This window comes from Schistocerca piceifrons, chromosome 8 (assembly GCF_021461385.2).
Source record: "Schistocerca piceifrons isolate TAMUIC-IGC-003096 chromosome 8, iqSchPice1.1, whole genome shotgun sequence".
Classification (NCBI taxonomy): domain Eukaryota; kingdom Metazoa; phylum Arthropoda; class Insecta; order Orthoptera; family Acrididae; genus Schistocerca; species Schistocerca piceifrons.
The window spans coordinates 76,871,573-77,159,930 of NC_060145.1; the positions used below are offsets into that span (position 1 = coordinate 76,871,573).

General features: G+C 42.5%; 2 protein-coding genes and 1 long non-coding RNA gene across 3 annotated transcripts; 1 reads left to right on the forward strand and 2 right to left on the reverse strand.

Annotated features, from left to right (window-relative positions):
• The first annotated feature begins 55,158 nt into the window (after positions 1-55,158).
• LOC124712082 (protease inhibitors-like) lies at positions 55,159-105,200 on the forward strand. Its single transcript, XM_047242378.1, has 4 exons — positions 55,159-55,237; positions 80,567-80,668; positions 90,057-90,206; positions 105,088-105,200. Exons 1-4 carry the CDS (start codon positions 55,159-55,161, stop codon positions 105,198-105,200), a joined length of 444 nt encoding a protein of 147 aa, XP_047098334.1.
• A 4,340-nt stretch (positions 105,201-109,540) lies between these two features.
• Positions 109,541-182,386, reverse strand: LOC124711852. The gene is made up of 4 exons (XR_007005534.1): positions 182,268-182,386; positions 170,730-170,834; positions 159,870-159,980; positions 109,541-109,679 (listed from the first exon to the last, which is right to left on the reverse strand). It is a non-coding gene; the product is annotated as an uncharacterized LOC124711852 (long non-coding RNA).
• Positions 182,387-227,520: 45,134 nt separating this feature from the next.
• LOC124711484 (small pacifastin protease inhibitor-like) lies at positions 227,521-253,333 on the reverse strand. Its single transcript, XM_047241594.1, has 3 exons — positions 253,179-253,333; positions 242,270-242,419; positions 227,521-227,698 (listed from the first exon to the last, which is right to left on the reverse strand). The coding sequence occupies exons 1-3, from the start codon at positions 253,255-253,257 to the stop codon at positions 227,682-227,684; spliced, it is 246 nt and encodes an 81-aa protein (XP_047097550.1). The 5' UTR covers positions 253,258-253,333; the 3' UTR covers positions 227,521-227,681.
• Between the last annotated feature and the right edge of the window lie 35,025 nt (positions 253,334-288,358).

Genomic DNA, 288,358 nt, shown 5'->3' on the forward strand with positions numbered 1-288,358 from the left:
ATTTGGTAAAGGAGTAGATGTAAAATTACAGACACACTTATCATTTTGTATTGCAGGTCATACGTTTCACTCAAATTTTTGGATTGTTCCTTTATTGACAACAGACGTTATTTTAGGTACGAATTTTCTGGTACAACATGACGCAATTATTGACTTTCAAAACTCTTATTTAATGTCAAAGGATGAAAATGTACAACAGGCTTTAGAATTTCAGCACTCTTTATCTGCAGAAGAACAAACAATTAATCGTACAGAGGTCATTTCCGCATAACGTAACATAGACTGTCATTCCACATTGTTCACAGATACGTACGTAAACAACTATAATACTCCAGACGAAGCCGCCTATGACGTTATGCAGATGATTTCTGATAAAGTTAAACAGAGCAGTCCAAATACAGACGAGGAACGCACGCAACTACGCAAAATTCTTTTACAGCAATCTCCAGTTTTTGACAACGTCCCTGGTACTATGTCCGGTTTTATGTATGAATTTCAAGTTAAACAGCACGACACACTTAAAGCCAAACATTATCCCATTCCGTATATTCACAGAGAACAAGTTAAGAAAGAATTGCAAGCTATGCTTGACCAAGGTATTATTGAACCGGCAGTAAGTCCGTACATAAACCCGCTCCATATTGTTAAGAAAAAGGATGGTTCACTTTGCCTCGTACTTGATTCGCGCCACATCAGTGACATTATTATTAATGAAACAGATCGCCCACAGACACTAGAAGAACTTCTACAGAAATTTCATGGTACTGCTATTTATTCCACATTAGATTTGAAATCTAAAAAATGGTTCAAATGGCTCTGAGCACCATGGAACTTAACTTCTGTGGTCATCAGTCCCCTAGAACTTAGAACTACTTAAACCTAACTAATCTAAGGACATCACACACATCCATGCCCGAGGCAGGATTCGAACCTGCGACCGTAGCAGTCCCGCGGTTCCGGACTGCGCGCCTAGAATCACTAGACCACCGCGGCCGGCTTTTGAAATCTAGATTTTGGCAAATTCAGCTCCATCCGAACTGCAGAAAGTACACAGCTTTTCTCTGTTTTGGTGACTGTTATCAATTTTGTAAATTACCGTTCGGTTTAACTATTTCTTCAGCAGCATTTATTCGCGGATTGAATACTATACTTCCGACAGAATTAAAAGACAGAATCACAATGTATGTAGACGACATTCTTATTGCAGAAGCTAACTGGTCTGAACACAATCTGATTCTTGAACAACTGTTACAAACTTTTCGTGCACTAGGACTCACAGTTAATCTCAGTAAATCGCACTTTGGTAAAACTTCTATAAAATTTCTTGGACATGTAATTTCAGCAGAAGGCATTGCGCCTGACCCGGAAAAACTTCAAGCTTTACGTGACATTACTGTACCTACGACGAAGAAACAACTACGCAAGTTTTTGGGTTTAATTAACTTTTTTCGTAAATTTATTCATTACTCTGCCTTAGACACCCCTAGATTATGTCAATTGACGAGTAAAAACACTATTTGGTCCTGGGATAGCCAAGTACATTCTGAATTTGTCAATCTGAAACAAGCTTTGTTGAATGCACCACTTTTATCACATCCAGATCTTACTAGAAATTTTTCCATTGCCACCGACAGTTCTAACACTGCTTTAGGCGTATACATTTTTCAGGAAATTGAAGAAGATGGTTCTACAGAAATTAAAAACATCGTCTTTGCGAGTCGCATTCTGTCACCTGCTGAACGCAATTATTCTGTCACAGAACTTGAAACATTATGTGTTGTATGGGCATTTACCAGATTTAGGCATTTTCTTTATGGAAGACACACTACCGTTTACACAGATCATAGAGCTATCCAGTTTTTACTTTCAGCAAAATTTACACATGACAGGTTAAGCAGATGGAAACTCTATTTACAGGAATTTAATTTTACAATTGTTCATATTCCCGGTACACAAAATATTGTAGCAGACGCACCATCCCGTTCTCTCAGCAACAATCAGCAAGACATCGCAACCAACTTCTGCCAAGCATATTTCAGCGACATGTACACTCCTGGAAATTGAAATAAGAACACCGTGAATTCATTGTCCCAGGAAGGGGAAACTTTATTGACACATTCCTGGGGTCAGATACATCACATGATCACACTGACAGAACCACAGGCACATAGACACAGGCAACAGAGCATGCACAATGTCGGCACTAGTACAGTGTATATCCACCTTTCGCAGCAATGCAGGCTGCTATTCTCCCATGGAGACGATCGTAGAGATGCTGGATGTAGTCCTGTGGAACGGCTTGCCATGCCATTTCCACCTGGCGCCTCAGTTGGACCAGCGTTCGTGCTGGACGTGCAGACCGCGTGAGACGACGCTTCATCCAGTCCCAAACATGCTCAATGGGGGACAGATCCGGAGATCTTGCTGGCCAGGGTAGTTAACTTACACCTTCTAGAGCACGTTGGGTGTCACGGGATACATGCGGACGTGCATTGTCCTGTTGAAACTGCAAGTTACCTTGCCGGTCTAGGAATGGTAGAACGATGGGTTCGATGACGGTTTGGATGTACCGTGCACTATTCAGTGTCCCCTCGACGATCACCAGTGGTGTACGGCCAGTGTAGGAGATCGCTCCCCACACCATGATGCCGGGTGTTGGCCCTGTGTGCCTCGGTCGTATGCAGTCCTGATTGTGGCGCTCACCTGCACGGCGCCAAACACGCATACGACCATCATTGGCACCAAGGCAGAAGCGACTCTCATCGCTGAAGACGACACGCCTCCATTCGTCCCTCCATTCACGCCTGTCGCGACACCACTGGAGGCGGTCTGCACGATGTTGGGGCGTGAGCGGAAGACGGCCTAACGGTGTGCGGGACCGTAGCCCAGCTTCCTGGAGACGGATGCGAATGGTCCTCGCCGATACCCCAGGAGCAACAGTGTCCCTAATTTGCTGGGAAGTGGCGGTGCGGTCCCCTACGGCACTGCGTAGGATCCTACGGTCTTGGCGTGCATCCGTGCGTCGCTGCGGTCCGGTCCCAGGTCGACGGGCACGTGCACCTTCCGCCGACCACTGGCGACAACATCGATGTACTGTGGAGACCTCACGCCCCACGTGTTGAGCAATTCGGCGGTACGTCCACCCGGCCTCCCGCATGCCCACTATACGCCCTCGCTCAAAGTCCGTCAACTGCACGTACGGTTCACGTCCACTCTGTCGCGGCATGCTACCAGTGTTAAAGACTGCGATGGAGCTCCGTATGCCACGGCAAACTGGCTAACACTGACGGCGGCGGTGCACAAATGCTGCGCAGCTAGCGCCATTCGACGGCCAACACCGCGGTTCCTGGTGTGTCCGCTGTGCCGTGCGTGTGATCATTGCTTGTACAGCCCTCTCGCAGTGTCCGAAGCAAGTATGGTGGGTCTGACACACCGGTGTCAATGTGTTCTTTTTTCCATTTCCAGGAGTGTATATTCAACAAGTTGCATTTGAAAATTTCATTTCGGCATCATTACGAGACATAGCACAAGAGCAGAGTAAAGACAACGTACGGAAAGAAATTAAACACCTTTGGCAAGATAGGAATAATGTTACCATTAGAAACCATTACACTGTACGCAATAACATTCTGTTTCGCCGCTCTCACCCTGACAGCAACAATTGGTTATTATGTATTCCTGACGAGCTTGTTAACAAATTAATTTGGTATACTCATTTAAGTTACGCACATTACAGAGCCAGAAAATGTTTTCTTATACTGAGACAGAACTGTTATTTTGCCAATATGGAGAAACGTATTCGACGAGTTTGAGCGTCATGTAAAATTTGCCAGAAAGCTAAGTCAGATACGACTTCCTCCATTACATCCCATTGTACCTGTTAAATTGAGACACATGACCACTGTAGATATTTTTGGTCCGATTCCCAGAACTAATAGAGGTTTTTGCTATATCTTTGTCGTTGTTGAACTCACTTCGAAATTTGTTACCTTCACTCCGTTACGCAAAGCTACTGCTAAATCGATTTCAAATGCATTTGTAAAACATTTTTTATTTGATGTAGGACATGTATTGAAAGTAATTTCCGACAATGGACCACAGTTTCGATCTGCTATATGGACACGTATGTTACGAGCTAGAAACATTTCTCCGATCTATATCTCCAGGTACCACGCTTCTTCGAACCCTTGTGAACGACTAATGAAAGAAATTGGTAAACTATGTAGAATATGTAGAATATACTGCCATAAAAATCATATTGATTGGGATACACACACACTGTCATTCCAGGATGTAATTAATCCCATACCAAATAAATCTACTATGCTATCTCCGACTGTTATACTGAAAAATGTTGAACCACCTAACAAAATTAAAGAATTAGTATCCTTTCCTACATCTCGTCGACTACGACACCATGAAATAATTGACATTGCGCTGAACAACATCAAATGTGCCGCAGAGCGCCGGAGGAGACAGCAAAAACAGGTTTGTACACGCCGTGACTTTCACATTGGACAGAAGATATTAGTACGTACACACTATTTACCCAAAGAGGAAAAAGTAGATGTAGTAAATTTGAGCTTCTATAAGCAGGTCCATATCGAATTCGCAGCATTTCTCACCCCAATGTAGTACACGTCGAAACTCTGAGAACCAGAAAAAGTAAAGGCAATCACCATGTCTCAAATATTAAACCCTTTATTGAATGAACATACTTTGTGATTTATCACACTGTAATGCCATTTCCTGATGTTTATATGACCAATGATACAATTATATTTATGTGACTACTTACTGATGATTATCATATTTTTTCTTGGCAAGTGCCCGGCAAGGTAAATTTAGCAGGTCGCTTTTCTTGTCGTTATATATCAGACCGTGCACATTTTCCATTTTTCGTGTATGTGCATAAGGTAAAAAGCAGCCTCGCGCATATCTAGTAATGTATCTGAATTCCCATGTAAATGTTTTTAAAATGTCCTAATAATAATCTTCGTGATATAAATAAAGTAATTTCTAACAAACATTCATTTCAATTTAAAGAATTTACTAATTTCTTCAATCCATGATCATTCCTATTGTTGCAAAAGAAAAATCAGTTGCTTCCTTTCATAAATGACAAATCCATCGGCCAGCATTGCACAGAGCTGTGCCGGGAAAATTTTAAGTAAGAGCGGATATATTCGCCGTTTTTATTGAGGTAAGAATTTTTCCTTTTTTTATTCAGAATTATCTTACAGGGCCATGACACATTACTAGATATGCGCGAGGCTGCTTTTTACCTTATACAATAATACTCAGGCTCCGGCATCGCTGCACCGCGACCGGCCCAGCCAACATGATACACTATACCACACCACAGCAGACTCCACACAAGCGCAGACTAGCGCAGACTACCAACTTACTGCCACAGCTACACAGTACCTAGTCAGTCAACATTGCTCTCTGGTCAGCGATTCTCTTATACCTTGCATATCGCAGACAGCGCATGAGCAATACATCGAAATTACATCTGCTCGGACCTCTTACATAAAACTACATCTGCTCGGACCTCTTACACCCTGTCTTCTGAAAGGAACCATCCCCACATTGGCGTTAAACGAGTCCAGCGTCTAACCAACACGCCGTCTCACTTGGTTGTGTTTTGTTAACTACACTGTTCGCAGTACACCGTTTGTCAAACGGTGCGTTTAGATACGAAGAATCTGCCGGCCTATTGTCCTAGCGTCTCTGTCATTCACAGATTTCATAAATACTCGAGCGGATAGAATGTCAACACCAATTACTTCAGTCACTTCAAACTGAATGAAAAAACTAACCACTGATGTACATTTGTTGAAACTAGTATCTGTGAGACTACACTTCACTCGCGCCTCTTACTTTCATAGATCTAACATCGCCAGAGGTACACTACTCGAAAATTAATGCTTTACTATCGGTTAAATCGCTCTTCCGCTTTTTGTGGACATATGCGTGTTTTGTAGAAAAAATAAATGTTATGCGTTAACGTCCCATCGAGGAGCAGTTCATTAAAGGCGGAGCTCAAGTTCGGGTCGCGTAAGGAAGGAACCGAGTCGTACCCTTATCAAAACATTTACATTAAAATGTGTGTGTGGCACTGTGGGGCTATGTTTAGTATTTCTTTTTAGTGTTTCCAGACGCGATTAATTTTTTACCATTGTCTATTGTAATTGGAAAGGACGGATGTGAACAGTACAGTAAATAGGCATAATAGGCAGCTGCTACAAAAAAGAAGTGAACTGATGCCCAACTGAATCTGACCTCCCTGAGCTCCGACAATACCCCGTTGGCACGATTCAGGCCTTTCCACGGACTCCCGAACCGCTTATGACGTCAGCAGCTACTGACGTCAGCAGACGACATTGATACGACGGTCTACGTCAGTGAATCCTTGTAGGGAAAGGGGGTTCCCAGAACTACCGTCTGAAGGCAGAACAATGCTGAAGGAACACAAAGGCGAACTTACGTTGCAGATTTGATGTGGAACGTGTGTACGTAATTGTTGGTAGTTTTGTTATAGTTGTTCTTTGAAGTACGCTCCGATAAGCAGCTTATTTCTTAACCGGCACAGGATCGCGATTCATGCTGCTAACGAACAGGGTGAGTCGGCAGTTTTGTCGCGTGCGGTAGAACTGCATCTACAGAGTATTTGGAGTACGGAAACGTTAAATGCACATTACAGCGCACTACGGAAACGTCAGATTCACATTACACACAGCACAGAATATTTGGACTACGGAAACGTCAAATTCACATTACACACAGTATACCCACACTGGCGTACGCGTACGCCCCGTCCTCCTCAAAGCACACGCACTCACTACTACGCAGTACTAATGTTGAATCCTGCCTATTAGTATGTGCGGTGTCTGGGAAACTTGCTTTCTCGGATCGCTAGATAACATTCAAATAAACCGCATTAATGACTTTTATTACAAAAGGAAAATACAATACTTTGTGTTAAACAGATGAATCGCAAGCAAAGGGCGACATGCAGAATAATCAATGTCCTTCATTATAACAATTCCAAGTTTGAGCTACCATACAATGTACGAGCAAAGTAATGCGCTTTGACAGTTCTATTAAAGTCGCTGGTCTTGAAGCTTCGAGTAGAACGGAGCCGCGGCCAGTTGGGCTCGGCGCTTATGTTCTCTTCGCATAGAGGCAGCTGCTGTCGCATTGTCGTCCTGGAGAGGTGTCGGTCAGTGTCTTCGACCATAAATATAATAGACTGGCCCTGACGTCATCTCTGGGCTAAAGTCACGTGAATGTTGGCAAAACATGGTTGTTTCGTGTTGCGCTTATGGCTGTACTCAGCGTTTTGTCGGGGGAAATGGCATTACATTTCACCTGTAAATGTTTCTATGATAGTGAAGATGAGTTTATTGAAATCTGCTGAAGTGACTTTTATATGTTTTTTAGACTTGAAATAGAGTGTCACGTAAATTAAAGTATTGAAAGTGATGCCTGTAAAGTCAGACTCATATTACATTTTGGAAAGTATCTCAGATAATTCGTTTACAGAAGTAAGTATAACTGTTTCTCGTTCCTACTCATAGGTTCCCTAAGGATGAAAACCAAAGGCAGCTTTGGATACAGGCCCTGAAACGGAAAAATTTTAAGCCATCTGCACATACGCGCCTTTTTGTATATACAAGTGAGATTATAATAAGGTAAGAGCACCTATAGTCGGCACAAGAAGAGAATTTTTTTCTACCTCCTAATACTATTAAATAAATGTAGGCCCAAAAATTATTTCCTGAAACTTCAAAGTCTCACCATTAATCTAAAATATAACTTTTTTTAAACTGATAGTTTAAACTTCTGTAAAACTAGTAGGAACTGAACTTTTGAAGTGAACCTAAAATTGATCTCTAAAATGGACCTGCACCTATAGTTGATATAATTCCCATGTCCCATTCTCTTTTATAAGTGACTAGAGCTCAAAACGCGGCGAATCTAATGTTTAAAGTTTTGACACGCGCCCACTCTTAGTGTCTAAAAAAAATTTTAACGACATTTTAGTTTGAAACTTCCTGTCAGATTAAAACTGTGTGCCGGACCGAGACTCGAACTCCGGCACACAGTTTTAATCTGATAGGAAGTTTCATATCAGCGCACACTCCGCTGCAGAGTGAAAATCTCATTCTGGAAACATTTTACTTTAATTGATAGTTTATAGTAATTTCGTCCTGCTGCCCACCAGAGGTGCGTTCGATGTATTTGTTAGATTTTATAAATGGTACAGTGAACAAATCCAGGTCAAATGTAGTTCTGACATAATTTTTCGCAAATAAAAAAGTATTTTTTGTTGGAAGCGTTTAGCAGTCAATTGAGAAATGTGAGTAAAATGCGATACAAACTTAATATGGCAGACCGCTGATTTGAAATCCCGCCACATGTTGCCAACAGTCACGTGGTTTATGTTGGAGCCACATCAGCCCTATAGCTTCTGCACAGCAAGGCCAGTCTACTAGTATCTATGGTCGAAGGTCAGCGTGCAATTGACTGACGTCTTCTTCACAGCTCTCTCTGCTCTCTCGTTCCCGACTGACGTGCCGCCGCTTGACTTTACGCCATGGCTCCTTCCACCCCAAAGTGACGAACCATTGTCACATAATGTGCTCGACAATGGCGGGGGAGGCAGGAGTGTGGACTTTCTGAGGGACTGCAAGCTTTGCCTGCAGCGGACGTCAGCAGACCTTCAGTTTACCCCTCCGCCCCTCCCCCCCCCCCGCCCCGTTGCCGCGGTGGCCGAGCGGTTCTAGGCGCTTCAGTCTGGAACCGCGCGACTGCTACGGTCGAAGGTTCGAATCAATGCCTCGGGCATGGATGTTTGTGCTGTCCTTAGGTTAGTTAGGTTTAAGTAGTTCTAAGTTCTAGGGGACTGATGACCTAAGATGTTAAGTCCAATAGTGCTCAGAGGCATTTGAACCATTTTTGGACCTTCGCTCTGTCGGAGACGTACCCTGGAAAACGACCAGAAGGGTAAACGTCCACCTTATGAGGCCCATGACAAGATGTATAAGGCGTCAGCTTCTGTGGTGTGGGTGGGTCCAGCTCCATTGGTAGGACGAGAGGAGGCAGAGCAGGCGAAGGCTCCATCTCCACGGGGTCGTCCCGCGGTGTCGTGGCATTCGTGCCGTGAATAGTACTGAAGCCATGACTTAATTGCCGGCCGCTGGTGGCCGAGCGGTTCTGGCGCTACAGTCTGGAACCGCACGACCGCTACGGTCGCAGGTTCGAATCCTGCCTCGGGCATGGATGTGTGTGTTGTCCTTAGGTTAGTTAGGTTTAAGTAGTTCTAAGTTGAGTCCCATAGTGCTCAGAGCCATTTGAACCATTTTGAACCATGACTTAATTCTGTTCGCCTGTTTAGAAAGCTGCTTAGGCAGCATGGAGAACTGTTTACATGGCGTGGCGCGTGCGGGCTGTCGCTGCCTACTGGGCCAATCATATGCAAGGGACGACTCAACCCGACAGATTGGTGGCTGCTCAAATTTATCATCCAACACAGTACCTGAATCGTACCGATCTAGTATTTGCACTACGTTTTGAAATGATAGATCTGACTGTTTCACAACCTGTTTTCGAAGTCTAACATCAGTTACATTGTACATAATCACATCATGCAATATAACATCTGCATATAGAGCACCACAGGCACACTTGAATTTGCATTTCCTTGTCATACCCTGCAAATGTGTTACCCAATCGCGACGAGTTTGTTCTGACCATTTCTTGCAAAGAAAGAATTGGTGCCGAAATGCTACCACATTAACTTTTTGGTCATAATAGTTAGTTAGGGAATCTACAACGTGACCATAGTAAAGTCCACTCGGAGTGGCGTTAGGGAACAATTTCTGAATGAGACGAAATACTGCACTTCCTACAAAAAGTAATATAGTTTCTCAGTATGTGGTACGTTGTGAGCAATTATGTGAGCTTCAAACTGTTGCAACCACTCGAGCCTCTCCTCATCTTTTTTGTGAGAGTGGCGAAAAGGCGGTGTGGCGTTCAGAGCTACAGTTGTTGTATGAACCCGGGATCTCCTGCTTACATGGCAGACGCTCTATCTATCTGAGCCACCGAGGGCGCAGAGGATAGTGCGACTGCCTGCCGACTGCTTAGGGTCTTGATTTACTTTTCATTTCATTCTAAGAGAGCAGCATGGTCACCGATGGTATCTATTCTTAGGGACTCGGTAAGATTGTCTGCCGCGATTAATGAGTGTAATGGGCAGGGGCACTACGAATGTAGTGTGTGGTCATTAAGTTGGGAATGTGGTCTCACGGGGAGCGTGCAAGGGATAAATCCCTGCATGCTTCTTCATATACAGGGTGTTTCAAAAATGACCGGTATATTTGAAACGGCAATAAAACTAAACGAGCAGCGATAGAATTACACCGTTTGTTGCAATATGCTTGGGACAACAGTACATTTTCAGGCGGACAAACTTTCGAAATTACAGTAGTTACAATTTTCAACAACAGATGGCGCTGCAAGTGATGTGAAAGATATAGAAGACAACGCAGTCTGTGGGTGCGCCATTCTGTACGTCGTCTTTCTGCTGTAAGCGTGTGCTGTTCACAACGTGCAAGCGTGCTGTAGACAACGTGGGTTATTCCTTAGAACAGAGGATTTTTCTGGTGTTGGAATTCCACCGCCTAGAACACAGTGTTGTTGCAACAAGACGAAGTTTTCAACGGAGGTTTAATGTAACCAAAGGACCGAAAAGCGATACAATAAAGGATCTGTTTGAAAAATTTCAACGGACTGGGAACGTGACGGATAAACGTGCTGGAAAGGTAGGGCGACCGCGAACGGCAACCACAGAGGGTAATGCGCAGCTAGTGCAGCAGGTGATCCAACAGCGGCCTCGGGTTTCCGTTCGCCGTGTTGCAGCTGCGGTCGAAATGACGCCAACGTCCACGTATCTTCTCATGCGCCAGAGTTTACACCTCTATCCATACAAAATTAAAACGCGGCAACCCCTCAGCGCCGCTACCATTGCTGCATGAGAGACATTCGCTAACGATATAGTGCACAGGATTGATGACGGCGATATGCATGTGGGCAGCATTTGGTTTACTGACGAAGCTTATTTTTACCTGGACGGCTTCGTCAATAAACAGAACTGGCATATATGGGGAACCGAAAAGCCCCATGTTGCAATCCCATCGTCCCTGCATCCTCAAAAAGTACTGGTCTGGGCCGCCATTTCTTCCAAAGGAATCATTGGCCCATTTTTCACATCAGAAACGATTACTGCATCACGCTATCTGGACATTCTTCGTGAATTTGTGGCGGTAGAAATTGCCTTAGACGACACTGCGAACACCTCGTGGTTTATGCAAGATGGTGCCCAGCCACATCGCACGGTCGACGTCTTTAATTTCCTGAATGAATATTTCGATGATCGTGCGATTGCTTTGGGCTATCCGAAACATACAGGAGGCGGCGTGGATTGGCCTCCCTATTCGCCAGACATGAACCCCTGTGACTTCTTTCTGTGGGGACACTTGAAAAACCAGGTGTACCACCAGAATCCAGAAACAATTGAACAGCTGAAACAGTACATCTCATCTGCATGTGAAGCCATTCCGCCAGACACGTTGTCAAAGGTTTCGGGTAATTTCATTCAGAGACTACGCCATATTATTGCTACGCATGGTGGATATGTGGAAAATATCGTACTATAGAGTTTCCCAGACCGCAGCGCCATCTGTTGTTGAAAATTGTAACTACTGTAATTTCGAAAGTTTGTCTGCCTGAAAATGTACTGTTGTCCCAAGCATATTGCAACAAACGGTGTATTTCTATCGCTGCTCGTTTAGTTTTTATTGCCGTTTCAAATATACCGGTCACTTTTGAAACACCCTGTAGTTAAGGCGAAGTCGATAGCACAATGGAGGACAGTGGTTTAAATCCTCGTCCGACCATCCAGATTTAAGTTTTAGCCGGCACGGTAGCTCAGCGTGTTCGGTCAGAGAGCCGCGTGCTCTCTGTGATAAAAACACTGAGTCAAAGAATCAACGATGAACCTGAACGGATGTCTTGTGACGTCCGCCCAGACCAAACGCAACGAACTATATCGAACAAAATAAATAAATAAATAAAAACTAAAGAGATGGATGGAGCGTCTGTCACGTGAGCTGGAGATCCCGGGTTCGAGTCCTGGTCGGGGCACACATTTTCAACTGTCCCCGTTGATGTACCGGGTGATCAAAAAGTCAGTATAAAGTTGAAAACTGAATAAATCACGGAATGTTGTAGATAGAGAGGTACAAATTGACTCACATGCTTGGAATGACATGAGGTTTTATTAGAACCAAAAAAAATACAAAAGTTCAAAAAATGTCCGACAGATGGCGCTTCATCTGATCAGAATAGCAATAATTAGCATAACAAAGTAAGACAAAGCAAAGATGATGTTCTTTACAGGAAATGCTCAATATGTCCACCATCATTCCTCAACAATAGCTGTAGTCGAGGAATAATGTTGTGAACAGCACTGTAAAGCATGTCCGGAATTATCGTGAGGCATTGGCGTCGTTGTCTTTCAGCATCCCTAGGGATGTCGGTCGATCACGATACACTTGCGACTTCAGGTAACCCCAAAGCCAGTAATCGCATGGACTGAGGTCTGGGGACCTGGGAGGCCAAGCATGACGAAATTGGCGGCTGAGCACACGATCATCACCAAACGACGCCATCTCTCGGACACTTCGTGAACTTCGTTTATTTTTTGTTCTAATAAAACCCCATGTCATTCCAAGCATGTCTGTCAATTTTTACCTCTCTATCTACATTATTGCGTGGTTTATTAAGTTTTCAAATTTATACTGACTTTTTGATCATCCGGTATATCAACCCCCGTCGACAGCTTAGGGTCTTGAATTAATCATTTCACTGACAATAGACGTCCGACATAGAAAATAAACTGTTCGCCTAATTTTTAGTGGCATCCCACACAATATTAACAACAACGGCTTACAGTGATGTTCTGCAATGAAAGGCGATATCAATTTAGTTAGCTTATTGATCTTTACTCAAGAAAATGCGCCTAGGTACGAGTACACATTACTCATCTACACTGACATAATTCACAGAAAGAAGTCCATTTCTTTCGAAGACGCCACAGTCCGTTCACGTTAGTTCGCTATGAATGTGATAGTAAGTCTAGTAACCTCGCCAATAACTTACTCGGGTCAATTCTAGTGTCCGATTACACCCCTCGGCTTTGACCAATGACGTAACGTGTGATGTTCTTCTGTTTATGTCTCAGATGGTAGTAATGAATGATAAATGATTACTCTGGATTTCTTCGTTACGAGTGTATATTAAAAATCCCATGTACATCGTTTTGTTTTCATATCGTAATTTGTATTCGGTATCTTATGTTGATGAAAGTGTTCGTAATTTATAAGATTCTGATTTCTCGCGCAACTGCTTTTCATTATGGATGTGTTTACAGCGAAAATTCTCCTTAACAGAATGACTGACCTTAACTCTACTATTAGATTTTTTCAATCATTGGCCGTTATTGCAGAATTTTGCAAGTTCAATGTTTGTGGCAATTATAAGGTGTTGACGAAAGTTCCATCTTCAAGAACTTCAAAAAATGGCTCTGAGCACTATGGGACGTAACATCTATGGTCATCAATCCCCTAGAACTTAGAACTACTTAAACCTAACTAACCTAAGGACATCACACAACACCCAGGCATCACGAGGCAGAGAAAATCCCTGACCCCGCCGGGAATCGAACCCGGGAACCCGGGCGCGGGAAACGAGAACGCTACCGCACGACCACGAGATGCGGGCTCAAGAACTTCCGGTGACTAGAGGTGGAGGTGCAGAAATCATATATGGATGTCTGTACGCAGAGGGACCTGGTTCGAAAGATCGAGGGTGAATTTGTAAGTAATAATGTTAACTTACTATATAAACAGAGATTGCTTGTGGCATTGTATTTGACTGATTTTTATTTTGGATCATTGGGCGGGGGGTTACAGTTGAAGTAGACGAGTCGCGCTTTGCAAAGAGAAAGTAAAATAGCCGGCATGAGTTGGCTGGGCTTCAGGTTTTTGGAGTAGTAGTTTCTGGAGTGGATTGTGCCGATGTTGTATTGAGGGTCGTTCCAAATGGTACGAAAGAAGTGTTAACATCTTTAATAGACAAATATGTGGAAGAAGGTTCAATAGTAATGTCGGATGGGTTTCTTGGGTCACAGGGATTATCATAATTTGATTGTATATCACAATATTCAGTTTAAAGATTACAAAACGGGGGCATGTACTAATACTATCGAGGGGTACAGGGGGGCTGTAAAATCTGTTGTTGGGTGGGGAAAGAGAAGGATTGCAGTGTTGCAAGGCCTTTGAGATGAATACTGTTGGAGGAAGAGTATTCCTAAATATTATTGCCTATTTGTAGCATTTACTAAAATAATCAGCGAAATGTGCAAGCCCCGTTTCGTTAGTTAGGTGTGAGTGGGTTTATTACTTTTTCATTGTTTTACTTTTTTTTCTGTTACTGTGACCTGTGGGCTTGGTGCGTTATTTTGGATTCTCTGGCGGGAGATTTTTCTGTCGTTTTAATATTTTTTTGGTACAATGGTGGGGCGAATTGTTGGTTGTTGTGTCTTGTGACGGTGGGTTTATTTGATTGACTTGTTACATCATTTTTCTTGTTTTGAAATTTTCCACCAGTTGGGGGCGGGTGGTAGAGAAGAACTGATTTGGGTGATGCCTCTTTCGTGCCTTGCAGTTTATATTTCTTATTAATTTTTTGATCAGTTATTGTTATGTCCTTTTATGTTCTTTTTGTCAGCCTCAGTCTTTCACTCCTTTGGAATTTCATATGTGGTAAATTTCTTTTTGTGTGGCCAATTTTACGTTTTCTTTTTGATGTTTTTGCTATACTTCTGTTAGTTTTACTTTCATTCCTGAGGTATAAATTCTAATACATATTTGTTATTTTCGAGCTACTGTAGCTGGTGTGTCTTAGGTGTAGTACAGTTATCGGTTCCAGGGGGGTGGCATTTTTGCGTTTTATTTTTTGAATGTGCAGTGATGTTTGTAAAGATTTTCATTTTTGGAAATGTTTCCTTTACTTCATTGAACAATACTGTTCTTTGAAATGGATTAGTATATTTGTCGTTTACAGGCGAATTCTTTTGTCGAATCCAACGTATGCAAGTTCTGCGTTTTTATAATGTGTGTTCGCAGTGGTTTCTTTCAGTATTTCCACAGCTTCTTTCCTCTTTTTACTTCCGTGACAAATAAACAATTTATTAATTGCAGTAGTACAGAAAGTTACAACCAAATAGAAATCCTACAACATTCTACTGCACATAATTACTGCAAAGACGTTGAAAAATAATGATTTGTGGAATCGATAACTACATTTGACCTATAATAATATATTATTTACAATGGAAAGTGTGGAAATGATAATTGGAATTTAGGTATTTAGTTCAATTGTAGTTACCGATTCCAAACGTTCTGTGGTTCATTAAGCACATCATTTTTCCATATATAACTCAGTTCTAGTTACCGATTTCAACCATTGTATGGTTGAATAGTTGGAATCGGTAACTAGAACTGATCTCCAATGTAGGTCAGCTCTAGTAGTATTCGATAATTCACCAACAAGTTCGTTTTTAAGCAGTTTTGACAAACTGTGATATGATATTTCCTCTTGTAATTTCTCTCTGAACTACCGCGAAACAGTTTGTAATATTGAAATCGGTAACTAGAAATTACCTCTTATAAAAGTCAATTCTGTTTACCAATTCCAACTATTCTATGGTTCATTAATTAGATCATTTTGCAGGACATGTGGTAAATATAATACCATTTCTGCACTGGTAATTGCTCTCTGAACATCTGCGAAAAAGTTAGTGATATTGGAATCGGTAACTAGAACTAACCTCACAGGACAGTTCTAGTTACCGGTTCCTACTATTCGATGGTTCATTAACTGGATCGTTTTTCGCAGCAGGTGTCTCAAATTTAATAAGATTTTTCCGCTTGTAATTGCTCTCTGAATTACCGGGAAATGGCTACGAACGTTGGAGTCTGTAACTAGAATTGACCTCCTACAAAGGCCAATTCCAGGTGCCGATTTCACCTTTTCGATAGTTCGTTAATTAGATAGTTTCCCAAGTCGTGTTTTAAATGTAATACCATTTCTGCTCTCGTAACTGCCCCATGAACTTTTGCGAAAAAATTAGTAATATTGGAATCGGTAACTAAAACTGGCCTCATATGTAGGTTAATTCTGGTTGTCGATTCCAATATTTGTTACTTTTTATGGATTTTTCCTTACTTGTGTACATGCTTTTTTTTAGGATTTAGGGTGTTGGTTTCTCCATATTTCATGATAGTAATTCGTATCTGTTATCATTCACTTTATTTTTCCGTTGTTCTGTTGTAATTTAGTTTCTCCCCTCCCAAACCCCCAAACTTCCTGCGCTTCATCCGTTTAAATGAATAAAATAATTTTAAAATTAACACATTTTTATAATAGTGTTATTTCACCATGCACTATACTGTAATGGAGTTTAATGGTCCTCTGTGCCCCTCCACTCACTCGAATTGTGTTAATAATTCTACTCAAACATAAACTTCTTCCCCTCTTGTTCTTATTAATTTCAGTTATCTTCGACTCGGTTAGATGTAACTCGTGCGTAAATAATAATCGCGTTAAATGTGAGTGTAATTTTATCGCATGCTACATTCGTTTGTTTACGAGGATGATCCGTTCCTTTCATAGAGGCATCTATGCAGCATCTTTGCCTTAGGTATGACATCATTGGTCAAAGCCGACGAGTGGAATCGGGCACTTGAATTTATCCAATTAGTTCACCTGGCAGTATACACTGTGACGATTGGTACCTTCATTTATTTCTCTACGTCTAATAATCTTCCCGCAAACACGTCATATACACTAAAGAGCCAAAGAAACTGGTACACCTGCGTAATATCGTGTAGGCTTCCGCGAGCACGCAGAAGTGCCACAACACGACGTGGCATGGACTCGACTAATGTCTGAAGTAGTGCTGGAGGGAACTGACACCATGAATCCTGCAGGGCTGTCCATAAATTAGTAAGAGTACGAGGAGGTAGAGAACAGCACGTTGCGAGGCATCCCAGATGTCCTCAATAATGTCCATGTCTGGGGAGTTTTGGTGGCCAGCAGAAGCGTTTAAACTCAGAAGAGTGTTCCTGGAGCAACTTTAGCTATTATGGACGTATGGGGTGTCGCACTGTCCTGCTGGAATTCTCCGTCGACATGCACAATGGACATGAATGTATGCAGGTGATCAGACAGGATGCTTACGTACGTGTCACTTGTCAGAGCTGTATCTAGACTTTCAGGGGTTCCATATCATTTAAACTGCACACGCCCCACACTATTACAGTTCCCTGCTGACATGTAGTGTCCATGGATTCATGAGGTTGTCTCCATACCTGCACATGCACATCCGCTCGATACGATTTGAAACGAGACTCGTCCAACCAGGCAACATGTTTCCAGTCATCAACAGTTGAATGTCGGTGTTCACGGGCCCAGGTGAGGCTTGAAGCTTTGTGTCATGCAGTCATCAAGCGTACACGTGTGAGCCTTCGGCTCAGGAAGCCCATATCGATGATGTTTCGTTGAATGGTTCGCACGCTGACACTTGTTGATGGCGCAGCATTGAAATCTGTAGCAATTTGCAGAAGGGTTACACTTCTGTCACGTTGAACGATTCTCTTCAGTCGTCGTTGGTTGGTTCAAATGGCTCTGAACACTATGGGACTTAACATCTTAGGTCATTCGTCCCCTAGAACTTAGAACTACTTAAACCTAACTAACCTTAGGACAACACACGCATCCATGCCCGAGGCAGGATTCGAACCTGCGACCGTAGCAGTCCCGCGGTTCCGGACTGTAGCGCCTAGAAACGCACAGGTCGTCGTTGGTCACGTTCTCACAGGATCTTTTTCCGGGCTCATCAATGTCGGAAATTTGATGTTTCTCCGAATTCCTGATATTCACAGTACACTCTGAACTGGTCGTACGGGAAAATCCCCACTTCATAGCTACCTCGGAGATACTGTGTCCAATGGCTTGTGCGCCGGTTATAACACCACGTTCAGACTCACTTAAATCTTGATAACTTGCCATTGTAACAGTAGTAACCGATCCCAAAATTGCGCCAGACACTTGTTGTCTTATATAGACGTTGGCGACGCAGCGGCGCATTCTGCCTGTTTACATATATCTGTATTTGACTACTCATGACTATACCAGTTTCTTTAGAGCTTTAGTGTAGGCTATTATCTGATGTTTCCTGCACGTTTGTAACTGCTCCACTAAGTGGACTATGAATGTCAGTGTAGACTACCGTTTTGCTTTCACGTGTGCACATCACAACACCTGACCTGCTGCCCAGGGGAAAATAAGAATTAATTTCTTGCTCTTTCCACATCTACTCGGAGCTACTACCCAACCTAAAAACATACTACTCCTAGTAGCCATAATTTTAAATCTGCGAGTTAAGTAAATACTGATGTAACGTTCTTGAGTACACCGTGCTCAGTTACTACTATAAACATCTGCACACATATCCCTAACACCCTGTCTATTCACACGAATCGTGTTAAGTTTGCATCTAGTCCCGCAAATTCATTTCTCCTCAACACGATATACTTTCTCATTAATCTTCATATGTCTGTTAAATATACTTCTTAATTACACTACTAGCCGCGCGGGATTAGCCGAGCGGTCTGGGGCGCTGCGGTCATGGACTGTGCGGCTGGTCCCGGCGGAGGTTCAAGTCCTCCTTCGGGCATGGGTGTGTGTGTTTGTCCTTAGGATAATTTAGATTAAGTAGTGTGTAAGCTTAGGGACTGATGACCTTAGCAGTTAAGTCCCATAAGATTTCACACACATTTGAACATTTTTGAACAATTACACTAGGAAATATTTACGAGTACTTGAAGTTCACGTGGCCATTTAGCACGATTCTTTCCCCGCATATTAACTATACTGACTGAAAACCACCACTGACTCCTACACTCGTTGCTGTTAATATTGCCAGTGTGACACGGCAAAAGCCCGTCCACAAAACACATGGGTAACAACAGAAAATGTTGTAAGGTAAGGCTCATCGACTACAGCATGCTGCTAAATTGGTCGATGATAAGACTATCGACAGCTGTACCCTTACATCGCACAGGTGGGTTTCACGGAGTGTGAAGCCCGGAGCTACCCTCAGTCAAGAAGTCGTCAATGATAACTGCAGGAGAGTACTGGAGAGGCCCTCAGATAGTTCGCGAAAAGCCCCGAGTGTAAGATCATTTGCTTGTCATCATTTGCCAGTTTCAGTGGTCTCACCATTGTTGCAACCTATGGTACAGTGAAATAATAGCAAGTCTGCGTAAGCCAAATAGGAAAAAGTTAACGTAGATGAACTTACGAACTTCCATAGAGTTGACGAAAATAAAACACTTCTTGTGACAATCCCACAGAGAAAATGACACTTAATTACAACGACCAGCTCGCAACGGACGCAAGTGCTGACTGGTTTGCAGTAGGACGTTTGGTGGACGACGGTAACAAGTGAAACTCGTTAGAGACCCTACAAAGCGGAACTCCTACTCCAGGACCAAAATTTTGAAGATGGTTGACTGATATTTTCTGATTTAATATAAGAGATCTTTGGCCTCCGGTGCTCATTACTAAAGGCAACATCATCATCATCATTATCATCATCATCATCACTTTCAGTTCGTGGAGTAGGCTGCACAGCTGTCCACTTGGGTTGTAGTTCACGTCGATTCTAGCGGACGATCTTCTTGCATTCTTTCTAAATGGTTTACCAGTGGACTTTATACTTTTTAATTTTGCTATACAAATTGAAAATCTGTAATCCTTGTCGTATTTCTTTGTTTTGTACTTTGTCGATCAGTGTGAAAAATTTCATCTTAGCTGACGTAATTTTTCTTCTGTCTCTCTCCGAGAACATCCACGTCTCGCCTCTAGATAATACTGCCGGTACTGCCATTGTTTAATATAGTTTCAATTTAATTTACTGTTTGGTTTTATATTTAAGAGTTCTGTGAATTCTTCGAGATATTTGTTTGAGTTTGCAAAGTTTCGTTTCTATGTTGTGATCTGCGTTGGTGATATTTCACAGCCAAGATAACTAAAGGCCAATATTTTGCCACTTATCTCAGTTTTCGATCTGATAGTGTTTATCCCTATGAATGCCATAACTTTTGAATTACGTGGAGAGATCAGTCCATATTCTTCTGTTGCAGTTTTCTTAAGCTGCGCACTTTGTAAATCATCTTCTGTCTGTTGCACAATGATATTATCTCCATTAAAATACTAAGAGCATTGTACCACTTACAGTGGTCTCATCCACATGGATATTAGAAAGTAAATGTATTCGTTTCGTGTAGTTATTAAATCCCCATTTGTATTGCACTGCAAATACACTGCCAGGAAAACAATTACTACACCCCTCGAAAGGTTTCTAATTCACTCAAGATTTATTGTTTCAACAATGAATATGGGTTGCATGAAATGATTACATTTAACAGATCAATAGCAAAAGCGGTTCTGAGGTACCAGGTACCGATCCATGCTAAAACACCTATATCAGTACGTGGGGTAGCCTCCACAGGCGGCTACGCAGGCGCTAACTGTGGCAACCAGTAGATCGTTGTTGTTGTTGTTGTTGTTGTCTTCAGTCCTGACACTGGTTTGATGCAGCTCTCCATGCTACTCTATCCTGTGCAAGCTTCTTCATCTCCCAGAACTTACTGCAACCTACATCCTTCTGAATCTGCTTAGTGTATTCATCTCTTGGTCTCCCTCTACGATTTTTACCCTCCACGCTGCCCTCCAATGCTAAATTTGTGTTCCCTTGATGCCTCAGAACATGTCCTACCAACCGATCCCTTCTTCTAGTCAAGTTGTGCCACAAATTTTTCTTCTCCCCAATTCTATTCAATACCTCCTCATTAGTTATGTGATCTACCCATCTAATCTTCAGCACTCTTCTGTAGCACCACATTTCGAAAGCTTCTATTCTCTGCTTGTCAAAACTACTTATCGTCCATGTTTCACTTCCATACATGGCTACACTCCATACAAATACTTTCAGAAACGACTTCCTGACACTTAAATCTATACTCGATGTTAACAAATTTCTCTTCTTCAGAAACGCTTTCCTTGCCATTGCCAGTCTACATTTTATATCCTCTCTACTTCGACCATCATCAGTTATTTTGCCTCCCAAATAGCAAAACTCCTTTACAACTTTAAGCGTCGCATTTCCTAATCTAATTCCCTCAGCATCACTCGACTTAATTTGACTACATTCCATTAACCTCGTTTTGCTATTGTTGATGTTCGTCTCATATCCTCCTTTCAAGACACTGTCCATTCCGTTCAACTGCTCTTCCAAGTCCTTTGCTGTCTCTGACAGAATTACAATGTCATCGACGAACCTCAATGTTTTTATTTCTTCTCCATGGACTTTAATACCCACTCCGAATTTTTCTTTTGTTTCCTTTACTGCTTGCTCAATATACAGATTGTATAACATCAGGGACAGGCTACAACCCTGTCTCACTCCCTTCCCAACCGCTGCTCCCCTTTCATGCCCCTCGACTCTTATAACTGCCATCTGCTTTCTATACAAATTGTAAATAGCCTTTCGCTCCCTGCACTTTACCCCTGCCACCTTCAGAATTTGAAAGAGAGTATTACAGTGAACATTGTCAAAAGCTTTCTCTAAGTCTACAAATGCTAGAAATGCACGTTTGCCTTTCCTTAATCTAATCTATGTTGTAAGGTAAGTCGTAGGGTCAGTATTGCCTCACGTGTTCCAACATTTCTGCGGAATCCAAACTGATCTTCGCCGAGGTCAGCTTCTACCAGTTTTTCCATTCGTCTGTAAAGAACACGCGTTAGAATTTGGAAGCTGTGACTTATTAAACTGATAGTTCGGTAATTTTCACATCTGTCAACACCTGCTTTCTTTGGGATTGGAATTATTATATTCTTCTTGAAGTCTGAGGGTATTTCGCCTGTCTCATACATCTTGCTCACCAGATGGTAGAGCGTTGTCAGGACTGGCTCCCCCAAGGCCGCCAGTAGTTCCAATGGAATGTTGTCTACTCCCGGGCCCTTGTTTCGACTCAGGTCTTTCAGTGCTCTGTCAAACTCTTCACGCAGTATCGTATCTCCCATTTCATCTTCTTCTACATCCTCTTCCATTTCCATAATATTGTCCTCAAGTACATCGCCCTTGTATAGACCCTCTATATACTCCTTCCACCTTTCTGCTTTCCCTTCTTTGCTTAGAACTGGGTGTCCATCTGGGCTCTTGATATTCATACAAGTGGTTCTCTTTTCTCCAAACGTCTCTTTAATTTTCCTGTAGGCAGTATCTATCTTACCCCTAGTGAGATAAGCCTCTACATCCTTACATTTGTCCTCTATCCATCCCTGCTTAGCCATTTTGCACTTCCTGTCGATCTCATTTTTGAGACGTTTGTATTCCCTTTTGCCTGCTTCATTTACTGCGTTTTTGAATTTTCTCCTTTCATCAATTAAATTCAATATTTCTTCTGTTACCCAAGGATTTCTACTAGCCCTCGTCTTTTTACCTACTTGATCCTCTGCTGCCTTCACTACTTCATCCCTCAGAGCTACTCATTCTTCTTCTACTGTATTTCTTTCCCCCATTCCTGTCAATTGTTCCCTTATGCTCTCCCTGAAACTCTGTACAACCTCTGGTTTAGTCAGTTTATCCAGGTCCCATCTCCTTAAATTCCAACCTTTTTGCAGTTTCTTCAGTTTTAATCTACAGTTCATAACCAATAGATTGTGGTCAGAGTCCACATCTGCCCCTGGAAATGTCTTACAATTTAAAACCTGGATCCTAAATCTCTGTCTTGCCATTTTATAATTTATCTGAAATCTTCTAGTATCTCCAGCATTCTTCCACGTATACAACCTTCTTTTATGATTCTTGAACCAAGTGTTAGCTATAATTAAGTTATGCTCTGTGCAAAATTCTACCAGACGGCTTCCTCTTTCATTTCTCTCCCCCAATCCATATTCACCCACTATGTTTCCTTCTCGTACTCTCGAATTCCAGTCACCCATAACTATTAAATTTTCGTCTCCCTTTACTACCTGAATAATTACTTTCCTCATCATACATTTCATCAATTTCTTCATCATCTGCAGAGCTAGTTGGCATATAAACTTGTACCACTGTAGTAGGCATGGGCTTCGTGTCTATCTTGGCCACAATAATGCGTTCGCTGTGCTGTTTGTAGTAGATTACCCGCATTCCTATTGTTTTATTCATTATTAAACCTACTCCTGCAATACCCCTATTTGATTTTGTATTTATGACCCTGTATTCACCTGACCAAAAGTCTTGTTCCTCCTGCCACCGAACTTCCCTAATTCTTACCATATCCAACTTTAACGTATCCATTTCCCTTTTTAAATTTTCTAACCTACCTGCTCGATTAAGGGATCTGACATTCCACGCTCCGATCCGTAGAACGCCAGTTTCCTTTCTCCTGATAACGACGTCCCCCTGAGTAGTCCCCGCCTGGAGATACGAATGGGGGACTATTTTACCTCCGGAATGTTTTACCCAAGAGGACGCCATCATTTATCCGTACAGTAAAGCTGCATGCCCTCGGGAAAAGTTACGGCTGTAGTTTCCCCTTGCTTTCAGCCGTTCGCAGTACCAGTTCAGCAAGGCCGTTTTGGTTAGTGTTGCAAGGCCAGGTCAGTCAATCATCCATACTGTTGCCCGTGCAACTACTGAAAAGGCTGCTGCCCCTCTTCAGGAACCGCACGTTTGTCTGGCCTCTCAACAGATACCCCTCCGTTGTGGTTGCACCTACGGTACGGCCATCTGTATCGCCGGGGCACGCAAGCCTCCCCACCAACGGCAAGGTCCATGATTCATGGGGGTAGGCAGTAGATCGTACAGATGGGGAATATTGTACTGGGATACGTTATGACACGCCTGCCTGACCTGTTCACGTAGTTCTGTATGAGTTGTTGGTTAATAGATCGCACGAGTCATCTCTCATCCCATCATATCCGACACATCCTCGATTGGAGACAAGTCCTGAGATTGTGCTGGCCAGGGAAGTTGCTACACGTTTTGCAGAGCACATTGAGTTCCATGGACAGCGTGTGGGCGAGCATTGTCCTGTAGGAACAATACATCACCTTCCTGTTCCAGAGACGGCGAAAGAACGGATCTAACAACAATCTGCACATACTGAACGCTGGTTAGCGTCGCCTTCAGAAACACCAAAGGCGAATGAGGGCCTAGCTTACCGCACATCGGACCATAAAGCCTGGGGTGGGACCAGTGTGGCCGGCCGGTGTGGCTTCAGTCTGGAACCGCACGACCGCTACGCTCGCAGGTTAGTATCCTGCCTCGGGCATGGATGTGTGTGATGTCCTTAGGTTAGCTAGGTTTAAGTAATTCTAAGTTCTAGGGGACTGATGACCTCAGGTGTTAGGTCCCATAGTGCTCAGAGCCATTTTTGGGACCAGTGTGTCTTGGGCGAACGCACTCTACGAGACAGCGCTCACAGGGTCTGCGTCGTATGCACAGGTGATCATCACCTGCGTGCAGGCAGAATCTGCTTTCATAGCTGAAGACAACGGCCCGCCATTCCAAGTGATCCTCTGGTGGCACCTGTTGGGCAGTGCACATCGATGCTGTGTTATGAGTGGAAGACGTACTAGAGGTGTGCGTGGCCGCAGTCCCACTGCTAATGACCGGTTCGTAACAGTTCGTGGTGACACGTCTGGATTCTCTAATGTGTTGTGATAGCTGTGCTATCTGCCCTTTCTGCCTTTACAGTACGACGGTCGTGGCGGTTTCTGCGCTGCGAGGACTTCCAGAACCTCGTCTACGGGTGTGAGGATGTTAACATGACCACTGATACCAGAATCGTTGCACAACTGACGGAGCATGTCCAACTTGTGTGGCAGTTCTCCGAAAGGACCATCCCGCCACTTGGAAGGCCACAATTTGACCACTTGCACAGTTGGCTGTAGGAAGCGTGGATACATCTGTGTGGTATGGTTGCCTGCTGGCTTCACGAGTTTGACCACACTGAGTCTTCTGATTGTGAATATTCCCTATTAAATGGTAGACAGAGATGGCGCTTTGGCACACGCCGCTACGGTATCTGTTGGCTGACGGTGTTGAAACTGCTATCAGTGTATCTAATATCTCCCAGGTGGCAAATGCCGTCATCGGATCGTCGTTCCAGGTGCACAAATTTTTTTCCCTGCAGTGTTTTCGCACAACATTGCAAATGAGGATAGTGTGTTTGCTGTGTGTTTGTCTGGAAAGAAACGTCTTCCATTCATTCACGGTACTCGCTGTTGGCAGCTATAATACACACAGTACTGCAGAAGATGTTATGATCTGTATTACGAGGACACGGCTGCTTGATAAGTATACCAAACGCATGTAAATATAAAAAACAGGAAAATACTTTGGCAGCATTAATATCAGCTTGTCCAAGAATAAATAATACGAGCCCATTGTTTTTATTATTGTTTTTGTTGTGGTCTTTAGTCCACAGACTGGTTTGACGGCACTCTCCATACTAACCATATCCTGTGCAAGTCTCTTCATCTCTCAATAACTAGTGCAACCCACATCCATTTCAAGCTGCTTACTGTACTTGTCTCTTGGTCTCCCGCCACAGTTTTTACCCCTCCCCCACACACTTCCCTCCAACACTAAAACGACAACCGTTATGTTATTACAAGTTCTTTTATATCACTTTCCACTAAAGAACAGTCATTTATGACCGAGGGAACACTGTTACAAAAATAAATCAGTAAATGAATGAATAAATAAATCAATAAAAATGTGATGAAAGCACTATGCTCAACTGTCACCAACATTAACATTTGTAGATATACATAAACTTACACTACCAGCAGTTGCCTTACTGCAACGTTCGTTAAACAGCACAACAAGCCGCGGGCTAAAGCGAGCTGGGAAGGTCGCATGTGGTTCGACTTGACAAAACGCATGGCAGTAGACTCTGCTGCATGGACAAAGAGCAAGCTTTCTTTGCGACCACTCTGTTGTATACCTTAGCAGTGAACAACATGAAAATAAGAAAGCAATTATAGTGAGTGGAAAAGCAGATGAGAAGATGGGGAAGAGGGGAAGCTTGACATTTATTCGAAAATACTTATTTTAAGGCACTAATCCTTCTCTGAAATTAATTACCCATATTTGATAATAATTTTCAACAACTACTGGACCATGCGTAACAGAAATTAACCTAGCAGGACACTGTTGAGAAAATCAATAAATTACTTCTTTCGAGAAGTTATCGGCTACTCTAAGATTTTATGGCTCTGGTGAATCGAAGTCTGCCAAAAAGACTGTACTTTTGTTACGTAAACATCCTCAACGCCAGCACCATTTCTCTTAGAGGTCTAAATGGCATGTCTTTTTTGGCAATTCTGTGAACGGAGAGTTTTTATTTTCATTTTAATTACCTCCACTATTACATTCGGCCTATACTCTTTTAACGTACAGTGTATTTCGTTTAATGCTGCATTACGTTCGCCCATATTTCGATAACATTTCTGATGTGCAAAAGACACGGCTTCAGATCATGTTGCTCCATTAAAAAAACTCTCGTGTTATTTGTACCGGGTTACAACATTCATCCTTATTATTCTCAGAATCACTGTACCAGCACACCGCGGCAGCTGTGAAGTACACAGCCGCCGAATTCTTTCCTTCTTGAAAGCACAGCACTGTGGATGAACGCTTCGGTTTCTACCGGCAACATTCGTATATCATCGTGTGCGCTTTCACGCTGGGAAACAGTCTTGATGTCGGTTCGGTGCAACATGCAACATCAGGCTGGAATTAACGAGTTTAGACAGTATGCGCCATTCAGCAGACTTTGCTGCAGGCGGTTCGGTGCAACATGCAACATCAGGCTGGAATTAACGAGTTTAGACAGTATGCGCCATTCAGCAGACTTTTCTGCAGGCTAAAAGGAATGTGCAAATGAGCCCTTGCATTACAAGTGTTAGAGTAATGAAATCGTTTAAACAAGTGCCATGAGCTGATGTTAGAGGTACAATACTTGCGCTTTCACATTAAGCATAAAACAAAAATAAGTACGTGTATATACGAAATTGTCAACGGTCTTGCCGCTGTGGTAACATCGGTTCCCATCAGATAACCGCAGTTACGCGCTGTCGGGCTTGGCTAGCACTTGGATGGGTGACCGTCCGGTCTGCAGAGCACCGTTGGCAAGCGGGGTGCACTCAGCCCTTGTCAGTAGCGGCTTCGCTCACGAAAACAACGGCCGGGAGAGCGCTGTGCTGACCACACGCTCTTCCATATCCGCATTCTAACAATAAGACCACTTACAAAGTAGGTTAGAAATCATATTAATAATGTTGCTCACGCAGCATTTGTTCGCTTTATCGGGCAACAACAAAGTTATTGACTGTGGATGGTATCGTCAGAATGGAAATAATGAAGTCACTGTAAAAAAGTTATTAATTTTGGCACTTATCTTGAATGGATTCCCACGTAGATTTTGTTGAAGATGTTATGGCTCATCTTGTTGATTCTAGGGTGATTCCACTTTGTCTGCTAGAAGGTCCAGATCTGTATTTTAGCAATATTTGAAGACCTAACAAATGCGTTTTTCAGGAAATTCTTAATGATCGAACATTCTCAGATCAGAACAATGGTATGGTAGAAATAATTTTTGACTTGATGTTCACGATCCACATTTTTATTAAACTTCCTGTAAATCCACATACACTTCTTCTCAATTGTCACATCATCAAGAAAACAGTTTTGTATCAATCTTCATATATTTAATTTCCAATTTAACCAAACACAAGACTTGACTGTTATTTTACAAAGCGAAATAACAACTTAACTTCTGCAAAGTGAAACAAAGACTGCTCTCTGTGCCAAAACGGTTACAAGTAAGTCAAAGATTATGACAGTCTCACAGAAATGAATACACACAAGAACCATATCACAGTAATACACTCCTGGAAATTGAAATAAGAACACCGTGAATTCATTGTCCCAGGAAGGGGAAACTTTATTGACACATTCCTGGGGTCAGATACATCACATGATCACACTGACAGAACCACAGGCACATAGACACAGGCAACAGAGCATGCACAATGTCGGCACTAGTACAGTGTATATCCACCTTTCGCAGCAATGCAGGCTGCTATTCTCCCATGGAGACGATCGTAGAGATGCTGGATGTAGTCCTGTGGAACGGCTTGCCATGCCATTTCCACCTGGCGCCTCAGTTGGACCAGCGTTCGTGCTGGTCGTGCAGACCGCGTGAGACGACGCTTCATCCAGTCCCAAACATGCTCAATGGGGGACAGATCCGGAGATCTTGCTGGCCAGGGTAGTTGACTTACACCTTCTAGAGCACGTTGGGTGGCACGGGATACATGCGGACGTGCATTGTCCTGTTGGAACAGCAAGTTCCCTTGCCGGTCTAGGAATGGTAGAACGATAGGTTCGATGACGGTTTGGATGTACCGTGCACTATTCAGTGTCCCCTCGACAATCACCAGTGGTGTACGGCCAGTGTAGGAGATCGCTCCCCACACCATGATGCCGGGTGTTGGCCCTGTGTGCCTCGGTCGTATGCAGTCCTGATTGTGGCGCTCACCTGCACGGCGCCAAACACGCATACGACCATCATTGGCACCAAGGCAGAAGCGACTCTCATCGCTGAAGACGACACGTCTCCATTCGTCCCTCCATTCACGCCTGTCGCGACACCACTGGAGGCGGGCTGCACGATGTTGGGGCGTGAGCGGAAGACGGCCTAACGGTGTGCGGGACCGTAGCCCAGCTTCATGGAGACGGTTCCGAATGGTCCTCGCCGATACCTCAGGAGCAACAGTGTCCCTAATTTGCTGGGAAGTGGCGGTGCGGTCCCCTACGGCACTGCGTAGGATCCTACGGTCTTGGCGTGCATCCGTGCGTCGCTGCGGTCCGGTCCCAGGTCGACGGGCACGTGCACCTTCCGCCGACCACTGGCGACAACATCGATGTACTGTGGAGATCTCACGCCCCACGTGTTGAGCAATTCGGCGGTACGTCCACCCGGCCTCCCGCATGCCCACTATACGCCCTCGCTTAAAGTCCGTCAACTGCACATACGGTTCACGTCCAGGCTGTCGCGGCATGCTACCAGTGTTAAAGACTGCGATGGAGCTCCGTATGCCACGGAAAACTGGCTGACACTGACGGCGGCGGTGCACAAATGCTGCGCAGCTTGCGCCATTCGACGGCCAACACCGCGGTTCCTGGTGTGTCCGCTGTGCCGTGAGTGTGATCATTGCTTGTACAGCCCTCTCGCAGTGTCCGGAGCAAGTATGGTGGGTCTGACACACCGGTGTCAATGTGTTCTTTTTTCCATTTCCAGGAGTGTATATCGATACATCGGAGTACCAATACATTAATAAAACCAAATGTGAATATTGTCACAAAAATATGTCTGTTACTTCGCAGAAAAGTAATACGATATTACTGGTATCGAGAACTGTGGTTGGAGTGCAAATAAAGAACCATTAAAGCATCCAGTGACGCCTATAGGCGGAAGATGATACGGCGATCGGTCAGCACATTTAGGGTCTTCCGCGACCTGTTCGGGCGGATTTTGTTTAGAAAATACACTTCCGCTAGATGACTCTAAGAGATGTGACGTATAGATCGTTCGACGATAGTTATACCATTTTGTAAGAGAGAAGCAAGGACGAAGCTAGAATTTTGTCAAAGTGGGGGCGGGGATCCGATCTATTAAAGAGGACCTAAAATAGACTCGTAAGAGAGGAGCAAGGACGTAGCTAGAATTTTGTCAAAGTGAGGGCGGGGATCCGATTTATTAAACAGGACCTAAAAAGACTCATTTTTTTCATGTATTCTAAAAATTTCCGATAAACCATTTTAGTCCGCAATTATCTCAGAGTTTTCGCTAAACGGTGATATACTCGTAATCTTGTTACTTCGGAGTGCTTCATTTTGGCAAACAACTAAGAAGCTGACACGCTCCAATCTCCCTCATTTGGATTAGTATTTATTTATCAAATGGATTTTAGTGCCGGGAGTCTGCGAAGAAATGCTCAGCTCGCCTTCGATGTAGCATTTTTCATTTGAGCGGAAGGGCTGCATCTTTAAGTAAACTCGAATCTGTCTGGAAAGAATGATATTTGAAAGTAGTTGTCTGTGGTCTGTAGTAAGAGACAAATCCTGGATTTGCCTGAATTTAAAATGGGAAACAACAGAAAACCATTCGAAAGTTGGCGGCAGATGGACTTAAACCACCTCGCGCAGCGAATCTAAGGATTGTTGGCTCAGCGGCTCAACACACAGAGCTGTCCCAAGTTGGTGGAGAATTTAGTTATTGTATATTGTGTTAAATTAAAATAAAATGAATCACACCAAAAGACTGATTTCTGAGACTGCATGTTTTTTCTTTACTTGTGCTCGTTTAGTCATTTGAGAGTGCATGAATGCATGTATAGTTTAAAATTTAATTGTGCATGGAATTGCTACCTTCAGTTATTGTAGTATTACAAGAGCGTAAACTGATTCTAGATGAAACGGGGTGGGAAGGAACCAGAGCACAGTCGGTTCGGAAGAATTGAGGTAGCCTGCTGAAAAGACCATTTAGAAACGAATGAACTATACAAAGTGCTGTCATCACATCCCCTCCCGCTCTCCACAAATCCCTTCCTATCGTTACGTATTGGAACTGATTTTATAACTGAGTATTGCTGCAGTTACCATCTGGGCTACTAATGATAGAATGTCTAGCAAATTTTTTAAACAAATGCAACCATCGTCATTTGGGCGACGTTTTTGTAGATCAACGCGATTTTTGGGCGACACGGACAATTCCAAGTGTAGTTTTATGCACCGATTCAGTGCATTCTGTAAAGATATTTATCGCTCCAATGCCTCGTGAAATAATGAAACAGTGAAAGCCAAAAGTTCTACCAGGCTCCAAATAACGACTCCAGTGCTAGCATTAAATTGCTGTTGACTGGTAATTAGGCTCTTATAGTAGCAGACAGGTCATAATCAGTATCACTCTTTATTCTTTTTACAAGCTTATCGATGATTAGAAACTATTCGCTTATAAGTGGAAGCACGTACATTAAATTCAAGTGCAAATAAGAACTGAACTGATAAACAAAACAACAACTGAGCTCATGCAAGGCCAACGATTGGCCTTGACTAAAAGGATGGGCGATAGCCAATAGTGCTGTGGCTGCAGAGATAATTTAAATCTATTAATTGATCTTGTTGACTATCGATAGTGCGTATCTTTTTTTTGTTGTATGATTGAAAATCAATATGTGTTTTAGTTTCACTACATGGAAACTATGGCGTGTGTAATTTCATTTACGTGATAGCAGGTCCAGAGCCCCCCAGACTCCAACTTTGGCTATGTCCTTGCGAGAAGACACCATGTGCTCCATTTGACAAGCCTGATGAACTATTAGGACTGTAAGGTGGCAGCTTGAATGAATGTCAATGTCGCACCTTACATGAGATTTTATACGTCATAACAAGTAGATGGACATGTCACCTGACATACTTCGGCGATTGTGAGAAGATTTGCCTATCAAAATGTACAGTATGTAATACAAAGGGATGCCACTCGATTCGACAGTATTATCACACTGAACCCAAATCCTGCATGTCAGTGAGCAAAAGGTGAAAAAAGCTGCTGGAAAAAACAATTTAGTCTGGGGGCAGACGCGAGTTGCGTCGTCACGGCCGGCATACAACTAAAGGCTTCTAACAGGGGGTTGGTGACCCACGGCAAAAGGGACCACGAACGCGCAGGGTGATACTTCGAGGGGAGCAGGTAGCGGCACAGCGCTGCTTGCGACAGAGAAATTCTTGGGGAGTTTCCAGATGGACAGAAACAGACCAGCGATGCAGTTGATCACGTGAAAGGCTCGTGGTACATTTGTGATGTAAGTGTAAGTTTTAGGCGTCAGGAGCAAGTACTAAATGTCCGATTGGCTGAAATAAACTCGGAAGGAGAAAAAGGGGCGATATTTCGACGCGGTTTAAAGGTAGGCCCTATGCGATTGGCAGTGGTGGTTTCCACGAGATGAATGGAACGCTCCCATTGGTCAGAAAAAGCTGTGAGGTGAAGCACGAAAGGACACAGGTGGGGGACAGTTTGCCTCGAAAGACACAGTACCAAAAACTTCCAGGACTTTCCTCTGAACCAGCGTCAAGTGTAGAACAGGGCGCATCACGCTCTGTACGACGCCAAAAGAGCAAATTTTGTGTGAACACTGCGTTTACTTTGGCTGAGATTCAGCTAGGAATTAACTGAAGAGAAGTTTAACAGCCACATAGTTAATTGGTCTTCTGAGAACTGAGAGGGCATTGAAGTATACACGCCGCTCCATCTATGCACGTGTATATCGCCATATTTTCCAGACTAGGGATGAATGCATGTTTTCTCGCCTAACGAAAAACATAGGACAGTTTCAGCTGATAAAATCAGTAAAGATTTTCATTAGTTTTTTATACGATTTTCAGAGGGCGAGAGCACCAATGCAGTCGACGGAACATCGCACCTAAAGGTAATGTCCCTGGCAGAGGCGTAAACTTGTCCGTTCTCCAGCTTGCGTCCAATGTGAAGTCGAACAATCTTGAGTAATCTTTTGCTCATCTTGGCACAAAAACTAACCATCCTCCGTAGAATTGATTGTCATCCTAAATAGAACCGGAATCGGATGATTTGTCGTAATATCGGCCAACTTCACTGTCTAGAAGTAAGAAAAATCTAGTAGAGAACCTTCTATTTACATTTACATGTGTTGTGTCATTTCTGCTAAACAGGACGTAATGCGTTATCTGGACAACTGTTCTGAAGTTGTCTTGTCACTATCTATGTAAACAAGTGTGCTTCTTTAACGACAAAACAGGAATAAAACAATAGTACAGCTAAACACTGTTGTGCTCTGTCATAGAATAAGGGTCCACTCCTAACCCCAAAAAGTTATTCTAGTGACGCTAACGCACTCATAGGGTGTTTTTTCTGATGTTTGACGAACGAGAAAACGAGTGGAGTGTCAGAGGACGTCAAATATTTTAGCCCATATCCGTTCTATATTAGATTATGAGAAGTGCCAAGAAATGACTATGAAGAAATCGATCGTGAAATAAGTTGAACGTCGTATCTCTGGTGAAAATATTGTCTGCTCTGCAATCGTGGCGCTGACCAAAGTCGTCGAATGTACACAACGGGACTTACATAACTGGACTTGAAAATGTATTCCATATTCCTTGCCTTCTCTGTGAATGTACATTAGCTTTACACCTCTGTCTTCGTCTCTACGAAGTATATTTCAGTTGTTCGTTAGTGGATGACAGGTCATCTAGTTTTGAGTAGTGGGCAGGAGCAGTGTCCCAGTATATAACCACGAAATCTAGAGCACATAAATCAGCAGTTCTTGGCCAGATAGTAGAATACGACAGAAACCGTCTCTTTCTACGTCTTTTCTTACTGTGCTTCAGAAACCGGCTTGTGTGAAGAAGCAAGTGAAGAGTCTGACAGCGGGCAGTTCCCCTCCAAGCTTTAGACAGCATGTAAAGTGTGGACACATGTGGCGTGGCCTCTCTCCGCCAGATAGTCGCGTTGACCTTCGCTTTCTCATTGTTCTGTTGTAGAACATTGTGTACGTGACACAATTCCGACCGGAGTGTTATACACGTGTCACTATGGACAACTGAATAACTTGTACGTACCTCAACTAAGCACAAATCTACTGTCAGTAAAATAGCAGAAAAGCACTGTTCGGTTTTATTTCGCAGATAAGGCGTCGCAATTACGACACATGTAAAAGAGTAGTTCCTAGCAATAGCAAATGGAATTTACCGACTAAATGAAACATATGACATAAATTTTGAAGAAAAATCAGTATTACATTCAAATAGTCCAAACTTTTGGAATACTGAAGCATTGCAAGCACTATGCAGAGATCTGTCTTGGGGCATTTCGTATGAGGGAGCAGTAAACACTCCACACATCCTTAAAGTTCTGGAAGGTACCGACAGGGAAGTGGAGACATGCCGGTTCCAGTGCTGTGGCCACCTGCGCTAGGTTTCTGAGCTGTGGATCCATGGCGCGAAAAACGCAATTGAAGTGATCCCACAAAGTGGATTTAAATCCTTGGAGTCTGGTTCCTTGGAGTCTGGTGACCGGGGGAGTATGGTAAACTCATTCATGTGCCCTTCCAACCACGCAAACACATTTTGAGGCGTGTTACACGTTGCATTGTCCTGCTGCTAGATGTCATATTGCCAGGAAAAACAAACTGCATCTAGGGGTGAGCATGGAGGTGTGTGATACATTGAATTGTCCTGCTGGTAGATGTCATATACCCAGGAAAAACAAACTGTATGTAGGGGTGAGCATGGAGGTGTGTGATGCATTGAATTGTCCTGCTGGTAGATGTCATCTTGCCAGGAAAAACAAATGCATGTAGGGGTCAGCATGGAGGTGTGTGATACATTGCATTGTCCTCCTGGTAGATGTCATCTTGCTAAGAAACACAAACTGCATGTAGGGCTGAGCATGGAGGCGCATGATACATTGCATTGTCCTGCTGGTAGATGTCATCATGCTGAGGAAAAACAAACTGCATGTGGGGATGGGTATGATCTCCAAGAATAGATGCATACTTGTGTTGACCCATTGTGCCATCCAGGGAATGAAGCTGAAGAATATCCTGTATCATTACCCTCCCCCCCTTTGCCTGGACCACTGGTGGTGCGTGGACCTCCTCGTTTCCAGATGTTTCATGCCATACATATCAAAGGCTTGCATAAAATGTTCTCGGTTTACTTGCTGCGTCAAATTTGGATAAAATCCCAAGCTTCCGATGACTACCTCCGTCATCTTCGTCAGGGGTAAAACTGTCGTGGACCATTTTTTTTTCTTTATTGTAATTTTAAGCACCTCATACAGGCGGGCTGGCAGCAGCATATTACGCCGCTCTTCAGCCTTAAGTGGTACAAGAATATGACATATAGGTGACACAGACAATACAAAAAAAACTGCGGGCAAAAAAAGTAGATACAAAAAACAATAAACATGAAGCCGTTCACGCTGGACGAGAAAAACACTAACACTTGTTGACACGGCGCACATAACACGGAGGACTGCGACGGCACACGTGAACAGTGGAGGCATGACGGCGAAAGATCACTAAACACAAAACAAAGGCACACACACGAGACACTGATGGCGATGATCTCCAGCATGCGAAAGTCCTCTGAGCGTGTATGAGTCCGGGGACCTGCCATGAGAGGAGGATGGGGGTGGGAAAGGGAGAGGGGAGAGGGGAGAGCAGAGATGCCATGGGCAGAGGAGATAGGGGGAAGGGAGGAAGGGGGAGGGGTAGCCCGGGGGAAGAGGGGCGGAGGAAGGGGGATGGGGGGAAAATGAAAGAGAAGGGAGGGGAAGGGAGGGAGCGTGCCTAAAGGAAAGGACACAGGAAGTGAGGGGGGGGAGGATCAAAGTTGATAGGAGAGGTAGATGGAGGGGAGGAGGACATCATCAGGGAGGGGGAGCAGGTGGAAGCCACCTTGGGAGAGGGTAAGGAGGGTGGAGAGATGGAGACCGGGTGGGACGTGGGAATACAGGAGTTGCCAGTGGTGTCGTAGCGTGTCCAGGTCACGCGTGTGGAGGAAGGCATGGCAGAGACGGCGGGATTCACGGAGGAGGAGGGTGGCCTGTGGGGGTAAGGTAGGACGGTGGGGGTGGATGGCAACAGTAGGGATGTGGGTCTCTGGAGAAAGGAGGCGGCATGGGTTACATCGTCAGGGTGGTGGTAGGTGGAGGGATGGTTATCGACCTGGGTGGAGAGGGCATCCCAGTAGGCATTCCAGTTGGCATGGGAATAGTCATGGATGTACTTACGAGGAGGGTCATTACGAGGGTCGGGGCGGGGGCGACGACTGTCTGAAATGGTGAGGAGGACAGGGAGATGGTCGCTACCAATAGGCTCCAGGACATCCACTGTTATGTGGCCAAGGAGGTTGGGGGAGGAAAGAATAGCATCAAGAGTGGAGTTGGATTCAGGACGGGTGTGCTGGGGGATGGGGATGAGGTCGCCTTGAAGGGAGGAGAGGAACCGATGCCACCGCCGTAACCGGGCAGCGGAAAACTATGGATGTTGAGGTCGGCGGCGATCATGTAGGAGGAGAAGGTATGGTCGATGTGGGAGAGGAGGTCGAAGGGAATAGGGGCGTTAGGGTGGGCATAGACGGTGGTGCAGGTGACGGTAAGGCCGTGGCAGAAGAGACTAAGGATCAGGTGTTCAGTGGGGTTGGGAAGGAGAGGTTGGAGCCGAACGGGGATCTGGTGGTGGTGACCAATGGCAACTCCGCCACGCGCAATCGGGAGGGGATTATCGGAGCGGTGATGGAGGTAGGGCGACGTGTGGACGGTGTGGTGGGGTTGGAGGAAGGTTTCATTGAGGAGGAAGGCATCCATGCAGGTGGGTGGCAAGGGTGTGCAGGAAGAGGTTCTTGTTCAGCTGTGGCTTTTTTTTTTTACTTTATTGTTAGTTTAAAACCTGTACAACAGGCAGTCTGTCAGCAGCACTCTACGCTGCTCTTCAGCCATAGAATACACAATGAGAAAAAACAATAAGAATACACATAAGTTACAGAAGAGTGGGCAATAAAACAGTAGACACATAAAGATAAACACGGAGCCGTTCACACTCGACGATAATCCACACTGCAAACTGTTGATACGACGCACAAACACTGAAGATGGCGATGGCACAGGTGAACGTTGAAGTGCGCCGGTGAACACTAAACACTAAACACGACGACACACACGAGACAATGATGGCGATGATTTCCGGTGCGCGACAGTCCACGTAGCTGGTACGAGTCCGGGGACCTGCCAAGAGAGGATGAGGGCGGGGGTGGAAGAGGGAGAGGGGAGAGCAGAGATGCCATGGGCAGAGGAGATAGGGGGAAGGGAGGAAGGGGCAGGGGAAGCCTAGGAGAAGAGGGATTGAGGAAGGGGGATGGGGGGAAAAGAGAGAAGGGAGGGAGGATGCCTAAAGGAAAGGACACAGGAATTGGGGGGGTAGGATCAAAGTTGATAGGAGGGGTAGATGGAGGGGACATCATCAGGGAGGGGGAGCTGGCAGAAGCCACCTTGGGAGAGGGTAAGGAGGGTGGAGAGATGGAGACTGGGTGGGATGTGGGAAAACAGGCGCGGAAGCGGGCGGGGGTGGGAGAGGATGGGTGAGACAAGCGGATGAGGAGGATTGAGTTTGCGGGAGGTGTACAGGATCTGTATCCTTTCAAGGAAAAGGAGAAGGTGGGGGAAGGGGATGAGATCATACAGGATCCATGTGGGGGAGGGAGACGGATGCGATAGGCGAGGCGGAGAGCATGGCGTTCAAGGATATGTAGGGATTTATAAAAGGTAGGGTGAGCGGAGATCCAGGCCGGATGGGCGTAACAAAGGATAGGGCGGATGAGGGATTTATAGGTGTGGAGGATGGTGGAGGGGTCCAGACCCCAGGTACGGCTGGAAAGGAGCTTGAGGAGACGGAGTCGGGAGCGTGCCTTGGCTTGGATTGTCCTGAGATGGGGAGGCGACGGTCGAGGGTGACGCCAAGGTACTTAAGGGTGGGAGTGAGGGCGATAGGACGGCCATAGACGGTGAGATAGAAATCAAGGAGGCGGAAGGAAGGGATGGTTTGGCCTACAATGATCGCCTGGGTTTTGGAGGGATTGACCTTGAGCAACCACTGGTTGCACCAAGCGGTGAACTGGTCAAGATGGGATTGGAGAGGGTGTTGGGAGCACTGCAGGGTGGGGGCAAGGGCAAGGAAGGCGGTGTCATCGGCAAACTGGAGAAGGTGGACGGGGGGTGACGGCAGCGGCATGTCCGCCGTATACAAAAGGTACAGAAGGGGGGAGACGACGGAGCCTTGGGGCACACCGGTGGAGGGGAAAAAGGTGTAGGAGTCTGTGTTATGGATGGTGACGTAGGAAGGACTGTGGGAGAGAAAGGAGCCGATCAGACGGACGTAGTTAATGGGAAGGGCGAAGGTTTGGAGCTTGAAGAGGAGACCGGAATGCCATACGCCGTCATAAGCTCGTTCGAGGTCCAGGGAGAGGAAGATTGCGGAGCGACGGGAATTAAGCTGGTCGGAAAGGAGATGAGTGAGGTGAAGGAGAAGATCGTCGGAAGAGAAGGCCGGCCGAAAGCCACGCTGGGTAACGGGAAGGAGGCGGTGCTGGCGGAGGTGCTGGTGGTTGCGGTGGGTGAGGATAGATTCCAGGACCTTGCTGAAGTGCGAGGCAAGGCTGATGGGACGGTAGGAGGAGACGGCGGACGGCGGTTTGCCAGGTTTAAGGAACATCAGGATATCGAAGGTTTTCCCCAGGTCGGGGTAGTAACCGGTGGACAGGACTACATTGCAGAGCCTGGCTAGGGTGGAGAGGAAAGAGACAGGAGCTTCACGAAGGTGACGGTAGGTGACACGATCGTGACCAGGAGCGGTGCTGCGTTTTGTGCGGAGTGTAGCAATGAGATCCTGTGTAGTGATAGGGGCATTGAGTTCCGTGTGTGCAATGTTGTCCAAGTACTGGAAACCAGGTGCGAGGGGAGGGACAGAGGTGTCAGTTCGATCGTGGACATCCGGGAAGAGGGAGTAATCGAACTGGGGATCATCGGAGATGGAGAAAACATCGGAGAGGTAGGAGGCAAAGTGATTGGCCTTACTAAGGGAGTCAGGGAAGGGGTGATCATCATGGAGAAGAAGATAGTAGGGGGAGGGTTTAGTTCTGGTAAGGCGACGGGAGGCTGACCAGAAGTTGGACGAGCATTTAAACGGGTGCATGTCTGTCGCCAGTCCCGGCGTTTCTTAGCCACGAGCAAATTACGAATGTGTCGCTGGAGTTGCCGGTGGCGTCGTAGTGTGTCCAGGTCACGCGTGCGGAGGAACGCACGGTAGAGACGGCGGGATTCATGGAGGAGGAGGACGGCCTGTGGGGGTAAGGTAGGACGGTGGGGGTGGACGTCGACAGCAGGGACGTGGGCCTCCATGGCCTCAGACAAGGTCTGCTGGAGAAAGGAGGCGGCATGGATTACATCGTCAGGCTGGTGGTAGGTGAAGGGGTGGCTATCGACCTGGGTGGAAAGGGTATCCCGGTAGGCATTCCAGTTGGCACGGGAATAGTCATGGACGTACTTAGCGGGAGGGTCATTGCGAGGGTCAGGGCGGGGGCGACGACCGTCTGAAACGGTGAGGAGGACAGGGAGATGGTCGCTACCAATAGGCTCCAGGAGATAGAGAGGCAATTGAAATCCACAAACATCAATACAATTTTAATCGTAAAGAAGATGGATTAAAATTGGATAAGATATGGCGGTCGACGTTGCATCAATCACGTGACAATCGATTGCCTGCAGTCGAGAGAACAGACGATAGCCAGAGATAGCTGCACATCGACGCCACGTGACGTGCGGTGGCGCCCCCTACGATATCCATATAAGCGGCGGCCCCAGCTCCTAGCAGCCAGTCGTTGACTCACCTCGGAAGATATTCTCCGTAGTTGAGAACGAAACGTCAGGGAGAAGAAGTTCTACAGATCGACCACGACAACTTAGCCCGGAAGTATTTACTGATGAAGACGCCGGGCGTGAAAGCCTACATGGAATGATTCGACGCCTCTACGGGGAGGAAATGTCAACTAGGGTACGACGACTGGAGAACCTACTCAAGAAGAAAGGTCAACAACTTTGCTCACTCACTTTTCTGCTACGCTGTCGTGATACCGGTATAGTTCCCAAGTTTTTAAAAGTGAGAAGAATGTTTCATTCGGCACAAGCTAACCGTATTTACTCTTGTATGGAACTGGCATTACTACGTGAGCTGGTACATCAGACACGACGAGGACTGGCGGTATGTGATGGTCAACTGCTAAATCTTCATTTACTTATTAGCAATACTATGCAGTTTTGTCATTGGAACAAAGCGGACAGTTTAACATCTAGATCTATGGAGATTAGTGCAGAAGTGTCTTCCAATAGGCAGAAGGAGAAGTTTGATCGTCTACAAGAGGGTCGACAGGAAACACCGATTCCAAACAATTCCCAAACGGTTATTAATTTATCGGAAAAAGAATTGTCTAAGGAAGAACTTTCTGTTCTGTCTAAAGGAGGGAATTTTGCAATAACTCCATCCACGGTTCCTACGGAGGACATTATTGCTAATATAGAGGCAGGAATTCGTCAGTCACCATCATATTCCGCTGATGAAATTAGAATGGAAACCTCCAGGATATTACGCAAAGCTAAGCCACCCAGCAGCAATCTGTCTCGAGGGGAAAGGAAGGCATTGCGGGAGATCAATGCAGACAAGAATGTTATTATAGTTGCCGCTGACAAGGGAAATGTTACTGTTTTAATGAATACTGAGGATTATCACAAGAAGATCAGTGATCTCCTGGAACCCAGCACATACAAGAAGTTGAAAAAGGATCCCACAACGATTGTGCTGAATGCCACCAATCGTCTGATAAAACCGTCTTCCATTCCTACAGAAGTTAAAAAGTTTCTTTGTAAAACGGAAGTTTATCCTCCGAGATTATTAATATCCGAGAGATAAAGATACATAAGCCTGATGTTCCTTTAAGACCAATAGTCAGCGCAATTGGAGCTCCTACCCAAGAACTAGCCAGACACCTTGCCTCTTTGTTACAACCTCACATAGGCAAAACTGAGAGTCATATTAAAAAATCTCTACACTTCATTGAGAAATTGAGGGAAATTACTGTCGGTCCTAATGACATCCTTGTCAGTTTTGATATAGTGTCTTTGTTCACGATGGTTCCAGTTGATATGTTCCCTACTGATATAGTAGCCTTGTTCCAACACTGTCTATCCTCGACCTATTTTCAGAGCAATGGTGAATTTTATGAACAGATCGATGGGGTAGCCAAGGGAAGCCCCCTAAGTCCCGCAATTGCGAATTTATTCATGGAATATTTTGAACATCAAGCACTGCAGTCGGCCAGAAAAAGCCCCTCGAAGTGGTATCGGTATGTGGATGATACCTTTGTAATATGGAATCATGAGGAAGAAGACTTGAATGATTTCCTGGTACACTTAAATAGCATCAACCCAAAGATTAAATTTACTATGGAGAAGGAGAAGAATGGACAACTTAACTTCTTGGATGTATCAGTTATCAAACGGGCGGATGGGACCTTAGGCCATAAGGTCTACAGGAAAGGTACACATACTGATCGCTACCTTCATAAGAACTCAAACCACCACCCTAGGCAAAAGAGGGGAGTCATAAAAACACTAGTGGATAGGGCCAATAATATTTGTGAACCAGGCTACTTACAAGAAGAACTAAATCATTTACGAATGGCCTTTGCGAAAAATGGTTATACGAAAACCGAGATTAACCGAGAACTTCACCCAAATAGAAAAATGCCTAAAAATAGGAGACAGCAACAACCATCAGCTGGAAAAGTATTTCTTCCGTTCATCCATAATATCACGGATCGCATTGGGAAAGTACTAGCCAAGTTTCAGGTAGAGACCATTTTTAGACCTACTAAGAAAATTAGTGAATGCCTAAGATCAACAGAAGATGCTCGTCACCCCCTAGCCACCCCAGGGGTATATAAAATTCCGTGTAGTTGTGGCAGGGTTCACATAGGAACTACAAAAAGAAGCATCAATACACGGTTGACGGAGCACAAAAGAAACTGTCACTTGGGACATATCGACAAATCAGCAGTAGCGGAACACGTTTTTAAGGATGGAGATCACGAAATAAAATTTGGTGAAACAAGCGTGCTAGCAAGGACGTCGCATTATTATACACGCATGTATAGAGAGGCAATTGAAATCCACAAACATCAATACAATTTTAATCGCAAAGAAGAAGGATTAAAATTGGATAAGATATGGCGGTCGACGTTGCATCAATCACGTGACAATCGATTGCCTGCAATCGAGAGAACAGACGATAGCCAGAGATGGCTGCACATCGACGCCACGTGACGTGCGGTGGCGCCCCCTACGATATCCGTATAAGCGGCGGCCCCAGCTCTAGCAGCCAGTCGTTGACTCACCTCGGAAGATGTTCTCCGTAGTTGAGAACGAAACGTCAGGGAGAAGAAGAACTACAGATCGACCACGGCAACCTAGCCCGGAAGTGTTTACTGATGATATTGGGACTCTGTCATCAGGTAAGCAGTTGAAATTAGACTCTGGGAAAATAATTGCAACAGAGACTCCGGTTGTGCACTCTGCAATGCATGGAAGCGCGCAATTGATAAAGAAAGAGCGCAGAGGGAGACTTCTTCTTATATGCCTCGCAGTTCTCCGCCTGTTGCGATGGATGGCGCTGCATGCAACGCTGGATAAAGCGCGCAAACAAACTCTATGGATATAGAGGCCGCCACCTCAGTACGCGCCGGTTTCACCGTGACCTCATCCAGACAATGAGAAGCCGTCCACTGCTTATAAAAGCGGAAGCCTCACCGGTCCACGACAGTCAGTTTTACCCCTGACGAAGATGACGGAGGTAGTCATCGAAAGCTTGGGATTTTATCCAAATGTGACGCGGCAAGTAAACCGAGAACTTTTTATGCAAGGACTCCGTCGCGAAAGACTTCGTTGTCATATCAAAGGGTATCTGTCTGATGAAGAATAATACGTGAGTCATTTGAAAAGGCTACCTGTCGACATCCAGCGAATTTCCATTTGCGGTACTGGCGTGTATATTTCGGCCTTCTTCGTCGATGAACAGCGGTCGGCGTGGGTGCATGAGCCAGGCACCTGATGCAGAGGCCCATACGCAGCAACTGAACGGTGACTGAGGAGACAGTGTTGGTACCTCTTTGGTTCTTCTGGGCGGTCAGTAGCTCAGCAACTGCACGTCTATTCCCCTATACATATCTCCACAGCCGTCGTTCACTCCAATCATCTGTGGCCCATAGTGTATCACGGGTGTCTCAGAGCCAGATTTGGATAGCGCTATTTTCCCATGCACAGCGTACTTTAACCACACTTTATTCAAAGACAGTGAAGTCACCGCAATTTTTTATGGTTCCGTGGACGTTACAAATGGCGGGAAATGGGTACCAATAGGGAGTTTGATCACCACAGACATCAAGACATGCTCTGTAGCGTGCTTCCATGATGGCCACATAGTTATTGTAATAACGAGCTCTTGTAGTAGGTCGTTAATTTCTCCACAAATGTGGCTGACAACTGAGGCATGTGCATGTGTAGCTGCTGTCTCTCAAACAGAGGTGCACTCGGTGGGATTCAAGTCGGGGTAAGGGGCAGGCCAGTCTATTCACCGAATATCGTCCTGTTCCAAGAGCAGCTCCTTCACCTGCGCTGTCGAATGAGGTCGCGCCACATCATAATTAAGAAGTCGGGGCCGAGTGCACCTCTGAGAGGATCCACATAGGGAAGTTGTACAGTGCCACAGTCACGTTGACCGGTGAGTGGATCATGTTCAAAGATTTGAAGATGAGCACACTCAAGCAACAATGTTCTTCCACATACCATAACACGTGGACCACGAAAACGATCCTCTTCGACAATTTGCCTGAGTGTATACGTGAAATGAAATAATTAAGAAGATAATAACATCACATTAATATGCGTTGCGGTATTCGTTTAGCATTTATAGCAATAGAAGGTGTTCATACAAAAACGTGCTCACAGACGATGTCTTAATGTCACAATTTGCAGTCGGAATAACGTGAAAAAGCTATGGGTGTGTTCGTACAATAGGTGCTTTTAATTAGATAGAGGATATGCCATAGCATGATATTAGGTGAAGGATAGTGAATCTTACAACTATATTGTACAACCACCAGAAGTTGGCATTGTGTATCAACTGTAGTTGTTGTTGTGGTCTTCAGTCCTGAGACTGGTTTGATGCAGCTCTCCATGCTTCTCTATCCTGTGCAAGCTTATTCATCTCCCAGTACTTACTACAACCTACATCCTTCTGAATCTGCTTAGTGTATTCGTCTCTTGGTCTCCCTCTACGATTTTTACTCTCCACGCTGCCCTCCAATGCTAAATTGGTGATCCGTTGATGCCTCAGAACATGTTCTACCAACCGATCCCTTCTTCTAGTCGAGTTGTGCCACAGACTTCTCTTCTCCCCAATCCTATTCAATACCTCCTCATTAGTTATGTGATCTACCCATCTAATCTTCAGCATTCTTCTGTAGCACCACATTTCGAAAGCTTCTATTCCCTTCCTGTCCAAACTATTTATCGTCCATGTTTGACTTCCATACATAGCTACACTCCATACAAATACTTTCAGCAACGACTTCCTGACACTTAAATCTATACTCGATGTTAACAAATTTCTCTGCTTCAGAAACGCTTTCCTTGCCATTGCCAGTCTACATTTTATATCCTCTCTACTTCGACCATCATCAGTTATTTTGCTCCCCAAATAGCAAAACTCCTTTACTACTTTAAGTGTCTCATTTCCTAATCTAATCCCCTCAGCATCACCCGACTTAATTCGACTACATTCCATTAACCTCGTTTTGCTTTTGTTGATGTTCATCTTATATCCTCCTTTCAAGACACTGTCCATTCCGTTCAACTGCTCTTCCAAGCCCTTTGCTGTCTCTGACAGAATTACAATGTCATCGGCGAACCTCAAAGTTTTTATTTCTTCTCCATGGGTTTTGATATCTACTCCGAATTTTTCTTTTGTTTCCTTTACTGCTTGCTCAATACACAGATTGAATAACATCGGGGAGAGACTACAACCACGTCTCACTCCCCTCCCAACAACTGCTTTCCTTTCATGCCCCTCGACTCTTATAACTACTAGATCACAAATAATATTCTGCGGTTCCTCTCCATGGTAGGTTTTACATAAAAATTACGGCTTTAGAGTGAACACACGAAGCTTTTCCCAGCCGTAAAACTGGTAACATATTAATAAGTTATAATTTTAATCTTAAAAACGTTGACTTGGTAGACGAAGCCTGTGTCTGTCGAAATGGACGTTATTCCGCAATGTGCTGCTCTTAAAGACATTCGAGTCTGTAGCACCTGCTAGCATGCACTTCACGATGAGCGTATAGGTGTGTGTCTCCCTCTGTTGTTCAGTGTTTATCTATTTCTTAAGTCATTTATTATAATTTTTAGCTATTTATTTCGTTACAAAAGTATCCCAGTGGTCTCCATTCCAGTTCAGTGCTCCGTAATGGGAGGATTAGGATGTTGGTATTTCCTATAACAAATTAATTTTTTAAATTATTACTCCATTTATGCCATTTTGTAGTGAGAAGCACTCATTATAAAATAATGACCTCATACAATAGTCCGCAAAATGTTAGTCGAGTGGCACGAAATACACCAGAAGACTTGTACCCAAATGTATCCGAATGTTCTGAAAGCATCGCACCGGTGTATACATGGTGTTACGCCGACATAACACCGTCGGTACGCTAGCATCACACCGAGTTGCATTACATCAAGGTCATCCTGTGCTGCTGAGACCCATAATTAATTTAATGCTCTTCTTTCGAGGTCTGTGCTGTGTAATGAAGGGATCAGCTGCTGCAGTGAGAAACAGAGTTAAAAATATGGCGACATGAATTATTTCGACAGTATAAAATAATGACCTTATAACATATGTGGCAAGATGTTAGTCGAGGGGACCTTCCTCCCCCCCCCCCTCCCCGTCCTTTGCTCTTAGGACTTTCTCTGTATTATTTATCAAAACCTGACTAATATTCCGTCCAGTGTAATTGAGAGACATATTGGCAACATAATCACAACTTAACCAATTGAAAGCAAGGTCGCAACTCAAGTTAAACCACTTATCACAGCGTTAGGTGTTATGCATTGTGCGTTAGGTGCTATGCGTTAGCCATTAGCCTTTAGATTTGCCATTAGACGCTAGTTGTCAGCTGTATTTGATGCCTCCCTGTGCTTGCAAAGTATGCGAATTCTTACATACTGTACTACTTCACTCTTGGTCGAATTTTTCTCTTGCATATTACGATAAATATTCAAGCTTTGTGCATTTTAATAAGTAATACAGACAATTTAGAGGCTGAAACATTTAATTTGAAATTTCTATAGTATACGGAATCCCACAATTATTGATAAATAATTTTATTTATTTTCGAAATATTACATCTTTTACTGTTACCATCTTTGGTGGTCTCTCATGAGTGTGTGTTTATAAACAATCCCTTTAGCTCTGCAGTTTAAATTATGTATAGTACTAAAACTCCTTATTGCCTCTTAAAATCGAACACATTATTCCTTCCTTCGCAAACAAACAAAAAAAAAAAATAAAATAAAATAAATCGTGATCTGCGTGTGGTGGTAATTGGTAATTTTATTACATGTCGGTGTAGTTGCTTACAGGCTTTTTTTTTAGCGAGCCATAGTTCCAAACCCAGCATCAGTTTGTAATACTTGTCATCGAGTTTTTTTTCTCTTTTGATGTATATCTTCACTCTCCTCCGAAACTGTTGACATAAGAAAAAAGTCAAGTGTTGACAGTACACACATTATCAGACAGAATATACTTTACGTATTTAGATACTGTTGCAACATAAACGTTATATTTGCTGGCAGATTTTAGAATATTGTGACGTAAAAGATAAGGCAAAATAATTAATTTCAGCCTTACAACGTTTCTTTTATACTTAAACTTCAACTGGGTCCCAATCATTTTTACAATAATTCTTATCGATTGTATTTTTCTAGTGATACATTATCTTCACTCGCCCATCTCCCCTCACACATACTTAACATACAATCATGAAATATAAATGTGTCGAAAATAACTTGATGTAATCACACTATAATAAACCATATAAAATCGTACTTTTTGCACAGATTGTATAAACTTCACATATTTATTGCTTAAACGTAAAAATCGCATTTTCTGATGCATTTTAGGACATTGTGATGTTTCTGACAAGCATCATTAATGAGATAAAGCAATTACTTTTATCCTTATAAAGTTTTTCTTGTACTTAACCTCAACTAGGTCCCAGATAATTGACGTAAAATTGCAATTTTTGCGGTGCCAAAGTATTCTGCAGAAATTTTAGAGTATTGTAATGATGCAGATGTGGAAAACATTTAGTTTAAGGCCCTTTTGTTTCTTAAACCAAGTGTGATGTATAGCTGGAACGTTCACTGCTTTTACCCAGTGCATACACTGGATGGTGGAAGAACAACTCTTGGTAGAGAGATGAAACTGAGATCGTTCTTTAGCAATGGAGTCATCTGTTGGTCGCAGTAAACAGCTGGGATGTTGAACGGTATTTGATTTTATTTTGCATTGTCAGGTTTTATGAGGAATGATATTACAGGTAAAACTTGTAGTCAACAACTACGTATTCGTAATTTATTTTTTATATTGAATGAAGAAATGTTGGTTTTTTATTATTTATAGAGAATACGATATATACTCATTCCAATACTTCACAGCGAATGATATATAGCTTCGAATGAAATTCATTTGTGTGGCTAGTTACCAAGCCCATAAACAACTATCTGGAAGCAAGTAATGCAAACATATTTGACAACGTTTTGGTAATTTAGTCAATTCATATACTTAGACGTATTTTTTGTTAAATATTTTGCATAAATTTTAGTGTATCCCAGACAGGGCTACATTGTCCTGTCGGTATTATGGTCTGATTGGAGGAGAGGAGAGAAGAGGAGAGGAGAGGGAGGTAAAAGACTGAGCAATGTGTATGCACCATTTTACATATATGATGCATATATTTGACCTTGCAGTCATTTTACCGTTACTTCTGCAGTGTGTGTATGTGTGTATGTGTGTGTGTGTGTGTGTGTGTGTGTGTGTGTGTGTGTGTGCGTACATATAAATAATTTAAATTTGTCACTATTTTCGTGCCAGAGGGAAACTGCCGTCTGATTTGCATTTGCTGTGCAGCGAGCTACGTTAATTCAAGTATTAAATGTATTTTTCTTACTTGTCACTTCTTATTTCGTGTCTTTTTGCTTTTAGGAAGCTTTAATTTTCGAATACTAGTAATAGTATTCTATAGATTTCGTGTTTGTTCTGAATACAGTCAGAGAGTCCCTTTATTCAGCCGTAGTGCCAGTAGTGCTAGTGTTTGTTTTGAATACAGTCCAGAGACAGGTAGTGCTTATTTTCATTGTTTCCAACAAGAAGTGTCTAGTAACCACAGTTTAGTCAGCTATCAGCCGCCTTTAGTGAATTAGCAGTCTAGTTAAAATTGATTAGCTCTCTACAGTAAGTTGTTGATTTCTTAGGATGGATAGGATGTGTGACTGCTGTGTACGGACGCAGGAGGAGCTGGCCACTGTTCGCGAACAGCTGAGCGTGCTGATGGCCGCAGTCAGCCGTCTTCAGGCTGCTGCCTCGGGGAGTCTGGTGCGTCGCATGGTACACCCCAGGTGTTGCACGCTTCGCCCACTGTCCTTGCTGTCGAGACATCTTCGCGGCTACCGGGTGTGGTTGGGCCACCCTCCCCCCAAGGGGAGTGGCGGGTTCAGCGGCGCTCGCGGCGCAGGAGGCGGAGGGTCAATGTGGAGGCTGGCCGTGTGGCATCGCCCGCTCGGCCCGTGAGTCGACATGTGGCCGCTCCTTCAGCAAGGCCCGAGCAGGCACACGGGGGGAGGGGTTTATTAGTGATTGGGAGCTCCAACGTTAGGCGGGTGATGGAGCCCCTTAGGGAAATAGCGGAAAAGTCGGGGAAGAAGGCCAGTGTTCACTCTGTCTGCTTGCCGGTGGGTCTCATCCGAGATGTGGAGGAGGCCCTGCCGGCGGCGATAGAGAGCACTGGGTGCACCCGACTGCAAATTGTTGCTCGTGTCGGCACCAATAACTCCTGGCGTCTGGGTTCAGAGGTCATCCTCAGTTCATACAGGCGGTTGGCCGAGTTGGTGAAGGCGGAAAGCCTCGCTCGTGGGTTGGTTTCTGAGCTATTTGTAGTATCGTTCCCAGGACCGATCGCGGTCCTCTGGTTTGGAGCCGAGTGGAAGGCTTAAACCAAGGTTCAGACGATTCTGCGGAGATCTGGGGTGCAAATTTCTCGACCTCCGCTATCGGGTGGAGAAATGTATGGTCCCCCTGAATAGGTCAGGCGTGCACTACACGCAGGAAGCGGCTACAAGGGTAGCAGAGTACGTGTGGAGTGCACATATGGATTTTTTAGATTAGAGAATTCCCTCCCTAGGCCCGACAAGACGCCTCCTGAGACGCGACAAGGTAGTAGTAGGCAAAACGCAACAGGGAATAACAATATTAATGTGATAATAGTAAACTGCTGGAGCGTCTATAGAAAGGTCCCAGAACTGCTCTGATTAATAAACGATCACAATGCCCACGTAGTACTAGGGCAGAAAGTTGGCTGAAACCGGATGTAAATAGTAATGAAATTCTAAACTCAGATTGGGATGTATACCGCAGAGACAGGCTGGACAGTGAAGGGGCAGGCGTGTTTATAGCGACAATAAGTGCAATAGTATCGAAGGAAATTGACGGAGATTCGAAATGTGAAATAAATTGGGTGAAGGTCACGGTTAAAGTAGGCTCAAACATGGTAATTGGATGTCTCTATAGGCCCCCTGGCTCAACAGCTATTGTGGCAGAGCACCCGACCATGTTATACTTCTGGGTGATTTTAATTTGCAGGATATAGACTGAGAGACTCAAACGTTTATAACGGGTGGCAGGGACAAAGAATCTAGTGAATTTTTTTAAGTGTATTATCTTGAGCAGTTAAACAGAGAACCGACTCGTGGTAATAGCATATTAGATCTTCTGGTGACAAACAGGCCTGAACTATTTGAGACAGTTAACGCAGAACAGGGAATCAGCGACCATAAAGCGGTTACGCATCGATGATTTCAGCCGTAAATAAAAATATTAAAAAAGGTAGGAAGATTTTTCTGTTTAGCAAAATTGACAAAAATCAGATCTCAGAGTACTTGACGGCTCAACACAAAAGTTTTGTCTCAAGTACAGATAGTGTTGAGGATCAGTGGACAAAGTTGAAAATCATCGTACAATATGCATTACATGAGTAAATGCCAAGCAAGATCGTAAGAGATGGAAAAGATCCACCGTGGTAAAACAACCGAGTTAGAAAACTGCTGCAGAAGCAAAGGGAACTTCGCAGCAAACATAAACATAGCCAAAGCCTAGCAGACAAACAAAAATTACGCGAAGCGAAATGTAGTGTGAGGAGGGCTGTGCGAGAGGCGTTCAATGAATTCGAAAGTAAAGTTCTATGTACTGACTTGGCAGAAAATCCTAAGAAATTTTGGTCTTATGTCAAAGCTGTAGGTGGATCAAAACAAAATGTCCAGACACTTTGTGACCAAAATGGTACTGAAACAGAGGATGACAGACTAAAGGCCGAAATACTAAATGTCTTTTTCCAAAGCTGTTTCACAGAGGGACACTGCACTGTAGTTCCTTCTCTAGATTTTCGCACAGATGACAAAATGGTAGATATCGAAATAGATGACAGAGGGATAGAAAAACAGTTAAAAACGCTCAAAAGAGGAAAGGCCGCTGGACCTGATGGGATACTAGTTCGATTTTACACAGAGTACGCCAAGGAACTTGCCCCCCTTCTTGCAGCGGTGTACCGTACGTCTCTAGCAGAGCGTAGCGTTCCAAAGGATTGGAGAAGGGCACAGGTCATCCCCGTTTTCAAGAAGGGACGTCGAACAGATGTGCAGAACTATAGACCTATATCTCTAACGTCGATCAGTTGTAGCATTTTGGAACACGTATTATGTTCGAGTATAATGACTTTTCTGGAGACTAGAAATCTACTCTGTAGGAATCAGCATGGGTTTCGAAAAAGACGATCGTGTGAAACCCAGCTCGCGCTATTCGTTCACGAGACTCAGAGGGCCATAGACACGGGTTCACAGGTAGATGCCGTGCTTCTTGAATTCCGCAAGGCGTTCGATAAAGTTCCCCACAGTAGATTAATGAACACAGTAAGAGCATATGGACTATCAGACCAATTGTGTGATTGGATTGAAGAGTTCCTAGATAACAGAACGCAGCATGTCATTCTCAGTGGAGAGAAGTCTTCCGAAGTAAGAGTGAATTCAGGTGTGCCGCAGGGGAGTGTCGTAGGACCGTTGCTATTCACACTATACGTTCAATGAGGCCTTTTGCGGATGATGCATTAGTATATCGAGAGGTTGTAACAATGGAAAATTGTACTGAAATGCAGGAAGATCTGCAACGAATTGACGCATGGTGCAGGGAATGCCAATTGAATCTCAATGTAGACAATTGTAATGTGCTGCGAATACATAGAAAGAAAGATCGTTTAATTACAATATGGCAGGTCAGCAACTGGAAGCAGTTAATTCCATAAATTATCTGGGAGTAGGCATTAGGAGTGATTTAAAATGGAATGATCATATAAAGTTGATCGTCGGTAAAGCAGATGCCAGACTGAGATTCATTGGAAGAATCCTAAGGGAATGCGGTCCGAAAACAAAGGAGGTAGGTTACAGTGCTCTTGTTCGCCCACTGCTTGAATATTGCTCACCAGTGTGGGATCCGTACCAGACAGGGTTGATAGAAAAGACAGAGAAGATCCAACGGAGAGCAGCGCGCTTCGTTACAGGATCATTTAGTAATCGCGAAAGCGTTACGGAGATGATAGATAAACTCCAGTGGAAGACTCTGCAGGAGAGGCGCTCAGTAGCTCGGTACGGGCTTTTGTTGAAGTTTCGAGACCATACCTTCACCGAGGATTCAAGCAGTATATTGTCCCACCTATGTATATCTCGCGAAGAGATCATGAGGATAAAATCAGAGAGATTAGAACCCACACAGAGGCATACCGACAATCTTTCTTTCCACGAACAATACGAGACAGGAACAGAAGGGCGAACCGATAGAGGTACTCAAAAGTACCCTCCGCCACACACCGAGGAGTCAAGCAGTATATTGCTCCCTCCTACGTATATCTCGCGAAGAGACCATCAGGATAAAATCAGAGAGATTAGAGCCCACACAGAGGCATACCGACAATCTTTCTTTCCGCGAACGATACGAGACTGGAATAGAATGGAGAACCGATAGAGGTACTCAAGGTACCCTCCGCCACACACCGTCGGGTGGCTTGCGGAGTATTCATGTAGATGTAGATATCTTTGTCTTTAATCTGAGGGTTACTTAATTTTTTACTGCTTATTTGATACTATTTTTCAGACAATGCTCTGAATCGTTGGAAAGAGGAGGAGATTTGGGTGTAAAGCACACAACTGGCCTGTCTCCATCAATCTAGATTTTTAACTTGAGTTGAGCAGTGGAGTACTGCACAGCGTGAATGGTTGGAGATAGTGGGAGGGGTGGAATTTTTAAACTGTTTGCAGTGACACAATTGGACTATTTCCACCACACTGGATTTTGCGTGGGTTGTTCCTTTTTTAATACTGTGCTATGACAGGATGGGGGCAGATTGGAGGCAACTGGAGATGGGAGAAGGATGAGGAGGTGGAGAGGGAAATGTTGGGGTGTAGGAGGAGAAGAGGGAGGAAAGGGGAATGGGTTTGGCTTGGTGACGCCATGTGTACAAGGTCTTTGGGTTTGCTCCTGAGTGTAGTCATCCATAGTATAAATTCATATTAATTTTATACAGGAGATTTTGCTTCTCGAAACACTTCATAATACATGAGCATAAACAACAGATTGACGTCAGCGGTATAGGGCTATGATTATGTACATCTATTCTGTGATACTTCTTGAAAATGGGGATGACCTGCGCTTTTTTCGTCACTAATTACCTTCGGCTGCTCCAGCGACCTACGATAAACTGCTTCCAGAAGGCAAGCAAGTTGTTTCGCATTACCTCTGTAGAATCTCAAACACAAATTGTGTTCGCACAAGGCAAAAACTTATTTCCATATACCTTCGGCTGCTCCAGCGACCTACGCGGATTAAAAATGAGCTTCAGTTATAAGAAGAATACAAAAATTCTTTTCTGAATTAGATTAGTGTAGCATCGAATCTGGCAGCAGATACATTGCCCGTGATATGTAGTGTCTTTCTGGACGGTAAGAAGTAAAGATGATAAAGATTTGGAAGAGAATGACCTAGAGTAAAACGATGGTAGGAATTCCACTCGAAGTTCTCGGCTGCAAACAATGCTAATGGACAAGTTACTTATTTTGAGCAATTGCTCAGTCAAACTTCAATAAAATCTCATAAAGAAGATATTCCCAGATCAATGCAATGCGATTTTTTTTCATTCACATAGGTGATTGTTTTTAGATATGTTTACAGCAAATAATACCTTTCAAGTGGTAAAATTTACCGAAAACTTTAGTCTTAAAATTCACCAATTGGTACTTCACATTTTTAACTTGGAAACTGCACATAAAATGGGTTAGCGTTAAGTTATTACTGTTCACATGCTGGGAGAATGAACGAAAGACACTGAGTAATATTCAAAAAATACAAATTCGAAGGGTTTAAAGGGGTTCAGTTTTTGCTATTAAGATCTGTACTAACAACCTTCCTAGTTTAAAGGAGTTCAGTTTTTGGTATTAAGATCTGCATTAACAATCTGCGTAGTGATAAAGTATAACCACCTCAAAAATTAACCTATGTCTCAGCGCAATATAAAATTAATTTTACTGCAACACGTCAGCGACATGAAAGATAGGCTCCAAGAATTCTACCGTCACCCTGTCGCTTAAAATTGTGTAGAGTATGGTAAAGGATACTACTTAACACTGGTTACTTGCTGAAATAAATATTCACTTTTAGCTGATTAGCAACAAATTTAGAAGTGCGTTTGCTTTCATGAAGATATTCAGGTTCTCTATCTCAGTCGTAGTTATCTACTTGTATATCATCCTCATATTCGTAAAAATCACCCCTGAAAAGCATTTTCCTGGCACCAGAGGGCCGGCCGTTGTGACCGAGCGGTTCTAGGCTCTTCAGTCTGGAACCGAGCGACCGCTACGGTCGCAGGTTCGAATCCTGCCTCGGGCATGGATGTGTGTAATGTCGTTAGGTTAGTCTAGGTGACTGATGACCTCAGCTGTCAAGTCCCATAGTGCTCAGAGCCATTTGAACGATTTTGAAATGATGTTTGGCATATTTTTGTTTAGTGTTTTTAAAATTTTGTCTCTCGTAAAAGAAATTTCATTTTATAGCGCTAAATGATACAGCTGTATTTTTCTTTTTCTCTTTACTGCAAAGTCTCTGTTTCACGCTACAGATCAATTTTCTCATATAACCTGGATTAAATATTGTGAACTTCAATTTTGCTATAAATACTGTTTATTCTTAAGTAACGGACAGGAGGATAAGTATGTAGAACAGAGATGTTCCGTAGGTTATGTGGCCCCGCATATATCTTCACAGTTTCTAGGCAGTTGAGCGCTTCCAGTTTCAAGTGGAATCTAGCAAGATTCTGATCGCATCAAGAAGAAAGCGATAATTTTGGCGTAATGCCTGATAGGTAAGCAACACACCTAATGTAGAGGTAACGTGGGTACGACCTTAACTGACCAAACCTACTTATGAAAGTCTACGGCGGCCTACGGTGGTTTTATAGCCCTTAGAAATTAAAGACAGAACTGCCTTTCTCAGTTTCTCGTAGAACTGTCAACTAATATTAATAAAGCACGTCAATTACCATATTTTGCATGCAATTACTCAATGTGTCATCGAGTGTCCCTTAACCACTATTTTCAGCCAAAGTATTCAACAGAGCAAGCAACGCAACGAAAAGCTGTGTACTTGAACAATGGTGCGTTGTTGGCATTACGATTTCCCACAAGATTACGGGCGGTGCGCGCACAGGGTCGGTGGCAGAGGCTATCGTGCTGCGTATATAGACCGGCCCGCTGGTTCGGGAGTGACCAATAGCGCACGTGACAGCGGCAGCAACAGCAACAGCAGCAAAGCTAGCGGCAGACAATGAGGACTCGCGCCGCGCTGACTGCCACCGCCCTCGTGGTCATCCTCTGCGTGGGCGTCGCTGCGGGCTTTGACGAATGTGAGTCTGCAGCTGCGTGCCATGAGTCGTCCGACGCTTCTCTGGCCTATTACGTTGTTGTTGCTGGTGTTGTGGTCTTCAGTCCGGAGACTGGTTTTATGCAACTCTCCATGCTACGCTATCCTGTGCAAGCTTCTTCATCTCCCAATACCTACTGCAACCTACATCCTTCTGAATCTGCTTAGTGTATTCATCTCTTGGTCTCCCTCTACGATTTTTACCCTCCACGCTACCCTCCAATGCTAAATTTGTGATCCCTTGATGCCTCAGAACATGTCCTACCAACCGGTCCCTTCTTCTTGTCAAGTTGTGCCACAAACTAATCTTCTCCCCAATTCTATTCAATGGCTCCTCATTAGTTATGTGATCTACCCATCTAATCTTCAGCATGGTTCTGTAGCACCACATTTCGAAAGCTTCTCCAAACTATTTATCGTCCACGTTTCACTTCCATACACGGCTACGCTCCATACAAACACTTTCAGACACGACTTCCTGACACTTAAATCTATACTTGATGTTAACAAATTTCTCTTCTTTAGAAACTCTTTCCTTGCCATTGCCAGTCTACATTTTATATCCTCTCTACTTCGACCATCATCAGGTTATTTTGCTCCCCAAATAGCAAAATTCCTTTACTACTTAAAGTGTCTCATTTCCTGATCTAATTCCCTCAGCATCGCCCGACTTAATTCGACTACATTCCATTATCCTCATTTTGCTTTTGTTGATGTTCATCTTATATCCTCCTTTCAAGACAGTGTCCATTCCGTTCAACTGCTCTTCCAAGTCCTTTCCTGTCTCTGACAGAATTACAATGTCATCGGCGAACCTCAAAGTTTTTATTTCTTCTCCATGGATTTTAATAGCTACTCCGAATTTTTCTTTTGTTTTCTTCACTGCTTGCTCAATATACAGATTGAATAGCATTGGGGAGAGGCTACAACCCTGTCTCACTCCCTTCCCAACCGCTGCTTCCCTTTCATGTCCCTCGACTCTTATAACCGCCATCTGGTTACTGTACAAATTGGAAATAGCTTTTCACTCCCTATATTTTACCCCTTCCACCTTTAGAATTTGAAAGAGAGTATTCCAGTCAACATTGCCAAAAGCTTTCTCTAAGTCTACAAATGCTAGAAACGTAGGTTTGCCTTTCCTTAATCTTTCTTCTAAGATAAGTCGTAGGGTCAGTATTGCCTCACTTGTTCCAACGTTTCTACGGAATCCAAACTGATCTTCCCCAAGGTCGGTTCTACTAGTTTTTCCATGCATCTGTAAAGAATTCGCGTTAGTATTTTACAGCTGTGGCTTATTAAACTGATTGTTCGGTAATTTTCACATCTGTCAACACCTGCTTTCTTTGGGATTGGAATTATTATATTCTTCTTGAAGTCTGATGGTATTTCACCTGTCTCATACATCTTGCTCACAAGATGGTAGAGTTTTGTCACGACTGGCTCTCCCAAGGCCGTCAGTAGTCCTAATGGAATGTTGTCTACTCCTGGGGCGTTGTTTCGACTCAGGTCTTTCAGTGCTCTGTCAAACTCTTCACGCAGTATTGTATCTCCCATTTCGTCTTCATCTACATTCTCATCCATTTCCAGAATATTGTCCTCAAGTACGTCACCCTTGTATATACCCTCTATATACTCCTTCCACCTTTCTGCTTTCCCTTCTTTGCTTAGAACTGGGTTTCCATCTGAGCTCTTGATATTCATACAAGTGGTTCTCTTTAATTTTCCTGTAGGCAGTATCTATCTTACCCCTAGTGAGGTAAGCCTCTACATCCTTACATTTGTCCTCTAGCCATCCCTACTTAACCATTTTGCACTTCCTGTCGATCTCATTTTTGAGACGTTTGTATTCCTTTTTGCCTGCTTCATGTACTGCATTTTTATATTTTCTCCTTTCATCAGTTAAATTCAATATTTCTTCTGTTACCCAAGGATTTCTATTAGCCCTCGTCTTTTTACCTACTTGATCCTCTGCTGCCTTCACTGCTTCATCCCTCAGAACTACCCATTCTTCTTTTACTGTATTTCTTTCCCGCATTCCTGTCAATTGTTCCCTTATGCTCTCCCTGAAACTCTGTACAACCTCTAGTTCTTTCAGTTTATCCAGGTCCCATCTAATTAAATTCCCACCGTTTTGCAGTTTCCTCAGTTTTAATCTACAGTTCATAACCAATAGATTGTGGTCGGAGTCCACATCTGCCCCTGGAAGTGTCTTACAATTTAATACCTGGTTGCTAAATCTCTGTCTTACCATTATATAATCTATCTGATACCTTCTAGTGTTTCCAGGATTCTTCCATGTATACAACCTTCTTTCATGATTCTTGAACCAAGTGTTAGCTATGATTAAGTTATGCTCTGCGCAAAATTCTACCAGACGGCTTCCTCTTTCATTTCTTTCCCCCAATCCATATTCACCTACTATGTTTCCTTCTCTCCCTTTTCCTACTCTTGAATTCCGGTCACCCACGACTATTAAATTTTCGTCTCCCTTCACTACCTGAATAATTTCTTTTATCTCATCGTGTTACTTGTACAAAAAGCACAACTCTTCGGAATCACTAAGGTATTAAATTTCGTTGTTCATTTAAAGACTGTCCATCTGAAATGATTGCGAGGCTGCACTTATGGATCACATCAGTGACAGAACTGAGACTTTAAATATCTAAGTAGAAATTCTCTCGATGTTACGTCTACGATTATTTTTATTCTTTTTGAGAAAATGGTTGAAACTGATTCCCTGATCTTATGGTATTGACAAGGGATTTCACATAGATTCCGTATTCCAGGATTTCCGGAAGGCTTTTGCCACTGTACCACAGAAGCGGCTCGTAGTAAAATTGCGTGCTTATGGAATATCATCTCAGTTATGTGACTGGATTTGCGATTTCCTGTCAGAGAGGTCACAATTCGTAGTAACTGAAGAAAAGTCATCGAGTAAAACGGAAGCGATTTCAGGCGTTCCCCAAGGTAGTGTTATGGGGCCTTTGCTGTTCCTTATCTACATAAACGATTTGGGAGACAATCTGAGCAGCCGTCTTCGGTTGTTTGCAGATGTCGCTGTCGTTTATCGACTAATACAGTTATCAGAAGATAAAAAAACTGCAAAACGATTTATAAAAAATATCTGAATGGTGCGAAAAGTGGCAGTTGACCCTAAATAACGAAAAGTGTGAGGTCATCCACATGAGTGCTAAAAGGAATTCGTTAAACTTCGGTTACACGATAAATCAGTCTTATCTAAAAGCGGTAAATTCAACTAAATACCTAGGTATTACAATTACGAACAACTTAAATTGGAAAGAACACTGAAAATGTCGTGGGGAAGGCTAACCAAAGGCTGAGTTTTATTGGCAGGACAGTTAGAAAATGTAACAGACCTACTAAGGAGACTGCCTACACTACGCTTGTCCGTCCTCTTTTAGAATACTGCTGCGCAGTGTGGGATCCTTACTGGATAGGACTGACGGAGTACATCGAAAAAGTTCAAAGAAAGGCAGCACGTTTTGAATTATCTCGAAATATGGGAGAGAGTGTCACAGAAATGATACAGGATTTGGGCTGGAAATCCTTAAAAGAAAGGCGTTTTTCGTTGCGACGTAATCTTCTTACGAAATTCCAATCACCAACTTTCTCCTCCGAATGCGAAAATATTTTGTTGACACCGACCTACATAGGGCGGAACGATCACCACTATAAAATAAGGGAAATAAGAGCTCGTACGGAAAGATATAGGTGTTCATTCTTTCCGCGTGCTATACGAGATTGGAATAATAGAGAATTGTGAAGGTGGTTCGATGAACCCTCTGCCAGGCACTTAAATGTCATTTGCAGAGTATCCATGTAGATGTAGACATTTCCGTATTTCTACGTACTTGCTACACGCAATATCTTCTGTAATCATTTCTGTATATTCTACTCATTGTCTGCCCTAACTGTTCTTCCGTTATACTTTCTCTTTTCAGCGCTAACTTTTCCTGAATGCAGTAGTAGACTTGCTACTGATCTGTTCTTTCTTCTCCTAAGGGACTTCCATGTGACACAGTTTCTTCTCCTCCGGATTTCCGAAGGGCCACGTTTCACTTCCAAGTGCTGCTCTGCTTCAGCCGAAAGCTCTGAACATCTGCTCCCTCGTTTCTGTAGCAACATCCAATGCAAGAAGAGGTCTTACACTGAATAATTCATTCTTCGCTTCCGCTAGTCTACATGTGATATATTCTTTGCGTCAGCCATCTCATATAATCTTGCTTTCTAGGTAAAAAAGTGTTTCTACTTTTCCACCACGTCTCGTTCCCAAGTTTGTTTTTATGTTGTTATTATCCTTCGTGCCCCTCTTCAAATATACCCACATTTAAAATATACCGTTTTTTGCCGTCTGGGATGCACGTTTTTAAAACGATATCACTGATTTCGATTAAAGTTGATCATCTCCACACTTGATCTTGATAAGAATATTTTCTCCCATGCTGCCACTTGAATTTAAATAGTCATTGCAATTTCATAGATAGTCTGTGTTTCGCAACAGTCTTCTTTGAAATGGTGCATATCTACGAAATGATGGTGACTGTTTAAATTCACGCGTGGCGGGGAAGAAGGTAGTCCCTTCAAGATCCAAACTGAAGATGATAATTTTGATCGAAACTTCCTTTATCATGAAAACAATGTACAGCTCAGATGACAAAATATAAGAATAATTTTAAAAGTCTCTCGCCATGAATGTTTCAATAATAGCGAAACAAGTACATCTACACATGTAGCACGCAAGCCAACGTATACTGCAGCACGGGGGGTACCTCTTTTTCATTCATGTACTGACCGAGGGAAATATTTCTTCAGAGCTCTGTACACACCCTAATCTCTTTTATCTTATTTTCATGATCCCGAAGGGAGATATACAATGATGGCAGCGTAAAGGTCACAGTATTTTTCAGAATTACCCAAAAAGGATTAGCAAGAACAAAGCAACCTTTGGTACAAGGATTCCCACTTAAACTGCCAGAGTATTTCTGAAACACTTCCCTACGGAATTTAGTGACCTCTTATAAGCCTAGCAACGCGTCTCTAAGCTAGCGACAATGAGTCCCTAACACAGCAACGACGCTCTAGAATGGGTCGCAGTAGCGTCTTGTGTGCGATTTCCTTCGCACACGCATTGTACTTTCCCAAAACTCTTCCAACACACCCAAGTTTTGCTATTTGCTTTCCCTAATACTAATTTTACGCGATTGTCCTGTTTAATATCGATTCTTAATATTATGTCTAAATAATTATGCCATCTGTCATCCTCAGGCGACCAGCGCTAAATTGCAGTCGGATACCGTCAGCTCCTTCTTTGTTACGGGCGTTATCATGCATTTCTTCACTTCTGAAATACCTCACATCCATGACAGAAAACGGAAATTTTGTGTATGTCTTTCTGCGTTGATTCACGATAGTACGATGAGGATTATTTCCGACAGACAACAGCGTCTTTAGCGAAGATTCTGACGTAGCAACTTATTCTGACAATTGGTTTATGTAAATTGAAAATATCAGAGGTCTTATTACGCCTCCTTACAGAACATGCAAAATTACTTTCGTTTCTGTCGAACAGTCACCATCCAGTAGGCCTATAACGTACTGGATTCTATTAATCAAATATTCCTCGTGTCACTCGCGTGTCTGTAAACTGTATAACACTGGTTACCAACCTTTATGAGATCTTTACCCCTGAGTGCAGTTATGCTAGCTATAGATAGCTATTGTTGAAATCCTTCCTGGGTCCCTCACAGCCTTAGTAATGAATAAAGATGTTAATTTTCCCTCTGCTGTTGTAGCTGTAGACATTGCTATTTAAGTTGTGTTGTATCGTTTACTACGAGTTTCATTAGTGAATACATGTACTGTGACGGTGCAGGCAGAACGCTCAATTATTTGAAGAGCCAGCTACAAGATGAAAGTGGCTGAACACCACTTATTATCCCCATTGCTCTCATTAGTGCAGTCACTACCTTCCCGTAAGCGACACCCTAACTAAAGTGTAAAACGTGAATGACCTGAAATTTGCAAAATATGTTTAATATATTGATCTATTTGTTTACGAAAGCAACAATATGCGAAGAGCAAAAGCTGATGAACTTAGCTTCTCGAGAAGGTCAATAACATCTTTCCTACAGTTCTAATTTTCGTCAATATATTTCTCAAAAAATTTGTACCATTCTTACCTATTCCCTGACTATTGTCCATGTGCTACATTAATTATTGATGTTATTGTGTTTGTTGAACAAAGATGAATATGCAGTGCTTTTCCAAAATTATGGAAAATTCCGTTTGTAGTCTTGGCATACGTCACCGTACTCCACCTTGGAATGGGGCGTTGTCTACTAACACATGACCACGTGTGTTGATAGTCCGTGGTGAGAGGCTCTCTCCTCTCATCCCCCCTTCCCCCTCCCCCCCAAACCCCAATCTACGAGGGCCGTTCAGAAAGTAACCTCCGGTTGATTTAAAAAAAATACACCAAGTTAAATAAAAATATTTTAATATATACGTCTTACAACTACATCTTTGCACTATTTTTCTACATAGTCTCCATAGCGATTGAGGCACTTATCGTATCTCTTCACAAGCTTTGAAATTCCTTCTGCATAAAAATCACCCGCTTGTGCCTGGAGCCAGCCTGTGACCGCATCTTTGAGCTCTTCGTCGTCATCAAACCGCTGTGACCCGAGCCATTTCTTCAAATGCATGAAGAGGTGATAATCACTTGGCGCCAGGTCTGGGCTGTAAGGTGGATGGTTGATAACGTCCCACTTGAAGGACTCAAGAAGGGCCGTTGTTCTGCGAGCAGAGTGAGGACTGGCGTTATCGCGCAAAAAAACGATACTGGAAGTCAGCATACCACGGCGTTTGTTCTGTATAGCCCGTCGTAACTTTTTTATTGTTTCACAGTACACGTCTTGATTAATGGTCGTACCACGTTCCATGAATTCAACCAACAACACCCCTTTGGCATCCCAAAACACCATTGCCATCAGTTTTCTGGCAGAAAAATCTTGCGAGGCTTTTCTTGGTTTGGTAGGCGAATTTGAATGTGCCCACATCTTTGATTGTTCTTTTGTCTCAGGGTTCACGTACTTAATCCAGGTTTCGTCACCGGTCACGATTCTGTTTAACAATGGTTCTCCTTCGTCCTCATAACGTGACAGAAAGTCTAATGCAGAGGCCATTCTTTGAGTTTTGTGGTGGTCGGTAAGAATTTTGGGCACCCATCGTGCACAGAACTTACGGTAACCCAATCTTGCTGTCACTATCTCGTACAAGAGAGTCTTAGAAATCTGTGGAAAACCAGTAGACAACTCCGACATTGAGAAACGTTGATTTTCACGAACTTTTGCATCAACTGTCTGAACGAGTTCGTCAGTCACCAATGATGGTCTACCACTCCTCTCTTCATCATGAACGTTTTCTCGTCCAGTTTTAAATAAACGTACCCATTCACGGACAACTCCTTCACTCATAACTCTTGGTCCGTACACCGCACAAAGCTCACGATGAATAGCTGCTGCAGAATATCCTTTGGCTGTAAAAAACCTTATGACAGCACGCACTTCACATTTGGCGGGGTTTTCTATTGCAGCACACATTTCAAACTGCCACAAAAACTAAACTAGCGCAGGTACGACGTTCACTCGACCACGTCTTGATGCCGACTGACCTGTTGAGTGCGTGAACGCACAGATGGCGTCGCTACACCCCCCACAACCCGCACTGTGACCAATCGGAGGCTACTTTCTGAACCGCCCTCGTATGATATCTGCGGTATACTGTGCGGAGAGTGGAGAAGCTAATTTAAATTGTATCTGCCCTTTGTTGTAGCGATTAATGAGACAAGTGCAAAGGATTTCAAAGTTTTGTGTTGTGCCTGGACTTTAGCTTAAGCTTTTAGGCCTGAGATTTTAGTGTGTTACGGCACGACGGCCTCATCTATTTTATTCCAGCGACAGATACTTACTGTACTGTTTTATTTCTTTCCGCTAGAAGACTCTTCTTTATTCTAAGTTTTGCAACTGACAAAAAATTAAATTTCTTACGTAGTTACTTAGATCTGAAGATGAACAACTTTGATCGAAACCCGTGCCAGCCATACCATGACATGAATGTGCAACTAAGACGGCAAAATTACCGATAAAATATTTTTCCAACGCATGACCGTTATAATCACTGACTTTTTATCGGGCAGTACTTCATCCGTTGTATGTAATATTGTCCACTGAGTAAAGTTTAATTTACAGTATTAAAAATCATATTTGTTCCATAACATAAATGAAGAATACTCAGTTTAACACATTTCCAGCCAATGTCAAGCCCTCACAAACATTACCATTATAGCCATTTAACCTGTAATATTTTTTAATTTAATTGTGGGTAATATTGTCCATTGGGTAAACTGTAATTTCAGTGTCCAGAAAGAAATCTGATGCATAACACTCGATGCAAGTGGATTGAATCTTTGCTTATAATGTCCCTTCTGGACATTAGTCATCTGCTTCCTGGAGATAGCGCAATAAGCAGAGAACTAGTTTGAAATAAACAAAAATCGGTGGAAGATAAACAGTGTGCTTGTTATTCTAGCTTAAATGCTCTTCTAAAGCATCATTTTCATTTTCTGGTGCCATTGTACACTTTATTATATTTTGTATCGACCACTTTCTGTCCACGTACTTCCTACATTTATATTTCTTGACTGTCTCTTTCTATTTTGGCCATCGTTTGTTACATCTGCGTTAGAGTCCACTGATTATGGGTAATCGCCCGTACATAACTTGTAAGCTATTTTTATTTCTTTTCTTTGTCATCTGTCCAGGTAGCAGACATTGGCGTGAATCGTGATTCGGTGGATTGTGTTACCTTTAATAGGTGTGTTTCCATATTTTACTTATTTGTTATATGTTTTCCATAGTTGAATACTGGAAACCGATGAGTGTGGTAAGCAGTTCAGAACTGACATGCAGGATGTCTGATGATCAAACGAAAGATTGTTCAAATCGCCCTAGAATTCGTCCATCTCCAAGTCTTCCAATCATTCGAGCCGTAGGTTAAGATAATACGAACCGCTGCGCCTTCCACGGTACGTGAGGCAGCTGCAGCGGGAAATAGTGTAGAAGAAGGCAGAAAGTGGAATATTGGCAGCAAACAATTGAGGACGTAGGGTGAAAATGCTACTCTGAGATGAAATTATTACAGGAGAGAAATTCGTGGCGGTCTGCAACGGACCAGTTATTATACTTGTATCTCAACCAACCCCGAGAAATCTCTCAAACATATTCAAAACGTTCGCTGTCAGTGCCATCTGGTCCTCATTTCATCCTTTGAGCGACAAATTAAACGCTTCACATCGACTCAACACATGTCCCACTGTCGTGACCATTATTCTAGCACATCTGTTTCACAAACTTTTTTCCTCGCTAATTATAATCAGCGCCATGGTGTTACATTCGTCATTTGTGCAGTTCATTTCCTGCGTTTCACCGTATTACACTTCAGAATCATTCCTGTTTTTCACTCTCCAGCTGTCATTTGCATGCAATAAATTAATCAAAAAGACTTTTTACGGTAATCAATTTTGAAGTGACGGAGCAACAGCGAGCTTCTTAACCAGCATAACAAAAACAATCAGTTTCGACACCAACAAATACTTATTCGTTCTGGAAATAGGTTGCAGTCAAAAATGGCGATCTACACACCAATAACTCCTAGGAAACTGCAATTGCTGATTGGTGCCTTTTGGTACATAAAGCGGCTCCACGCGTCACAAAGGAGATTGTCGTTTTTGCCTCCAACCGATGACCAGAACGAATAAATATTGTCTGCTATCCAAATTGCCTGTTTTTGTTATTCTATGTATTGAGGAATTTGCTCCTTACAAGAGACCGTTTTTGTCTAAATCAAATATTCAGACCCAGATAATGCTCATTAGGTGGAGTTCAGAGTGCTATGTGGAAAAGACCACATTGCCCAAATAATGCACAAAAAATCCTTCTATCTTTTAACTACAAAATACATAAATGTTTTTAGTTATTCATGAACTCATATACGACGCCACTGTGGAATGGTGTAATTATCCACAAACCAACATGGAAAGTGCTTTCACCGGCATCATCGGCATCCAAATACACTACGTAATCAAAAGTATCCGGACACCTGGCTGAAATGACTCACAAGTTCGTGGCGCCCTCCTTCCGTGATGTGGGAATTCAGTAGAGTGTTGCCCAGCCTTAGCCTTGATGACAACTTCCACTCTCGCAGGCATACGCTCAATCAGGTGCTGGAAGATTTCTTAGGGAATGGCAGCCCATTCTTCACGGAGTGCTGCACTGAGAAGAGGTATCGATGTCGGTTGGTGAGGCCTGGTACGAAGTTGGCGCTCCTAAAACATCCCGAAGGTGTTTTATAGGATTCAGGTCAGAACTCTGGGCAGGCCAGTCCATTTCAGGGACCGTTCATTATGAACAGTTGCTCGATCGCATTGAAAGATGCGATTGCCATCCCCGAATTGCTCTTCAATAGTGGGAAGCAAGAAGGTGCTTCAAACATCAATGTAGGCCTGTGCTGTGATAGTGCCACGCAAAACAGCAAGGGGTACAACCTCCTCCATGAAAACCACGATCACACCATAACACCGCCGCCTCCGAATTTTACTCTTGGCACTACACACACTGGCAGATGACGTTCACCGGGCATTCGCCACACCCAAACCCTGCCATCGGATCGCCACATTGTGTACCGCGATTCATCACTCCACACAACGTTTTTCCACTGTTCAGTCGTCCAATGTTTACGCACCTTTCACCAAGCGAGGCGTCGTTTGGCATTTACCGGCGTGATGTGTGGCTTATGAGCAGCCGCTCGACCATGAAATCCAAGTTTTCTCACCTCCCGCCTAACTGTCATAGTGCTTGCAGTGGATCCTGATGCAGTTTGGAATTCCTGCGTGATGGTCTGGATAGGTGTCTGCCATTACACATTACTACCGTCTTCAAATGTCGGTGGTCTCTGTCAGTCAACAAACGATGTCGGCCTGTACGCTTTTGTGCTGTATGTGTCCCTTCACGTTCCACTTCACTATCACATTGGAAACAATGGATCTAGGGATGTTTAGGAGTGTGGAAATCTCGCGTACAGACGTATGGCACAAGTGACACCCAATCAGCTGACCACGTTCGACGTCCGTCAGCTCTGTGGAGGGTCCCATTCTGATCTCTCACGATTTCTAATGACTTCTGAGGTCGATGATATGGAGTACCTGGCAGCAGGTGGCAGCACAACGCACCTAATATGAAAGACGTATGTTTTTGGAGGTGTACGGATACTTTTGATCACATCGTGTACGTATGTTAGTGCAAATTCAGATGTATGGATGACAACAGAATACCTTCCAAAATTGGTTTGGAATGCCTTTCCAGAAAAAGTAGATGTAAGAGCTCTGATAATAATCGATAGATGGATCGGTCACAAAAATGAACGTGCATCCGATAGAGTGATACTTGATCATAATATAACTATCAAGTTGGTTCAAAAAATGGTTCAAATGGCTCTGAGGACTATGGGACTTAACAGCGGAGGTCATCAGTCCCCTAGAACTTAGAACTACTTAAACCTAACTAACCTAAGGACATCACACACATCCATGCCCGAGGCAGGATTCGAACCTCCAACCGTAGCAGTCCCGCGGTTCCGGACTGAGCGCCTAGAACCGGTAGACCACCGCGGCCGGCTATCAAGTTGGTTTCCTCTAACACAAAGTATTGTATGCATAATTGTTGGTCTTTTATTTTTGTCAACATAAGATTTATTCCACACGTAATCATGATTGTCAGCCTTCATTATGACTCATCTCACAAATCTCTTCATCTTAGGGCGGTTTTGTGTGTTTCAATGCAAACCATGTTACCACTTCCAGAATGAGATTTCCACTCTGCAGCGGAGTGTGCGCTGATATGAAACTTCCTGGCAGATTAAAACTGTGTGCCCGACCGAGACTCGAACTCGAGTTCGAGTCTCGGCCGGGCACACAGTTTTAATCTGCCAGGAAGTTTCATGTTACCACTTGCTTGGAAAACGTCAGGACACTAGAATTAAGAGATTTGACAGCGTTCTCAATAACGCGACGAGCAATGGATAATGGCGTCGAGTTGCCGATGAATGTGAAGTTTTAACATTTATAAAGTTTTACCTTTTCAGTTTTCAATTGATTTCAACTCATTGTCTTAAAAATATAATGTTTGCTGCGAATACTTGACCCTCCTGGTTGACTGATACTTTTTTCCTTGTGCCCTGTAAGAAAATTTCGAAAATGGCAACAGTATTAACAGATTTTCAGCTCGCTATGCTGAAACAATATTATATTACCATTACTGTTGCCCTGCTTTGACATCGGGGCTGAAGTTGACAGACGAACGGTAAGGATTTTTTTTTGTGTTGTAGTGGGAATCGAACACAGAACTCCTCTCGTCGGACACTAACAGTCAAGGGAAACCACGGAAGACCTAAAGCTGGATAGCCATAGGGAAATTAGAATTTCACACCTCCAGGACGGGAACCACTGAACTACCTCACTCGGCGCATCGGCCAGAGACCCACATGAGACCGCAATGATTCTACTCTAACGCACGCCTGGATATCGACAGCTGGCCAGAGACAGCAGTGAAAATAAACAGTGACCTCTTCGATAAGCCGCTACGTTTGCCAGCAGACATGGTCGGTTTAAAGATCCACTTCTGGAGGAACGCCTTGATAAAGTCGGCCGCAGTTCTAGACGAAACGCTACGAAACAATCAATTCCTTGTATGACGGACACAGGTACCCGAAAATAGACCGTCTCTGTCACAAATATTTTCCTAAGTGATAAGTTACCCGTTTGTTAGCCCGAGTGTTCTTCCAGCCCGAGCAAGGGTCAGAACGCACGCCCAACACGCCGTAGTTTTTATCTCTGAGACAGAAACCTTGGCTTGAAATAAACAACCTCGTCTTCGTCAACAAAGTAGCCAAATGACAGAATTAACGTACAGATGAAACCGCCTCAGGTCACGTATTATGTTGCTCGTCAGACCGGAGCGTCGTCATATGGCTGAAAATTACAAAAAACATTAGCATCAGTTAGAATGGTGCCGAGTGGTCTTTAAGTCTCTAACGCATTGACACCATGCCAATGAATGTAAGTTACCAGGTTCTAAGTCAATTGCGCTGTTTAGCTTTGCTTGATGCTATTGACATATACGTCAATTTTTAATCGTCTGAGAATGCTCACGTCTGACGAACGAAACTCGTCAATAATTCAGTTAATAAGCGAGCGACCTGTACATTAATTACGACGATCGCTGTATCGCCTGACGGTCATTCCTGCATTACACGAATAACTGTTACACTGATCGTGTTCAGCGCAAGATGACGCACGAGGTGTATTCAAAAGGTAACGGGAATTTTGTAAGGTCGCGTACTGCATTATTCCGGTTCGATATTTTCCGTTGTTGTGTTAGTAAACATGAGTGGAACGTATCTGTTCAATGTCAGCCATATCAGACGTTAAGTCTGTTAACAACCGTCAAATAGTCACAAATGTTTTGGTTGTATCGGCAATTATTTATTTTGTATAAAAGTCAATCTGTTGCATGTTGCTTTTGATGAGTCTGCCATGAGCAAAAAAAAAAAAATGATTAACGAGTGATATGAGCATTTTGATGAAGGCTGTGAAGACGTTGTACTATGTGAGGAGCAGCTTGGACTTCCCAGCACCTCATCAGACGATGGAATCGTGGAATGGTTATGAACTCTCGCCGATTCACAAGTAGACAAGTTTCTGGTGATGTCGCCATACTGGATGGCTCATGCCATAAAGGTTTCACATATTTTTGGTGTTAAACGCGTGGTAGCAAAATTTGTTCCTTAAACTACTGAATTCTGAGTAAAAAAAGCGGCGCAGCAAATATAAAAAAATAGAGTTATTAGTGAAAGAAAATGAGAGTTTCGAAGAAAAGATAATAGAAACTTGATTAAAACCATTTGCAAATGTCATCGAGCGGATGTGAGAAGATGCAGTGAAAATCAGATAAGAGAGACAACTGAAAACAGTATAAGTATGAAGCTACCAAGACCGAAACGTAAGCTGTGTACGAGATATATTTCATAAATTAAGATGGCAACTAACAGAAGAAAGAGGTTTGTACAAGCATTCCGAGACGTGTTTACTTATTTGTGCATTCTATTTCATCTGGCAAAATTAAAGCCTTCAGGCCCCCCTTACACCCAATTAGACAACATCAGTGAGTTAACATTTGATTATGAATAGTATGTAAGCAATACAGAATACAATATATATATATATATATATATATATATATATATATATATATATATATATATATATAGTAATGCATATATGGAATTTAAGAAATGTCAGTCCTGTCCCTTTCTTCATTGCGTTTTTGTTGAATGTGAGTCGTGACATCTGACAGCAACGTCTGAGAACTGTATAGAAGGAATTAATGTGGAGAAGAAACTGATTAGTAAGAGCGAGAGCGAGAAATAGTGGAATAATGTTAGCAGATGAGATGGAAGCAAGAAAACAGAAACAGCAAACGATGATAAAAATATAAATAATGGTTCAAATGGCTCTGAGCACTATGCGACTTAACTTCTGAGGTCATCAGTCGCCTAGAACTTAGAACTAATTAAACCTAACTAACCTAAGGACATCACACACATCCATGCCCGAGGTAGGATTCGAACCTGCGACCGTAGCGGTTGCTCGGCTCCGGACTTGAGCGCCTAGAACCGCACGGCCACTCCGGCCGGCCAAAAAATATAAATACCTTATAATATGACAGAGATACGGATCACTGTTGGACAGAAAGGAAACAGTTGGGATGCGCCGAGAAGGAAACGACGCGGATCGTAACAGATAAAGATTTAATCTCCTCTTGAATGTAGAGTTGAATAAGACGCAGGTTACAGGTAAGTTTTCTCCGCAGTCGTATAGCTGAAATGGACAACAAGACAGCCAGCCAGGACTCTGGACATAACCGATCGCGTATTGCAGTTACGGTTGTATAGTTCAAGAGGTGGATCAGATACATAAATAGCTGACAATGAATATGACATGCTGGAAGTAATACGAGATGAGAGGCATAATGCCATCCGAAGTATGAAGAAATAAAGGTGCGAAATGTGCAGAAGCAGTCAAGTGGACAATTTACATGGGAGGAAATAATGGTCCATCGCAAACACACATCCATATTGAATCTTCTCAAATTTCCACGTGGTCACGAAAGCTGACCAACACATAGTAAGTATTAGTTCGCTACTCAGCCGTCTAGAGGACGACATGGTTAAGTCAGCTACGTTCCAGCACCCCAACCAGCCTCTCCATTCGGCCACCTCCTACCGTTAGCTGGAAACGTGAATCATTCCTGCCACAGGTCACCGGCGCTGCACTCCAAGCACGCATAGGCAGAATCATCCTAGAAAATCGGTCACATATATGTTTTAGCACTCTACTTACAACTAAATATTGCGATCAAGGTCTCAATTGGATTACATTCGACAATGAGCGAAGTATCGGAAATACACCCTGCTGACGGCCGTGGCTCTGGAAATAGAAATATCAGTACCATTCTTATGACCTGACATATTCTTCCCTTTGCTGCCACAGTATTCCACCTCTAATCCATACCTTCCTTACATCTGGACTTAGTCATTTCCTTTGCACATATCGGAACACACACACATACTTTACAAGCCTTATGCTCAAGGCGAGCTTATCATGCATCCCCTACTACTAAGTATAATACTTCACCAATAAACGATTGTCGGCGATGCGAAATACTACTGACAGAGAATCAGAGTGGTACCACTGGGGCTTAGAAAGAGAGGTGTAAGCGTCTTACAAACCGCCAGATGTTAAAAAACCCGATCACAATAACTACTGTATCTTAATGTCACATTCGATCTTGATTCTACAGGTGCATACAAGTATCCACGTTAAAAGGTATACTGGCTTTATAAATCGAGGTATGGCATTACCTCTGAATGAAGTGGTTTTTTCAAGACAATTATTGTGACACTGAATGAATGTAGACGGTGATTGTAAGAGTGTATATTATCAGACCAGCAGTGCGTTTACACGTCGCCGTCGGTGCACCCTCGTAATAAAATTACAGAAATTTGAAAGTGATTTAGCTAAGGAGCGTGGTATGAAACCAGGATTTGCAACTCCCTCACGCAGCCGCCACTAGACATTTCTCCAGTATTTGCAACACATTCTGTCTCTATGCCATGTCAGAGGTTCTGATATAGACCCACTGAATTATAGGCGATGATTGATTGAGAAGGATCACAAACAGTAGTAGATGGTGTGTGTGCTGATTGAGGTAGTAAGAAATGTACGCTAGGTTTCCAGATCTCTAGTGCTACGCTTTCGGTAGAAATGCTGTCTGGGATTTGTAATCAAGTCTTTCCATTCAACCATATACCTGCGTTGGATTCTGTGGAGAAGTCGTTTAATGACTACAGCCACTAGTGAATCATATTTCTGGTACTCTCATATATCGAAACGAGTCACCTTCCTCGAACCTCTCTGCTGCAGTAAAATTCAAACGTGGTTTTAGGTAGTCCCTACACATCTTGCAACTGCTGCCATTTCTGCAGCTTTGCGCATGTGATCGTTCAAATGTTAAGTCGGTATATAGTAGAAGACAGAGAAAGCTATATCTAACACCTTCTGCAACCCATGTAGAACCAGGCTGAGTTGAGTTACTGCAAGAGAACTGTATTTTGACCATTCGATGGAAACGAAGCCTGCTCCTACATCACAAAGTAGTGTAAAAGACAGTACAGCATCTGGGAGGAGGATGAGGAATTTGCTGCTGCTTTGTAGTGCGTCCTCAAACTACAAACAGGTACTACAGATCCACGTCCCTCAGGGCCCATTCACATCTATCAGCCCAACATGTTATCTTCGTTGTTCTATGCCATCCTACAGAGAAAAATTACAAACTATAAAAGCTCCACTAACTTCATCTGATAAAGAACTCGATAGGATTTTTACCTCATCTCTCCCCTCCCATATATCGAAAACAAATACCATCTTCATGCCGGCTTCGAGCACATGTGACGATCCTATTAAATATACAGGTATTGATCCACAACACAGACCAGTTTAAAGTTTCATCACCTATACTGTAGGAGGATGACTGTACCCCACAAACTGTACTATAAGTCCAAGAGACCCTCCCTGTGACTCTGTAACGTTGTTTGAAACTGTTTACTGTTTTTTTTTTCTGCTGCAACACGCTTGTTACACTGCCAGACATTTTGTTTCTTCCACCACGACTTCGAGGACTGTGTCAAGTTCTAAACTGACATTAACACTTTCTGATCCACTGCTACTCATAGAAAACTAGACGTCACATGGTATAAGTCATGTTGTTACTGCTGCTACCAATACACACCACACACACACACACACACACACACACACACACACACACACACACACACACACTTGATGATTTTAAATAAAAGAAAGTTACAACTTAAAGAAACTGGAAGAGTTTGGCGGCATTGTGGAGAGTTTCCAAGCTGCAATCCAAAGGTGAATGACGACCTTTACATTTAATTTCATCTGTGACAGTGATGGAATAGCTGATGGCTCTGCATTCTGTTTCGACTAATTCCTCATATTGGAGTCACGTACGCGATCACTGCTTCGGTGCTATCCATCCCCAGAAGGTGTTGCACCTTTACCAAAACTCTTTCTCCAACTCAAACAAGCGATGTCAGTCAATCATTACGTGGTAACCAACAGCGTACCAGTGGACAGATGGGATGGAAAAGACACCGTTCATGTAACGTACTGATAAGCATCACAGTTGATAGCGTAAACAGTTTTAGCAGTCTTACAGTAATTTCAACACCGACCAATGATGCGACAGCATGTTTCCCCAATTTCAATATCATAGCTAAACCTTCTCTATTTTGTGAGTATCATCGCCAATGTAGATAGTTGACTGTGCAGTACGTCCATTCATTGTTAATTCTCGAACAAATTCATCATCAAAATATACCAGACAGCGCTCTACATATTTCTAATACCTTGAGCATAGTGCATAATTTGCAATCTGTATCTATGCGGATGGGAGTCACAGAGCATTCTCGCAGTCTTAGGATAAACTTAGAGGCTGAAACACCCCTTTGCACTTTGACCAGCCCGTCCTGCAGCACCGTTACCGATTTAATCTGCAGCTGACCAGAAGCAGACCGCTACATTCCACGTCTCGTGAATGAATGGAGCTTGCCGAGTCCTCGCCCATCCAAGTGCACAAGATTTCTCCAGATGCACCCATGTCGAGGAGGTTAGCACTCCTTATGCATGTATAGTAACGGATTTGAATGTGTTGTGATGTAGTAGCAGACAGTTAAGAAGAACAAGAAATGTGTGATTTTTATGCATGATGGAGATCCAGATGGATGGGATTCGAAGCAATTTGCGTAAATCAAGTACGCTATCAATTTTAAAGTATTGTTCTAGTGTCTGGGATCGGTACCAGGAGGGTAGCGGTAAGAGAGATCATAAACACACGTACTACTAAGCCTACAAGGTTCTGAACTTAAAACAGTCTATAATGTTAGATCGCTTGAGTTTCCAACCTATCAGTCGTGTGGAATACAGCACTGTTAATATTCCAGTGCAAGAAATATATTTCCAGCGCATGGCATACATCCTTCTTGCAGGTTTCTCTACGATAAACTATGGTAACGAACTGTAAAACGAAAAAACTACTTCCTTAAAACAGTGGCTCAGTGTAATACATGCACATTATAGCTTTCCAGAGATGTGTAGCGTCCACTGTTCACATCCGATCACGGTTCAGAAATTATACTACGCCCACTTCAGTCCTATATAAAATGATCGTTAGTAACGGAGAATACCTCTTACAGGGAAACAGATAAACGCATAGCAGCAGCGTCCGACATGTGAAATTACAAGTGATACCGCCACTAACTCTGTAAACAGCACGTCTGTCACGCAGATGTGTACACGGGGATTGCAGTGTCTCACAAAAACCTATCGCTAGCTTAGTTATGAAACTGAAGTATCGATTTTACAGCCAAGATGCGACAGAGGAATGGAGTACATCGCAAAAACCTTCGTTCGTTTAGAGGAATGTGTCATGTTTCATCACACATGAGATGGAAGTCGTCAGATGACCGAGAGGTTTACTGTTAACGATCGTAAGTAGATACTGCTCTAAGACGCACACAGGACACGCGGTTGTATACGAGTCGAGCGCAGGCTATGTCAAACAACTAATGCTTCCTTACAGAACATCAGGAAAAAATGGTCAAACAACTTCTCCCACTATCTCTCTAGGATGCATCATCAGTCTACCATTAAATCGTACCTCGCTACATCTCCACCTCAACCGACCACTCCATCCACTCTATGTCATCCTTTAACGCAAATGCAAGTAAGTTCAGAGGCAGATGGTTCTCTGTCGCTCTGAAAAGCGTCAAATACAGTAGTCAACTCTCGTGTATCACTGCTGCCTCAATAGACATACAGTAGAATGCTGCCTCGACGGAAAAAAGTGACTGTTTTCCTGGTTCCCTTCGCTTCCATGTCGACGTTTTCTCCGAATTCTCTTGCTCTAGCACACTTGTTCCCATATACAAATTGTTCAGCGTCAACCAGAAGACACACAAGTAGTTCTTCAATTCCCAACATTTTTGGATATATTTCCACAATTTATAGGTATTTTTCGCAATTCTATCGATTTTGTGTCAGTTATACCCATGTGATCATGACATAGCCTCTCGTTCCGTGTTCTAAAATTGCTTGTAAATGTAGCACAGCTGCCAACACCTAGCGCAAATGCACTGATCGGGAGGCTTGTATACCACTGTACTCGATTGCATCCAGTCGCCTCCACACCACATATTCCACATTTGCATAGCGTCTGCTCTGTTTTCTGCGTGCCTGTGTACGTGTATGTGTAACGAATGTAGAAGTAGCGGAGAATGTAGACCCTGGAACACTTTCCACACTTTCTGTACTAGAATTTCAACATCTGTCCTTATTCCGTTGAGAAACGGCAGCATTCAATTTATGCGTGCTACAGTCTTTCTCTGAAATCACAAAAAAACTACGGAAACTTAAGGTTTTCCCAAATGTGACAAACGTTTCCAAAGTACTGTTCGGTCATGTGCCTAGGAAAAATATTCTGTTCAAATATAAAGGTGTTGCAACGAGACACGTCTGTCGCTACTGTTCATAACAGTCTATGCAGTTCGTTGTTACTCTGCTAACTGCAATCATCAGTAAGTGAAATCCACAGAAGAGGAAATATTACCAAAACCATTTACAACTTTGAAAAATTTAGAAAAATATTCTAAGTCAAAAAGAAAAGAAGAAAAAAAAGCGACGCACCACGAAGGAATTGGCCGAATGCAACGGAAATTGGAATACATCATTTACATGTACAAACAAAGAAAAAGTGGATGATTTATTCAAGTGAAAGAGCTTCACAAATTGAGCGTCAATAATGCGTTGGTCCACTTCTGGCCCTTATGCAAGCAGTTATTCGGCTTGGCATTGAATGATAGAGTTTTTGGATGTCCTCAGGCATACTCTGCCAAATTCTGTCCAATTAGCGCGTTAGATCGTCAAAATCAAGAGCTGACCCTGCCAACAATGCTCCACATGTTCTCATCTGGGTAGATTCTCAACTGGGGAGAGATCCGGTGACCTTGCTGGACAAGGCAGAGTTTGGGAAGCACGAAGGCAAGCAGTACGAACTTCCCTGTGTGCGAGTGGACATTATCTTGCTGAGATCTAAGCGAAGGGTGGGTTGCCATGGAGTGCAACAAAACATAGAATGTCGTGGACGCGCCGCAGTATTGTAAGAGTGCTGCTTATGACAATCAGTGGAGCCCTGCTATGAAATGAAACGGCACGCAAGACCATCAGTCCTGGATGTCGGGCGACAATCAGGTTGTCATCTCACCGCTGTCCGGGGGGTCTCCAGAGCATTACGGACAGGGGCCTCCAACCATCTCGGAATTTTGACGATCTAATTGGACTGAATTTGGCACTATATACCTGAAGAAGTCCAACAAATCTATCATTCAGTGCCAAGCCGAATAACTTCTTGCATATGGGTCAGAGGTAGAACATACATTATTCACTTCCTTTGTGAATCTCTTTCTTTCGAACAAATCATCCAATTTTTATGGAATTTTAATAGTTTGTTTGTTTTTATATATACATCACATCCACTGATTTCTATCCTGTTCAGATAATTCCTTCGTGGTGCGTTTTTTTTGTTCAAAAATGGTTCAAATGGCTCTGAGCACTATGGGACTTAACTTCTGAGGTCATCAGTCCCCTACAACTTAGAACTACTTAAACCTGACTTACCTAAGAACGTCACACACATCCATGCCCGAGGCAGGATTCAAACCTGCACCGTAGCTGTCGCGCGGTTCCAGACTGCGTTTTTTTTTGTCTTAGAGTGTATAAGCTAATTGCAACTGACACAAATTTCTATTTTCAACATGGGGAAAATTTTTAAGACATTAAAGGAAGACACAGTTGACTTGAAAATGTTGCATGATAGAAAACCTTCTTCCGTTTGAAAGTACAGGATGGTACACGACCGATGAGGTATATCTCAACCGTCCAAGCGTGATGTAACTACCTGAAGGGCCAAAGAAACTGGTATAGACATGAGAAGTAAAATACAGAGATATGTAAACAGGTAGAATACGGCGATGTGGTCGGCAAACGCCTATATAAGACAAGTGTCTGGCGCAGTTGTTAGATCAGTTACTGCTACAATGAAAAGTTATCAAGATTTAAGTGAGTTTGAACGTGGTGTTATTGTCGGCGCACGAGCGATGGGACGCGGCATCTCTCATCTAGCGATGAAGTGGGGAATTTCCCGTACTATCATTTTACGAGTGTACCGTGAATATAAGAAATCCGCTAAAACATCAAATATCTGACATCGCTGCTGCCTCAAAAAGATACTGCAAGAACGGGACGAACGACGACTGAAGAGGACCGTTCAATGTGACAGAAGTGCAATCCTTCCGCAAATTGCTGCATGTTTCAGTGCTAGGCCACCAAGAAGTGTGAGAGTGCGAACCGTTCAACAAAACATATCGATATGGTCGTTCGGAGTCGAAGGCCCACCCGCGTACTTATGGTGATTGCACGACCCCAAAGCTTTACGCTTTGCCTGGGCCAGTGTGAACATCGACGTTGGACTGTTGATGACTGGAAACATGTTGCCTGGTCGGACGAGTCTCGTTTCAAATTGTATTGACCGGATGGACGTGTACGAATCCATGGGCCCTGCATGTCAGCAGGAGACTGTTCAAGCTGGTGGAGGCTCTGTAATGGTGTGGGGCGTGTGCAGTTGGTGTGACGTGGGACCCCTGGTGTGTCTAGACACGACGCTGACAGGTGACAGGCACGTAGGCATCTGGCCTGATCACCCGCATACATTCATGTCCATTGTGCATTCTGACGTACTTGTGCAATTCCAGAAGGACAATGCGACACTCCACACGTCCAGAATTGCTACAGAGTGGCTCCAGAAACATTCTTCTGAGTTTAAACACTTCCGCTGGCCACCAAACTCCCTAGACATGAACATTATTGAGCGTATCTGGGGTGCCATGCAACGTGCTGTTCAGAAGAGATCTCCAACCCCTCGTACTCTTAGGGATTTATGGACAGCCCTGCAGCATTCATAGCGTCAGATCCCTCCAGCACTACTTCAGACATAAGTCGAGTCCATTCCACGTCGTGTTGCGGCACTTCTGCGTTGGGGCCCTACACGATATTGTATATATTAGGCAGATGTACAAGCTTCTTTGGCTCTTCAGTGTTGTTTTAAAATGCAGAATTTTACTCATCACAGAATTCTGTAACGGAAGATTTAGCAATACCCTCCGGATTGATTTAATATACAGTATTATACATCACTAAAATATCTATAACTCGAAATGTTTACAAACGTTTTACAATAAGAAAAACAGTAGAAAATGGCGGGAACTGGTTGCGCTGGTTCCTAGTGGTGATTCCTTCATTCTAAAACCTGTCACTAGACTGAAACACTGATCAGGAAATATTATGTCTCCCCAAGTACACTATTCTCCATGTAACAGTACTCTCCCCTACGTATTAATCGAATGACTGTAAATAGCTATCGTCTTGCTGACACTGTACTGTTAGCCTCTAGTGGAGATTATCGTCAGTAGTAAATGAAGGAACTACGTAGGGAATCTTTAAAGCCGGCCGGAGTGGCCGTGCGGTTCTAGGCGCTACAGTCTGGAACCGAGCGACCGCTACTGTCGCAGGTTCGAATCCTGCCTCGGGCATGGATGTGTGTGATGTTCTTAGGTTAGTTAGGTTTAATTAGTTCTAAGTTCTATGCGATTGATGACCTCAGAAGTTAAGTCGCATAGTGCTCAGAGCCATTTGAACCATTTGAATCTTTAAAAGTGCGTATGAAAATCAAATTTATAGTACAGGGAAGAAAATATTACACATTAATAATAATGTCACGTTGAAGAGTTTATAAGTTTCGTAATTAGAACAGCTGAAGACAACGACTTGAAGAGAGTAAAAAGAAATTGAAGAGCGCTTTTGGTCAGCTAAAGAAGAGTGCTTTTAGTCAGCTAAATAGACGTTTCGAAATTGTTTTTCTTTACTGTTTGTTCGGTACACAGATAGAATAACTTTGGGGACAGATTGTATTTCTGTCTCACTTCCTTCTCAATTGCTGTTTCCATTTCATGCGTTTCAATTATTACAGCTAAAATCTGGTTTCTGTGCAACTTACAAATAATCATTTGCTCTCTGCATCTTATCCCTACTACCCTCAGAATTTCGGAAATGTGTTGAAGTCAACAGTGTCAAAAACATTTACAAATGCTGTAACGGTGTGTTGTCTTTTTTCAGAATATCTTCTAAGATACGAGTAAGTCGCAGGGTCAGCGATGCGTGGCCTTCCGTTTTCCTACCCACCTTTCCCGTGGTTTCGGCGTCTACAAGTCTTTCCATTCTCCACATAAATAATTCATGTCAGTATTTTGCTACCATGGCTTATTCGCAATTGTCATCACTGGCCTACATATCAGTTAAGTTATAATTCAGTATATCTTACATAGGTATTACTTAAATCTTACCTGTTGAAGTTTACAAGTTTTCGTTACCTTTTTCTTAGTGCTTACGTAGTTGCGATTCATTTTGAACCTAACTAATAATTGTTAGCAATTTAGGTGTGAAAATCTACAGTGTCGAACTAGTTTTTAACTTTCGGCAGTGAAAGAATCATCGTCCTTTTCTTATTCCTGTAATCTTGTACCAAAACGAATATCGATACAGTAAAAACTGAAAATTTTTCGTAGAAACCGATTAAGATGGGAAGGCCATCAAAACAGAGCAATACAATATGTCGGGTAGTGATTAATATCAGAAAAATGTATCCATGAAATTAATCCAAATGTAAAGCTATTCCAATCTTTCGTATGTACCCCGTCTTCCCAAAAGGTTCCGGGACTGGACCGTAACAAAGAAAAGTGAAGATGGTTGTCTTAATGCTTTGCATGTGTTACATAGTCTTCCCTCAGCTGAGTGCAACGCACAGAACGTTCGTGCATCTGTGGAAAATTGTCAGAAAATTCCTTCTTTGGGATGCTTTTGAACTCGTGCGTCACATTCACAGCTTCTTTGGGCTTGGCGAACCATTCTGCACATGTCGGTTTGTGGTAGGTTCTTATTGATAACACCTAGCGTCGTCACCCGTCATGATTTTTTCCATAAAAGAGGTGTCCTCGTTTTGAATTTCAATCAGGATGAGGCGTCCACTCGTCGTGTTTTCATTCGCCAGTCAAGGCGACGAGACAAACTTTGTACACACTTTTGTCTTCTTCAAACCATTCTGAAGAATGTCTTGACTACCTGATTAAGAAATGTTCAGATCGTTGCTCCACTGCGATTTGCGACGTAACGACGTTGACGGTACTTGACACACTGGGTGCGCACGCCTCATACTCAACACTGCCTGCTCAGAACGACTGCGCGGTAGCACATCTGTTGTTTACAGCTGTTAGTTCACACTGCCACCGTAGTTGCCGCTTTGACGTCGCTTGTACGTTAGGAATAAAATCAGTCTCGGACCTTTCTGGACGGACGGTGTAAAACCTACTCTGGTTATATCAGTGCGAACGGGGAATGTGTGCTTATGCACAATGTTTGTGTTTACAGCGTGCACCCCTGGTGAGGTGAAGATGAAAGATTGCAACACCTGCAGATGTAGTGGTACTGGCATATGGGGATGTACTCGCATGGCTTGTCCACAGCCTGAAGGTAGGTCTGACGTCTGCCAACATGGTTTGTATAATCAAAATCAATATACAACATCAGTGAGCAATTTGCTATAATGAAAACCTGTTTGACACATATACGTCGTAGAGGAAATACGTTGCTTAACAACATTCATTTCGTGACTCTGACTGCCCTGTCGCTTCATGTGATTAGTGTATACAAGATTAATTTGCAGTATGTTCTAATTCCAGTAGAAATGTACTTCCTGACAAGTCGACATACTTAATATTGTGTATTTGAAACCTCTGAACTACTTCTCACTTTCTGTATACTTTTCCAAATGGAATATTGAATCCAGTATGTCCCAGAACTGATGTATGAACTAAAATTCTCGTAGTTTATCTAATTTACAGTTTTGTATAACGAATGGTTTGTGTAAGTTCCTCCTCTCCTTATTTCGTTCTATATTACCTTGTTGTACACACACTGCAACAATTGAAAAGTACACAGCAGAAACGGGGTAAGTCACATTTTGCACATTTCTCAGGAGTGTCAGTTTAATCTTTCAAGAGTACAAAAAACATATAAAACACAGCCCGCATCTCGTGGTCGTGCGGTAGCGTTCTCGCTTCCCACGCCCGGGTTCCCGGGTTCGATTCCCGGCGGGGTCAGGGATTTTCTCTGCCTCGTGATGGCTGGGTGTTGTGTGCTGTCCCTAGGTTAGTTAGATTTAAGTAGTTCTAAGTTCTAGGGGACTGATGACCATAGATGTTGAGTCCCATAGTGCTCAGAGCCCATATAAAACACTCCAGTCGAATGCAACCAATGTAGCTATAATGCCTAATTTAGAGACTGTGGAGGACGTACATTATAACAAATAACAATTGAAATTATGTGATAAGTACATCTTTACCACGAAGAGAAGGTGGTTAAATCTATCGTTATTTGGTAGGTTTTCGTCCTTCTTTGTGTTGTTTATTTTAGTACTTTAAACATAGCTGCGCTACAGCAATGGTTCCACGTAAATCAAACTAAGAACAGCCGACCAGTTGCAAAGGATAAAGCAATCTTTACCTAGGTTTCAATAGATATAAATCTATCTTCTTCAGAAGATGCAGTATTATAACAACATGAAGTGATATGTCCTTATCGTTTAGCCAAACATCTGCATAGTTACATTAATCATATAAAATATAGCCCTGACAACAGGGTTTGTCAAACAAATAAAATAGGTACATAGAAGTTGCAGAGCGCCTAAGTTGAGTCGCTTAGGCGCTCTGCAACTTCTATGTACCTATTTTATTTGTTTGACAAACCCTGTTGTCAGGGCTATATTTTATATGATTAATGTAACTATGCAGATGTTTGGCTAAACGATAAGGACATATCACTTCATGTTGTTATAATACTGCATCTTCTGAAGAAGATAGATTTATATCTATTGAAACCTAGGTAAAGATTGCTTTATCCTTTGCAACTGGTCGGCTGTTCTTAGTTTGATTTTGTTTATTTTAGTTAGTCTTGGATTTTGGTCCTTTATGTGGTATACTGAAACAGAAATTTCTTGCGACTTGACCACACAAATGTTTAGTTTTTTGAATGCCAGCATATTTTTCGTAAGGTATTGATAGGAGTTCTGAAAATATACCCCTAGATTTCGCTATTTGCAAAACTGTGTTGTTTACCTTACAAGCGGTTCCTCTTACATGTGGTTCCTCTTCGTCGAAATGTATTGGCTCAAACTCATCTAGAGGTTGAACCCCACGTGTCGCATTACACGCCCTAAGTTAGACACTTGTGACACTTTGGTTCAATTGTCTGCCTGATGGCAAGCTTGCGAAAGTTAACACAACATATGATAACAATAATAATAATATCGAGAACTGAATTAACGACCCATAAATGGGGTAAAGTTCCATTTCTGGACAAACTAGGCCACACAGTTGCGATTTGGTTAGGATAATGTTTATTCAGAAAGAAAACTAATAGCGAAAGCGTCGTATTTAGAATTACTATTACAATTGAGCGCATATCCATTTGACACAGTTCGATCACTCACAATCTGATGCAAAACACAAGTCCAATACTCCACCTCGATATGTACACTAGAAGTTACAGTACACATTAGGCGCGCGGCTGCTCACCACTCAGAGACTAAGTCCCGCGATACCACACAACGCGAAGTTTTCTAAGTCGTTCCACTTCCTGGCTGCCTAAAAAGACCGACTGTCCGCTTTCGCTTCTCAATCCGAACTGTACCCTTTGGTGTCTCCAGCCGAACTGTCCGCTTTCCCAGTCTGCACCAGCACTGTCCCTCTGCCAGTCCCCGGCAATGTTTCCCACGCGCAGAACATCTTCGCTCAGCTGACTAGTGCAGTTCCCTTTCCTGAAGCCATCCATCTGATTGGCTACAGCTTATTCTACGATACTTAAATAATCAAAGCTTGACAAATTTCATGTTCTAAATAAAGAAACAATAACATCCATTACATAACAATCGTCAAATTCTTTTACATAAAACCAATACAGTTTCCTTCTTTGCTTTGACTGCCACGGCCAGTAGCATTGCACCAATGAGCTTTCTGATAAATAAATAAAGAAAAAAAGTAACTATTATGCACTAAAATTTACAACAAATATTCTATTACCTATTGATTCAATAAGGTGTCATGCTGTCATCGTTCAATGTGTTTTGTGTGGAGGAAATGATGATCTGATGCTTAACTGAAAATACTGATAATTTAAATTTACTATATCTTTTAAACAAATAAAGTTACAGAGTTGATATTTATAACGTTTGTCATTTTAATGATGCGCTTATACATGAAATGTCGATCGTTAAGACCGACCAAAGCGTTCAGATTTTAGCATTCAGGTCTTTGTTACAAAACTTGTTAATTTCACTTTAACGGGCAATCCTAAACTATTATAGATATGATCAATATTCAAGTTTTATTGGGATCACCATGAAAACTTATGGAGGATGGCAGATTAAAATTACTGTGGCTTCATTCCCTGCATTACTGCAGAATTAAATAGTTTCCATAAATGTTTCCTCTTATGGCCGATCTTAGGTGCGCCATATTTAACACTGCTACGTCTCCCTGGCCACAAACGCCTCTACTGGGTTTCCCTATGACGTAGGTTCTCGTCTGTCTCACTCGCACACTACAGCGCTTCGGCCTCAATAGACAACATAGACAATAGACGCCTGTGAGATTCCCCATTTCATGGTGAATCTGCGCCCTTTGTAGCACACGGTCCTCGACGACAGGGTTCGTTTCACAATTCCTGTAGGCTGACTCTTTCGACCATATATTGAAATGAGAGTGCAATGCTCGTTAACTCACAAGGCCAACTAACTTTCACTCAATGATGCACTGCACTTCAAACTTGAGGTACATGATACTACTTTTCAACATAACCACCAAGTCTCTGAAAACAACTGTCGCAACATTCTATCAACTGTTTCAGTTCCTCGACGACAGTAATCGACTGCATAAATTATATGAATGCGAGATGTAATCCACTCCTTGGTAACGGAGCCATTCCAGAATCTCTGTGTGAACGTCCTTCCTTTCCGACGGGAAAATCTGCGAGTGCTCCGAAATAGTTGCTCGACTGCTTGGACATTTCCGTCTGTTGGCGATGTCCAATGGCGTCACTATCATCAATGCCCACATCTGTGAGGCCTTGGTCAAATTGTTGGCACCGTTTAATTATGGCTGGCCGTGACGTTCCATTTGGTTCATATACCACCAGAATTCAAGGGGATTGTGGTCACTACTTAGATATTTTGTCCACAAGAATCGTAGTGTTCCACGTACTTCAACTTTTTCCACCTGGTGTGTCTTTGCACTCCCACACTGTGATGCAGCTGTTGTCTGTACCCCATCAGAATTGTGTTTGCAGGAAAACCCCGTACATATACTCCCTTCTGACAATGCTTCACCCTTGTTACATAGAGTCCCTAATGTGGGACGACTTTTGCGACCTACTTTTTGAAGTCCTCGTAGAAGTAGAACTAATAGTAGTATTAGTAGTGGCAGCTCTATTCTTTGATGGATCACTGTTACAAGAATTTTGGATACGACATTATAGTATGTTAAAGCTTCAGATAAAAAAAACCCTATTTCATATTTGCTGGCATTTACTCACTTACGGGTCTAGCTTGGCAAGGATGGGACAGGTAGATCCTCTGGCCTTATGGTAGGAAACAACCTGCTGGTATTTTACTTGAAGTAAGCGAAGGAAACCACTATAAACCTAACTCACGATGGCGCCTGTTTGTTTAAAACATCTTAAACTAATTCGACTTATCCTTCCAGTACAACAATTTCATGGTGGTACATTTTTTGCAAAAGAAGTTATTTTATGACGTAAAAAGATTGTGTTCCCCTGCTCATTCATTTCTCAACACTAAGAAGTTTTAGTACTACACACCACAAGCATTATTTCTTAATGTAAAAAGCTGATGCTGCACCGTTAATTCTTTTCTCAGCACCAATGTTTGCAACACACACAGTATCGTTTAACAACAGGGTCATCACGATGACGTTTGATTTCTATCTGATGAACTGTAACTTCTGTTTGTCTTGCATGAAAAACTGTTGAGCTCAGGAGGATAAAATGTTCTTGATATTCACTGCAGAACTTTGGTATAAGGCTTCCCATAAAACTAAAAAAAAGAAGTATTGTGGTGCTTCAGTGTATTGTAAAGTGACATATTCTTTTATTACTACACGTATTACATTTTTTACAAACCTCTATATTATATAAGTATCTTTCATTGTATACTTTATACACTTTTTAATAGTTGTTAAAACGTTTTAATAATTTTTTCACTATTTGGCCCTTTATTATTATGCAACTTTATGTTTCAGTAGAAAATCGCTTTTTGAGTTTTATCTCTATTCATTCCTGGTAAACGGAAGATCAGTCTATATCTAGTTCTGGGTAATACATAGAGCTGTACGTGCATTAATTATCAAAGGTATTTTTATGTTCATAACTGATTGGGAAATACACTCACGATGTACATTTAAAATCACAAATGATTTCACAGATTTTTAAGTGAGCCTCAACAGCCTTTTTTCTTATTATTGATACGACCATTTACTGTAGTTTGAAATTTACATTCATGTTTTGTTTATCTGTCCCCGAAAAAAGAACTCCATAGATCAGAATGTATGAACTGTAAGTTACTAAAACAAATTGGCTGTTTCATAATGATGACAAGAGTCTGATAGCATTACCTTAGGATGACACTGTGTTTGGAAGTACCTTTATATGCTCACACCATTACAACTGAGAGTCAATAATCATTCCTAGAAATTTTGTGCTCGTTACACACTCCTACAGTTACCGTCTACATTTAAAGTAACAGTGTAATCTTCTACGATACTGCAGTGCCTGTGTTATTCCGAATTACAATGCAATATTCCTTTGGACATGCGAAAATTTGTGCTGGACCCGCACCCGAACCCAGCTTTCGCTTTTGTTAGGAGCGGTCGCATTACCATCAGGCTTTCCGGTCACAGCTCTCCGTCCGAGCAAAAACTTCCATATGCCGTCAACCATATGTCTACACCCGTACTCGTACATCCATTGTGAGTACTCCCGTGCAGGCGAGTCATTTTACCGGAAAGGCGCTTACTCGGTGTCGGCAGATAAACACGATATTGCAGTGCCTATGTTATTCCGAATTACGATTCAGCGTTCCTTTAGACGTGGATGCATGGATGACGAAATATGGACGTTTGACTGTAGCCGTGAGTCGCGCTCGGATAGCCTAGTGGTACGGCTCGCGACATACGTGCAATCTGGGTTCGAGATCCAGTCTGACCCAGGTTTTCACTGTCGTCATTCCATTATATAGCTGATGGTTGTCCATATTCGCAACTACGAATACATCTCATGTATAATTTTCTCTCTTCACACCGAAATTCCTGGCATATATTTCCTGTATATTGAGTGTACTGTACCCTTATTGTATTCTGAACAGTTGTAAATTTGCTTGTGGTTTTCACTTTCTTTCTGTGCAAAGACTTCTCTTGTTTTCCACTTGCTATAATATTGCTGTCAACTCCAAAAATAATGATATTTTTCCCCTTACTAACACTGTTGGGAAGGTCATTTACATAGCTCCCAAGCAGTGTTAGTCGCAATGTGCTACTATGAGAGTTCCTTTATTAATTTACATGAGCTATTGTGAAAATGTGAAACATCAAAGTAAGGCAACCATTAAGCTCTTCAGGATGGCAATGCGCTGCCAAAAGACGAGCTGACATATTTAGTACATATTGAGTTGGGCAGCAAATTGTTTCACTTCTATTAATGTCATCTTGTTACACAGATATGGACAGTAAGTACGTCAAGAAAACTTAACATGTGACTGATTACTAGCATTTAGCAAGCAGTGTACGTATGTTGATTTCAATAAACAACATACTTTTATGATTCAGTAGCATTTTAATATCAATATTTAATGGGCAGACGTGGTTTGGCAATATTGTACCATCGTCGGATGCTCATATACTGACTGTGCACTAATTTGTTTTATTACATTTACCACAGTGCGATGTTTTGTTATTGTTGGAAGTGTCAGTGAGGTTAGATGGCGAAATTCTGTCGAATATTTGAGAGAAAATGCAGTCCATTTCGGAGATGTAGCGCTCTGAACATAATTAACATCGAATTTATTCAGACCTTTCTTGGAGGGGTTGGATCCAACAAATGCACCTCACTTACGTCAAAATAATTTATACTCAGCAGATGAGCGGCCGATAATGGCAGAACCGCGTTATTCCTCGAATGATACCGAGATCGAAACGCTGCTGAAGCAGGCAAGTATGTTGTTTACACGCGGAGGTGACAAATGTCTGACACGTCAGAGGTTTTTTTGCTCGGAGTAGTGCAGCGGCTCGACGTGGTATGGACTCAACAAGCTGTAATAAGTCCCCTGTAGAAATACTGAAATATGTTGACTGTAGCGCCGTCCATAACTGCGAAAGAGTTGCCGATGCAGGACGCTGTGCACAAAGTGACCTCTCGATTATGTCCCATAAATGTTCGATAGGATTTATGTCGGGCGATCTGGGTGCCCAAATTATTCACTCGAACTGTCCAGCCTTTCCTTCAAACCAATCGTGAACGATTGTGGCCTTGTATATGACATCTTTGTTTGGGATCGTGAACTTCACGAATGTCTACAAGCGGTCTCCAAGCAGCCGAACATAACCATTTCCGGTCAGTGATCGATTCAGTTGGACCATTCCGTGCAAACGCAGCCCACACCATTATGGAGCAACCAGCAGCTTGCTCACTGTCTTTTTGACAGTTTGGGTCCATGGTTTAGTGGGGTCTGCTTCACGCTCGTACCCTACCATCAGCTCTTACCAACTGAAATCGGGACTCGTCTGACGAGGGCACGATTTTCCGGTCGTCTAGTGTCCAACCGACATGGTTACGAGCCCAGGGGAGGCGCTGCAGGCGATGTCGTGCTGACAGTAAACACAAGCACGTCGTTCGTGTGCTGCCGTAGCCCACTGTACTAACATAGTTTAGTTTAGTTTAGTTATGTCATGTTCCGTAGATCATTTTTTCCGATTATGCTATCGCTATGATGTGCAACAGGTCAGATTACAAGATATATATATATATATATATATATATATATATATATATATATATATATATATATATATACATGAATAGTGCTAATATTAATGTCACAGAAATTTTTAGTTCTACACATGCAACTACATTTAGAGGTACAATTCCTTTTTTGCCATTTCTGAAACAGAATCTCGTCTATGGAGTCGAAGGAGTTGTCCAAAAGGAATGATTTTAAGCTAGATTTAAAACTTGGTCTACTACCTGCCAGACACTTCATGTTGTTGGCAAATGATCAAAGATTTTCGTTGCTGAATAATACACTCCTTTTTGAGCATCTGAAAGCTTCAATTACGGATAGGAAAGGTCATTTTTCCCCCTAGTGTTGTATGTATGAACATCACTGTTCTTAGCAAACTGAGATGGATTATTTGTAGCGAATTTCATTAGCTAGTATTTGTACTGTGATGGTGCAGTTAAAATACCTAACTCCTTGAAAAGGTGCCTACATGACGTCCTAGGGGTGAACACTACTAATTATTCTCACTGCTCTCTTTTCTGTAATCAATGCTTTATGTCTAAGTGGTGAGTTACCCCATAAGACATTATTGAGTGGAAATATGCAAAGTGCGTTAGGAGGCTAATCTGTTTATTACCAAGGCTAGCTATTATACGAAAAGTGAAAGAAGCTGAACTTAGTTGTTTAAGATGCTCAGTAATGTGCTTCTTCCAGTTGAAGCTGCCATCAATGTGAACACCCCCAAATTTGGAAAAATATACGCTGTTAACTGAGCCCTGTTCATATGCTACAGTATGACTCTATTCAGTGTACAGAACTGGATATAGTGAGTTTTTTCAAAATTAAGGGAGAGTCCATTATCTGAGAATCAGCTAATAATTCTTTGAAAGACGTCTTTAACAATATCTTCAGCTGCTTTTTGTGGAATGGGATTTATTATAAAACTCTTGTCATAAGGAACAGCAGAGGACATAAAATTGAACCCTGTGGGACTCCATTTGTGATAACTCCCCATTCACTAGAATTTACCACCCTCCCAACATTATTTGTTCTATTCAGCACAACGTTTTGCTTTCTGTTCATTAAGTATGAGTCAAACGGGCTGTATGTATTGCTTTCAGTTCCATAAAACCTGAGTTTTTCTAAGAGCGTGACATGGTCCACACAGTCAAATGCCTTGGAGAGACCACAAAAAATACCAACTGGCGATAATTTGTTATTTAGGGCTTGTACTATTTGATGGGTATATGTATCATACGTCCACATTGTTTTATGTTGTTATATCACGCAATGTTGCCTGTCTGGTGGCACTGAAAACTCTACGCTGACGCCATTGCCCTCGGTCATTAAGTGAAGGCCGTCAGCCACTGAGTTGTCTCTTGTTAGAGGTAATGCCTAAAATTTGCTGTTCTCGGCACAATATTGACACTGTGGCTCTCCAAACGATAAATTCCCTAACGGTTTCCGTAATATAATGTTCCGTCCGTCTAGCTCCAACTACCATTCCGCGTTCAAAATCTGTTAATTCTCGTCGTGCGGCTGTAATCTAGTCGGAAACCTTTCCACACGAGTCACCTGACTAGAAATGACAACTCCGCCATTGTACTGCCCTTCTATACCTTGTGTACGAAGTACTACCGCCATCTGTATATGTGCATATCACTATCCCATGACTTCTGTCACCCCAGTGTACAGTCGGTTAAGACCTCATACAGATCCATATAATACAGGAAAATTTAAGCATCTTGACTGCTGATTTATGGTGATGCAAATCTGAAAGTTGACGAATGTCCACAGATGAGAGCGTGAAGGTGGCTGTGAAGCGGAACGCGCAGAACTGCGCCCCCAACACGACGTTCAAGCTGGACTGCAACACGTGCACTTGTAACAGCGCCGGCACCGGAGCACTCTGCACCCTGAAGGGCTGTCCGAAGCGCAGCCGCAGAGGTACGTGATGGCGGCAACACTCAACAGGCGAGCGGTGCACCACTGTCACAATATCTGTATGCTTCGAGATTAGTACTAGTATCAAACTGAGGATGAGTTACGTCACGAACATCGTAGCTTTAGGAGAAGTAAGGCCATCAGAAAAGGAAATTCTGAAACTGCTCTTGATAACTTATGAAATACGAAGGTGTCATAAGATTTCTCGACCTGAAAATTACGTACGGTAATATAAAGTGTTGCACGATGTTTGAAATCGTCAGTAAAATACTATTATGCTATACAAGACGGATGTTACGCAATATTTTTAATTAGAAATACGGTCTAAATCGCGCAAGTTACGTTTATCGGTGGCCGGTTTCAGTCCAAAGGCGGACCATCTTCAGACTGTACTCCGAAATGTAGAGTACTATAAATACAGAGGGAGCTACTGATTAAATGTAAACAATGTAATGAAAACAAAACGAAATTATACCCAAAATCGTGTGTAGACTAATCCACGGAGGAGGAACTGCTAAAGCCTCCAGATGCTGTCAACTGCTGGAGGAGCAACGATGTACTGTGGTTAAATACAGCTACATCCATACTCCGCAAGCCACCTGACGGTGTGTGGAGGAGGGTACCTTGAGTGCCTCTATCGGTTCTCCCTTATATTCCAGTCTCGTATTGTTCGTGGAAAGAAGGATTGGCGGTATGCCTCTGTGTGGGCTCTAATCTCTCTGATTTTATCCTCATGGTCTCTTCACGAGATATGCGTAGGAGGGAGCAATATACTGCTTGACTCCTCGGTGAAGGTATGTTCTCGAAACTTCAACAAAAGCCAGTACCGTGCTACTGAGCGTCTCTCCTGCAGCGTCTTCCACTGGAGTTTATCTATCATCTCCGTAACGCTTTCGCGATTACTAAATGATCCTGTAACGAAGCGTGCTGCTCTCCGTTGGATCTTCTCTATCTCTTCTATCAATCCTATCTGGTACGGATCCCACACAGCTGAGCAGTATTCAAGCAGCGGGTGAACAACCGTACTGTAACCTACTTCCTTTGTTTTCGGATTGCATTTCCTTAGGATTCTTCCAATGAATCTCAGCCTGGCATCTGCTTTACCGACGATCAACTTTATATGATCATTCCATTTTAAATCACTCCTAATGCGTACTCCCAGATAATTTATGGAATTAACTGCTTCCAGTTGCTGACCTGCTATATTGTAGCTAATTGATAAGGGATCTTTCTTTCTATGTATTCGCAGCACATTACACTTGTCTACATTGAGATTCAATTGCCATTCCCTGCACCATGCGTCAATTCGCTGCAGATCCTCCTGCATTGCAGTACAATTTTACACTGTTACAACCTCTCGATATACCACAGCATCCGCAAAAAGCCTCAGTGAACTTTCGATGTCATCCACAAGGTCATTTATGTATATTGTGACTACCAACGGTCCTACGACACTCCCCTGCGGCACACCTGAAATGACTCTTACTCCGGAAGACTTCTCTCCATTGAGAATGACATGCTGCGTTGTGTTATCTAGCAACTCTTCAATCCAATCACACAATTGGTCTGATAGTCCACATGCTCTTACTCTGTTCATTGAACGACTGTAGGGAACTCTATCGAACGCCTTGCGGAAGTCAAGAAACACGGCATCTGCTTGGCAACCCGTGTCTATGGCCCTCTGAGTCTCGTGGACGAATAGCGCGAGCTGGGTTTCACACGATCGTCTTTTTCGAAACCCATGCTGATTCCTAAAGAGTAGATATCTTGTCTCCAGAAAAGTCATTATACTCGAACATAAGCTCCGCCCCTAGCCGTCACCACAAGTCATCTGTAAGCAACAGAATGAATGCATATTGAATAAGTGACGATAAAATTTAGTTACTAACTTAAAAATGGTATCTGTTTATACGAGGACTATTCGATAAGTTATGCAACACTTTTTTGAAACTTCCAGACAGATTAAAACTGTGTGCCGGACCGATATTCGAACTCGGGACCTTTGCCTTTCGCAGGCAAGTGCTCTACCATCAGCGCACACTCCGCTGCAGAGTGGAAATCTCTTTCTGGAAACATCCCCCAGGCTGTGGCTCAGCCATGTCTCCAAAATATCCAAAAGGAGTGCTAGTTCTGCAAGATTCGCAGAAGAGCTTCTGTGATGTTTGGAAGGTAGGAGACGAGGTACTGGCAGAATTGAAGCTGTGAGGGCGGGTCGTGAGTCGTGCTTGGGTACCTCAGTTGGTAGCACTTGCCCGCGAAAGGCAAAGGTCCCGAGTTCGAGTCTCTGTTCGGCACACAGTTTTAATCTCTCAGGAAGTTTCATATCAGCGCACACTCCGCTGCGAAGTGGAAATCTCATTCTGAAAACATCCCTTAGGCTGTGGCTAATCCATGTCACCGCAATATCCGTTCATCCAGGAGTGCTAGTTCTGCAAGGTTCGCAGAAGAGATTCTGTGAAGTTTGGAAGGTAAGAGACGAGGTACTGGCAGAATTGAAGCTATGAGGACGGGTCGTGGGTCGTGCTTGGGTAGCTCAGTTGGTAGAGCACTTGCCCGCGAAAGGCAAAGGTGCCGAATTGGAGTCTCGGTCCGGAGAGCAGTTTGTCAGGAAGTTTCATATCAGCGCACACTCCGCTGCAGAGCGGAAATCTCATTCTGGGAACACTTCTTTTTCTGAAATAAGGTTGGTTTTGAAACTTCCTGGCAGATTAAAACTGTGTGCCCGACCGAGACTCGAACTCGGGACCTTTGCCTTTCGCGGGCAAGTGCTCTACCAACTGAGCTACCGAAGCACGACTCACGCCCGGTACTCACAGCTTTACTTCTGCCAGTACCTCGTCTCCTACCTTCCAAACTGGTAGAGCACTTGCCCGCGAAAGGCAAAGGTCCCGAGTTCGAGTCTCGGTCGGGCACACAGTTTTAATCTGCCAGGAAGTTTCATATCAGCGCACACTCCGCTGCAGAGTGAAAATCTCATTCTGGAAAGGTTGGTTTTATTTAGGATTCCAATAAACCATGTTACTCTCCACGCTTTGGACTACAAAATTCTATTTTTGAACATAATCTCCGTTCAATAAGACGGGCTTATGCCACCTTATTGGGAGGGCCTGTATGGCTGCATGGTAGCACTCTACTGGTTGACGTCTGAGCTAACGTCTTGCTGCATCAATATCCTCCCCCTCATCAACGTACCGCTTGCTGCGAAGCGCATCCTTTATTGGCCCAGGTAGAAGTCGGAAGTTGCTGTAGGTTGGATGAGGAAGAACAGTCCAGTGATGAAACTTCGTGGCAGATTAAAACTGTGTGCCGGACTGAGACTCGAACTCGGGACCCTTACCTTTCGCGGGCAAGTGCTCTACCAACTGAGATACCCAAGCACGACTCTCGCCCCGTCCTCACAACTTTACTTCTGCCAGTATCTCGTCTCCTACCTTCCAAACTTTACAGAAGCTCTCCTGCGAACCTTGCAGAACTAGCACTCCCGAAAGAAGGGATACTCCGGTGACATGGCTTAGCCACAGCCTGGGGGATGTTTCCAGAATGAGATTTTCACTCTGCAGCGGAGTGTGCGCTGATATGAAAGTTCCTGGCAGATAAAAACTGTGTGCCGGACCGAGACTCGAACACGCAGGAGAGCTTCTGTAAAGTTTGGAAGGTAGGAGACGAGGTACTGGCAGAAATAAAGCTGTGAGGAGAGGACGTGAGTCATGCTTGGATAGCTCAGTTGGTAGAGCACTTGCCAGCGAAAGGCAAAGTTCCCGAGTTCGAGTCTCGGTCCGGCACACAGTTTTAATCTCCCAGGAAGCTTCATATCAGCTCACACTCCGCTGCAGATTGAACATCTCATTCTGCAATCCAGTGATGTTTTGTGAGCCCCTCTCGGATCCGCAGACTTGTGTGAGGCCTTGTGTTGTCATGGAGAACGAGAATTTCGTTTGTGTTTTGTGGCGACGAATACGTTGATGTCGTTTCTCCAATTTCCTTCAGAGTTGATCGTTGCTCCATGAGGGAGGACATCAAACAGAATAACCTGTTCAATATCCCACAACACCGTCGCCATGACATTACTGGCAGAGCGTGCGACTCTGAACTTTTTCTTCTGAGGAGAGGTGGTCTGGCGCCACTCCAAGGGCTGCCGTTTTGTTTGTGGTTCGAAGTGATGAAGCCATGTTTCATCACGTGCGACGATATTCAAGAAAAAATTCTCACTCTCAGCCTTGTAATGTGGAACCAATTCCGCACAGATGGTCCTTTGTTCCTCTTTATGGACGTCTGTTAGACAGTGACCAACTCACCCGGCACACACCTTTGAGTACCTCAACTGGTGGACGCGTATGTCAGCCATACCAATAGAGACGTTCAGTTGCGCAGCGATTTGTTTGACTGTGATCCGCCGATCACCTCGAATGAGAGTGTCCGCACGGTCCAACAATGTAGGAGTCACAGCTGAGCGCAGCCGGCTGGCAAGCGGGAAATCGCACAGGTGTGCACGATCTTGTTGCCGTAATGACCGACGCCTCGCCCAACAATTCACTGTGCTTCTGTACTCCGTAGACATTCAGCAAGCGAATATGAGTAAGTGTGATTCTCTGGTTTTCCGCCCAAAGAAACTCAATGAGAGCTCTCCGCTTGGAACGGACCTCCTTTACAGGCGCCATGTTGATGGCTACAGAAAGTGCCACCCTCTACTGGAATTTCATGAAACTATAGTGGCTAAAGCCTGAGTAATCTGCGATGTCCCACTTCAGATTCCGCATCTTTTCAACGGAAACCGGCTGACAAAAAAGAAATGCGTAGCATTACTTACTTAAAGCCCCTAGTAATATTGGCTGTAAGATTAACCACTATTATATTTTTGACGCAAAGAGTTAGAACATAAAATGTTGTTGTTGTTGTGGTCTGCAGTCCTGAGACTGGTTTGATGCAGCTCTCCATGCTACCCTCCTATCCTGTGCAAGCTTCTTCATCTCCCAGTACTTATTGCATCCCACATCCTTCTGAATCTGCTTAGTGTATTCTTCTCTTGGTCTCCCTCTACGATATTTACCCTCCACGCTGCCCTCCAATGCTAAATTTGTGATCCCTTGATGCCTCATAACATGTCCTACCAACCGGTCCCTTCTTCTTGTCAAGTTGTGCCACAAACTTCTCTTCTCCCCAATTCTATTCAATACCTCCTCATTGGTTATGTGACCTACCCATCTAATCTTCAGCATTCTTCTGTAACACCACATTTCGAAAGCTTCTATCCTCTTCTTGTCCAAACTATTTATTGTCCATGTTTCACTTCCATACATGGGTACACTCCATACAAATACTTTCAGAAACGACTTCCTGACACTTAAATCTATACTCGATGTTAACAAATTCCTCTTCTTCAGAAACGCTTTCCGTACCATTGCCAGTCTACATTTTATATCTTCTCTACTTCGACCATCATCAGTTATTTTGCTCCCCAAACAGCAAACTCCTTTACTACTTTAAGTGTCTCATTTCCTAATCTAATTCCCTCAGCATCCCCTGACTCAATTCGACTACATTCCATTATCATCGTTTTGCTTTTGTTGCTGTTCATCTTATATCCTCCTTTCAAGACACTGTCCATGCCGTTCAACTGCTATTCCAAGTCCTTTGCTGTCTCTGACAGAATTACAATGTCATCGGCGAACCTCAAAGTTTTTATTTCTTCTCCCTGGATTTTAATACCTACTTCGAATTTTTCTTTTGTTTCCTTTACTGCTTGCTCAATATACAGATTGAATAACATCGGGGAGAGGCTACAACCCTGTCTCACTCCCTTCCCAACCACTGCTTCCCTTTCATGCCCCTCGATTCTTATAACTGCCATCTGGTTTCTGTAAAAATTGTAAATAGCCTTTCTCTCCCTGTATTTTACCCCTGCCACCTTCAGAATTTGAAAGAGAGTATTCTAGTCAACATTGTCAAAAGCTTTCTCTAAGTCTACAAATGCTAGAAACGTAGGTTTGCCTTTCCTTAATCTTTCTTCTAACAAGGGAACCTCCCCATCGCACCCCCCTCTGATTTAGTTATAAGTTGACACAGTGGATAGGCCTTGAAAAACTGAACACAGGTCAATCGAGAAAACAGGAAGAAGTTGTGTGGAACTATGAAAAATTAAGCAAAATATACAAACTGAGTAGTCCATGTGCAAGATAGGCTACGTCAAGGAGAGTGTGAGCCCAGGGAGCGCCGTGGTCCCGTGGTTAGCGTGAACAGCTGCGGAACGACAGGTACTTGGTGCAAGTCTTCCACAGGTGAAAAGTTTACTTTCTTTATTTTCGCAAAGTTATGATCTGTCCGTTCGTTCATTGACGTGTCTGTTCACTGTAATAAGTTTAGTGTCTGTGTTTTGCGATCGCACCGCAAAACCGTGCGATTAGTAGACGAAAGGACGTGCCTCTCCAATGGGAACCGAAAACATTTGATCACAAGGTCATGGGTCAACCGATTCCTCCGCAGGAAAACACGTCTGATATATTCTATACGACACTGGTGACGGCATGTGCGTCACATGACAGGAATATGTTGTCGACCCACCTAACTTGTTCACGTGGCGAATGGGTAAAAAGATTCTTCTACCTAGCCCGATTTAGGTTTTCTTGTGGGTGTGACAATTGTCTGAAAATAAAAACTAAACTTTCACTCGAGGGAAGGATTGAACCAAGGACCTCTCATTCCGCAGCTGCTCACGCTAACCACGGGACCACGGTGCTCCTTAGCTCATACAACCATTGATGCTGCATATCTTGCGATTGGACTACTCAGTTTGTATATTTTGCTTATTTTTTTCGTAGTTCCACACAACTTCTTCCTGTTTTCTCGATTGACCTGTGTTCAGTTTTTCAAGGCCTATCCACTGTATCAACTTATAACTAAATCTGAGGGGGGTGCGATGGGGAGGTTCCCTTGTAAGATAAGTCGTAAGGTCAGTATTGCCTCACGTGTTCCAACATTTCTACGGAATCCAAACTGATCTTCCCCGAGGTCGGCTTCTACCAGTTTTTCCATTCGTCTGTAAATAATTCGCGTTAGTATTTTGCAGCTGTGACCTATTAAACTGATAGTTCGGTAATTTTCACATCTGTCAACACCGGCTTTCTTTGGGATTGGAATTATTGTATTCTTCTTGAAGTCTGAGGGTATTTCGCCTGTGTCGTACATCTTGCTCACCAGATGGTAGACTTTTGTCAGGACTGGCTCTCCCAAGGCCGCCAGTAGTTCTAATAGAATGTTGTCTACTCCCGGGGCCTTGTTTCGACTCAGGTCTTTCAGTGCTCTGTCAAACTCTTCACGCAGTATAGTATCTCCCATTTCATCTTCATCTACATCCTCTTCCATTTCCATAATATTGTCCTCAAGTACATCGCCCTTGTATAGACCCTCTATATACTCCTTCGACCTTTCTGCTTTCCCCTCTTTGCTTAGTACTGGGTTTCCATCTGAGCTCTTGATATTCATACAAGTGGCTTTCTTTTCTCCAAAGGTCTCTTTAATTTTCCTGTAGGCAGTATCTATCTTACCCCTAGTGAGATAAGCCTCTACATCCTTACATTTGTCCTCTAGCCATCAATGTTTAGCCATTTTGCACTTCCTGTCGATCTCATTTTTGAGACGTTTGTATTCCTTTTTGCCTGCTTCATTTACTGGATTTTTCTATTTTCTCCTTTCATCAATTAAATTCAATATTTCTTCTGTTACCGAAGGATTTCTACTAGCCCTCGTCTTTTTACCTACTTGATCCTCTGCTGCGTTCACTACTTCATCCCTCAGAGCTACCCATTCGTCTTCTACTGCATTTCTTTTCCCAATTCTTGTCAATTGTTCCCTTTTGCTCTCCCTGAAACTCTGTACAAAAATAAAATAGCATACATTAAAAAAATAATTGGTATCATAAGCAAAATGGTAAATTAACATTTTGTAGGCACATTAACCTAAATAACCAGTGACTTCTTATATGTACATACTGTTCCATGGAGGGCAGTCTAAATCATCGGTTTTTTATTGTATGCTGTTTTATGTTTTCATTCTTTGGATCGCAAATATAATAGTGTCTAATCTTACAACGAATAGTATAAATACATAGCATTTTTAAGTTAGTAACTAAAGTTTTTCATCATGTATTCAATTCATTATACTGGACATGCTGATGTGTGGAGACGACTAGGGGCAGAGCTTCTGCTGTTTAACCACAGCACATGGTTGCTTTCCAGCAGCTGACAACATCTGGATGCCTCTACAGTTGCTGTTCCATGGATTCACCTTCGCACACCAACTCTGCATGTAACTTCGTTTTATTTTTATTGCATCGTTTACATTTTATCCGTATGTCCCTCTGATGGTCTACCTTTGGATTTAAACCGGTCATCAATCAACGTGACTTATGCGATCCAGACGGTTTTCTAACTACAACTGTGAAAGTCTATCACTGTTTTTTTCAAAATGTTTTCGAAAACATGCAGTATTTTAACCTTTGTTAATTAGAAATGATTGGTGAAACTCTGCCGCGGTATAGCAACTCCCTTTTTCATTGTTAAGTACTTTTCCTGCTGCCAGCGACGATTTTCTTTCATTTATTATTTGTACGACTCGCTTCGGGTTAGCAATTTTCGTTCTCAACTGAGCATTTCGTTTATTTACGCGTGACGTTTTCGATGTGTGAATAGCTGCATTATTCTGTTGACCTCTTGTATTCTAGTAGTCCGCCTATGCGGCACGCGTCGTAAACAGAACTCAGATAATTTACAGTGCACAATACTCCTTGAAAACAATGTTTCAGTTTTTCGGGTATCAGAAACGAATCTTCCAAAAAAAGGAGAAAAACAGTGATTGTCAGCCGCAAAAGTTATTTTACAAAAAGCAGATGTAAAGTATGTACAAAAACCAAGGAGGGTCAATAAGATTGGAAGACCAAATGAAACGTGCTCGAATTGGAAAGGATGTATCGCATAGGCACAATCTTCTTCCAGTGCTGGTTAACCTGAAAGTCGGAGAACCACTGACGGAAAACAATAAAATGTCGGGAGTGAAATTCAGTGTAAAAGGATACCAAGGATAACACTCCATGATGAAATTGCTATCCTCTGTGTAAGTGAGATTTAGATGACCTGTTGAAAGGAGTAAACAGTCTAATGAAGACAAAATATGGGCTGATAACACAACAAAGGAAGCCGAATGCAATGACAATCAGCAGAAATGAAATTAATCAGTCACTAGTACATTTGTAAATAGAAGGTATTGTAAACTAAAACAAATTCCCATTTTCAAAACAGGTAAAATAGTTAAGATATTAAAGAAATTCAGTTCATTTGACAGTAACACGTGTTCCTTGGTAGGAAACCATCTTCTGTTTTAAGGTGGACCTACAAGGTGGTGTACGACCGATGAATTACGACTTAAGTGTCCACATGTTATATAAATAGTTCTAAATACGCAGGGTGTTTGTTTTAACAGGAGAAATCTCGATGACTGGAAAATGATGCATCGTACGAAAAATGTGTTCTAAGTGAAAAGATATTATTAGTAAAGGCGGTACCTGTCTGTATTATGACTGGCCACCTCCCAACCATCCCTCCTGTGTGGGCGGCGGAAACTTTGTATTTTCAGGTGCGAACCCGTCATTTTTATTATATATTCGGATTCTCCGCTAAAAAATTACGTACGATTTAATCATACGATTGTGTTCCATTCATGGTAGGCGGCACTGTAATCTACAAACATCGTATGTGCCTGTTTTTGCAATTAAGAACCGACGCATCTGATTCTACGTCTCATTTACGACGTATATGTAAATCTCTGTGTTATAACGGTTGATATTTGTGTTACAGATTTACTTTAGTGTTTTAAATTTGTCTGCACAGTGCAATATTGTTAGCCTTTTTAGTGTCTGGTGAGAAACCACGTTTAACGTGATCCAGGAACAACGATGTGGAAGTACGAGTAATAGTTTTCAGTTCCAACCGGGAGGCTTGATTTCGGTGAGTCCTGTTGTCTGTCACCAGTGGAATGCTTGAATTCGTTGAATATCCATGGCAGGTGCCCCTGTCACCATCACTTCATGGACAGTTTACCTTTTTACAATAGTTGTGGCTTGTATTCTGCCGGTAACCACGTAGCGGCCAGCGCAAGAATTACGACAGTTGGATGGAAACACACACCGAAATCAGTCGCCCTGATAGCGGGGTTCGAGAGCGGCTACCGAAATCAAGCATGGTGTGGGGACTCGACTCGATAAACCCCATAGGGAACAGAGAACTACGGTACCACTCAAGTAGCTTATTAGTCAGAAATGTCAACGTGTAGCACATTATTGGTACTGTACAAGCACATTTGCAACATTCAAGTAACGTTTGAACGTCAGTATCGGTTGTTAGAACACAACCATTAACATTTACATACTAAATGAAACATAGAATCAAATGTGTCGTATCTTAATTGCAAAAAGAGGGACCCGTGATACATGTCAAATACAGCACCGTATACCACGAATGGAAAACAATGGTTAGAGTTTTTTAGCGTAGGATTCTAATGTACAATAGAAACGAGAGCTTCGCATTTGAAAACACAAAGTTGACCCCGCCCACGCAGGAAGGATAGTTAGAAGGTGGCCAATTGTAGCACAGACAGACGTCCCATTTATTAATACTAACTTTTCAACGAGAACACCTTTTTCGTATGATGCGTCGTGTCCGAGATATTAAGTAGTCTCAAAAGGGGGGGGGGGAGGGTTTATGTAGCATTTTACTCACCATGATGGCACCATGGAATTCTACACAGAATAACCTTAATATTCGGAACTAAGAGATTTTTACTTTGCTGCGTTATAACTGTATTGTTAATAAAAGAAAAATATAATATATCCACGTATTATATGAAGGTAGCTGTCTAGTAAATAATAGTATGAATGATGTTTACACAACGTATACCACTTGTTAAATAATATGATTGAAATAAAGCACTCTTCGGTGGTCACGTTACTTTAATATCCTGACAGATGACTGAGCCGCACTTGTTTTCACCGTTCACTCCGGGGTAAATACTTCGAGTCAGAAGGCAAGTGTGTGTTTACAAGCGCGGTCGACTGTCCAGACGGTACGATGCCACGCAAAGCTAATTCTAGTTTTGAGATACGACAGCTTGTGATTTTTCCACAACGCGAAAGGTAAATCACATAGACAAATTGCTGCCACGCTCAAGATAAGTAAGAGTACTGTGGCAGATATCGTCAGACGATTCAAAAATGAGGACCGTATCGACTCTATACCGCAAAAGGGCCAGCCACCCAAGCTGGATGCACGAGACAAGAGGCAGCTAACACGGAAAATAAAGAAGGATCCTGCACTCAGTGCACCCAGATTAGCACGAGAGCTGCTAAACGAGACTGGCAAGAAGGTACATCCTCAAATGTTCAAGTGTGTCTGAATTTCTAAGGGACCAAACTGCTTAGGCCATGAGTCCCCAGACTTACACACTACTTAAACTAACGTACGCTAAGAACAACACACACACACCCATGCCCGAGGGAGGACACGAACCTCCGGCGGGAGGGTTTGGTTGTTGTGATGTTTAAGGGGGACTAAACAGCGAAGGTCATCAGTCCCCCCGGCAGGAGGGGCCGCGCAGTCACTGACATGGAGCATCTAACTGTGCAGCCACTCAGCGCGGCGATACACCCTCAGACGATTCGCAAAGCATTGAATGGAACTGCCTACAGCGGAAGAGTGGCCAGGAAGAAACCGTATGTGAATGAATAGAATCGAATGAAGAGGTTGTGCTTTTGCCAGGGAGGTTATTCCGAAGGATGAAATATGGTGGAACGACATCATTTTTGCCGAAGAAAGTAGATTTAACGTTTTTGGATCGGGTAGACGAAGTAAGGTGTGGTGAAAGAACAACGAAGAATTTACAGTCACAAATGTTAAACCGACTGTAAAGCAAGGAGGTGGCAGCGTTCTTGTCTGGGGCTGTTTATCGATATCTGGACCGGCCGAATTGGTGTTCATCGACAGTATTGTGGACAAATATGTCTGATTGAACATATTAAAGAACAATTTACGAAAATGTGCTGAAACCATGGGGATATTAAACACGTTCAAGTTTTACCAGAACAATGACCCAAAACATAAGGCTCGCATTGTGCAGGAATATTTGTTGTACAATTGCCCCAACGTGTTACAGCCACCACCTCAATCACCAGATCTCAATCACATTGGTAATGTGTGGGGAGAACTGGAGCGACGTATTAGAGAAACACCAGTATCGTCCAAGGAAACAATGAAGCGATTAAAAGAAGAATGGGACAGTGTACACGCGGACTGTTTGAAAAAAGATCATTTGCAATATGCCGCAGCGTTTGAAAGAAGTGATAAAACAGAATGGCTACCCGACAAGATACTGAAACATCTAATGCTCCACAAAATCTTGTCTTGAAATGATTAGTTCTGCAAAGTGTCCGAATATTAAAGTAACGTGAATATAGGATCAATTTGTATTTAAGTAGTATTATAAAATAACTTATGTTCGTTATCTTAATAAAGTTTATGTTATTATTTACAAGACACATCACGGTATATAATACTTGGTTATATCTTTTGTTTGTTTTATTACGAATAAAATTATGATGCTACAAGGTTAACATATCATGGTGTCCGAATATTAAAGTGATTCACTGTACCTCAAGGATTAACAATACATTCCAAATAGCTGAAATATATTATACAGCACTTAAATATGTAGAACGCGAAATATTTACAAATGCTGCGCAAAACACGACCTCATGTCTAAACACTAGAGGACCTGTAGGAAATGGTGGAAATTGCTTATGGTGATTCTAAAATCGATCGCTGAACTGAAGTACTGACCAGAAAACACCATGTGTTGCAAGGTACTCTGCTTTCTAGGTACAACGCTCTCTCTATACAGCTGGCCTGTAGTGGCAGCTTACGCCTGTTAATGTATAGCTTTACTCATTTGAAACTCATGAGTGCTCTCCTTCCTGATGAAATTTCAACTACTATTACTACGAGTACTTCTGCCATAGCCATGTGGACCAAAAAATGAGAGCAATCGAAACTGTATTTTGGAATAATACAAATAATTTCAATGTTGATTGTAGCTGCGGCGAACAGCAGTACAGCGACGTGCTTTAGTTTGATGATGGCGTCTACTGACTCATGTAGGAACTTAAAGCTAACAGTCTTGTGAAAGCTGCTCTCAGCACCGTCAGGTACTGCAGAAGAACACTGCAAATGGCGAAACGGCCCAGGTTGGAAAATGAAGCAGTCACTCCATGCGCTGAACTTGTTGGTCTTCGGAGTAAGAATTAGCGATGCTTGGGCACTGTACGAGGTGCATTCAAGTTCTAAGGCCTCCGATTTTTTTTCTAATTAACTACTCACCCGAAATCGATGAAACTGGCGTTACTTCTCGACGTAATCGCCCTGCAGACGTACACATTTTTCACAACGCTGACGTCATGATTCCATGGCAGCGGCGAAGGCTTCTTTAGGAGTCTGTTTTCACCGCTGGAAAATCGCTTAGGCAATAGCAGCACGGCTGGTGAATGTGCGGCCACAGAGAGTGTCTTTCATTGTTGGAAAAAGCCAAAAGTCACTAGGCGCCCGGTCAGGTGAGTAGGCAGCATGAGGAATCACTTCAAAGTTGTTATCACGAAGAAACTTTTGTGTAATATTAGCTCGATGTGCGGGTGCGTTGTCTTGGTGAAAAAGCACACGCGCAGCCCTTCCCGGACGTTTTTGTTGTAGTGCAGGAAGGAATTTGTTCTTCAAAACATTTTCGTAGGATGCACCTGTTACCGTAGTGCCCTTTGGAAAGCAATGGGTAAGGATTACACCCTCGCTGTCCCAGAACACGGACACCATCATTTTTTCAGCACTGGCGGTTACCCGAAATTTTTTTGGTGGTGGTGAATCTGTGTGCTTCCATTGAGCTGACTGGCGCTTTGTTTCTGGATTGAAAAATGGCATCCACGACTCATCCATTGTCACAACCGACGAAAAGAAAGTCCCATTCATGCTGTCGTTGCGCGTCAACATTGCTTGGCAACATGCCACACGGGCAGCCGTGTGGTCGTCCGTCAGCATTCGTGGCACCCACCTGGATGACACTTTTCGCATTTTCAGGTCGTCATGCGGGATTGTGTGCACAGAACCCACAGAAATGCCAACTCTGGAGGCGATCTGTTCAACAGTCATTCGGCGATCCCCCAAAACAATTCTCTCCACTTTCTCGATCATGTCGTCAGACCGGCGTGTGCGAGCCCGAGGCTGTTTCGGTTTGTTGTCACACAATGTTCTGCCGTCATTAAACTGTCGCACCCACGAACGCACTTTCGACACATCTAAAACTCCATCACCACATGTCTCCTTCAACTGTCGACGAATTTCAATTGGTTTCACACCACGCAAATTCGGAAAACGAATGATTGCACACTGTTCAAGTTCGCCATTTTAAGTATTTAAAACAGTTCTCATTCTCGCCGCTGGCGGTAAAATTCCATCTGCCGTACGGTGCTGCCATCTCTGGGACATATTGACAATGAACACGGCCTCATTTTAAAACAATGCACATGTTTCTATCTCTTTCCAGTCTGGAGAAAAAAAATCGGAGGCCTTAGAACTTGAATGCACCTCATATGTACAGATAACTGCGATTTCATTTGTTTGCATGTGGTACTTATCGTGTAGCCGTAATTTAGTAACAGAATTACTTCCAGCCCTCTTGCTTTACTTTTGCCGAATTGATACAGGTTTTTTTTGTGATCTTTCCCTAATTTGTGGAAACCAGCCTGCATATTTGTCGTGTACCAGCTGTATGAGTATCTAGCGAGCGTGTTCACCTGTTGCAGCGATCGCGTGCACTCCGGGGTCGGTTTTCAAGAGGGGCTGCAACCTGTGCCAGTGTATGCTCGACGGCCGTTCCACAGTGTGCACTCACATAGACTGCCCACGAGAGAATTAGTACTGCTGTGAGTACCTACATGCTTGTATTAATTGTTGTATATTGTTTGCCAATCGGCAAAATAAAAAAAATGCGGTTGTAGACTAAAACAAATACCTTTTCTGTGCTGATTGCTGTTGCAACCGGCAGTATGTCGAGAATCTGTAATGTACTGTATATATTTTTTATTGGCACAACGTCATTGAATATGACATTACATAAAAACAAAAATTCCTGAACAGAAAAACGTACAATAATAAAAATAAACAGCAAAGTGAACGGGAGGTAAAAAGGAAAGTTCTGCGTTCTGGCCCTGGACGGGTAGGATTCGACCAACCCTCATCTCATAGTCTACCAATGGCGTTACTGGATGCTGTTTAGAAGGGTACGTGGTCAGCACACGGCTCTCCTTGTTGCTGTCGCGTTTATTGGACAAACACATGTCAAAATAAAACAAATGTGAATAATATGTGATCGTTATAATAACAATAATAATAATAATAATAATAATAATAATAATAGCAATAATAACAATTCAGAGCATTCAGTCTGGTTCTAAAGTCACCTGCTTTGAAACACCTGCCATAAAAGACAAGAACTGAACACCTCCAATCTCCAACCTCAGCGAATTCCAAGTTGACCATTTTGCCATTAAACAGAAAGCACAACTAAGGATCCAGAACACAATGGTTGTTAGAAATACCAGCGTAGATTCGGATAATTACTTTTCCAATATCAAAGTTATACTAATTCTAAGATATACCAAGAAGATTAGCCCCAGAAAAAATAATAAATTAGGACAGAGACAAGCTATGCAGCGTCCAAGGATTCACCTACAAGCTGCAAACTATAAATCTGGAGGTCTGTGGGAACAACCACAATAGGGTACAGCCACAGGACGTAAGGGCACTGTCCGACGCACAAAATCAAGAAATCATGCTTAATGGGACAATGAGCGAGATGCGCCAGTAAAGCTAAGACAGGATGCTTAGCAGAAATGGAATTGGGAGAAAAATGAAGCGAATAGGATCAGCTTCCTAAACGCGAGAAAATCTGGATCAGAAATCACCATCGGGGTGAAGCTTGCTTTTGATAAGAATCAATAGGTACTGATTGAGCAATACATTAAAAATATCACATAACATCTACAAATACATACAGCACAATGTGATCAAATACAAACACCCAAACCTACATTTCAAAGATTCCAAAGGGAAACTAGTTCACAGTGACGAAGGTAATTGCCAGATTGTAGGAAGTTATTTTGAATGTCTCACCAACTGTGGGTCTCCAGGGATCCCATCATTTGCGAAAGCAATTCCAGTATCAATCCTCGTTCATCTCTACCAACGTAGGGGGAAATCAGTAAGATCATCGACGTACTCAGGGACAAGGTACCATCTACATATACGACAGATGGCTCTTGAGCTATGAAAGTATACAGGACAGGCAATCGATAAACTTGTTGCAATTATTAAACAGGTTTGGGAAACTGAAAGACCTCCAGGTGGGTGACCACTCTCATAATTCATCCTCTACATAAGGAAGGGGACAGAACACATGTAATCAACTTCTGTGGCATCTCTCTCTCCTGAGAAAACGCAATTTATGAGAAACATAAAATCAGCTCTGGTATCCCTAGATGTGTAGAGCTGAATATGTGGTAGCTTTTTAAAATTGAGGGTGAAACTGCTATAGGAACATTGCTTGTTATTTCTTCAGTTTATTTAAATTTGGACTGATTACAAAACTAGTGTCACCTGCAAAAAGAACTAATCTTTCTTGATGTACATTTGGCAGAAGATCGTTTACATATATCAGTACAATAGTACACCTAAGATTGATCCTTGTGGAACCCCATTTATGATTTCTCTCCATTCAGAACAATGTCCTGGGACTATATTGTTTGAATTACTATGTACAGCTTTCTGCATTGTTTTGATTAGATGTGACATTGTCCATTGGTCAGCTGTACCACCAATCCCATAAAACTTCAATTTATCTAGGAGAATTCTGTGCTTCAGAAACTGAATCAGTGTATCACAAATACATACTATTATCCCACCTTTGTACAAATTGAGATATATACAGGGTAAACCCAAACTCCATCAATAATTCTTCAGGGATACTTTCCTAGTATTTTGGTATAAGGTGCCTATGGTTTGCAGTGGATAGTTACACAGTAATAATGTAACTATGCCTCATTCAATTCGTTAGGCAAGATACCATTGTTCCTGTGAAAATACCTTGAAAATAGTGGAAAACCTGTAATATACAATAGCAAAAATGCACAACACAAAATACAGAAGGAAAAGTACTGTGATATAGTTGCAGTCACTGTGGAGCAGCTCAGCATATGGTCGTTGTGTCGCTCTTCCACTGTATTCTGTACGATATACATACATACTTACTTAGTTGGCTATCTAGTTAGTTACTAATTTGGCCCCACAAACTGCAGTCGGTTTTTGGCCTCGCCAATCTGCCTCCTCCATCTAGGTCTGTCCATGTACTCTTCTCCAGTTAGTCCCATCGTAAACACATCTTCTCTGATCCCATCAGTCCATCTGTGCTGCAGTCTTCCCATCGGTCTGTTGCTTCTCACGTCTTCTCCCAGCACCTGACTGGTGATCTGGCCTTCTTGGTGCATTATGTGCTTGTACCACCTGTCTCCTCTCTCTAATCACAGCCCCAATGTGCAACGATTTATAAAATTCCTGAAATTGGCGGTTTTACATTTTTATTAAGTTTGTTTCCATCTTTTATTGCTCCAAACATCTGCCTCATAACAGCATTCTGAAATGTTAGGAGTGTTATAGTGCAGGTCTCCACTCTGTATAGGACGATGAGTTGTATTACTGTCCAGTAGATACTTATCTTTGTGGATCTCTGTGGAAACTTGGACTTCAGTAGCTTTCCAAGTGCAAACCTTGTCCTGTTCCCTGCCTGGATTCTTTTCATTATTTCCTGCTCCATCTCAATCCTTTCACTGAGTTTTGCCTCTAGACATTTGAATTTTTTAACTCTTTGAAGGATTTTACCATCTATATCTAAAGCTCTGTCATCTTTCTCTGTGCTCACAGTGAGGTATTTGCTCTTATACAGACTAGTAGATAGAATTTGTTGCTTCTGAGTCACTTATTTACATTGTATATATGAATCAAATGTAAAGATAGCTAAATTTTCGTTTTTCCTCTTAACGAAATTGAAAGTTGAGATAACTTTGTATATAATTTATATATATAATTTGAGTAGGTGACTCAGAACCTACAGATTACATCTACGATCCCAACCTTTATTTCGAGCTCACCTTATCAAAATTATCTATAAAAAAGCGAAATTTTCAATTTTTTCTTTATTTTTTGGGAGTAGAAAGTAAGGCCATTAATAAAATTATGCGAGTTAGGCATCAAACTCAAAATTATAGGATTACTACAGAGAAAGATATGTCCAAAAAAAATTTAAGGAAGGGAAACAAAATATTTTAACACAAATGTCTAATTTTCAGGCTCATGGTTGTGGCTGGACATCAAATATAATTATTGGTGGGAAACTAGGAATTAATAGATATGTTCCCCTAAGAGGCACATCTTACATCGAAAAGCCAGAAAAAATAAAAATAAAAAGCATCTGTTACTGTGGAAAATCAAAATCAAAAATGTTTTCTGTGGGCTACAAAATTACGGTGTATCTGCAAATGAAAATATGGATAGAGTCATGAAACATTAAAATGTTAGGGCTAATATTGATCAGAAACTTGAAAATTTTGAATTTGCCATAGTGGTTGATAACATTTCAAAAATTGAGGCTAAAATTAATAAACATATTACTGTTTATTTATTTGATGAAAAAATCAAGTGTATCGATTAAAAATAACAAAACATAAGAAAGACAAACATATAAATTTGTTTTATTACAAAAATGGTGAAAATTCACATGAATGGTTCAAAAATTATATCCATGCTTGTTTTGAGGCAAATTGAAAAAAAGTAAAATTTATTTGTGATGTGTTGATTCTCCACTTCATCTGTAACTCAGTAAGTTTTAAAAATTATCAACATACACAGAATGTTTCATTTGTTATTTATGCAGATTTTGAGATTTTGAGATTTTGATATTAAAAGTGCCTAATTGTCACCAAATCCAAAAATGAAAAAAACTTTAAAGTTTATTCAAAATTATCCTGTACTATCAGAGTATGATTTTAACAGAGGATATTACAAGGATATATTAAAAAATAAGTATAAACTTAGCAACAAAAAGATAAATTTAACAAAATTAAACTTAAATAACTGATTTTATACTATTCATTTATTATTATAAGAATAAATGCACACAAGTTGTATACTATTAAATATAAAAAATATGAACCAAGTATTTTTTATTGCTATATCAATTACACTGATAAACACAAGGATCAAGTCTTATATCAAGGACCAAGTTATCATAAAAAATACAGTGAACACATGGAAAAAGGGTCTGTAGAAATTGGAAGGATTTATCCTGAAATTGAAGAAATGAGACCATTAATGCTTGCAGAACAGTCAAGACATATATGATCTAAAATATGCTCATTATATAGACAGTATTATACAAAAAATAATAAGAAAGTTCATCATCATGGTCATTTAAGAGGAAAATATATAAATCTATTGTTTAATATATGTAATTTACAACTGAAGAAATCTAATTTTGTAGCAATACAACTGAAGAATTCTAATTTTGTGGCAATTTCTGTACATGATCTCACAGAACAAGATTCTTATTAGTTCATAAAAGAACTCGTTTATGATAAAAAAGAATAGATTTGATACCCAATAATGAAGACATATTAGTTTTGGCAAGACAACAGAAAATTTGAAGATGAGATTTACTGACATATTTACATTCATAGCTTCATGTCTTGACAAAGTGTCGTCAAATTTATGAAAGAATAAGATGAGAAACGTTAGGAAATTTTTCCCAGCTGATTTCTTCAATCTAATGATAAGAAAAGGTGTCTATCCATACTATTATAAGGATTCTTAGAAGAAATTTGAAGGAACACAGTTCCAGCAAAAGAAGAATTTTACAAAAACCTAAATGACTGTGAAATAAATGATGAAGATTATAAACATGCAAAATTAGTTTGGAAAAAATTTAATATAATTTTTTGTGGCTATCATGATTTGTAGCCTTAAACTGATGTTTTGTTATTGGTTGATCATATGAAAATTTTAGAAAAACTTTTATAAATGAGTATGACATAAATGAGTATGACATAAATGAGTATGACATCTTGGAGTTTTCCTGCACCTGAGTTAAATTGAAATGAAATGTAAAAATGACTGAACAACCACTACAATTATTACATGAGGAATAAGAGGTTGTACATCCCAGTGTTGTGAACGATTATGATGTAAAAAAGTTGTCAAATTACTTGGCATATTTAGATGAAAACAATCTGTACAGTTACAGAGAGAAAAACTTCCCGCACTTTACCTCCTAATTCAAGGGATGGCGCTGCAAGCAACGCTGGGGAAGTAGAGGGTACCACTTCACTATGCGCCATATCGCTGTTGCTATGACATATTCCACCCTATCAGAAGCCGTCCCTTGCATATAAAAGTGGGAGCCTCGTTACTTCATGACAGTCAGTTTTAGCCCTGACGACGACCATGGAGGTAGTGGTCGAAAGCTTGGAGTTTTATCCTGAATTGACGCGGCATGTACACCGAGAGATTTTTATTCACACTATGTGGGATTTGAATGGGATGGTCCAGAATCTTAGGATTCTAAAAAAATAAGACACTTAACTGGGTATGTATTTCAAGCAGATCTAAAATATCCTAAAGAACTGCCTGATTTACATTAAGACATACCATTAGCTCCTGAAACTAAAATTGTGCCTGTACCTAAAGAAAGTAAGTTGGCTTCTCTGGACAGTGAAAATAGCTATGAAGTTCACTATACAAACCTTAAACAGTATAAAGTGTGTGAAAAAGGACTTTACAACTTTAAAAATTCATATAAATGTATTGAAAGAAGATATAGAGCAGAGTTTAGTGTTATTTTGTAGGGAAACAAAAGATTTTTTCCCTGAAACTAAAGATGTTGTATGTGTCTTCCATTGGTTATCCTGCATACATCCCATCAGAAGTTCCTCCCAAAAATGGTGAGCCCTATGGGACTTAACTTCTGAGGTCATTAGTCCCCTAGAACTTAGAACTACTTAAACCTAACTAACCTAAGGCCATCACACACATCCATGCCCGAGGCAGGATTCGAACCTGCGACCGTAACGGTCACGCGGTTCCAAACTGAAGCACCTAGAACCACATGGCCACACTGGCCAGCAGTTTCTTCCCAACTCACTGTATCATAGCAGGTGTAACTTGCTCAGTGGTGGTGTAAATTCTTGCTCTACGTTCAGGTAGAGAAGCTGGCACAGGAGGTACAAATATGATATCTTTGATGAATCCGCTTAAAAAAATCGAGTAGTGTCAGGTCTGAGGAAGTGAGGGCCATGCAATTGGAGCATCACAGCCAATCCGTTGACCTGAAAAGCGGTCACTTAGAAAATCCCAGACGTGAGCCAGGTAGTGGGGGGTGGTGCACCAACGTGCATGAAGTACACATTTCGTTCTTGGTCATCTTCATCGATCTGTGGTACCAAAAATTGTTGTAACATATCGACGTACACTATTCCATTGATGGTTCTGTCATGGAGAAACTTACTGAGCACCCTATTTCTACAAAACATTTATGCCCTCATAAATTGTAGGCCTACTTAGAGGATCTTTAGCGCACTTGGTACGAAAATTGTGCTAGGCTGTTGTCGCTGACTTCGATTCTTCAAACCAAAACACACAGCTAGCATGTTCGGGTCCAGTGACTGCAGCCATCTTTAACGCAAGTGCTGATAGCGCTCCATACGGTGCGATTCGGCACTAGCGAACTATCCGAGAGAAAACGTGATGTATTGCCCTACAAATTGGCACTACAGTCACCTCTGTATATACTATGAATTATTTTATATGAATTTTTAAAGCTGTAAAGTCCTTTTTGAAACACCCTGTATTTGTCTCTAGGAATGAAGACAACAAAAAAGCACAGAGTTTTAATATTTAAACGGTTTGATTGATTGGATATATATATATATATATATATATATATATATATATATATATATATATATTTGATAGAGAAATGAAAATGAAAGGAAAGAAAAATTTTGTAAAAGATTTCAACAAACTGATGGATATTTCAGTATTTGGGAAAACGATGTAAAATATTAGGAAAAGAGTGGATAGAAAACGAATTTCAGGTGGAGATAAATGTGAGAATTTTGTGGCAAAGCCAAACTTCAAAGGAATATCAATATTTTTTGAAAATTTTGGTGCAATTCATATGAATAAAACTAAAATTTTGTTTAATAAACTTGTCTGCTTTGGTATGAGAATATTTGATTCATCCACAGATCTGATGTATGGTTTTGACTATACAGTTATGAAATTAAAATAGAATTAAAATATGATAAATTTGGTTTTAGCGACCATCCAGCAGATATATATTTCACAAGAAAACAAGAAAGTTGTAAAAAATTGGATGTAAAGGAAGAATTTTGTGGTCTGAGAGCAAAAATGTATGATTATAAAGTTGGTGACCGGATAGAAAAAAATCGAATGGTATTACGAAACATGTTGTTTAAAATAAAATAAGGTAAGAAGATTATATAGATTATTTGTTCAACAGCACAGAATAGTACAGAACTATGAATTTGAAATGAAGCATGAAACGTCAAATTTCTTCAATTGAGGTAAAGAAAAACCCATTGAGTGCCTTGGACGACAAAATTCTGGAAAATAAAATAGATGCATTGCCAAATGGATGTTATTCCTTATTCTGTATTTCTCAATGTGATAGGGTCCACAATTGTGCTGAATTCTTTTGAAAGATTTCTGGAAGCCTTCAGCCACCATTCTCTTTATTTCATGTATGATTGTATAATTTCGGCTTTAGGCCATTTTTAAGTATTTTATGGATGATTGTTTAGTAGTAGATTACGTCATGTATGTCATTGCTCCTAGACACCATGTTATGCTCATAAAATAAATCCAATATGTTCACACTATATTAGGAGAAACAATGTATATGACATAATCTACTACTAAAAATCATTCATAAAATACTTGAAAATGTCCTAAGGCCGGAATTGCACAATTCTACATGAAATAAAAAGAATGGCAGCTGAAGGTTTCAATAAATCTTTCAAAAAATGATTCATTATTATTACATTCATAATCAAATACTTCAATTCCAGTGTATTGCATATGGTTCCTGCTCTCTCTTCAGAAGTATATGATATATACAAATTAATAAGAAAAACAAAAAATGCTTAATAACATTTTTTCTATATAAGTGGAGCCTCTACTCAAGAAGCTCAATAATGCAAGCAACCCTAATTTTTTTAAAAAATAGTGAGCTACAAGTAAATGTTTTATATTATATTACTGGATGCGAATATTTTAATAGCAGATGGCGAAAAATTTGTATGGGGTTTAATAATGAGTTTAAGAAGTAGATATTTGAAATTAATAACTAATTGTGGGTTTCATTTTTTGAAGATGGACAGATTAAATTTGATACAATGGATTAAAGACAACGAATAATAATAATACTGAGTTTCATGATTTGGAATTTTTATTTTAACTGAGTATTTTTAATTTTATGTCTTACATGCTACTGTGCTGGCACTTAAATTTTTTCACAAATGAGTCAGATCTCAGTAGTTTCTTACAAAATCTTGATTGATGCCCAAATTATTATTTGAAAAATAAAATTGTTGAAAATTTGCATATAAAAGCTGTTTTTATTATAAAATAATGTTATGACAGGGAGCAATGTATGCTGATAAACCAACTGTTCCTCTACTGTGCACAGTACACAATGCTGGGAAATGTGTTTGTGTCCTTCCACATTTAGTATTTACATATTTTAAACGCCACACTGCCTCCTCCGTACTTCATTGCTGGCACTACACATGATGGCAGGTAATGTTCTCCAGCCATTCGCCTAATCCAAATCCTTCCATTGAACTGCTATAGGGTACAGTGTGATTCATCTTTCCCAATTACTCGTTTCCAGTAACACAGTCGTTGTGCTAGCTACCTGCTGATAGCAGTTTGGAACACACAAGTGATTTTTTACGCTTATTTCATGCGATTTCTTATAACCACTCTTCATAGTGGTCGATGGTCCCAGTCCATCAGCGTGTGGGGTCTGCCTGGTCTTGGTTTGGTCATGGCTGTTCCTTAGCGTTTCCACTTCTCGTCACCAACAGTCGGGGAGCTTTAGAAGTATTGAAAAGTTGCTGACGGATTTATTACTCAGGTGACAGCCAATGACTAGTCCACAGTCGAAGTCACTCAGGTCTCCTAGCCGGCCCAATCTCCTCTTTCTGTGTCTTTGTTGTGAAGAAAGTATTCAAAATGGTTCAAATGGCTCTGAGCACTGTGGGACTTAACATCTTAGGTCATCAGTCCCCTAGAACTTAGAACTACTTAAACCTAACTTACCTAAGGACATCACACTCATCCATGCCCGAGGCAGGATTCGAACCTGCGACCGTAGCAGTCCCGCGGTTCCGGACTGCAGCGCTAGAACCGCACGACCACCGCGGCCGGCGAAGCAAGTATTTCCAACCTCCATTTACACGGGTGGGTTTGTCTCCCATGATATCTAGTGGTCAATTGTTGTGCTGTTGTGATACAGGATACCATGAACTGATGATGTCTTTGTGGAGCCCGTGACCGTATTGTCAAATTTCTAATAATGGACTCTCTCTTTGCAGTTACCAATCAACGAAGGATTTTGGAGCTGCCCTGACTCAACAGCCATGTGGTGAAACGCTGGAAACTTTCCTGGGCGTTGGAGCAACAGCCTGTGATACACGTTTCTCATCAACTCTGTCCTCCTCTTTCGCACCTTCTGTTTCTGTTTCAAACAAAAACCAATATATTTTCTGTTAATAAAATGTCAGGGTTGTGTATCTTCGCCATTCATTGACAATTTCCCTACTCTCTCAAGAGTCGTACTTCTACTTTATTAAACACAGAGGAAACAATGTGGCAGCCATCTCATATTATTTCTTACAAGCATTAGTTTTCTACTTCGGTGATATTAAGTGTTGGTTATTATTTGTGTGGTTTCCAGTGTCAGCTACTACTCTTTAGTTCGTGAGAAGTTTAGCAATATTACAGCCTCTGCATAGCAGTGAATCAGATAGAGTGCTATTTAATTCATATTCTTCAAACGTTTGAGTTTCTATATTGTCTATACGACTTTGTTTAGTGGGACAACCCACATCGAAGTAAAATAATCGAGAGTTTTCAGATCATGTTTCACAACCAATTCGACATAAAAATTTTCGTTGTGATATTTTTTTCGAGCAAAGACCTGATACAGCAGGTCTAGAGCCTCTGATATACAACCAAAGAAACAAGCTACCAAGGTGGAAGAAGGGACGAAATAATATGTTTTTCCCTTTATTGTTATTTCATCCCTCCCTCACGCAGGAAGTAGGTGGGCGGCGGTCGAGAGGAGGGGGGGGGGGAATAGGGACGGGGCTGTTCTGATTCACTATCAAGAAACATATATGAAAGTGGTTTTAAGAGCTGACTAGTTCAGAATTACTAAATTTTAGCCGGCCGGTGTGGCCGTGCGGTTAAAGGCGCTTCAGTCTGGAACCGAGTGACCACTACGGTCGCAGGTTCGAATCCTGCCTCGGGCATGGATGTGTGTGATGTCCTTAGGTTAGTTAGGTTTAATTAGTTCTAAGTTCTAGGCGACTGATGACCTCAGAAGTTAAGTCGCATAGTGCTCAGAGCCATTTGAATCATTTAAAAAAAAAAAAAAAAAAAAAAAAAAACTAAACTTTGTAAATTGCATTTGTGATGACTTTTCTGAGATGTTCTTAAATAAGAGATGCCGCTTTCTTTAAATGCTTTTTTGCTAACTGAGAGGTCAGTAATAGGCGTTGAGTGTTTACAAAGAATGTGTGATTGACGGAGGTGGCCCAGGAACAGAGCTGTTCGAAAGTAAGAGAAGAAACGGGGATATGAGGCACTCTTTCATATGGGGGGGTGGGGGGGCGGAGGAGTGTGCTCTTAAGGCTGGGAGGATGGTTAAATCACTGGGCGGATTTCGTGTTTAGTTAGGAGGTGGTGCTGTAAGTTTCGTTGGAGCGGGATGTGGTGGATGAAAGTAGATATAAGGTGGGCTATGCTAATACCAGCGGTGAATAGTAGTAGAGATAAACAGAAATGAAACAATAGGGTGTTTAGTGTAAAGTCTGAGGCAGGTATAGGAATCTCAAGGTGTTCTCTCTGAGAGAGGGGGGTAGGGTTAGGGGCGGAAGGATTAAGAAGATTATGCAGGAGTATGATGTGGCAGAGGACACAGATAGAGAAGACGAAGTGCAAAACGTTCGAAGATTTGGAGGGAGGGTTAGAGCTTTTTGTGCTGCGAAAATCATGTCGTCATTGGCGTAATAGTGGTTTAACTTCACATCGAGAAGTTTTCAGAAGCACATATTCGTCTTTAACACTGAATAGAAGACATGTCGAACTAAATAATTTTTCTTTTTGTTCAACATTTATCCTTCCGCTTGTGATGGACAATAGCCCATCCGTTAGTTGGCGATAATTACAATTATGTTAATTCTGTGCCCAAGCACACCAGTTACGAAGGGGACGACAATGGTGTCCGCTCTCTGCTGTACACTTTGTTTGTGTACAAGGGGAATTCAATAAAGCAGGTTGGTTTTATTCAGGATTCTAATACACCACAGGATTCCCCATTCTTTTGGTTACAAAACCCTATTATTTACTCAAGACCTGTATGCTCGTATGGTACGACTCTACACGCTGGCGTCGGAGCCAAAGTATTGCTGCATAAATAATCTACACACAAACCACGTACTGCTTCCCTTCCTTCATTTTGCACAGGTGGCCCTTCGTTGCTCTTCTGTAGGCGGCGAGGAATGCATAGGGTACACACACTGAGTATCCCAGCTGTTGGACGAGTGTGTCAGCACCACCAACAGAGACGTCCAGTTGAGCAGCGAGGTGTTCGACTGTAACCCGTCGATCGCCTTGAGTGAGAGTGTCCGCACGTTCCCAGTTTGCAGAAGACGCAGCTGTGTTGGGCCGGCCGACCTTGTAGATGAAAGACTCCTCGCCCGACTGCTCACCATGCTTTTTTAACTGCCAGGTTTCCCTTTACATTCTGCAAGCGCCTATGAATATCTGCGATACTCTAGTTTTCCGCCAAAAGAAACTCAATGGCATCACCGATACAGACGCCATTTTGAAGGCTAGAGAGCGCCGCCACCTATCCGAACTTCATGAAATTGTAGGGGCTGAAGTGGAAATATTCAAAGATGTCCAACAACAAATTCCGCTCTTTCCAATCAAAATTGACGGAAAAATTTGCGTGTTGCTTTTCTGGGGAGTACATGGATAGCCAGTGCAAGTGATACCTAGACCGAGTGTTCTGCAGATATGCGTGGAAAGCTGAGAACCTCACTTAGGTTGTGTATAAATATCAAATCATAAATTAAAAGATTCTAGAGTAATTAATAATAATGCGCAATGGCCCCGTTTAGACCAAGCATTCGTATTTCGTAACTTACGTTGTTGAGTATCCTAGCTTAAGAATAACGACGAAGACAATGATACTCGTTGTTATCCACTACCGAGAACGTATAGAAATTAAATAAATTGTAAAGTGATTGTAGAATCGTACAGCAAAAGGCAATAAAGAATAAAAAACTGGAACTACGACAAATTGTTTCCCACCGCACATTAACATAAGAAACTGCGTCCGAATACTTGTGGCGAGAGCAGGAGGTGAGGAACAAGCTAGGGAAACGTAAAAGGTAGCAGAAAAGGAGACAATATTGACACTGAAGATACATGTAAAGAACTGAAAATAAAAGTAGCTCTGAAGCACACTGATGAATATAAACAAAAAGCTTCATACAGAAACAAAGCCAGACACCACAACACCAGCCAGAGTTTGGAAAGATAGGACGGGAGAAACATCGGACGCGCTTGGCGACCTCAGGAAGACTGCTGTATGAGTAACCTGCAATGGGACTACACATCCGAATACTGGTGAAAGTGACGATGAACTTACTTTAGCCTTCTTACTTCGTTCCGTGTTTTCATCAGAGAAGTTAAGAGCCATTTCATTAATAGGAGCAGATGGTTGGGAAAATTGTAGATTAAATATGTGCAAATCTGGACATTTCCTATCGAATGATAACGCTCTTATATTTTTTTATTTATTGTCTTTCAGTTCACCTGTAAAATGTCTAATAAGACAGGCAATGAAGTTAAAAAATAGCGAAGAATGCTTACATTCTAATGAGTAGCAATCAGCGCTAATATTTTCAGTGAGTTTATATACACGCATCAGATTGAAAAGCCAGGTAAGAGGATGGTGCGTGTTGCACTGAATGTATTGTTGTTGTCTTCACTCCGAAGACTGGTTTGGTGCATAACTTCACGCTAGTCTATCCTGTTCAGGCCTCTTCATCCCGAATAACTACCGAAATCTACATCTATTTCAACCTGATTACCGTATTCAAGTCTTCCCTCTACAGTTTTACCTCCAACGCTGTGTCATGTACACGAATACCATAAGAGTACGTATCACCAGTAACTGCTCATACTTTATGTTGCTGAGCTACCCAGACACTACTGCCCTCTCAGCTTGACTTCTGCAGGAGCTTTCTTATATTGTATAAACTCTGCTCACCTCGGTATCTTTTTGGGTAAGCACCTCCGAGAAAAATGAATTGATGGAGCGTGTTTTAAGCGCAGCCTATGGTCTGCTCCACTCCGCAGTCAGCTGCACTACTTTGTGGAACTTTCTGTCTGGTTAGAACTGCAGTTCTGATGGATGGACATGAGTCTTGCATATGCGGCCGCGAAAACGGGGTCTGGGTTCTAATGCGAATCACTGTGAAGTGTGAGGCAAAGGATAATTTTCATCGCAACTCTTATTAAGGTTTCATCCCGTTCGATTCACGGATGGAACGTGAGAGATTGGTTGCATTTACACCTATGTGCGCTTAAAAATACAGTATTAATGTTGCACAATAACTTTTATTTAGTAGTTCGATATGAGGAGGAGGAGGAGATTAGTGTTTAACGTCCCCTCGACAACGAGGTCATTAGAGACGGAGAGCAAGCTCGGGTGAGGGAAGGATGGGGAAGAAATTCGGCCGTGCCCTTTCAAAGGAACCATCCCGGCATTTGCCTGAAGCGATGTAGCGAAATCACGGCAAATCTAAATCAGGATGGCCGGAGACGGGATTGAACCGTCGTCCTCCCGAATGCGAGTCCAGTGTGCTAACCACTGCGCCACCTCGCTCGGTATAGTTCGATATGAACCGGCTTCCGGGTTTCTAGGTCATCCTCAGAGAATTTAAAACTGAACAGTCCAGACGACATCAGCGTGAGTTCATAGGCGGATAAGGACTGTTTATCAAAGATATATGACATTTTACTACCATCTATCGATAAAAATGTAGAAGCGTATTGAAACAGACGCAGAAGGTCTGAACAAATGAATCTTATATTACTTCAAACTCAAAGGGTAAAAGTGAAGGAATGTATAAGCGAAAATGTCGAACAAGTGAACAATGGAACAGACTATTATCTGACATGGACGAACCGGTGAATGTGATGGAAAGCTCGTGAAAAAGTGTAGTGGGGAGGGAGGGGACTGGGGAAAGGAGTCTATTGAAGTGTGGATGTGGAACACTTATAATAACCATATTACATAATGGTGAGAAAAATATTAATTGGATGCTGCCTTCGTAAGTTTGCTCATATTTTTATTGGTGTTTATTAATAGTCAGGTTTCCAAAAAAATGGTTCAAATGGCTCTGAGCACTATGTGACTTAACTTATGAGGTCATCAGTCGCCTAGAAGTTAGAACTAATTAAACCTAACTAACCTAAAGACATTGCACACATCCATGCCAGAGGCAGGATTCGAACCTGCGACCGTAGCGGTCGCTCGGTTCCAGACTGTAGCGCCTAGAACCGCACGGTCACACCGGCCGGCCAACAGTTAGGGTCCACAGGAGTAATGCCACCTTGAAGGGTAACCAAAGCTCCTATGAAATACCACGCTATGGCTGCCCAAATCATCGGTGGAACCCAAGTCATGTTCCACTCTTGGGACCTAAACTCGGCCAGAAGTTGGAAACAGTGGTAAGCAAGACAAGTGCGACATTCTTCCATTGCTCCCCAGTCCAGGTTTTACGGCTTGGGCACCGCGTTTTCCTGTTAAGCGCATCTGCATCTCTGATGAGTGGTCTTTGAATTCAAACTCACCCTGCAGTTCCCTGCTTATGGAGATCCCTTTCTCATATTTTGACGCCGACAGTATTCTCGAGAGCAATATTCAGTTCTGCAGTGACTTTTGCAGCTATCGTCTTCTTATTTTTCGTCACAGTCATGACCGTCCACTGCGATCACTCAATACACGCTTTGACCGCGTTGAGACTTAGCGGATGATGGTTTCCCGCTTTTCCTGTATGCAGTTTAATAACTACGATCCAGCGTCTCTTGAAAGACCAGACACGACACTTCGGCTCCCTTGGTTTAGAAGTGCGCACCATGCGAGCACCAACAATGTACCTACGTTCGAATTCACTTAGCTCCGACATAATGCACTCACGACTACACAGAACATTGCTCTGATTGCGACTGACACTTGCAACGTACTGAGGACGTTGCACAGGTGCCGTACATGGTCAAACACAACAGCACAACCTGTAGGCATGGCTCGCGTCTACATTTTTGTTCAAGCTTGCATTTCCCGCGGTGTTTGCATACTTTTATCCATGCCCTGTATAGAACAGTCAAGAGGAGAAGTGATGAAAAGAGTGAAGTAGTGCAAGGAAGATGGGCTTGTGAATCAATATAGAAAAGTTGCAAATGATAGAAGGGTGAACAATTACTTGCCTGGGGATTTACAGGCGGGAGAGATGAGGTTGTAGGTACTTGAGAACTATAAATGCTTGGAATCATGATTCAAGTGGAGGAATAATGTCTAGCTAGGAGTAAAGGAACGAATCGTTAATGCCTCCAAATCATATAACAACCTAACATCAATCATGAAATCATGGGTAATCTCTGCTGTTGCTGTGGTCTTAAGTGCGAAGTGTAATTTGATGGAGTTGATGGAGTTCTCCGTGCACTTACAGCAGAGCAGCACGTCCTCGAGAAAAATTACGGCACGTAGTTTCCTCTTGCTTTCAGCCGTTCGCAGTACCAGCACAGCAGGGCTGTTTTGACTGATGTTACAAGGCCAGATCTGTCAATATCATCCAGACTGTTGCCCCTGCAACTACTGAAAAGGCTGCTGCTCCTCTTCAGGAACCACACGTTTGTCTGGCCTCTCAACAGATAACCCTCCGTTGTGGTTGCACCTACAGTAAGACTATCTGCATCGCTGAGGCACGCAAGTCACTCCTCCGACGGGGCAAGGTCCGTGGTTCGTGGGGTGCTTTACGAAAGTTAAAATGGACGCACGTGGTACAGTAATTGCCCAATACAGTTATGTGGCACAGAATGAGTGTCACCAACAGCTATAGACAAAAACTGATTGTGTATGAAAGAAACATCATAAGAGATACGCGCTATGATGAATCACCACAATATTGTACAAGAAGCAAAGGCCATGCGAGTGCAATGGCCTTCACATGTTGCGAGCATGTAGGTGGTATTCCAAATGTAGTGTTGATAGGAAGACCACGACCTAGATCAAGATGGAAGGATGGAGTACGGAAAGACGTGCAACATTTAGGGTTCAAAAATGGTTCAAATGACTACGATCACTATGCGACTTAACTTCTGAGGTCATCAGTCGTCTAGAACTTAGAACTAATTAAAGCTAACTAACCTAAGTACATCACACACATCCATGCCCGAGGCAGGATTCGAATCTGCGACCGTAGCGGTCGCTCGGTTCCAGACTGTAGCGCCTAGAACCGCACGGCCTTTCTGGCCGGCCAACAGTTAGGGTCCACAGGAAACGAGATTGAAGCTGCACAGGACGTGATCTGATCTACGCATTCTGTAAGGTCGCTGCATAATCTGTAAGCAAGTAACTAAGTAGAAATACTTTGGGGAATTTGAAGTGATGTCGACTGAGATTTGAGCTATTGAGTTTTGCCGTCGGGGAGGACGTATATGTCCTTGAGCAGACGCAGTAATTAGCAGGATGTTCTTGGAAAGTATCGTGGGTAGCCTTCACGTGAGTCGACATAAATCAACTGCACTTGTTCTCACGGCGTTTCACCTCGAGCACACAACACAATGGGTGGCTGGAGCAGTGAGAATTTCGACGCTCACGTTAGTTGGCAGTACACCTTTCAGTGTTAGAAGCGTCATTTAGACCGACAGCTTGAAGCATTGCAGACGAGTCCTTGAAAAGTTACGGGAACATGGTGATAACAATTCTGTCAGTACGACAACCAGAACACCCGTTTCATTGCCTTGCAACATTAATAAAACTACTGTGGAGAGACTGCAATGAATCACCGACTCAAACAGGCAACCCACAGTAGAACATTATGCATAGCAAACACATTAAAATTACACAGAGGTTTACCAGAATTCACAAGTCTATTTACGCTCGAAGACGACTAGCTACAAGTACATCATGCAAGATATCCGGTGTATAGTGGCCAGGTATACCAGAGTATTCGGTACCATCTGTCGATTTTCACCAATGACGTTATCACAAGGCTCTAAATGCAACACAAACATGATTTGTAAATCGTTCGAGCCACCGAAACAAGGTTCCCGTCTAATTAGAATACCCAAAATGAGTGAGTGTATTTCTTCGCCATTAATATTCAAAATTTTGCTTGCATTAGCTGCTAGTAAACCTTTCGGGATGTGAGGTGGTGGTCCAAGTAACTCTTCTGCTCCTGACGTTTCGTCCAGGACTCCGCTGGACATCCTCAGAGGCGCTCCTGTGCTGAATCTTGCCGACTGACCGGTCGGACGTCCGAGAGCGATATATATACTGCAGGAAAACGGGCGTGGACGAAGTAATACGTGATGAGCAGAGATAATCCTTGTCAAAGATAAAACTTAACTATCGATTGTCGTCTCGTCAAATACAAAATTGCCTAGCGACTCTGCAGAGCTACTGACCATATGTCGCTAAGTTTCATTGCCTCCTCTTCCCTATTAAAATTGTCCTGATGCTCATAAATATCAATGGCTTCTCTACATAGTCGTGGATAATAATTTCACGTTGTAGATCAAATTTCTGTTTCAGAAACCTTCACTTCGTGGTTTCCTGGCTGAAGAGCATGCTCTGCTACAGCTAATTTCTCTATTTTTCTTAGTCGGCAAAGACTTTTGTGCTCTTTTAGCGGTGTATTTAGGCTCCCGTTGGTAGTTCCAATATAGACTTTACCACACGTACACAGAATTTTGTATACACCACATGTCGACAGAGGAGGGCGGGAACAGCAGAATTTCTTGGACCACGGTCTTACATTCCGAAAGGTTTACTAGCAGCTATGTCATCCGGTCGTGAAAACCTTCATTCTTTGCTTGTATTTCCATCTGAATCGTTCTTTTAACTTCATTAATTTCAATTGATAAACGTGATTCGGCGAACTGCTGGTGTCAGATACAAACTGAAATCAGCACTCGATACATGGTCTCATGCAAAAACAGTACCACCTGTGTCAGAAAATGCGGTGCCTGATGAATGCTGTGTGGCGATTAATGTTTCGCAATTGAAGTTACGGAAGTTACATTTGGGATCTAGACGAAGACCGTAGTCAAGAATAGAATGGGATGCATAGACCGCTAGGCTGAATCTATTATGTTGTCTCTGCTAAGGAATGTTTTGCGATAGCTATTCCACAAAAATAACACTTTAGAGCAGTTTTCGAATTGAAAGCCTATAACGCAGCGATTTAGAGTTATTATTTAACTGCATAAAATGTTATTACAAAAGTTACGATTAATTGAACTATAAAATAAACAAATAAAAGAAAGATCTTTTAACACTTCGGTCTCTGAATTCCTCTTTCTAAGGAAGTTGCAGTTTTTGGCTTCATGGTTGTAGCTTACACAGAAAAATGCATTATCTTATAACAGCATTAGCATTTACGTTGTTGTTGTTTGCCTACAACGACCGTAGCAATTACCACGAGAGTTCTGTTTATTGTGCTACAACGACGGGTACAGACGTTGTAATGCTTTAACAGGGATGTTGACGAATTTTTTGTTTCCTGTTGGCAGTAGTATAGCTGTTATAACCAAAACTATGTTTTTTATAAAAATAAACTTGTATTTGAGAAACGCATAGCTCTATTTGACTTTTGCATATCTCGAAAAAACACTAACATACCGCGCGTGGTCTTCACGTGATACTGTACACTGCCTGTCACACACTGTGGACCTTAAGACGGCGTGTTCGTCTGCTGCGATATCTCGTTGACGAAGATCCGAAAATGGTTTTCCGAGCTTCAGCAGCTCAAGAATCTGCATAAAGCGACATGTCGTCAGAAATGGTCAGGTTTGGATCAAATGAGATACGTAACAAGTCGACCTACCATTAAATCGAACTCACTTGAAACTGCCAAAGTTTCGTTAACCATTCTTTTAAATGCGTCAGTGATTTCGGGATCTGAAGTGGTGTTGGGCAGCGCCTGCTTTGGTAGGTGACTGTTGACTCAAACTGGTGTCCTGTGAGCTGTGCCAAATGGAATTTGCGCCAATTGAAATATACACTCAGAGGTCGACTAATCCCTCCGTCTGAAATCAGTGACTTTCCCAGCAATTGGGCGATCTGAGGCCCCTTACGCCGGGTACTGATGAAGAGCACTGCAGATGTACGGACCAGAACTCGACTGTTTGACCCATTTACAAAAGTTTTGCTTATGACCGAACCGTCAAAAATTACAATGGAAAATATAAACACGAAATTATGGAAAATAAACTTAACAATGGTGTCTCTTCTACGTGACAAAGCATTTTTTAAAATTATTTGAAAATAAAATATGGTCTTTACCTGAGGTTCGACGTATGGTAAATGTAATGCGTCGTAATAATAACTAAACGGCCAAAAATGTACGCGCATACTGGTTGGTGACAAAAGTTGTATACTGTGTGTCCCAGTGGCAATGGTCAATGTTCAGGGATATAACAGGAACGATCATTCGAAGCAAAAAACTCCACTAAACTTGGGGTCTCAAATGGGTACGTTAGAAGCTATGATCACTTGTTCAGTAGATATGTTTCACAGAAGCGAAGATGAACAAGTGCTCAAAGCTCGTAACTTATGCTCTTTAGAGCCCAAGTTTACTGGACGTTTTTTGGTTGGCAGTGGTGTGTACAGGTCGTCCTGGGTAGAACGGCTCGCACATGTCGTATTGCGTTTAGGTGCTCCAAGGCGGACAGAGGAATTGTGACGTTGTTGTTATTGTGGTCTTCAGTCCTGAGACTGGTTTGATGCAGCTCAGCATGTTACTCTAGCCTGTGCAAGCTTCTTCATCTCCCAGTACCTACATCCTTCTGAATCTGCTTGGCGTATTCATCTCTTGGTCTCCCTCTACGATTTTTACCCTCCACGCTGCCCTCCAGAACTAAATTTGTGATCCCTTGATGCCTCAGAACATGTCCTACCAACCGATCCCTTCTTCTAGTCAAGTTGTGCCACAAACTTCTCTTCTCCCCAATCCTATTTAATACCTCCTCATTAGTTATGTGATCTACCCATCTAACCTTCAGCATTCTTCTGTAGCACCACATTTCGAAATCTTCTATTCTCTTCTTGTCTAAACTATTTATCGTCCATGTTTCACTTCCATACATGGGTACACTCCATACAAATACTTTCAGAAACGACTTCCTGACACTTAAATCTATACTCGATGTTAACAAATTTCTCTTTTTCAGAAGCGCTTTCCTTGCCATTGCCAGTCTACATTTTATATCTTCTCTACTTCGACCATCATCAGTTATTTTGCTCCCTAAATAGCAAAACTCCTTTACTACCTTAAGTGTCTCATTTCCTAATCTAATTCCCTCAGCATCACCCGACTTAATTCGACTACATTCCATAATACTCGTTTTGCTTTTGTTGATGTTCATCTTATACCCTCCTTTCATGACACTGTCCATACCGTTCAACTGCTCTTCCAAGTCCTTTGCTGTCTCTGACAGAATTACAATGTCATCGGCGAACCTCAAAGTTTTTATTTCTTCTCCATGGATTTTAATACCTACTCCGAATTTTTCTTTTGTTTTCTTCGCTGCATGCTCAATATACAGATTGAATAACATCGGGGATAGGCTACAACCCTGTCCCACTCCCTTCCCAATAAATACTTCCCTTTTATGTCCCTCGACTCTTATAACTGTCATCTGGTTTCTGTACAAATTGTAAATAGCTTTTCGCTCCCTGTATTTTACCCCTGCCACCTTCAGAATTTGGGAGAGGGTATTCCAGTCAACATTGTCAAAAGCTTTCTCTAAGTCTACAAATGCAGGAATTGTGACAGAGCAAACAAATTAGTGACACACAAATAGACACGCTGCAGTACTTAGTTAAAGTTGTACAGCAACTCGCTGGATGCGCTTGCGGACAGGTACAAGTAAGCAGTGGCCTGCCAAGGCGTGCCGTACTGAATATTATGCCAACAAGACTATGCTCAACCTGGGCGCCACACTGCCTATCACCTGCCCCTATGCGAAGGCTATAGTCGACTCCACTTGCAGACTAAATCTCGCAGGTTGATCGCCACAACAAACTGTGGCTACGAACTGCACCTCTGGAACTTCGCACTAGAACTGTAGTACGCCAACGCCGAACATGAACCGTCCGTTGCTGTCTGTGGCCTCCGCTTATCACAATAAGGAAGTCATTCTCATTGGCGGCGGCGCAGAGGTTGCTTATTGGACCGCGAACTTCAAAGCGCCGCCCGTGGCGCCAATCGGTAACTGTTTCAACGTGGCAGCTCCAGCTGCGTCCATTGACGAGGACACAACAGGTCCATGCCACCACCTCCCCAAATATGGAAACCAAAGCGCTTGTATTAGAATAGATCAGAAGAAGTGCTCCAAGCACAGGCCATGTTTTCTGGACTTTTTTGCCTCGGATTATCGTTCCTGTCATATTCCTGAATACTGATCATTCCCCTTGGGACAACCTGTATAATTTCTCCTACCATTCCTAACGCTAACCCCGTATATGACTTCAGAACGCAAAAGCTATTTATGTTCTTTGTAATCAGAATTCTGCATATCATTGCCAGTATTCCAAAGTGCAGGCTATGTGAGCGCTATAAAACTGTGTGTTAATTAAGATAAACTTTAAAAGAATCGAGTATACAGGGTGTTACAAAAAGGTACGGCCAAACTTTCAGGAAACATTCCTCACACACAAAGAAAGAAAGTATGTTACGTGGACATGTGTCCGGAAACGCTTACTTTCCATGTTAGAGCTCATTTTATTACTTCTCTTCAAATCACATTAATCATGGAATGGAAACACACAGCAACAGAACGTACCAGCGTGACTTCAAACACTTTGTTACAGGAAATGTTCAAAATGTCCTCCGTTAGCGAGGATACATGCATCCACCCTCCGTCGCATAGAATACCTGATGCGCTGATGCAGCCCTGGAGAATGGCGTATTGTATCACAGCCGTCCACAATACGAGCACGAAGAGTCCCTACATTTGGTACCGGGGTTGCGTAGACAAGAGCTTTCAAATGCCCCCATAAATGAAAGTCAAGAGGGTTGAGGTCAGGAGAGCGTGGAGGCCATGGAACTGGTCCGCCTCAACCAACCCATCGGTCAACGAATCTGTTGTTGAGAAGCGTACGAACACTTCGACTGAAATGTGCAGGAGCTCCATCGTGCATGAACCACATGTTGTGTCGTACTTGTAAAGGTACATGTTCTAGCAGCACAGGTAGAGTATCCCGTATGAAATCATGATAACGTGCTCCATTGAGTGTAGGTGGAAGAACATGGAGCCCAATCAAAACATCACCAACAATGCCTGCACAAACGTTCACAGAAAATCTGTGATTGCGCAATTGCGTGCGGATTCTCGTCAGCCCACACATGTTGATTGTGAAAATTTACAATTTGATCACGTTGGAATGAAGCCTCATCCGTAAACAGAACATTTGCGCGGAAATGAGGATTGACACATTGTTGGATGAACCATTCGCAGAAGTGTACCCGTGGAGGCCAATCAGCTGCTGATAGTGCCTGCACACGCTGTACATGGTACGGAAACAACTGGTTCTCCCGTAGCACTCTCCATACAGTGACGTGGTCAACGTTACCTTGTACAGCAGCAACTTCTCTGACGCTGACATTAGGGTTATCGTCAACTGCACGAAGAATTACCTCGTCCATTGCAGGTGTCCTCGTCGTTCTAGGTCTTCCCCAGTCGCGAGTCATAGGCTGGAATGTTCCGTGCTCCCTAAGACGCCGATCAATTGCTTCGAACGTCTTCCTGTCGGGACACCTTCGTTCTGGAAATCTGTCTCGATAAAAACGGACCGCGCCATGGCTATTGCCCTGTCCTAATCCATACATCAAATGGGCATCTGCCAACTCCGCATTTGTAAACATTGCACTGACTGCAAAACCACGTTCGTGATGAACACTAACCTGTTGATGCTACGTACTGATGTGCTTGATGCTAGTACTGTAGAACAACGAGTCGCATGTCAACACAAGCACCAAAGACAACATTACCTTCCTTCTATTGGGCCAACTGGCGGTGAATCGAGGAAGTATACAATACATACTGACGAAACTAAAATGAGATCTAACATAGAAATTAAGCGTTTCCGGACACATGTCCACATAACATCTTTTCTTTATTTGTGTGTGAGGAATGTTTCCTGAAAGTTTGGCAGTACCTTTTTGTAACACTCTGTGTGAAGGCACATAATAACAAATAATTTTGTAAGGTGAGAACGCAAAACCATTTTTCATAGCCTCGTAAAAGAAGAAAAACCAGGAGTTAAATGGTAAAACAAATAGAACCAAGGCCGGCCGGTGTGGCCGTGCGGTTAAAGGCGTTTCAGTCTGGAACCGCGTGACCGCTACGGTCGCAGGTTCGAATCCTGCCTCGGGCATGGATGTGTGTGATGTCCTTAGGTTAGTTAGGTTTAATTAGTTCTAAGTTCTAGGCGACTGATAACCTCAGAAGTTGAGTCGCATAGTGCTCAGAGCCATTTGAACCAAATAGAACCAAGATAAAATGCGTGTGGAGAGAGTGTATCATACAACATTGTCTCTACCAATGGTGTCACTCTTCCTCATCTGTTGTCACAACAGGATGATTACGTTGCTGGGAAACTGCATGACGGCGTCGACGTGGCTGAGAGAGGGTTGCATACGGAGATTACAGGTACGCCGTGAGTTACTGAACACGTAGTTTCCATGATTGTCAGGCTCATATTTCACAGATTTTTGTATGGACGTTAATTTGACTGGGAGCAGTTTTCATCTATCCCATTAATTCATATTAGCTCTCCACTAGGAAACCGAATAGCATGAGCCAGTGCAAAACAGTTACGGTATGTCTATATTTTTTATGATTATGAGAGCGCCTGCACCACAAAGTCGAAAGAAAGACTTTTTAAATTTAACATTTTTGTGGTGCTGGCCTCTTAGTGGCTGAAGCCTAGATAAGCTGTGCGTCAATAGGACCTGTCTATACATTTCCAGCTATTGACAGTGCACACAGAATTTCTATCGTCGTATAGATGCAAATCTGAGCTCTATTTGTTAATGATGAACCTATGATTCTCTGTGTATTATTAGGTCTTGAAAATAAGAGACACGGAAACAACGCTTGCTTAAGTTAGGTGAATTGTTTCGCAAAGCTCTATGGGAAATTCTCTGCTTATGAGGGTATTTGGAGGCTACACAGCGCAGCTTCATCTCTACCACCACAAAACCATCGAGTAAAGGAGCATGATTCTAGCTCTCTCTTGTGGAGCTATTTTTCTAGTGAGCTATCAGCACCAATGTTCTAAGGCACGACACAGATAACATTACATGGGAAACGAATTACATGGACGTGAGCGTATAGTTACTCTCGTATAATACGGAAAAACTGGAAAGGGGAAAGCAAACAGCAAGGAGGTTTAGGCACAACTTCAAACCAGATGTGATGAAAAAGTCTTGCACTACAATGTCTTAAGGATTATATTCTGCTCATTGGCGCCAGTGTGCGTACTTCGCTATGTGTAGGCAATTTAACGTTCCTGTCACCGATATTCCTAGTCACTAACGCGTGATGTGTGTATTTGTAGGTTTTTATTTTGACTTTTCTGTACTTGTTACTTCTGTTTTCGGTGGAAGTACTAGCTTGCTGTTGGTACAGTAATTGGTACACAAGATAAACATGCAATACCTCAAGCATTTTCTGATAATAACATTCGGGCATAGAAGACATTTGCGATCATTGAAACAAATGCATTGTTTAAAAAAATACCACATTATTTTGTTTGAAATGAAACGGTATTTGCTTAAGACATATGATTCATGACTGTACAGACAGCAGTTCATGACAGCTGCAGATTCATCGTTTCTATGTCGATAAATCAAATTTCCATCCAGCAATAAGATCATTGTCACAAGGGATATCAAACAAGAAGCTATACGTAATTTTATTGTTGAATTTCACACAAAGCTGGTTTCTGGATGTCGAGCGTAACGAACCTGACATATTCTTCAGTTGTGAAGCGGACCGTGGATGGTTGTTCACAAGGAAAAAAAATCTTGATCGCCATTTAAAACCACTGCTAAGTGAAACCACTGCTTAACGAGACTCGATTATCGAGTAATAACTGTACAAGGAAACTATATAGGGATCAGGTTTTCTTTGGCTTTGCAGGTAAGTGGCTACGGTCAAAAACTAACCGTCTACTGGTAACTTGGTTCTGATTTCGTGTTATCACAGGTGCGCAACTTGGAAGGTGCTTTCTTGCCAATAACATTTATTGTTTGTACTTAATTTGTATATTATCGTCGTTATTAGCACCAACTTGCATTGGATGTTTCGTAGAAAACTCGAAAGCCACAAATCACGCTGTACATGGCAATATAGAGAATTTTGGTGTCATGGCATGTGAGCTATTTTTCATAGAAAGTTAGTGTTTATCTAGTGTGTGTGTGTGTGTGTGTGTGTGTGTGTGTGCGTGTGTGTGTGTGTGTGTGTGTGTGTGTGTGTTTGTGTGTGAATGATTGTTGGGTGGAGCGGCAGGAGATCGAGGAGAGATGGTGATGGCACAAGATTTATTACATTGAATTAAATCCTTTTTTATGTGTGCCTCTTAAAAGAAAGAAACAAATTTCGCTACGAGCGCTGTCAGATACTAGTTGCTCCAAAAACTGGTTTGTCCCGTGGATGGGGTAGAAATTACAGAATTTGTTTGGTTGCCATATACTGAGCAGCGGATAGTGTGATCAGTAAACCATCTTTGCCCTACGCGGATGACAAACGACATGCTGTAACATGTGGTATCCGCCTTAATTGGGCGTGTCTGTTTAGACTGAAGTCACAGTGGCACATACGACAACCCCCAGAAGTCGTCGCCAGAGGCCTCCCAATAACATAAGCTGACAAGTCGGTCACATTGCGTCCGATCTGCTCCGTCAGTTTTTGGCGGGATGGACGCTACAGTGCTTACAGACGAGTCCTGCATTGTATCTGTATAGGGAAGAACGTGGCGAATACCATACACTCTACCCTCAGTAATTAGAACAACCAGACAAGTTTTACGAAGAGATGAGAGTGAATAGAGAAACGTTATATCAAGTACTCTGGGTGATTCGTGGTGACATTGAAAAGCAATTCAACATCAGGAAATGCATTCTAGAGGAAGAAACTTCCTGGCAGATTAAAACTGTGTGCCGGACCGAGACTCGATCTTGGGAGCTTTGCAGAGTACTTGCCCGCGATAGGCAAAAGTCCCGAGTGCGAGTCTCGGTCCGGCACACGGTTTTAATCTGCCAGGAAGTTTCATATCAGCGCACACTCCGCTGCAGTGTGAAAATCTCATTCTGGCATTCTAGAGGAAGTTATTCGAAAGTACATGTAACTTGTGAGACCTGAATTTCCCCGGCGTATACGGTGTTCAAATAATTTAGGGAATTCAGCTAGGTGACGTCGTCGACAACCGCCGATATTTCGACAACAGCAAGGAAGCACTGGGCAAGCGAATTTAAAAGCTCAGTTCTCAGAGCAATTCAGGGAAGATAAAACACACACACACACACACACACACACACACATACTCACACGTTCATTGTAAACACTAGTGCCATCACACAAGCAAAGATGCCTGACGCGCGAAGCGAGAACTTACCGATAGCGAAAATTACTAAAGAAGAGGTGAGGATAATACACACCCACACTCACCGTAAGCACTAGTGCCATCACACAACTAAAGATGACCGACGCGAGAACTTATCGATACCGAAAATTACTCAACAAGAGGCGATAGGGCATTAACTCTGTCCCCCTATCTTTTGGATAATGGATCCGGCCGGAGTGGCCGTGCGGTTCTAGGCGTTACAGTCTGGAACCGCGAGACCGCTGCGGTCGCAGGTTCGAATCCTGCCTCGGGCATGGATGTGTGTGATGTCCTTAGGTTAGTTAGGTTTAAGTAGTTCTAAGTTCTAGGGGACTGATGACCTCAGAAGTTGAGTCTCATAGTGCTCAGAGCCATTTGAACCATTTGATAATGGAGACAGAGGAAGATTACATGTAGAATTTAAGTAAAAACTTTCATCTCTATTAACAAGGTTAGTTGCTAATCTAATCTCAGCAACTTCCTTAATAAAACTATCCGAATCGTTGGAAGTGTACGCCAGAATCTGCGTGTTATGTTCCATAGGAATACGGTGACAATTAGTCCAAAAATTGAGGCTGCTCTATCTATTATCAGTTCTTCCAGTAGAACATTTCACACTAATCCTGGTGGGGTCATTTTAACTAAATTTCCTAGTAGATCACCAGTCTTCAATTTATCTAATCATTTAATTATTTTCGAAAAAAATTAATTTGCCTATGGAATTAAAATAATTACACCACAAAAATATCGAATTACGTTTGTAAGTAGGCTGTTTAGGTTTTTTTAATGGTAACGCCAAAGAGGGCACTGTATGAAAATCACTGTCTGTGCTGTTTGCAGTCTGTGGCTAGTTTGCATTGTTGTCTGCCATTGTAGTGTTGGGCAGCTGGATGTGAACAACGCATAGCGTTGCGCAGTTGGAGGTGAGCCGCCAGCAGTGGTGGATGTGGGGAGAGAAATGGCGGAGTTTTGAAATTTGTAAGACTGGATGTCATGAACTGCTATATATATTATGACTTTTGATGACTATTAAGGTAAATACATTGTTTGTTCTCTATTAAAATCTTTCATTTGTTAACTATGCCTATCAGTAGTTAGTGCCTTCCGTAGTTTGAATCTTTTATTTAGCTGGCAGTAGTTGCGCTCGCTGTATTGCAGTAGTTCGAGTAACCAAGATTTTTGTGAGGTAAGTGATTTGTGAAACGTGTGGGTTAATGTTAGTCAGAGCCATTCTTTTGTAGGGATTTTTGAAAGTCAGATTGCGTTGCGCTAAAAATATTGTATGTCAGTTTAAGCACAGTCATGTACAGTTTTTCTAAGGGGACGTTTCACGTTTTGCAAGTGATTACACAATGAAGGAAAAAGATATTCCACATTCGACCAAATGAAACAAATGTTTTGTATCGCGTGGACGAGAATTGTCCACTTTGTATACTGCAAGTGTGGTTCTAAACTTTTGTGGATGTCAGCCTGTTAACTCCATTTTTCATCCTCAGTATGCTCGGATTCCTTCTTCCTTTTACTAAACTTAACTTTGCTTTCTGTGTGGTAACATCGGGCGATTTGACCGAACAAAACAAACTGAGCTGACCGTTGCCCGTAGTCTCTACTCGTACGTTCAAGCATTGAGAACGGAGTCCCCGGATGCCGGTGCCACTGTGACTGCAACCTTAACCCTGAGCAAACACGATTGTACTTCGGAAATAAATAGGCAGTCACTTACTTTAACTACACAGTGTGAATGGCTTAAGGCGTAGGGCACAATACTGCATTAATCATACAGCCAACAAATGAATTAGAACATTCGAGCTGTCTACTTGCACAACGGTTGAAAAGGTGTATGAAATCAATTCACCTAACTTTTTCGTCCGATGGATACACATGCATAAGGTGCATGAGGAATGTTGGAGTGGTACTGACACATTTGGAAACAACGACTCTTTGGAAGTGGGCAGAGGTTATTAGAACAGATGTCTATGAAAGCGATGTACAACGGCACATGCAGTCGTAAGAGATGATGCCAACAGTTTGGGTATATTTGTTTTTCTGCGTAAATGGAGGCATCAGTTTCTGTCATAATTCCGGAAGATACGCATGAAACGTTTACATATAAATATATGTGGTTCAGTCAAATGTCTGCACCAAGCGAGGATGGTGCAGTGATTATCACTTTTGGGTCACATCCTGGAGGACGACGGTTCAAATCACCTCCTGCCATCCAGATGTAAGTTTACCGCGATTTCCCTAAACACTCCAGGCAAATACCGGTACGATTCCTCTGAAAGGGCACAGCCGATTTACTTCCCGATTCTTAACAAAAGAATCCATCTCTAATGACTCTGTTGTCGGCGGGAAGTTAAACGCTAATCTTTCTTTCTTCCTTCGAATGACAGCAGGGGATTTAGTGTTAAAAACTTAAATGAGAAGAAATTTCAATGATTTAAAAACATCAGCTATGTGTGGGAGGTTGATAGAAGTCAACGGGATGAGTGGAAAATGTGTGCCCCACCGGGATTCAAACTCCTGATCTCCAGCTTACTAGGCAGGCGCTCTAACCCCTAAGCCAAAGAGGACACAACAATTACGGCGGCTGCGCTGACTTATCCCAAGCACGTTCCACAGCAGACCTACATTCTCAACTTACTCCACACACTACGAAAGCAGTGCCCCTGCCCATGAATCGCAAAAATGATCCTTGGCTTGTGATCGCCGTAATTATGTGTGTGTGGTATTTGCTCTTTCGGACATGTCCGAAAGAACAGACACCGCACACACATATACATATTAAATGAGAAGCTCTGCAAGTATTGAGCAGAAGATACAGCAAGAAGAAAGCAAGATGGTGTCTACTCATGTTTCCACGTGCCAAATGTAAGAGACAATCAAATAGTTTCCGTTTGAGGGCGCATCTGCAGCTAATAGGCAACGTTGAGCGACTCCGATGCGAGTCTACAATCACCACATGTATTCAAGGGATGAGTGTGGCATTAGCGTCCTTCCGAAGGTGCGTGCTGCAAATGCGGAGGCGTTTTTACTAGTTGCTTCCAAACAGGACCAACGTGCAGTTACTCTTTTCTTTACTGCCGAAGGACAAACACCTGTAGACACCCATTGGGGACTGAGGAATGTGTATGGGGTAGCACCTCTGTTGAAATCCACCCTTTGTGGGATGGTGCACCAGGTTGTGTTCTGGTCGCGATTCGACACAAGATGGCGGTCGATCTTTTGGTCCTTTAAAAAAGGCCCTGAAGTTTCGACGATTCCTGTGGGACGAGAATGCGGGAACGTGCAGCAAGCAGTTACGTCTCCTTGATGCAACAGTACACGATGTTTTACCAGTCTTCAAGTTGGTGCGCAGATGGGACGATTGCCTTATTGCTCACTGCGATTTTACCTGATTGTAATACCGATTTTGGACTGTACGGTCTTCGAACAGAAATTTTTGGTCACACCTTATGTAAGTGTATGTGTAATGGAGTGCTGTGTTCAAACATATGAGTGCATGCTTTCATCAACAGTACCAGTCGACGTCAGCTTTCCGTGGATATTCGTCATCGGAAATCGGCTGTTGAACAATCCTCATTTTGTGCTACAAAGTGAAAATTTGTCCGTACTTCTATGGTGTGTTGACGGGCGGCTATGCGTTGTTACGGAGAGCATCACCAACAAAATATCTTCTGAGGAAAAAAAAATGTTCTTTTGGTAGCATTTAGGATTAGAGAGAAGATATTATTAAGTAACTGTGTGTCATCAGCATTGTTTAAGAGTTAACTCTATAATTTCTGTTCATTTTGATGAAACAGGTATGTCCGTATGGATGAATCGAATGATTGTTCGCAAGTTTATGGATGTACCACTTAAAAATCCGAATAATTGATACCTGCAGTGTAATAGAACTAATCACACGTCATTTACGCCAACTGCAAGAATTACTTACACAGCTGTAAATTTTATGGCAAAATGGTTCAAATGGCTCTGAGCACTATGGGACTTAACTTCTGAGGTCATCAGTCCCCAAGAACGTAGAACTACTTAAACCTAACTAACCTAAGGACATCACACACAGCCATGCCCAAGGCAGGATTCGAACCTGCGACCGTAGCGGTCGCGCAGTTCTAGACTGTAGCGCCTAGAACCGTTCGGCCACCACAGCCGGCTGTAAATTTTATGTCCCGGCCAATTTCTAAAAGATCTAGTGTTCGGATATATATATAATTCAATTTCCATATGGAATAAGATGTGAGAAGTAAAGTGAACAGAATTTAATTTTCGATGCAGTGCCAAAAGTGTCATTTTTAAATTTGTCCTACACACTGATTACGTCATGAAAAAGGACAAAACCGTCGACAGTGTGCCCCGAGTGTGTCCTGTGGTCTGTCAGATAGGCTGGACGCTCCATAGCTGAGTGATGAGACGATTTCTGCGAAATAAATTGCAAATAATTATGTAGTGAGAACAGGGGTCAGCAGTTGCGAAATAGAAATTAATAATCTGTGTCCTTACAGAAGTTTCCTGTCCAGGCTAGAAATTTACATACTGCCTGTACCTAACCAGACATGGTTAATGAAGATAAGACAAAAATTGTAGGAAAGGCTACAACTTACACTGGAACAGTTGGGGTGCTTCAGACGGGATCATATGCACCGTTTCATTATTATCATTTTGATGCAACTTGCTTACATACAGCGCTGACTTTCCTGTTTGTATTTAATTGGTCAGATAACCTATAAGGGGAAACGACCGACTTCAGATGGACCATGCTTTCGAACGTCGATAATGAGCGTGTCTAACCCAACGTGCTGCTGAACGCACAGGAATGATGCGACTTGTGCATACGGTACGTGTGCTTCAATGTGGTATACGCGAAATTGCTGTTGTTCTCCACATAAGGTAAAAAATATTCCAGCATTCTCGCTTTTTAGTGAAATCCTAAGGTCACTCGTAACTGATCGCCATTTCCGTTCAGTAAAAGGATCTTTACAACATGTTGTTGTTGTTGTAGTCTTCAGTCCTGAGACTGGTTTGATGCAGCTCTCCATGCTACTCTATCCTGTGCAAGCTTCTTCAACTTCCAGTACCTACTGCAACATACATCCTTCTGAATCTGCTTAGTGTATTCATCTCTTGGTCTCCCTCTACGATTTTTACCCTCCACGCTGCCCTCCAATGCTAAATTTGTGATCCCTTGATGCCTCAAAACATGTCCTACCAACCGATCCCTTCTTCTAGTCAAGTTGTGCCACAAATTTCTCTTCTCTCCAATTCTATTCAATACCTCCTCATTAGTTATGTGATCAACCCATCTAATCTTCAGCATTCGTCTGTAGCACCACATTTTGAAAGCTTCTGGTTATCGTCCACGTTTCAGTTCCATACATGGCTACACTCCATACAAATACTTTCAGAAACGACTTCCTGACACTTAAATCTATACTCGATGTTAACAAATTTCTCTTCTTCAGAAACGATTTCCTTGCCATTGCCAGTCTACATTTTATATCCTCTCTACTTCGACCATCATCAGTTATTTTACTCCCTAAATAGCAAAACTCCTTTACTACTTTAAGTTTCTCATTTCCTAATCTAATTCCCTCAGCATCACCCGATTTAATTTGATTACATTCCATTATCCTCGTTTTGCTTTTGTTGATGTTCATCTTATATCCTCCTTTCAAGACACTGTCCATTCCGTTCAACTGCTCTTCCAAGTCCTTTGCTGTCTCTGACAGAATTACAATGTCATCGGCGAACCTCAAAGTTTTTACTCCTTCTCCATGAATTTTAATACCTACTCCGAATTTTTCTTTTGTTTCCTTTACTGCTTGCTCAATATACAGATTGAATAACATCGGGGATAGGCTACAACCCTGTCTCACTCCTTTCCCAACCACTGCTTCCCTTTCATGCCCCTCGACTCTTATAACTGCCATCTGGTTTCTGTACAAATTGTAAATAGCCTTTCGCTCCATGTATTTTACCCCTGCCACCTTTAGAATGTGAAAGAGAGTATTCCAGTCAACATTGTCAAAAGCTTTCTCTAAGTCTACAAATGCTAGAAACGTAGGTTTGCCTTTTCTTAATCTTTCTTCTAAGATAAGTCGTAAGGTTAGTATTGCCTCACGTGTTCCAACATTTCTACGGAATCCAAACTGACTTTATAACATACTAAATACAAAACCTAAAACAAGAAAGTGCAAAATATCTTACTGCAAGTAGTGCAAGCTGTCTTGCAGATTAAGTCATCCGAACTAACCGACCCCTCAGAAAGAGCACACTTATATTTACATAACATCGAATATTGTAGCGTATACTTTTGTTAACCTAATAAAAAAACGCGAAGGTTAGTAAAACAATGGTTAGCTGCAGCGAGACGTGAACACTCCAGTAATTTCGTAAAATCTTCGAACTCTACTCATTACGCTACACCGACAATGAATAATTTACGCCCATAATTTGCGTCTATCCATCTCCTGAAAGCTGTGATAGTAGATATGTTATCAACTAATATTTAATTATAACTAACTAAACAGAGAACGATGCATTTTGATGGATCCTCAACGTGCCGTTGCCTTGGAAAGGCATACTTTCATAAAACGCAAGTTACTCTAAAGCTGTAATCTTCAATATGACATTTCCCGTCATTTTATTACAACAGATCATACAATTAACGACGGGTTTTCTAGAGATCTTCAATTTGCTGGTGCTTAGAAACGGCATACACGCATATGGGTTTTAAATGAAAGCCGATATGGCTTCTGGTGATTGTACTGAAAGCAGGCGTAGTTGGCGTTCTTCCATTTCACTGGTCTACGTTCAAACGCAAGTTCAAAATAACCGTCAGAGTATCTGACATATTAGATACTGCTCTGCACGTTGAGAAAGACTCAACAACTTGCGTTTTCCAGGTTATGATGTCATAAACGGCACGCCAAACGCTCAACTTTCGCACACACGGTTCGTGCGCCGACGGGTTTAGAATGTCTTGTTTGCTTTCTGGATTCAGTTTTCAGAATGTGTTATTAAGTTATAGAATCATCTAAATCCTTTCGTTTCAGGGTCATTCATACTAGGGAAGTGGGAATAAGTCCCCTAATATTGATTAGTTTTTAAATTCTGGGGATTGTCTTCGGTTATTGCCCGTTTAGATGAACGTGCGAACTTTAGCCAACTACACCACCACTTCGTTTTCCTCTTTTCTTCCGAAGAGGTCCTCATTAACTCACTGTTTTTTTCTTCTTTTCCTTTGGCCACCTTTTCCCTGTTTTTTTTTTTTTCCTTGGGACTTGTTCAGTTTTATAGTTACTGATTTTCTTCCTGAACTGTTCTCTGCTCTTAATGTCTTCTTTTGAGATTTCCAATCATTCCATGTCTTCTTGTGTTTCTTTCATTCAGTTGGTCTTTAACATACTTGCATTAGTAATGTTACATATTTTCTTAGTGAGTCTGGTTGCACCCATCCCACATAGACGCCCGTAGAACTTTATACGCCTTTTACTAAATTTATCTGTGACATTGTTCGTGTTTTTGGAAAGTTCCTTTGAAGGTCGACTGACCCAAGTTGCGTCTCGGAGAACAACGCACGGATTTTTTAAAGAATTTTCGGTTCTTATCTGTCGATGTTATGAATTTCCGTCTTCCCTCTAATTACTGTGGTTTCTACCGCATACAAGACGTCTGGTACAAGAACCGTATTGTAGTGCCGCAGTTTTACATTACGAAATACTGTTCTTTTGTTGTAATCATTCTATGTCAGTTTGTACGCTTTTTGCGGTTTGAATTTTATTTCTATGCTGGAAATTGTATTCAGCCCTGTGCATTGGATGGTTTCTCCTAAGTTCCTGGAGTGAGTGACCTGTGAAATTTTTTTCCATCTGTGTTTTCAGTGGGAGTTTTCCTGTTGTTTGGTGTCCACATATTGGACTTTTACACAGGATATTTAAAGTCCAGCTTTACAAGGAGATTTTATGCAGTCTATGTAGTATTAGTTTGGCTTTATCTTCGTTTTTTATTAATACAGCTAGGTCATCTGCAAAGATGAAGCACTCGACAAGGGCTCTTTTTTCTTTTTTCTTTCCAGTATGGACTCCTTTGACCCGCTTTTCCAATTATCCGATTATCTTTTCCAGTATCATGTTGCACAAGAGTAGCGGTAAGCCATCTTATTGTCGGACTCATGTGTGAATAACGAACTCTTCTATGAATTAAGGTAGTTTCCGATAACGAGACCGGCATGATGCTACTGGTCTTTCAACGGACCCCTAATCCCACTAAGATTATACAGGAGTTGTCTCTTGAGAGAATCATATTTTTTTGAAATCCATTGATGTGGCTATTGTGTGTGGCACCATTTGATCTGTAGTATCGTTTTGAGGTACCAGTCCTGTTCCGTACAGATTTTCCCTTTCCTGAAACCCTTCTGAAACTGGCCTACGAGTGGAGCAGGTTATGGCTCGAATCGTTTCACCAAAGCTTTCTATAAGTGACTGAAAAATTCCTCTGTAATTGTTAGGATCTCTTTTGTGTCTTTTTCTTAGGCAGTTGATGCATCAATGTGCTCGGTGTGCATTTCTGGAATTACCGACGTCAGCATTCTCAGAATTCCCTTCCGTCTCCCCCAACTCCTGGATTCTTCACCGTCCTTTGTGGCCATTGGCGTTACGTGTGTGTGTGTCGACATAATTCTACTCTCAGCCAATTTGCTGTGGGCGTCAGCTCAATGATGTTTCAGCCGCTGGCATGTAAATTGTGCGATAAGTGCGTTGAGAAATTTTAATGTTTATAATTCAACTGCATGAGCTCTATCATTTGCTGTCCGTACTTCGTCTAGTATGAAGCACTACAGCAGCAACAGCGATCAATTAGGGCGAAGCGTAACAGTAAGTATTTGTTAACTGAACCATGTGGCGAGGTCGACATCTTGTACCTGGTATTATTTGTTAACTGAGCTATGTGTCGAGGTCGGTACCTTGTACCTGGCATCTTCGGGTGTACTGGAAGCTAGTGCTGTCTGGTGGAGAGACGGTGGAGGTGACAGTCGGGTGAAGGCTGGTGTCGAGTCTTGGTGAGGACAGCGCATGAGGCAGAGAGTACTTCTTTTGGGTGAGTGTGACCGGCTTTCCCTGCGTACACAAACTGAAGCAGCGGCCCCGCGTGCTGGCGCTGATGTTATAGAGCTATGGCAGGGATTGCGGCTTGCCAGCCGTTTGATGAGTAGTTTGAGCCGATATTTGTCCAGCCTGCTTGCCATGCTTGGTCGAAGATAGAGCTTGGGATCTGCTGGTCTCTTTATTAATAGTGAGTGCTCTTCGACATTTCTGTGACAGTGGTTCTGGCTGCTGGCTCTTGTGTGTGCTGCCCTAGTTTAGTGATTATTGCTTGCTTGGTGCTCAACACTCTGCCGTCCGTTTTTCAGCCTGCTTTGGTAACATCTATTTTTGATCTTTTGTCACATGTGCTCAACCTTCTCCCTCGTGGAAAAACTACTGGATCTGCTGTGGCCAATTTCTCTTAAACTAAAAAGACAAACACCGCAGATCAGTTTCTGTAAAGTCTTTTAGTATTATTTGTGTTTAAGTCTTTTAAAGGGTCTTGCGACCTGTATTTGTTGTTTAATTTTAACTGTTTTATTTACCAAGAGGAGAGTTACCATTGGTAGTAGTGACAACCATTGCACAGAAGAATTAATGACTTGTAATTATTGTCAAGTTTTAGGTAATAGTTGCCAGATTAAGTAAGGGTCTGCGGGTTGCACGCAGCTGTGCGATACGTAAACACGCGCTCACCAGCCGACCTGTCTTGGTCAGTACACCTGGGTCCGGCCGCACTGCGACGGGGAGTTCGCCACTGGCCGCCGTCCGCAGCGGGCAGTACTAACTAGCGCGGTCTCGGGCGCAAATATGTCTCTTTTCTTAGCTCACCAAGGAGCCTTTCGATACGACCGTAATTTGCCGGTGTTAGGATGTCAGACACAGTGATGATGGGTGCGTGTAGGGTGCGTGTTTTATAATCCGCCTTTGTTAATAAAACTGCTTAAGCTTACTTCTCGTGTTCGCGTATTGCCGTACCTCAAGGACCCACTGCTTACAAATCCTGACAAAATATTCGTGTAATCATCATCCGGGGCAACAACACAAACTGCCCCCTTATACTTCGTACAAATGGACGTGCATCTTAGTTGTTGGCGTGTTCAGCTTAAATTCTCTAGCCGAGCTTTTGTCCTCAGTTGAGTTAACTGCTAGTAGGTGTGTTGAACCTTGATAAGAGGCCTTGCATTGTTTGATTGTTTGACACACTTGATTAGCTTGAACATGAAATTTTTTGTAGATTAGTGTTTATGTTTTGATGCTGTTAAATTTCTCGTCCCGGCTTCTTCTCTAGCCTTGAGTACAGTGTTTCTTGACATGGCCCAATGAACTATTGTTTTATACCTCCTTTATTTAAGAGAGGTATTATGTATGTTGTAGTTGAACCAGTGTTAACTTCGCACCTTGTTGCCACGGATTGGGTGCCCGAGGTCTAGCCCGGAGTGTAATGTACCGTCTGCGGGTTTGCACCCTATACTCGTACTGACCCAGTTCCCCTTAATATATTGTGGTCTAAGGAACCTCTTTGAGTAAATTGTTTTGCTTGAAATTTTGGAAGCATGAAGAGTACATATATAAGAAAAGATTTAATGCCTGAAGAAAGTAAACCGCTTTCATAATGCTTTGGTACGAGCGTTGGACTTTAATAGTGGCAACTATTAATTTACAGCTCCTACAAAATAGATACTTGTTTCAAAGTTTTACTGACCTTCAAAGTTGTCACCAGCATTGTGTATAACCCGTTGCCAGCGATGAGGAAGTCTAGGATACTCTTAACAGTGCCAGTTGTGTTGACAGTTCGAGCGGCGCGGTCTATTGCCCGACGAATTTGTAGCAGTTCTGAAGTGAAGTGTTTCCTTCAGTTTAGAAATCGAGTTAAACTCACGAGGGCTTAAGTCAGGGGAGTGCAGTAGGTGGTACAGCACTTAGCAGCCCCGTCAACCATAGAAATCAGCTTGCACTATACGTGCCTGAGCATTGTCCTGCAAAACGATGGTCAGGTCCTGCAGAAAGTGTCATCACTTCTATCTCTATGCTGTTCATTTTTGGAACACAGCCTACGACCAGCTTAGAGACAGAAGTGATGACACTTCCTGCAGGACCTGACCACCATTTTGCAGGACAATGCTCAAGCCCGTACAGTGCAAGCCGTTACCGATTTGTTTGACTGATGGGGCTGCTAAGTGCTATACCACCTACTGCACTCCCCTGACTTAAGCCCTCGTGAGTTCAACTCGATTTCTAAACTGAAGGAAGCAGTTCACGGCATTCGCTTCAGAACTGCTACAAATTCGTCGGGCAATAGACCGCGCCGCTCGAACTGTCAACACAACTGGCACTGCTAAGAATATCCTACGACTTCCACATCGCTGGAAACGGGTTATACACAAAGCTGGTGACTACTCTGAAGATCAGTAAAACTTTGAAACACGTATCTATTTTGTACGAGCTGTAAATAAATAGTTGCCACTATTAAATTTCCAACCCTCATATATAATGCAGATTTAGTTTCTTAAGGTAAGTGAACCTTGTTGTAGAGCTGCACTGTTTTAGTAACAAGGATTTAGTGTTGAAATTAGTAAACTGCTTCTTGTGACACTTTTGGAACAAATTTGGGTTCTCGCTGTGGGTTAATCTTTTCTAATATTGCACTGATAGAAAAAAATTTATTCATGCAACTAGTAAATGGTTATCGTCAAAAGAAAGTATCTTATCCAAATTTTGATATATTAGTTTGATGTATTGCAGTAATACGTTTGTGAAGACGTTATTTTGAAGGAACAAACGATGTTCAGTTTGTTGTCCATTCCTCCTCTCATCAGTTTACATCCTTGTATTTTTAGCGAAACACACAAATTTCTGTACACGTGTCACAGCACTCCAACGAGGCATGAGGGCAGCAACTAATGTTGTACTACTGTTGTACTGATTTCTACAGATGTGTTGAACCAATTTGATAAATTAATAATGTTACGACATTCTCTGTATGCACTATATATTTAATGTGTCTATACATGGGTTGTGCTGTTACTGTTACAGCCCCTGGGGTGCTGGCCGAACTGCTGGACCAGGACACGGATGTGATTCTCGATGCGCTGTTGCCTCAGCATCAGCAGCCACTGGCCGTGGGAAGCCTTCTCGATCGATCACACTTAGTGTCGTTCGACTATGCAGTGGCACAGCCGCAGTCCAAAAATCCACTAATCTAATGTTGTCAGAGCTACTGGACAAGGACACGGAAGTGTTCTACCGACCTACTATTGGTTGAGCCACGGCAATAGCCTTCTACTCAAGACATGACAGTTTATTTCGACTGCCAAGCAACCAGGGGGAATACAGTATGACAATGAATGGTTATTACTGTGCTTGTGAGTTGCAAATTGAATATACACACATACCCTTTCTCTCTGACACCCGACACACAATAAAGCAGTTATATGAATGGGAGGGAAATCGGTACAGGAAAAGAATGTCCCACAGCTGGTCAGTTCTAAATGGTTCAAATGGCTCTGAGCACTATGGGACTTAACATCTGAGGTCATCAGTCCCCTAGAACTTAGAACTACTTAAACCTAACTAGCCTAAGGACATCACACACTGTAAGTAGGCTGTTTGTTTTCTTATTGGCAACGTTACGTAGCGCACTGTATGAAAATTACTGGCTGTGCTGTGTGCAGTCTGTGGCTACTTTGCATTGTTGTCTGCCATTGTAGTGTTGGGCAGCGGCAGCTGGATGTGAACAGCGCGTAGCGTTGCGCAGTTGGAGGTGAGCCGCCAGCATTGGTGGATGTGGGAAGAGAAATGGCGGAGTTTTGAAATTTGTAAAAATGGATGTCATGAACTGCTGTATATATTACGACTTTTGATGACTATTAAGGTAAATAAATTGTTTGTTCTCTATTAAAATCTTTCATTTGCTAACTATGCCTATCAGTAGTTAGTGCCTTCCGTAGTTTGAATCTTTTATTTAGCTGGCAGTAGTGGCGCTCGCTGTATTGCAGTAGTTCGAGTAACGAAGATTTTTGGTGAGGTAAGTGATTTGTGAAACGTATAGGTTAATGTTAGTCAGGGCCATTCTTTTGTAGGGATTTTTGAAAGTCAGATTGCGTTGCGCTAAAAAAAAATATTGTGTGTCAGTATAAGCACAGTCATGTATAATTGTTTAAAGGGGACGTTTCATATGTCGACCCTTAGCCGAGGATACCTCACTGGAATCTTCTGATTTTTTCCTTGTAGTTTGTGTAATTAGTGTAGCTACTGTTTATTGCTAGCGCGTAATTGTAGAGAGAATCTCCTTTGTAGTTCCAGGCTTTCATTGTTGTACAGTAAAACAGTTGTGGCATGCATGTAGATTTGCACCAAGTATTTCGCAGCTGCGGTTGCAATTAACGAGATATTATTTTCAGTGCTATGTTAATGTGTTCTCTTATTGTTGCTCTTCTAATTGTGTTTTTCTGTGTTATCGTGTGAAATATTGTGACAATAATGGCGTGTGAAAAACGTAATACTAGGCTCCAAAGTAAACTGAGAAATGACAGTGAAGACGAAAGCAGTGTGTTAGCGCCACCGAGTAATGAATTAACTAATGTTCAAAGTAGTAATTTGGTAATTGTGCATAGGGAAATGGAGCGGGCGGCAAATAATGGTGTAGACAGTGAAACAGGTAGTGAACAGGGAAGCATTATCGATCGATCGGTCGGCAACAGCTCGCCTCTGGAATCCGAAATGACAGAACACAATACTGCAAATACTGTAGACTTAGGTTTTGGGTCCTCACCGTTTTCTCAAATGAGTCAAGACACATTTTCTGCTTGTCAAAATGTAAATGGTGCCGGTGAAAATGCACTGCAAAAAAGCATAGAGAAACAGATTCCAGACACTAATACATTATTATTGCAATTAATGCAACAAATGGAACAAAATCAGAGACAAATGGGACAAAATCTTCAAAAGTTAGATACAATGGAACAAAATCTTCAAAAGTTAGACACAATGGAACAACACCAGAGACAAACACAGCAACAGTTAGACACAATGGAACAAAATCTTCAAAAGTTAGACACAGTGGAACAAAATCTTAAAAAGTTAGACACAGTGGAACAAAATCTTAAAAAGTTAGACACAATGGAACAAAATCTTCAAAAGTTAGACACCACACTTGAACAAACACGTGAAGATTTAACTACTGAGTTACATAACATTGAATCGAAATGTCAAAAAGTCTGTAATGACGTAAAAACACAAATTTGTGAGCATTTCCAACCTATTTTTTCGCTCCATGAAAATGCATTACAGAATCACGAAGCAGCCATAAAAGAACTGCAAACTATTGTTCATGAAAATCACGACACCTTGCAAGCTAAAATTGACTCAATTGCATCTACCGATTCGGTTACGCAACTAGCAAAAACTCAAGAAAACTTAAAGGACGCAGTAGATACGATTTCAACACAAATGGACACTCTGAAACTTGGTTCAGAAAAACACACTGAGGAAATAAGTACACTATCGGAGAAAGTAGCCGAACTTTCGGATCAGTTCACTAACTTATCTGCAAAGGTAGATGATGATCTGAATGAAACAAGACCTGTAGCCATCACTGACACAGAAGAGTATGAACAAATTAAGAAATTCAAACAAAATCAGAATCAAATTAATACGCAATACAAAAGAGAAATCTGGGAAGTACAAGATCAGTTGGCACAAGTAATACAAAAATTTCATATTTCAGAGGACACTCGCGCTCCAACACGGGAAGAGGAACTTAGAAATACGGAAAAGCTACAAAATAATAACACAGGGCATTTCGGAAATTATGAAAGAAATTGGCAAGGTGCACCGAATTTTGAGATGGAACCGCCGACACGACGTAACAATGACCGATATGCTACTCGCGGACACGATGATTTTGACTATAAGCTGTTCATTACTACACGTAAATTCAAAACGTTTAAGAATTCTGTCAACGACATTCATCCACAAGCGTGGCTCCATCAATTCTCTCATTGTTTTCCTCCCAACTGGTCATTGGAGCACAGGTTAGAATTTATGTGTGGCTACTTGGAGAATGAACCAGCTGTAAGAATGCGATCGGTCATTCACGATTGTCACAGTGAAGGAGAATTTTACCATGCGTTCCTCTCAGCATATTGGTCTCAAGCTACACAAGACCGAGTAAAACATAGCATCATGATGATGAAACACTTTGAACAATCTGAATTTTCCAGTCTTGTCAAATATTTTGAAGACATGTTGCACAAGAATCAGTACCCCTCAGAACTCATCCGCATTTGCTTAATCAAATTACCTGAACATTTATGACATATTATTTTGGCAGGACGTTGCAAAGACGACATTGAAGCTTTTCAGGGGCTCTTACAAGAACTGGAAATTGACACTGACAATCACGGAACGCGAAAACAGGAGCACAACAGTTACAGGTCACATCTGTCACAATTCCGCAATGACAGAAATAATACACGACAAGGCTACTCTTACAACACAAATCGTGACCAAAACAGACACCACCCATATGACAACCGTTGGCAGAGTAGTAATAATTACAGGGAAAGATCACCTCTCCGCGGTAGTGACTATCACAGAGACAATCATAGAAACAGACAATATAGGAACCAAAATAATTATTATCAAGGGAGACAGAATAACTTCAGATGCAACAGTCCATCACGCAGTTACGATTCCGGGAGAAATTCTCCACCACATGACCGACAAACAAGAAACTATGTAAACTACCGACAAAATGACAGAACTGAATTCCATCAGAACTGGCGAGCTTCAAACAGGGCAGGGCCTTCTCATCAAGGTGAATTTGTAGAAGTTCGGTCTCCTAATCCCAATAACGGCGCGCGCCAACAAAGAAACAGACAATGACTCGCACCGCAGGCAGCCATCTGCGCCGGTTGGCTCAGGGAAAAATAGCATACACGCTAAGCTTGAGAAAAATTTTAGCATTCCTTACCGACGTATACCACATGATAATTGCATTCAAATCAAACTGTGAGTACTATGAAGAGTAAAGGATAGCACCACACTTCACATGTAAAACCGTTTATCTAAAGATAAACTGTTTTTTAACTTAGTCTTTGCTATAAAATTTTTCACTTTACATTACTAGTATGCTTTGTCAGACTTAAGAAACTGTTAACATGCAACAATGTTTTAAGTTAAATATCCAGTCAGGAACCAAGAGAACTTATTGAAACATAAATTACGAATGCATTGTTATACTGAACAGATGACACAGTGTTGTATTTGTACATTCTTGCTTGTTAGTTGCACGATTACGTAACGACTATAAGTTTCACATACTTAGAACATTTACCAGTACTGCTAATGAGATTTTAATGCAACATTTTGGTTTACTTGAAATTTGGTGTATCATGAGGTAAGTACATTGGCTTCTCAAGAACTTAGCTTTCAGAGGACGATAACTACGACACTTCCACAGAGATTATCTTACAACAAGACGCACATTTAGTGCTACAGGACACGTATTTGAGTGATTAATTTTGTACTTAAAACATTTATTTTTAAAGATATTTGAAGTACAATGATACAAAGGTTTTCCGTAATACATTTCATTCCATTGTTGTAATCTGTAACACCTGAGGGTATAATTACATTAATCCTCAGGGGGTGTATGCCTACTTTGTGTACCATGTGTTTGGCAAGCACAAGGAGCCCTAGCTAATATGGTATTTGCTTATACAACTTTACACATCGGTACCATATTTCTTTAACACACAAATTACACAGCTATCTGATCATTTAACTGAGAGATAAACTTTTTTTTCTATGTCAGTGACAGATGTTTACGCAATTACATAGTTGGGTAACTTCACACTTATGAAATTGTATTTTGTCTGTACTGTGTGAACTCTTCATACACTCCTGGAAATGGGAAAAAGAACACATTGACACCGGTGTGTCAGACCCACCATACTTGCTCCGGACACTGCGAGAGGGCTGTACAAGCAATGATCACACGCACGGCACAGCGGACACACCAGGAACCGCGGTGTTGGCCGTCGAATGGCGCTAGCTGCGCAGCATTTGTGCACCGCCGCCGTCAGTGTCAGCCAGTTTGCCGTGGCATACGGAGCTCCATGGCAATCTTTAACACTGGTAGCATGCCGCGACAGCGTGGACGTGAACCGTATGTGCAGTTGACGGACTTTGAGCGAGGGCGTATAGTGGGCATGCGGGAGGCCGGGTGGACGTACCGCCGAATTGCTCAACACGTGGGGCGTGAGGTCTCCACAGTACATCGATGTTGTCGCCAGTGGTCGGCGGAAGGTGCACGTGCCCGTCGACCTGGGACCGGACCGCAGCGACGCACGGATGCACGCCAAGACCGTAGGATCCTACGCAGTGCCGTAGGGGACCGCACCGCTACTTCCCAGCAAATTAGGGACACTGTTGGTCCTGGGGTATCGGCGAGGACCATTCGCAACCGTCTCCATGAAGCTGGGCTACGGTCCCGCACACCGTTAGGCTGTCTTCCGCTCACGCCCCAACATCGTGCAGCCCACCTCCAGTGGTGTTGCGACAGGCGTGAATGGAGGGACGAATGGAGACGTGTCGTCTTCAGCGATGAGAGTCGCTTCTGCCTTGGTGCCAATGATGGTCGTATGCGTGTTTGGCGCCGTGCAGGTGAGCGCCAAAATCAGGACTGCATACGACCGAGGCACACAGGGCCAACACCCGGCATCATGGTGTGGGGAGCGATCTCCTACACTGGCCGTACACCACCGGTGACCGTCGAGGGGACACTGAATAGTGCACGGTACATCCAAACCGTCATCGAACCCATCGTTCTACCATTCCTAGACCGGCAAGGGAACTTGCTGTTCCAACAGGACAATGCACGTCTGCATGTATCCCGTGCCACCCAACGTGCTCTAGAAGGTGTAAGTCAACTACCCTGGCCAGCAAGATCTCCGGATCTGTCCCCCATTGAGCATGTTTGGGACTGGATGAAGCGTCGTCTCACGCGGTCTGCACGTCCAGCACGAACGCTGGTCCAACTGAGGCGCCAGGTGGAAATGGCATGGCACGCCATACCACAGGACTACATCCAGCATCTCTACGATCGTCTCCATGGGAGAATAGCAGCCTGCATTGCTGCGAAAGGTGGATATACACCGTACTAGTGCCGACATTGTGCATGCTCTGTTGCCTGTGTCTATGTGCCTGTGGTTCTGTCAGTGTGATCATGTGATGTATCTGACCCCAGGAATGTGTCAATAAAGTTTCCCCTTCCTGGGACAATGAATTCACGGTGTTCTTATTTCAATTTCCAGGAGTGTATTTTTTCAGAACCATTGTGGTACTATAAGAGCTTTGAATGATGTGATTGGTATGAGATCATGATTTTTAAAGTACGTTTGAGGCAGATGACACTTTTGACATGAGCAGAGAATTTTTTGTAGGTTTTGAAATTACTGGATGAAGCTAAGACGATTTTGAGAGTTGACTGAGGTGTTATGATGTTATTATTACGATGACTATGTGTATTATGCTGTTGCAGTATGTTTATGATCAATAAGCTGATGCTATATAAGGAATGTGATTACGTGTTTATATGTATATGAATAATGAATAGAAGTATGAAAATGACTGGCTGTGCTGTGTGCAGTCTGTGGCTAGTTTGCATTGTTGTCTGCCATTGTAGTGTTGGGCAGCGGCAGCTGGATGTGAACAGCGCGTAGCATTGCACAGTTGGAGGTGAGCCGCCAGCATTGGTGGATGTAGGAAGAGAAATGGCGGAGTTTTGAAATTTGTAAAAATGGATGTCATGAACTGCTGTATATATTATGACTTTTGATGACTATTAAGGTAAATACATTGTTTGTTCTCTATTAAAATCTTTCATTTGCTAACTATGCCTATCAGTAGTTAGTGCCTTCCGTAGTTTGAATCTTTTATTTAGCTGGCAGTAGTGGCGCTCGCTGTATTGCAGTAGTTCGAGTAACGAAGATTTTTGGTGAGGTAAGTGATTTGTGAAACGTATAGGTTAATGTTAGTCAGGGCCATTCTTTTGTAGGGATTTTTGAAAGTCAGACTGCGTTGCGCTAAAAAAAATATTGTGTGTCAGTATAAGCACAGTCATGTATAATTGTTTAAAGGTTACGTTTCAACACATCCATGCCCGAGGCAGGATTCGAACCTGCGACCGTAGCAGTCGCTTGGTTCAAGCGCCTAGAACCGCTCTGCCACTGCGGCCGTCTTGGTCAGTTCTATACGGGGTTTCACTAGATGCTGCACCCTTCGTCAGCTGAGCCACACTCACAAAAAGATGTCACTAGCCTTGATGATGCATGTCAGAGACCATGCAGGGCTGTCATGCATCCTGACGCTGTGCACCCGCATTCTAATTCAGCGATTTGCAAATTGTATAAATTGTAAGTATTGGGACATTTATGTGAGAACCAGATCTGTTGCTCGAATTGGAAGGCCTTCAGTACGCTGTCTCCTGAACCGTAGCTACAATGTATGCACTCATGGAACGCTTGAGTACATTATGCAGGTGCAATGTACCGGACTGGCTATCATGCATTTCCCGCAGAGCCCTACACATGGTTAGTAGTCAATAAACAGTGAACATCTTTTAATAGTACGCCATTGTAAACAGCACGCGGACAGTGGTCGCTCATTCAGATCTATGTCTGAGGCATCACAAATCCATGCACAGAGAAGTCGCTTGCGTACTGTCTGTTCAACTAGTTAACGTGAAAATGTGGAGAATAGTATTTCATAGTTTGCTGTTGTGATGGCGCTGCATCACTATCCATACGAAATATGAAGAATCTGTCACATGTGTTCAAAATTAGCTAGCATTTGACCTTGACAGTTGTTCGGACTATGTATATGTAAACACTGGACTGGTTTATAATCTCCGCAGGAAAACAGGGTTCCATCATACTTGCCGGAGATAATTACATCTCACATCTACTAATCCAACCCGCTAGGAGTCCCAGGCTGACATATAAATCCCGTATTTTGCCCATGACATACCACAAAAATTTGAATCGTAATATGCAGGTGACAAATAATTATAGACTGGGTCGAACACGGTGATATTAGCACAGTGTGGTAGAACTGTAGCACATTTATACGTACAATGCTATCTGTTGTAGCATTAGAGCACTAAGCTAATACACAGAAAAGCGATGTCATGATCATATGACCAGCTTACAAACTCTTGATAGATAATGCATTAAGTCTTCTAGACACATTGACTCCTTTCAATACGTATATCTTTATTTGAATTCCCGTAGTTACTGTCATGGAGGCAATGACTCTTATTAGATTCTGTCATTATTCTTAACGCTAGCAAAGAAAACCGCTGAAAGGTGGTGCTTTTTCGACCCCTAGTAATTGCAAATGATGTACATGTTTCCTAATATCATCATTTTGCCCGGTCTTGACTTTATAGAGTATCAAACCCAAGTAAAATAGCTGGCGAATCGATTTCCTGGTAGGCGAACTTAAAATTATACACAGAAATTCCGCAGCGAATAGCCAGTCATTTAATCATTCCAGCAATTGACAAATGCTCCATTTAAAACTTGTCTTGTACAGCTTATACATCCCATGTTGTTGTTCTTGTGGTCTTCAGTCTGGAGACTGGTTTGATGCAGCTCTCCATCCTACTCTATCCTGTGCAAGTCTTCGAATGAATACTGCAAAATACTTACTATAGTCATCTCTTGGTCTCCCTCTACAATTTTTACCCCACACTTCCCTCCAGTACCAAACTGGTTATTCCTTGATGTCTCGGAATGTGTCCTATTAACTGATACCTTCTCCTAGTCAGGTTGTTCCACAAATTTCTCTCCCCAGTTATATTCAGTACTTTTCATTAGGTACCAGACCTACCCATCTAATCTTCAGTATTCTTCTGTGGCACTAAATTTCAAAAGCTTGTATTCTCTCTTTGTCTAAACAGTTTATCGTTTAAGTCTCACTTCCATTCATGGCTACACTCCGTACAAATACTTTCAGAAAAGACTTCCTTAAACTTAAATCTATATTCGCTGCTAATAATCTTCTATTCTTCAGACCATTATCAATCATTTTCATGCCAAATAGCAGAACTCATGTACTGCTTTAAGTGTCTCGTTTCCTTATCTAATTCGTTTAGCATCACGTGATTTAATTCGACTACATTCCATTGTCTTTCTCTTTGTTTTTTGGCGATGGTCATCTAATATCTCACTTTCAAGACCTCGTACATTCCACTCATCTTGTCCTCTAAGTCCTTTGCTGCTCTCAGAGAATTATAATTTCATCAGCAAACCTGAAAGTTCCCATCTCTTCTCCCTGTGCTTTAATTCTTACTCCAAATTTTTCTTTGGTTTCCTTTATTGCTTGCTCAATGTACAGATTGAACAATATCAGCGATATTTTACAACCCTGTCTCATTCCTTTCTCAACTACTGCTACCCTTTCATGCCCCTTGACTCTTATAACTGTCATCTGGCTTCTACACAGGCTGTAAATAGCCTTCCGCTCGCTGCATTTTACCCGTGCTACCTCCAGAATTTGAAAGAGAGTATTCCAGTCAACATTCTCAAAAGCTTTCTCTAAGCCCCCAAATGCTATAAACGTAGGTTTGCCTTTCCTTTACCTTTCTTCTAAAAGATGTTGTAGGGTCAGTATCACCTTGCGTGTTCCTGTATGACTCAAGAGTCCAAAATGATCTTCCCCGAGGTCGGTTTCTACCAGTTTGCCATTCTTCTGTAAAGAATTTGTGTTAGTATTTTGCAACGATAGTTCGGTAATTTTCACGCTTGTCAGCACATGCTTTTATTGGAACTAGAATTATTATATTCTTCTTGATGTCTGGGGGTATTTAGCATATCTCACACATCTTGCACGCCATATGGAAGAGTTTTGCCATGACTGGCTCTCCTAAGGCTATCAGTAGTTCTGACGGAATGTCGTCTACTTCTGGGGCCTCAGTGCTCTGTCATATTCTTCTCACAGTATCGTATCTCATGTCTCATCTTCATCTACGTCCTCCTCCATTGTATAAAACTGCCCTTAAGTACACTCCCTTGTATAGACCCGATATATACTCCTTCCACATTTTAGCTTTCCTTCTTTGATTAGCACTGGTTGTCCATCTGAGCTCTTGATAGTCACACAGCCCCTTTTCTTTTCTGCCAAGGTTTCTTTAATTTTCCTATAGGCAGTGCCTCTGTTTCACCTTTTGGTATATACTTTTAAATCTTTACGTTTGTCCTCTATTAATCCTGTTTAGCCATTTTTCACTTCCATTCAGTCTCATTCTTTAAACGTTTTTATTCCCTTTCGCCTGCTTCATTTACTGAATTGTTACATTTTCTCCTTACATCAATCTTTTCTTTTCATCAATTAAATTCAGTATCTCCTGTGTTATACAAGGATTTCTATTAGGCCATGTCTTTTACCTGTTTGATCCCGTGCTGCCTTCACTACTTGATTTGTCAATGCTCTTCTACTGTATTCCCTTCCTCAGCGCGGGTTTAGCCGAGTGGTCTAAGGCGCTGCAGTCATGGACTGTGCGGCTGGTCCCGGCGGAGTCCTCCCTCGGGCATGGGTGTGTGTGTTTGCCCTTAGGATTATTTAGGTTTTTTTTTGGTCATCAGTCTACTAACTGGTTTGATGCGGGCCCGCCACGAATTCCTTTCCTGTGCTAACCTCTTCATCTCAGAGTAGCACTTGCAACCTACGTCCTCAATTATTTGCTTGACGTATTCCAATCTCTGTCTTCCTCTACAGTTTTTGCCCTCTACAGCTCCCTCTAGTACCATGGAAGTCATTCCCTCATGTCTTAGCAGATGTCCTATCATCCTGTCCCTTCTCCTTACCAGTGTTTTCCACATATTCCTTTCCTCTCCGATTCTGCGTAGAACCTCCTCGTTCCTTACCTTATCAGTCCACCTAATTTTCAACATTCGTCTATAGCACCACATCTCAAATGCTTCGATTCTCTTCTGTTCCGGTTTTCCCACAGTCCATGTTTCACTACCATACAATGCTGTACTCCAGACGTACATCCTCAGAAATTTCTTCCTCAAATTAAGGCCGGTATTTGATATTAGTAGACTTCTCTTTCCGTCCGTCATTGGTTATTTTACTGCCTAGGTAGCAGAATTCCTTAACTTCATTGACTTCGTGACCATCAATCCTGATGTTAAGTTTCTCGCTGTTCTCATTTCTACTACTTCTCATTACCTTCGTCTTTCTCCGATTTACTCTCAAACCATATTGTGTACTCATTAGACTGTTCATTCCGTTCAGCAAATCATTTAATTCTTCTTCACTTTCACTCAGGACAGCAATGTCATCAGCGAATCGCATCATTGATATCCTTTCACCTTGTATTTTAATTCCACTCCTGAACCTTTCTTTTATTTCCATCATTGCTTCCTCGATGTACAGATTGAAGAGTAGGGGCGAAAGGCTACAGCCTTGTCTTACACCCTTCTTAATACGAGCACTTCGTTCTTGATCGTCCACTCTTATTATTCCCTCTTGGTTGTTGTACATATTGTATATGACCCGTCTCTCCCTATAGCTTACCCCTACTTTTTTCAGAATCTCGAACAGCTTACACCATTTTATATTGTCGAACGCTTTTTCCAGGTCGACAAATCCTATGAAAGTGTCTTGATTTTTCTTTAGCCTTGCTTCCATTATTAGCCGTAACGTCAGAATTGCCTCTCTTGTCCCTTTACTTTTCCTAAAGCCAAACTGATCGTCACCTAGCGCATTCTCAATTTTCTTTTCCATTCTTCTGTATATTATTCTTGTAAGCAGCTTCGATGCATGAGCTGTTAAGCTGATTGTGCGATAATTCTCGCACTTGTCAGCTCTTGCCGTCTTCGGAATTGCGTGGATGATGCTTTTCCGAAAGTCATATGGTATATCGCCAGACTCATATATTCTACACACCAACGTGAATAGTCGTTTTGTTGCCACTTCCCCCAATGATTTTAGAAATTCTGATGGAATGTTATCTATCCCTTCTGCCTTATTTGACCGTAAGTCCTCCAAAGCTCTTTTAAATTCCGATTCTAATACTGGATCCCCTATCTCTTCTAAAACCACTCCTGTTTCTTCTTCTATCACATCAGTCAAATCTTCACCCTCATAGAGGCTTTCAATGTATTCTTTCCACCTATCTGCTCTCTCCTCTGCATTTAACAGTGGAATTCCTGTTGCACTCTTAATGTTACCACCGTTGCTTTGAATGTCACCAAAGGTTGTTTTGACTTTCCTGTATGCTGAGTCTGTCCTTCCGACAATCGTATCTTTTTCGATGTCTTCACATTTTTCCTGCAGCCATTTCGTCCTAGCTTCCCTGCACTTCCTATTTATTTCATTCCCCAGCGACTTGTATTTCTGTATTCCTGATTTTCCCGGAACATGTTTGTACTTCCTCCTTTCATCAATCAACTGAAGTATTTCTTCTGTTACCCATGGTTTCTTCGCAGCTACCTTCTTTGTACCTATGTTTTCCTTCCAAACTTCTGTGATGGCCCTTTTTAGAGACGTCCATTCCTCTTCAACTGTACAGCCTACTGCGCTATTCCTTATTGCTGTGTCAATAACGTTAGAGAACTTCAAACGTATCTCGTCATTCCTTAGTACTTCCGTATCCCACTTCTTTGCGTATTGATTCTTCCTGACTAATGTCTTGAACTTCAGCCTACTCTTCATCACTACTATATTGTGATCTGAGTCTATATCTGCTGTCCTGTGGATACACGTTACGTGTCTTTAATGCAGTGGTTTCCATTGCCTTCTGCATCCTCATGTCGTTGATCCTTGCTGATTCTTCCCCCTTTAGGGGCAATTTCCCACTCCTAGGACAAGAGAGTGCCCTGAACTTCTATCCGCTCCTCCGCCCTCTTTGACAAGGCCGTTGGCAGAATGAGGCTGACTTCTTATGCCGGAAGTCTTCGGCCGCCAATGCTGATCATTTATCAAAATTTAGGCAGTGGTGGGGATCGAATCTGGGACCGACGACGTTTTGATTACGAATCAAAGACGCTACCCCTAGACCCCGGGTACCTTCCTTTATTTAGGTTAAGTAGTGTGTAAGCTTAGGGATTGATGACCTTAGCAGTTAAGTCCTATAAGATTTCACACACATTCACACCGATGAAAAATGTTATTTGACTTTGCGGTTACAAATAAAAAGAAATTTGCATTTTGTGTTTCTGGAAACTGAACCTCTAAGCGTTGATTAAATGTTTTATGAAATATTTCATTGTGAACGCATTTTCAAAGCTATAACCGGCATTTGGTTTCTCAGTTAGAAATAAGAAATACACTTTTCACTCTTTTCGGAAATTCAACCCTTATGGGGTGGAACAGGGGATGAAATTTTTTTTGGAAATATTTAATTATGCAAACATTTTGAAGCTACATTTACGAACATTTGTATTTGGCTTCTTTGTTAGAAATAAAGGAAATACTGTTTTTGGAGATTCATCTCTTAATGGAGTGACATGGGAGGTGAAATCTGGTTTCTCAGTTAGAAAATGTCGACCATTAACAGGGTAAAATAGTGGGTGAAAAATTTATGGAAGTAATTCATTATTAAAGAACTTGTAAAGTACTTTTGGAGCTACATCTAGGAAAATTGGTATTTGACTTCTTGGTTAAAAATTAAAAAAAAAACACATGTCTCAGTGTCTTTGGAAATTCAATCCCCTGTAGAAGTGAAATAGGGGATGAATAGTCTAATGAAGTTATTTCTGCAGGAAAACGTTTTCAGAGCTAAATCTATGAAAATTTGGATTTGGCTTCTCTGTTCAAAATTTAAAAAATATGTCTCACTGTTTTTGAAAATTTAAACCATTAGGAGGCGAAATGAGGGGTGAAAATTATTAATAAACTGTTTCGTTGTATCAAAAATTTTAAAAGCTAAATGTATGAAAAATTGTATTTCACTTCTCAGGTTAAATATAAAGAAATGTGTGTTAGGGGATGAAAGTTCCTATGGAAATATCGTCATAAGAACGCAAAAGGCACACTTAAAAAAGATCTTGGTCTCCATCTACCAGAATCGCGTTTTGGTCAGAAATATATTCGGAAAAGACCATGCTTCTATCGCCTACATCAGCGTGAAAATTTTAGAAGGTGTTGCAATTTGTAAACAACATAAAAATTTGATTCAGGAAAAAGAAAATAAACACACAAACAACGCGAGCGAAGCAGCGGGCGTTAAGCGGGAGTCTCCAAGCTGCAGGCGGGAAAACTCCCTTTTCTAAGACAACTAGACGCTGGTCTTTGACAGTGTTAGGCTAACATGGAACACCATAAGATTCTGAAGATCCATGCAGAGGGATCGAAATGTCGACCGTGTAGAGGAAACATAATGCGGCCCAGTAACCCAGAAGATTTTACCTTCAAAGAATAATATTGTTTCACCACTCAGATTTCGTGATTCGGCACTGCAGCTCAGTCGGCCTGAGAAGAGGATATTAGGCCGAGAGTTAGAGAGGGAAGTACTGACAGACGAAGACGGAGATGGACGTGACTCGGTCGTACAAAATATTCTCCAACCACAGTGGGCAACACCGGCAACCCTTTGACGATACGTTGAAAACTATTTATGACAGTTTGCCCCATCAGAGAGATATACCGCAATATCGCCGTGAACTGGAACCACATTGCAGCAGTGTTGTTGGCAACACTATTGCTTCCGCACATTGCCGTAAAATATGGCCGTTGTGAAAGCGTCTTAAGTTATTCGCATTAGTACTTCGCAACCATGGCTTATTAGTAAATAAGTAAATTCACACTTGTCAGTAGCTCCCTTTTTCTTAGAACGGAAATTATTACCGTCTTCAAGAAGTCTGGCGGTATTTTAGCTGACTTATGCAACTTGCTTCCCAGATAACAGTTACGTCATGGCTGGCTCTCCTATGAATCTCAATGATTCTGAGGCAGTGTCGTTTATTCTAGTGGCTCTGTTTCGACTTAGATCTTTCAGTGCTCTGTAGAAGTCTCTTATCCTGATCCTTCTTTCATTGTCATAACAATTCCATTCCCCTTATGTAGTCCATCAATTTGTTACTTCCACCTTTCAGAAAAATAAAATGTGGCACAATTACCATAAACTTCCAGAGTAGGATCAGTGAAGGCCCGTACTCACCATTCTACTTGCCAGGGCATGTCCTGGTGCACGTGGCCGTTTCTCCGTCATCGTCACAGACGCACCTGCTGCACTTCCTCAGGAACGTAGTCCCAGGCGGGCATCTCGCCTCTGTGGAAGAAGAAGAACAACAAGACGAATGTGACAACAACAATTACTAAATTTTAATATGCTGAACATGCAAGACGGCTGTACTCATAATCATGTAAACAGAACACAGCACGTCGTTTTTAACGAAGAGAAATCTTCATACATAAAAGTAGGACTCGCCTGTAGGAAGTGGTAGAAACTTTTAGTATTTTTTTTTAATTTTTTGTTTTGTGGGGACTTAACTCTAAGGTCGTCAGTCCCTAAGCTTACAACTACTTAACCTAAATTATCCTAAGGACAAACACACACACCCATGTCCGAGGGAGGACTCGTACCTCCGCCGGGACCAACCGCACAGTCCATGACTGCAGCGCCCGAGGCCGGCCGGTGTGGCCGAGCGGTTCTAGGCGCTACAGTCTGGAACCGCGCGACCGCTACGGTCGCAAGTTCGAATCCCGCCTGGGGCATGGATGTGTGTGATGTCCTTAGGTTAGTTAGGTTTAAGTAGTTGTAAATTCTAGGGGACTGATGACCTCAGAAGTTAAGTCCCATAGTGCTCAGAGCCATTTGAACCAATTTTGCAGCGCCCGAGACCGCTCGGTTAATCCCGCGCGGCAAACCGCTTGTACTTACAGTTTATATAACGGTGTTAGGGGCGTAAGTGCAGATATCGTAATCATTGGTACCTTAATATATACCCAATTCAGTGTGTTAGTTGTTTTTTTCTCTGCATTTAACAGTCTTCCCACAAACACGTCAAATAATTTACTACCCGATGTTTTCTGCAGAGCTTTAACTGCACCACTAAATGCACTAAGGCTGTCAGTACAGACTGTTTTGCGTCCATAAGTCAACACTTCTAACACCTGACCTACTGACCAGGGGAAAAATAAGCATTAATGGACTGCTCTTGCCACATGTGTTTGGGAGTACTATCTGTTGTGACCAGTCGATACTACTTTCGTCCAGCCACACCTGTGGGTTCTGTGATTGCTCCGGGAGAAGACTCATCAAAATAGAACATACGAAATATTAGTTCACTTTATTAAAAATGGTTCAAATGGCTCTGAGCACTATGGGACTCAACTGCTGAGGTCATCAGTCCCCTAGAACTTAGAACTAGTTAAACCTAACTAACCTAAGGACATCACAAACATCCATGCCCGAGGCAGGATTCGAACCTGCGACCGTAGCGGTCTTGCGGTTCCAGACTGCAGCGCCTTTAACCGCACGGCCACTTCGGCCGGCTCACTTTATTACATCAATGAATAAAATATTTACTTAACTTTCACACACTTCTTCGCCACAGGAGTACTGGATAATTTACAATTGTCATGGACAACCAAAGTATCACTTGACGCACTAATTAACAAACTGTTGTCTTAAGGTACAATGTTCAACATTAACAGCTCTACAAGTTCATCTGAAACGTTATAACTGTATCTGTCCTACTCTATGATGTTGACTGTTGTAGCTGAGGTCTCGAGCCGGGCGCGGTCTTGCGTGCTCGACTCTATGTTGACCTCAGTGCGAGGGTGCCGCTACTGCGAGGGAGGCGTGGTCTTCTGGAGCGCCTCCCATAACCCGTCGTTGAGTGTTGCAGCGAGCACTCGCTATCTGTGTCATCACTCCGCGTTACCATCTTTGGCGTCACACCATGATCTGTGTACGTTACAAACTAACCAATCTAAAAACATATGAGTTTTAATAGCTATAGTTTTTAGTCTTCAATTGAAGCAAATACTGATGCAGTGTTGCTCAGTACACTGCCCTTAGTCGCTAACAGAGATATCTGCACTTACACCCATAACACTCTCCATAAATGACTATGTTGATAACTTCGAATGCTCCATGTGGCTCTTCGCAGATCATGCTCTTTTATCTGGAGAAATCACTATACTAGAATACTACCGTGAGGTGACAAAAGTCAAACATACGGGTTCTAACCGCTATAGTTTTTATTCTGCAAATGAAGTTAGTACTGATGCAATGTTGTGGGATATCACCTAACATTGTGTCAGACTTCCTTTTGCTCGGAGTAGTGCTGGGACACTACATGTCGTGGACGCAAGTAGTCTGATGACCCCTGCAGAAATATTGAGCCATGCTGCCTCTATAACCGTCCATCATTGCGGAAGCGTTAACAAGGTGGGATTTTGTACGTAAACTGACCTCTCGATTACGTCACATAAATGATCGATGGGATTGACGTCGGCAGATGTGGATGGTCAAACCATTCACTCAAATTGTCGAGAATGTTCTTTAAATCAATCGCGAACAAGCGTGCGCCAGCGACATGACGCATTGCCATCCATTCGTCGTGGCATGCTATCCACAAGTTCATCAAGGTCCAGATTGTCCTACTCCTCAAGGGCAATTCAGCGAAGATCCCTCAGAGTGGTTGTTGGGTCACGTCGTCCATAAACAGCCATTTTCAATCCATCCCAGGCATGTTCGAAAGTGTTCATGTCTGGAGAACATGCTGGCCACTCTAGTAGAGCGATGTCGTTATCCTGAAGGAAGTCATTCACAAGATATGCACGATGGGGGAGAGAATTGTCGCCCACGAAGACGAATGCCTCGCCAATATGCCACCCATATGGTTGCACTATCGTTGGGAGGATGGCATTCACGTATCATAGAGCCATTACGACGCCTTCCATGACCACCAGTAGCGTACGTCGGCCCCACATAATGCCACCCCAAAACAGCAGGGGACCTCCACCTTGCTGCACTCGCTGGATAGTGTGCCTAAGGCGTTCAGCCTGACTGGGTTGCCTCCAAACACGTCTCCGACGGTTGTCTTGTTGAAGGCATATGCGACACTCATCGGTGAAGAGAAAGTGATGCCAATCCTGAGCGGTCCATCCGACATGTTGTTGGGCTCATCTGTAGCGCGCTGCATGGTGTCGTGGCTGTAAAGATGGACCTCGCCACGGACGTCGGGAGTGAAATTGAGAATCATGCAGCCTATTGCGCACAGTCTGAGTCGTAACACGACATCCTGAGGCTACACGAAAAGCATTATTCAACATGGTGGAGTTGCTGACCGGGTTCCTCCGAGCCGTAATCCGTATGTAGCGGTCATCCACTGCAGTAGTAGCCCTTGGGCGGCCTGAGCGAAGCATGTCATCGACAGTTCCTGTCTCTTTGTATCTCCTCCATGTCCGAACAACATCGCTTTGGTTCACTCCGAGACGCCTGGACACTTCCTTATTGAGAGCTCTTCCTGGCACAAAGTAACAATGCGGTCGCGATCGAATAGCGGATTGACCGTCTAGGCATGACTAAACTCCAGAAATATCATCCGTGTACCTCCTTCCTGGTGGAATGACTAGAACAGATCGGCTGTCGGACCTCCTCCGTCTAATAGGCGCTTCTCGTGCATGGTTGTTTACATCTTTGGGCGGCTTTAGTGACATCTCAGAACAATCAAAGGGACTATGTCTCTGATAGAATATCCACAGTCAACGTCTATATTCAAGAATTCTGGGAACCAGGGTGATGTAAAACTTTTGTTGATGTGTGTATTTTGGACAGATGGCAGCATCGGTCGTAAATGTTGAAATCACTTATTTCACAGATCTATTTCGGTCAGGTCAGTGCAAACTATTCGAACCTTACAGGCCCATATCATAGTAACAAAAAATTTTCTATGAGGTGTAACAAGTACTTTGATTTTTACTTCCAACAGATATTCAGTTTTACTGCCTACAATAATTTTGAAATTACAGACAGGCCTCTCTTGTGACCTCAGCAGTTGCCGATCCGACATGGATGTTGGATCGGCAACGCTCTTCAGCGTTCAGAGTCTGTTAATACCTGTCGTACGGCCATACTAACGTCGGAAACGTCTTCACATGAAATTTCAGCCCCGCCAATGCACTGTCCTTTTATACCGTGCGTATGCGGTATCTGTATATGTGCACATCGCTTTTCCAGGAGTTTATTACCTCAGTATTCTGGAAGAAATTCATCACGGAGAATGTAAAGATTTCGTTTACTAGTTACGAAACGTCAACCAATTCAAATGTTAAGGGAGGCGTTATTTATCCCGATGCATATATTTCGCGAAGAGACCATGGAGGTGAAACTAGGAAGACTACCACCTGTCGTTCTTGATGCACGTCTCGACTGGAACTGGAGAAGGGAGGAAGTGACAGTGGTAGACAAAGCGCCGTCCGCTACACGCCCTGCCGCGACTTATGGAGCATGGGTGTAGAGTAGATGTGTATTCGCTTATCTTATAACAAGTTAAACCTGACATGGCTCATGTTTACACTACGTATACCTACGTGGGTTTACAGAGAAACGGTGTCAGGTCGTAATATAAAATTTGTTGCAATAATTTATTCTAGACTTCTCGTTGTACTCAGGCGACTTTTCGAACTCAAATGGATGGAGTAGACACTAAACGTTTCGGGAGTTGTCGCATATACACTGAAGCGCCAAAGAAACAGTTATAGGCATGCGTATTCAAATACAGAGATATGTAAACAGGCACAATACGCGCTGCGGTCGGCAAAGTCTATATAAGATAATTGTCTGGCTCAGTTGTTGGATCGGTTACTGCTACTACAATGGCAGTGAGTTTGAACGTGGTGCGCGCGAGCGAAGGGATACAGCAGCTCCGAGGTATCGATGAAGTGGCGATTTTCCCGTACGACCATTTCAAGAGTGTACCGTGAATATCATGAATCGGGTAAAACATCAAATCTCCGACGTCGCTGCTGTCGGAAAAAGATCCTGCAAGAATGAGACCAACGACGACTGAAGATAATCGTTAAACGTGACACAAGTTCTACCCTTCCGCAAATTGCTGCAGATTTTAATCCTGGGCCATCAACATGTGTCAACGTGCGAATCATTCAACGAAACATAATAGATACGGGCTTTCGGAGCCGAAGGCCCAATTGCGTATCCTTGATGACTGCACGACACAAAGCTTTATTCCTCAACTGTGCCCGTCAACATCGACATTGGAGTGTTGGTGACTGGAAACATGTTGCCTGGTCGGACGAGTCTCGATTCAAATTGTATCGAGCGGATGGACGTGTACGGGTATGGAGACAACGCCATGAATCCATGGACCCCGCATGCCAGGCGGGGACTGTTGAAGCTGGTGGAGAGTCTATAATGGTGTGAGGCGTGTGCAGTTGGAGTGATATGGGACACCTAATACGACTAGATACGACTGTGACAGGTGACACGTACGTAAGGATCCTGTCTGATCATCTGCATCTGCTAATATCTATTGTGCATTCTGACAGACTTGGAGAAATTTCAGCTGGACAATGCGACACCCCACATGTCCAGAACTGCTATAGAGTGGCTGCAGGAGCACTCTCCTGAAATTAAACACTACCGCTGGGCACCAAACTCCCCCAGACATGAACATTATTAAGCATATCTGGGATGCCTTGAAACGTGATGTTCAGAAGAGATCTCCAACCCTCGTACTCTTTCCGGTTTATGGACAGTCCTGCACGATTCGTGGTATCAGTTTCCTCCATCACTACTTCAGAAATCAGTCGAGTCCGTACCACGTCGTGTTGCGGCACTTGTGCGTGCTCGCGGGGGCCCTACAACATATTACGCAAGTGTACCACTTTCTTTGGCACTTTAGTGTATATCTCCCTCCTTAACTTTTTAACATACGTCTAAGTTTTTATATGATTTCTAATTTATGGTATGATGTTCACGTAACTTATGCAAATATTTTATGCTGTAACACCTGTTATAATTTTACGTTGACAAGAGCCTCTACATGTCGGCATTTACTAGTGAGCATTCACTCTGAATTACGATATAACTAAACTGGCTGCTGTGTAAAACCATGGCTTCAGATAACTCTTTTTTTGTCAATTTTATATATGACAAGAGCCGCTCGGCCTCATCTAATCTAATGCACCATCATGTGACGTAACAAGGCCCACTACTCCTGAAGAAGATATTTTTAGAAATATCTAAACCTGTGTCAAGGGCTAGTAAACCTTTGTTTAGCAACTGGTTGGCTGATTTTTTAACCTCTTCAGAATCATGGCAAATCTAAACCTGGATGGCCTGACGCGCTTTTGAACCGTTGCCCTGCAGAATGCGTGCCCAGCATGCTAAGCACTGCGCCACCTCTCTCGGTCCCAAGGAACTTAGCTGAAGCCATAGAAACTACGACTGCATTGTAAGGGATAGAGAGTGTGACCCGAGTTCGGGATAGAAAAAGAATTTTCGCAGCAGGTGTTAGGTGTTACGGGTGTGTAGCAATAGGTCAGATGCAGTGGGAACGCGATGAATCAAAACGTAAGAAATGTAGATGAACAGAGTATAGTGAACGAAATTACAGGCAAGGGTTTAAGAAGGGACCTTGTAAGGTGACAAAGAGTGGAAATACTCCGCAATGGGAGCTCCGGAAATGCTGTGTGATGCTCTAGCCAAAACGTGTGCAGTGGCGGGATTTTGCTTGGATGACTTAGGGGATGGAAGGAACGTAAAATTTCGTTGGGGACAGGTTTGCAGGTGTCTGTGGTAAGTTAGGTCCTCATGGGAGAAATGAGGTTGTGCCCACCACGATGTACGTTAAGTGGAGGGAGTGGAAATAACGCGCTTACATTGGATTGAGTGGTACTGAGTTTTTAGGTTGGACCGAAGAATTTCAAAGTCTGTGGATTTGTCCTACATAGGCGATGATTATTGCACTATCTCGGGGATGGATATTTTCATTAAAGATCACGCTAAAACTGACCCTTATCAGTGTATGGTAGAATTTGATGGGAAGCTGCTGACAGACTCACACCGCTGCAAGATTTGACCCTGGAGCTATAATGTATTGTAAGGTACGAGAAAGCTACTACGGTAGAGTGTAGGAACTGATTTGCTGATAAGTTTGTGTTCTAGAACCACTACAAGAAAATGAGGATTTTTATAAGGGACTGTGCTTCATATGCAGAAGTTTTGTATGCACACGATTTATACGGTGAACATGTAGGGCCCATAACTTTGGGACACAAATATGGAACTGTGTAAACGGCTGATGGTCGCCAGTTGGGAGATATAACAGGAAGCTGCTTTGGAATTCAGACCCTAAGCTTAAGCAAGCCACCAGTTTAGCTGCGAAATGGACACAGTACTACCATGCGGCTCATTTCAGTACAGCGTATTCCACTTGCAACGTGCAGTGACCAGCGAATAATGCAGATGACGCAATTGCAACAGACAAAGCACTTTCACGTCAGCTAAGCGTTACGGGACATTTGGTAAACGAAACACAGCCAGAATTAAAAGTAATTTGCCTGTGGATCTACTCTGGCGAGCAATAATGTGTGCAAAGTAGCTCACGGAATGTAGGTTTCAAAGCTGTGGCATTTGTTTCTTTTGTAGATTAAAATAACATGAAAAATGCACTATGACCTTTTTTTTTATATGTCTGTGGGCCATCTCAGGAGAAGTATTACGTCCAAAGCACATACACGTGCAAGACATTTTATACTGCTGATGTACAAGATCATTTCTTTTACTGAAACTAAACGAATACAGTTAAACTAAGGTACCATGGAAAATAGATAAAGTGACAATAAATAAATACGTTGAAGACTAGGTGCTTACGTCACGAATATTGTTTAGACTTGAAGAGTGACAGTGTTATGAGCGCGTTTAGCGTCATGTGTTGTGTTCTATGACGAACTTGACGCAATTACTCAAATGACTTACAAGAATTCAGAGTTGACGAGTTTGCGTTCCCCTCGGCCAAGGTTATACGCTACTGGTATTTCGCAGAGACACAACAGGGCATACTTGCAAATTTACCCTTTGATAAGATCCATGGAGAAAGACTATTGCGTGACTACAGAGAATTAGACGTAACGAAACGCAAAATAGTCTAACTTAGTGGTTCATTGTGGCACGGTGTAGGATCAGGTTACAGTATGGAATGCAGGTTTTCCTGTTATCGTTTTCGGTAAATCCGACGCTCATGGCAGTTAACTGGTGAAATATTTAATCGGTGGCTTCTGTTATTTAGGACCGATATTGAAAATAGACAGTTGACATTAATATCAGGAACGGACACCGGATTATACACGTTAGGAGCACGTCATTACACGGCTGTTGTCATGTTCTACGTCCCAAAAACATTTAAGGTGCATGTCGATCTTTATCTGCTAAGCGGCAGAAGGGAAGGAATTTACAACTGAACATTAGTTATAAATACTTGTCTGTGTGCTCTGCTGTGTAGTACAGTACTGTAAGCTGAATATTCATGACGTACAATCAACAAAAATACGTACACCATAAACAGACGACATTTAGTTACCTTCACAAACATTTGTTGTGAAGAAAGAAAATTTTTATTCTGGTAACCATCGTTAACAAGTTAATTAAAATATTCAAATGTATGCTAGTAAATAAAGTTTAAATTTGTTCGGGAATATTTCAGATACAATTAGATTCATTATCCACAACTTTGGAGTTACTCTTATTTTACGTGTTCCTAAATCGATTGCATGTTCTTGATATAATGCATAACATGAAAGCAAAAAAAAATGGTTCAAATGGCTCTGAGCACTATGGGACTTAACATCAATGGTCATCAGTCCCCTAGAACTTAGAACTACTTAAACCTAACTAACCTAAGGACAGCACACAACACCCAGCCATCACGAGGCAGAGAAAATCCCTGACCCCGCCGGGAATCGAACCCGGGAACCCGGGCGTGGGAAGCGAGAACATGAAAGCATAAATAAGTCAATGTATTCAAGGCAGAACTAGTAATTTATTTGTGCTTATGCCATATTTTAGAACATATGGTAATCAAAATAGCTTTATATTAGTGACTACATTTAAACTCAATTTAAAAAATTCAGTGAATCCAAAAAATAACTTTTATAAGACATAAAGTCACTTGATAGAAAGAGCGTGTAAATTTCAAAAACAGTGATACAAAAGTTGCCCAAGTGGAGCAGATAGTATCCAAAAATTTATGATGGTTCTAAAGTTATTAACGCACGTAAGCTGCTGAAGTTAGCCTGTAGAAAGTTTAGGACAACTGCTATCATCCAACCAGCGTGCTATTATTTCGAAATATTTTGTGAACAAAATATTCTTCGATCGCTGAAATCAGCAAATAATATTATTATACTAGCGCTAGCAGAAACTCTTTTAAGTGCTTCTGAAAGTGTCTCACTCCAGGAAAAAGAAGATTTAGGCCATCTACGTGAAACCTTACATCAAAGATGTTTAATCAGTTCAGTACGTAGCAAATAATAATGCTTCTCATTCTGATGTGAACTTTCGATTAGTGCAACACATTTCATCTCTTGGTAAATAAGCTAGGTAGTCAGACGAACATTGTTACAAGTCTCATGTAAGAACGTCTGTTGTAATACATATAGTATTTTAAATATTCTACTCGGTCTTTTTTATTTAAGATGTCCAGATTTACATAATGTAGTAATTTAGGAGTCGTAGAACACCATCCTCGGACGTCCATATGGCTGTCCAAATCAACTGTGGAACACATCCAGCATCTCACATTGTAGCATGACCGTGGTTCAAATGGTTCTAAACACTATGGGACTTAACATCTTAGGTCATCAGTCCTCTAGAACTTAGAACTACTTAAACCTAACAAACCTAAGGACATCACACACATCCATGCCCGAGGCAGGATTCGAACCTGCGACCGTATCAGTCGCACGGTTCCGGACTGAGCGCCTAGAACCGCGAGACCAGCATGACCTTGGAAACCATCTTTAGATACAGACGATTCAAGAAGATTGTGGTAACATTCACACTGTAGTCCACACAGAGACTCCTCTCTAATAGAGTCGGTCTGATATATAGCTCTATTATCAGACCGACTCTATTAGAGAAATCATCGTAAAGACAGCCGAGTCGACATTTTCAAACCTGTACTATTAGTAGCTGAACTGAGTGACCAAGAGGTCTACCTGGAAAGGTGAATAGAACAAATAAATAATATCCGTTGTGCAATAACGTCACTAACATCATAAACAATCTAGAATTGAATGATCTATTATTCAGTTATGTAGTATTGTGTGATACAAACAAAGAAAACTTTGTTGGGAACTTGCTGGCACATTAAAACTGTGCAGAACCAGGACTCGAGCATGGAACCTTCTCCTTCAGCGGACAAATTTTCTACCGAGGTTTCTTTCCGATCTGTTTCCTCGCCGTTATATCGTCAGTGGTTCTTTGCGGGTATCGCATTAAATATGTAAAGTTCTCTCGATGAGAACTCAATTTTTTTTTACGGCAAGGGGTGGCCAGTCCCACGACAGAACACGCTGAGCTACTGTGCTGCCGGTGAGCTACCCAAAAACGACTCACGACCAGCCTTTACCGTCTTGCTTACGGCAGTACCTCACTTCCTACCATCCAAACATCACAGAAGTTCTCCTGCAACCTTATGGGACTAGCTGTCGTGGAAGAAAGGATATCGCGGAGGTATGGCATAGCCACAGCCGTGGGGATCGTTTTCATAATGAATTTTCAACCCTGTAAATTTGTGAGGGCGGATGGAGATTCATACTTGGATAGCTCAGCCGGTGGAGCCCTTTCCTGTGGATCTCAAAGGTTCCGTGTTCGATTCGTAGAGTGGCATGCAGTTTTAATGCGCCAGGAGGTTTGGAATCAGCCCACACTCCCCTGCAGAGTGAGGATTCATACTGAAAATTGTGCTGGAGCTTCAGAAGTCATGCTGCGATAATTCTAAGCCAGGCACGATGCTGTGTCAGTTGATGACGGAGATTCGCTTACGTCTTTTCTGCTTGCCGCATTTCCTGAGAGTGCACATCCATTGTCCCCTGTCGATGCAGAAACAATCGTTGCAGTCTTTCGTCATCGTATCGCCAGGAGTACACACTGAAACAGCAACGAGAAAAGGGAGCTCATTATGAACATCAGTTTGTAAAATCTGGATTGCAAATTCTATATTCAGCCTTAAATTGGATACCAAAATGTTACATGTGCAATTCTGATTTAATCAATTGCGCATAGAGGTCTTAATGTTTAGAAGAATTAATCTTTATTATGTGGGTAGTTTGAAAAAAATGAAGAATTTGTTGTTTAACTTCGTGGAATATTCCCACTTCAGCCCCTATAGTTTTTCTGCCCTATAATTTCATGAAGTTCCCACAGCCGGCGGCGCTGTAAGTAGCCTTCAAAATGGCGTACGAAACGGAAGTGCGTTCTAAGCAGAGAGCTGTCACTGAGTTACTTTTGGTGGAAAACCAGAGCGTCGCAGATATTCATAGATGCTTGCAGAATGTCTACGCAGACCTGGTAGTTAACAAAAGCACGGTGAGTCGTTGGGCAAACCTTTCCGATCTCTCGCGTTCCGGCCTGCCGCACACACCTGTGACTCTTGCAATGTTCAGAAGTGCGGACACTCTCATTCGAGGTGATGGACGGTTAAGTCATGGCGACAGTCTTGAGGGACTCTGAAGGGGCTATTCTACTTGATTTCCTCACTCATCATTGAATGATCAGCTCGGAAGTATATTGTGCTATCCTCAGAAAACTGAAGAAACAACTTCAGTCTGTTTGGTGTCATATAAATGCAAACGAGCTTCGTCTTCTCCACAACAACGCAAGTTCTCACACAAGTCTGCGCAGCCGAGAGGCGCTCACAAAACTTCACTGGACTGTTCTTTCCTGTCTACCCTACAGCCCGCATCTCGCACCATCCATCTGTCAGGCCCAGTGCGGGATCCACTCTGCGGGAAGCAGTACGTGGATGATGGGGACGTTACTGATGCAGCCAAAACATTTTTCTTTTGAACGTTAAAACGTGATATACGGACGGAGGTGCATTCAAGTTCTAAGGCCTCCGATTTTCTTTTCTCTGGACTGGAAAGAGATAGAAACATGCGCATCGTTTTAAAACGAGGCCGCGTTCATTGTCAATACGTCCCAGAGATGGCAGCAGCGTACGGCGGATGGAATTTTACCGCCAGCGGCGAGAATGAGAACTGTTTTAAATACTTAAAATGGCGACGTTTTCCTTACTTGAACAGCGTACAATCATTCGTTTTCTGAATTTGCGTGGTGTGAAACCAATTGAAATTCATCGACAGTTGAAGGAGACATGTGGTGATGGAGTTATGGATGTGTCGAAAGTGCGTTCGTGGGTGCGACAGTTTAATGAAGGCAGAACATCGTGTGACAACAAACCGAAACAACCTCGGGCTCGCACAAGCCGGTCTGACGACATGATCGAGAAAGTGGAGAGAATTGTTTTGGGGGATCGCCGAATGACTGTTGAACAGATCGCCTCCAGAGTTGGCATTTCTGTGGGTTCTGTGCACACAATCCTGCATGACGACCTGAAAATGCGAAAAGTGTCATCCAGGTGGGTGTCACGAATGCTGAGGGACGACCACACGGCTGCTCGTGTGGCATATTGCCGAGCAATGTTGACGCGCAACGACAGCCTGAATGGGACTTTCTTTTCGTCGGTTGTGACAATGGATGAGACGTGGACGCCATTTTTCAATCCAGAAACAAAGTGCCAGTCAGCTCAATGGAAGCACACAGATTCACCACCACCAAAAAAATTTCGGGTAACCGCCAGTGCTGAAAAAATGATGGTGTCCATGTTCTGGGACAGCGAGGGCGTAATCCTTACCCATTGCGTTCCAAAGGGCACTACGGTAACAGGTGCATCCTACGAAAATGTTTTGAAGAACAAATTCCTTCCTGCACTACAACAAAAACGTCCGGGAAGGGCTGCGCGTGTGCTGTTTCACCGAGACAACGCAACCGCACATCGAGCTAACGTTACGCAACACTTTCTTCGTGATAACAACTTTGAAGTGATTCCTCATGCTCCCTACTCACCTGACCTGGCTCCTAGTGACTTTGGCTTTTTCCAACAATGAAAGACACTCTCCGTGGCCGCACATTCACCAGCCGTGCTGCTATTGTCTCAGCGATTTTCCAGTGGTCAAAACAGACTCCTAAAGAAGCCTTCGCCGCTGCCATGGAATCATGGCGTCAGCGTTGTGAAAAATGTGTATGTCTGCAGGGCGATTACGTCGAAAAGTAACGCCAGTTTCATCGATTTCGGGTGAGTAGTTAATTAGAAAAAAAATCGGAGGCCTTAGAACTTGAATGCACCTCGTAGTACTCACACAATCCTCAACAAGAGATAATGCGAATGTGTTAGAGAGAGAGATATAGGATATAATAGAATGAAACATTACTCTTAGTTTTACATGTAGTGCACATTTATCAATTAGTATTTCACAGTCGAATGAGTGCCTGAGAAAAATAATTTGTTTCTGGCTGCTCAAAGGGCAAGTGTTTCCCAGGGTGCACCGCCTGGGGTAATTCGTATCAACGTTGGGTTGAGACCGTAGGAAATCAAAATATCACCACCAGAACGGGGTAGAAGCGAAATTTCTGTCTGTGGGCCAACTTCATTTAACAATTGAACTGAAGCCGCACCTAGGGATCCTAAGCACCATTTGTGATAAACAAATAGTATATGAAAGCTAAACTCTTGATTATTTAGTAATTTTTGGAGGTTTAGAACTCTGTTTTCTGTGTTGTTGGGTATCAATGTCAGTTGTGGGCATCGCAAAGAGAGAGAGAGAGAGAGAGAGAGAGAGAGAGAGTGAGAGAGAGAGCAACCTCTGGTACGCGGCTATTACAGATGCTGTGGCTCTTACGGCCAGCTTGCCGGGAGTTGGACGGCAGTCATATTGTACCCATCGCGAACAACGTCTTATACTGCTATGGTACAGCACTACCTTCAAAATGAATGTGTCTAATCCTCAGCAACAAAACATGAAACATAACGCATCGAAAAATATCTTGAGAGTTGACCCTAGATTTAGTGTTATTGTCATTTATTAACAAAGACAGCCGTATATTTAGTAGTTCTTGTTGTGGCATTGGGCTCAAATACTAGGGGCAATCCAAAAATTTCCATTCAAAGACCGTACGGTCTGGAATCCGTATCCAAATCAGGGAAAAATCGCCATAAACATTGACGCAATCATTCCATGGACTCACCAGGTTGAAGATACCCGTTGGATAAAACACCGTGTTCTGTTGCGTGAATAAATCCGTAGCTGCCTGCTGCACATCCTCGTTCGAGAAGAACTGTCGACCCTTCAAGATCTTTTTTAAGGGACCGAAGCGCGATCATCGCGTGGGGAGAGATCAGGACTATAGGGACAGTGCTCAAGTGTCTCCCACTTGATTTGGTATAATGGATGAGGCTGGCCTTCCAGATCGACCGGCGTCATGTGTCGAATAGCGACCACCAAGGAAGGTGGCGCACCATTCCACAACAGTGGTTGTCGACAGACATGCTGACCGTTAGATGTTCTTCACTCCGTAGTGGATGTATACCAGCGTTTTCCTTCGGCAGCCAAGAAATGTTTAAGAGCACGTCTGTTCTGTCTGGACGCATTTGGTAATAACGTCGCCATAATTCATGTTCCCGAATTTACCGCACGCACGTCGGAAAGACGCGAATGCCACAGTAAACCCTTGCCTAAATGTCGGTGCTTATACAGGGTGTTACAAAGAGGTACGGCCAAACTTTCAGGAAGCATTCCCCACACACAAATAAAGAAAATATGTTATGTGGACCTATGTCCGGAAACGCTTAATTTCCATGTTAGAGCTCATTTTAGTTTCGTCAGTATGTACTGTATTCCTCGATTCACCACCAGTTGGCCCAATGCAGGTACTGTATGCCATTCTACCTGGAGAATAGTGGCAAGTTTAGGTTCAAAATGGTTCAAATGGCTCTGAGCACTATGGGACTCAACTGCTGAGGTCATTAGTCCCCTAGAACTTAGAACTACTTAAACCTAACTAACCTAAGGACAACACAAACATCCATGACCGAGGCAGGATTCGAACCTGCGACCGTAGCGGCCTTGCGGTTCCAGACTGCAGCGCCTTTAACCGCACGGCCACTTCGGCCGGCGGCCCAGTTGAAGGAAGGTAATGTTGACTTCGGTGCTTGTGTTGACATGCGACTCATTGCTCTATGGTACTAGCATCAAGCACATCAGTACGTAGCATCAACAGGTTAGTGTTCACCACGAACGTGGTTTTGCAGTCAGTGCAATGTTTACAAATGCGGAGTTGGCAGATGCCCATTTGATGTACGGATTAGCACGGGGCAATACCCGTGGCGCGGTACGTTTGTATCGAGACAGATTTCCAGAACGAAGGTGTGCCGACAGGAAAACGTTCGAAGCAATTGATCGGCGTCTTAGGGAGCACGGAACATTCCAGCCTATGACTCGCGACTGGGGAAGACCTAGAACGACGACACCTGCAATGGTGAAGCAATTATTCGTGCAGTTGACGATAATACTAATGCCAGCGTCAGAGAAGTTGCTGCTGTACAAGGTAAAGTTGACCACGTCACTGTATGGAGAGTGCTACGGGAGAACCAGTTGTTTCCGTACCATGTACAGCGTGTGCAGGCACTATCAGCAGCTGATTGGCCTCCACGGGTACACTTCTGCGAATGGTTCATCCAACAATGTGTCAATCCTCATTTCCGTGCAATTGTTATCTTTACGGATGAGGCTTCATTCCAACGTGATCAAATTGTAAATTTTCACACTCAACATGTGTGAGCTGAAGAGAATCCGCACGCAATTGTGCAATCAAGTCATCAACACAGATTTTCTGTGAACGTTTGGGCAGGCATTGTTGGTGATGTCTTGATTGGGCCCCATGTTCTTCCACCTACGCTCAATGGAGCACGTTATCATGATTTCATACGGGATACTCTACCTGTGCTGCTAGAACATGTGCCTTTACAAGTACGACACAACATGTGGTTCATGCACGATGGAGCTCCTGCACATTTCAGTCGAAGTGTTCGTACGCTTCTCAACAACATATTCGGTGACCGATGGATTGGTAGAGGCGGACCAATTCCATGGCCTCCACGCTCTCCTGGCCTCAACCCTCTTGACTTTCGTTTATGGGGGCATTTGAAAGCTCTTGTCTACGCAACACCGGTACCAAATGTAGAGACTCTTCGTGCTCGTATTGTGGACGGCTGTGATACAATACGCCATTCTCCAGGGCCGCATCAGCGCATCAGGGATTCCATGCGACGGAGGGTGGATGCATGTATCCTCGCTAAGGAAGGACATTTTGAACATTTCCTGTAACAAAGTGTTTAAAGTCACGCTGGTACGATCTGCTGCTGTGTGTTTCCATTCCATGATTAATGTGATTTGAAGAGAAGTAATAAAATGAGCTCTAACATGGAAACTAAGCGTTTCCGGACACACGTCCACATAACAGATTTTCTTTCTTTTTGTGTATGTGGAATGTTTCCTGAAAGTTTGGCCGTACCTTTTTGTAACACCCTGTATACTCGCATCGGTGTCGCGCCGCTTTGCAAATACGTTGCAGCAACGTCATCAAACGGAAACTTTTTGATTGCTCTTTACAACAAGCTTTGAATCGATCATCTCGAATGCTATGCAAAAGCAGCTCAAGGAGGTAAGCAATGTAAGGACGACAAACATGATTTATGCTAACAAACATAAGAATCCCCCCATGTACCATGGACCTGGCCGTTGGCGGGGAGGCTTGCGTGCCTCAGCGATACAGATGGCCGTACCGTAGGTGCAACCACAACGGAGGGGTATCTGTTGAGAGGCCAGACAAACATGTGGTTCCTGAAGAGGGGCAGCAGCCTTTTCAGTAGTTGCAGGGGCAACAGTCTGGATGATTGACTGATCCGGCCTTGTAACATTAACCAAAACGGCCTTGCTGTGCTGGTACTGCGAACGGCTGAAAGCAAGGGGAAACTACAGCCGTAATTTTTCCCGAGGACATGCAGCTTTACTGTATGATAAATGATGATGGCGTCCTCTTGGGTAAAATATTCCGGAGGTAAAATAGTCCCCCATTCGGATCTCCGGGCGGGGACTACTCAAGAGGACGTCGTTATCAGGAGAAAGAAAACTGGCATTCTACGGATCGGAGCGTGGAATGTCAGATCACTTAATCGGGCAGGTAGGCTAGAAAATTTAAAAAGGAAAATGGATAGGTTAAAGTTAGATATAGTGGGAATTAGTGAAGTTCGGTGGCAGGAGGAACAAGACTTTTGGTCAGGTGATTACAGGGTTATAAATACAAAATCAAATAGGGGTAATGCAGGAGTAGGTTTAATAATGAATAAAAAAAATAGGAGTGCGGGTTAGCTACTACAAACAGCATAGTGAACGCATTATTGTGGCCAAGATAGACACAAAGCCCATGCCTACTACAGTAGTACAAGTTTATATGCCAACTAGCTCTGCAGATGATGAAGAAATAGGTGAAATGTATGACGAGATAAAAGAAATTATTCAGGTAGTGAAGGGAGACGAAAATGTAATAGTCATGGGTGACTGGCATTCGTCAGTAGGAAAAGGGAGAGAAGGAAACATAGTACGTGAATATGGATTGGGGGGAAGAAATGAAAGAGGAAGCCGTCTGGTAGAATTTTGCACAGAGCATAACTTAATCATAGCTAACACTTGGTTCAAGAATCATAAAAGAAGGTTGTATACATGGAAGAATCCTGGAGATACTAAAAGGTATCAGATAGATTATGTAATGGTAAGACAGAGATTTAGGAACCAGGTTTTAAACTGTAAGACATTTCCAGGGGCAGATGTGGATTATGACCACAATCTATTGGTTATGAACTGCAGATTGAAACTGAAGAAGCTGTAAAAAGGTGGGAATTTAAGGAGATGGGACCTGGATAAACTGAAAGAACCAGAGGTTATAGAGAGTTTCAGGGAGAGCATAAGGGAACAATTGACAGGAATGAAGGAAAGAAATACAGTAGAAGAAGAATGGGTAGCTGTGAGGGATGAAGTAGTGAAGCCAGCAGAGGATCAAGTAGGTAAAAAGACGAGGGCTAGCAGAAATCCTTGGGTAACAGAAGAAATATTGAATTTAACTGATGAAAGGAGAAAATATAAAAACGCAGTAAATGAAGCAGGCAAAAAGGAATACAAACGTCTCAAAAATGAGATCGACAGGAAGTGCAAAATGGCTAAGCAGGGGTGGCTAGAGGACAAATGTAAGGATGTAGAGGCTTGTCTCACTAGGGGTAAGATAGATACTGCCTACAGGAAAATTAAAGAGACCTTTGGAGAGAAGAGAACCACTTGTATGAATATCAAGATCTCAGATGGCAACCCAGTTCTAAGCAAAGAAGGGAAGGCAGAAAGGTGGAAGGAGTATATAGAGGGTCTATACAAGGGCGATGTACTTGAGGACAATATTATGGAAATGGAAGAGGATGTAGATGAAGACGAAATGGGAGATAAGATACTGCGTGAAGAGTTTGACAGAGCACTGAAAGACCTGAGTTGAAACAAGGCCCCGGGAGTAGACAACATTCCATTAGAACTACTGATGGCCTTGGGAGAGCCGGTCATGACAAAACTCTACCATCTGGTGAGCAAGATGTATGAGACAGGCGAAATACCCTCAGACTTCAAGAAGAATGTAATAATTCCAATCCCAAAGAAAGCAGGTGTTGACAGATGTGAAAATTACCGAACTAAGAGTTTAATAAGTCACAGCTGCAAAATACTAACGCGAATTCTTTACAGACGAATGGAAAAACTGGTAGAAGCGGACCTCGGGAAAGATCAGTTTAGATTCCATAGAAATGTTGGAACACGTGAGGCAATACTAACCTTACGACTTATCTTAGAAGAAAGATTAAGAAAAGGTAAACCTACGTTTCTAGCATTTGTAGACTTAGAGAAAGCTTTTGACAATGTTAACTGGAATACTCTCTTTCAAATTCTGAAGGTGGCAGGGGTAAAATACAGGGAGCGAAAGGCTACTTACAATTTGTACAGAAACCAGATGGCAGTTATAAGAGTCGAGGGGCATGAAAGGGAAGCAGTGGTTGGGAAAGGAGTGAGACAGGGTTGTAGCCTCTCCCCGATGTTATTCAATCCGTATATTGAGCAAGCAGTAAAGGAAACAAAAGAAAAATTCGGAGTAGGTATTAAAATTCATGGAGAAGAAGTAAAAACTTTGAGGTTCGCCGATGACATTGTAATTCTGTCAGAGACAGCAAAGGACTTGGAAGAGCAGTTGAACGGAATGGACTGTGTCTTGAAAGGAGGATATAAGATGAACATCAACAAAAGCAAAACGAGGATAATGGAATGTAGTCAAATTAAATCGGGTGATGCTGAGGGAATTAGATTAGGAAATAAGACACTTAAAGTAGTAAAGGAGTTTTGCTATTTAGGGAGTAAAATAACTGATGATGGTCGAAGTAGTGAGGATATAAAATGTAGACTGGCAATGGCAAGGAAAGCGTTTCTGAAGAAGAGAAATTTGTTAACTTCGGGTATAGATTTAAGTGTCAGGAAGTCGTTTCTGATAGCATATGTATGAAGTGTAGCCATGTATGGAAGTGAAACATGGACGATAACTAGTTTGGACAAGAAGAGAATAGAAGCTTTCGAAATGTGGTGCTACAGAAGAATGCTGAAGATTAGACGGGTAGATCACATAACTAATGAGGAGGTACTGTATAGGATTGGGGAGAAGAGGAGTTTGTGGCACAACTTGACTAGAAGAAGGGATCGGTTGGTAGGACATGTTCTGAGGCATCAAGGGATCACAAATTTAGTATTGGTGGGCAGCGTGGAGGGTAAAAATCGGAGAGTGAGACCAAGAGATAAATACACTGAGCAGATTCAGAAGGATGTAGGTTGCAGTAGGTACTGGGAGATGAAGAAGCTTGCACAGGATAGAGTGGAGAGCTGCATCAAACCAGTCTCAGGACTGAATACCACAACAACAACAACATTAACAATTCTCATGTCCAGCTGCTAAATTGGTGGTAATTTTCATTATTATTATCGATTGTCAGTTATATACTTTTTATGTTTTACACGTCTACAGGGTGGTCCATTGATAGTGACCGGGCCAAAGATCTCACGAAATAAGCATCAAACGAAAAAAGTACAAAGAACGAAACTCGTCTAGCTTGAAGGGAGAAACCAGTGGCGCTATGGTTGGCCCGCTAGATGGCGCTGCCTTAGGTCAAACGGATATCAACTGCGTTTTTTTACATAGGAACCCCCATTTATTATTACATATTCGTCTAGTACGTAAAGAAATAGAATGTTTTTGTTGGACCACTTTTTTCGATTAGTGATGGATGGCGCTGTAATAGTCACAAACGTTTAAGTACGTGGTATCACGTAACATTCCTCCAGTGCGGATGGTATTTGCTTCGTGATACATCACCCGTGTTAAAATGGACCGTTTACCAATTGCGGAAAAGGTCGATATAGTGTTGATGTATGGCTATTGTGATCAAAATGCCCAATGGGCGTGTGCTATGCATGCTGCTCGGTATCCTGGACGACATCATCCAAGTGTCCGGACCGTTCGCTGGATAGTTACGTTATTTAAGGAAACAGGAAGTGTTCAGCCACATGTGAAACGTCAACCACGACCTGAAACAAATGATGATGCCCAAGTAGATGTTTTAGCTGCTGTCGCGGCTAATCCGCACATCAGTAGCAGACAAACTGCGCGAGAATCGGGAATCTCAAAAACGTCGGCGTTGAGAATGCTACATCAACATCGATCGCACCCGTACCATATTTCTATGCATCAGGAATTGCATGGCGACGACTTTGAATGTCGTGTACAGTTATGCCACCGGGCACAATAGAAATTACGGGATGATGTCAGATTTTTTGCACGCGTTCTATTTAGCGACGGAGCGTCATTCACCAACAGCGGTAACGTAAACCGGCATAATATGCACTATTGGGCAACGGAAAATCCACGATGGTTCCGATAAGTGGAACATCAGCGACCTTGGCGGGTTATTGTATGGTGCGGCATTATGGAAGGAAGGATAATTGCCCCCATTTTCTCGATGGCAATCTAAATGGTGCAATGTATGCTGATTTCCTACGTAATGTTCTACCGATGTTACTACAAGATGTTTCACTGAATGACAGAATGGCGATGTACTTGCAACATGATGGATGTCCGACACATAGCTCGAGTGCGGTTGAAGCGGTATTGAATAGCGTATTTCATGACAGGTGGTTCAAATGGTTCAAATGGCTCTGAGCACTATGCGACTTCACTTCTGACGTCATCAGTCGCCTAGAACTTAGAACTAACTAAACCTAACTAGCCTAAGGACATCACACACATCCATGCCCGAGGCAGGATTCGAACCAGCGACCGTAGCGGTCATGCGGTTCCAGACTGAAGCGCCTAGAACCGCAGGCCACACCTGCCGGCCATGACAGGTGGATTGGTCGTCGAAGCACCATACCATGGCCCGCACGTTCACCGGATCTGACGTCCCCAGATTTCTTTCTGTGAGTAAATTTGAAGGATATTTGCTATCGTGATCCACCGACAACGCCTGTCAACATGCGTCAGCGCAGTGGCAAATGCATTGAGGTTGACGGACATCATTTTGATCATTTATTGCATTAATGCTGTATTTACAGGTAATCACGCTGTAACAGCATGCGTTCTCAGAAATGACAAGTTCACAAAGGTACATGTATCACATTGGAACAACTGAAATAAAATGTTCAAACCTACCTACGTTCTGAATTTTAATTTAAAAAACCTATATGTTACCAACTGTTCGTCTAAAATTGAGAGCAATATGTTTGTGACTATTACAGCGCCATCTATCATAAAGCGAAAAAAGTGATCCAACTGAAACATTCATATTTCATTACGTACTACACGAATATGTAATAAAAATGGGGGTTCCTATTTAAAAAAACGCAGTTGATATCTGTTTGACCTATGGCAGCGCCATCTAGCGGGCCAACCATAGCGCCGTCTGGTTTCCCCCTTCAAGCTAGACAAGTTTCATGCTTTGTAGTTTTTTCGTTTGATGCTTATTTCGTGATATATTTGGCCCGGTCACGATGAATGGACCACCCTGCATATTTGTGACGTTATGATGTTAATTTAGATGGCATATTTTAGTATGCATGCCACAGGATGACTAAAATACCAGCTCTACTCTTTTTGTGAAGAAACTGCCAGTCCAGTGTAGCTGGACAAACTGCACTGATGTATTTCGTTTAGTAGACACAGGCTTGTCACTCAACGAAAGCCTTCAGAATGTCTTGAAACGTAAAATCGGGCACCTTACCTCCTTCCGTGGCTCTTAGGGTGTTGTACGTGAAGAGCACTGCTCCGTTTTTCATAGCAGTCTGGAAAACAGTAAGCCCGGACAGAGTTCCCGCCGTACATCTGTTGTCTGGGACTCACCTTCGCGGCGCTCCCAATTGTCGGGCTCCTCCGCAGGCGCCTGCAGTACCAGCAGCAGCAGCAGTAGGAGGACACTCGTTACGAGCGCGGCCTTCATGGCTGGCGACGCCTCTGTTACTGCTGCAGCGACCCACACCGCTGCCGGGCGTCGCTCCAGCCCACCAGCAGCCTACCAGTTTTTACGCGCCTGTCTTCCCCCACGCACCGCCTACCTGTTTACGTTCGCACGGTCGACGAGTTCATCTGCTGCTGTTACGCTAGCTGGTGAATTACGGGCCGACACGGGGCAACGGCTGACCCACTGCAGTCGCGTTCTCGAGGAGCAAGATTCACATCCTCCACTACTGGCCATTAAAATTGCTACACGCAGAAGAAATGAAGATGATAAACGGGTATTCATTGGAAAAATATATTATACTAGAACTGACGTGTGATTACATTTTCACGCAATTTGGGTGCATAGATCCTGGGAAATCAGTACCCAGAACAACCACCTCTGGCCGTAATAACGGCCTTGATACGCCTGGGCATTGAGTCAAACAGAGCTTGGATGGCGTGTACAGGTACAGCTGCCCATGCAGCTTCAACACGATGCCACAGTTCATCAAGAGTAGTGACTGGCGTATTGACCAGTCGTTTTCAATTGGTGGGAGATCTGGAGAATGTGGTGACCAGGGCAGCGGTCGAACATTTTCTGTATCCAGTAAGGCCCGCACAGGACCTGCAACATCCGGTAGTGCATTATCCTGCTAAAATGTAGGGTTTCACAGGGATCGAATGAAGGGCAGAGCCACGGGTCGTAACACATCTGAAATGTAACGTCCACTGTTCAAAGTGCCGTCAATGCGAACAAGAGGTGACCGAGACGTGTAACCAATGGCACTCCATACCATCACGCCGGGTGATACGCCAGTATGGCGATGACGAATACACGCTTCCAATGTGCGTTCACCGCGATGTCATCAAACACGGATGCGACCATCATGATGCTGTAAACAGAACCTGGATTCATCCGAAGAAATAACGTTTTGCCGTTCGTGCACCCAGGTTCGTCGTTGAGTACACCATCGCAGGCGCTCCTGTCTGTGATGCAGCGTCAAGTGTAACCGCAGCCATGGTCTCCGAGCTGATAGTCCATGCTGCTGCAAACGTCGTCGAACTGTTCATGCAGATGGTTGTTGTCTTGCAAACGTCCCCATCAGTTGACTCAGGGATCGAGACGTGGCTGCACGATCCGTTACAGCCATGCGGATAAGATGCCTGTCATCTCGACTGCTAGTGATACGAGGCCATTGGGATCCAGCACGGCGTTCCGTATTGTCCTCCTGAACCCACCGATTCCATATTCTGCTAACAGTCATTGGATCTCGACCAACGCGAGCAGTAATGTCGCGATACGATAAACCGCATTCACGATAGGTTATAATCCGATCTTCATCAAAGACGGAAACGTGATGGTACGCATTTCTCCTCCTTACACGAGTCATCACAACAACGTTTCACCAGGCAACGCCGGTCAACTGCTGTTTGTGTATGAGAAATCGGTTGGAAACTTTCCTTATGTCAGCACGTTATAGGTGTCGCCACCGGCGCCAACCTGAAAAGCTAATCATTTGCATATCACAGCATCTTCTTCCTGTCGGTTAAATTTCGCGTCTGTAGCACGTCATCTTCGTGGTGTAGCGATTTTAATGGCCAGTAGTGTATTTCGGCCACTCAGCTATGGGTTATCAGATTTTTGGCCACTGTCAGTTTACTGCCTCTCGTTTCTTCTAGACAGAGCTTGTGCTCCGTCTCAATAGACGTCTTCGTCGACGGGACATTGAACGCTAACCTTCCTTCCCTCTTTTGATCCTAGAAATTGCCTCAGCTGCAATTAAATGCTCTTCATTATGAGGCCTCGAAAATACTATTTTTAATTCCAGGCACAGGCCGTTTTCTTTCCTAACTTATATATGGAGATTTCATCGAACGACAGGTATTAAAAAAATCTCAGAGCAACATCGCCTCCAAAAAATTAAAAAAAAGATTAGGGTTAACGCGAAACCTCTACAACAAAAAATCAGTGCCAAGAGGGCAAATATTCGACACTACAATACTGCCATAGAACTAGCAATCCTCTACGCAAGTGATACACCAACCTTTAACAGAAAACAACAACTTTCAGACATCAGAAAAGAAAAGAGGGAGATCATTAGGAAAATTCTAGGAGGAAGACGTACCCAAGACGGTTATAGGCTACAATCAATTAAAACAACAGAAAAGTTTTCAAATATCTAAATTGATATTAGGAAAAGGTGAATGAAATTCTTTGGTCATCTCAGCCAACTACCAAAAAATCGACAGACGAAGAGAATAATGGATTATGTAGCCTCACTTAAGAATTCCACACCTTGGCTAGATGAAATTCGAAAGGACTTAAATAATGCAAACATAAGATCAACCAACATTCTAGAAAGAGACACCTTCAGACACAAAGTAGACAAATGGGAAGTTATATCAGAGCAAAACAGTACAGACCAAAGTGGTCGGATGAGCATAAACAAGTCTTTACGGAAAGAATGAAAGCCTATTGGAATAACAAGAAGAACTCAAAGAAAAATTGATCGAGTTATTTGCTTAACATCTTACATTTCTGGGGAGAATTCGCCAATATACGAGGTGCGACAATAAAGTAATGAGACTGATTTTCTTTTCAAGATGTGGCAACTCTGCAGGCTTGTGTAGGCACAATGTCTTTGACCTTGGTCTTTAAGCTACTTCTTGTCCAAGCAGCACATCAATGCAACTGCTCAGTTGTGAGTTGTGCAGTAATAAGTTAACACGTGTTTGTGTCTCTCGTCACGGAAATGGAACCAAATTATATAGCACAACGATACGCCATTTATTTTTGCGTCAAATTGGGTGAAAACGTGACCGCAACATATCGTAAGCTTCAGAACGTTTTTGGAGAGGAGGTTATGTCAAGAGCTCAAGTTTTTCGTTGGCATAAAATGTTTAGTAAAGGCAGAACGAATGTTGAAGACCGCAGTGGACGACCATCAACCTCACGGACGGATGTCAACTTGGCCTGGGTGCGTGAACTCGTACGATCTGATTGAAGATTATCCGTGAAAATGATTGCAGAAGAACTGAACATCAATTGAGAAACGGTTCGTCTAATAATAACTGAAGGTCTCGGCATGAGAAAGATTTGTGCAAAAATGGTCCAAAAAAAATCTCACATCACAACAGCGAGAAACACGGAGAAATGTGGCAGCCGATCTGTTAGAGCAAACGGAAATCAATCCAGAATTGTTGAGCCGTGTTATCACTGGTGATGAAAGTTGGTTTTTTCAGTACGATCCAGAGACAAAACGCCAAAGTTCGCAATGGTTCTCAGGCCAAAAAAAGCTCGCATGGCAAAGTCAAAAGTGAAGTGCATGCTTGTGTGCTTCTTTGATTCCAAGGGAATTGTTCATAAAGAGTGGGTTCCTCCTGGACAAACAGTTAACCAATATTACTACAGAGAAATTTTAGAAAGACTTCGTAAAAGAGTTCTTCGTGTCCGTGCCAACATTGCTGATAATTGGATTCTGCTCACGATAATGTGCCATCCCACACAGCTCTGTCAGTACAGCAAATTTTAACCTCAAAACAAATTTTACGTACCACCAAAGCCACCTTATTCACCAAATATCGCTCCATGAGACTTTTTTCTGTTTCCAAGAGTCAAAATGGCGGTCAAGGGACATCATTTTCAAACAACACAAGATGTCCAAAAAGCTGTGAAGAGGGTCTTGGAGGATATGACAGAATATGACTTCCAGAAATGTTACCGTCAATGGCAGAAGCGCTGGAAAAAGTGTGTGCAATCAGAAGGGAACTAATTTGAAGGAGACAACACTAAATTTGACAAAAACGGTAAGCAACATTTTTTTTTCACATCAGTCTCATTACTTTATTGTCGCACCTCGTATGTAAATAGTGCAACGTAAAGGTTAGTGACACGGGAATATCAGAGCAGAGAAAAACACAGTGGCCTGGATTTCAATTCGTACTGGGTGGTTATAATCAAACTGCAGTTGCTCACGGAGGTCCGGTGTGGGCTGTAATTATCATACGGCAGCGAAACTTCGTAGATACTCTAATGAGTTAACGTGAAACGATTGACACTGGAAAAAAAAAAAAAAAAATTAGTTCCAGTTTTGGCCACCAGGTGCAAATGTGGCGCTGTGAACGCAAGAAAGAAGATACTCGTAGAAATGTTTCTACTGTGTCGTCCGAACAAGACATAGCCAGGGCAAAAGCACCGCAGGTGCAAAGATGCGAGCTGGTGCCACTACCGTAGAGACTCGTCACTCGCGCGAGACCCACCAGCGCAACGAGCGGCGCTGAGGATGAAGATATCGACTTCGTCTCTGCCAGTGGCCGGCCTAATACAATCCGCCAATGACCAGAAGACAACGGACAGACAACGGACGGCACTTTGAAGACAGAAATGCATGCATTTGTTACGTACGGTGAAGTTTACCTACGATTATTCGCACTTAGTCATTGAGAGCCTTTTTTGTTTTATGTTACATGCAGTGTTGCAGACTCCAATAGCCAACAATTCACAGAGATATGTAACCTTTTTACTCATTTGTGTGACTTTGTTCCTAATTTCTTGGAGTGTTCTAGAAGCTTCGTTCTACTATCTTGTTAGATGACCCTTGGGCAGAACTGTGTAATACTGGCAGGGAGAAATTGTGTTAGCGGTGTACTGCACCAGAATCCGTTTCACGAAGTCACAAACTCGGCCTACCGTAACAGCAATGGCAACTCGGCCTCCACAGCAGTAGCGACGAGGCCTTTACAAATCTGTCGACGAGGGTTTACAAAAGTTTCCATGTGCAGTGGTTTAAGAACGTGGCGTGAGCAGAGAAGGTCAAACAAATGAGAAAGGCATAATGATGGTTATATTATTAACCGTCGCTTACACAATTTGTTCAGTATGAGCACCAGACACGCACCGGTTCCGGTGGAATCTGAACGTGTTCGTGTATACTGACTTTCAGAGCCAAGACCAAACCAACTCTAGATATTCCCAGAGCCAAAAGTCACACTGAGATCAGCTGCTGTTGCGGGCCACGCTTCTGGAAAACCTCTGGGGGTAGCACATTCGTGGCAAGCTGCATTAAGCAGATCTGTCACTGGCCGAGCGACATGAGGTGCTGCCCCACATTTCATGGAAACAGTGGTTTCTTCACAGTTGCGCTCTTCCGAAGCAGGAATCACTCACTGTACAAACAGGTCTCGATAACAAGCAGCAGTCACGTTGCTCCTGACAGGCCCTCTGGGTGTATTCTAGAAAATAAGAAGGGACCGGGAACAAAGGTGCTTGCATATCCACTCCATACAGCGAGTGCAATGGCTCTTCGTGCACAACTCACAATTTAACAATAACCCAAATTCGGTAGTTCTGTGTGTTCACTGTACTCTGTAGTGTAGAATGTGCCTCGTCACTCCATAGAATTGGCCGGCGACATGTCAATAACTTTGATCCATGCCAGAAACCGAAGAGCAAACTCACAACATCGTTGCTGCGGATCATGAGGCTTCAGTTGCTGCACCATCTGAGTCTTCTATGGGTACCAGTGTAATACAGACCACAAAGTTTTCCATACTGTTGACCGTTGGACGAACAATTCTTGTGACGCTGCGCGAGCGCTAGCACTACCTTGGACACGTGCAGCACGGTCAGTTGATTTCCATCGGGATAGGACGCCTTCCTCTTCGAGGTGCCACTCCAGTCTCACCCTTGTTTTAGAATTTCAATGTCATCTTCTTTAAACCATATAATGAGATCGGGATCTCCTCAGACCTTCCAATCAGCGGTACTCTCTCAATGCCGCATTGTAATTGCTGCCGCTCACATAAAAATACTTCACCAACAGAGCATGGTCTTTCCTCTCGACAGCCATAGTGGTCACTCACGTTATGGCTTGTGAAATAACAGAGTGGATGTCACACTATCTTACAAACTTTGTACAGCGGGAGATTTGCTTCTAGTTTCCAAAACAGGAACCAGTTTTTGACAGCACAATTAGGTTCCGCATTAATGCATTAGTGTATCTACCAAGATCGGCTGCCATACGATCATTACATCCCACAATGGACCACTGGGATCCATAGAAGATTCAGATGGTGAATTTTAATCATTCTCTATCCCTCGGCACATGGCGACGTAACTGTACTATCGCTGGCATTAAAACTGTTAGTTTTCAATTGGTACTATTATTCACACTGTCATAAAATTCAAGACTTCTGTGAGGGAGTGCTGAACATTAAAGCTTCCGAAAATTTTATGTCAAAACTCTCAAAGCCTTTTAAATATAACAAGTTTCATTAACATTCTACACCTTTATTTTTCATGTCTACATATCTTTTTCTCATTATAGTCACTCGGCGACGAACATATTTCTTCCGAGGACATCAGTTCGTTGATACCGTCATTGCAAAATTTTTGACTTCGTTGACGGAGCCACAACCTTACCTCTGCTTGCACCGCTTCATCACTATCAAAGTGAAGATGTTTTTTTAAGTCCTGGAAACAGATAAAAATCGAATGGGGCAATGTCGTCTCTGCAAGGATGACGATCGATGACAGAGAAGCCAAGGTGTTGAACTGTTGTACGTGTCGCAGCGGTCATGCGTGGTCTTGTATCGTCATACTGAAGGAGAAGGCGCTCTTCGAACTCGTGAGACTGGATTACAATGAGTTATTTTTCACGTACTGACTATATTACACACCGGTCATCTCACGTGTGCGGCAGAATGCTGAACTTGCGTCAGCGTAGCGGGAAAGTCGATCGAATATTGTACATGAACTGTAAGACATCAACCGATAATGAGAACAGAGCAAAAAATACCTAAGCAATACTTTTATGCACTCCCTCGTATTAATGCCATTATATTTCTGTTCGTTCTATTAAAATTAATTTAATATCTTAAATAACTATGATTTAAAAATCCTGTACCTGGAAAACACCGGTCCGATATAAGAGAGGACCTGAAGGCCATAATGTGATCTGCTAAACAAATAAAAATAAACAGTGTAATGGTTTACGTGAAAGCGCTGACGATTACTGTTAAACGAACGTAAGTTTTCACTAACGTGGAAAGTTTACATAAAATAACTATTGCTTGCATTATGTTATGTAATTTATTTCTGTGTTTTATCATGTGCAATCTACGTTGTTGTTCGTCTGCGGCGGCGGAAAAATTATCAGCGTTGCTGTTCTAGCGTATTCAGCATTACTGAGCTATACGTGTTTAGCGCGTGAAATGTGTACGTTATGGGGATCAACGGCATGAACTGTAAACAGAGGTTTATAAAAGGTACAAGTTTGATGAGCGGAGTGAGTTAGGCATTGCTATGAGAGCGAATCTGAAATCTGTATTGTCTACCGTGCATTGTTGCATCTGTTCGCACACTTAACTATGTCGGTTGAAGAGGAAGAACCTCATGGGTCTCTTTCAGATTCATTTGTTCATATATTTCTTACTATGTAGATAAATCTAAATTTATTCATAGTTTATAGCACATTTATCGTACAATTTACGTAATACCCGTAAGTTAAACAGTAGTTCTGCGTTGTTACTTTTCTGCGACGTATCCGTTGCCTAATTGGGTAGACTACCTTATTTTGTTCAAATTTATTGTTTGGGCAAATTCTCAGACTCAAGTACAGTGTCTAAATTTGGCGAGTCCGTTTGCTTACACATTCCTCGGTACAATAATTATTTCAGCTGCAGCATCACAAATGGACGTTATTCAAAACGGTTCAAATGTCTCTGACCACTATGGGACTTAACTTCTGAGGTCATCAGTCCCCTAGAACTTAGAACTACTTAAACCTAAGTAACCTAAGGACATCACACACATCCATGCCCAAGGCAGGATTCGAACCAGCTACCGTTGCGGTCGCGCGGCTCCAGACTGTAGCACCTAGAACCGCTCGGTCACTCGGCCGGCTGGACGTAATTAAAAAAAGGCTAAGAAGGAATTCAATATGAACCAAATTCATTTTCACAGAATTTGCTAACAATCATCCGCTGTTGAACGAGACGCCTGCGCACAGGAACGTACACTGCAGGTTCCTAAACGACCGTAGTTGCGAGCTTCGCAGACACGATATACATGTAAAAACTCTTTAGTATACTTGAAAGCTGAAACGTAACGACAAGGAAGAAGCAAAATTTTACATTCTTATTATCGTTCATTCAGCATCCGTGGAACCAAATTATCATTGCCGTGGTGTAGACGAGCAGCGTTTGTTTATTTCTGTGAAGTCAGCGTCAGGGTCGATGACGTAACCAGTCGCTGAGACTAGCATTCAAATCGTACGACTTTTTGCGCTCCGTTAACTCAGCTAACATTGCAGATTTCTAGCATGCTGGATTCACTGTAGGACACCAACTTCTTTTGACCATTTCGATATAGGAACAGCCAAAGTTACAAAATTCACTTTTTAGTTAATTAATGACTAGTTTCTGGTTACCTGAATCCGTTTTCAAATCATCTACACAGAAAAAACAATGTTTTCCGAAACAGCATATAAACCACGTAACCTTGTCAAGATATACGTGCAACAAAGTCTAGTTTAACCATGAACGCCGGCCGCTGTGGCCGAGCAGCTCTAGGCCCTTCAGTCCGGAACCACGTGGCTGCTACAGTCGCAGGTTCGAATCCTGCCTCGGGCATGGATGTGTGTGATGTTCTTAGGTTAGTTAGGTTTAAGTAGTTCTAAGTCTAGGGGACTGACGACCTCGGATGTTAAGTCCCATAGTGCTTAGAGCCATTTGAACCATGAACAGTGACAGGCTTCGCAGACACGATGCGCCTGTAGGTTATAACGGCTATATGTTTATTTTGTCGCTATGTAAGTAGGCTGTTTAGGTTTTTATATTGGTAACGCCATGTAGCGCTCTATATGAAAATCACTGGCTGTGCTGTGTGCAGTCTGTGGCTGGGTGGCATTGTTGTAATATTCGCCATTGTAGTGTTGGACTGTTGGCTGTTAACAGCGCGTAGCGTTGCGCAGTTGGAGGTGAGCCGCCAGCAGTGGTGGATGTGGGGAGAGAAATGGCGGAGTTTGGAAATTTGTAAGACTGGATGTCATGAACTGCTATATATGTTATGACTATTAAGGTAAATACATTGTTTGTTCTCTATTAAAATCTTTCATTTGCTAACTATGCCTATCAGTAGTTAGTGCCTTCAGTAGTTTGAATCTTTTATTTAGCTGGCAGTATTGCAGTAGTTCGAGTAACGAAGATTTTTGTGAGGTAAGTGATTTGTGAAACGTATAGGTTAATGTTAGTCAGGGCCATTATTTTGTAGGGATTTTTGAAAGTCAGATTGCGTTGCGCTAAAAAAAATATTGTGTGTCAGGATAAGCACAATCTTGTATAATTGTTCAAAGGGGACGTTTCAACTACTAATGGTTAAACTTGATGTACACTATGTCAGCAAAAGTATCCAGACATTCCAAAAACATAAGTTTTTCATATTAGGTGCATTGTGCTGCCACCTACTGCCAGATACTTCATATCAGTGACCTCAGTAGTCATTAGACATCATGAGAGAGCAGAATGGGGCGCTCCGCGGAACTCATGGACGTGGTCAGGTGATTTTGTGTCGCTTGTGTCATAGGTCTTTACGCGTGATTTCCTCACTACTAAACATCCATAGATCCACTGTTTCTGATGTGGTAGTGAAGTGGAAACGTGAAGGGACACATGCAGTGCAAAAGCGTACCGGCCGACCTCCTCTATTGACTGACAGAGAGCACCCTCAGCTGAAGAGGGTCGTAATATGTATTAGGCCGACGTCTACCCAGACTATCACACAGGAATTCCAAATTGCATCAGGATCTACTGCAAGTACTATGACAGTTAGACGGTAGGAGAGAAAACTTGGATTTCATGGTCGAGTGGCTGCTCATAAGCCACACATCACGCCGGTAAATGCGGAACGACGCCTCGCTTTGTGCAAGGAGCGTAAACATTGGACGAATGAACTGTGGAAAAACGTTGTGTGGAGTCACGAATCACGGTAAACAAAGTGGCGATCCTATGACAGGGTTTGGGTATGGCGAATGGTCGGTGAACGTCATCTGCAGGGCGTGTAGTGCCAAGAGTAAAATCCGGAGGCGGTGGTGTTATGGTGTATCTGTGTTTTCCATGGAGGGGGCTTGCACCCCTTGTTGTTTTGCGCACCACTATCACAGCACAAGCCTACACTGATGTTTTAAGCACCTTCTTGCTTCCCACTGTTGAAGATAAATTCGCGGAAGGCGATTGCATCTTTCAACACGATCGAGCACTTGTTCATAATGCACGGCCTGTGGCGGAGTGGTTACACGACAATAACATCCCTGTAATTGACTGGCCTGCACAGAGTCCTGACCTGAATCCTATAGAACACATTTGGGATGTTTTGGAACGACGACTTCGTGCCAGGCTTCAGAGACCGACATCGATACCACTCCTCAGTGCAGCACTCCGTGAAGAATGGGCTGCCATTCCCCAGGAAACCTTCCAGCACCTGATTGAACGTATGCCTGCGAGAGTGGAAGTTGGTATCAAGGCTAAGGATGGAGCAACACCATACTGAATTCCAGCATTTCCGTTGAAGGGTGCCATGAACTTGTAAGTCATTTTCAGCCAGGTCTCCGGATGCTTTTGACCAGATAGTGTAGAATCTTGACATTGTTTATATGCTATTTTGGAAAATACTGTTTTGCCGTCTGGGTGATTTGAAAATGGGTTCAGGTAACCCGAAACTAGTCATCAATTGACTAAAAAGTGAATATTGCACCTTTGGCTGTTTCTACCTCGAAATTAGGTAACTGTCATGCGCCTTCGCCGAGATGAGGGAATCTCACCAAATGCAGCAGACTTTGAAGAGTTCTAATGAAATGAGTTGAAAGAGATTTTGATCAACAAAATCTGTTGCCCATTTATGCTTCTACGTCTAGATCTACATACTCGAAAACACTGTGAAATCCACAACAGACGGTACTTATCAACTTACCACATGCTAGGGTTACTTCTCGTTCCCATAGGTTCTGGAGGATGGGAAGAATGACTGCTTAAATTCCTTTGTGTGCGCTGTTATAGATCTAATTTCGTCTTTGCTGTCTGTACCTGAGCTATACGCAGGAAGCTGAAGTATATTTGTAGATTCTTTACTGGGTACTTTATAAGTAAACTACCTTTAAGCGTCCACCAGTTCAGGTTTTTCAGTATTTCTGCTACCATTCGTCTTGTCCTTTGCATATGTTCAGTATCCCTCATTCATACTTTTTTACGATGGGATCACACATTTTAGCAATAACTTAAAATAAAATTTCCCTAGTAACATATCTGAGATCATTGGGAGATGGAGCTGGGTGTGGTATGGTGTTGAGCCATAAATGAAGCTGTTCTCTAACAATCTATATTTGCCTTCGCGGCCGTCACACAACAATTAACAACTGTCTACTTGCAAAACAGTAGTTAAATGGCCACTATAAGACATTTAATGACGTGAACAATTCGAGTGACGCTTCAAAACATTTAAGGAAAAATTTAAGATTTTGTAGATGCCATTTTTAAGTTCCATAAGCAGTGAGAAAATGAATGTTGACGAAGATGGCAAGTTTCAAAACTATAAATCACAGAAGAGGTGAAAAAAATGCATTTGATTGTTAATGTGGTGTTGAAATAAGGCTACTAGTGTAAGCCTAGCTCGGGCATCGCTCTGTTCCGTCAGATCTAAGACACACACAGAATAAACATTAAACCACGTAACCACAAATTGTACGCTAGAAGATCTTATAACGTCTTTTCATTCTGTAATCAGACAATCCACGTTTTTAAACTTTGGCACAGTAACCTTGAATTTAAAGATCTAAAATACACAGGGAGTAAACATTAAAGCCACATAGCCATAAATTTCATTCGAGAAGACCTTAGTACGTCCTTTCAGACTCAAACTAAACAATCCAAGTTTCCATGCTGTAACTGCCCACGTCATGTTGTGCCGACTCCACTGTAGCTTGAATGGATTTTTAAGTTTGTTTTATATGCCCGACTTCTAATTTCACCACCCAGGTCTCCAGTGTTGAGCAGTTATTGACCGATGACGACACGCAATACAGTGTGTTAAAGAGGAGTTCACCGTTATTAATTATGTTTTTAGGTTTAATTTTATTACTCGTACAGAGACTCAACGTTCCTTTGTTTAACAGCGCGTCGTCAAAAAAAGTATGGAACGCTAATGTCTTTGCAATACATAATGTCGACTATTGAGTTAAAGTTCGTACCTATTTTGCCATTTTAGAGAAGAGAAACCTTAAGCGCTTCTGCTTCTATAGCCTCAGTATCAAATGTTCACTAATTTCAATTTACTTCCTACCTCAGTTCAGTATTTAACACAAATTATATATCAATGTCATTTCAGAGATATTACGTCGGTTCCACACTAACGGAATAACACGTAATTGTCATTTAACATCACTTTTATTAATAATCCTTTTTCTTATGACGTAAATGTTAATGAATGATCACTATCTAGGAGGAAAGAGGGATTGATCCTAATCATGAGATAATAGCTTTTAATGAGCCCGCAATCGTTAATTAAATAAAAAGTCACGTTCAAGGATGATATGCCAAACATTTCTTCCGACGCTATCCGAATCACTGGTTACTCTCTCCTAAGGGCAGATCGTGAAACACGACGCGGGGGTGGTGTGGGTGCCTATATTCGCTCTGATCTGAGACCTACTATACTATGCACATCGGATGCAAAGGGCGAAGGAGAAGCAGAGTTCTTGTTTTTCGAAATAAATACATCAAATCAGAAACTGCTAATTGGAGTAATCTATAAACCTCCAAACGTCGGTGCTATGTCCTCCTTTCAGTCTGCCCTGTCCTCGCTCGTGACACTGTATGAACACATAATCATTATGGGCGACACAAACATCGACTTACAGTTAAAATCTCCCTCTGCAGAAAAACTTAGGAGACTGTTCCACTCCAATGATATGAGTTTAACACCGCTGGACCCAACTCATCACACGCCACACAGCCATACACTCATAGATATAATAGCAACAAAGCGACCAGATAAAATAATTCACGCCAATCAGACATTCGCTCCAGGACTCTCTGCTCATGACGTGATTTTCTTAAATTACTCAGTACATACTACCAAAGAAAAATCTCACCTGGTAACCTACAGGAACCTAAAAAAAGTTAACCATGACGCTCTTCAAAAGGATTGCTCAGACATCCCTTGGCATGATATAAGCAATGAACCGACTTTAGACGGAAAAATTCGGGAATTATGTCGCAAAATTATTGCACTGTATGATAAACATGCTCCTCAACGCACTGTCAAGGTAAAGAGAGCTCCCGCTCCGTGGCTCACCACTGCATTACGCCAGTTAATGAATGAACGTGATGCTGCACATAGGGCCTTCAAGCGTAACCCAACTCCCGAGGCGTACGAAGCTTATAGGAAACTCCGAAATAGAACCAAGCAAAGCGTGAGGAATGCCAAAATCAGACATGCCCGCTCTGTCGTATGCGGCATATCAAAACCTGCTGCACCGTGGAAAAAGCTGCGCAGTTTCGGTATAGGGAAGCGAAGATCTGACGCTGTTTATGAAGCGTCTGCAGAAGAATTAAACGATTTCTTCTCAACAGCCGTAAACTGCCACGCAGCGACAAATTACCAGCCCCAAGATATCAATCTCTCGAGAGACAAGTTTTTCCTAAAACATGTCACTACCGGCACAGTACACAAGGCAATTATGAGAATCTCTTCCGAGGCAGTAGGAAATGATGGAGTGAGCATTGGCATGATTAAGAACGTCGTAAACACTATTACTCCAGTTATCACAGATATCTTCAACCTGTCTCTTGTCAGTAGTACATATCCTACTGAGTGGAAGCAAAGCTTAATTCAACCTATACCCAAGACTGACAACCCTAAGTCGCCAGGTGACTACAGGCCGATCAGCATACTTCCTGCAATATCTAAAGCCCTAGAATACATCGTCCATGAACAGCTGACGGATTACCTCAAAACTCATAACATCCACGACAAATATCAGTCAGGCTTTCGAAAGCACCATAGTACAGCAACTGCATTAATCAAAGTAACTGATGACATTAAACATGCTATGGACAGACGTGAAGCTACCACCCTAACACTGCTTGACTTTAGCAAGGCTTTTGATACAGTTGACTTTGATATATTACTAATTAAAATGAAGCAGCTGAATTTCTCAAACAGCGCAATACACTGGTTCGACAGCTACCTCAAAAACAGAAGACAACAAGTCATTTGTGGGGCGGAAAAGTCATCATGGAAAAACGTGCGCTCTGGAGTTCCCCAAGGCTCCGTCCTTGGTCCATTACTCTTCTCACTGTACATTAATGATGTTTCTTCAGTGATTCACTCCTGCAACTACCATCTATATGCCGATGACATCCAACTGTACATAAGTGCAAGCCCCAAGAACATTGCTGACGCAAGAGCGAGTATGAACGCAGATCTTTGCTCTGTTTCTCGATGGGCACAGAACCTAAGTCTGAAACTAAACCCCAAGGAAACCCAGGTCATACTTATATCTCATCCAAAGTTAATCAGTCGGTACTTTCGCGAAACAGTCCCTCAAACACTCCTCAATGGTACCCAACTACCATACCAAAAAACAGTAAAAGACCTTGGAATAATCTTGGATGAACACCTAAACTGGGAAGAACAAACAGTCACAGCTTGCCGGAAATCGCTCTCCTCCCTACATGCAATTCAAAAATTTAGAAAAATATTTCCAACCCATGTTAAACAAAAATTAGTCCAAACACTAGTCTTGCCTAATCTTTACTACTGTGATGTAGTTCAACATGGCACAAATAATGAAAATTCGAGATGCCTAGAGCTAGTGATGAATGCTTGTGTTAGATACGTATGCAACATACGGTTGTATGATCATATCAGTCCTTCATACTCCCAGCTAGGTTGGATACGCCCACATAAGGCACGCGATCTCCACACGATGTGCTTACTTCATCGATTTCTTAGCCACTGGTGCCCCCAATACTTATCTTCTCACATTAAACACCTATCATCATTCCACAACCGCAATACCAGATCGGATACGTCTAGCATCTTGGCTGTACCTTTACATAACACAAAATCTTTCTCCGTGTCATTCTCCATCTCAGCCATACGACTATGGAACACGCTCCCCTGTGATCTGCGTCTTATCCAAAACCACTCAACATTCAAGAGGGAACTTAAGACTTACATATTAGGGACGGTATAGCCACCATTGTTGTGCCCCCCCTCATCTTTTTCTTTCTCCTCTCCATCATAGCTTCGAATTTTACCATTCTATTTCTCTTCCTCTAACCTATCTACCTCTTCTATATCTCTTTCACCCCATTCCATCGTCTTAGGTCTCTGCTTGATGAGAATAACTCACAAGCTGCAAGAATATAACGAAAAAATTCCCAACTAGCAATAGGACTGACACTCATAAAAGAAAAATATGTTTACATTCATATACATAGTCATTATTATTATTATTAATATTATCATTATTATTATTATTATTATTTTTGTTATTCTCGATTGTTATAATTATTTTTTGATTGTTATAATTATCATTGTACTACTTTTATAATCTCTATTTTTTTCTTTAACATTAATACTGTATAACATGTAATATGTCCTAATTTTCTGTAGACACTGAAATTTGTTGAATCTGAGTATGCCTGGTTAGGTGCAAGAGAGGGCCTGAAGGCCCTAATCTTGCCAGGTAAAATAAATGCGTAAATAAATAAAATAAATAAATAAATATGCGAACAACTTTCGTTACGTCCGTTTTCACATATCTGTCAAAACTAATCCTGTCGCCCACAGTTCAAATGAACACTGACGTTAACCCCTTTTGTCGGAACATCGAATCGTATCTATTATGTGAAAGTTTATTCTAGTCCCCGAATTAATTCCTTTCAGATACGCGCACGACCGAACAGCAGAACGGAACACAAACGACTTGTTTTAACAACCGAACAACGCAATGACGTTACATTACGACAATGTTCGCCCAATGAAAATCTCTTTGACTTTATCTTTTCTACTCTGCTTAGTTAAATTATTCCTAATTACAATTTGTTCAGCTATTTAACGAAAACATCTAACAAAAAATAAAATAAATTTATCCCAACGTAAAAGATCCGTTATAATGCCCGGGTGCATGGGAATCTCGAATTAAAAAAAATTGTACTAATTTAAAAGGAAACACAAATCAGAACGATTGACAGTTTTAGCGCATAGGACTTTAAAACGGAACAACAGCTTTAGTTTGGAATATTATTGCCTTTTGCAAAAGGCTACAAAATCGCTTAGGCATATCAGATTATGTAATGCTGATACACGTAGAGGGCTAAGACAAATATTGTGTGAATTGTGTGTATTAAACCGGGGACCCAGAAACGACGGAGAGGCTTCGTCCCGCCGTATCCCTCAGTGGTTCACAACCCCACAACAGGCCATAGCAGTCCAACCACCTCACCACCGCCCCACACCTAACCCAGGGTTATTGTGCGGTTCAACCCCCAGTGCAAGCCCCCCTAACCGCACCCCCCCCCCCTCCCCCCTCCCCAAGGAACGTCTCATACCAGACGAGTGTAATTCCAAATGTCGAGTGTAATTCCAAATGTTTGCGTGGTAGAGAAATGATGGTGTACGCATACGTGTAGACAATGTTTGCGCAGGAATCGCCAACATAGAGTAACTGAGGCAGAATAAGAGGAACAAGCCCGCATTAGCCGGGGTGGATGGAAAACCGCCTTAAAAACCATCCACAGGCTGGCCGGCACACCGGACCTCGACACTAGTCCGCGGGGCGGATTTGTGCCCGGGACCGGCACACCTTTCCGCTCGGGAAGCAGCGCGTAAGACAAATATAATTTTCACTGATGAAAGTTAGGGACCGTTATACGTGATCATGGGATTCGTGAATGACAACGAGCCCTTTAGTTACATGTGACATAAGGTGCTCACCATTTTCTTGGTACGCCTAATTTTGACTGTAAGTAAAAACTGACAGTATAGAATCCAAGGCTGCAGAAATGGCAAAGATGCCGATTACAAAGGCGCAAACCCGCGACCATGAAGGCAGTGGAGAAATCATTCTTCAGACATGGTAGGCATGCTTACCACAGCCATCCTTAACGCGACGAACTGGACCTCAGTCCTCGGAGAGCCACCCCAGTTACTACGCAGAACGCAGGCAGACATTGAGGCCACGAGGTTCAATGAGCTCTGCTAAGGGCTACGCTCCCTCTTGCGAGAAGCCGATCAACCTGTGCTAGGATACTACTAGCAGAGAGGTTTAATGAGCGGCAGAAATCGATTCTAACGAATGCTTGGCTCACTACCCAAAGTCTTCCTCCTGCCTTTCCTTCAACTGAGCCTCAGTGATCATTCCATTTCATGTCCCTACAAATTCTCACACATTGATATTTGTTTAAACTGATTGATTTTCACTTAGTCATTGATACTGCAGACATGTGATACTATATTATCACCATTTCTGATATGCCCAATTTTTTATTTCAGGACATCTATAACTTTCACTTTTAAGCTGATTGAATATTTTTGCTATTCATTTCACACAGTTTGTTTTAGATCACTATATCATATACAAAAATGGTGAAGTTACTATTATAGTTAATGGCAGAATCATTAATATGCAACATGAGCAGTAGCGGTCACAGCACACTTCCCTGGGACATGCCTGAAGTTACTTCTTCATCTGTTGACGACTCTCCATCTGAGATTATATACTGCGTCTTCTATATCAAGATCCTCAATGAAGTTATAAATTTGAAATCAATTCAATGAAGTGTTGGTGAGGCACAGAGTCAAACGCTTTACGGAAGTCATATAAACGCGACAGCTTGGTGTAATTTTTATTGTGTGGTAGAACAGGGCATTAATGAAATGGATGACACAACAATTGGAGAAAACACCAGGCCAATATTGCTATTCTCAAACACTGCGAGGTCAGCTACAGCACATAAACGTCTGAAGTTCATATCACATATCATTTCGAGCACAACGGATGTGTCTAAGTACAGATCTTGCCTAAATTTTGACCCACGATATTCTCTTCATTATGAAAACGAGGAAATGGAAATATAGTGTTGCAAAAATCAACGGAATTAATAAGATAGCTGGAATAGATCTGGCGCACTTCTCAGTCAACAATAATACTGTGGTGCAACCGAGCGAGCTGGCGCAGTGGTTAGCACACTGGACTCGAATTCGGGAGGACGACGGTTCGAAACCGCATCCAGCCATACTGATTTTCCGCGATTTGCGTAAGGCGCTTGAGGCAAATGAGGGAATGGTTCCTTGGCACGGCCGACTTCCTTTCCCATCCTTCCATAATCCAATGGGACCGACGATCTCGCTATTTGGTCCCCTTCTTGAAATCAAATGGTTCGAATGGCTCTAAGCACTATGGGACTTAACATCTGAGGTCATCAGTCACCTAGAACTTAGCACTACTTAAACCTAACCAAGCTAAGGACATCACTCACATCCATGCCCGAGGCAGGATTCGAACCTGCGACCGTAGCGGTCACGCGGTTGCAGGCTGAAGAGCCTAGAACTGCTCGGCTACACCGGCCGGATTCCTCGAAATCAACCAACCAATGAACTGTGGTGTAAAGTGTAACGGAATACATAAGAAATCTGTGATATATTTGGTGTACTTCTATTCTTGCCATTCCTTTTCCATTTGGTTTCCGCAGTTCATGGATTTCTCGCTCTAGGACAGAAACGACATAGTAGCTCAACTTATTAAACCAAATGAACAAGAGTAGTAACGTAGTTTGTGTAAATTGTGCCAACAGCATTGCCTCAGTGGTAACATCAGTCACATCATCGAAGTTAAGCGCTGTCGAGCTTGGCTATCACGTGGATGGTTCACCGTCTGGGTCTGTCTATAGCTGTTCGCAATCGGGGTGCACTGAGCCCTTGTGAGGCAAACTGAGGAGCTACTTGGTTGAGGAGTATCGGATCCGGTCTCGGAAACTGACATACGGACGGGAGAGCGGTCTGCTGACCACGTGCCCTGCGTATCCGCCTCCAGTGATGCCTATCGTCTGAGGATGACACGGCGGCCGCTCAGTACTGTTGGGCCTTCCGAGGCCTATTCAGACGGAGAGGGAGAGAGTTTTGTGTAAATTGTAGTGGAAAAGAAATGTGAAAGCTACTGGGAAAAAATATTTTCGATTAGCGTCCTCTTGTTTTGTGATGATTCAGTGTTTTCTATTAATCAGAATTTATTGCAACCAAAGCCTTTACCACCAATGTCCTTAACTCTGTATATTGTGTTACCTATTATATACGATGTCGCCAACAGCCGCCTTAGTTGACGACACTGGGATATACTGAAGTCATAGAATAGCTTTCTGTATTTACTGTCACAATTTTTAATTTGGTTTAAGGCTTCTTAATAAGTTCTGACTCACGGGAACCACTGAACCACAATCATCGCCACCATTATTATCAACATCAACCATTGTATAGAATAAAATCCTTCCCTAGACCCCGTCGGTGATTCGAGTCCTCCCTCGGGCATGGGTGTGTGTGTTGTCCTTAGCGTAAGTTAGTTTAAGTTAGTTTAAGTAGTGCATAAGCTTAGGGACCGATGACCTTAGCAGTTTGGTCCCATAAGTCCTTACCACAAAATTTCTAATTCCTTCCCTAGACTTTGTCCTCCTTCCCTAGACCCCATCGGAGATTCGAGTCCTCCCTCGGGCATGGGTGTGTGTGTTGTCCTTAGCGTAAGTTAGTTTAAGTTAGTTTAAGTAGTGCATAAGCTTAGGGACCGATGACCTTAGCAGTTTGGTCCCATAAGTCCTTACCACAAAATTTCTAATTCCTTCCATAGACTTTGTCCTCCATTGCGGTCTGCAGTTGTAGGAATCCTAATTGCTCGTGCACGTATTTCAGTGTCTACCCAGTCTGTCTCTTTCCGACCACCAAAGGACTTTATTTGCTCATCTACAATCTACTTGCCTAGCCACAGTATGTCCCAGCCCCCAATACTTCATTTTCATCACGACCGTAATTATGTCTTCCGCTTTAGCGCTCTAGTCTGTCCTCTAAGGCATTCGTTTATTTTTGTGTTCCCGTACTGATTCCTAACTCCGTCGGTCGATGAGCAGCACGCAGTTTTTGAATGCCATTCGAATGTAAATTTCATGTTTTATTCCTATAAGCCAAAAATGGAACGTACCCTTACTGTAAACTTTCTTTTTCACTAACATCGAAAGTTTGGGTTCAAAATTCCTACATTGTTGACCAAAAGGAATTCAAGTAATTTTTTCTATTCCATTTGTTTCTTTTCCTCTAAATCCAGTCGTCGTCTTCTACAGCGCTGTTACGGTGCTCGCTTATTTCCAAGTCCGTATCCATCTTAGTGCTGAGTTTTCACTCAGACGGCGCTTTGGCGTTGGGCGGTTGTTTCCGTGTGTGATCGCTCGCCGGAGCTTAGCTGGAGGCGTGGGAGGAGGAAAGAGGTAGCTGCCTTGGCGTGGAGACAGTTCTGCTTGGCTGGTTTTGTTTGCGTCTGGAGGCCGAGTGGAGCCCGATGGGAAGACTGGACCGTGATTTTACGGTTAATAGTGTGGACAGCGGCGTGGTGTGCCGTTTAACTTGATTTGCAAAGGGAGCAAAATCTTGCCTGTTGCAGGTTTGTCGAGCCTGAGTTTGAAATGCCTTTTATGTGCGGCGGGATGTCATTTCGTCCTCCTGTCTCTCCGTCGCTGGGATAGCTATCCTCGTTTACCGTCCCATGGATGTATATCGATGGGGTTCGCTGCTCTCCGTACTCTACTAGACGCTGGTGATGACAGTGCGTCGTTCAGTGGCACGTTAGTCTGGGTGATTTATGTTTTTATCTTCAAGTGCATAGTCTTCGAGTGCCGCTCCTTAGAGTTTCCCTTGCGCAGTTAGATTGGATTTTTTTTTGTCTTGTGGTGCTTCCGCTTGTAAGAGGTATGCGCTGCCTGCGATATGCAAGGTATAAGAAAATCGCTGACCAGAGATCAGTGTTGACTGAGTACGAACTGGGTAGCTGTAGCAGTTAGTTGTTGCTAGTCGCTAGTCTGCGGTTGTCTGCAGTCTGCGCTGGTCTGGAGTCTGCTCTAGTCGGGAGTCCGGAGCCTGAGTATTATTGTATAAGGTAAAAAGCAGCCTCGCGCATATCTAGTAATGTATCTAAACTGTCATCCAAATGTTTTAAAAAATGTCCTAATAATAATTTTTGTAATATAAAGTAATTTTTTTAAAAAGCATTCATTTCAATTTAAAGAATTTACTAATTTCTCCCATCCATGATCATTCCGATTGTTGCAAAAGAAAAATCAGTTGCTTCCTTTCACAAATCACAAATGTATAGGCCAGCATTGCACGGAGCTGTGCCGGAAAAATGTTAAGTAAGAGCAGATATATTCGCCGTTTTTATTGAGGTAAGAATTTTTGCCTTTTTATTCAGAATGATCTTACAGGGCCATGACGCAGCACTGCTGTCGTCCAAAAATTTACCAGGTTACTGAATTTTTTTTTTATTATTACGAGGTTTAGGAATTTTTCTGTTTCGAGCTTACATTAAATGAGAAAAGAATTTTGTGGGTACATTAAATGGCAACCAATTTTGTTCTGAGGTCACACAAAAATTAGAATCATTAACCAAATAATATTTATTTAATTTTAAATTTTTTGTGGGGAGGTTACACGTGGCGACAACCGGCCAGGATCGTATTTCTTTGTGAATCTCTGAGACGTAGTCATATATCTGCTCTTATTTACTTAAATATAGTTTGCATCTGGCGCAACGCATTCACTAATCTGTCACTTTTTCTTTCACAGATCATCGGCAATTTATTGCTTTTTGTTGTAATTGTGTTTGTTCCATTTTTTTTTGCTTTGCTTTGTCGTTGTTTCATTTTTGTGCTTAATTTTTGATTTGTGAAAAATGCCGCGAAAAACTCTTAACAGTACATCGCGATGTGCAATGAATGAAATGGCCGACTCGAATAAATTGACCGATAATACTTGCGATACTCAGTGTAAATGCGATAATTGTCTAATTACTGATAATCAGTGCCTACCGACCACTAATAATGATTTTAATGCTAATGATGAGCAAACAAATTTAATTGTGTCCCCTGTTAATTTAACGACAATTGATGACGCGGCACGTTCTGATACAATGAACGCTGCCCAGTTTGACACACCTATTTACAAAATTTACATAACGAATAGTTAAATGTTTCTAACGAAAATGAACAGTGTAGTCAGAATACGTCAGATTTATTTGATTACGGTGTAATGACCAACAGTGCACGTCCGATTGGCAAACCTTTTCAAGAATCACAGAATAACCAAATGGTTACACAAAACGTGACACATGCAGAGACACCATCTCACAGTACAGAGAATAGAACCGATAATTTTGGCTGGGATCAAGTTATGGCATTATTACTACAAATCAATGAAAAACTAGACAACGAGCACAAACAACTTAATGAAAATCTCAAACGAATTAATGAATGGTACAAACAACGTAATGAAAATCTCGTACAGTGGAATGAAAAACTAAACAACAATTTCAAACAACTTAATGAAAAACAAGACAACAATTCCAAACAGTTGAATGAAAAACACAACAACCATTTTAAACAACTTAATGAATCATATGAACAACTTAATGAAAAATACGACAAACGTAATGAATCGTATAAACAACGTAATGAAAATTTCGACAACCATTGCAAACAACTTAATGAAAAACTAGACAATAATTATAAACAACTTAATGAATCGTGCAAACAATTTAATGAAAGTTTCAAACAGTCGAACGAAAAACACGACAACCTTAATGAGCAGAACAAACAACTTAGTGAACAGATTACAGCCGTTAACGTGCAACGCCATGATACTAAAGAACAATTATGTGAGGAAATTAAGGCTTGTGCTAGTAACAATAGTGAAGAAATTAGATCTGTTGCACAAGAATTAAGTAATAGACATGTAGCCACAACAGAATCACTTAGAGATGAAATTAGTGCAGTCACTGAGCAGTGTTCAGAAAACGCAACACAGATACGCGACGAGTTTAAATTAATGTCAGCAGAAGTTTCACGCACTCTGGATACGGAAGTCGATAAGAAATTTGAACCACAGATCAGCCAAATAGACGAACGTTGTAAAGTGACAGAAATGAAAATTGTTTCAGTCACTAACACGTCACAGCATACGCCACATTCCGAACATTTGTCACACTCACACAGCCAGTGTAACTTAGGTAATTTACAGAGACTACAGGACGTAGAATCGAACAGACACAGATAAATAGATTCTCATGCAATCCTGAACCTGTTCACACATTCAGAGACGATAATGTTGATTATAACCAATTTTTATCCGTAAAAAAATTTAAGGTACTTAATAATGACAGAACACAGTGTCACGCTTTGGACTGGATACGACAATTTGCTTTTGTATTTTCATCAGCATTGCCTGTAACGCAGAAGCTAAAATTTATTTGCAGCGCGTAAATGACCTCAGGGGATTCATTACACTTCGATGAATATGTGCTGTAGCGTGCACAGGGCCCCGAACCGTAGTAGTGCTATTTCATCTTTAGTTTTCTGCACTGCTGCCTTCTCTTCTTCTATCCTTTATATCTATCAAAACAGCTCTTCAACTATCTATCTATCTAGGATTAAGAATGAGTAAAGAAATCTGATATGACGAGTTTTACCGAAATTGACAGTTTTCACTAGACGCTCCAGAAATGACAACCACGAGAACTTTAATACCAGACAAAATTTAATCATCAGTATGCGTAAAATTATCAGCAACAGGAACCACATTTTGGCAAAAATAGACGTTTTTCACCGCAACAGCATCAAAGCCAGCCGGTTAGCATACCTAACCAACAATGTAATGTACAAGGTCAACCAAGCCTTAATGTTTCGCCGCCTACGCGTATAGCGTCGCTCCACCAAATAGCAACGCACAGTAACAAGGAAATCAGTACGTACAGAAAACACACCATTTCAACTCATATCGCAATGCACCGTATAGAAATGACTATCATGACAGACGTAAAAGTAATGAGCACAATTTTCAGCGTACGTTTAATAACAGTCGGTCTTACCAGCAGCAGAATCATCCGCAACAACAAATTATCATGAATGAACCAGACAGTAGATATCATCCCGAACGTAATACGTCACGAAGAAATAACAGAACAGTACAAATAGTCGAAATGCCACAACATCCTCCCGCAAATAATAGCACATCAGATAGAATTTGACTAGATACAGTACAGGTTGCATCTTTCAACAACGTAAGCACTACTTTTGACACGCAGAATGTTGTTCACGAAAATGTTATTACTTTTGACGACATCCGATACACAATTTTGCATTAAAAGACAGAATCACAACGTACGTAGACGACATTATTATTGCAGAAGCTAACTGGTCTGAACACAATCTGATTCTTGAACAACTGTTACGAACTTTTCGTGCACAAGGACTCACAATTAATCTCAGCAAATCGCACTTTGGCAAAACTTCTATAAAATTTCTTGGACATATAATTTCAGCAGAAGGCATTGCGCCTGACCCGGAAAAACTTCAAGCTTTACGTGACATTACTGTTCCTACGACGAAGAAACAACTACGCAGCTTTTTGGGTTTAATTAACTTTTTTCGTAAATTTATTCATTACTCTGCTTTAGACACCCCTAGATTATGTCAATTGACGGGTAAAAACACTATTTGGTCCTGGGATAGGCAAGCACATTCTGAATTTGTCAATCTGAAACAAGCTTTGTTGAATGCACCACTTTTATCACATCCAGATCTCACTAGAAATTTTTCCATTGCCACCGACAGTTCTAACATCGCTTTAGGCGTACACATTTTTCAGGAAATTGAAGAAGATGGTTGTACAGTAATTAAAAACATCGCCTTTGCGAGTCGCATTCTGTCACCTGCTGAACGCAATTAATCTGCCACAGAACTTGAAACATTATGTGTTGTATGGGCATTTACGAGATTTCGGCATTTTCTTTATGGAAGACACACTACCGTTTACACAGATCATAGAGCTATACAGTTTTCACTTTCCGCAAAATTTACACACGACAGATTAAGCAGATGGAAACTTTATTTACAGGAATTTAATTTTACAATTGTTCACATTCCCGGCACACAAAATATTGTAGCAGATGCACTATCCCGTTCTCTCAGCAACAATCAGCAAGACATCGCAAGCAACTTCTGCCAAGCAAATTTCAGCGTCATATATATTCAACAACTTGCATTTGAAAATTTCATTTCGTCGTCTGCAAGAGCAGAGTAAAGACAACGTGTGGAAAGAAATTAAACACCTTTGGCAAGATAGGAATAATGTTACCATTAGAAACCATTACACTGTACGGAATAATATTCTGTTTCGCCACTCTCACCCTGACAGCAACAATTGGTTATTATGCATTCCTGACGAGCTTGTTAACAAATTAATCTGGTATACTCATTTAAGTTACGCACATTACGGAGCCAGAAAATGTTGTCTTATACTGAGACAGAACTGTTAGTTTACCAACATGGAGAAACGTATTCGACGAGTTTTAGCATCATGCAAAATCTGCCAGAAAGCTAAGTCAGACACGACTTCACATATTCCTCCGTTACATCCAATTGTACCTGTTAAATTGAGACACATGGCCGCTGTAGACATTTTAGGTCCGATTCCCAGAACTAATAGAGGTTTTTGCTATATCTTTGTCGCTGTCGAACTCACTTCAAAATTTGTTACCTTCACTCCGTTACGCAAAGCTACTGCTAAATCTGTTTCGAAAGCATTTATAAAACATTTTCTATTTCATGTAGGACATGTATTGAAAGTAATTTCCGACAATGGATCACAGTTTCGATCTGCTATATGGACATGTATGTTACGAGCTAGAAACGTTTCTCTGATCTACATATCCAGGTACCATGCTTCTTCGAACCCTTGTGAACGACTAATGAAAGAAATTGGTAAACTGTGTAGAATATACTGCCATAAAAAACATATTGATTGGGACACACACATTCTGTCATTCCACGATGTAATTAATTCCATACCAAATGAAACTACTATGCTATCTCCGACTGTTATACTGAAAAATGTTGAACCACCTAACAAAATTAAAGAATTAGTGACCTTTCCTACATCTCGTCGACTACGACACCATGAAATAATTGACATTGCGCTGAACAACATCAAACGTGCCGCAGAGCGCCGGAGAAGACAGCAAAAACAGATTTGTACACGCCGTGACTTTCACATTGGACAGAAGATATTAGTACGTACACACTATTTATCCAACAGAGGAAAGAATAGGTGTAGTAAATTTGAGCTTCTATACGCAGGTCCATATCGAATTCGCAGCATTCCTCACCCCAATGTAGTACACGTCGAAACTCTGAGAAACAGAAAAAGTAAAGGCAATCACCATGTCTCCAATATTAAACCCTTTATTGAATGAACATACTTTATGATTTATCACACTGTAATGCTATTTTCTGATTTTTATATGACCAACGATGCAGTTATATTTATGTGACTACTTACTGATTATTATCATATTTTTTCTTGGCAAGTGCCCGCAAGGTAAGGTTAGCAGGTCGCTTTTCTTGTCGTTACACATCAGACCGTGCACATTTTCCATTTTTCGTGTATGTATGATTGTTTTCCTGTTTTGTTTGTATGCACTATGAAATGTTTAAGATGTAACAAACACCAGTTGACTTTGACATTTTGCCTTATGATATCTCAACATCGTGACTATTTTACATTTTTTTTGTTACTACATTATGATACTCTGTGTACATTTTTGCACCTGAACACTGTCTATGGCCGGCCGCGGTGGTCTAGCGGTTCAGGCGCTCAGTCCGGAACCGCGCGACTACTACGGTCGCAGATTCGAATCCTGCCTCGGGCATGGATGTGTGTGATGTCCTTAGGTTAGTTAGGTTTAAGTAGTTCTAAGTTCTAGGGGACTGATGACCACAGATGTTAAGTCCCATAGTGCTCAGAGCCATTTGAACCACACTGTCTATGTTTTTGACAAAATATGTTTTCTGTCATGCTATGCTGTATGCTTAATTATATCACTAGAAACCAGTATTTATTTAATGAGTAAACGATTTAAATGCAAGATATTAATCCTTATTCATCATTTTCAGAAAGCTATAACGTGTAAAAGAAATAAATTAAACAAACCACAGTGGATTACTATGAAATGGGAATTTCACCTTCGGAATGAATGAAAGAAGATACAATACCTCGTCACGAAGAGTAAATGGATCAGAATTAACAAACATTAACAAGAATATACTATACACATCGTATGATAGCAGTCTTAACTAATTATTTTTCTTTCAGAATACGAGGCGATTGATGCTGGCTGTCAGACAGAACTACACATCTTAGTTTTAGTGATGAAATATGCTAGAAATAAGAAACTCTACACTATGAATAGTTGTATGAAGTAAATGGTAATATGAATAATGAAGTGTCTTTTTGCAGATGATAATGAATGATGATGAATAGTGATGAAGAATATGCTAATATGAGTAATGAAGTTTTTCTTTGCAGGTGATGATAGTGATGAATTTTATATGGCCACTTAACGCACCACTTTTAAGTTTTTCCTTGCAGATGAGAATAATGATGATGTTTATATATTTACTGTAAGTTAAGAAATGCTATGTAGTTATTTAAGTATTAGTTGCAGTTCGTTTTGACAGTATGTCTTATGTCGCATCGTATAATGACTGAATGTTTTGGAAAGGACAGCTAGAGTACATACGTATTGAGTACACATTTCATTACCTGTTAATTCGAAGTTCACTACTTTTCAGCATAATATGCGTTTCTTCTTTCAGCTTAATAATCCATTTTGTATTTTTATAGGAGAAGCTATTCATGAAATTAATGTGCTATAAGCAGTTAGTCATTAAACCTGTTCTAGTACTTGCACTTTCTTTTACCCATTTGTGTGTGTCATTCATGAATGTGATCACATATACTCTACTTGTTTCATAAACTTGCTACAGCTGACTCATGACAAATGACGTTACCTATCCTCGTTTGCAGCAATAAGTCAAAAGCAAATATTTTTATGCCTCAGCAATTAATTATCGATCCCAACGCAATGCATTGCTAGCAAAAATAAATAAATAATTAAATAAATAAAAATGTATTACCAGTCCCAAATAATGCTACCAGTTTAAGAGAGTTCTGAGTAATACTGAATGATGTTTTCTAATTACAGACCTTGAGTAATAGTTACAGTGTGTTACATTTTAAATATGTCATATGTCACTTGATGATGAGTTCTAAGTAATAGTGAATGATATTTTGTAATAATGCATACATGCTATGCCAACAATTTCTGTAAATAATATTTTTGTTATACTCTATAAATGCTATGCTAATAATTAACTCTCATTTTGAATGATGACTTCCGATGGTTTGTAACTGGCCAATAAGTGCCAATAATTATTTTAAATATGTCATATGTCACTTGGCTATATGTTTAGTAACTGGCCAATGAATGCCACTGTTTCTTATATTTTAAATTTGTGTTATGTCACTTACATGCTATTATATATGAATACCAGTAGCTTGATGCTACACTCATTAGCTCCTGTTTTGAATGATGACTTCTGATGGTTTGTACCTGACCAATGAGTGCCAATAATTATTTTAAATATGTCGTATGTAACTTGAATGATGAAAAATGTTTTGTAATATTCAATACTTCCTATATGTTTAGTAACTGGCCAATGAATGCCACTGTTTCTTATATTTGTATTATGTCACTTACATGCTATATATATATGAATACCAGTAGCTTTATGCTACACTCATTAGCTCCTGTTTTGAATGATGACTCCTGATAGTTTGTAACTGGCCAACGAGTGCCAATGATTACTATAACTATATAAATTATGTAAATGGTATGCCATTAATTAACTCTTGTTTTGAATGATCACTTTTGAATCATGCATAAAAATGGTTTATACCTGTCAATGAGTGCCTATGTTCACTGTAATCAGATGACTTATGGACATTATTCTGTAATACTTCATACATAGTACAGAAATGTTCAGTAACTAGGCGATCAGTTGATAAACTAGTGTAATTCTCAATGATGACTAGCATACGACTTAATGTCCTTCACCTTCTGACCTAATTACCAGAAATTACTGCAATATCCGTTTGTCCTGTCCATTCTTATGATCATGGAGCACCATACTTCGTTTTTGCAGTAATTCTACGTTGGTGAAATAGTATGGATTCTGCAAGAGTGGGGTGTTGACACATCATGCTATCCACCACCTTGAGCGATGGAGATGTTATTATGGTCCTACTGTTTGGTGTACCTAATGTACTACCAAATTGATAACATTGAATATTAATACGACATTTCAGTGTCTTGGCTACACTGATTAATACTTCAGGGAAGAGAACTTCAGATTGTCTCACTTGGTGTTGTGCTTCTGTAAAATGATATGGACTTTCAGTGCAGCTACGTGCAACCTACTATGCTACAACCATGATGCAATCCTTCCCTTTCCTATCCTAGTTCTTGTAAAATGGAAAAAAAATATATATATATACAGTGCGTGTGCACTTTATGTCATTTGTTAATATGTTTTGTACTCATTGCGTATACATTTTGTCATTGCTGGATATGTTCTGTACTACAGTGTGTGTGCACTTTATGTCATTTGTTAATATGTTTTGTACTCATTGCGTATACATTTTGTCATTGCTTGATATGTTCTGTACTCAGTGCATGTGCACTATATTTCATTTCATATTGTGCACTTATATATATATATATATATATATATATATATATATATATATATATATACAGATATATATATTCTGTGACTGTAAACTTAGTTAATTAAGAAAAATTTGTTGCTCATGGCAAATCCAATTGACTCACCATCGCTGCCAAATTTTTGCCCCCCCCCCCCCCCCCCTGCGATATGCAAGGTATAAGAGAATCGCTGACCAGAGAGCAGTGTTGACTGAGTACGAACTGTGTAGCTGTAGCAGTTAGTTGTTGCTAGTCGCTAGTCTGCGGTTGTCTGCAGTCTGCACTGGTCTGGAGTCTGCTCTAGTCGGGAGTCCGGAGCCTGAGTATTATTGTATAAGGTAAAAAGCAGCCTCGCGCATATCTAGTAATGTATCTAAACTGTCATCCAAATGTTTTAAAAAATGTCCTAATAATAATTTTTGTAATATAAAGTAATTTTTTTAAAAAGCATTCATTTCAATTTAAAGAATTTACTAATTTCTCCCATCCATGATCATTCTGATTGTTGCAAATGAAAAATCAGTTGCTTCCTTTCACAAATCACAAATATATAGGCCAGCATTGCACGGAGCTGTGCCGGAAAAATGTTAAGTAAGAGCAGATATATTCGCCGTTTTTATTGAGGTAAGAATTTTTGCTTTTTTATTCAGAATGATGTTACAGGACCATGACGCAGCACTGCTGTCGTCCAAAAATTTACCAGGTTACTGAATTTTTTTTTTATTATTACGAGGTTTAGGAATTTTTCTGTTTCGAGCTTACATTAAATGAGAAAAGAATTTTGTGGGTACATTAAATGGCAACCAGTTTTGTTCTGAGGTCACACAAAAATTAGAATCATAAACCAAATAATATTTATTTAATTTTAAATTTTTTGTGGGGAGGTTACACGCTTTCCGTTAACGAAGGTTAAGTTTGATTCGGCACTCCGTACGACGCTTGGCACCTCAGCAGGCGGGTCGGAGCCACCTTCGCGACTAAACGGAAGCCTTTGGACTGAGAGGTCTTGTGTTTTGCATATTGTTCATAAATCGTTGTTTTGGTACTAAGTTGGCTGAGGTTTCTTATGGATTCCCGGCATTTGGTCTGTTGTCCGGCCCGGGCTAGGTCTCATTATTTTAAAAGTCGGTCCTTGTTTTGGCTTAGTTCGATTTTGGTTTACTGCCTGGTGGTTCTGGTAGTACGCCGGGTCGCTGTGGTTGTGTTGTATTTTGTATAGGGCTGTGTGCTCGGAGCCGTGGAGTACTACTCGTGTGAAATACTTCACTGTGGAGTACTGATCGGGCCATTCTTGGTCCTCTGCTGTATGAAATAATTTTATTATTATTTTAAAGTAACATTATCATTTAAATGATTTAATTCTTGTTGCGTCAATTGCAGCTTGGGTACTGAGAAATTTAGTAGCGTAATTACGGAAGATTTAATAGTGACACATGCCCCCTTACCTGTTTCGTAATCTGTTAATTATCGAAAGACCTTAAGCTCATAGTCATATGTGATTTTCTTAAATTATTCTATTTTTATTTCATGTTATTGTTGTTTTTTTTTAATTTGCTGATCACTGGTGTACTGTTCCAAGTATTAAAATGTTTCAGGTAGCTATTACTTGGGTGGAATGCGCGGAACCGCAACGGGGAGAGTAGTTGCGTGCCTTACGTGTCCGTTGTTGGCGCGGCCTGGTGTCCGTTGTTTGTTTCGTGCACCTGGGTTAAGTATTGTGTTGCCTCCTGCCTTGCGGCCCCGTCGGGTTCTTCTCATAAACATTTCCTTCAAGGCATTTTAGTTAATTTTATTCTAGTATTATTTTAGTTTCTTACATTGGTAAAATTGTGCGGCCTTCATTATGCACACTGTTTGTCATAGTGGAGTTGATGTGTCATTGTAATTTCTTAAACTCCATTGTGTGTGCCCTTCGGGATACATATTGTTAGTCATAATAGATTTGAGTATGCCAATTGTAATGTCTCATATATATCATGATGTGCGTATGTAATGGTGCAATAAATGGATGATTGTTATTTCTGTTTTTGGCGCCCTTCACGCCTCCTTTCTTGTCCCTATTGGTACGCTATCCTTGTACTTGTGTTGGTCCCCCACAACAAGCGCTAATTACAAGTCCTCATCGGTTCATTCTGTGACTTCTTTTGCAAGTTGTACAATTTTTTTCGACTTGCTCATTGTCCACTATTTTTTGTTTTGAGGATACAATGATATACAGGTGCTAAAAAGTCGTAGTCTGCACGCAGAAATATTGTCACATTACTGAACAACCAGTTTCGGTCAGTAATGGACGATCCTCGGGTATAATATGATACCAGAACAAATCATAGCTATTAAAAAGCATCGTGACGTAAACCAGTATGTAAATTCAACTATAATACTGGAGGAGATACACCACACCATAGGTAATGAGGCAAAGTATTGATATGTATGTCGTGATATAAATCGTACTATTAAAAACTGTGAGGAACTTTGGTTGAACTGACGTAATAAACATCACAGAATTTATCCTGAATATCTTACATGGCACACTAATTGCACACGAACTGCTGAAACGAGACCTAGAAATAGACTAGAGCAGATTTGATGAAAAACAATGGGAAAGCATGGTTGCCCCGTGGACGGGTAATCGGCGGCATGAAAAAGACGAAAATAATTCAGTGTGGGATCTATGTGCAGCGTTTCAGCTCCTTCCATACATGCCGGCCGGTGTGGCCGAGCGGTTCTAGGCGCTTCAGTATGGAACCGCGCGACCGCTACGGTCGGCAGGTTCGAATCCTGCCTCGGGCATGGATGTCTGTGATGTCCTTACGTAAGTTAGGTTTAAATGGTTCAAAGTTCTAGGGGACTGATGACCTCAGATGTTAAGTCCCATTGCGCTCAGACCCAGAGCCTTCCTTACATCGATAGACATTTCAAGGTTGGGAGGCTTGATGAAGGAACACTAATATCCTGTAATAACAGCCGTCGTCTGTATTATGGATGCGTAGTTGAGTTTTAGTGTCCGATATGTTTCTACGTTTTATATCTGCGCGTAAAACCCACCATTTAAGCTACAGTTTTACGACTCCTGCTCTCACTCAGAAAGTAGACCTGATAACAAACAATGCTTTCAGTTATCATTCACTGGTTGGCTGGAATGCCTTTGTGGTGTGTACATAAAATTTAATTACTTCGCTTTTAAACGCTTCTGGTGCAGATTACACATTACATATTCCGATAGGCCTACTGGATGACAGTCGCGTAATCGAGTTACTGACGACTTAAAATCTTCGTCAGAAACTGACCGGATTCTACACGTTAAATATCGTGGAAACACACACAAGGGCAAAATATAACTATTCATTAAATATGTCAGAATCTCTTTAAAATATAAAATATACGTTAGCAAATTCGGTGAACAGTTTCCCAGAGCGAAAGCCATGAACTTTGTACTGCTTTCTACGTATAGACTGTATGAACTGAAACAAGTGACAAGTTGCACAGATCAGTTCAAATGCTCTGAGCACTATGGGACTTAACATCTGAGATCTTCAGTCCCCTAGAACTTAGAACAACTTAAACCTAACTAACCTAAGGACATCACACACATCCATGCCCGAGGCCCGAAGTGGCCGTGCGGTTAAAGGCGCTGCAGTCTGGAACCGCAAGACCGCTACGGTCGCAGGTTCGAATCTTGCCTCGGGCATGGATGTTTGTGATGTCCTTAGGTTAGTTAGGTTTAACTAGTTATAAGTTCTAGGAGACTAATGACCTCAGCAGCTGAGTCCCATAGTGCTCAGAGCCATTTGAACCACTTGAACCATGCCCGAAGCAGGATTCGAACCTGCGACCGTAGCGGTCGCGCGGTTCCAGACTGAAGCGCCTAGAACCGCTCGGCCACACCGGGCGGCCCAGGTCAGAAACTCTTAGGGTCTTTGCCATTGCTAGACTGCTCTTTAGGTCCTCCTTGCTCCGTCCGTCATGGGTTATTTTACTACCTAGGCAGCAGAATTCTTTAACTCGTCTGCTTCGTGACCATCAGTCCTCATGTTAAGTTTCTCGCTGTTGTCATTACTGCTACTGCTCATTACTTTCGTCTTCCTTAGATTTCGTCTCAATCCATATTCTCCACTCATTAGACTGTTCATTCCATTCGACAGGTCCCGTAATTCTTCGCTGAGGGTAGCAGTGTACCGCACTTGGAAAGAATTTCGAGGCTTATGTCCATGTGACGTTTTTGCTCCTTATTTGTCTCACGGACGTTTCCTGCAGTTTGCCTCTAATTAAGAAAATCACCCCGTGTAATGTACAGGGTGATTCAAAAAGAATACCACAAATTTAAAAATGTGTATTTAATGAAAGAAACATAATATAACCTTCTGTTATACATCAGTACAAAGAGTATTTAAAAAGGTTTTTTTCACTCAAAAACAAGTTCAGAGATGTTCAATATGGCCCCCTCCAGACACACGAGCAATATCAACCCTATACTCCAACTCGTTCCACACTCTCTGTAGCATATTAGGCGTAACAGTTTGGATAGCTGCTGTTATTTCTCGTTTCAAATCATCAATGGTGGCTGGGAGAGGTGGCCGAAACACCATATGCTTAACATACCCCCATAAGAAAAAGTCGCAGGGGGTAATATCAGGGCTTCTTGGAGGCCAGTGATGACGTGCTCTGTCACGGGCTGCCTGGCGGCCGATCCATCGCCTCGGGTAGTTGACGTTCAAGTAGTTACGGACAGATAAGTGCCAATGTGGTGGCGCTCCATCCTGCTGAAATATGAATTATTGTGCTTCTTGTTCGAGCTGAGGGAACAGCCAATTCTCTAACATCTCCAGATACTGTAGTCCAGTTAAGTAGCACCTTCGAAGAAAAAGGGACCAAAAACTTTATTGGCTGAAATGGCGAACAAATGTACAACTAAATGAAACTTTATAGCTCCCTTAATTCGCCGACAGATAGTGCTTAGCTCTGCCTTTTGTCGTTGCAGAGTTTTAAATTCCTAAAGTTGTGGTATTCTTTTTGAATCACCCTGTATAATGTGCAATATATAATGTAACTGCTTTTATTTCTACAAAATATAACTGCTACAAAAATGTCTAGATGGATTGTAGTTACCCTTTACAGACGTTACTCTGAAGCGACTGACTTGTTTTCATCATCCACGAAGATTATGAAAATAAAAAAAATGACCAGCCCATTGTATTATTAATTACCTCAGCAGTAGTTTGCAGGGAACTACCTTTTAATCTGAGAAAACCAAAAGATTGTCAGGAGGACTTTTATTAGACTACTTACTGCATTTCGTTACCAGACACAATGTGGATGGTATGCTGGTTTGGACCAGCTGGATCGACTGAACCACGTACAAGTAGCTATGGCTGTAACTGCTGGTTACTGCTCGGCCACAAATAAAAGCTTTTCATGCGATCTCCCATTAAATGTTGAGGTGCAGAGTATTCCACAGTATGAGCATCAGTACTCCCTCCCATGGCGTTCCGCAAAATCGACCTCAAACGTTTATTTACATTTTATTTATCGGTTTAGATACTTTGACCTGCATGTCGAAATATGTATCAGCTTCCATAACATGTTGCATGAGTTTGTTGCTATAATAGATGAAAAACACGAGCAAGAAAAGAAAGCATAAATAAAAGATTTCTTTGTATAAGTATTCCATTTCTGACAAGGGGAGGCCGCCAATTGTGAAATTCAGATTCGATTCATACCACGCATAATAAAAGCTCATGGCCAGAGGTGTAATGTGGCAAAGCACCAAGATGCATCTCTCAGCCGTTGTTGAGAAAATCCACAGTTAAAAGAAACCGTTGCGGTGAGATACTCTCCACGATTAATAATTTTCCACAGCGTTATGGCGCAGCGGTAAGCACTCGGGTTCGTAATCCGAAGGTCGCCGGATCGAATCTCGTGCGATGCAATTTTTTTTATTATTAGCTTTTTGTAATATATATATATATATAAACTATTAATGAATTGCTTGTGCATGTTGGTGAAGGCGGATCGCTCTCCAATTGTACCGCCTCCATTTTTCCGTTTTTTTAACAGGGTGTACCAAAGCTCTCCCGTCCGCACTGATTTTCGACGATGTTATAAGTTGCGCTGGGGACCGCATCTACCTTCTTTCGAAGTTAGCAGGCAACTACGCTGTTATGCGGCGGCTCGTTTCGGCCCATTCAACATCTGTCCTTCAAGTGTAACGAGCGAGTAACGGAGTTTATATTTCATACCTGCCACAGCGAATTTGTGTTCGTGGGGTCTCTGTTCTAATTCGAACGTTTGACTTACGCTATACGTATTCGTTTCGGGATATCATTTCTACGTCTTCCGTTAACTATACTTGGTTAGCATTATGAAGACAATTAATAACATTTGTGAAATACAACTTACAACTTTGTTTGCGGAAAACATAATGTTCGAAGTCGCCAGTTTTTCCACGACAAACGACTTTCAACAACTTATATGCATAATTGTTGCAACTGATTGCCGGGAATTTTTTATATATATATATATATATATATATATATATATATATATATATATATGTGTGTGTGTGTGTGTGTGTGTGTGAATATATATACACGTTTGAATTACAAAAAACAAATACTAAAAAAAAAAAAATTGCATGGTGCGAGATTCGAGCCGGCGACCTTCTGATTACAAACTCGAGCGCTTACCGCTGCGCCACGACGCTGTGGAAAGTTATTAATCGTAGAGAGTATTTCACCGCAACGGTTTCTTTTAACTGTCGATTTTCTCGACAACGGCTGAGAAGTGCATCTTGGTGCTTTGCCACATTACACCTCCGGCCACGAGCTTTTATTATGCGTAGTATGAATCGAATCTGAATTTCACAATTGGCGGCCTCCCTTTGTGAGTGTATCGCTCGAAATGTGCAACCTCCTATTCCCGTGCGGTCGTAAAGTCAGCTACGAGTGACAACCGTCGGGCATCCTGCTGCATTAGGGACATGTCTGACATGTTGAATCTGCAGAGTGCAAATTTCATTCTGGATCTCAGATGTTGCTTTCTCAGCCTGTCTCTCTAGGCAACTTCGTACTGATAAATCACAAAACGTTAGGAATAGGAACACGAATTAGGTCCAACGTTATTTTTTATATTTGATTGTCAATTTATCTTTACAACTCATGAACTAAAATTCCACCGCCACCTTCAATAGATTTTTTGGGCTGTGTAAACAAACTGTGATATCCTGGCTCTATTCATGAATATGTTTTTGATTTTATAAGTAGTAAATCCGATTCAGGTACACATACGCTGTGTAACCACTCTCACATTTCAGTCAGTGTCAGGGAAATATTTCAGTTATTCTTCACAATGATTTAAATTAGGATTATTTAAAATATTTAAGTAAAAAATTTAAAAAAAAGGAAGTACAATCACTAAGAACATGAAGTTATAAGAGAAGAAAGCTATATATCGTAGCTTGTGTTTGCCTATATATTACTATTCCGATTCCTGTTCCTATTCCTGTCCTGTGACAGCTTTTATTACTGTTGTTGCGATTGCTAATACTGCGTGTTGTATAGAGTGAACTACTGAAAATATACCAAGTTATTTTAGAAAGTAAACCGATCGTTTTATCAACGTATTACCTGCACAAAGTCGTCGTAGTTCTCATCATCCAAAGATCTAGTTTTAGAGGCTTGAATTTACGTATTTGAAAAGAGAGAAAGACAGATTCTTTACTGATTAGAAGTGAAGATTTATGATATTTGAGTTAACCGATGTTATCAACTGAATCGTAAAGGATGAACTAACTGCATTTTAGTGCGAATATTTGCAAAAGTTAACAGTATCGATATCGACTTTTAAGTGTTAGTCCAAAATTTAAGTCCTGTTAGAATCTCTGGTCGGACGTAAACTTTGAGCTAGGTGGAACTCTTTGATAACTTTTTAATAAAGATTTATGGCTATCTAAGGCACAAAAAATAGGAAGACAATAAACTTCGCAAGCCTATAATTAAAAATCAGAAGCAATAGTGCAGGCCAGATAACTAAGTCGACACAGCCTGTTCTGTAGCTGTAATAAACAGTTCATTAGTATCACACGCAGTGACTATAAACTGTTTCAGTTAAATTTAAACGAGCTGTGCCTTCTTGAAGCGAGATGTTGGTTCTTAATCTGTATTCTTATAAGTAACCAGAATATAATAAGTGAATTGAAGCTTCACTGCCGTGTTATTCGAATAAGCAAAAACTAAGAGCTAGAATACTCCGGCAGTACTACGTACGATTTACTTCGAGATATGCACAAACGACGACGCCACAGACCAAGAGAACCACATATTAAAATATCTACAGTCAAGACAAGGCGAAGAGAACCCAGCACTAGATTCAGCTGTTATTGTGATATGAATCGATATATAATTTCCTGTAACTGTTTATAATTCTTTTTATTTAATTAAACTACGAAAATCCATCATTCGCAACGTATTCGTAAATATATTACATTTGCCTGCTTGAAACGGGTGGTGAGGTAGACATTGTCACTGTATTTTATTTCTGGCAGTTGTTGTCCACGGAGAGTAGGTGCAAGGCAAGACACAGCCGAGTCCTTTTACACCACTCAACAAAAACAGACGTATATAATTTGAAACTTTCTGGCAGATTAAAACTGTGTAACGGAGTGAACTCAGAGCTGAAGCCTTTGACTTTCGCAGCCGAAAGAGATGAAAAATATTCTGTTTTCTTAAATTTTTAAAAAAATAATAAAATAGATAAAAAGTGTTACACTAAGCCATGTTTTGACTCTATTGTACTCTTATATGTAGTCTCAAAACAGTCTGCATTTTCCTTTGTAACTTTAACGTCCTAAGTTCTGAGTTTATTTTTTTATGAATGAAAAGTTTGTAAGATGGTCAATGCGCTGTTCCGGAAAAAAATGAGACTAAAATATTACATTTTAAAAATGTGATTCAGCAAAATATTAGGGCGTGTAATATACGTGCTACACCAGGACACAAATAGGTTCTTTTATCTTATAAAGACATGTTTTCAGCGATTTTTTGTGAATTTTATCTATGAACTGAAGATTGAAATAAATAAATGTTTTTGTTTAAGTACCACAAAACCTTATTTTACTATTATATTTGAAAATACAGTAAGAAAATCTACATTATTGCTGTAAGCCAAGTAATTCCCACTGAACGCTGCACTACACTTCAAAGTGACACACTTCTGTGACACTATTTTCCAACATAGCCTTAGGGTTTCTGTAAACAACGGTCAGAGATTTCTACCAATCGTTCAGTTGGAGCTGTGTGAATGTCATCAATGTCAGAAAATCTGCGACTGCTGCCTATTAGTTCCTCGAATTTCTGGAGAGTGTTGTCTGTAGTCGAAGTCGATGGAATTCCTTCCTGACCAGCATTGTTCACGTCTTTGGGACGTTGGCCAAATTGCTGGCACAATTTCGCCATAGCTGGATGGTCGATATACTGCCAGAATTTCACGGTGAATCTGTCTGCAGTTTAGACGTCTTGAGTTTAAGAATAGCACGGTTCCGTGTAATTCACCTGTGGAGTACGTTTCCGCCCCATTTTACTCCCGAACCGTGACGAAGCTGTCATCCGTATCGCAGAAGACCTGTGTCTGTAGAACACCCAGAACATACTTTCAATTCTTACAATCCACCACTCTTGCTGAGTAATGGTCTTAGTGTGGAATGAAGAGCATAACTTACTTTTTTCAAGTTCCTAAGTGTACAGTCCATTCTTCTGTTTTTATTTATTCTCCAATAGCTGCTATATGGCGAGGAGATAGGCTTCAAGCTGAAGTCGTGCAGCAAGTGGTTCTGTCGCGATGTATCAGCGTCAGTCAGTTTTCTACTGCAGAAGCTAAAGTGGTCTGTCCGGAAGGATGGAAAGGCCCACTCTTCACGGTATGTGCCACGCAAGCTGAAGACCTTCTCTTCCGTGCGTTTACACCAAACTGTCATCTAGGGTTATGATGTGACGGGTTAAAACGTGCAGTACTGGGAAATGAGATTGGCGAAACATTATTTTCTTTTAGACTGGAAATTTGTGTATGCGACAGAATCGTGATATCTGATAACAGGGCGAAGCCGCCGGGGCTACGTAGGAAATACCATTTGGGTCGACGTACTAGATAAGGATGGAGTTTTTGTGTTCACTTGTTTTTGGTATAGTTGGGATGCCTCTAGGCAAAACTAAATGTCCATAGCAGACTTTTTTTTATTACCGCTTGCGGTTTGGAAAACATACGTAAACAATATAGTGTGAAATCCGAAAGAAGTACTTGTTGTTGTTGTGGTCATCAGTCCTGAGACTGGTTTGATGCAGCTCTCCATGCTACTCTATCCTGTGCAAGCGCCGGCCGAAGTGGCCGTGAGGTTCTAGGCGCTGCAGTCTGGAACCGCAAGACCGCTACGGTCGCAGGTTCGAATCCTGCCTCGGGCATGGATGTTTGTGATGTCCTTAGGTTAGTTAGGTTTAACTAATTCTAAGTTCTAGGGGACTAATGACCTCAGCAGTTGAGTCCCATAGTGCTCAGAGCCATTTTTGAGCCTGTGCAAGCTTCTTCATCTCCCAGTACCTACTGCAGCCTACATCCTTCTGAATCTGTTTAGTGTATTCATCTCTTGGTCTTCTACGATTTTTACCCTCCACGCTGCCCTCCGATACTAAAGTGGTGATCCCTTGATGCCTTAGAACATGTCCTACCAACCGATCCCTTCTTCTAGTTAAGTTGTGCCGCAAACTTCTCTTCTCCACAATCCTATTCAATACCTCCTCATTAGTTATATGATCTACCCATCTAATCTTCACAGCATTCTTCTGTAGCACCACATTTCTAAAGCTTCTATTCTCTTCTTGTCCAAACTAGTTATCGTCCATGTTTCACTTCCATACATGGCTACGCTCCATACAAATACTTTCAGAAACGGCTTCCTGACACTTAAATCTATACTCGATGTTAACAAATTTCTCTTCTTCAGAAACGCTTTCTTTGCCATTGCCAGTCTACATTTTATATCCTCTCTACTTCGACCATCATCAGTTATTTTGCTCCCCAAACAGAAAAACTCCTTTACTACTTTAAGTGTCTCATTTCCTAATCTAATTCCCTCAGCATCACCTGACTTAATTCGACTACATTCAATTATCCTTGTTTTACTTTTGTTGATGTTCATCTTATACCCTCCTTTCATGATACTGTCCATTCCGTTCAACTGCTCTTCCAAGTCCTTTGCTGTCTCTGACAGAAGTACAATGTCATCGGCGAACCTCAGAGTTTTTATTTCTTCTTCATGGATTTTAATACCAACTCCGAATTTTTCTTTTGTTTCCTTCACAACCTTGCTCAATATACAGATTGAATAACATCGGGGATAGGCTACAACCCTGTCTCACTCCCTTCCCAACCATTGCTTCCCTTTCATGCCCCTCGACTCATAACTGCCATCTGGTTTCTGTACAAATTGTAAATAGCCTTTCGCTCCCTGTATTTTACTCTTGCCACCTTCAGAATTTGAAAGAGAGTATTCCGGTCAACATTGTCAAAAGCTTTCTCTAAGTCTACAAATGCTAGAAACGTAGGTTTGACTTTCTGTAATCTAGCTTCTAAGATAAGTCGTAGGGTCAGTATTGCCTCACGTGTTCCAACATTTCTACGGAATCCAAACTGATCTTCCCACAGGTCAGCTTCTACTAGTTTTTCCATTCGTCTGTAGAGAATACGGGTTAGTATTTTGCATCCGTGACTTATTAAACCGATAGTTCGGTAATTTTCACATCTGTCAACACCTGCTTTCTTTGGGATCGGGATTATTATATTCTTCTTGAAGTCTGAGGGTATTTCGCCTGCCTCATACATCTTGCTCACCAGATGGTAGAGTTTTGTCAGGGCTGGCTCTCCCAAGGCCGTCAGTAGTTCCAATGGAATGTTGTCTACTCCCGGGGCCCTGTTTCGACTTAAGTCTCTCAGTGCTCTGTCATACTCTTCACGCAGTATCGTATCTCCCATTTCATCTTCATCTACATCCTCTTCCATTTCCATAATATTGTCCTCAAGTATATTGCACTTGTATAGGCCCTCTATGTACTCCCTCCACCTTTCTGCTTTCCCTTCTTTGCTTAGAACTGGGTTTCCATCTGAGCTCTTGATATTCATACTAGTGGTTCTCTGTTCTCCAAAGGTCTCTTTAATTTTCCTGTAGGCAGTATCTATCTTACCCCTAGTGATATACGCCTCTACATCCTTACATTTGTCCTCTAGCCATCCCTGCTTAGCCATTTTGCAGTGCCTGTCGATCTCATTTTTGAGGCGTTTGTATTCCTTTTTGCCTGCTTCATTTGCTGCATTTTTGTATTTTCTCATATGGTTCAAATGGCTCTGAGCACTATGGCATTTAACATCTGAGGTCATCAGTGCCCTAGAACTTAGAACTACTTAAACCTAAGTAACCTAAGGACAACACACACATCCATGCCCGAGGCAGGATTCGAACCTGCTACCGTAACGGTCGCGCGGTTCCAGACTGAAGTGCCTAGAACCGCTCGGCCGCATCAGCCAGCTGTATTTTCTCCTTTAATCAGTTAAATTCAGCATCTCTCGTGTTACCCAAGGATTTCTATTAGCCGTCGTCTTTTTACCTACTTGATCCTCTGCTGCCGTCACTATTTCATCGCTCAAAGCTACCCATTCTTCTTCTACGGTATTACTTTCCTCCATTCTTGTCAATCTTTCACTAACGTTCTCCATGAAACTCTCTACAACCTCTGGTTCTTTCAGTTTATCCAGGTCCCATCTCCTTAAACTCCCACCTTTTTGCAGTTTTAATCTACAGTTCATAACCTACAATTTGTGGTCAGAGTCCACATCTGCCCGGGGAAATGTCTTACAATTTAAAACCTGGTTCCTAAATCTCTGTCATGCCATTATATAATCTATCTGAAACCAAATCTCCAGGCTACTTCCATGTAAACAACCTTCTTTTATGATTCTTGAACCAAGTGTTACCTATGATTAAGTTATGCTCTGTGCAAAATTCTACCAGGCGGCTTCCTCTTGCATTCCTTACCCCCATTGCATATTCACCTACTACGTTTCCTTCTCTTCCTTTTCCTACGACTATGTACAGATAATGGCTGAAATTTTACGATATAATCCTAATAACCACATATCGTCAACTTTGAAAATCTTCTTGTTGTCTTTATTCATTTCCAAGATACAGTGGTTCGGAGTTACCCTATTTCTATACGTAAAATCCGGTATGAGGCGAAATCTAAATGATATATAAGAGCATCAAATTCCTCAAATTTTAAGGACATTTAGCTGGATGAGCCATCTCTTCGGTTTTCAAAAATATGTATCCGTTATGAAGAATCACCACGAAAGTTAGTTTTTTGGGTACCAAAACCCTACCGCGATTCCGAAACGGCTGTGCACAGGATAGTGCTGTAATTTTTACGATGGGTTCCTAAGATCCCAATCTCGAACAGCCTCGAAAATTTTGATCATACCTTTATCCGTTTCTGAGATGCAGAGATTCAAATTTACCGTACACGTACACTTAAGATACGAGTGTGAAATCTGGTGTGAGGCAAAAACGTAGTTTATTAAGTGGCACAGCATGGAGAAATGTGCTGCTAAGTGTCTCCATTATCATATGAGTACTTCATGTTGTAGACTGAAGCATATCCAAATTTTTTCACATAAAATCAGATCTGAGGTGTAAGATTAGTTTTGTTTTATTTCATTTTGCGTAAGTAATCAAAATTTTACGGAACAATACACTTCTTTTCATATGAGTTACATGCCCTGCTGCAGCAGGAAACCACCAAAAAATGCCCCTGTCGGAGCATAAAAAATGCGAATACGTTCCTGTATATTTAAAAGGCACTGACTGAAAAGTGGGGTACCAACTGTTTAAGTTTACCTTCCTCGGCAAATTTAAAAATTTTCCCAAAAATTTCGGCATGCGAACATATTCGCCCTTTTTTATGTTGAAAGAGAAGAAGACAGTGGAAATGGCAAAGAGATGGAAAAGTAATAAATACTTTAAGATAGTAGACAGTGCTTGTATAATAGAAAGAGAGGAGGAGATAATTGCATTGTGAGAAAAAGAGACGGACCCAGTGCTACCGGAACATAGTTGACTGTGACTGAACAGTGTTAGGAAAAGAGGGAAAGAGGCAGTACCAAAGGGAGAGGAATAAAGAGAAGGAGAAAGTGGAAGTGCGCGAGAGCCGGTGATAATGAGACACTGAGTATACGACAATGGCAATGGGGAAGAGAGAGAAGCTGACCGCGAGAAGAGATAACAGCAATAGGAAGGAAGGAATGAGGTATTAGCATTAAGAGAAAGCAAGAGGGAGAAACTGGCAGTGAGAGGAGACTGTAGTAGTAGGACAGGACGAAAGGGACGGTGGCTTTGGCACAGGAGAAGACAGGCACAAAGAGTTAATGACAGTGAGTTGGACTGATTGAGTGAGTGAGTAAGGGCAACTGGGAGTGGATGGGTATGAGAGACTTACAGAGATGAACATCCACGATGTGAGAGAGTTACAGTGAGGGGGCGCTCATGGGAGTTTGAGGTGATTTGCATGTTTAAAAAAGATCGAATATGTTCACGTACCAAAATTTTTGGGAGCATTTTTAAAGGTAAGGTTGAATGAGACAGCTGGTACCCCATTTTTCGGTCAGAGTATTTTAAACAAATAGGTAAACATTTGAATTTTTGTTATCCGATAGGAATATTTTTCAGATTGTTTCAAAATATTAATCCTTAAGAAACAAAGAATTTTCGATTATGGTAATTTTAATGTAATTTTGTAACAGGTTATGAATATGACTTGTTTGGTCTAGTTTACAAGGTTGTAAATAAGTGGTGCTGCTGCTCTTCGTGCAGCCTCGTGCTCATTTCGCAGCCAGCCGTACTTCTGAGGCAGGCTGTCTCGTGGAGAGTTGGTGATGCGTCTGGGTAGCGTGGGGACTGATGCTCGAGTTGTGAGATGGTATGGACATCTCGGAAGGATGGAGGAACAACGATGGCACGCAGTCTTTGCTCCACTCAACTCCGTCAGGTAGAAGGAGCCGAGGGGGACTGAAGGCGAACCGGAGGGAATCTGCTGTAGCCATATCCACAGAAAGTAGAGACCTGTTGCAAGAAGAGTGGCAGGATCTAAGTTTGTGGCAGACAGCTGCCGGTAAGTGGAAACGTCTGCCGAAGCAAGTAAAGTAACTCCATGTTATGTTCTTGATTAATGTATTTCTTCTATTTACAATAAAAATAGCTGCTATATACAATGAAAGCCACAGATTGGGGAATACGTGTTGCATCTGGACGTGTGTAATGTCCTCTATGCGTCCGTTGAGAAATATCTACAAACAACATTTAATATGTTGCGCGTCAGACAGCGTAGGTTCCTGAAAGAAAAGAAAACAGTGACATTATTTTCTAGAGTGAATACAATATTTTATCTTCCTGGGGCATTTTATTCTGTCGTTACAACTACAAGAACGACGGAACGAAAATCCCCTCGCAATGGTAAAGCAACTAAGGACAATATGGTCACACAAACGAAAAATACAGTATTTTGTTATTAAAAATGTTCTGTGGTCTTATTATCTCTATGAGTCACTGTATTTCGTGAGTGTACATTACATGTAAAAAATAACAGAAATACTCATGAATGCAGTTGTTAATAGTGACATAAAACATAACTTTCTTAGAAGCTCAACTGTCGCGCGGGATTAGCCGAGCGGTCTAGGGCACAGCAGTCATGGACTGTGCTGATGGTCCCGGCGGAGGTTCGAGTCCTCCCTCGGGCGTGGGTGTGTGTGTGTTTATCCTTAGGATAATTTAGGTTAAGTAGTGTGTACGCTTAGGGACTGATGATCATAGCAGTTCAGTCCCATAAGATTTCACACACATTTGAACAACATACAAGCACAATTATCCCTATTTAAACGAATACATCTTTTCTCTACATCTACATCTACATTTATACTCCACAAGCCACCCAACGGTGTGTGGCGGAGGGCACTTTACGTGCCACTGTCATTACCTCCCTTTCCTGTTCCAGTCGCGTATGGTTCGCGGGAAGAACAACTGTCTGAAAGCCTCCGTGCGCGCTCTAATCTCTCTAATTTTACATTCGTGATCTCCTCGGGAGGTATAAGTAGGGGGAAGCAATATATTCGATACCTCATCCAGAAACGCACCCTCTCGAAACCTGGCGAGCAAGCTACACCGCGATGCAGAGCGCCTCTCTTGCAGAGTCTGCCACTTCAGTTTATTAAACATCTCCGTAACGCTATCACGGTTACCAAATAACCCTGTGACGAAACGCGCCGCTCTTCTTTGAATCTTCTCTATCTCCTCCGTCAGACCGATCTGGTACGGATCCCACACTGATGAGCAATACTCAAGTATAGGTCGAACGAGTGTTTTGTAAGCCACCTCCTTTGTTGATGGACTACATTTTCTAAGCACTCTCCCAATGAATCTCAACCTGGTACCCGCATTACCAACAATTAATTTTATATGATCATTCCACTTCAAATCGTTCCGCACGCATACTCCCAGATATTTTACGGAAGTAACTGCTACCAGTGTTTGTTCTGCTATCATATAATCATACAATAAAGGATCCTTCTTTCTATGTATTCGCAATACGTTACATTTGTCTATGTTAAGGGTCAGTTGCCACTCCCTGCACCAAGTGCCTATCCGCTTCAGATCTTCCTGCATTTCGCTACAATTTTCTAATGCTGCAACTTGTCTGTATACTACAGCATCATCCGCGAAAAGCCGCATGGAACTTCCGACACTATCTACTAGGTCATTTATATATATTGTGAAAAGCAATGGTCCCATAACACTCCCCTGTGGCACGCCAGAGGCTACTTTAACGTCTGTAGACGTCTCTCCATTGATAACAACATGCTGTGTTCTGTTTGCTAAAAACTCTTCAATCCAGCCACACAGCTGGTCTGATATTCCGTAGGCTCTTACTTTGTTCATCAGGCGACAGTGCGGAACTGTATCGAACGCCTTTCGGAAGTCAAGAAAAATAGCATCTACCTGGGAGCCTGTATCTAATATTTTCTGGGTCTCATGAACAAATAAAGCGAGTTGGGTCTCACACGATCGCTGTTTCCGGAATCCATGTTGATTCCTACATAGTAGATTCTGGGTTTCCAAAAACGACATGATACTCGAGCAAAAAACATGTTCCAAAATTCTACAACAGATCGACGTCAGAGATATAGGTCTATAGTTTTGCGCATCTGCTCGACGACCCTTCTTGAAGACTGGGACTATCTGTGCTCTTTTCCAATCATTTGGAACCCTCCGTTCCTCTAGAGACTTGCGGTACACGGCTGTTAGAAGGGGGGCACGTTCTTTCGCGTACTCTGTGTAGAATCGAATTGGTATCCCGTCAGGTCCAGTGGACTTTCCTCTATTGAGTGATTCCAGTTGCTTTTCTACTCCTTGGACACTTATTTCGAAGCCGGCCGAAGTGGCCGTGCGGTTAAAGGCGCTGCAGCCTGGAACCGCGAGACCGCTACGGTCGCAGGTTCGAATCCTGCCTCGGGCGTGGATGTTTGTGATGTCATTAGGTTAGTTAGGTTTAACTAGTTCTAAGTTCTAGGGGACTAATGACCTCAGCAGTTGAGTCCCATAGTGCTCAGAACCATTTGAACCATTTTGAACTTATTTCGATGTCAGCCATTTTTTGTTTGTGCGAGGATTTAGAGAAGGAACTGCAGTGCGGTCTTCCTCTGTGAAACAGCTTTGGAAAAAGGTGTTTAGTATTTCAGCTTTACGCGTGTCATCCTCTGTTTCAATGCCATCATCATCCGGTAGTGTCTGGATATGCTGTTTCGAGCCACTTACTGATTTAACGTAAGACCAGAACTTCCTAGGATTTTCTGTCAAGTCGGTACATAGAATTTTACTTTCGAATTCACTGAACGCTTCACGCATAGCCCTCCTTACGCTAACTTTGACATCGTTTAGCTTCTGTTTGTCTGAGAGGTTTTGGCTGCGTCTAAACTTGGAGTGGAGCTCTCTTTGCTTTCGCAGTAGTTTCCTAACTTTGTTGTTGTACCACGGTGGGTTTTTCCCGTCCCTCACAGTTTTACTCGGCACGTACCTGTCTAAAACGCATTTTACGATTGCCTTGAACTTTTTCCATAAACACTCAACATTGTCAGTGTCGGAACAGAAATTTTCGTTTTGATCTGTTAGGTAGTCTGAAATCTGCCTTCTATTACTCTTGCTAAACAGATAAACCTTCCTCCCTTTTTTTATATTTCTATTAACTTCCATATTCAGGGATGCTGCAACGGCCTTATGATCACTGATTCCCTGTTCTGTACATACAGAGTCGAAAAGTTCGGGTCTGTTTGTTATCAGTAGGTCCAAGATGTTACCTCCACGAGTCGGTTCTCTGTTTAATTGCTCGAGGTAATTTTCGGATAGTGCACTCAGTATAATGTCACTCGATGCTCTGTCCCAACCACCCGTCCTAAACATCTGAGTGTCCCAGTCTACATCTGGTAAATTGAAATCTCCACCTAAGACTATAACATGCTGAGAAAATTTATGTGAAATGTATTCCAAATTTTCTCTCAGTTGTTCTGCCACTAATGCTGCTGAGTCGGGAGGTCGGTAAAAGGAGCCAATTATTAACCTAGTTCGGTTGTTGAGTGTAACCTCCACCCATAATAATTCACAGGAACTATCCACTTCTACTTCACTACAGGATAAACTACTACTAACAGCGACGAACACTCCACCACCGGTTGCATGCAATCTATCCTTTCTAAACACCGTCTGTACCTTTGTAAAAATTTCGGCAGAATTTATCTCTGGCTTAAGCCAGCTTTCTGTACCTATAACGATTTCAGCTTCGGTGCTTTCTATCAGCGCTTGAAGTTCTGGTACGTTACCAACGCAGCTTCGACAGTTGACAATTACAATACCGATTGCTGCTTGGTCCCCGCATGTCCTGACTTTTCCCCGCACCCGTTGAGGCTGTTGCCCTTTCTGTACTTGCCCAAGGCCATCTAACCTAAAAAACCGCCCAGCCCACGCAACACAACCCCTGCTACCCGTGTAGCCGCTTGTTGCGTGTAGTGGACTCCTGACCTATCCAGCGGAACCCGAAACCCCACCACCCTATGGCGCAAGTCGAGGAATCTGCAGCCCACACGGTCGCAGAACCGTCTCAGCCTCTGATTCAGACCCTCCACTCGGCTCTGTACCAAAGGTCCGCAGTCAGTCCTGTCGACGATTCTGCAGATGGTGAGCTCTGCTTTCATCCCGCTAGCGAGACTGGCAGTCTTCACCAAATCAGATAGCCGCCGGAAGCCAGAGAGGATTTCCTCAAATCCATAGCGACACACATCATTGGTGCCGACATGAGCGACCACCTGCAGATGGGTGCACCCTGTACCCTTCATGGCATCCGGAAGGACCATCTGGAACGACTCCCCCCGGTATGCACACGGAGTGCACATTGGTTTTCTTCCCCTCCCTTGCTGCCATTTCCCTAAGGGGCCCCATTACGCGCCTGACGTTGGAGCTCCCAACTACCAGTAAGCCCACCCTCTGCGACTGCCCGGATCTTGCAGACTGAGCGGCAACCTCTGGAACAGGACAAGCAGCCATGTCAGGCCGAAGATCAGTATCAGCCTGAGACAGAGCCTGAAACCGGTTCGTCAGACAAACTGGAGAGGCTTTCCGTTCAGCCCTCCGGAATGTCTTTCGCCCCCTGCGACACCTTGAGACGACCTCCCACTCTACCACAGGTGAGGGATGAGCCTCAATGCGGGCAGTATCCCGGGCAACCACAGTCGTAGTCCGATCAGGGGATGCGTGGGACGAGCTGGCCGTCCCCGACAAACCCCCATCCGGACCCCCACAGTGATGCCCATTGGCAACAGCCTCAAGCTGTGTGACCGAAGCCAACACTGCCTGAAGCTGGGAGCGAAGGGATGCCAACTCAGCCTGCATCCGAACACAGCAGTTGCAGTCCCTATCCATGCTAAAAACTGTTTTGCAAAGAACGTCTGAACTAATCTAGAGAGAGCGCAACAAATCAACAAAATTTAAACGGTTATTAAAATACAAGATTGCCTAGTAAATGCAGTAATGCTGCTACTTGCGCACTGCTGACACTGCTCGGCGGCGGAAGGAGACTACGCGAATTTACACTAATCAGGTACTAAAACGCGATGCTACACTCTCAAATACTATAATACGCCCGAAATTTATGAATTAAACAATGCAAGTACCAAAAACACGCAAAGAAATTAAGAATTAAACTATGTAACAAATGAGTGAGCTAGGAGTATACGACTTGCTGCTCAGCTGCTTATCCAACGGCGGCAGGGAGCACACTGACTGTGACCAACCGACACTGGCCGTTCAAAACAAAAACAGAAGACAAACGACTACGCGAATTTACACTATTCAGGTACTAAAACGCGATGCTCCAACTCTCAAATACTATACTACGCCCGAAATTTATGAATTAAACAATGCAAGTACCAAAAACACGCAAAGAAATTAAGAATTAAACTATGTAACAAATGAGTGAGCTAGGAGTATACGACTTGCTGCTCAGCTGCTTATCCAACGGCGGCAGGGAGCACACTGGGATGAATTGCAGCCGCGAATGTGAAGCAAATAAAGCAATGATTTTCGTGTACTTGAATTAGCAGCTACCACAAAAGATTAACCACCGTCTTGCTGATAGCTATTTTGAAACTCAATGAAGAAAGAAATATTTCGATTTCACTTGTTGATGATTTATCACAGAGAGAAATCATTAATCTACGTAGCCTTGTGTACCACTGTCACTTTTCATACTTGATGTTCAGTTCGTGAATTATGTGCGGGTATAGTGACTCTTCCTAAGTCTCCACAGACGGAAGAAATACGTTGCCTGACTGTTCCAAGAACGTGGGCTCCTGAAATTCGCATATAAGGGGTGATCAAAACGTATCTATTTGAGGGCGTTGCTACAGCGTATATGCAACGTAGTGCATATGGTGATTTGCAGAAATATAGATGAAGACTTCGATTTGGATATATAAGCACCGACATGTAGGCAATGTAGTGTGGCATTCGTGTCTTTCCGAAATGCGTGCAGTAAATGCCGAAACGTGAACTATGGCGACGTTATTACCAGATGCGGCCAAACAGGACCAGCGTGCTGCTATTTCCGGAGGCCGAAGCACAAACACAGGTAGACATTCATGGGAAGGCGAAGAATGTGTAAGGGGCGACACGTCTGATGAAAACTGCCAACTTCGTCAAGGGGGCATTCTGCTTCATGATGAAGCACATCCCTATATCGCAAATTCTGTAACACGGAAGCGACGTCAACTCCAGTCAGAAATAGTTTTGCACCCGCCCTGTAATCCTGACCTCTACCCATGCGATTATCACGCTGTAGGTTCCTTAAGAAAGGCCTTGAAGGGTCGACGGTTCCTGTCGGACAACGATGTGCCGCAGGCAGTTAAGGACTTCTCCAAGCTGCAGGACACGGTGCCTTACGAAACGGGTGTGTTCGATCTGGTACGTAGGTACGACGATTACCTCAATGCTTACGGCTTTATTGCCTGATTCGCAACCGATTCTGGTCTGTAAGGCCTTCAAAGGGAACATTTTCGATCGCCTCTTACAGTAAACGGATCTCTCTTACTGTCCGTCACTGGAGTTGGAGGAGCATGTTGTGACACTTCCTAAATGAACATGGGACGTTCTGCGGTGATCTACTGTGGGGAATCTGCATTTTTCCAATCAGTCCTCTCTGATGAGGGTGCGAGACTGAGCAACCACACTCAATTGTCTGCAGTAAGGGGAGTTTGCAAGCTATCGCCTTCGTGTATGGGTTATACTTTTTGAGGATTCTTCTAATAAGTATATGGCATCGGTATTTCCTACGATTGATATTATGTTGTCGTTCCACTTGAAACGACTGCCTCCGTAGCCGAATTATTACGGAAGGACACAGGTTAGATTCTCGGTACGTCCTCAGATGTTTCTTGAGGCGGGGAAATCTGGTACGGGATCCAATCAGCCCTTGTGAGACCAGATCAGGAGGTGCAGAAGCACCGGAACCGTCAGGATGCTCTACTGACAATGGCTGTTGGAGGGAGTGATGACATGCTAATCAAATGTCTTACGATCATAGATTGCTCATATTGCTGCCTTGTAGGCAGCAGTCGGGCAGTCGGAAGCCTAAGGCTTCATCGATGATTGATTACATTTGTGTATGCATGTCAGCTGCCAATCCTGCACCTAGCGTCGATTCTTTGTAGGTGTTCCTGCGTTTTGCTATTTTATAGTGCTGCACCTTCTTCATGTACTGCGTCATGCACGAATTGTCGTGTATATCATCCGATGTTATCCGCTAGCTCATTTATATAGTGAAGGGTTCTATTTAGAGTCATCAGTTTTCTGAATGGTTTGATACGGCCCGCCACGAATTTATCTCCTGTTCCAACCTCTTCATCTCAGAGTAGCACTTGTAGCCTACGTCCTCAATTGTTTGTTGGATGTATTCCAATCTCTGTCATCCTCTACAGTTTTTATCCTTTACAGCTCTCTCTAACACCATGGAAGCTATTCCCAGATCTCTTAACGCATGTGCTGTCATCCGGTTCCTTCTTCTTGTCAGTGTTCTCCAGACCTTCGACGATTCTGAGGAGAAACTTCTCATTCATTATCCAATCAGTCCATCTATTTTTCAAGTTTCTTCTGTAACGCCGCATCCCAAACGCTTCAATTCTCTTCTGTTCCACACCATTATCACATAATGCTGTGCTTCCTAAAGTTAAGGTCCATGTTTGATACCAGTAGACTTCTTTTGGACAGGAATCTCTTCTTTGCCTGCGCTAGCCTGCTTTTTATGTGTTCCTTGCTTCTCCCGTCATGGATTATTTTGCTTCCAAGTTTGCAGAATTCCTTAACTTCATCCACTTTCTGATCAGCAATTATGATGTTAATTTCTCTCTGTTCTCATTTCTACTACTTCACATTACTTTCGTCTTTCTTCGGTTTACTCTCTATCCATATTTACTACTGATTATATTGTTCATTCAACAGACCTTGCAATTTTTCCCTTTCACTGAGGATAGCAACGTCATCAGGGTATCTTATGATTGATCAGGGTATATTATCATTGATATCCTTTCACCACTGCTGGATCTTTCTTTTATTTATAACGCTGTTTCTTCGATGTGTAGATTGAACAGCGAGGGTCGAAAGATTGCGTCACTGCATAACCCCTTTTTTAAACCGAGCCCTTCGTTGTTGGTGTTGCAGTCTTATTCTCTCTTGGTAATAATCCTACTAAAACACTTCCTGGGGATACACCCAAAGCTACTTTTGCACTTAACATTTCTCCCATTTCTCCGTTGAGAATAGCGCCTTGCTCTCTTTCCTGGCCTTATGCTGGAAAATCCAGATTATCAACCCACCGGCATGATGATCTGGATTCTGGAATGTTAGTGGTATAGAACGCCCGGATACCCTTCCTCTCGTCACCTCCAACAAAGAGAAAATATGAAATGTGTTCCCCAAGTGCCTCCTATGTACTTGTCTACAATACATACGATTTTATCTTTATTAAAAAGAGCACCGCTCCTGTATTTGGGGGCTTTATCAACTGGACTTGACGAATAACGTTGACTGAATTGACACGTGCTGCTAAAATGATAACAGGCTGGTATAAATACAGATTCACAAGGATATTAAAAAATCCCTTATTACACTTAGGAACCGGTAATAAGAACTGTTTTTTAATCCACTATGGATTTCTTAAGGTATACAAATAAGTAATGAACTACCATTTAAAATGGATGTGAATTTAAACAGAGGCATGGTGGCTTCATGAAGAAAGACGTTAAAAAATTCCCCGAAATGTGGTTTTTCTAGCAACAAAGCAGAGTGAACCAAACCAACGGAAATAATTCCAAAGAGGCGTATCGTTGAACGTGCTTCTATCAAGTTTACAGCGGCGGTGTAAAATCCTCGTTCGTACAAAATGAGCAACGATATCAACCAGAACTTACAAATCAACTGCACAAAAAACTTTCCACATCTGGCCAAAAAACTATTGTAAATTACGGCATGGAAAACCAAACTAGGAAGCCGAGAATTTATCTGTCTAGTGGATGATGACGATGATGTTTGGTTTGTGGGGCGCTCAACTGCGCCGTCATCAGCTCCCGTACGAAGTCCCAATTTTTCACACAATCGAGTGTATAATGGACGTTCGGTTATTAACGAAGAGGAACCCGCCTTCGAGGTGAAACAGACAACATAACTTACCGCGCTGAAGACTTACTTGAAAGATGAAGAAATTCGCTTATTTACGCAGCTGTCTTTAACGTCCGTGAACAGCGATTACGTCAGTGGCAGAACTGTCTTGAACTCTGCGACTGTGCTTAGGCAGCATTCGAAGTAAACCAGCGTGCCAGATGATGAATTACTGTTCTCACCTCAAGATAACTTTTACACCAATAACAGAACTTCTCTGATGCTGTTAGTTTCATGAGTTCAAGAAATTCATTTCATTCACACAAACACACTGTCACAACGTCTTCTGTCTCGAAATATGACTGGCATCCCTGTTTATGCCCTCCTGTGCGTCATCTTGAGACGCTACTGCCAATGGCTTTTAAATTAAAGAAATCTCCAAAACTGGTGCAAGCACATAGCCAGTCCCTCCATTATCTGCCTCTGAACAGCATACTCGAAAGGTGTTATAACTGATGCACTATTTAGTGACTGTCACTATTCGGCAAAATGTACATTCCCATTCCCGTACCCAGGGGGATGTCCTTGTGTACAAACTGCGCAGAAACACAACAGTCTAGCGGATGAATCAGTGCACCAGTGTTCTAGAATTTTAGAGACCCAAACTACATCCATCGCCACGGACAGCAAAGGTTACACGCCAGTGCCTATTGCGTAAGCCAGCGATCACTCCTTGTTCATCTCTCCAGCAAGAGACGGTGAAATAGCGACCATATGTCCTTTACATACTTCGGCATCTCGTGCACGCTTTCTTGCATAAGTTGCTCGTGAAAACAATAAATGGCAAATAAGCAATGGACAGTCTTTAAAACAACACATTATTTTCTGTAGTACTGGACGTACTAACCATTAAAATGGAATGGAAGGAATTGGATCATGGCCCCAATACAATGCCACGCTACACTTTTATCTGTAACCCCATACAGAAATGCTTGTTCTTGATCAGTGTAGCCTTTACTAACCACAGCATCATGAATTTACACAACACGCCCAGCGCTGATGGTCACGAGACAGACCTTGTGACTTCCTCAGATGCAACAGGAACGACCGTTCAAATGCTTCAAATGGCTCTAAGCACTATGGGACTTAACATCTGAGGTCATCAGTCCCCTAGACTTAGAACTACTTAAACCTAACTAACCTAAGGACATCACAGACATCCATCCCCGAGGCAGGATTCGAACCTGCGACCGTAGCAGCAGCGCGGTTCCGAACTGAAGCGCCTAGAACCGGTCGGAACCACCTTAGTTGGTAAGGTTCAGCTTCGTAGGAAATTCCATTAAGGGACCTTATTTATTTCTAGCCGTGTTGAATAAAAATACGTATGCACACTTTCTTAGAAAAAATTCTGTCAGTTGTTCTAGATGTGGTACTGATGATGAAGTCCCATACTCCTCAACAGAGCGTAGGGGACGATGCGGGAGACCCGCACCGCTGTACTAGGCACGGTCCTGGCTTAGGTGGTTTTCCATTGCCTTCCTCCGTCCGTAATGAAGATGAATGATGGTGATGAAGATGACACAACAACACCCAGTCATCTCCGGGCAGGTGAAAATACCCTGACCCCACCCGGAATCGAACCCGGGGCCCCGTGCTCGTGTAGCGAGAACGCTACCGCGAGATCATAAACAGCGGACAGAAGTGATGCTATGGGATACTTACTTCCAAAAGTACGATGATATGGTGTATCAAGCGAAGCTCAAGGCTGAAATGAAGGTATCTTGGTAAAGAGGAGGCAGGATGTTATCGCGGGTGATTAATGATCGACAGGTGTTGAAAAAATGCAGGTGTGTCCAAGGGACGTATCAGTTGGGCCCGTTGCTGTTCATGTTGTATATTAATGATCTTGCAGACAATATTAATAGTAACCTCAGTCTTTTTTCAGATTATACATTCACCCACAACGAAGTACTGTCTGAAAAAAAGCTACACAGATGTTCAGTCTCATCTTAAAAACGTACAAATTAGTGCTTTAAATATTCAGAAATGTAAAATTGTACACTTCATAAAACGTAAAAGGGTCGTGTTCTTTGACTACAGTATGAACGAGTCGCAACTGGAACCGGTCATCTCATACAAATACTGGGTGCAATAATTTGTAGAGATATGAAATGGAACGATCACATAAGCTCAGTTGTAGGTAAACCAGCTGCAGTCCGTCTACAAAGGAAACATCACAAAACATTGGTGCGACCCACCCCAGAATATGAATCCAGCATATGAGTTCTCTACTAGATGCGACTAACAGGACATTGCGAATTGTCACATGTTTGTTTGACGCATGGGAGAGCGCCATGCTGAACAAAGCGGACAGGCACACGCTTGGAGGCAGACGCGAACTGTCACGACAAAGCCTACTTGTAAAGTTTAAAGAACCACCCTGGTTTGCGGAGTACACATGTAGACGTAGATATCAATAAGAGCACTGTATGTGGTACAAGAGGCGGCTATCCACTTACTCTTCCCGTGTTGCAGAGCATATGCTCGTACTAAATGAAGAATTCCCTGACATGTGGATAGCGAGGAAAGCTGCTGTAAAACAGCCTACTGGAAATGTGCAGTGCAAGCGATGAGAAACAGAAGTGTGCTAAAGTGACACAAAAAACTACATTTCCTTAAGGGAAGTATTCATTTTCTGGATGACGGACAGTGACAAAATATTTTTGAGTGCACTCCTTACAGCTCAGAGCACCACTTGTACTGGCATTTGTTCGACAGCGGTTAACTAACGGATCTTCCAAAACCTTCAAGAAGCATTCGGGAGTCTCCGGGAACAGACAGGTCAAATAGCATTTTCGGCAATGCAGAATGGAATACGGATGTTCTATCAGGGTGCTTTCTCTTATGGAGTACAGTCATGCAGCAAGCAAGCAGTCGAAATCAGCGACGTAAGGTCAAATGGAAAAGTGTGTGACATAAAGGCAAACTTTTGTAGGAAAACGATTTGCTTCGATGAGAAGACGTAAAAATGTTTAAAGTATTTTCCCTGTACTAGTTTCCCTATACTCCTTCTGATAGTTTAAAGTTAGCATTCAGTTCCACTTACAATAGTCATTGTGAATCTTGTGCTACTTCTACTCACCATACTAGCTGTTCCCTTCAGAGCAACCAATGGAGGCACAGATCACAGACTTCCCATCCTCACCGCAGAAGCACGTGTTACAGTTTTGTTTGAATGTTGTTCCCGGCTTACACGAAACATCTGAAAAAAGAGCATTAACAGCCAGAAGATAGGTGGAGAGAATCCACTGTAAACTTGGATTAGTAGAAAACGACGTCTAGCAACTTAATAGAAGAGGAGACAGAGATAACTGTCGAAAAACTAAGAGATCCAATACTGTCTTAAGTTTCATAGAGCATTCAAAGATGTTAGCACAGACCAGACAACGCGCGTCATAACTTCCATGTTATTTCAATCACTTACCTGCATAGGAACTACATTAATGAAGATGATTTGAGAAGGTACTGGACTCGCATTATGGAAGACTGCGTTTCACATCTCCTGGCACCCACCCTAACATATTTAATGACAGATGACTCTTTTTATCAGTTAACCATGACTCATGGAAGTGAATCGACTGTTATGTCCCCCCCCCCCCAAAAAAAAAACAAAGAATATAAGCAGTGGAGATGTGGTTTCTAAGAACAGTAGCTGGGTACACACTATATGACAGTAGGAGAAATACTGAATCAGGTAGGAACTGGGAGTGAAAAGCTTAAATAAACAGATTAAGGAATACAGAAACAACTAGAATGATCGTGTCAACAAAACAGAAGACGACGGAATACTAAAATCAATGATGAATTAATACACAGTGGGCAGAAGATTTTTAGGAAGATGGAGGAAAAGGTGGAAAGATCAGTACAGTCAAACAATGAGGCAGATACATAATACACGCAGAAAGAAGAAAAAGGGCAAGATCTCATCGTACATTCTTTCAAACTATACATCTTCTGCGTACAGAGCTGGCATAAATACTTGTATTATTGTGATGAAGATTGGATACCTGTCTTTCTTGGCTAAAAGAATGCATTCAATACGCTACTCACAGCGTCAGTTCAAAATAGTCCGTTAGAACTTACCCACAGTTACTTCTGTTTAGAGTTAACAGGTTCGTATTTCAGTTTTTTATTACCCACGCAGCTCTAGACAACCAACAGACTGCCCACTATCGTGTGTCCAAATTGGAGTGGCGTCCATTTGTTTACCTGTCATGATTTATGGTTCAAATGGCTGTGAGCACTATGGGACCCAACTGCTGAGGTCATCAGTCCCCTCGAACTTAGAACTACTTAAACCTAACTAACCTAAGGACAACACAAACATCCATGCCTGAGTCAGTATTCGAACCTGCGACCGTAGCGGGCACGCGGTTCCAGACTGTAGCGCCTAGAACCACTCGGTCACCCCGGCCGGCTGTCATGATTTATGTGAACATTTTATGTAGGTCGTTTTTGACTGTATTATTTCCGCCCTTCATCGTATCGGTAGCAGCATTACGCCACAAATTTTGACGAGACTTTTGTAAGTCAGGAGAACGCGGTTTGACCTGACAGTAAATAAAAAGAATTTTAATATTTCATCTGAATAAAGGTAAGAATTTCGCTGACGGAAAAGGGATTGAAAAAGGCTTCTAACCTCCCCAGATGTTATTCAGTCTGTACATTAAGCAAGCTGAGAAGGAAACCGGGGACAAATTCTAAAACAAAATTAAAGTTCAGGGAGAAGAAAATCAACTTTTCGTTTTGCCGACGACGCAATTCTGCCAGCGACGATAAAGAATTCGAAGAGCAATTGGACGAATAGGGTTTTGAAAAGAGGTTATGCTATGAATATCAACAAAAGTAATACAAAAAGGTAACGGAAAGTAGTTGAATTAAATCTGGTGATACTAGGGAGATATACTAGAAATGAGACACTGAAAGTAGTAGCTCGTAGGTAGCAGCTCGTAGTTTCGCAGCAAAACAACTGACGACAGCCGAAGCAAAGAGGATACAAAAAACAGACCGGCAATAGCAAGAAGAGCCTTACAAAAAGACAAAATCGTTGTCATCGAATATAAACTTAAGTTCAAAAAATGGTTCAAATGGCCCTGAGCACTATGGGACTTAACATCTGAGGTCATGAGTCCCCTAGAACTTAGAACTAGTTAAACCTAACTAACCCAAGGACACCACACGCATCCATGCCTGAGGCAGGATTCGAACTTGCGACCGTAGCAGTTGTGCGGTTCCGGACTGAAGCGCCTAGAACCGCTCGGCCACAGAGGCCGGCTTAAACTTAAGTATTAGGAAGTCTTTTGTGAAGATATTTGTCTTGAGTGTAGCTGAAGATTAGAAGGGTAGGCATACATCGGATGACTAATGAAGTAAGGAACTGAAACGGGGGGGGGGGGGGGGGGGGAAACATATGTCCGTCACAATTTCAGTAAAGGAAGGGATCAGTTGGTACGACTCATCATGGGACATAAAGGGACTAAAGACCACAAGAACAACAAAAACAAAAACAAAAAACACACAACATAGTAACAATAGCGAGTACGCTATCGAACAGGCCAAATGAATAATACGGCATGGCGGAATGTGTTCTGTTTCTCTGACTAGGAGACTACATTGGCACCGTGGATACACTGTATTATTTGTAGTCGACGTACCCCTGCGGAGACGGTCGGGACACTCCATGGCTGTGCAGGACGCCGACAAACCGTCGATTTCGCAGATACACTCGTTGCAGTCCATCAGGAAGGTCGAGTTGGGGACGCAGAACTGATCCTCACGTTTTATCCGGAGCACCTTCTTCGCACCTGCACATAATAGGTTCATCGAAGATACAGAGTGCTTCAAGATGGTCCGACATCTCATAAGGCAAAAAGTACCCTCCTCCATTCAATACTTTCCTCGAACACTCTTTCCTTATGAGATTTATGTATACTTCTAGAAGCTCCGAATCGGGCCGTTCAGTTCTATCGTATTCTATTACGAAATAAGTTCTTGTTGTAAAAAGTGTTCCGTTTATTTTTACAACGTTTGACAGATTCACAAATCACTTTATCTGACATGAAGTTGACGAAATTTAAGCCACTTGGCCACATGCTTAACACCATTACTCTTTATTATGGAGTGAAAATTTTCTGTAGGTTACAGAAATTCGCTTCTTTTATTTTACACTGCAATCTCAATTTGCGGAATATAAAAAATGGCTCTGAGCACTATGGGACTTAACATCTGAGGTCATCAGTCCCCTAGAACTTAGAACTACTTAAACCTAACTAACCTAAGGACATCAAACATATCCACGCCCGAGGCAGGATTCGAACCTGCGACCGTAGCGGTCGCGCGGTTCCAGACTGAAGCGCCTAGAACCGCTCGGTCACACCGGCCGGCTGCGGAATATATTCCAAAAGTGGGAAAAACAAGTTAGTTGCTCATTGCGTGTAATTTCTTCAAAAATAACACAGGCATTACTGAGTTCATTTAATCTATGAGTCCATAAGTTATCCATCAGACTAGAACACATTTATTCCTGATAATGATGAAAATTAATTCTTGTGCTAGGCTTTCCATTTACTATCATCCCCCCAGAGGTTGAAAATACCGCTATAGTTGTAAGGTTCTTTTATTTAACAAAGGAACAGTGTCGGGCTCTTGTACTCCCATCTTCAGGTGTCGTAAGTTGATGCTGTGACCCCGACCGCCGCGGTGGACGTGCGCAAGACGCGGCGTGCTACCAATGAGCGCAGGGCACACAGCGTCTTGTATACACCTGAAGATGGGCATATAAGAGCCCGAAACTGGTTGTATGTTAAAAAGAAGAACCTTGCAATTGCAGCGGTATTTCCAACATCTGGTATAATGCTCAGTTGCAGATATTCCTCCGACAAGATTGTTTGTTACTGTCATCGGTACGAGGAAGTGTTCTCTCACTATAGTTTTAACGCTTCAGTCCAAATTTGACCTAAGGCTTCGGACACGCACTTGAAAAAAGAATTTTATTGCAGGATAGATTGGTCAACTACAGATGAGAAACAGGAACATAATATATTTACGAGGTTATTTCTGCACGATCTTGCACTCTTTTACGCACGCACAGTGACCTACATTTAAAAAAATAAAATTCGATTTTTTCGTGCAATTTTATCTTTATGTCTTTTACGTTACGTTATGATTCTACTTGATTTTATAAACATTACACGCAACTCTGTGCTGTTTTCTCTAGTCGTGTCCGCTTCTAGTATTCAGAAAAGCAGTTTATGCGAAAGAACATTTTTCTCCCAATGAGGATTGTCTATGATCAGTGTAGGCACTGTATGCTCTATGAATGTAACATGTATTTCAGTTGTATTGAAAATTCAATTGCCACATTCGTGTCGAGATCACTGGACCAATAACACAACTGCCCGTGACCTGAGATCAGCTGATACATGTCTCGTTGAAAGAGGAATTTTTAAGTTTGTTGTTTCGTTGACAATGTACAGCAGGCACATCCAACAACAAAACGGTGTAGTTCAGCGCCCCGTCCGCGACCGTGTGTCGCTAGTGTCGGCATAGGAGAGAGAGAGAGAGAGAGAGAGAGAGAGAGAGAGCTGCAGAGCGAGTGAGACCGCACAGCACTGCCCTGCGCTGGACTGTCCCGCGGTCAGATCTAACGAAAACAAAATAATTTTATGTACGGGATATAGAGTCTCGTTCTTACTGTTAGTAGTTATAAGTAAGTATTTTTTGTTATACTTCGTGCTACAATTTTTTGTATCCCTTTTCAGAGTTTAGAAATCGTATCCTTAGTTTGCTGTTTTGTACGTAATAATTTTAACTGACCAAGTTTGAAAACTAATTAAAATAGAAATAAGGTTATAAAGCTCTTTAGTTGTTACAGTCAACATTGTTAAAGAAGACAATTAACATTTTACACGTTTTTCTTTTTCGAGGAAACGATTTTGTCTAGGCTTGATACAATACTACGTGAGACTGCTAACCTCAAAGAATTGGTCAAATTTGAAAAGAACGGTTCTTAGTTTTAGCAGGCTTTAAAAGAGAGGAAAAGCGCTCTCAAATATACGTGGAACCAAACATTGAGAAAACTTTGGACACGTGCTTATGCAAAAGAGGATATTTCTCTCGTGGAAGACAGCTGCAAAAGTCATCCAAAGTTTTACACATAAGAAAGCGGTCCTTGAGGCGGATATGGCACTGTAGGTCAATCAGCTTTAGCTGAAGCACTTGTGAGACGTCCTCTGCCCTAAGGGAAAACGGGCGAACAAATATATCTATCGACTGGCGTTCGGGCGCTCCGCACGGCCAGCTAAGCGCCGCGGCTCGGCCACTGCAGCAACACACGAATTCGCCCGGGGCGCTGGCCGCGGGCGATCGCGGGCGCTAGCGCCCCAGGGGCACAGTTAGGACGAGCCTGATGTACAGTCACATACTCCATTAAATTTCTGGGGCCTAGTGAAGCAGGGGATACAACCCGTCGGCTTTAACCAACGACGTAATACATTACTCATAGATAATAATGTCTTCACTTTCAGCCATAGATAGTAAAACAGTTCTGTGTTGCGGATAAGCGCTATCATTGCACATTAAAATAATTGAATTTGATTTTTAAAAGAGATCCCTATATATTGCTCAAAATATTCTTGGTGTGAATTTATTTAAATAATTGGTTGTTTGCAATTAACTCGGTACTTAATTTCATTCTTAGTGATACTGAGGTAATTTGGACTATTACTTCCTTACTTTAGGACAATTTTTAGTATCTCATTTCCGTTTGTAGGTATGGATCTATCTGTTCTGGTGAACCTGGATGATTTGAGAGAGGCTATGGGCGAAGACATGTTGGCCACGATTTGTTTTTTACAAATGTGTGGTCTCGTTGCCGAGAATGTTCGACGTCATGAGTGCGCCGAACATATGCGCCTCACAAGTGTATCTCGTCGCCGTACACACGACTTATTCGTATGGCGCTGCAGCAAAGGTCGGTTGTGGCGGTCCAATATGAAATTCACGTACTGTTGTGTTTGAGATATCCTGGGTAGCTGTGTGTCCATGAATGTCGTGTGAGTAAGCGTACAGTTGTGGATTGGTACTCTTTTTGTAGGGAAGTTTGTGGGGAATACATGAAATATAGGGAGCCGTTGGGGGGGGGGGGGGATGGGGGTGTTATGAAGGAAGTTTTGGTCAGCTTCATTGAAGATCACTTTGCAGAGGGTTCCATTGTAATTTCAGATGGTTTTTCTTCATATAGGGATTTAGGAGAAAGGGGTTATCAGCATCTAGTAATTAATCACAATTTTGAGTTCAGATCATTATGCTAAGGGGCTTGCACAAATAGCGTAGAGGTTTATTGGTCAGCTGTGAAATCTCTTTTAGCGAAGGGTAAACGCCGGATTTCCACACGTCAAAGTCACTTACACGAATATTCATGGAGGCGTAGTATTCCCCAAACATACTGCCCGTTTAAATGTTTTGTTAAACGTGTTGGGCAAATGTACCGTCCGAAATATGTTAGCTAATTTCACATTAGGAGGGGAGAGGGGGGGGGGGGTGAATGTGTGTGTCTGTGCGTGTATGTGTGTCTGTGTCAGTGTGTATGTGTTTGTCTCCGTTTGTGTGTGTGTGTGTGTGTGTGTGTGTGTGTCTGTGAGTGTTTTCGTAATGTTTTGTTTGTTGTGTATGTGGGTATGTGATTTTTGTTGATGTCTTTCTAGGCGAGCTTCGGTTCTTTTAAGAAGTTCCTGTGTGGTAAGTTCAGTTTTCCATTTTTTTCTTTTACTGAATTTGACTATTTTGACGTATTTCATTGTTGTGTTACACCATTACGTATGTTTTTGAGCGCTCCAATACGTAGTAGAAATTTCGCAGCTGTCGTTCTACTTTCGTTTCCCAGCACTAGTATCAGTACGTTTTTTTCGAATCTGTACTAGCAATGTTACAGGCGAAACGTCCGACGCAACTAAAATTTGCATTCCGTCCTTCAGTTGACCTTTACACTGACACTACCTATTCGAAAAGAACGACATATGTAACATTTATTAGATTTACCTATATATGTCAACTGGAGAGCAGGATACAAATGTTGTGTATAGCTATATAGCTCAACTAAAGAATGGGATATTATTGTCACTGCTGTGATCAAAACTATAACTTTCAGTCGATATTATTAGCATCGCAGGCAAAAAAAAAAAAAACAAAAAAACTGTACCTCATAGTGATGTACGGGATACAAACTGTATATGTGTCGTCGTAATGCCTCTTCGTGTAGTTCAACTGAGGTACAGGTTGCAAATGTAACATACGTTCATTTCCACGTTTTCGTTAGCAGTGTACATATATATATATATAGGTCAACGAAGTATGGGATACAAATATTATGTACGTAGCTCCTTCTGCCATCGGTAGTACTACTATCTACGTAAGAACTATTAGTGGTAGCGGAGGCGAAAGAAACAAAACATGTAAAATTTGTATCCCGTGTTTCAGTTGACCTATATAATTCAACTGAATAACAGGATATTAATGCTAACGAAAAATCGACGTACGCTAACCTTGTATCCCGTACTGTAGAACCAATACATTTCGAATGAGGTTCGAGATACAACCCATATATATGTGACGTGAGGTATTCTATGCTACCAATATTTCCATCCATTTTTTCCCCTTCATTTTCCACAGAAATAATACGATACAAACACGCGATATCCTTAACGTGAAAATACTACATGCCTTGATATATGTCAACTATATTTTTCGTCTCTCGTATTCCTTTGTTTCTGAACAGTTTTATCAGCTCTTACATCTGTGTAATAAATTATCTCTGGCCAGTTCTGACGTCACTGGTCAAATCCGACGGATTGTATCCCCTGCTTCACTAGACTCAATTTCTGGCGTGCAAATACATAAATTCCACCTTTTCTTTTGATATTTCATCTGAGTATCGATCAGCCGTCTTCAGAGTGAGCTGAAAGACTGACTTTCCAGCACTCGCTCCGTCCTTTTCAAGTCCCGGACCGCATCACTGTGCATGCGGTCACAGATTCACAAGGCACCAGAGACGTTCATCGGCGACAAAGAGGTACAACATATGCATTAATTAGATCTGCGGCTGCGCGGTCGATTTACGCTAGGATATCGATGTGTAGCTGTGAGCTGTACTGGGGCGACGTCTTTGCAAGCTTACTACCGAAAGTGTCAGATTCCATGCTTTATTCAAGCTGAAGTCGCTATCTCTATTTATTAAATTTGTCAGCAACAGAATTTCACTTGCCTATTTCACTCTGAGTCCCTCAAAGATGATGTCGAGGCTAAAATTTCGACGTTTTCGTTCACTATATAGAACCCAGTGAACGAAAACGTCCAAATTTTAGCCTCGACTTTATCTTTCTGGAAGTCACCAGTGAAAGAAGCAATTGAACTTCGGTTGGCGACGAAGTTAATTAATGGAGACAGCGGCTTCAGCTTGAATGTATCATGGAATCCGGCACATTCTGTAACAAACGTGCAAAGATATAGGCACAATACAGCTACCAGTGATATATTGGTAGCCAGCGTGGATCGACCACGCAGCCACAGATCTAATTAATGCATATGTTGTACCTCCTTGCCGCCGATGAACGTCTCTGGCACCTTGTGTACTTGTTGTCGGGTGCTTAGCGGCGCATGCCGCGTCTTGAAAAGGACGGAGAGAGTGCTGGAATGTCAGTCTTTCGGCTCACTCTGAAGATGGCTGAACGATTCACAGCCGAAATATCAGAAAAGGAAATGAAATTTTTGCTGCTGCATGCCCGAAATTTGGTGGAGCAGTGATTGCGTCGCGAAAACATGAAGACGCACGGAGCTCACATAGTTTCTAATCGATACAGTAAACGCTGGAAATACAGTGTTACATCCAGACAACTCCGCATTCCTTATTGTTTAGTTTACAGCAATAGTGTTGCGTATCATTAATGGGGACATAGCACGTGGAGACCCCATAAACGATTCTCATAGGATTCTCAACAGTACTGACAGCTTAATAAATATGTGTAGATTATTCATAGTTATTCGCTGACTGGAAATTAAGCTTGGGATCAGAGATGGATATCCTTAGGAAAACACCTATGGTCACCGGCTATGATGACCCTTGCGTGAATGCGAGAAAGGCGAGGAACTTCCAGCTCATTTTGTAAGATCGCCGATTGTCGTTATAGTAACCGACTGCATAAGCAGAATGCCTGGGAGGCATGGTATACGCACTACGTTTTTTCAGTTAACACGAGATAAAAGACTCCTTCCGACGTAGAATAGATGTGCGCAACCGTTTCCACACTGCAGGAGTCTATGGCAAATGATATACATAGGCGAAACTGGAAGGTAAATAAAAAGAGCGCATTAAAGAGCGTTACCACGCAGTTAAGACAAAATGTAAAATCAGCAGCAATGGAACACCAAGAAGAGTGAGATCAGGTTATAGCTTTTAAGGACATATGCTTACTAGCAAGGGAAAGTAAAAATTCCAGAAGGAAAGCCGGTGAAGCTTTTGAAATACAGGGTGACAATTATTGAACTGTATCAAACACAATCCTCGTGGCTTCTGAACGGTTTGCGTTAGGACGTTTAAACTGCACGGTTGGCCGCGGGGCATGACGGGAATTAGCAAGCTAAGCGCACGCGCCTTGTTGTTGCTGCCAATTTCCAAGTGAAAATGTCACAGTACAGCGAGTCTGAGCATATAGCTCTTGTGAAGGCCTACTATGCGACCAATAACAACCCAAGTGCATCTCAAAGCAAGTTTGCGACCGAGTTCAAGCAGAAGAGAACCGGTCCATGTCTGCTAACAATCAAGAATTTGATTCGCAAGTTTGAGAGAACGGGTAGTGTTCGTAATGACAGTGTTGGCAATGTCAGTCGTCCAAAAAGCATGCAAACGCCTGAAAACATCGGGAAGACACGCTCTGTGTTTCAAACCATCCTCAGGCAATCGGCCAGACGAACTGCACAACAGGTGGGAACCGTTCGGAAGACACTGCGACAAATTGTTGTTGAAGATCTGCATCTCTTCCCGTAAAAAATTCAAACCCATCAGCCATTAAGTCCTAGGGTCATGGAACAGCGGTTGTGCATCGCCAACACTGTTGTCCACAGAATTGACGAACAGGACTTTGATGTGAATATGGTTTGTTTTAACGATGAAGCCCACTTTCATTAGGATGGGTTCGTCAGTAAGCGAAATTGGAGCATTTGGGGGACTGAGAATCCACATTTCACGATCTAGAAGTCTGTTCACCCTCAACGGGTGACTGTGTGGTGAGCAATGTCAAATCACAGAATAATCGGTGCGATATTCCGTGATGGCACAGTGACTTCCGGCCGGTGCGTGAAGGTTTTGGAAGATGATTTCATCTCCATTATGCAAATTAACCCTAATTTCGACAAGATTTGCTCGTTCATGCAAGACGGAGCTCGACCGCATCGAAGGAGGAGAGTGTTTGATGTCCTGGAAGAACATTTTGGGGCCTACATTCTGACTCTGGGGTACCCAGAGGTCACAGGTATGGGCCTCGATTGGCCACCATATTCTCCGCATCTGATCATATGCAACTCATTTTTGTTGGGCTATATTAAAGACAAGGTGTACAGCAATAACTGCAAAACCGTTTTTGAGCTGAAAACAGCCATTAAGAAGGTCATTGACACCATCGATGTTCCGACACTTCATCGCTCATGCAGAATTTCGCTATTCGTCTGTGCCAATTCATCGCCAACGAGAGGAGGGATATCGAAAATTATATAACCTAAATCCGAATATCTTTAGTGAGGGTTACATGTTCAGTAAAGTGTGTTGCATGCCGTAGCCTGTAACTAATAAAAGGTATTTTTTCATGGAGTACAATAATTGTCACGCTGTGTTAAAGAGTGATTGGAGCTTGAATATAGAAGACGGCTACAGACTTCCGTTTTGGTGGGCACCCACTATCAAGGAGCCGGCCAGAATGGCCGAGCAGTTCTAGGCGCTACAGTCCGGAACTGCGCGACTGCTACGGTCGCGGGTTCGAATGCTTCCTCGGGCACGGATGTGTGTGATGTCCTTAGGTTGGTTAGGTTTAAGTAGTTCTAAGTTCTAGGGGACTGATGACCATAGATGTTAAGTCCCATAGTGCTCAGAGCCATTTGAACCACTATCAAGGAAGTAAACACCCAGCCACGGCTAACGAGGAACGTAAAGAAGTACTTGTCGGCCACAATATTATTCACCTGGGAGTGAGAAAGCTTCGGTCGGCTTATCGGGAGCTTTCATCGTGATATCTGACGGCACGCTGAAGCACTTCAAAGTATAGCCACAACTGTCTTAAAATCATTCACTGTGTGATGTTATTTTCTTAGCCACCATTGTACTTGTTTACTGTAAAGTCACCGCGTGTTTCCCCTAAGGACCACGGGAGGCCGACTGCAGTAATATCGTGGTCGGCTAAGGCCAGGAAACAGCAGAGGCGGCACAGCAGCTACAATATTTTGGATCCCCTTTCTTACAATGCCTGCATCGAGTATTCGCCCACTGATGTCGGTCAACCAGTGGCAGCGTGCTTTTACCCGGTAACTCCATTTCTCCCATAAGGCTCGTGAAAATTAGCGTTTTATAAGTGAAAGTGACACGGTCTTTCGGGCATGTTCAGGTATCCAGGGACACCAGGAAGAAGATTCTGCCAAAGAAATGGTAGGCTGATCAATGAAGGAGGATGAAGAGGATAAAAATGCGGCGTAATGAGGCACAAGAGTTCACCATCAATAATTATATTGCTGTTCAAAAAACTGGTTCAAATGGCTCTGAGCACTGTGGGACTTAACTTCTGAAGTCATCAGTCCCCTAGAACTTAGAACTACTTAGACCTAACTAACCTAAGGACATCACACACATCCATGCACGAGGCAGGATGCGAACCTGCGACAGTTGCGGTCGCACGGTTCCAGACTGTTAGGCCTAGAGCCGCTCGGCCACTCCGGCCGGCTATATTGCTGTTCTTTCAGCTTTTTAAAATTAGATTGTTCCATGGGAAAAGGTAGTTAATTTATTTGCCGTAAGAATTAAAGAGCTAAATATCTTACAGAAAAATAATCTCTCTTTTAACTCATAGCGTTGCCGAGAAGCCGGCTGGAATACATAGAATCACTTGGAGTGTTCGGCGTATCTTCATTGAAATGACAGAAGTCATGGATTACCACTGAATTCCGTGTCGGACCTCCTTTTGCCTGACGTCCAGAAACTCGACGTGCCTTGGGCCCAAAAAGTCTCTGGGAGCCCGCGCACAAATACTGAGCCATGTTGGCACTACAGCAGTCCATTACTGAGAAAGTGTTGACAGTGCAGGATATTTTTCACGCACTGACTTCCTGATTATGTGCCATAAATGTTCGATGGGATTCATGTCGGGCGGTGTGGGAGGCCAAATCATTCGGTCGAACTGACCTTGAGAGGAATAACGAACAATTGCGGCCTGGTGACATGTATGGGAACGTGAAGACCATGAATGGCTGCAAATAGTCTCAAAATAGCCGAACATAACCATTTCCAGTCGATGAATGGTTCTTTTGAACCAGAAGACCCAGTCCATTCCATGTAAACACAGCCCACACCAGTATGGATCCACCAACAGTTTGCACATTACCTTATTAGCAACGTGAGCCCATGGCTTCGTGGGGTCTGCACCACACGTGAACCTTACCATCAGCTCTTACCAACTGAAATCGGGACTCGTCTGACCAGGTCATGGTCTTGAAGTCGTCTGACGTCCAACCGATACGGTCACCAGCTCAGGAGAGGCGCTGCAGGCGTTGTTGTGTTGTCAGCAGAGGCCCTCGAGTCGGTCGTCTGCAGCCATAGCCCACAAATACAAAATTTCGCCGCCCTGTCCTAACTGATACATTCGTCTCACGTCCCACATTGATTTCTGCGGTTATTTCACGCAGTGTTACTTGTCTCTTAGCACTGACAACTCTACGCAAACGGCGCTGCTCTCGGTCGTTAAGTGAAGGCAGTCGGCCACTGCTTTGTCTGTGGCGAGAGTTAATGCCTGAAATGTAGTATTCTCGGCACACTCTCGACGCTGTGGATATAGGAATACTGAATTCCCCAACAATTTTCGAAATATCAATGCACTGCCCTTTTGTATGTACCTTCTGTACTATCGCTATCTGCATATGTGCATATCGTTGTCCTACGGCTTTTGTAACTTCACTGTGTGTTATGTGTTTAACACTATCATGGGACCATGAGCGTTTCGAAAATAACAGATATTTCAGTATGGATAACCGCACACTGCTACAAACAGAATGTATTAACGCACTTTTCTCCCCCCTCCTCCTACAATCCACCATTCTGCTCCCACCGTAACCACCACCACAACCACCACCAGGACCACCACTAACACAAACGTATTCTTTCGCTTTTAGCATACTCAGTACAAACAATTATAAAACGTATCGCTTGTTTTTAAACTCAGAACTGTATTGTTTGCAGAGTAAAATACGACCAAGTGATTTGGAACAGACCTGCCTATTGTTCTGTGAGTGGAGAGTATATTGTCGTGGACTCACCTTCGTCGGCTCCTACAGCGCTACCGGTCGCCAAGCCGATGAACAAGAGCGCGGCCACCGCAGATAGTACCGCCTTCATGGCTGGAGGTCACCCCTGCAACTGGCAGCAGTTTCCGCCGCCGTTGCCGATGGCACAGATGACCAACGCAGATACCTTGTGCTGTGCCCTCTGCCACACAAGGCGCAGCTGTGCCTGTTGCAGACATCCTGTGTTATCTCCTGGCAACTTCCACTGAAACTAGTGCGCTGTAGCATCAGAACGTTGCGGCAGATACTGCCCTCGAAGGTACAGGCGTTTGTCTTCTTTGCCACTGTGCAGGTAAGTCACCAGTAAATATGCTTAGCGGCGTGTGAAACCTGTAAACTGATTTTCTTCACTTTCTGTCAGCCTCAAGGACAGACTCGTCAACCAGTCTGGATCTATGCCCACCACTTGATTGTTTTTGTCCGAGGTGTGTGTGTCGTTACATTATTCTTGTGGTCTTCATTTTAAAAACTGATTCGACGCTGCCCTTCTCGCAAGTCTAACCTATGTGAGCCTGTTTTTTTCTTTGTAACTGCTTCAGCCCACATCCATTTCAACCTGTGTACTATACCCTAACCAAGGCCTCCCATCTACAATTTTTACCCCTCACACTTGCCTGACATTACCAAATTCACGATACTTTTTAACTGGATATTTGTTACCCTAAAGCAGCTTAACACGCAGTTCACCGGTAGGGCTGAGCCAGAGGGCAAGAGAGTAGCGTTCACGTTTGAAAACAAGCATAACCTTTTATTTAAATAAAAGCCAATAACCTTATGTCTTCAGTAAAATAGCTTAAAAGGAACGCAAGTGAGAATTTAAACAACTTGTCGAATACTAATGAGAAAATGGGATTAGTAATTGATGTCTGCAAAAGATCTTTTAAGCGTTTAAGAAATTAAGCAATTTGCCAAATATCAACAGGTATCAGAAGTCAGCCAGTCTGCTTGTTAGTTATCAAAATCTGACACTTACAAAATTTTTCAGTTGGCTTTTGAATATAATGACTTATATGATTCCAGCAAATTTGGTACAGTTAACAGTAGCATCACAAGCAGTGCATCACGTCCGTTGGTGACGTAAGTTCAGAACAAAAAAAAGTTATGCGGGTACAATTCAGCCCCGCGACAGGTGGGACAACCCGACGGACAAGGTGGGGAGAGTGGATTCTTCACCCGCTGTCGTGTCGGTGTACAGGACATGTTCCGTACAACGTGAACTACGACAGACTAAGAACTAACCTTAGAAAACTAGTAGCAGGGCACAGCTTTACAAAGGGTGGCACATATTTCATTCTATTACCTTTTAAGAGCCAAACATAAAGGAATAAAAAACATCTGGCCAATCAATGAATATGGGAATAAACAACAAAGCACGTAAGAACTGGTAGCACTCTGATTAAAGGAATGAGAAAACCAATACGACTTACGTGCCAACAAAATTAATTTGCAGACAGTTACTCGTACAAATTATGCAGCAGGAGCAGTCACTAAACACTATTTTGAAATGGAAGAGAATTAGAAGTCTCTGGTTTCTAACATGTTTTGCAGTAGGACAGCAAGGACAGGAACGAATCGGGGAGCTCTTGCTAACGTAAACACTACTATTTCAAATAGCTAAACAACAGACTCTCAGATGTCAGACTTGATTTATCTGCTAAATGTTTTGCAAATGCTTAACTAAAATGATTTCAATGAAAAGGCACTCTGATTTAATTAGACTGCACTGTTTTTAAAAGGAAGAACAACACACAGTACACACCGCAATGTGGTCCACGGTAAGCCACTCGAAATATGACCAATTTAAACAGGCAGTTTTGATTAACGTAACTCCACTAGCTCTGTAACACAGACCACACAACTTTCACACATTTCACATACAGTTGCGACTAACATCTGTGATGAAACGGACTCGCTTCCCCTAAGGTAAACTTCTGTTCTTTCGGAGTGAGCCCCCATAAACAGGAAACACAGCAGACCTTCTGGGAAGGAGAAACTAGTCGCAGCACTACGACCTTAACAAAACAAGGCGCTGAAGCCACAGGAAGTCTCACCAAAAATACCTGATCAATCGGTGGCGAAGTGGCACTCAAAATCTCCACACGCTGGGCACAGTCAAATTTCCAGTCCCATCGCAACCACAGCCAACCCAAAACAATAACTGCGCGGGATGAGGTCTGTGTCCCCAGAAGCCTATTACTGTCGCCTCCAGACAGCCAAGTTAAACCGGCCTCGCACCCCACAAGTGCTTCTTCCAGTTAGGCCGGCCAATTCCATCTGTCACTCTCGTGCCGCTCAAGCCGGTCTTCGAGGCGAGAACCACCAAAGATCGTGTCCCCGATCAATTAACGATGCGAGCCGGCACGGCTCAACCTTGATGCCTCAAACTGCGTCCTATCAACCGATTCCTTCTTTCACTCAAGTTGTGCCTTTCATTTTTTACTTCCTAGCCGGCCGCTGGTGGCCGAGCGGTTCTGGCGCTACAGTCTGGAACCGCGAGACCGCTACGGTCGCAGGTTCGAATCCTGCCTCGGGCATGGATGTGTGTGATGTCCTTAGGTTAGTTAGGTTTAAGTAGTTCTAAGTTCTATGGGACTAATGACCTCAGCAGTTGAGTCCCATAGTGCTCAGAGCCATTTGAACCATTTTACTTCCTAGTTCAGTTCAGTTCAGCACCTCTTCTTTAGTTATCCAGTCTACCCATCTAATTTTTAGCATTCTTCTGTAACACGACATTTTAAACGTCTCTATTTTCTTCTTATCTAAGCACCTTATCATCCAAGTTTCACTTCCGTGCAAGGCTGTACACCACCAAATACCATCAGAATAGACTTCCTAGCACTTTCAGATTATAATGTTTAGAAAAGTATCTCTTTTAAAAACGCTTTTCTTTCCATTGCATATCTGCAGTTATTTTCTCTCAGCTTCGGTCATCATTAGTTATTTTCCTACCTCGTTGTCCAAGTAAGAAAATTTATTTACTACTTTTAGGACATCACATTCCAAACTGATCTTCCAAGTACTTCGCTATCTCTGACGGAAGTGCAACGTCATCACCAAACTTCCAACCTCTCACTCCCAAACTTTAATTCCATTTTCAAATTTCTCCTTAATGTGCACACTGAATAACATTCCGGATTGGCTACAAGGCTGCATCACTTTCTTCTCAATTAATGGTTTCGGTACTGTTTGCAGAAAGCTTTTCGCTCGAAATTTTGTTATTGGACGGCATTATCGTTGTATTTGTTTAGAATATTTACATGTTGCCCATCTAAAAATATGTTTTTGAATCGAAGCTGTTGGAACTAAGAGGGCGTGTTGTCATAGGCTGGGAGTGGGGCTGAAATGTACTCTTCGGCGAGCAGTAGGTATAGCCCGTTTTTGAGTAGAATATCTGTTGTACGCGAGAACTCCAAAATGCTTACTGAATTATTTCGTTAGATGTGTAGAGACGCTTCAAAGAAATTGCCGATACTGGTGTGGTTTCTGACAAGGGCACTACGTCTACTCGTCATCGCCGATTTCATCCAGATTTATGGTATATACTGGTCTTGTCTAGGAATGAAAGTGACAGAAGTAAAAGCTCCAGACGGAAAAGTGTTTGGAAAAAATATCATTTTGGCGGGGGTCGAGTGAATAGCGTCGTTTCCAAGGAGCTGATTGGGCAGCGGGAAAGGTCCTTGTATCGAATCCCTAAAGGGAAACCTTTCTTTGTCTAAAATTTTTGCTTTACTTACATTACAAATAAACATAGGAATCCTAAGTATATTGTATTTGACGTGATTGAACCCTATGTGCAGGGGGACAAATTTGTTGTTTTAATTGACTCGCAGGGACGAGAAACAAATCCACAGCAATACGACGAGAGTTGTAAAGATGAAGAACGACTCCCAGATACGTACCGGTAGTGTAACCCTGCAATGTCTACTTTTATCGTCAGCTAAAGGATTTCATCAGAAAGCTTCAAAACTGCTCTTATCTCGTCGAGGGAGAAAAAGAAATCATAGCCTGAGAAGACACCATCAAAATGTATTTCACTGTATATCACAAGCGATCTCACCAATATTTGGCGAAATAATGCGTTGCATGGACGACGAGAGAGAATCTTACATGAATATAAATCAAGTTTATTTTTGATGAGAGACTTGAAAACAACTGTCTAAATGTAAAAAATGCGGCGTCCATAACGTGGGCAAGAGTTTTTGTTGTGGACTGGCAAGACAGCCAATCCACAGTGACGGATAGCCGAAAAGCACGCGTTTAAGCTCACGCAGGATGGCGTGAGGTCTGGAACAGGTCAGGGATATGAGACTAGCAAAAATAGTACGTATCTGTTGGAATACTTAACTTTAATCCATAATTGGTGAACATCGGTCTGACGGTACATGCATCACAAGATAAAAAGCAGTTGATAATGGCGCCTTGCTAGGTCGTAGCAAATGACGTAGCTGAAGGCTATGCTAACTATCGTCTCGGCAAATGAGAACGTAATTTGTCAGTGAACCATCGCTAGCAAAGTCGGCTGTACAACTGGGGCGAGTGCTAGGAAGTCTCTCTAGACCTGCCGTGTGGCGGCGCTCGGTCTGCAATCACTGATAGTGGCGACACGCGGGTCCGACGTATACTAACGGACCGCGGCCGATTTAAAGGCTACCACCTAGCAAGTGTGGTGTCTGGCGGTGACACCACACTTTTTACGTTGAATATTACCCCAGCACGTGTAAATCACCATCTGAATGATAATAAAAGTGTCTAACTTTGTACGCGAAGTTCTTGCGCACGTATCGTAATCCTTACCCGAAATTAATTTGGAATCGCAAATTTTGCTTTGCCTTTCATTTTCATGCCGTTGACGAAAATATTAATAAATGCAACATAGTGAGCATAATTGGGTTTATTTATAGTTAAAGTAACGGGAAAAGTGAAAAAAAAATCCGCATAAGGACTCTGTTCCACAAGCGTCGGATTACCGTTTAGTACTCGTTCCACTACGCCAGTTACTGCCTGGAAACTGCCCTAACATAAACGGCTTATGCCTCACCCTATCTGTGCCAAGACTGCTATTTTTTTCTAAACGCTTGGCCATCTGTAGCTTCCATTTCTTTCACTTTCATTTCTGGCCAATACCTCGATATACCTTAAATTTGGACGAAATCGATGATGGTGAGTAGGCACTCACCCCTAATGAGTAGAAAACACGTATGCACTAGTTCTGTAGGGAATAGGAGCAAAAATGCCTCACTATTCCGTTACCGAAACTACATGTGATGCGCAATACAAATTGCGCTGTATGGTGGAGGAACAACATATTAAAAATTCCCCGGCTTAATACTTTGTCGTTCCTGACAACCTTCCATGTCTTACCGTTCAAGAATATAAAGCTGCTAACCTCTCTCTGACTGACGAAACTGGTTGTTTCTGGTGCAATAGCAAATATTTCAGAAAGTGGTAGCACAGACGAATTTGAATAAAATTTCCACATCCTGTTCAATCCTGAGAGAAAGTTTTGTATACCTTTATCTGAAATGTACAAATTTCGATACTTTATGACCTGTAGACTGAGGTGAAAGTAAGAAAACTTTCTCATTGTGACAGATTGTTCAGAAAGTCTGTAGCATGATCCTGCTACTCAAAATAGAAACATGTATAACAAACAATCTGCATTTCATGCATTTGTTTAGGCACCTTATATATGTTAAAGGAAACATTCCCAGTCCAAAATTATACAGGAATTGTCCTGAGCTAAAGAAATGTAGGAAAATATATTTACCTTGCAGACGTAGGCCTGTGTCTTCTCGTTAAAGTTTGAATGATCTGTTGCGCTCCGCTGGTCACAAAATGAAACAAACGGAAGCCAGAAACCCGGTTAATCCTTCCAGTCCGGAGTGGGGCAGAAAACTGATGTCGTTAAGCTGCGGCAAGTAGAAAACCAAACCAGCACGACCATGTGGGCCAAGGTGGAGAGGGAACGAAATGTACCCAGCTTTTATTAGTTACAGAAGAAAGCTGATAACAGATACAAGTTTGATTTAGAATGTTGATGCTTCAGTTGATATGGGTTTATTTGTCTATTGTCATTTTTGTCTCGAAGTTCATGTTTTGAAGTTGCGCTTAAGTTTAAATAATAATTGAATTTTTCAACTGACTGCATTTGCTGGCCAGTACCACTGTAGCGTTGAAGCATGCTGCACTTATTTAAAAAAACTGAGAATGTTAGTATGGTGTTTGTGTACGTGTTTTTGTAACTGAAACGCTGATGGTGTTTGTAGAGTGTGCGGTAGATTGTTTACTAGCAGGAGAGTATCGGATTCCAGAATATTTACTTGTATTCGTTAAACTGCATGAGGCTGGTGCAGTGCCTAACAGTCATATCTGATCTGTGCAAAAAATCAGCAGTTGGTGGATGATGTATAAGACATTATTCAATTCATAGAACGTAATCCAATTAAGAAGTACACACAGAATTTCTACACGTATCGTGCAAGAATATGGACTCATACTGCGGGCTTTCCAATTGAAAATGTGATGTGATGAGATGGTCCTCAACTACGTAACCTCAGACTCAGAATTGAAATATTAAAAGTTTTGGCTGATTTAGTTGTCTAGTGGCTGGGATACGTAGTTACCGCATTACAAGCCAAATACTGCTGAGTCTACAGTAGACATGATGAATATATACATGAACCGAATGAACGAAGGTTCCTATCACTCGGCAATTGCGAATTTTGAACGTAACATAGACATTTAAAAATGTATGACTGCAATTAAATAAATTCTGCAGGTACTATTTTAACGACTTTAAATGATGAGTACGATAGCAGAAGTACCTTTAAGAATGCCCTTTATTACTGTAAAACACTTATTGGTGTCAATGGCCCAGCAATTAAATAAAGTATAAGTTGAATAACAGGGAAACAATAGATTCCTACTGCATGTAATTAGTTATGATCAACAACACAGCTTGCGAGATATTCATTTCTAAACGCATACTTCGTCTTCACTGCAGAAGCCACAGAAATCTCAGAAGTGCACAAGTCGGCACTACGAAATATATCTATCTCTCACGACCAAACGCAAACTGCTCCAAAGTCTTTCCCGCGACTGTTCAAAAAAATGACTCTGAGCACTATGGGACTTAACAGCTGAGGTCATCAGTCCCCTAGAACTTAGAACTAATTAAACCTAACTAACAGACTTGACAGAAAATCCTAGGAAGTTCTGGTCTTAACGTTAAATCAGTAAGTGGCTCGAAACAGCGTATCAGGACACTCTGGGATGATGATGGCATTGAAACAGAGGATGACACGCGTAAAGCTGAAATACTAAACACCTTTTTCCAAAGCTGTTTCACAGAGTAAGACCGCACTGCAGTTCCTTCTCTGAATCCTAGCACAAACGAAAAAATGGCTGACATCGAAATAAGTGTCCAAGGAATAGAAAAGCAACTGAAATAACTCAACAGAGGAAAGTCCACTGGACCTAACGGGATACCAATTCGATTCTACACAGAGTACGCGAAAGAACTTGCCCCCCCCCCCTCCCCCTTCTAACAGCCGTGTACCGCAAGTCTCTAGAGGAACGGAAGGTTCCAAATGATTGGAAAAAGAGCACAGGTAGTCCCAGTCTTCAAGAAGGTTCGTCGAGCAGATGCGCAAAACTATAGACCTATATCTCTGACATCGATCTGTTGTAGAATTTTAGAACATGTTTTTTTCTCGCGTCTCATGTCATTTCTGGAAACCCAGTATCTACTCTGTAGGAATCAACATGGATTCCGGGGCCGGCCGAAGTGGCCGTGCGGTTAAAGGCGCTGCAGTCTGGAACCGCAAGACCGCTACGGTCGAATCCTGCCTCGGGCATGGATGTTTGTGATGTCCTTAGGTTAGTTAGGTTTAACTAGTTCTAAGTTCTAGGGGACTAATGACCTCAGCAGCTGAGTCCCATAGTGCTCAGAGCCATTTGAACCATTTGAACCATGGATTCCGGAAACAGCGATCGTGTGAGACCCAACTCGCTTTATTTGTTCATGAGACCCAGAAAATATTAGATACAGGCTCCCAGGTGGATGCCATTTTCCTTGACTTCCGGAAGTCGTTCGATGCAGTTCCGCACTGTCGCCTGATAAACAAAGTAAGAGCCTACGGAATATCAGACCAGATGTGTGGCTGGGTTGAAGAGTTTCTAGCAAACAGAACACAGCGACAGCTAACCACCCGCATTGAACCCGCATTGAACGCTGCCAAGATGCCTTACAGAAGATACCGTCGTCGTGCAAGACAGACAATATATAAAACAATTGAAGACGTCGAAATGACAACATCTGCTGCTGACAAGAAGAAGAATACTATAAAATCTGTCGCCGCACACGCACTACTAGATGGACCCGCTGTCTTCTGTGGATGTAGACTCAATTTTAGTATTGATCTGAATGATACATTTTCGCATGGTAATGGCTGGTTAACAGTCGCTGTTGTACGAGGCGGTAACCTCTGGTGTGCCACAGGGAAGTGTTATAGGACCATTGCTTTTCACAATATATATAAATGACCTATTAGATAGTGTCGGAAGTTCCATGCGGCTTTTCGCGGATGATGCTGTAGTATACAGAGAAGTTGCAGCATTAGAAAATTGCAGCGAAATGCAGGAAGAACTGCAGCCGATAGGCACTTGGTGCAGGGAGTGGCAACTGACCCTTAACATAGACAAATGTAATGTATTGCGAATACATAGAAAGAAGGATCCTTTATTGTATGATTATATGATAGCGGAACAAACACTGGTAGCAGTTACTTCTGTAAAATATCTGGGAGTATGCGTGCGGAACGATTTGAAGTGGAATGATCATATAAAATTAACTGTTGGTAAGGCGGGTGCCAGGTTGAGATTCATTGGGAGAGTGCTTAAAAAATGTAGTCCATCAACAAAGGAGGTGGCTTACAAAACACTCGTTCGACCTATACTTGAGTATTGCTCATCAGTGTGGGATCCGTACCAGGTCGGGTTGACGGAGGAGATAGAGAAGATCTAAAGAAGAGCGGCGCATTTCGTCACAGGGTTATTTGGTAAACGTGATAGCGTTACGGAGATGTTTAGCAAACTCAAGTGGCAGACTCTGTAAGAGAGGCGCTCTGCATCGCGGTGTAGCTTGCTCTCCAGGTTTCGAGAGGGTGCGTTTCTGGATGAGGTATCGAATATATTGCTTCCCCCTTCTTATACCTCCCGAGGAGATCACGAATGTAAAATTAGAGAGATTCGAGGGCGCACGAAGGCTTTCCGGTAGTCGTTCTTCCCGCGAACCATACGCGACTGGTACAGGAGAGGGAGGTAATGACAGTGGCACGTAAAGTGCCCTCCGCCACACACCGTTGTGTGGCTCGCGGAGTATAAATGTAGATGTAGATGTAGAACATAAGGACATCACACACATCCATGCCCGAGGCAGTATTGGAACCTGCGACCGTAGCGGTCGCGCGGTCCAGACTAAAGCGCCTAGAACCTCTTGGCCACTCTGGCCGGCCCCGCGACTGTCCGTCGCGACTTTCCGTTCAGCACTCTCCTGTCCTTTGCCTTACCCTCAAATCGATGCTCCTCCCTCACTTCCATACAGCCACTACATATGTCCTTTTTGGAATGATCGCGGTGATTGGCTAGAGCGCTCCCCCCATGTCTTCAAGCCAAATCACACTCACAAACGTATTGAAACAGATATGAAATACTGGATTTACATTTAAATAACTTGAAATTAAATAAATATTCCTACGGCTATACCATAAGCACGCTCTAACACACATTATTAAATACGTAAACAAATGAAATAAACATACATCAAAGGAATGGAACAGAAGTAAGCCAGTAGCTTAATGTCTCTGTGCTTTCTAAAAAACAGTAAATAATTGACCAATTTCTTCATTAATAGTATATATAGGATATAAACAAAGACATAGATGAATAAATATGTTTATAAGCATGTTGCTACCGTTTTTTGGTGTAACTGTGGAGTACTTATGGCCTGACGCGATCGATACTAATCGGCCACTTTGACCTCCAATAACTCATGTTCTATTCAAGTTACATGCCTGTAATTTATACCAATTTAGGTTTACACTAATAGCTTTCTAAAGACATCGGATGAACCGTTTAGATTTCGGAAATTCGTTACTGGATGTTACTCGTACAATGTACAGTCAGATACTACAATTTAAACTAATAAAGATATTGAAAATCTGTTTACACAATCAAAATTGTCGTGCAAGTAATGGTAATGTACATGTTTATTTTTGAGATAACATGATTCCTTTGGCTACTATTAATTTCTATGTGAACTGTGAAGTGTCTGCCATTAAGGTTTCACAAAGTCCGAAATCTTTGGCACTCCCTGCATGTCTCCTTCATCGACACAGCGTCACCATGGAATTCCCAGCCATGCGGTCAGCTAGACCACGTGGTCCGGCTGTTGTGCGGCATCATGCGGTTGCTAACGAGCAGCGGCCCGAGCAGTGGCCGCCAACTCTGAACTTAAAATGTTTTCAAGGCGCCACAACTCGTCCGTTACCTCACAATACGTACGCTCAGCCTCTATTGTTACCATTTACGGCGAATTAGATCCAGACACCTTCGAGAAGGAGATTATAACACGAGCGTCTGGTGCGTGCTATATTACAATGATACTGCTGGCTCTCTCAACTCCAGTAATTAAGACACAGCTGTAATCCAATGATTGATAATCTCAGGAAGTGAATGGTGACGGGTATTACGAAGAACAGTAACGTTTATCAGGTCAAGAACAGAACCTTTTTCTGTCTAAAGCACGACTCATAGCAAGCCCTGTGAAATACGCACAATTAATTAATGTTCCCATGTCACTATACAACATCGGTCCATTCACACTGAAACTTCCAAATGAATTAATGTGGCTCGAATAATCTTTAAAAAAAAAAAAGAAACAGATTAGCAATTTCATCCAAATAGTGTTGGCCGGCTCGTATTCTTATCTCGACTATGTGGTTTCCGCGACACAGCCCTGCCTACCGACTGCTAACAGTTACTAAGCAACAATCAGACTTTACACTGAGGTGACAAAAGCCATGGGTTGGCAACACACACACACACATGCAGGTGGCGGTAGTATGACCTGCACAAGTGCAACAGGCCAGTGCACTGGCGGAGCAGTCTTTTGTACTCAGGTGATTCGCGTGAAAAGATTTCCGACGCGATTATGGCCGCACGACGAGAGTTAACAGACTTGAACACGGAATGGCAGTTGCGTCTAGACGCATGAGACATACCATTCGAGAAATCGTTAGGAATTCAGTATTTCGAGATACACAGTGTCAAGAGTGTGCCAAGAATACCAATTTCAGGCATCACCTCTCACCAAAGACAAGGCAGTGTATAAAGGCACATTTGCAATCCGGCGTGAGTTTCCTCGGAAACGCGAAATCTTAATTAAATAATTAATCTCTGACAAATAAATAAAGCCTATGGCACAGAACTGCAGCGCTATGTCGCTGATAAAACAAAATACAATTAGGACACTCTTATGTTTGATTAAGAAGGGAGAGGTCTTGCAGAACAACGGGTGCGGGAAGCACGTATATTTTATTAACTGGCACACCGCCATATTTGAAGTTATATAAGAACACTGCGAAGTGCAATCTTACTAGGCACTCGATTCTGTAAAGAATTTATATTTATGAAAATAAGTAGAATTAATTAACTGTAGGCTTATTCGTTGAATATATTTGATTTAACTAACTGTGTAAACTTTTTTATGTTTAGTAGACAGTCGCCTCTGTACGACGTATTGACATGGCTGGCAAATTATTCTAATACTGAGATTTAGATTTTGAGTCCGCACCTACCGCAGCAGTCTTTGGAAACGATTTAAATACGAAGTCCGATTATTTGAATCACATTTCACGGTCAACTACGAATGACATTGCATGTACAAAAAAGCCATTGTCAAGCGTCTGATACCAAATAATTAAACGTCCACGTTCCAGATAAGCAAATATTAATTACAACCAATCACTATCATACATATACAATAATTAATATTTTATTTATTTTATATTGGTCGACTGCTTCACTTACCGACCGAGAGCAGCGGCTTTTGCGCAGAGTTGACAGCGCTAACAGACGACTGCATGAAGTAACCTCAGAAATCGATGTGGGACGTAGTAAGAACGTATCCATTAGGACACTTCGGCGAAATGTGGCATTAATGAGCTATGGCAACAGACGACCGACGCGAGTACCTTTGCCAAGAGGATGACGTCGCTTGCGGCGTCTCTCCTGGGCTCGTAACCACATCGTTTGGACCACTGACGACTGGAAAACCTTGGCCGTGTCAAATGCGTACCGATTTCAGCAGGTGAGAGCTAGAGAGTGGTACAGACTCCAAGAAGCCATGGTCCCAAGCTGCCAACAGGATACTGTCCAAGCTGGTGGCTCCATAATGGTGTGGGCTGTGTTGACATGGAATGGACGTCCTACGACTGGGAATGGTGATGTTCTGCAACTTGGAGATCATTTTCAGCCGTTCATGAACTTTATGTTCCCAAAGAAATATGGAACTTTTTTGGATGACAACGTGCCCCGACACCGAGCCACAGCTGTTCGCGATCGGTTTAAAGAACGTTCTGGACAGTTCGAGCGAATGATTTGGCCACCCAGATGGCAGACATCAATCCCTTCGAACATTTATGGGACGTAATGGAGAGGCTAGCTCGTGTACAAAATCCTGCAGCGTCAACCCTTTCGCAATTATGAGCTGCTATAGAGGAAGCACGGCTCAACATTTCTGAAGGGGACGTGTGGAGTCCAAGTCACGTCAGTTTGCTGTACTACCCCAGGCAAAAGGAGATCCGAGACGATATTAGGAGGTACCTCATGACTTTTGTCACACTGTCAGTGGGCAGGAACTGCAACACAGGGAGGTAGCTGCAACACGGTTACTGCGATCAAGCAGTACGATAAACTGATTTTCAAGTGTTACAATTAAAAGCAAATAGCTCGACATGTGATGATATAGGATCCTCGGAAGATGCTGATAGATGACTGGAATTTTGTTATTGGCTACTTGCTAACTGCAGAGTAATCCAGTTAATGATGTTTAGTGACGAAGTATTTTTCACTCATGACGGTATCAATAAAACTCGTAAATCACATCGGTGGATTGGTGTTCCAATGGAAACCCACATCCCTTTGTTGAGAAACATTTTGAGGAACTCTTCTGTAAATTTATGGCTTGGTGTTACGGTCAGCTGACTGGGCCTGTTGCGTTATTGTATTGCCACGCAAGACTCCGTTGCCTAGATTTTCTTGAGCTCCCAGCATTATTGAAAGTTCCTTTGGCTTCAAGGACCGGTGTGTTCCTGAAGCGTGATGGGGCCCCTGTACACTTTAGCCGTAAATTGTCATGGTGTCTTACCACCAAAGACCCCCTATCTTATCCCTTCAGATTTTTTTCCTGTGGGGATGATTAAAGTCGAAGTCTACAAAGAAAAAATAAACACTAGAGACGATCGGATTATGAGAGTGGTTCTTCGTAAAAGACCGCCAGGTCCACCTCAGAAAAAATAGATTTGGCGTCGTCAAGAGAATTCGAAAGTACATTGAAGTCAGGATTTAGGAACGTCAGCTCTGAAGTTCATCAATTGCCATTTCTGAACACTTTCTGTTAGTATCTGTTTGGCTTACATTATAACAGCAGTATCTATTTAATCGATCAAAATTGGTCACAAGTTAAACGGAATGTCATATTCGACTTAGTCTGTACTGCGAACTCCTAAAATATTTACTGTTCCTTCTGAAACAGATTGTAAATGATGTTGCAAAAGTGTACATCCAAACTTAATTGATAATATCTTACTGGTTACATAACATTTTCATAGTTGCATAGCGACGAATTCTTGCGTGTGTGAAGCAATTTCGGTAAGCATTTACTAGTGGTCGATCAAGCGGCGTACTACATCGTCGAAGTGTTTGTTTAAAAGTCGTGATTCTTACGTTGCAACTCAGCGTGAACTCCGCCAGTGCTTCAACGTAGGCCCGGGAGAAGATATTTTATCCAGTTACACAATTATTTGTGGACCCATATCTTGAGAGACACAGGCTCAGATTGAAAACGAAAGTCAACAAGCCGATCATCGTCAGAACACTTGTAACCATCGAGCGAGATCGACTTACAGCTCCTCAAGCGCATCTACTATACCTGTACACCAGTCTGACGGCAGCCTAAAGCGGATACCGTGTTATAAATTGCGCAAACTTACAAAATGATTGAAGACCTCGGTCTAATGGTAAACGACGAAGCTAATTTCCATTTACCTGATTATGTTAACAGTCAGAACTTGGCCACATAAAACTATGAAGACTTTCACCAACATCCCCATCTCTATGTCAAAGTAACAGTGTGGCGTGCATTTATGAAGAGGTATTTAGAACTGGACCGTACTCGTCTGTGAGAACTGACGGCTTAACAGCTGCGGTCACTCATGAACGTTTCCTGTTCGTGCTTGAAAATTTCCTAGCACCCGAGCTAAGAAGAAGATGCCCCCCATCATTACCGAATGTGGTTCCAGTAACACTGCTAAATGCTTACACGGCTAACATTATGATGAATTCTTTGAGTTTTAAATTACCTGTTCGTAATGGTGACAACGACTAGCGTGCACTTTGCCCCGTATATAGACAGGTTAAATCATTAAAACCTGCACCGCAAATTTTGCGGAAACGGAAAGTGCCATTGATGTGCGGTTTTTACAGGATGGACTGGTAGTCAAGGGCTCGTATTGTTAGCCAATAAACAGATTGTAATAATACTTAGAGAGTGTATTTCCTGTGCAAACACACATTTTTTAAATAGAATAATGCCTACTTAGAATGTCAGTGGTGTTTGTTGTTCTAGTGCGGGTCGTTTTCGCATTTTTGAAAAGTCTCCATTTCGACACTTGTTTGTGCGATTCAGCCTGCGTCGTTGTTACGTACGATGTTGTTGTATTTTTGTCTACAGTGTGCTTGTGTGTTCCTTGAGTGCATTACGACTTGCTAGCTAGTTAGTGTGTGACTGTCCAAGCAGTAGGTCGCCAGTGGAGGATGGGATTCACCAGAGCACAGAAAGCCGACATGCTCATGGTGCGTTTAGAGTGATGGAAAAATGCAGTTCGTTCTTGTACGGTGTGTGCGACAAGATATCCCAATAGACTTCCATCATCTCGGCAATTGTTTATTAACTTCTTCAGCCAGTTATGCGAAACTGTTAGTGTAACACCTAGACAACGTAACAGAAGGAAACAAGGGAAAATAAATGTAAATGTCGTGTGACTAGGGCCTCCCGTCTGGTAGACCGTTCGCCGTGCGCAAGTCTTTCGATTTGACGCCAATTCGGCGACTTGCGCGTCGATGTGGGTGAAATGATGTTGATTAGGACAACACAACACCCAGTCCCTGAGCGGGGAAAATCTCAGACCCAGTCGTGAATCGAACCCGGGCCCTTAAGATCGACATTCTGTTGCTGACCACTCAGCTACCAGGGCTGGACAGTAAACAAATGGCGACAGAAGGAGATGAAAGTAATGTTCTTGCTGCTGTTACAGTCATCAGCACGTTAACTCCCGCGCAATCGCACGAGGAAGTGACATGAGTGAGGCAAGAATCCTATACATTCTTCACCGATGTAGGCTCCATCCCTGTCTCACATCTGTCCTGCAAGGCCTGGATGAAGATTATGAGAATCTTGTTAACTTCTGTACACTGGGTTTAAGACAGGATAAAAATGGTCCAAATGGCTCTGAGCACTATGGGACTTAACTGCTGTGGTCATCAGATCCCTAGAACTTAGAACTACTTAAACCTAACTAACCTAAGGACATCACACACATCCATGCCCGCGGCAGGATTCGAACCTGCGACCGTAGCGGTCACGCGGCTCCAGACTGTAGCGCCTAGAACCACACGGCCACTCCGGCCGGCTAAGACAGGATACTCCATGTGTATCGTCTACCTTATTTAGTGATGAAGCCACATTTACCAACCATGACCAGATAAAACGCCGAAACATGCACTATTGGTGTGTTGACATTCCCCGTTGTTTTCGTAAGGTGGAACATCAGTGTCCTTGGGGTGCAAACGTGTGGTGTGGGCTAGTGAACCATGAGCTCATAGTCCCGTTTTTCATTGACGGAACACTGAACGCGAACAAGTAACGTAGCCTGCTAACAGACCATCTACCACGCATGCTGGAAGACGTTCTTCTGTAGACTAGAATGTACCTGTGGTACCAACATGATGGCTGTCCAGTCCACAGTGCACGAAGTTCTATAGTATGTCTTCACGAATTGTTTCCAAATCGTTGGACTGGACGCAGAGGATCTATACTTTGGCCGGCCCGTTTCTCGGATTTGACGGATGTAGATTTTTTCACTGGGGAAGCCTGAAAGCCGCTGTCTACCAACTACACTCGATGATATGCAACGACATATTACTTGTCGATGTATAGGCATTGTTCCACTTAACAAGTCGACGAGCCCCATTCTGTGAAAACCAAACATCAATAGCATCTTCCATTTCTGCAATATTTGCGGTGCAAGATTTAGGTGATTCGTCTTATGTATATAGGGTAGGTAAACGGAGCAAGTACATTGGCCGAAAAAATAGGGGCCATCGCCAGAAAATCTGTGCGCTATCAAATCTATTTTTGACAGCTTCAGCACGGAACATCAAGAGTGCAACGAAACATGCATACCACTTAAATGATGTCGTTTTCAAATCCAAAGGCTGACTCGGTTTCACAGGTTTATTTCCTACAGCTCTTAATTTTCTCAGGCAGCCCAATATGTTGTACCATGAAACTCGTTGACGTGTGTCTAATAAGTCAGATATCATTAATTAAACACAATCAGACCTTATTGACGTACACTCTACAAACGATGGAAGATAAAACCGAGGCAAAACTGTTACAAATACAAAGGCAGGTAAGCCTAAGTCTCTGTAAGGAGTGACGGTACTTTGTATGGAAACGCATACTGATAAACTGTATATCAATACGTTTAGCTTTTGTATTTCGAACTACTTAAAATTATCAGTGATATCTTTTACTATGTATCGACATTATCATCTGTATGTAATACGTATGCACGGTATTCGACAATACTCATGTCTTGTACTTATTTCATTTTATTGAACGGGCAGTTTAAATTTTACGAACTTGTGGCTTCTGAAAAAAGACCTTCCGTCTTCTTTGGCCGAGAGGTCTTTTGAGAGTTCGGTCTCATCTTGTCACTATTTCTTTCTAGCGCTACTAGCGAAACACTTGTAGTGTAATTTTAGGTTATACCTACGGATATAGCATCTTTCGAACGTAGCTGGTAAAGTCAAAATCAGAAACAACATTCTTCGAAAACTTACTGAGACCTCCAGGGGAACTAAGGCGTCTGTGTTAAGGTCCACAGCCTTAGACCTGTCGTACCTGCTCGACATTGATCAAAAATGTTCAGGCTCTGAAGGAAGACGTCCAACTGCATCAATCAATGATAATAATTACGCTATGGATTCGGAGTACAAACGACCTAAAGCTTCCTGTTTTCAGAAATATCTAACCTCCAACTCTAAGATCAGTACCTCTCTGAAGATCTGATGCAATATTCAGAAGAATCATCGGCTACCCATTCATCGAGATATTACAGGAGTAGAACACCAATGCTTGAAACCAAAGAAGGTGTCGTGATGCTCGGTCGTGTTGAGCCCTCTTTCACTGTCAAAGGATTCATAGGAAATTCTGTGGGAGTAGTCACATATACTTGAGAACCATTCCACGTGACACAAGTGTTCGGTCTCCCTGACGTCAGCAGAGGATCATGAATTGAAACAGATATGGAAGGCTTGGTTATCTAAGGCACACGTGATTAGATTATATTAGATTAATTATTCATTCCATAGACCCACAAAAGTGGGGATCCTCCGGGATGTGGAACATGTCAGATAAACACAATACAAAAATGTAATTAGAAATATTTGAGTTTCTTTAATTTTAACGATCCTCAGTCAATAAACAGTAAAATTATGTACATTAATTAAAATTAAGCTTCTAATATTTACAGGTTTAATACTTACATCTGCTTTCATTAAATCAATCATTCACACAGTAGCTAGTTACTTGGCTATTACAACCAAGTATTGTCAAAAATTAAAGTAAATTATTCATTTCAATCGTCCTCAGTTAAGAACAGTCAAATTATGTACAAGATTTAAAATTAAACGTCCACTATTTACAGACTTAAGAATTGCATCTGCTTTCTATACATCCATCATTCACACAGTAGGTAGTTACTTGGCTGTTACAACCAAGTATTGTCAAAAATTAATGTATAATAAATTTTCATGAAAATGGTCTACTGCTCTTGTTGAGAAACTCATGGATGGAATAGAAGGAGTTGGCCACCAAAAATTCTTTTAAATTATGTTTAAATTGTGCCTTGTCTGAAACTAAACTCTAAGTGGTTGCTGGTAACTTATTGAAAATATGCATTGCTGAATACTGGACTCCTTTCTGGGCAAGAGTAAGTGATTTTAAATCTTTACGTATATTGTTCTTATTCCTAGTATTGATACTGTGTACTAATCGGTTAGTTGGAGAAAGAGATGTATTATTTACAACAAACTTCATTAAGGAATAAATATACTGAGAAGCTGGGGTTAGTATGCCCAATTCTTTCAATAGGTTTCGACATAATGTTCTTGGATTTACACCACACATTACTCTTATTATACGCTTCTGTACTCTAAAAAATTTTTCAAGGTTTGTGGAGTAACCCCAGAATATGATACCATATGACACAATGCAGTGAAAATAAGCAAAATATGCCAGTTTTTTATATTTATGTCTCCTATGTCTGACATCATTCGCATTGCAAACACAGACTTGTTTAGGCGCTTTAGCAGTTCGTTAATATGTCGCTCCCAACTGAATTTATTATCAAGTTATAATATCAAGAATTTTACACTCTCAACTTCTCCTATTTCCATGTCATCATATTTTATGCACACACTAGAAGGAAATCTATTGGAAGTTCTGATTTGAATACAGTGGGTCTTTTCAAAGTTTATTGACAGTGAATTGGCTATGAACCACTTATTAATGTCAGTAAAAATTTGATTAGCTGCCCTTTCTAAATTTGTATTTGATTTACTATTTATTGCAGTGTTTGTATCATTTGCAAATAAGACAAAATTGGCATCTGGTAATGTAACAGATGACAGGTCATTAATATACACAAGAAAAAGTAGTGGACCTAGTATGGAACCTTGGGGAACACCACATGTAATTTCTTCCCAGTTAGATGATGTCCAATTGCCTACTGCTGAAGTGTTATGTAATGACACCCTTTGTTTCCTATTAGCAAGATAGGACTGAAACCACTTTACACTACTACCAGTGATCCATAATATTTTAATTTACTTAAAAGAATGCTGTGATTCACACAGCCAAAAGCCTTTGACAGGTCACAGAATATGCCAGTTGCCTCTAATTTGTTGTCTAGTGAATTAAGGACATTTTCACTGTAAGCGTAAATAGCCTGATCAATATCAGAACCCTTAAGAAACCCAAACTGTGGCTTTGACAGTATGTTATTTTCACTAAGGTGCTCAGGTAGACACTTGAACATAACTTTTTCAAAGATTTTTGAAAAAGCTGGCAAAAGTGAGACCGGTCGGTAATTTGATGGCGTTTCTTTGTTCCCTTTCTTGTCGAGAGGTATAACTTCAGCATATTTAAGCCAGTCTGGTAATGTTCCTGTGATAAGTGATTGATTACACAAATAATTTAAGATATGATTAAGCTCAGATGAACACTCTTTTATTAACTTTATTGATATGTTATCATAACCACTAGAATGCTTTGATTTCAAGAACCTTATGAAGGATTCTGTTTCTTTGGGTGAAGTAAGTGTCAGTTTCATTTTGCTGAGATTGCTTGTGTGCACTGGTCTCAGATATTCCATTGCATTATTTACTGAAACTGACAACCCCATGCTATCAGTAACAGATACAAAATACTTGTTTAAATGGGTTGCAAGACAACATGTGTTTGTTACCGGGGTTTCATTTATTTTTGAAGCTGTTTGTTCCTCCTCATTTCTGCTCATACCTGTCTCTCACTTAACTATATCCCATATTGTTTTTAATTTTTTGCTGGATGTATTTATCTTCTTCTCATAATGCAGGTGTTTTGATTTCTGGATAACTTTCTTCAGTATTGGAGGAGGATGGACTAGTTCTACAAATTGTGACTGTAATGCCCTCCTACAGTCAATCCACCATATCGTTGCTGTCTCCAAGGAGGATACAAAGGAATGGGACATTATCATGCATTGGATGAAACGATCGCATGGATCAGATCTGGAGATTTAAGATCATACGAGCTTGGATTGTGCACATTTGTCCACAAATGTTGTACATATGTATTTGTTTTAATCATAGGATAAACAAACAAATGAATTTAATTTTGTATCAGCTATTTTGTTATCTTACCAAATGTACTTCTTATCTCCTGCTGAGTGTCATTCTTTATAAAAACGTACGTAAACTTCCAATTTATGTAGTATCTTATAATTTTTACAAATTTAGAGTCAGGTGTTTTCTTCCTCTTCCATTCCATACACAAGCAAGCGCGCATGCGAACGCGCACACAAGCGCATATGTGCACAAGCAACTGTGGCAGAAATTAAAGAGTTTCAATTATGTTACTATAACACTGTCAAAGATAACATTTATTCCGTTGTTACATGTCGCTCTCCATGTGTGATGTCTTTTCAGTATTCATGACCGGTACAGTAGACTCTTTTATCACGATAGTCGCTTAAATATTGATAATGGCGTTGTAAGTGAAGCACTAGAGTGGGTACTAGGTGAAGATAACATTCCTCGAGTTTCCTTTGCGAAGGAACATTTGAAGCTAGGCTTGTAAAAGAATTTGTCAGATATCCGGGCTATCAAATCAAAGTCTTGAGACTTTCTGCTTTTTTTTTCGTTATAGTCTCTTCTTTTGCTTGTTGCCTTCAGAAAAACTCACGAGTTGTCACGTCCCAAGGAAAGTAAAAAGAGGCTTAAAGTAAAAAATGAAGTGAAGGAAACTAGATTGGTTTTCTCAACATAATGATGGAACAGTTTCTCCAATTTATTTACGACTGAACGAACTGCATAAACATATTTAAGATGCGAAGGTAGATGCTGTTCAAATAGTATCCTGAAAGGGCTGTCGAATCTTCAACGCAGGCAACTGCATTGTCGACAAAAGGAGCCAGCGAAGCTCTTCAGGCAGGCTAAGTAACTTTCAGTTTCAATCAGAGCTAAAAAATGATGTAAAAACAGTCATGTATGGTACCTTTAATTCTACAGTTAAAGTGAGAAAAAAAAGTTGGTATAAGTAGAGGAAAGTTAGGTACAAACTCGATCACCTGAAACGTCCTTCAAGATTTTAATTAAAAATCCAATGTAGTACACATTTCAAAGATTTTATTTGGAGAACGAAGATATAAACTTTATCAGACGAGACAGGTATTTTGCAGAAGTTACACGATGTCTCCCACTGTTTCAAGAAGATCGTAGGTTGCTGCCACTTTCTTCAGAACTGGAGTCATCCAGTGGTTCACTGATCTCTGGAAAATTACTGCAAAAATACGTTGTAAAAGATCAGAACAACTGTAAAGGATACGCATAGCTGTACTTTAAAAAGAAGAAAATGTCATGAAGTCAAATAGTACATCATACATCTCAGTATTTATACCCACCTTCCATAAAATGAAACTGGAAATTACTATATTAACTATGTCATTAAAGAAAAATATTAAGTGCATTTTTACTTTAACAAGAAAAAGATTAGCTCTAATGAAAAATATTACACTTGCGCTACTTTAAAGTTAGTTGATTATTGCATACTGTCGATTAGGGTCTCAGATCATTAAGAGTGCACGTGGGTCCAACTCAAATGATCAGATTCCATACCTTACTGTGTCAAGTAGAAGTTTGCATCGTAATTGTTTCATAACGATATATATGCAACACATATATGGAAATTCGAATTTGGAAGAATAATTCAATATAAAAATGTGAAATATTGGACCACATACTTAGTTTCATAGTCGATGGATCATTTGCACAATAAACTTTAATGATGTGGAATCACATCACAAATTAATTTGTAAATATGGCTACATGCTCGATAGTTGTAACTTTTTTATTTTATTTAAAAAAAAATATACAGATGTGAGTTATCATTCCAATCCAGCACCTTCTGTGCAGCACAGTAATAGAAATTCTTTTAAGGAATAGAAGGAGTTGTCAACTAGAAACGTTTCCATTTTGTTTTCGAATTTTACTCTGCTGTCTGTCAAACATTTTATATCATTGGGTGAGTTGTCAAAAATTATAGCCACAGCGTTCTGCACCCCTTTTTATGCTAAAGACAGCCTTAATGTCATTTTTCCTGATTATGTACATTATTGTCTCTTTTAAACTGCAGTGGATTATTGGATTATTTACAACACACTTGATGAGGAAATAAATATAGTGTGGAGCAGTAGTCAGAATGCCCAACTCCTTAAACAGATGTGTAAAAGATGATCGTGGTTGACAAATTATCCTTAGAGTACATCTTTTATCAGTGAAGACTTTCTTAAGGATGCGCTACTGCAGAACATTATTCCATATAACATTACTGAATAAAAGTATTCAAAATAATTCAGCTTACTAATTTGCCCCTCCCCAAGATTTGCAGTGCTTCGAAGTTCGAATGTGGTTCAACTAAGTTGTTTTAGGAGTCATAAAAGTGCTTCTTCCAGTTAAAATTCTCATCATATGGAGGCCTATGAATTTTGGAGTTTAACCCTTATTTATTATTTCCTCAACATGTGTTATACTTATCATCGGAGTAGTTCTGCTAGAAGTGCAGAACTGAGTATATTGTGTCTTTTTAAAACTATGAGACCATTCTCAGAAAACCAGTCAATGATATGCCTTTGTGTGTATGCCTGGACTGATTAAAATACTAGTATCATCTGCAAAAAAGACCTAATTCTGCTTGTTGTATGTTAGGCAGATGATCATTTTCATACATGATGAACAATAGTGGATCTAAGATTGAACCTTGGGGAACCCCATACACCATTTTCCCTAGTCAGGATGATGTCCCCAGACTACAATGCTCAAATTACAAAGTACGACATTATTCATTATAAAGTATGACATTATCCATTGGTTGGCCTATGCCATAAAACCCATGAAACTTAACTTTATCTGGGAGAATACAGTGATTCACACAGTCAGGTATAAAGGGCGTTCAAAAAGAAACGAGTTGGAGACATAATTACAGAAACCAGTACCTGTATGTTAGAAGTATTGGCCCTGGCTGTTGAGCCACTTGCCCCCCTGTGACACAAGGCGGTGAATGGCTGTCTCATAAAATTCCCAGTGCTGCGATGTTAACCAGTTCGACACGTACAGCTGGACGTCGTCGTCCGAGGTGAATCCTTTGCCCCTCAGAGCCTTTTGAAGGGGACAAAAAATGGCGTAATCATAAGGAGAGAGGTCTGGACTGTATAGAAGGTGGCCAAGAACCTCCCATTTGAATTTCTGCAGGAGTTCCGTGACTGTGTTAGCCGTATGAGGCTTTGCATTGTAAAGTTCTGCAGTACCTCATCTCCTACCTTCTAAACACAGAAGCTCTTCTGAGCTCTTCCTGTTTACGTCCCGTCCGTGTGGTCGCGAGTGTCCGTCGAGTTGTTTACTACTTCGTCTTCGCTAGTTTACAGTCCATCACTACCGACATAATATGGTACGTTCATACAGGTAAACCGCCATCAAGATCAGTTTTCATGTCCAATCATGCGCGGCCACGAGCTTTTGAAGTGGAACGTTTTCTACGCAACGACCTTAACATTGATCCGCAGGACATAGTTGGTATCCATCTCTCTATCACGAGCAATGTTGTCTACGTCTAGTTAGTAAGTGCCGAGGTGTACAACAGAATCCTGCGTGCGCAAGCGAACGACCTTAAATTCAAACATTCTGAATGCCATATTGGGGCAGCCTCCATCGATCACGCGGGGCTCTGCCTCCGTTCGATACAAGTCTTCGAACTTCCGTTCGAAGTACCACCGGACGCAGCCACAGCGGCTTTCCAGCCTTACGGCAGAGTGGTGAACCACATGGCCCAGTTCTTAACGGGGTACGATAGATCAAAAATGAACTGAAAAGCCGGCCTGTGTGGCCGAGCGGTTCTAGGTGCTTCAGTCTGGAACCGCGCTGCCGCTACGGTCGCAGGTTCGAATCCTGCCTCGGGCATGGATGTGTGTGAAGTCCTTAGGTTAGTTAGGTTTAAGTAGTTCTAAGTTCTAGGGGACTGATGACCTCAGATGTTAAGTCCCATAGTGCTCAGAGCCATTTGAACCATTTGAACTGAAAAAACATGTACCACCCTATCTTGCCATCGGTGGATGTAGGGCGATTGTAGGGCGATTATTATATATGATGGACAAGCACGTACGTGCTCAGGTTGTGGCCAAGGACACGTCAGGTCGGATTGTCTCCGATGACGGCTTGCCCAAATCCCGACAGGTGAATCTGTGACTGCTTCTGCGGTGACCACCCTTCCTCTCAATTATATCGGGCTTGCGCGAACGGCCACCCTTTCCGATGCTGACCACATTCGTCCGACAGCCACCCCCAACAACGAGGCCATGATGGATTCTGCAGTACCGGATTCAGCTACTACAACCGCGCCCCCTCATGAGGACCATCACCGACCAAACTTGCAAGAAAGCACGGATGACAAGATGGATATTAACCCATGTGTTGTGCCGACAGCGGCTTTTCTTCCAGACACCGGAACAGCTGAAGAGATCCATTCACATTCGGATACTGAAACACACGTCTGTAAACAGCGTTCCCCCCGGAAACACAAGAGTCGGCGGCGTGCTCTATCGGACGAATGCTTGCAGCGAACGTCTGATATGGACTGTGTACAATCCGACAACAGAACCGGCGGTACAGAGACCACAGTAACATCTCATCCAACAGATCGCCATGGTGACAGTTTCAGTCCTTCCGACCTCACAGAACAGCAGGATCACATGCAGGCAGCCGCTGCCGATTACCAACCAGCAGTGGCGAAGGACTCCGCTCCGAGTGCCGCACCAGCCACCGACATCCGATGTTATATCATGGAGACTAGGGAGACGATGGTGAGGAAAACTCCTTGCACATCGTGTCGGACGAAAGGCGGGGGAATTCACCACACCAGTGTTGATCCTTTTCCACCATCAGTGACAACGATGTGACAGTCTGACGTCACGTGCACACAACCCTTACAAGGGTGCTGATAACCAACAGGCATGCTATGGATGGACCTCAAACTTACCGTGTTGCGACTTTAAACGTTAATACTATACGAACGCGCGCCAAGTTATCCTTGCTTCAGGATATGTTGAATTCTGCTTCCATCGATACAACCCTTCTCCAGGAGGTGTACGTCGACGACTTCTCAGGCATGTACGGTTATGACGCATGTGTCTCTCCAGCTACCCCCATAGGCAGCGGCGTCGCTGTAATTCTTCGGGAAGGGACAGTGACGGACGATATAATCTTTCTGCCTGAGGCAAGAGGAATGGCACTCACAGTACTGGGTGTGCACCGTATCTATAACTACGCACCTTACGGGACAGACAAACGTCGCGAACTTCCACTACTCTTTACGAAAGACGTCACCCCGCTCTTCTAAGGCCGCCACGACCATCTGGCGTTTGGAGATAACTGCAACTGCAACACAGAGACCAATTCCTATGACATAATCCGTGCCCGGAACTAGAGACCCTAATCCGAGACATGAAGGTGGTGGGCACTTGGGAACTTCTTCACGGCCACCGACCGGGATTCACACACTTCACGAGTCACTCTTCCAGTCGCATCGACCGGATTTATGACTCACGCTCTCTTTTTCCACTGGGACACAGGATGCGGAACTGTGACCTGCAGCTTTCTCGGACCACTCAGCTTATATCTGTGACATCGCCCTGCAGTGACAACAAGTGTGGAGAAGCCGCATTCCATGGAAATTAAACGTCGCTCAGCTGTCGTACGCGGATTGCCGCCAAGCCGTTGAGGATACCTAGCATTCGTGTGAAAATAGCCTCTGCGCGTATCCCAAAACGATCCACTTGTGGTTGGACCGCGCCAAACCGGCACTGAGGCGAACATTGATAACCTACGGTCGCGACCACGCTGCTTGGCGTAGACACACACTCGATTTTTACTTCAGACTGCGATGCTATGGCTCCGACCCCGGAACGACAAACGGCGATCCACCGTGCTAAGGCTCAGATCATCGCTAATATGCGAGCCACCTAGAGGGGGTAGAGGAGGTGGAGGGGGTGGTCATCCGCTCGACGACGCAGGATAGGATAGCGAGCGAACGCCCGTCTATGTTCCACGTCCTTCGTGAACTCGAACAACGTCAAAGAGCACTGATACGCTCCATCGACACAGAGGAGGGACGTCGCGTCAACACGCAGCAACACACAAGCACAGCGTTCTACTATTATTATTCCCAGCTCTATTCAACTCAGACCACTGATCCGACAGCGCTGGAGAATGTCTCTTAGAAGATTTACGGCACCGTCGCCCCGGCAATGGAAGCGACCCTGATGGCAGAAATTACGGAAGAAGAAGTGATTGACGCCATTAGAAAAGGAACTGTAAACAAGTCTCCGGGTCCTGATGGCTTCCCCTTGGAATTTTACCAGATTTTTCAATATTTATTGGCCACCCGATGGACAGACAACGGTCGCGAATTACTATCCCCAGTTGCGCCACTCCCTGCGGTCCTTGTAGAAGAGATGATTATTTCTATTCACAAACCGTCCGGGCCGGCCGGTGTGGCCGTGCGGTTCTAGGCGCTTCAGTCTGGAAACGCGCGACCGCTGCGGTCGCAGGTTCGAATCCTGCCTCGGGTATGGATGTGTGTGATGTCCTTAGGTTTGTTAGGTTTAAGTAGTTCTAAGTTCCAGGGGACTGATGACCACAGATGTTAAGTCCCATAGTGCTCAGAGTCATCTGAACCTAGCCAAACCGTCCGGTGGCTCACGGATGCAGGGCTAGTGCGTCCACTGACGCTATTGTGACGTACCAGGCAAATTGTGGCGCCATGAAAATATTCTAAGTTCGGAGTTGGCGTGGCCGCATGGGCAGCTCGGCCAGCCGGGGCCCGACAGCAAACATGTGGTGCAGAACGTTAGCCGGACAATACGGGTAGCCCCAGCATATGGTCCAGCCACGTGGCTGGGAATTCCATTGTGACGCTGTATCGATGAAGGAGACACGCTGGGAGTGCTAAATATGGCGGACTCTGTGAAACCTTAATGGCAGACATTTCACAATTCGTATAGAAATTACAGTACTGGCCATTAAAATTGCTACGCCAAGAGGAAATGTAGATGATAAACGGGTATTCATTGGACAAATATATTATACTAGAACTGACATGTTATTACATTTTCCCGCAATTTGGGTGCATAGATCCTAAGAAATCTCTGGCCGTAATAACGGCCCTGATACGCCTTGGCATTGAGTCAAACAGAGCTTGCATGGCGTGTACAGGTACAGCTGGCCATGCAGTTTCACCATGATACCACAGTTCATCAAGAGTAGTGACTGGCGTATTGTGACGAGCCAGTTGCTCGGCCAACATTTACCAGACGTTTCCAATTGGTGAGAGATCTGGAGAATGTGCTGGCCAGGGCAGCGGTCGAACATTTTCTGTATCCAGAAAGGCCCGTACAGGATCTGCACCATGCGGTCGTGCATTATCCTGTTGAAATGTAGGGTTTCTCAGGGATCGAATGAAGGGTAGAGCCACGGGTCGTAACACATCTGAAATGCAACGTCCACTGTTCAAAGTGCCGTCAATGCGAACAAGAGGTGGCCGAGACGTGTAACCAATGGCACCCCATACCATCACGCTGGGTGATACGCCAGTATGGCGATGACAAATGCCCGCTTCCAATGTGCTTTCACCGTGATGTCGCCAAACACGGATGTGACCATCAGAATGCTGTAAACAGAACCTGGATTCATCCGAAAAAATGACGTTTTGCCATTCGGGCACCCAGGTTCGTCGTTGAGTACACGGTCTCACGCCTCCTGTCTGTGATGCAGCGTCAAGGGTAACCGCAGCCATGGTCTCCGAGCTGATAGTCCATGCTGCTGCAAACGTCGTCGAACTGTTCGTGCAGATGGTTGTTGTCTTGCAAACATCCCCATCTGTTGACTCAGATATCGAGACGTGGCTGCACGATCCGTTACAGCCGTGCGGATAAGATGCCTGTCATCTCGACTGCTAGTGATACGATGCCGTTGGGATCCAGCACGGCGTTCCGTATTACCCTTCTGAACCCACCGATTCCATATTCTGCTAACAGTCATTGGATCTCGACCAACGCGAGCAGCAATGTCGCAATACGATAAACCGCAATCGCGATAGGCTACATCCGACCTTTATCAAAGAAACGTGATGGAACGCATTTCTCCTCCTTACACGAGGCATCACAACAACATTTCACTAGGCAACGCCGGTCAACTGCTGTTTGTGTATGTAAAATCGATTGGAAACATTCCTCATGTCAGCACGTTGTTGGTGTCGCCACCGGCGCCAACCTTGTGTGAATGCTCTGAAAAGCTAATCATTTGCATATCACAGCATCTTCTACATGTCGGCTAAATTTCGCGTCTGTAGCACGTCATCTTCGTGGTGTAGCAATTTTAATGTCCAGTAGTGTAATAGCAGCCAGATGAATCATGATGCCTCAAAAAGAAACACGTACATTACCATTATTTGCACGACGATTCTGATGATGTTTATTTAGAAAGCTATTAACGTAAACCTAAATCGGTATGAATCACAGGCATGTAACTTAAATAGTACGTGAGTTATTGGAGGTCAAAGTGGCCGATTACTATCGATCTAGTCAGGCCATAAATACTCCACAGTTACACGAAAAAACGGTAGCAGCAGGCTAATAAATATATTTATTCATCTACGTCTTTGTTTATATCCGATATATACTATTCATGAAGAAATTGGTTAAATATTTACTGTGTTTTAGAAAGCACAGAGACATTAAACTACTAGCCTACCTTTTGTTGCTATTTCTTTGATATATGTTTATTTAAATTTTTCATATATTTAATAATGTATGTTAGAGTATGTTTATGGTCCAGCCGTAGGAATATTTATTTAATTTCAAGTTCTTTAAATGTAAATCCAGTATTTCGTATGTGTTTTTATATGTTTGTGAGTGCACGTTTTCATGGAGGGAGTTCTCTAGCCAATCACAGCGCTCGTTACTAAGAGAGACGTATGGAGGTTGAGGAGGATTATCGTTTCCGGAGAGGACACGGGGGAGTTCTGGAGAGTATGGCACAGGTCGTGGAGAGTGCTGGATTTGACGGCGCGACGGACGCAGAGTCACGAGACAGACTTGGAGAGTGTGGAGCGGTTTGCGCGTTGTCGCGGCAGATAGAAATATTTCGTAGTGCTGACTTGTGCATTTGTGAGATTTCCGTGGCTTCTACAGTGAAGACGTAGTGTGCGTCGATCCATGTGTATATTAATATTGTATACTGTAGACTCATTAGTATTTGGCTCGTAATGCGGCAACTACATATCCCAACCCCTAGACAACGAAACCAGCCAAAACTTTTAATACTTCAACTTTGAGTCTGATGGTATGTAGTTGAGGGCCGCCACCACCATCCATTCATCATTTACTATTTGAAAGGCCGCACTATTGAATCGCGACTTCAAGACCTTTTCTCGACAGTTGGCGGCGTGGATACACGAGACCTTACAACACGTCATCTCACCGGATCAAACGTCATTAGGAGGCGACAGTAACATTCAAGCACCCATCAGTGAATATCGTGACTTGATCTCACTGGCGAGGGCATGTCATCTGAAGGGTGCGCTGGTGGCAGTCGATTTCTGTCAAGCTTTCGATCATGTGGACCACGATTATTTTGAAGCTACCCTCCAACATATGCGACACCCACAGCCATTTGTCACTGTCGACCTCCGACTACTCCGTGGAGCGACATCCAAGGTGATCGTCAACGGCCTACTACGCAGCCCCTCACCATTTCTCGATCGATTCGCCCTCTGTCCGCTTTAGTTTGCGCTGTGGCCATGGAACCACTCCTATGTGGCTTGCGGCAACTTCTAACGGGTATGACGTTAGAAGGCCACACTTTCCGATGTAAATCAAATGCTAACGACCTGGTGATTGTCATCCGCAACGGCGACGACACCGCCAGTGCACCTAATTGGATAACTACATATAGAATGGCGACTATTAGTCGTATCAACATCGCGAAATCGGTGGCGATGAACATAGGGATCGTACTGCCTGAGGACAGCGTCACCGCCTTACGTCTCAGAGATACTGTCAAATGCCTCGGCATTGATTTCACAGACGATATACGACGAATCGTTGCTCACAACTTTCGACGACTTTTACGAAATGTTCGGACTGGGATAGCCAATAACCGCCTACGAGCACTGGACATCATCCAACGGACCCAGTATGTGAACACACATTTAGCGTCATGCATCCCGCATATGGACCAGCTATTACCTATACCGGTGACGTTAGCTCGCCATATACTGGCGGCTTTTGGGTCCTTCGTGAGTTCAGGAATGCTTTTCAAGATCGAATATGAGACTCTCACCTTTCCCCCGGATCGGGGAGGGCTTGGCCTTCATCACGTTCATGACAGGACGGTTGCCCTATTTGTGAGCACATTAGTCAAACTATGGCACCGCCGTCCGGACGGTCTGACGAGCTCGTTATTAGAAGAACTGGCGCCGCCCTCCCTCTCGCCACCAGTGGCAATACATCACGTCCCTTCGTCTCTCTTCTACATCAGTGTCTTTTAAAACGAACTCAGTTACGTTCGACTTGCCTTACCAGCGACTCGACTGGCGACGGCACGGACGGTTCATCATGTGGTGCAGCGTGGACGACCCGCTAACATCGTGGAGAGGAAGCACCCGAGCGTCAGCTGGCGAGCAGCGTGGAGGCAATTCACCACGTAACACTGGACACTGCCGACACGGCGATGTGGTATATCAGTGTCGACGGTAAGCAGGTGATGAGATCAAGGCTATGTGCTATCCATATGGTGGACTCACCCATGTGCACGAGAAGTGGCGTTCAAGACAAAGATGAACACCGTCTTAGCTGTGGCGAGTCTGTGGCAATGTGGCACTTAGTGAAGCAAATGTCAGCCTACTTCCTTCGAGTGACGCCGAATCACGTCGAACCCAAGACTTTATTATTCCCGCATGAGACGTATTGCCCACCCATGAAAACTAATGCCGTGACTTGGCTTCGTGGACGAGCAGTACATTATTTGTTTCAAGAAGGCACTTAAGGACACATTAGACTTTTGGAGCTATTTGCAGGAACGACATTGCAAGATCCTCCGTAATCCAAAGTATCGACTACATTTTTCCAATTATTTGTGGATTGCGTTCTACGACCCTCCACGCAGCTGGATCGTCACGGGTAAGAGATGCTAAAATTACAAGACGATGATAGAACATAAGACAATACAACGTGGGATCTACCTTGGTCATTTGGAGAAATTGTAACTGGACGATAAAGCAGATGGAGAGATTAGTCGCGACCCCTCGCCCAGTGTAGCAGCCTTTGCCCCCTTTCCTCCTTTTGTCCCCAGGACGAAAGGTTCTTCGCAGCTGTTCTTGTTTCCCATCCGGCGCAACATGTAGTACCGGTTAATGGCGGTACGGATTCCACCCTTAGGTTTCATTTAATTGCTTCCTTAGTCTCACATTTCGCTGTCTTTCTTTTTGCCCTTTGCTGCAACTATCAGAATGTTTTCAGTTATGTGCGTCCCCAATTCGATGCAACGATTGTACTTACTAGTTTCAGTTACTTACTGCTTAAAAAGAAATATAATTAAATAAATAAAATAACAAAAAACAATTAACCACATAAAAATAAATGGAAAGAAACATTCAAAACAATAACACCGTTGCATCCCTTGTACCACATCCCCAGGAATGGGAGGGAGGAGACATTGTGGCCAGGCCTCGGGTTGCGACCCCTGTCCACCCTGCCTACGCCACCCCGCGACCTTAAAGAAAAAAAGAAGAAAAAAGGCTGCTGGGATATCAAACCCACATTCAAACTTAAAAAATTGGTAAAAACTGGGTAAGGTCCCGAGTTCGACTCTCGGTATGGCACACAATTTTAATCTGCCAGAAAGTTTCATATGAGCAGACACTCCGGTGCAGAGTGAAAATCTCATTCTAAGCACATGCTGCTTCTAACCAAGCTTAAACTGGTGGTGAGCTGTGGTATCGATCCAACGACACTGATTTGTGAGGCAATTCGAAAACAGATGGTACATGAAAAGTGATCAATCTTATGGGAGAGCTCTGGTTACCATTATTTTTAAGACAGATGAGAAATTGCGAGAACAGCTTGTGGAAGTGCATAGGCATTACACGAAACGCAGAACTTCTTGAGGTGACCTTATTTAAAATTATATCATTTTACAGATAGAATGAAGCGCCTAGTAAATGCCGAGAGTAGAACTTCGGCAAAAATAAGTGCAATATGACTGGCATAAAAACACAAAGGATCAGTTCTCGTTTGAGCAAGCGATCAGTCATCACCTACTAGAATCACTGAGAATTGTCCAGCATTAGAAGCGTGTATCTGGAGTGATCACACAGATTCAGATTTTCTTGAAAAGTGTAATACACGCAAAAAAGAATACGCTTACAAAACCCTTGTTCGGCAAATTATTGAGTATTGTTCGTCAGTCTGCGAGCCTTCGTGTTCTAATAAAAGACTGCAGAAACTATAATCTCAAAGACGTAATGACCACAGTGATAGAATTGGGGAAATTGAGGTTAATGGTGGGGCCTCAGAAGTTTTTCAGTCCCATCTATACTTTGTGTGTAGGTTAGCAAAGGTAAGGTAATGTGGGGGTTTTGAAGGGGGCAGGTGGCAGGGAGAGAGGAATGATATAGGTCCCCTGTATACCCTGTACCTCGGCTTACGAAATACATATGGAGATATTCACAGGATAATTTACAGGCCTTTAGCTACAACTTAATCATTAGCGTAAACAGGCCTTACCGTCCGTTATTTTATGGGAAACACTCCGAAAGTTGTGTGGGGAAATTAATCCTAAAGCCACACTTTAGTAAAGTGATAGTTTCAACTAATTGTAGTTTGGGTTCCAGAGGGAATGACAGACGGAGGTAGCTACAAAATTAAATAATTACCACAGAAAATCAAGAGGCGACTATGGAATGAGATGATCATGCTAGTTAAACGCTAAAGCTCCGGTAGTCGCCCTGATGGACCATTCAGAACCGACCAGCAACCGCGTCGTCCTCTCGCAGTGGCCACATTCGGAGGCAGTATGGAGGGACTTTGGGACAGCACAACGCTCTCCTGGTCGTTGGCAGCTTAACAGACGTCTCGGCATCACGAAGATGAGTGCACACCGTACCATTCCGAATGCCAAGGAAAAGATCCCTGACAATATCGGAATTAACACCCAGGTGTTCCACGTAGCAGTGAGACACGCTGACGACGTATCTACGGAGGAGGTAGATCGTGCTAGTTCTCTTCTAAATAATGACTTTTCAGTGCGAAGCATTTTACTCGGCGATAAAGAAGGAAGGTTAGGGTTTAACGACATCGAGGTCAAGTTAGAGACGGAGCACAAGATCGGAACGTTTCAAGGATGGGAAAGAATATCAGCGGTACTCTTTCAAGGGAAGGAGTTTGCCTCGGAAGGGTTTCAGCAAATGATGGAAAACGTAAATCTGCGTTGCCGGACGCCGATTTGAACAGTCATCCTCCAGAATGCGGCTCCAATGTGGAATATGTTTTGTCTGTTCACCGTCAGCTTCGATAGTACAGTGAACGATGTTTTACACTTTCTCAGTTTTTATATAATGGAGGCGGTGGGCGACATTATAAATAAAGAAATAAGTTGCGAGAGTTAAGAGGTTTTATTCACAGAGTATTCACAATGATCATAATTTCATTCAATAAATGTATTCCTTTTATTAAAAAAGAAAAACCAGCAGTTTCACATCTGATTGATTGAATGAAACGTCGTAATTCGCAGCCAATTTCCGCTCTCCAGACAAGTGAGATGGACAGGTAATTATCTGGAGTGCTCCATATCTGGCACCGGTAGTCGACTCACAATTGCTGTAACATATCACAGCGCAGAGCATAAAACTTTGAATATTTGCTTCCGTAGGTATTGAAGGGAGATGGGATTCAGGGAGATAAAGGAAACGGCAGAGTCCTCAAACCGTCAGTTTTTATGCATTTCAATAGCGCGAGACTCTGATGATGAATTATTATCAAGAAAAAAATTGCAGCTGAACACATATTATGTAACATCAGGCACAAATGGAGCTTCAAAGAGAGCGAGCAGCCCATCAGCCACAATGTGGAAGACAGTCTGGAAATAAAACTTTTCATGTTTAGCTAACACTTCACGTAGCTGAAGGGTAGGAGGGTCGTTGGTTCGACTCCTACAACAATTGCCTCTTTTACAAACGAGAGGCGCTTGGCATTAAGTATACACACCATCTGGATATGTAAATGATTGGAGTTGCCACTATTAGCGACTGGTAGAAGGGCCAAGAGAATGAATTAGTGCCATTCGTTTTCAGCTTTGTCACCAAGTATGTTAGGATGGATAAACAACACCAAAAACGTCAGATGCCACGTAATCGCGCGAGTCTTCGTAATCAGCAAGTGACTGAGTTCAAGTAGGGCGTAATTGTGGTTCTCCATCTGGTTTTCTGGTAGGATTGTGCGTTATCCAGATTTGCGGAACGTTTAGATGTCACGACAACCGATGGTGGGCTGCACGGGAACATGCTGGTAGGCATATTCATTACAAGGTTCCGGTCGACCATGTCTGACCAACACAAGGGCGGAATGCCGTATTGTACACCAAGCACATCGTTACCCTTTCACATCTGGGCTTGCCGTCCGACACCAAGTAATGGAGTCACGGTGATATTCTGTGTCATCCTA

Excerpts from the sequence above, each read along its gene's own strand:
- LOC124712082 (XM_047242378.1), top strand. The coding sequence starts at position 55,159 with ATGAGGACTCGCGCCGCGCTGACTGCCACCGCCCTCGTGGTCATCCTC. Across the intron at positions 55,238-80,566 it reads CGCTGCGGGCTTTGACGAAT|CGTGCACCCCTGGTGAGGTG; the intron begins GTGAGTCTGCAG and ends TTGTGTTTACAG. Across the intron at positions 90,207-105,087 it reads TCCGAAGCGCAGCCGCAGAG|CGATCGCGTGCACTCCGGGG; the intron begins GTACGTGATGGC and ends CACCTGTTGCAG.
- LOC124711484 (XM_047241594.1), bottom strand. The coding sequence starts at position 253,257 with ATGAAGGCGGTACTATCTGCGGTGGCCGCGCTCTTGTTCATCGGCTTG. Across the intron at positions 242,420-253,178 it reads CGCTGTAGGAGCCGACGAAG|GTGCGAAGAAGGTGCTCCGG; the intron begins GTGAGTCCACGA and ends TATTATGTGCAG.